The following is a 282,500-nucleotide window of genomic DNA, read 5'->3' on the forward strand; positions in this document are numbered from 1 at the left end:
ATTTCCATTTCGTCCTTTATTCGTTTTTTAATCTATTCGACACACAGGAGCCGGCTGTTTGTGTGGCAAGGTGCCTCAACTTGTATCCCGTTTTTTTGGGGTACGGTGCGTATTTCAATCCCATCCACTCTTTTTTTTTTTTTGCTCTCTTCTGCCGCAATACCGAAGACAGTAATGGCAAACAGTAATGGCAATTCAGCAGAGAAGGAAGAAGAAGGCAACACTGCGAAAAACCCGAGCAAACAAAAGACGGGAGAAGCCGCCGGAAAAAAGGAAGGTTTCAACAGTTGTGGCGTTGGAGAAATGCAATAGTGATGGATCCTCCGTCCCGGGATGCTGGCAGCACGGCATGGGGAGCGTCTGGAGTGGATGAAGGCTCCCCTGCGCACCCCTCTCATTTAATTACATTACAGAGCTGCCGGATTAGAAGCGAGGCCTGTGTTCCGCACCGTCCCCGCCTCCCCCCGCCCCGAGCCATCCCCCAAATCTCTCGCCTTTTGTTTTCTGGAACCAACTCTCTTCCCTCAGCTCTCCTCCGCTTGTTGTTTTTATTTGTTCTTCCATACTCGCAGAATGTATCTCTAAATTAAATGTTGTCTTTGTTTAGGATTTTCCCGCTCTCTCCCCCCCGTCTCATCCCGTTCTGCAGAGTCAGCGTCCCATCCGCTGCCTTCTCCCCCCCCCTCCCTTCCTCTAATCCCGCCGTCCTGTTTCTGCCCCGAATTTCATCTGCGATGCAGACACATCTTTATCTCTGTCTCAAACACATGTTTACTCTTGATTATAAAGAGACAACTGTGAATCCTTTAAGTGACAAAGTTGTGAGCGAGGCATGTTGTCGCTTGAAAATATTTGTGGATGTGTTGAAGTGGCTGATTGCAGCGCCGGGGCGAGGGTGTGCGGCGGCGGCGTGTTAGTTTGAGATGTGTGTGCGTGTGTGTTAGTTTGAGATGTGTGTGCGTGTGTGTTAGTTTGAGGTGTTTGTGCGCCTAGCGTTCCCTGCAGACCGCCATGGCACACTGCCTGGGCAGGCCTACACACACACACACACACACACACACACACACACACACACACACACACACACACACACACACACACACACACACACACACACACACACAGAGACAGAGAATCGTTGCATGCGCGCCCAAACTCCCCCCTTGATTAATGGAAATCTCATTTTTGTTTCCAGCAGCAAGGCTAATTAAGCATGTAGTTAAAGCAGTGCTCATTAGCCAGCGAGCAGAGTGCTGCAGCCTAGGCCCCTTAATGAGAGACTGCAGTCGGCTGGCTGCAGCGCGAGCCATAGAGAATACTCCCGTTAGTGCTGACAACTGTATCCTAACACTGACAGAGTGTAATGTATACACAACACGATACTAATTAATATTCACCCAATACATACACCCGGGCAGGTGCGCCTGGATGTAGCGGTTGGCTTAACCGATCCTTTTCGCAGGTACGTGTAAACAAACACACAGACGTGGGAACGCACCCGTCGCCACACACCGCCCAAGGCCCCACACTGAATCAACAACCACACGTATGATAAAAACTAAAAACACATACACACACAAACATACAGCAAAAGTACAGCCTTGGGGCCGGGCGACAGGTACAGAGCTATTCCCCTCAGCGGTGGGGCCGGGCGACAGGTACAGAGCTATTCCCCTCAGCGGTGGGGCCGGGCGACAGGTACAGAGCTATTCCCCTCAGCGGTGTGGCCCGCTGTCCCTCCCCTCACAAGCCAGGCCCAGGAGGCCCAGGCGGGCATCACACCCGGGCGGACCTCTGCCCTCGGGCTGGGACACCGGAGCCAATTACAGCCGTGGAAATCTCCAGCAGAGAGGAAGAGAAGGAGGACAGAGAGCCGGCAGTAATTTGAGCTTGTGATAGTGGTGAAGGAGGAGGAGGAGGAGGAGAAGGAAGGCAGATATCTTCCACCTCTTCTAATGATATCTCTCCATCTCCCTGGCACAGAGATGCACATAGATAAGGAGATATGGGTGGAAGAAAGCTTCTAACTTGTAGAAAATATCTTTCAGTGCTCGTTGACGTTTCTGATAGCTTGAATGGATGGTAGGTTAACATTTAATTGCTGTTATTTGAGTGTGCTTGGTTAGAAAGTCAGCCATCAGTGAGTGATATGCGCTGTGAGAATGAGAGTGAGTGGAGAGGGCCCTTCTTTCGATGAGCCCATTTCGATTTGAATCACTCCTGTCTCACTTCTGAACAATCAAGACCTCTCTTCCCTATTCAGTGATTCAGACAAATCCTCCTGCCCGTCAAGCACAGTCATGCACTCAGCGTTATTCTATCAATGGCGGGGAAATAGAGTGCAGGCAGAGTGTGTTATCTTGGGGTTGTTTCTCTTCAAAATCCCACCGTCTCTCTGCTCACACCCCTCAAACCCTGCCCACAGCGCCGTCGAGTGGGTGGGTGTGGAGAAGCGTGTTTGTGTTGCGTGCGAGCATTACGGCGGTCCTACGTACATTTTTACGAGGGAAGGTGGTGAGCAGCTTGAACTCTTCGAAGGGGTACCCCTTGGACGCCACAAAGTCGAAGAGGACTTGCAGCTTACAGCTGCCGAGGAAACGCCGCTCCAGGAACTCGCCGCTTGGCGTGCGGATACGCAGCTTGCTTATTGGCTCTCCCTTCTCCTGGGTGGGCTCCGGCGGTAGGGCCTGCTCCAGGGACAGACGGATCGCCTGGGAGCGGGAGCAGAGAGGACAGAAGAAGAGATGAAGGGCGGGAGGAAAGTGTGAACAGCCACAGCACCTTATGAAACACCTAGTGGATAGGGATGAGTTTGAACGTTTTTGAAGTGGTAATGTTTTGCAAACGTCTGAACTCGGAATCGCCAGAGAGGAGCAGCAGAGGACAAGGTTCGACGAAGGGCAGTAGAGGTGGACATAAACAACACATTACAAAACACCTTTTAGAAAATTAAGCGCTTGAATATTTTTAAGTTGCTATGTTTTCGAGCACTGCGAGCACACGCAATATCTCGTTAATCTGGCGAATGCATACGATTCTTAAGTCATCCTTGGACTTACAGCATTCACGTTTTTAAAATATGTAAAGCTGTGCTGGGTGACTGATCTTATTCCGTTGAAATATTTGCACACCATCTTTTGCCCAATATCGACATTAAATAAACAAACAAGACACCTAAACTGTACGTCCTGGCACTTGTACATTGCACTTATTCAAGGTACTTAATTGTGTAGCATCTACAGTAGCTGCTATCGCTGCTTTACACAGGGAATGGGTTAGCCTAGCGATTGTAATACTTGCACTTGGTTCTATGAACGTCTTTACTGTACCGACAGCGATATATTGTTTCACTTCTTATGACAAATGTACTTATTGTAACAAATGCCCTTATTGTAAGTCGCTTTGGATAAAAGCGTCTGCTAAATGCCCTAAATGTAAATGTAAATGTAAACTCCACCATCCACTGTGCTCTCCACAAGCAAAGCTTAATCAACTCTCCAGCGTCTCCCAGAGCCTGCCCCAACATCTCCCTCTGGCCTTCTCTCCGTCCTCGTTGTCCCTGCCACCCCCCGCCTCCCCACCAGCGCTCCCTCCCCAGGCTTGTTGTTCGTGTTGGGCCAGCCGGGGAGCATATGCTGTGACAACAGGCCCCGGCTTTATTTACACAGCATAATGCAATTATATTTCATAAGAGTGTACAACAGTAGCTCATTAGCAGCTTCTGGTGGGCTGGTGGGCAGGGCAGGGCGCGTGCCGCCCAGCTACGACACGTCCCCCAGGTACCCTGGCTGATGCTGACTGAGATAAAGGAGACCCCTGGGACAGACACACACACACACACACACACACACACACACACAAACACTCACTCACACACAGGAGGGTGCACTCGGAAGGTTAACACAAAACCACATTGAGACAACGACAACCACGTACACACGTGTGCACAGATGACAGTGCAAGCGTCCCTACTTAAAACAGCACAAGCCTGGGGGAAGAGGGGGGGGGGGGGGGGGGGGGGGTGGTTAGCGCACACACACACACACACACACACACAAACACACGAGAGAGACAGACCACGGCCTGCTGGGCCCAAAGAAGCGTGCATGACTCCATCCCTCCTGGCGTTCATTCACCTTGCTAGCGCCGCCAGGCTAACCACAGACAGAGCAAACAGACTGGGGGAGGGTGCGGAAGAAGCACAACCAGCCGGCCACGCCCCCACACACACACACACACAAAAAAGTGACACCAAACCACATGGGTACATGGCTGTAAAAACACAAAAACATTTGCATGGCTGGGGGTGCACGGGCATATGCACGTAGGAGGTATGGACACACACACACACACACACACACACACACTGACACACCCTTCAATTCATCTACTCTTACTTTCATCTTCCTTTGCGTTGCACAAAGGTACACAAGCACCGAACTCTAATTCCCAGTCGCACTTTGGTCTCTCCTGCGACTGCTTATGTTTTTGACTGTTGACAACAGTCAGAGACGTTAATTACCCTATAGTGTGAGCTTAAATATTGCTGTTTTTTACGAAAAACTTGAAACAATATAACGATATACACAAGTTTTTATTTCTGCACATGAGAAGTTTAATCCTGCCTCAGCAGCTCTCATTTATCATGATTGTAATTGAAGGTGTTGAAAACAGTGTCTATTTTTATTTACTACTTCATATATAGCTTTTCTGGTTTGTTGAAAAAACAACAACATCTAGTTTGTTCTTATGACCACTGTCAGTTAGCTAACTGACAGTGGTCATAAGAACAAACTAGATGTTGTTTTTTATCCACTTATTTATCACTATGGGGAGTTGCACTCATCAAATCTTTTACAACACCCTACTGCGTTCATCCTCCACGGTGGAACAGCACAGGCTTATTCTACCTTCAGGTCACGAGCCACGGTTATGACGACCCACAGAGGTCACTATTGTCCGGTCTCCCAGAGACAACTGTCGCTAAACCCCACGTGGATGTCTGCAGTGCAGCATAATGCTACCACTTCCGACCAGGGAAGCCATAGAAACCATCGAGTTTGCAGCAGGAGCAGGGACATAAATAAGAATGACATAGCGGTGGTAACCACTATAACCATAGTGATGGTTATAGTGTCCTTTGTTGTTTATAAACACACACACACACACACACACACACACACACACACACACACACACACACACACACACACACACACACACACACACACACACACACACACACACACACAGACACACACACACACGCATGCATACACATGAGTTTGCCTAGCGGACAACAGTGATATAATTAAGAAGGCCGTCTTTTGTTGTAGTCTTTTTAAATTTGGAGACAAATCACCTGAGCGAGCTGGGTCACCTGATACCTTTCAGTGGCCCGAGGCTAACTGCCGCTGAGCAAACAGCAATCAGCCAGGGCTGCACTGTTCCACTAAAGGACCATTATTACACTGGTGCCATCTTCACAGACAATATAGTTTTTCTTTTTTCCGCAAGCACAGTGTGTGTGTGTGTGTGTGTGTGTGTGTGTGTGTGTGTGTGTGTGTGTGTGTCCTGTTCACATGCAATTATTGTTGTGAGTGAATGTGTGTTTACTCAAGACTGTCTATGCATGTGTGTGGCCATGTATGTGTAAGCCAATGTGTGTGTATGTTTGTGCGTCAGAAATTGTACATTGTCGTTTGTCCACCTGCGCTTCAATAAGAACCCTGTACAAATACGCAGCGTTTAAATGGAACAATAACTTAATTTAACCTGCGTGTGTGTGTGTGTGCACCTATACCACACATGCAACACAAATGCGGTTTAACGACTGAAAGGTTTTTAGTGATACTGCAATATATTTGTCTCATTCTGCTGTCCTGGCGGCAGTGACAGAGGATAATACACTGGATAAACAACTGCCGGCTCTGCCAACGCTACCCTGTGAGTGGCACATCATGTACGAAATGCAAACAGTTCACAATACAACACTGAGGAACACGGCGGCGAACGCACGGACACCCATATCAAACCTCCATTTGATACTCGCTATGCTACAGTACTAAACAGAGGAGCAGAGGATCACTGGCACAATTATAAACATCCCACATTAGAAAATTGACTATTTGATTTGGGGTTATGTAGGAAACAGAACGGCGACCACATCAAATAGGATCTGCCATCGACAATACATAATACCAGAAAAAAAGGGAGACTGTATTGGATCACCAAGGATAAATCCCGAAACAATTGAGGTAATATTGCTCCACCCCTCCGGTGCCTTATAAATGATTATAATGAATGCATGGCTCGCTGAAAGAAAAACCAAAGGAAAGTGTCTTTGGTACTGATGGACTATCCCCTGCTCACCTCCTTCTCATCTTCCTGCTCCTTCCTCATTTGTTCTTGGCGCACCTGTTCCGCCTCCTCCTTCTCTTGTGCTTCTCTCTGCAATGCAAACACATTATTATTAACATATTCCTCACGCTTCGCGTCCACGGCACGTCGCAGTCTGAGGTAGCCAGAGGGCCGTAGCGTGCGGTTGTAAACCCATCATCCTGACTGACAGGATTGACAGTTGAAATTAAAAATTGCAACAACAGCCGTGGGTTGGGCCGTCGTTTCATTGCCATAACCAGATTGTTGACTGGCATGTTGGCCTTCACCCCGGTCCAAGACAACAAAATGGCCGTCCCCAGCCCCAGGCCCGTCGGTGTACCTTCTTACGGTCGGCCTCGAGGGACAGGCGGTACGCCTCGTCCTGCTCTCGCTTCACCATCTCCCTCGCCTCGCGCTCGTCCTGGGAGAGAGAGAGAGAGAGAGAGAGAAAACGAAAGGAAACAAAAGACAGTTTAGCTGAAGTACAACAGGGCACTCAAGGCATGTGTTGACCCACGGACAAGACAAACATCTTTGTGCAACGGGAGCCATGGAAGACCTTGTGCATGGTGGGACTCAAACACCAGGTATAACAGAGCAGCGAGCGGGGAGCGGTTCATTCTGGCATGCTCGTCCTTTGCCAGGGGGCCTCTTTCAGGTCCCCCCCCCCCACCCCCCATCCCCATCCCCATCCCAACCACAAACCCCCCCCCCCCCCCCATCTGTTTTTCCTCTTTTCCCTTTCATTCACTTTCTTTTGCTGTTTGTACAGAGGAAAGGGTACTCCCTCTACCTGCTGTGGGGACAAGGTGTTTTGTGAAGAGCAGAGCCTAAATAATTGGGCCCATTGTGCTGATAGCGCGCAGCCATTTGTCCCCTCCGCTCTATGGGGGCCCACACTGGGGGCCGGCCAGGATGTGACAAGGTACGGCGTCTATTGTGGGCGATGAGAGGGATAATGCGCCGCGAGGTTGGGGTTAGCCCTAGAAAAAGAGATGTGCTATATTGTTGCATTGAGTTTGAATTTGCAAAGGATACACTGGTGCTTTGAGTACACATAATACGTTCGACCGGTTAAAAGAAACTGTAGTTGAATGGCAGCGGGACGGCCTCAAAGAAATCAGTAAAAGACCATCAGTGTATGAATTCAAAGTCACGCAAACAATACAAAAATACAAAAAAAAACACAAGTACACACACAGGCTAAATAGAAACACTTCATCTTTTTGTGCGGCACAACTGCGCCCTACAATATTGAAATTGTTTATCAAAAGGAAACGCCCTGCTTCTCTGTATACAACTAAAGCCATTCACAGATAGCCATGTGTATTGCATTGTTTTCGCGTCTTCCAAGGTCCTTAAATGAGAATGAAGCAACCTGACATTGGCCCCTTTATATGGACATGCAGGAAATTACATCATTAGTAACCTGGAAAAAAGACAACAAAACACATCAGCCCTAACAAAACAAACAGAAGCTAACCGCGGCTGAGCGGCAAGCCGGTGAGTTTAGCTTGTAGTCTCTTCTAGAACCTAGCCGGCCAGCTGCTTCCACTTCCACAGACACAACAGTCACTCTCAGACTGGAATGTCTAAGCAGGCTAGACGTTTGCGGTCGTGTCTGACTGCCGAAGTTGAAGAGCAAAGAGAGAGAGAGAGAGAGATAGAGAGAGAACGAGGGTGAGACAGAGGAGGAGGGGAGAAGGAAAGTCATGAGAGAGAGAGAAAAAACTAAACGGGGGGGGGGTAAGTGGTGAAGAGAGACAAGACTCAGCGAGGATTGAGATCTTTGCCGCAACCCTAACATTTGGGATGTGCGTTAAGGTTGACTTCACCCCAGAGATGGAAGGGATCTTGTCAGCTGGAGGATATAGTGGAATTCCTGTGGCCGTTCGAACCGGTGAAGAATAATCCTGGATGTGCATCACACCCTCATCACCACTTGAACTCTCCTCGGCTGCATTATCACGAGCCATTTCCCCCACGAAGCCTGATGCCTGTGCAATTATCACACTTCACTCATAATTAGGGTGATGTGCCTTCCTGTCCTTCCCCAGCAGCTCTGGCACAGCCTCGTTCACACTGGCATAATGAAATCTGGTTACATCATTATGTGGCGCACTTCTACCGTTCTAAAGCATTTGAGTGAGAAAAAACTATTTGATTGCGATTACAAAAAAAACATAGTACACGGCATATGGTCTTTTAAAAAAGTATACAACTCCCAACATAAAGGCAAGCAACGTCAAAATGAACAGATTAACGAAAGCAAAGCTCATGCATTACAATGAGGTTTACACATTATGGGAAACGGAAGGAAATAAGAGTTGGAGTTGAATAAGAATAAGAATAATAATTCCTGTTTTAGCATACAAGTGACCGTCCCAATAGAGTCACACCTTTAAGAACCCGTGCAACCCATTAATGACTCACTCTGTATTAAAGCATTCAAGAGCTCACAAATGAACGCTAATGAGGGAGGGCCTTTTTACTTTACCCACACAAGCTAGAACTACTCAAGGCATGTGGCACAGTTGCCTGTAGACAAACGGAATGAGCACTATGTACCAAACAACAAGAACACACTAGCAGACAACATCCAACACCCAATCGCAACCTTGTGAATCACGACAGGTACATCATCGGAATAGCTCTGGTGGTTTCTGTGGAGCAGGCTTGATCTGTGTCAAGAGGACATTCTCTTGTCATTTGAAGTGACTGCAAATCTCCATCCCTTAAGAGCCACCGCCTAAACACAGAGACGAGAGGTCGTGCCGCGGGGCTGGCGATGACGACACAGTCTACGATCCCCTAGGTTCCCATGGCCGGGGTAAGACATTGTTGAGATAGCAGAGTTGACTCACTGCACTGGTGACTGGCTGATTTGAGACGGCTAAATACCTATGATGGTGTGATCCTGGACTAAATTAGTTACAGTAGTCAAACATAGGCAAGGCAGATGTCTGAGTGACTTAATAGTCTGGGGGAACCTGAGGTCACAGGGTGAAGTCTCGCGTCATCGACTGTGCAGACCAAAGCCATATGATGTGTCCCATTGGAAGACAATGATGGAGTTTGGTCAAAATTAAAACACAATAAATTCTATTAATCATAGTATACTATTGATGCTAAAATATATACAATGAAAATAATGCTAATAATATACTACGAATACTTGAACTTTATTTTGATCTAATGCTAATAAAATAGTACTAATACCAATTGTAATATTTATTTTGAGATATAATGGTAATAATATACTGCAAATACTAATGCTAATAGTAGAGAGAAAATGTAAACTGTACCCCCTCTCTACAGTAGAAACTAGTTGTTCTTTCACTTTCCCAACATGCCAACAATGCTCCAGGTGATTGCTCACAATGGAACTGTTTGATGCAAACGATGATCTTCCTTTAAAAAAAAGAGATCCACATCACTAAAACATCCAACGGCCTGCAAGGCAAAAAGGCGCATAGAGCTGTATTCTAACCCCTGATTGAAGTCATTGACCAAACCAACAACCAAAAAAGGGCGAGCTCACTCTTTGACGGACACAAAGGGAAGACTGGGTTTGTGTGTGTGTGTGTGTGTGTGTGTGTGTGTGTGTGTGTGTGTGTGTGTGTGTGTGTGTGTGTGTGTGTGTGTGTGTGTGTGTGTGTAGGGGGGGGGGGGGGGGGGGGGGGGGGGGTTGGAGTCTTTGACAGTGAGGGAAACCTCTCTCGTTGTACTGTCCCAGAGAGCGGGCCGTCTCTCCCGACATGAAAGGGGGGAGAGCCAGGGCGGCTGGGCTTTCTTCTGCGGAGCGGAGCCCTTCAATGGTGTTTGTCCTGGGTCTATTGGATTAAACGCAGGCCGCCGAGGACGGAGGAGCGCACCGACGGGCAGACACACGAGGTTGACTCAGGGGACAACTCTGTATCCTGTGCCTATTCAGACACCGAAAGGCCACAGTCGACTCACACTAAAAGGAGAGAGGGTGGGTGGGTCGGGGGGGAAGGGTGCTGTACCCCCCCTCTGGACTCTGAGTTCAATGGCACGTATGCTGTTTGCATTCCTCTGACGACTCTTTGTGATGTGTCCCAGCATGTTGTCGTTTAGCTGTGCTCACGTCGCCAGACACCAGACCCACTGAAGTGGCCTTCCCTCACAAGTTTTACAGAGTTAGACACTGTTGGTCGTTAGTGCGGGGCACTCTGTGTACACCTGTACTACTGATCGGTACCAGTTGATAGGGTGTGGGTAGTGGGTTTGATCCCAAATCTGAGGGACACATTCAAGTCATTTTGGTTATGGAGCCCAACCCACAGTTTAACTCTCAATGACAAGCCATGACTTCCAGCCCTGAATGTTTACCACGAGGAACCTCTATTCGGTCCGAGAGGAAAAAGGAAAACGGTGGATTGCCCCTTACCTCGTCCTTGATGTCCTCTTGTTGCTGTGCTGTGAAGATCTCCTGGGCCCCCATTAGCCTCATCATCAGCTCATCCACTGTCGTGTTCCCTGAACATCAACGACCAACAAGGAGTAAAGACAGAGAGAGAGAGAGAGAGAGAGAGAGCGGACCGTTGGACCCCGCAGAAATATTTGTAGACACAAAAAGAATGATCCCCAAGTAGGACATTGAAATTAACATTGAAATGAAAAGGAAATATTTAAATGAATTTGAATGGGTCGAAAAACATTCGAGTCTTAGATTATAATAACCTTGAATGACGTTTAACACTTCGTTGGACGTGCGTTTGCCCATAACTATGAGGAGCAGGGGGAACTGGTCTGTCTTGTAGGTCCGTATGGTCTGTGCCACCACACTGCCAAAATGCCTTGTGCACATGGTGAGTAGTCTGGAACACAAAAATTAGGGCGAAAATTAGTTTATTTTTTCCCACACAGGCCTCGTCTCTGCTGTGGCTAACAGACATGCGGCTACAAATTATGCAAATAAGATAACAAAGGCAAATGGATAGACCCGAGGAGTTACATTTGAGTCCATTACAGACACATTTGTGTGTATTAGACCCGCCTGCTTTGAGGCACACACACACACACACAGACACAGACACAGTCACAGACACACACACACACACACACACACACAGGTGTATTTGCCGACATTCCATATGCAAAGCACAAAGGAGAAATACACCAAACTCACGGCATTAAGGACTTTAAAACCAATTCTGCCTTTTCCTCATTCCATCAGAGTGACACGCTGTCTAAATAGGAACCCGCATATAAATTAGTATTCCTCACCAGGCTCCCTGAATTGATAGGGCAAGAGAGGATTTCTTATTCCATTACAAAGACAGAACTTTTTAAATTAACATTTCAGGGAAGGAAAAGGGTAGCAGGCAGCCGGGGCCCCGCACCGCGCTCGCTGTAAATGTCATAATATTAATGAATTGCTATAGAGTGAATGCAAATATAGATTAGCTTTTTCCTCCTCCTCCCGCTGCCGCTGCCTTTTAATAAGATCTACTTTAATAACTGGGCTGGTAAAATGCAGGAGTAATGGAACGAGGCAGAGTGGCAGAGGGTCAGGGGGAGATGAGGCGGCGTGGTCGGAACAGACTGCCTTCAAATTAAAAACATGAATTAAAGTTGAGACTAGAGAGACTCGGGCCAAGTTCCGGGTGCTGGAACCTGTGTGAGCACGAGAACGCTCTGGGATGAATCAGGAGAATCATAATCATCCAGTGTGAATGTCAGGAATGTTACATTTTCAAATGTAAAAATAGTTGGGATTAAACTGTATCGACGTTTCTCAACGCTTTTGTTGTTCTGCCTTGTTTTCGAACGATCCACTCAAAGGGTCGACCTACTCTATTTGAAAAAAGCTAAGACATCAACTCAGAAATGTTCATGAGAAGAATAAGAAAATTAAGGCCTTCAAATATGTTTTGTATAGATGAACGCTAGACCCCTAATAAACATCTCTGCTATATAGATAAATAAATCTGACCTAGAGCACATTTGACATACTCTTAAACCCTGAACTTCCTGTGACCTGGCGTATCCCTTCTCAAGCAGGGGCTGTTGAGGTACCCCGACTCCTGCAGTGCGTTTTGATCTTGACACTGGTTCTTGTAAAGCCCTCAGCCAAGGCCGACCACAACAATAGCTCAGAGGGAAACTCTAAACTGTAATGAAAGTCTGGGGTGACAATGGACCCCACCTTGAAGGGAAACCCAATCTCACTACCCTTATCAAACACACTCCGTCGTCTTCTCAGGGGTCAGTTCAAGGCTTTCGTAGGCTGTGCTTCTGCATTTAAGGACTCGACATTATCACCATTCAGTCATCGTGGAGATAAGAAAAAATTGTGGGGATAATAATGACTTTTTAAAGGGGGAACGTCAATTGTCTGTTGTAAATGGTGGAATGACTCCTTGGATGCAGAATCGTAGTTTGCTCTCAGCGCCTGCCTCAGAGTTACAGGAGAAGGAAAGGAACATGAACACATGGATACAGACCCATGTATGGAACAAGTACTGACACAACAGTGAGTGAAGGAGGAAGTGGGGCTAACCCCAGGGAGCTGAGGTGAACAGTTCAGGGCTTCCTAAACCTGCCGCTGAAGCATCTCGCTAAAGAATGCAGCCGGAGCTACACTCGGTGCACCCAGAGGCCCCGACACAATCCTCACCAGACATGTCAAATTTAGAAAAAGAAAAAACACCCTCATTACCAAAGTCGCGAAACCACATAAAAACTTCAAAACAAAAACCTCAACATTCATGACCTTTTTCGCTCTTGGTTGGGCGACTAATGGGATGGACATGTTCAAATTCGTCACCGCACTCCACCATAACGTGTCTGGAAGCACACTCAGGTAGCTAAAATGGATAATGTCCCACCCCCCCAGCACGCCAAGTTAACTTTCTCCCCCGTCAGCGCGGTGGCTGAGCACCAGAGATGACAGGCGGTCGGCACGACGACGGGGGCTGGGATTGGCAGCTGCAGAGCCAGCAGGGTACAGTAGCGCTGCGGGAAATCTTTCCGCCCCGCCACATGTATGGGAACCGGATGCAGCGTGTCTTGTGTTCAGTGTGTTACTTGGGCGTTATTGCTTTAAAAAACGAGCGAGAACATGTTGTGATTGGACAAGGGCCCATGTCCTCTCACCAATGGTAATCACGTTTGCATCTGGGTCGAGGAAAAGCCAACAGTCAAGTGTGCGGGACACATTTAGTGGTTTGCATTTTTTTCCTTTGTGTTCGTCCTGCTGTGCGTGTGAAGTTACTAGGATTAAGGGTGTAGCAATAAACTAGTCGTACGTTTCATAGAAAAAATATTTTGACTGCATTTTTATGCATATGCGTGTTCGTGCATATGTTATTATGTAGAATTGTTTTGTATGTCGAAATTATGTCTTTTGTTATAATCATGGATTTAGTTTCTATATAGCTGCAAGTCTAGGAGTTATACATAAACAAAATGGGTGCACAATTAAATGATTAGTAACAACGTGGTTATAATTTGTAAATAATTACCTCATTAGTACCACCAACATACACACAATATACATTTACATTTACAATATACACACGTATATATGTATAAGTTATAATTAATTTTAATGAACTGGTAACTAGGCACCATGCTGGTCCAATGAATTCAATGGACACATCGCCATACAAGAACTGACTCATATTTCCTGACAAAGCATGCGGAAGGAAAAAATAAATCAAATATTTTGACTGCATTTTTATGCATATGCGTGTTCGTGCATATGTTAATATGTAGAATTGTTTTGTATGTCGAAATTATGTCTTTTGTTATAATCATGGATTTAGTTTCTATATAGATGCAAGTCTAGGAGTTATACATAAACAAAATGGGTGCACAATTAAATGATTAGTAACAACGTGGTTATAATTTGTAAATAATTACCTCATTAGTACCACCAACATACACACAATATACATTTACATTTACAATATACACACGTATATATGTATAAGTTATAATTAATTTTAATGAACTGGTAACTAGGCACCATGCTGGTCCAATGAATTCAATGGACACATCGCCATACAAGAACTGACTCATATTTCCTGACAAAGCATGACGGAAGGAAAAAATAAATCAGTTTAGTCTCCTCTATTAAACGTTTCAATATTTGGAATGTGCAGAGAAACTGTCGTGTCTGTGATAGATCACATGCCATTCCCATGGGGGACAATTACACATTAGCATGCAATCAGCAGTACTGCCGTTATGCATAATTAATCATTAAACATTGAGAACTGTGAGAATAAAGAGAGGCAACTCTACATTCCAATAGCAGCAGGTTCATATATAGCGCGCGCACACACACACACACACACACACACACACACACACACACGTTCAGATACCTTCGTAACAGCCCCTGTGACTAATGCCAATCACTCGTCACTCTGGATCAACCGTAGAGCGTGAGAATTCACTAGCAACAGTGCATGTGTATGCAAGCGTGCACGTGGGGCACCTGTGCATGTGTGCATGCATGCGTTAGCGGGGAAGCTGTGACTGGCTGTGTGCGATGAAAAGCCCCAGATGTTGCCCGGCAGTTTTTTCTACAAGCAATAAAAAAGACTCCGCTGGGGCAAAAAGCAAAAGGAGAAAGAAAAAGAGAGAAGGAAAAAGGAGAGAAAGAGTGTGGAATGAAGCAAGCAGTGAATATCTCTAAAGGGAATAATGATGGGGTGAGGTCAGAGGGCGAGGGGCTTTTCTTAAACGCTTCCTACCAGGGGGCATTCATAACGCCGGGGACCGGGGAGAGGGAGAGAGAGAGACCGAGCAAGAAAGAGAGAGAGAGAGAGAGAGAGTGAGAATGGAGAAGGAGGGAGGTAAAGAGGAAAAGAAAGAAAGTGGTTCAAATGAAAGGGCGAGGTGCATTGAGGAGAAGCGGTGAAGGATTGTCAACGCTGGGCTGATAACCGACTTGAGGTGAACAGGGGTCATGTCCTTGCCCTGGCTCTCCTCAACACCTCAAATGTGAATGTCATAGCTACATACAATTTAAGATAAGGTCTTCGGCTTGAGAGCCAAAAGGCCCCATGGGCTATATGGGCAACATATCTGATTTTATATGGAGAGGGTGTAGAGCTTGCACATGCATAAAATCTGATTTTTTGCCACTTCTAGCTCTAGGTCTTCAACATCTGGTGTTTGGCCTTGTGTCCGCAATGTGAGCATTGGAAGAAAGTCTCAGTCTAGTTAAATAACAAAACACCGCCATCAGGCCCTCGTATGGCTTAATGTTACCACAATGAATAGGCTCGGCCGTCCCACTGACCACAGAGATAGAGATGTCTTAACTCAGGGCTCATCCCCCATGGCCCCTGCGTTCAAACAGATTAGTCAAGTCCAGCCAATCAGAGCACAACATCCAACATCTTTTGTTCAAATGCGCAACGGTCCCCTTCAAAAGGTTCTCAAGTTAAAGAGACCGCACAAAGATACAGATATATAGGTCCAGCCATGGGCTTCAGCTATTGGCAGTAGGCAGAAGTCAGAAAACCAAACACATGATATTCTTTGCAGATGAAACCTCCATTCAAATTAATTGGCCTATACTTATTTTTAATTTTCTTCTGCGGTACTGCGACTATATTGATTTTCGGTTGGCATGGAAACATCTTGTCAACATTTATATATTGTCCATAATGTTGGATATGTAGCGCATTTACTCAGAACTGTTATTGAAAAATAATGCACACCCGTGGAAAGTTATGACCAGTCAGGATCAAGGATTATACAACGCCGTGGAATAAACTCATATACACCCACTGCTGTTCATTGTTATGCTGATGTAGCACGCCATAAGGTACCTGGCCTTGTTAGCTTCTTTAGTGACGTCCCACGCCCATGTGATGAAGTTCTGGCTCAAGTAGGCGACGATGGAGTCGGCGCACATCATCTGGGAGCAGAAGACGTTGCTAAGGACACTCTCGTCGTTGTGGAGGTAGATGGCCAGCAGCTTTCTCTGTGGTCAGGGAGAGAGAGAGAGCGAAAGAGCGACCAAAAGAGAGGGAGAGAGAAAAGGGAGGAAATGCACAGTTAATAGGAGTTTTATACTATCCTATATATTCGTTTTTCAAATCGGTGAACGGAAAAAAGACCATTGATGTCCTTAAATTAGATTTCAGCATTTCTTTCCTGGAGTACTAGCTATATACCACACAAGACCTGCAAACACTATCGCAAATAACCTTTTTTTAATCTGGATCAATAGCAATCACCCAATTTAATATGTAAAGAAAGCGGATTGAAAACGGGGAAACACAAGCCCTTGTCTTACATATGCTGTGAATTGAATGAAATGAACCAATAGGAAACTTGTGGAAGGGGAAAAAAGAAACACAGTATTGACTACTTCCAATTCAGCCCTAAACATGGCTGACAGGGGGCGGTGGGGGCGTTGTACTGCCTTATGTTGTAGTCATCACACCGCTCGTAAGATCTTCCTCTCTACAGGACCATAAGATGACCTGTGGGAGAACATTAGGAGCAGAGGCCGCACGGCTTCCATGCCCCGACGCAGAGACGTGCGCGGACGACGACAGGGGAGGAATAAAAAATAAAAAATAAAACAGAGAGGCAAATACCACTCAAAATCACATGGACAGTGGTGTAAATAAAACTTCTCGAAGGAGGTGAAAGAGGCGCTACGGACAAAAACAAAACAGACAAATCACTATTTATTTTACACCAAATGCCAGCGGGCTGTACAGGTTAACCGCGACAGGGCCAGACAATATTGATGAAGCTCTAAGTCCTAGGCTATTGACACCTTCATATAAGCCCGGCAGATTCTCCCCACTGACAAACTAATTAAAAAACAAACACACCCACAAACACAAAAGGTTCCCGGGGACGATGTAGAAAATAATGCACTCTAAATTACATGTCAATTCTCCTGCTATGATATATATATATCTATATATATATAGATATAGATATATATAAATAAGAAAAAAACACAAATAAACAAACAACCAGATAGAACAATCACGCACCATATCGTATTGTTTTTTTGTCCCCCCAACCTGACCATAATTTGGTTGGTAGACTCAGTAGAGGTAGGTGGTGAGGGCGGGGGTGTTGGTGGTGGTGGGGCATGGGGAGGGCGGTAAGCAAGGTTACATACACCCGAAAGCGAAAAATCCACACAGCCTGTTAAAAGTGAGAGAAAAGTTGACCAGAAAAAAAAAAAAAGGAAAAGATAAAGAAAAGAGTTGTGCTATATTGTGGCCCGTGTGGAATGGGAGTGGGAGAGGACTGCTGTGTTTGCTCAGCGATTAGAGCTTTAGAATAATCTCCTGGGCTCCTGGAGAGAAAGGGCTTGGGACTCATTCACAAGACCAATTCGCCGGCCTGAAAAGATTAAACACTCATGCTGAGAGAAATGCAGTCTTGAGAGAGAAGCGACAGAGAGCAAGAGAGAGGGAGGGAGGGAGGGAGGAGGCTCGGAGTGAACACAATCCAACACACACACACACACAAACGCAACACACATGTGTAGACATACAAGCGTCCCACTGTGCGACATGCACAAGTTAAGAGACTAGCGCTTGCGCACATGCTCAATTAGAGCAAATGTAAAGACCAATCAAAATGGGCATTTTTCCCCAACTGGAGGTTCAAATAACATCGTCCTTCATCTTAGTTAAACTGTCCATGCCCCTGTGTAACCTCTCCTCTTTCAAGTTGAATCTTTTGTATTGCCTTTCTTAACAGGGAGGAGAAAATCCCCCGCTCAACTAAATTACTAGGTCCAACCTGAGCTAGATAGTGACCCCATAGCCTTCCACACACCTGTTCACCTAAACCTGAGCTCGGTGTGTGTGTGTGTGTGTGTGTGTGTGTGTGTGTGTGTGTGTGTGTGTGTGTGTGTGTGTGTGTGTGTGTGTGTGTGTGTGTGTGTGTGTGTGTGTGTGTGTGTGTGTGTGTGTGTGTGTGTGTGTCCGCATTGATTCAGCCTAGGGCCTCCTGCAGAATAAACATTATTTCACCATAAGTTCCCCAGGGAGCGTCAATCAATAGCGAATCCAGAAAAGAACAACTAGTGAAATCTACAATGGCAATGGCAATTAACTTTAGCATCTACATGAGCAAATGTGTTTTAGAGCACATTTAAAAAAGAAATGCACAATGTAACTTTAATTAATGGATCAATCAATTCTGTCAATTCTGATTACTGAATATGTGAGTTGAATCAGATCTTTGTTCCTGGCAACGATTGATTATCGTATCTCTGTGGGGAGATGTATAATTACCCACATCTTAAAAAGTCAGAGAGTCCTTTGACATTTGTCAGGCAATATTGTGTATTTGTCCTATAATAGTGCGTTGTCTTTGTGTAGCATTGTGCGAGGAGTTCATGACAAAATCTAAACGTCACAACTTTCGGACCAACACTGAACAATAACGTGAGGACGATGACCAATCAGCTAGAAGTGTTTATTCTACTCCACTAGAACAGCAGTTCTCAAACACCTCTTGAATGTTTCTGATTGACCTTTAACTCTTTCACACACACACAAAAAAAGCCCTATAGTACATGGACATGCATGCCCGTGCATGCACATCTACACACACGCACACGCCTACACCTAATTTGGCCTGACTTAGCCAGTTTGCTTTGTTAAGGCAACATGACACCTGTGAAACAAGCGTTTGTTTGGTTCCAACATAGGAGTCTCTGTACTCTGTGGCTCACAGGGCCAGGCAGGTGTATGTTCCAGTCATCCTTGTCTGCATGATATGGACTCATAAAGGCTATAAACCTGCCATGTGTGAAACAAGTGTTCTCAGCGTCCCAGAAACTTCCATTGGAGGTTACACACAAAGGGGATATACAATATATATACACAAGGCCAAAGGAGAGAGCCCATAATACTACAAGACTAATGTTATCACTATTCAATATTGTGGCAATATGGTATGTACAGGAAACCAGTAGGTGAGGCAGAATACCAAATTAATTAAATATAATATAAAAAAAAGGACATTTCCTCTCCATTGTATAATTATTTGATTGAATGATTAAATAGCTTTAGGAGCAATGAACATACCTTTAAACCCATTTTTGTTATATACTATTATAATAAATCAATAAATCAAATTAATGCTTCACTCATCCTCAGTTTACAACTAAATATCAAATATTCAACGAAATATAATTAACGTTTAAACTTTCGACTACTAAGGACAATATTGTGACGTGACATTTCCTTACACAAATTAAACACTGAGCCAACGCATTCAGAACAGTTGCACAAAAGGTGAATCTAAATAATCCTAGTGCATAATATTCGGTTCATTCTTAACATGTGTCTTCGTCAACAAGCTTTATAAATCAAAGTGCTGGGATCATTCTATTATCCACGACATAGCTCCAACGCCATCAGCCGTATTCAATCCACAGATTGGGACCGCTACAGATTATACGACTGCTGAATAACCTCTCCCAACGCGGCTGTGGTTTTCATTAGGGCCCTGAGGCCGATGCTGGGCAGATGTCCTCTGTGTTGTTGGTAGGCAGGTTTTAATTATAACTATGTTGAACAGGGCTTGGGGGGAGATGGGCAAAAAAGATACAGGCAGAGAGAGGGGTGAGGGCTGGAAGAGAGAGCTGGATTGAGCGGGGCAAGAAAGTCATCGTTCCGTTGGATGGTAAGCTCACATTGGAAAAGCAAACACTTCAAAATGAAGAGCTCAGATGACTGATCCAGTAACACACACACTCTCCCCAACACATACACACACACTCTTGGAAAACACATTAAGGTCCACCGTAAGCCCCATGGGGGGCCACTGACGCCCCCCTACTGAAAACACTCTTTATGACAAGATGAGATGGGGCTCAGTGACCCCCCAACCAGACGCTTCCAGCCCTGGGACGCGCCTCCGTTATTTACACATTATACACTTTATCCTGACACTTTCTGAACCTGCATAAGCCTCGAGAGAAGGGCCTTCAGAGAAAAAGTTTGTCAAATTTAAAAATGGGTTACAATATCCTTCATATGCTTGGGACATGGCCAGTTATCTGTGAAATCCTTTGCAACTTTGCATCCATTGCAACTGGATTCATCTTCTTACATCAATACAATATGCTTTAAATAGTAGCATCTATCTAAATATTCTTTGTGTTAATTATGTCAGAATTACCACAATTCACTTTACATGAGCAAAGTGAGTCTGTGGACTGAAACAATAAACAGAGACGATGCTCCATGTGGAACTGTCCCGTTCAGGGACAAGAATAACATTATCTGCTTTAGAGAAATAACAACGACAGACAAAGCAAAAATCACTGTTTGTTATGACCCAAAACGTGAGTAGCTGTAACACGCCAACGTCCTCATTCTATGCAGTCATCCCTGAATTGGCTCATCTACCAGAGGAGGCTGTTCCTCTGGCGGACACCCCTGACTCCTGCTCAACAAGGCGGCCTTCTGGCCGGCCCAAAAGTGTGCCATCGTAATCCCAGCCAGGCTGAGCGGTAAACGGCCAACATCTCGACCCAGATCTCTACCCTTTCCTCGAGCCCACCACTTCAACGGCGCTGCTCTTTTCCCTCCAGACCCCACGGAGCCGCTGCCCCGGCCCTTGAAGAGGCTACTTGGCAGCGGTAAATCCTTGAACTCGCCTCTCTGACAAGCCTATGAATTTTGATGCGTCTTTGTGTGTGGCGGACTGGGGGAGGGAGGGGGAAGGTGGGGGAAGGAGAAGAGGGGGCACTTGGGGTTAGTGCGATTAACCGCTGCGTTGATGGGGATTTAGGGGATGGCCACTAGTGATGGGTGGCCTATCTGACCGTACGCTCTGACTGGCCCACTGATCCCCAAGAGAGTTCTGCTCGGCAGCCCAGAGCATTTTCATTAAGGATGGATTGAGGCACAACACTCCAAACACACACACACACACACAAACACATGCGTGCGCGCACACACACACACACACACTTTCAGAAACACTTAATCAAACGTAGTGTTTTGCTTAGTGATTAGCCTCTCCGGGCCTTTGAAAGAGTGAGACTGATTCCCCCTGCATATAAACCCAAGTGTGTCCGCCTACTGCAGTCAAACCTGCCTCAGTCCAATATCCACTTAATGAGGCGGGATCAACCGGGTCCCATGCCTCTTTCAAACGGGGACAGCGCAATAGAGACACAGGGAGATGGAGAGGTGGGGATTGGGACAGACGAAAAGAGACAGCAGCAGACAATTTTAGTTTGAAATGGACAGCAAGATGGGGGGACAGAGCTAGACAGATGAGAAGGAACATGTGATGAATACCAAGGAAATGCGCGCGCTCACACAAACACAGCCCAATATGCATTGAAACAGTCAATGACAGAATGTGTTGATGTCACGATGGCTAGCCTCAACACAGCAGGAGACAGACACAACCGACAGATCAAACTGTTTCCTTTAGCCCACCCCCGAACCACCACCACCATTCAAAAACGATCACAAGCTTTATTTAAACCCATTACCGCTGAAGCACAGTTGGCAGACTAAATCCAGCTCCCACTTGAAAAAAAAACTAAACCAAGTTAAACACAATGAAAATGAATACTATTTTTGACAGCCTGTGTTGTTTCGGGGAGCGGATGTGTCACTGGAGAGCATGTGTGAGCACCAGGGACGAGGGCCATATTGCTCTGGCTTAGGGAGAGGAGATCGGCTGGGTAGCAGGCAGGAAGCCAACCTTCCCTTCCTCTCTCTTTCTCCCTCCCTCTCTCTCTTTATATTTTATCTAATCCATTCATCCCTCAGCGCCTCGCTCTCCTCTAAACCCGTGGGGTGGTTTTTTCCACCTCCTTACTCTTTCTCTCCACGCTGTTTGCGTTCCAGGTGTGCTCCTTCCTTCCCGTTCTCCCTCTCCTTCCCCCCTCTCCTCCCCCACCTCCCTCGCTCTTCTCCCTTTCCTCCCTCCCTCGCTCTCCTCTCTCCTCCCACACTCTCTCACACTCGTCGCTCTCTCTTTCCGTTTGCCCCTCTCCTTCCCCTGTCGTCTCTCCGGCTGGAGATCTGAACCCCCATAACATCTTGCTGCGTCCTCGCTGTCTAATGAGTCAATAATCCACACAAGCTGTCAGTTGATACAAGGCTCCTTAGGAGGACAAAGGCAGGGAGGCAAGGGGGGGAAAGAGAAGGCTAAAAATAAAGCCTCAGCTGTCAGGATGAGGATTTGATGAGCGTTTTCCATTTCTTTTTTATACATAGTGATGATAGCAGAGGACGACGCTAACTATTCCTCTACACACGGGACACTGAGCAGAGCAGGCCTCTTACTTCTCTGGCTTTGCCGTAGAAGGCCTCTTGAGACGCTGCTTCCAAAGAGCCGATGAAGAACATTGGATGTACTTCTCCATATCTGCAAGACACACCCACACAGGAAGTGAAAAACATATGGTTAGACATCCATTTTCGTAGATACAAAAGCTGTACTGTACTGAGAGAATTTGACGTTTTTTTTACCCACCTGGTAGAAAATTCGGCAGTAAAGTGCAATAAGGCATCCCCTTCATTCTCACTATTCTCTGGCACTGCAAAGAGATACATGGAATCAATTAGTTTTGTTTAAATTAGTCAACTTAGCCTAACAAAATTAGCGAACTAACAGTGATTAATTGACATGTTTAAAGTACATGAGAACATTGCAGGGGCTGTTAACAGTAGTTTTCTTCATGACAAAATGGTATTTGGTGGATATTTTAGGTCCGTGTACCATAGAGCTTTAGAGCCTTGGGCTAAGCAGTCCTTAAATTACAATAACTACCATAAATTGTAAGATTACAAATGTAAATGTCATGAATGAATATGAATATAAGTGATAGAAATTCTTGTTATGAACATACTCAAAGGTGATTTCCGACTGGTTGAAGAGCCCATTCCAAACATCTCTGAATCGTCCACACCAAACTCTGACGCGTCCTCAAAGTCATCGCCCTCGCTGTCGCTGATCATATGGACATCTGCACACTACAAACACGCACACACACACACACACACACACAGAGGAAACACATCAACATCGATACATGTATGCCTAATAGGGAAACCTTAATATTACAATCGGTTGACTGAAGTCCACTGTGAGTGAGTGAGTAAGTGAGTGAGTGAATGTGATGAGATGGAAACGCTTACCTCTTCTGTAGGATCCTGGGCGTTGGCTGGCGAAGATCTCCGACACACACTGAGATGATGGCAGGGATAAGTTATCCCAGAATTTGCTAGTGTCATCTGCAAACAAATAAAACAACTGGATCAGGCTACATTCGTTTATAGATAGCATATCAGATGCAAGCGCCTACATAGAAGCTCTAGAATGCAGTAAAACATTTTAAAAAGTTATTATCATTGAATATGATGTTTTAGTAGGAGGATGTAATCTGTGAGATTCTGTAACGCATCTGCTACAAATAGATCATAGAAGGGTGTGTTCAATCGACTAATAAGGGAGAGCAACCGAGATGCTCAATATAATTAAACGTCAGCTTATTTTTAAAAAGAGACCATGTTGTCATTTCAATAAACTGGCACAGAGTGATTATTATGTTCTGTGATGTCTTTAGGGCTTTTGTATGCAACGGCAGCACGAAGAGAAGAGCTGATACTGTCAGATGTAATTATAGAACGGCGTCGGGAGGCTGGCTCCAATCAAGGCCAAACCCAGGGCGGCTCACCTGCAGACACAGGTAAGAGGAGAGGTGGAGGTGGCGGCGGTGGCGGCGGTTTTTAGCGGGAGGGCACACTTGGCTAATGAGCTCCGAGAGCCAGAGAATGTCCAGTAGGGACTCATTACTGCTACACCTGATGTCTATGCCCTGGAGGGGGGTAGCACAGGTAGCAGCTACAGCTTGGTATAAAGAGGAGACAGAGTGGTCGTCTCCGGTTGTTTTGGATTGATTCCAACCAACATTGTGCTATAGCCATTTTTGTGTGTCAATTATAAAAGGTTATTTGAATAAAATGACTCTTAATGACGTCTGTAGTTAATTGATCAATCATCGCAATATTGTCTTCTCATACCAAATGTAGCCAATTGTAGGGCTTCATTACCTCGATAAATAACAACATAAACAAGGACATGGATTAAACTAAAAGACAAACAATGTCTTGTCTGGGACCCAACCATCCTACCATGTCAAAGTAGACCCCCCGTGGCTGAGTTTGTGTTCGCCGATTAAATGTAGAGATCCCAGCCGCCATCGACATGATTGGTCCAAACAAACACTAGGCGACAGCGAGTGAAAACCCCCATTCAGCCAGTTTTGAGCTCGTCTGCCATCGAACTTTAGATATGAATGTTGGTTTCAGTTTTGTGAGACTGGGTGAAGACAAACGTCAACAAGGGGAAAACGCACAGCTTCTTATCGCCTGCTTGAACGGCCGCTAAACCACAGCGACATCTAATGACCTGCGGACCGTCAGGAGACAAACACAAAGCTACAGATGCCAATGCTGCTTTCTGGGAGAGTGAACTTCCACACAGCGTGACCGGTCCAGGGGCTGGCAGGTCAGGCCAGATAAGAAGCCAGGGAGGCTGCATAACCCCCCACCCCACCCCACCCCATCAACCACCATCACCCACTCCTTCAGAGATGCTGTGATCTGCGCCATTGTCAGGTGCTGGGCTGCCCACAAAACACAAAGGGCAGCTGGACACTGTTGAATTAGGAGACGATTACATGCAACGCCAATTGAGTCTGAATGGGGCTAGAGAGACTGCTGGAGTTCCTATCTCTATAAAGGGAGGCACGGGAGGTGGGTGGGTGGGTTGGGGAGGGACTTCATGCTGGCTTCCACTTGTATAGCAGCGGAGAATAGCTTAACCAACAGAGCAGAAAAACAGACTGAGTTCTGTGTGTCGCATATGAAGCAATTACCGATAAGAAGCCAAACATATAACAAAGTCAAACAGTGTTGTCGTCGTTCCCTCCGTGTTTGTGGGATAGCTGATCCCATCCATGAAACCAAAGCAGAAAAAAACCCAGGCTGGTGTAGGTTATACAATAACAGTGGATGATGTCGTGGTGTAATTACGCAGAAAAAATAGTTCTTGCCATGGTCATCAGAGAGAGCTGTACTGGGTGTCACTGGGATGAATGCCCTTCATAAATGCACTTGTCATTTTTAAATTAAATGCAGTGTTTACATAGAGACCTTTCCAGGAGAAGATAATAAACCCTATCTCTCTGCCCCCCCGAGGGGAGACAATCATTTTATGATTTGCTGAAGTCTGGGGAATGAAAGCAAGCTTTCAGAACAAAGAAATAGGCTATAATATTGACCAGGGTGTTCTCAAGTCCCTTCAGGACAATATCCGAGATGCAGTGAGATATGAGTTATACAGTATCTCCCTCGATAGATCGAGAATGAATAACACACTGCTGGTATCTGAAAATGGAATATAAAAAAGGGAAAAGAAAATGACAACAGTAATAAAAATCACACAATGTCCACTGGGAAATGCTGTCTCCTTTGCAATAATACATTAAATCATAGTTAGGTTTAAAATCTAATTAGAACACAATAAAAGCTTAAAAAAGTGGGGAGGTACAGTGAAGGTTCCTGGTCCACTAGTAATGACAGATCTGTTTATTTTGGCAACGGTAGGTTTAAACATGCAACAGGCAGAAGAGCAGAGTGTCAATGGAACACCTAGGGAGAACACTTAGCTGAATTGGCTCCTCTGCATTCATGCAACGTCATTCTGACCATGTTCATTCAGCATCGGGACACCAGCCATTGAATTGTTGCCCTCTTCATATTTCCCCCCTCGAAGAACGCACAACTTGAAACTAGAACAAAAGCGCGGCTCCCCTGACAGTGGAAATAAACTGAGTCCATTTACGACGCTCCTCTGTTGAATGACAGAAAGAAACAACAGTGGCCTACAGAAGAACCGTGTTCATTTGAGAGATGATGCTCGCAGCGCCTGAGGGTTGACTTAGGCATTGAGAACAGCACTGCTCCGGCCATTGAGCAACACAAAGCCATACAGAGTCCGGGGCTCAAAGAGATGTTAAGGAATGGCCCGCCGCGCTATTCTCCCCCTCGTTCTCCGATCGAGTGGCAATCAAACGTGAGAATCTTGACAACGGCTGCTGACGGGACCGACCACCACCCCCCCCCCCCAATCGCACCAATATTCACAATGACAGGCTTTACTCTGAGGGCCAAATGAGTGTATAAATAAAGTTGATCACTTCCCCTGTCAATGGATGCCTGGAGGGCTTTGGCTGACATGGATGCAAAGAGGGGAGGAGAAAAGACCAGAGAGAGAGCGAGAGAGCGAGAGAGAGAGAGAGATAGAGAGGGAGATGCCTCTCTATCTTCCTCCTTGCTTTGACCCACGGGCTTCTCCCAGTGTTGAGGTGCACCAGTACAGCCTGGTAGCTCAGCGGCGAGACGCCAAAACAAGGCCGGGACGCCGCAGGGCACGGGGTGAGGTTAACCTCCAGAGTGACCCCCTCACACATTTCCACACAAAGGGCCTGCCTCCTCTTTTTTTTGGATTCTTTTAATTAACACTTGCATTGAGGCCGTGCGCATTCAGGGGCTGATGCAGGGAACGGAATTCTCTCTCTTCCTAACCCCTGCGCCTCTCCAAAAAAACCCATGCTAAGCCTTTCTTCCCCTTTTTTCCCCTGCTTCTCTGTCCTCCCTTTCTCTCCCTTCATTCTCCCCGTGTTTCAGTTCATCCTTTTCTAGTGCAGGCAGTGTTTGGATTAGGTGTCTGGCTGTGAGTGTGAGATAATTACTACTGACAGCTGCACTGACGGCTACCCCAGCCACACTACCACCTTACTCCACTCTTTGATGGAGGGAGGGACAGGCAGAAAGACAGAGAGACAGACAGACGAGCAAGAGAGAGAGAGCAGGGAGAAAGTGCAAGCGAGAGATAGAGAGCGCAAGAGAGAGAGAGAGCACAAGAGAGAGTCAGTGGGGAAAAGAGACAGACCAAGAAAAGGGCTGAGAGGGATGGTACAACAACAAGAGGGAAAAAAGACTTTGGGAAAATATGAACGGAAGGTAAAGAGAGAAGGGAAGAAAAGAACAGAGGGCGCCCCTCCCTAAACACCTGTTGGTTTTCTCCTCCGGGCTCCTCTGAGCATTGGCTGAACACTTGTTGTCACTTCATATTAGGAGCTGTGGTCCCGCGCAAGGCTGCCCGGATTCATCCAGGCAGAGCACACACACAAGCATACCCCCGCTCACACATACACAACAAACACCGGCTAAAAAGCCAAGGTAGGCATAGGTGACAGTTAGATCATTGGGACTGCAAACAGCGGGTGGCTTCGGCCCCTTTTGCTTGCGTTTAGGGGGTTGTTGTGGCGCTGTGCTGGCGGGCAGCGGGGGGTGCTGGAGGTGGCTGGGCTAATGGGGAGGAACACTGCCACTAGTGTGAAGACACAATAACACACACACCCACACCCTTACTCAAGGCACTTCAAAAGGAAACTGAAGGAGGAATGAAGAAGCCCGGAAACAATGGAAGATGTTAAAAATAAGCAATAGAAAAATAGAATACAAACAGAGGGCCAGAGGGGCCCACTGCGCCCTGTGTCACCTGAAGACAGCCAATCATGGGATTGAGGGCTGGGGGGGGGGGGGGGATACATTCTTTATGAGTTTACCGCTGAGCCCTGTTGCTACAGCAACCACCAGGCCCCCTTAATAAGCCACAGGTTTCAAAGGCCCTCGTCAGGTATAGGAGGATTCCATACACGCAGCCTTGGAAGGGGAGGGAGCTGGGGGCCCACAACGCAGGAGCCCATAGCGTTAATGCATTAGCAAACACCATGAAACACTGCATAAATGTCAGCAATTACTGGAGGGGAGGAAAGAGATAGGGCCGAAGGGCTGGAGGGAGGGGATGAGGAGATGGGAGGATGTAATAAGAACGCTCCAAGGCTTGCCAATCAATCCCACAGGATGGAGGAAAGGCTGTCAGTCATTGCACCTGAAATGTGAGCGAGTCTTCCTGGAGAAAGCTTCAAGCGGGTTCTTTTTTGTATCGCAGGAATGGCAGAAAGATAGCCAAGTAGAGTATGGAAGTGCAATGACCGGAAGCATTATCCGAGGTCTTGCAGAACTGTGGTACTGTCACACTGCCGTCACAACATCAGGACATTGTCGATTTAGGAGTTAATATAAATACGCCTAAATATTTCAAATCAGCCAATTTGATTTAATATTATTTAATCTTTTATATCGCCAAACGTTGTATCATTTAAATGCATCATGGTTGTATTTATCTTTGTTGAAAAAATGAAAACAGTTATCAATTACAGCCAAATTAAGACCAGCATAAAGCTAATTATCAATTATCTGTGAATATCACAATTATTACCATAAAATAACATCACTCTTATGGGTGGAGCCTTTTCACTTTATAAAGCACACACACACCATCCATTGGTCTTTCCCATCAGCTGCATTTAGCTTGATGTTTTGGATAGTTAAGAAAGCTTTGAAAAACAACATTCATCAAAAGTGGATATAGTATCAGCCTTAATCGATCTCCATATGTTGTCAAGTTATGTTTAGTTTCAAACCAGATGGGTGGTGCTGTCAGAAAGTTAGCAAAGCATAATTCCCCCCAAACAACTGATTCCGGAACGCTTAATCAATCATCTTGCTGGAATATGCAAATCCACTTGGGCCCTTGTCTCTCTGCTGACAAATGCTTTCTCCTAAACCTCGTCATAATTCTGCCATAGTTATGACTGATAAATGAGCAGCCGTTCCCTGTTCCCCCAACGCACACTGCGCTCCTTCTTCCCACTCACGTTTACATTTCAACTCCTTTGTCTCCCGATAGCCCAGTGCGGTGAGTAAACTCTGCTGTTTGGCGCTACGCAAGCGTCCTATTTCAGCTCTCTTTATTTGGCCCTTCAATGCTACGGAGCACAATAAACAATGAAACACATTGAGGGGGACAGTATCAGGGCAGGTGACGCTAAACAAAAAAAAAAAAAAAGGTAGCTTATTTTTTTCGAAAAAGTGAGAACTTCCTCTCGAACCAATTGCTCTCCGTAATCACCAACAAAGAGAGACTCTTGGCGTGCTGGTTTCTCTCAAAAGTTGAGGGTTTAATTCCCAAGAACTCGCTCCCTTGCTCAGGCGACACATAATACAACAACGGAGCACTCAGTGAACAAGAGAACTGTTTTTGGTTTCCCAGCAGATCAGTCACTGGAAGGCACAGATAACCTCAACAAGTCAATCAATTAACTAAACTATAATTAGACAGGCATGCACCCCTCGGTGTGAAAAATGGATTCTGCGCCACCTTGGTACGGGATTATGGTGCGGTAATTGATGTGCCAAACCGTCGCCTGAGGAGAAGATGTGGGCCAAGCTGGCGTCCTGCTGGGCTGTGAACTCCCAGCTCCCGGATAAACTCACCTTAAACACAAACTACTGAAGCTGAGTGCCATCAGTAGCTCATTTGAATACAAACCCAATGCAAACCACACACACACACCTAATAATAAAAGGCAGAGCGAGGCCAGGTCGTGAATCGATTCTGAGCGAGCAAGCGGCCCAGTGTGTGAGGCTCATCTCGGGAATGGAAGAGTGGCTGCCGCGTTTATTGGTTCAAACCCCAGGAGATTAGACTAGGCTAATGAGCTAGGCACTGAGCACAGCCTCCCGGCCCAACTGGACGCCTGCTAGGCTTCGCGGGCCCTGGGCTTTTCTGCCTGTTAATACCCTCACACTCGTTTCAATAAAGGGGGCCGAGGGCTAGGGCTGGAGCCGAGGCCATTATTACCCTTCTTCTCTCTCCCTGAGCTTTTTAATATTTCCTCATCCCAGAAACACAGAAGCTGCGTATGCCGCTCAGCCAGACGCCAGAGTGGTCCTGTGATGCCACGTCCTCTGTGACCATGGGATGATCCGCATGCAGGGCCTAGGCATGGCATAACCACAGTCACTAAGAGAGCGTAAAAAGTGGCCAGTCATTACAAGACACATTCATAAACAACTGGATAAAACTAAAATAGTCATATGTTGTTGATTTTCCGATTACTTTTAGATAAATTAAAATATGAAATGTTATTTACCACATGACGTCTTTATCATGGTAAAAATAGAAACATAAAAAATAGAAATATTTCCTACGTTTCTGCTATGAGGGCAGAACATGACACTACTGTATGGGGCTACGCATTATTTGTAATTTACTTGCTGCTAATGAACTTGATGGGGTCTGTTTATGAATCGGTACATGTAATAATCAAATAGAGCCGCAGAATAGAGGCCACTATTCTCTAGTCAATTCTATTACAAATCCGCCACCGCAGCATCCTGCATGTGGGTAGCGCTCTCCTCTGGACGAGTAAACAGGACTTTCAGATACCTACAAGAGGATGCAGCTGCTGTTGGATGAAGGAAGTGATCTTGCAGCAGCACTACAGTGTAAATCAAGGACTGCACTCCATCGTGACACCCCGGCGCCCGCAAAGTGCTTTTCCATCGCCACAAGGCCTGCATTTATGTTGCCATTGCAGGCTGGTATACTGATCTCTTCGGTGGAAGTTTGAAAAGACAATACGAACAATAACCCATCCGCATCATGGCTGTTTGATTTATTTCAGGCCTCACAATAGCCTGATATTTGCTGCAAAGCAACAGAAAACAGCAAACATTAATTTTTCTAAAGAATAAAAGCATCCAAAAGCTTTTTTCCTTTTCCCCTTTCAGCGACATTAATGTCCACGGAAATCTTGACTTGAAACAGTAACCGTAGCAGGTGCAGCCAATGTCAATTCACAGAGCATTCAACTGAGAATAGGCAACCGATACAAGAGTGTATTCATGAAAACAGTGCCGATCATGACAGCCATGTTAAGTGACTCGCGACAGGAAAATAAGTACATGGACTAAAAAGGAAACGTGATACTTGACAACAGAGGTTAAATTGGTCTGACAAAATAATATCACCACCGATAAAACAAGAGTAGACACAAGTGCTTCAAGGCAAACCACAATCACGTTGAGATATGAGATGGGAAGGGTGGTGGTGGTGGTGGTGGTGTTGTGGGGGTTAAAGCTAAAGTGTAGAATGTGTGCGCAACAGCTTCGCAAAGTAGCATAATAAACCGGCCCTTACAATTAGCATGGGAACACATATGCTGTCAAAGAAGGCCGGGGACAAAAGGGGTCAGGGGGTTCCCCAGGGGTCTGTGTGCGAGCCACCTCTGATCAGTTTGACCATGTGAGACGGTGAATGGGCCGGACGGGCGACCCCGGGACGGCAGAGGTCGGCGAGACTCAATGATGTGAGCTTTAATGTCCACAGATAGAGGAGATGGTGACGGGAACCCCCCTTTGACGTCTTAATTAGCTTCGACGTCTCACTCTCCCGCCTCGGACAGATGCCGACAGCATGGCCGAGGTTGTGGGACAGTAGCGTTGACAGTCTGTGGCCTGTCGGCCTATTGTACCCGTGGCGTGATTCCACCGACAGAGCTTGGCAGGGGGGAAAGAAGCCGCTAAGCTTTAAGTGTGATCTATGCCTTGTCCCTCGACAGTTGCGGCACTAGTATCTTAGCTTTGTTTGAGCACAAAGCATGTCTGGCGTACATATGCATACAGATGGGACAATGTCGGGACACTGTCCTACAGTGGGAATTTGTAGTTTGTGTCCTTACAAACATTTGAGATGCTAGCTAGCTTGGTCCTGGTGTGTGTGTGTGTGTGTGTGTGAGTGTGAGTGTGAGTGTGTCTTACAGAGTCATCGGATGCTGACGCAGGCCATCCTTCCCACTGTTGGTGCCGCACAGGGATGTTGGTTAGGTCTGAAACGTTCCTTTTCACCTGCACACATAAACAGAAGGTAGAGAAAATCACCCTTCAACTCATTTGCATTGAGATTCAGGGCAGAAAGTGTGTGGGGAACCAAAGACCTCTTGAGATTCGTTACCGTGTTGTGTTTACATTGTTGACAGCACAACTACACTGGGTATGGAGGATTCCCAAGCACTCGTTCCAATATTTTCCTATTCTCAGGTTCGGCATTCATGTTCACCTGAATGTGCTCTTCCAGGCGAAAAAAAACCAGGCAACTATCTGCTTGTTCATAAACTATGAATATGTCTTGCATTCGTAGAACCCTGGCCAATAGATACATACACAATGTATAAAAAAAATTGCTTATATAGGAGGCATTTGTATAAAAAGGCAAAAAAAAAATTAATGGATAGATTTATTGCATAAAATCTGGTTATTTATTAAATGTACGAAAATATTTTAGTTTCTATGAATCTAATGTTGGCAAGATTGCAGGTTTCAAATGAAGAGACAGAAAGGATAAACGTATCTGGCAAAAACACAAGCCATCCGTGAATAAGCTTTGAGGCTCCGAGACATTGCACTTGCAATGTGTTGCAAGTGCAAACGCTGGATGTAAATATTATGATGCGGCTGTCACAGATCTCAAAGCGGCGCTATAGAATGAAGTTGGATTCAGAGTCGCTTCTGCGGTGCCATGGTTTTACACCAACACCAGGGGTCATTTTAGGCCAAATGTCTTTGCTATTAGTAGCAATAAACATAACTACTAATTGCCATTAATTGAACCGAAGCGGCTAAAGCATTTTACATAAATAAGTGTGTCTGACGATGATATTAGAAACGACATTGGAATTGAAAGTGTGCAGGGATGCCCGCTTGGCAGTTGTCTATCCAGCACATGGAAAAGGGGGGGGGGAGAGAGAGACGGAGCGAACGGTTAGAAAAGCATGCAAAAGGACGAAGATAAAGAGGAGAAAAGAAAAGCCGGTGTTATCGGCATTCCTCGAATGCCTTGCCTAATGCCCAGCGACAACAAGCCCTCGCTCTGAAATGAACAGTATTTCTCTGCGCTCATTCAGCGGCCGCGGCCGCCCGTATCTGCACCACTTAATATCCTTCTGTGGTCTTAAACGCTGAGCCGGGGCCCAGCGGCCGCCGCCCCGCTGGGCAGCCAGTGTCGCGTCCCACGGGTTGTTGCTTTAAAGCCCCAACGCCAGCCTGATGTGCGCCAGGCGGGAGGTGATCAAAGCCCCCCGGGGCCGGCGCCTCTGTGCACTGGCAGCCATGGATTCGGGGCGCATCACTGGGCCGAATCCACGGCCACTGGGCCCGCAGCGGTGCACACTGATGCTGAGCAAGCCGCCCATTGTGTCGCAAAGCCCGCTCAGCACACAAGGTCAAATCCAGCCTTTGGTGACGGCAGCGGGGAGGGATGTATCCTTGGGCATACGCGGCGCACGGACGTGGAAACTTCAAGAACGCTACAAACACAATGTCGGAGCCAGTGCCGTGCGGAGCAGGAAGAGCAGCAGTTACAAAACATCAGAACGCGATGGCCTCGGGCACTTTGATCGGGCGCTTGCACCTTTTGTCCTTTATGTTACTGCAGTCTGCCGTGTTTTTCTTTGTGCGTCTGTACGTGTGTGGGTTGAGGGATCGATCACGTGACAGCAACTGTCATATTATGAAACACGTTTAATAAAACACCACCAGAGTATTTGTTCAACAACAAGACACCAAACCTGAATTCCCGCCACGACTTACAAAAGTTAGGACTTGGATTCATGCTTTAGGTGTCAGCAGCAGTGAACAGCTACAACCACTGTAAGACAACAGTAAGCATCGAGCAGTTGAACCTGCCCACGGTCTCCCCACAGTATATTCAGCGTAGCTATGTTAATGGAGGTCTGCTACAGGCCAAGCTGGCTGCCTGGGGTCAGGCCAGGTGGCCAGTGTTATTACAGAGTGTAATATCTATGTTTGACCAGCCAGGCTACAGGGATTTCACTGAACGGCCCGCCGGTGGATCGGATGGAGGGCGGAAAGAAGAGGAAGAGGGGCATAAACACTAGTAATGAAGAGGCCGCAGTCAGAGGTTAAAGCAGCATCAGAGAAACAACAAACTAACGGCCACCCTGAAGAGGGTGAGGGGGGGGGCCGAAGAGCGAGGAAATACTGGGGAGAGATGGTGGAGGGCCCACCTGGCAGTGGAGAACATGACCTCACCACGGAGCAATAACAACGCTGCACAGCAGGCGGACTCATCAACACAACCAATTAACAGATAAGTGCAAAGTCGATTATTTCTTGGAGTGTCTTAAACTGGCTTTAAAAAAGCGAGATGGACTAGAGAAACAAGCTTGATTTTGGTTAAACTATTTTAAAGTAGACTTTCATTGAATTCTACAACACACCTAGAGCAAAGCCCCATGAAAACTCAAGCAATGTTGAGATGTTGGCTCCATCCACTTCCCTGTGTGCGACTGAGCTGTGCAATGCTGCCCCCTGTCTGCCTTGAAACCAATTTCACTAATTACTATAATGGGCGATTGGAGTCTGACCAAGCCGTTATCATTTAATTTAGACTTTGTCAGTTCAGATGAAATAAAGGGATATGGTTGGAATACGATAAAAGAGGCAAGGCACAACCCCAACACAGTAGAGTTCTGGGTGCATATCCTTAATTTCAGTGTGAACCAGATGGTCCACCACTATAGTGCAAGGCATCAAGTGAGCGCCAAACAGAGGACTGATAGCTATAAAAAATAAATTAACTTTAAATCTTGGTATTCAAATACACTGAGGGAGGGGGGTTATGTCCCGTCCTCCTGTTGCTAAGGCGCAGATGAAGAGAGAATAAGTTGGTTTCTCCGGCACAGAAGAGCTAGGCTGGCAGCGATCAGTCGCCACAGAGCAATACTCTTCGCAGCAACATTAATGATCCAATCACTGTAAATGCCAAGTGCCTGTAATCCCTCGCTGGAAGGGAATCAAAGCGAAGAAAAGGTTGCCGTTAAACAGTCTCAAGCTCTCTCTCTCATTTTCTGTCTTCCCTGTGCACCAGATGCCATTCATTCATCCCTCTCTTCATCCACCCTTCTTTCTTTCATCCCGCTCTGTTGTCCCTGTGCTTGTGCGATGGGTGCCTCTGTGTCACCCAGCTGCGTGGCGAAGGGACGGGAGCCGCTTCCCGGGCCTCCGGGGCAGCAGAGTGAGCGAAATCCCCAGGACAACTGGTCTGGTCACGGACGGCCCGGACCCAGCGGCCACCCCTATTCTACCCTCCTCTTCCCTGGCAAACATTTGCTCTGCAGCTTAGCCCGCGCGCTAGCCAGCAACGTACCCCCGCGCTCTTGTCTGGGAATGCCAATCACAGTCTACACTACACAGCCCTGGGCTCTGGAGAAACACAGAGAGGGAGAGAGGGAGAGAAAGAGGGAGAAGAAAACAGGGATGAGGAGTTGGGTGCTGGGCGTTGGGGGAGGGGGTGTGGGTGACAGTTCCCTGGGAGCCACAAGGCAAAGCCAGAGCCTTTGGCAAAGACAAACAATAAGACAGGACTCTATCCCTATTGATATGCACATGCAGGGACCATCGACTGGTCCTCAGCTAAGACAAAGGGGAGCCGGGCGAGAGAAAGGTGCTCTGTAGCCAGGACCATATGTGTCCGTGAGGAGACACAGTATGGACAGAGAAAGGGAGTCGTGCTGGCTGAAAATGATGTAACTTCTTTGTTACACTTCAATGAGAGAAAAACAGCCTTCCGATTGTGTGCGTCGTTGTGAACACGTATTCCAGTCAAACACACAAGTCTTCTACGTCAAGTATGACCTGAAGCAACTTTGCAAAATAATGAAGATTTCTCTTAAATATAACCTTTTTCACTTGCCCTGCACCTGTAGCTCTCCGCCCCTAGTTTTTGAACCTATTCACCGGCCTCTGGATGGTGTGTACACTGGCTTTAATGACATATTATGTCCCCACACATTCCAATATTCAGAGGAGGGAGAAAACAGCCAGTCCTCTAAAGAGTAAATAGAAAGAGAGTATGGTCAACAGAGGGAGAACAGAGTCCAGGTCTTTGCAGGTTAAAGTTCTGGGCCTCCTCCTCACGGCAGGGGGGCTCGCTATGCCTAAAGACAAGCATGCGTAAGGAAAAGGACCACGACAACGGGGCCCGTTTGAGCCCGCATTGTCCCCTTCCCCAGCGCTTACGGCCCCCGACGGGCCCCCCACCAAGCCGGCGGCCCTCTGCTCCTTTCTGTGGCCCCGGTTCCCCCCTCCCACGCCACAGGGACCACTCCCCAGTGTTTGTAATCCCGGCAGAAACACTTAAGGTTCACAGTGGGCGCTCATCAGAACCATCTGCCTAAGAAGAGAGAGGCAGAGCGGGAGGCCGGGGAGACAGAGTGATGGGAGGGACAGCGCGGTGGAAGGATTGAAGCGGGGACTCGCACAGAGGAGAGAGAGGGCAGGGGAGGTGGGCTTTAACACACTGGCTGCACTAATCTGTTCAATTAGCATCGTTACAAGCGCTGCTAGGAGCAGGGTTATTACCGCTGCGCTGGTCACTAGAGCCAGGCACAGGCCCGGGCGGTCGTACGCAGGGATGGGGGGGGGGGGATCAAAGCCTCAAGGCCTAGAACAGGAGGAAACTCACTCAACAAACAGAACCCTACTGCTGGTGAATCAGCCGACAGGTTCTGAGCCTTGACAAGTTGACATGCGCCGATCGTCAATGACAGGAAGATAAGGTATGGGGAAGTAGTCAAGCCAAGCCAAAGAATACTTTGTAATAGCTATATTATTGAGGACCAGGTTAACCGGGTCAGTTTTGTTGAACGCATACAGTTTGTGTCTCGCCTAACCTGAAGCGGCAGGATACCATCTATGAATACCAAAACGACGTATGCTCTCACAAGAAGGGTAGAGCAAGAAGAAAGACCTAATGATGCAATCGGGCCAGGGGAAACCGTATAATAATGACATTCTCACAGTATAAAATAAAGCTGCATTTCATAACTGTTCAATAAAGAAGGAGGCACGCTGGTCTGAGCTCTTAGGAAGCACACAAACACGAGTGTACTCAGACACTCCTGGCTAAGCAGTGAGGAGCGGGAGTGAGTTTGCCCTTCAGCCCCGGTAAGAAGGCTTCAGCTGTGACAGTAATATTAGAGAGACAGTAAGAGAGACGGTGGACTCCACATTGGGCACTGCATGAATAACCATGAATATTTCATTCGCCTTCAAATCCACGGTTTAGTTTTAGATGGAGGGATTGAACGGACCCTTGTGTCCTCACCCCCCCCACATATGCCCAGATCAAACAGGATTCAGTCATTTAGTCCAGGGTCCTAGACCACGGGGGAGTCAAGGGGCGGCAGGCGGGGGGGGAAGCAAAGCGGGGAGAATAAGACTGGAGTGTACCAGACCACAGCTGTGAGAGTAATTATGTGTTCGGAAATTTGATCATTTGTGCTGAATAATGAATGGGAGGCTTGAGATAGTCTAGCAATGTCTCGCAAATAGAAGGAAAGCTGCATTATGGTCGGCCGCACTGCTGTCGAGGCTTTTCTCTGCCAAAAAATGAAACATGGATGAAAAATGGATTATCCAATTAAAATGCAATTAAAAAATGATAGAAGTAAATATTATTAAAAAACTGAATGATTTTTAACCTTGCGAATTAGAGGGGGTGGGGCAAAAACTGTTTTGTCTATTTGCATAAACAAAAGGGAAACAATGAGATGGATATGAGTAAGACATTGTGATTAGCACAGGAAATGATATTTCACTGGGAAAGTCTTTATTCCTTATTTGCTTGTACCAGCATCTGAAGTACCTCACTATATTTGGAAAGCAGATCAAAGCAGAAGGTAGCTAAAACAGTGAAACAGAAATATCCCAGATCTGTCTCATTCAATTATTGCAGTCAAACCTTGAGTTGTATTGATAGTGGTTCTAGTGACAGACTAGAACCAAAGTCCAAAAGTCTAATTTTTACACTGATTTGTGCAATTTCGGTAGCTAGTGATTTGAATCTATTTTTGGGGGGTTTTACAAAGTTGAAGTCATTTCATGCAAAGCGTGATTGTGCATTCAGTGTGTGTGTGTGTGTGCATTGGCAATGCTGACCTCCTGTATAGTTCTGGTGCCGGGGAAGTTGAGGCTGTACTCCTTCTGGGTCTCCCGATGACTGATGACCAGCAGATAGTTCTGGTTTAATGAGTCTGGGAGAGCACTGCAGAGTGGGACAAAGACACAACAAGGGAGAGAAAAATAAATGAGGGGAGAATAGCAGCAGGGGGTACCAGGTTTGATATCACATGGTGTGTGCGTGCGAGGGCGTGCACGCTGTTGTGTGTGTGCCCGTGCGTGCACGCAGAGAGTGGGGGAGGAAGAAGAAGGCATTCAGAGGAGAAAAAGAAGAGACAAAAGAAGAAGAAAAAAACATGATCGCTCACAGCACTGTTGTCAAGAGAGGAAGCAAGCTAGGACAAGTCAGTCAGCGGTAGCCTGCTGAGCGGGTGGACGTGGACGGGGAGGGGGGCCGGATGTCTAGCTAGCCTAGCTGCAGAGCGGTTCCTCCAGGGGATGGACAGCTACTACGCTGGCTGTGCCCTGACAGGCCCGCATAGTGCTACTGTACCCTCAGCACAGCAGGCAGCCTCAGCCTGGGCCACCTGCACGTTGGCAGCAGGGAAGGCAAACAAATTGACAGCAAACAAATGGGTTGGTAATGGCGATAGTGTGGTAACGGGGCACTTAACGTATGCCAAGTTATACTGGGTTACTACGGCGAGTCCGAGTGCTTCCTGTAGGATTGTTGCAATCACCATTACATTTAAAGGGGATGGGTAGAAATGGTGTGCTTTCACAACAATACTATTGATCTGTAATTTAGCATTTTTTTTTACCAAAAAACATTGCAATATATTTATTTTTTTATGCGTCTCATTAATGAGCAGACAGAGGTTAGGCATTGAAGAGCACGAACAATACTGTGTGAACCGAGAATCTCAGTAAGACTAAAAACCCTAACCAATACTTTATTAGTCCTGGTAACACTGCTCACCCTTTAAAACAATGCATCCATACCAAGGACACACAACATGAACATAATGTGCAGCATTTTTTTTACAATTTGGACTATGGGACTTTTAACAAAACCAGGTCCAGTAAACCACAAGGTTCGTGAGGATAGTTATTGAGTTACAGGGGCCTGGAACTGTGTTGAAAACGACAGGGACACGTCAGGTTTGCTCCAGGGTTTGGCCCCTTGGAAGACGTGTGGTTTAGCACCCTAGCTTTCTCATTAGCGGGAAGAAATAGAATTGACAGAGAAGATGGCTATTGACACTTTGTGCGCTTCCCATATTTATACGTAAGAGAGAGAGACAGAGACAGAGAGAGCGAGATGTGAGGGATCAACTTTTGGAAGCTTCATTTACAATAAGCTGTGAGGTTAAGTAGCATTTTGAGCAAACGCTGGGACTGTGAGTGTGAATATCAATGCGAGGCTTAGGGGCCAAGGCGGCCACTTAATCAGGGCTCAACACCGAGGGAAAAGAGGAAGAGGAGAGAGCGCGGGATGGACAAGGGAATTAATATGTAGCGCACACATTAATTATGCAATCACTGCCTTAATCTGCGCAGATCTGGACGAGCTTATGTTAACAGAAGCTCAAATTTACTGTAATGACAGCATATTTACATTGACTAAAACTACGAAATCAATATGTAAATGTAATGTTTGTTGTAGCTAACCGAGGGAAGATTGGAAATGTGTGGAGTGGGAAGTGGCTGCATATGTAATAGGGCTGAGCATAAGGGAGAGATGGTCTGTGTGTGTGTGTGTGTGTGTGTGTGTGTGTGTGTGTGTGTGTGTGTGTGTGTAAGACGAAGTAGGGACTCATAAATAAGGATTCGGTTAATATCACGATGATTTGTTTGGACACAGTCCCGCGCTGCTGCTGGCAGACAAATAAACAAATAAACATGTAAACAGCCAAGCGCAGAGTGAAGTAAGCAGAAAGAAATAGGGACTACAGAGATATAACCGAGACTGGGACGAATAGAGGGAAAAAATAAAATGTTACTCTGTATAATTTGAAATATTCAACCTAAGATATACCTTCCGAACCAGACTTGCTGATCTTTCATTGGGCCATCTACAACCATACAACAAACGCACCACAACTGGTAAAAAAAAAAACAGACAAACCTAGTAGCCTGCAAGTCTTCACAAACAGGAATAAAAATCTATCTATATATATATATCCCTTAGCACTCTAGCACTTTTCTCCCCCAATAGCTATTTCTAAGCGGCCGTCTTTATCTTGTGATGGTAGCAGGACCCCTCCACTGTTGTGTTGACGTGTGTGTGTCTGTGTGTTTGTGTGTGCAGCCCTCTATCCCTTCTCCCTCTCTCTGGACATGCAGAGGCATCTGGGTTGGCCTGCCACCTCTCTGGGGATCCTTGACACAACATAAGGTGGATGGGAGGAAAATGTCACTTAACTTTGAGGACGAGAGAAATCGGAGGTGTTTTTTTTCCTTTCTCGCAACGGGACCAAAGTGAAGCTAAACAGATTGGTTTGGTTCTGAGGTAAAGCCCACCGTCTCCGCTGTGGGTCCCTACGGCACAGAGCAGACTCTAGACCTTATTAAACGAGCACTGTCGCGTGCACACACACACACACACTTTATCAACAACTCTATCCACACACAGGAAAAAATAAAATAACATCCTCCCAATGTTTTAATGGCGACTCGATCCACTCGCCCCTGGTCGAAGCTCCCCGGGAGGGAGGGAGGACACAGGCAGCCGGGCAGACGCACGCTCCCCTTACCTTCTCCATATCTTACATCCACAACAAAACAGGCGGACGCGAAACCGCTCGGGCTCCGCTCCTTTCTTCGCCATGGTCGCGCACTCGGGCCGGTCACCATGCTAGCTGTCGGAGGCTCTCCATCGCTGTGGCGCTAGCCTGCGAGGACTAGCTGCCGGCTAGCTGAAGCACCCGTATCAGTTACAATATAGCTGGCTAGCCCGGCTGGGAGGCAAAGGAGAGGGGAGGGGGGGGGGTGAAGGAGCTGGGCTAGCAGGGCCCAGGAAACAAACAGAACCATGGCTAATGAATCCATTCTTTGGGTCATTTTCGAATTTCCACGAAAACTCAAATAACCTTTGAAAAGCAAACACGCCAAAGGATGGCATCCAGGGGGGAGGGGGGAGATAAATGAAGATGCAAAAAGGACAGCCATTAAAATATTCATCAGGGCATCATCATTTATGCAGGGGATTAGCTCCTCCTCAGTCACCTCTTGTGCTCACAGGCATTCAGTCAACAGGGCAGTGGAGAAGGACCCTTAGGAAGAGGAGGCTTTTAACAATGCAGCCGAGCCGCACTCCTGCCCTACAGACATGAGCTTTAGGAAATAATGATCCCATTTGTGGCTTCTTTCAGCATCAGTGGTGGGAAATTAACTTCATTTTGAAAATGAACATGATAGTTATGAATTACTTGTATTTATTTTTCTGAAATGTGCATTTGGATTTTATTTTTAAGGTATGTTTTTGATTTGTGTATATTGCAGCATTACTACTTATTCATATCATGACCAGACTACAGGTTCGCTGTGTTCGGTAAGTATAATGCATATTAAGCCGCAAACCATCTCCCTAATTGCAATAGGCAGGGCCACGCACACACCTGTGTGTTTTGGAGCATGCAAAAGAACTGGGAAGTTTATTTTTACTGCAGACTAACAGCTTGCCTGCTCCCACTACAGGGGTCCGCTCCAGACTGCACTGTGATCTGCCACCTATCATCTCACAGCAGCTAGAATGACAAAAGGGTCACTGAACTCCTGCAGGCACACACACACACACACACACACACACACACAAAGGCCTCCACCAAAATGGTTGACACAGAATAATGAGATTTTAACACCAAAAAATGATATCTATGACACTTGGGCACTGCTAAAAAGACACAGCGGTGACGCTAGGGGGATGAGGACAGGGGCGAGGGAAGAGAGAGCAAGACAAGCCATTAACTGCCAGGAAAATATACCCAACACATCGGGTGACTTGCAGGGAAAGCTGGAAATGGTGTTGAAACGATAACTCTTTGCTGCTCTTCCCGGACGGTAACTTGTGTAATTGCTGACGAATTAAACTGTTCTGCTCAGATTGCTGATGGTTTAACTGGCAATAGAAGAATTGCTTGATCCAAGTGGATGCGGCCCCAAACATGTTCACCATATTAATGGGTGGGAATGTTATTGCCCGGATTCTGATAGGATGCTTAGGTGAATGGATTTTGACATCAGAAAATGCTTCGAACAACATGGTAAAATGGTACATTTCCATTTGTTCATGGCTCAATAAAGGCAACACGGAAATGCAAGGACAGATAAGATAGCTATCCACCTGTGTTATAGTACCCCGACTTGTGTTTTTAGACCAGTTTTGTTTTTTATTGCACTTTATTTATGTTACACTGGTGAATCCCTGTGTCCTTTGTCTTTGAATGATGCTATATAAATCAACCTTACTTACTCTCTTACAAACTATTTGTGAAGAACCCATCATGCGTTACTTTCCCATAAAGAAAAAAAGCGAAGTTATCAATCGATCAATCAAACTAAGTAAAAATAAGTCCTGTAAGAAAACCTTACTATATAAAAGAGCCACTAAGGCGCTTCAGTAATAAAAAGTGGTAGAGGTAGGTTTAATCTTCATGTCTCTCGGGGTCCCTCCTGGATGGTTAGTTTCTCCCTCAGTAGAAGAGACCATCAGAACCCCAACCCTGGACGAAGCATCTACAGACCAGAGTATCGTAATTTCCATCCTCAGTATGTCCTGTACATATTGCTGAATTGCTGACATTAAAAATGACTTTGACAAATGGATACACCCTTTAAAATGGCTGCCAAACATGACCGATTGCAAACACATGCAGCCACCAAAGAGATAGATAAAAAAGATAATAAAGCTTTGCCGTAAGATACTCCTGCGCTCAAACACATTCATTAAAAAAAAAAAAAAGAGGCACTGGGTTTGTCGTCTCCAAGATGAAAGCCAAACAGAATAAGAAGCTAATGGTGGTCCCCGTTAGGGGTAGGGGTAGGGTTACCTTTACCTAGACCACTGATGAGAGAAAGAGCACACGTCGCCCCACCACCTGTCACCGGATTACAACACCACTGCATCCTCGCATCCAGTGGTCGTGACATTTCCAATGGAAAGGTTGCTAATATCGGCACCGGTTCAGCGAGGCCAGGCCGCTGACCTGCCGTGCGAGGCAGACTGGATTAATGGGGCTTCTCTCAACACGCCGCTGTGGTCACTAGATACGGCGATCAGCGGCTTATGGTATATTGGAAAATTAATGAAAAGAATGCGTGGAGGTGGTGGGTCGGTACACAAGCTGCAATAAACTCAAATCAAAGGAAGATTTTGCTGAGGGACAATATCAGGTGGAAGATATATACGGAGGCAGTAGAAAATTACTATTTACATAACAGGCAGTTTGTGGCAGTAGCCTTTTCCTTCAAAATGTCACAATGGAACCGAGAGAAAGGCATGCGCCTTTCTCTCGGTGCCATCTCGTGTGTCAAAGGTTAATATAATCGTAATATTCAAATGGAGATAGAATTCAGAGAATGTCACTTTTATAGATTGCCTTGGTTCACCGTAAAGGTGCTTGGTGGAACTAGAGCCCGCCATGCACTGTGGAATGTATGGAGATAGGGCGCCACCTGGTGTTCACAGTCATGTTTCACCAGCATTACCTCTTGCTTGGAGGTTGTATTCCATGGTAGTCATTTTTTTCCTCCTCGCTCAAAACGAAAATCTGCAATGAACACTAATGCACCAAAATGTTTTTGGAGAAAAAGAAGAGGGAAAGAATAGATGGGGAGAGAGAGGGCAGGGTTCAGGAGAGCCATTGGCTTAGTACCTGTTCTGGCTGGTGCTGGCAATGGGGGCAATATCTGGTGTCAGGACATAGAGGCTGTTGTTCTTGGGCAGGTGTAAACTTCTCAGGACCGTCTGTACAATGATGCATAGAAGTAGTTATATACACACATAAAATACACACTAACCATTCAAACTAATTACCAACACTATTACGATGCTAAAACATTTTCACGGACTGATCAAAGCCTAGAAATACTGTGGCCTTCGAGCAGTGTATCGACCCATGGCAGGATTAATGAGTGTTAATCCTCCAACGCTCTATATGGGGTGAGAAAAGGTAGCATTCTTAGGATCACTGCAAACCGTAAGAACACAGAACAGTGTTATAAGTATGGTTGCAAAGCAATACACAATATTGCTATTGTATTCCTAATTTTCGGGACCTCTTTTCTCCTAGTTGTTCAACCCCAAACTAATGCCAAAAAATGTGGCCTATATCCGTGAGTGCACCATACCTAAGATAGTAAACATTTTGTATACTTTTTTAATATATATTGTACATGGAAAGTAAATGGGGCCAAAACGCTAAAGTCAACAACTCCAAACATCTTGGAGTTCTCAAATTTGGCACATATATGGAAACCGGAAGTAAGTAGATCTCTCATGTTTTGGTACTGCATTGACTGCAGGGGCCGCTGCACTTCGCATTCAAACCTAAATGCCCAACACATCTGCCAAAAAATTTAGAAACTTGCCATCAGGGGCTTAATGGACATAATAGACATATTTTTGCCTCAATGACCTATATGGTCCCTCTATTGGAAAACCTTTAGAAATTACTGTAATTGAAAATGACACAAAATTTTGTAAACATGCACTTTTGTATTACCCGGTGAAAGTTTTTTTTTTCTTTTTTTAATAATAGCCGAGCAATGGCCAAATTTGATTATGCAAAGGAGTCTACCATTATTTGAGCAATCTCAAGCCCACTTCACAGTAAGCCAGGGAATTCAAACTTGGTCAGCACTTTAAGTTCATCCCCCTAAGGTAAGTTTGGAAAGTTTGGCGTTAATATCTAAAATAAAAACCACAAAGCTGATTCAAAGTGGCCCAGGGATTGTTGCCCTGAAACGTAGCTTGCTTGCTCCTTAGCCTTGCTAGCATTAGCATGATGGCATACTCACGGAAAATGTTCATAAAATGATTCGTTTTCTAATGGCATTCTTTAACGGTGGATGACAGCTGACACCATCAGTGAAGTCATACAGACAAAACAATGATTAAAGCTTTGAAGACACTATCATTTATTTGACCAACCATTTTCCATATTCAATCGAACATCCCATAACTCACGCTGTCTGGTACGTCTCCACTCTTCCATCCCTTCAGCTGCATTTTGGACACTGGAACCCCCAGCTCTGTCACAAGGATGTGTTTGATTTCCCCTGGAGAGAGCGGAGGGCGTTTACTTTCACTTCTCCACAAGATGGCGTTGTGCGATCAGGTTATGCAGGTTAACGACGCTGCTAAATGGATCAACATCGCGATGCATAACTCTCGCTCCTATGTGTGTTTTTGTGTTTGGGGTGAGGGGGGGGGGGGGGCCATACATACCAACTGTGCTGGCCTCCTCCACTACGACCTCGGTGGTCCGCTGCCGGTACTCCACCCGGAAGTTGAGCATCCGGGGCTGGCGCTCGACGATGTGTCGGGAGGACTGGAGGATGGGGCAGAAGGCGGAGCCGGAGGCGGAAGAGGACGGATGAGAGGAGGACGAGGACGTCGAGGGGGGGTTGGGGGTCGGGCCTACCGCCGCCGCCGCCTCGGCTGCTTCTGATTGGTTGAGGGGTCCGTATAGGTTGGCTTGACTCGCCTCGCTGGCAAAGCTACTGCTGGGGGACAAAAGGTTCGGAGAGATGGAGGTTCAGGATCACCCACTGCCTACAGGGTCACTGGGATGTTCTGCACACGACACCAACCCAAAACTGATTCCATGATTGTTGTTAGGGGATTAAACGTACATGATGTCACATTTATATTATTGTCCAAAATGATATATTATAACAATGATATGGGTTCTATAAACCTTCACCAGGATGTCTATCAAGGGAGTGATCCCTCCAATGTGCCTCGCCATGGGTCGTTCGGGGAGTTTGAGAGCTTAGAAGCCCTAAAGCCCTTTGAGACTAACTGTAATGATTGAATTCAAATCTTGGTGGGAAATGTGCCGTTGAAATGTTATGAGTGATCAGGATTGTGCACGATCCTGATCACTTTGTTGGAACGATTGTTAGAAGAAGGCAGCTCAAAGTGTCCTTTGTGACGACAACGTGCGTTGGGCCTGGCTGGCACAAGAGATTCTGCATGCTCTTTCACCACAGTTGGCTCTGGAAATACTAACGGCCGTTAAGTCGACCGTTGGTGCCGTCTAGCCTTGCTGATCTCTGGCCTACATCTAGATGGCACTGCTGTCCTCAGAAGCTCGAGAGCCAGTCCACGCACAACTCTGGCCACCACCGAATGTAACTGTCATCACCACAGGACAGTGTGTTTTACAGTGTGTTTCTAATAACTGTCAATAATATATATATCTTTTATGTAGAATGTGGCCTGGAATAATGACCAAAAGGGGAGGAATGAAACACTGCATTTTAAACGGAAACACGGCCTCAGGCTCCAGCTGGCTCGGGTTCAGGTCACGTCATCAGAGGTTGTTTACTGGGCAATGCCAATCCCTCCAAATCCTTGCCAGCCACTTAGTAAAGTAGTTGGCTGCTGTTCCCCCAGCCAGCCAGGCTCTTTGCATAACAATGTATGCCTTAAGAAACATCAACCAACTTCTCATGGGCCAAGGGCCTAAAACCTGCACAGGCTTACATGTGTGCGCGCTCCAAAACATGCACGCAAGTGAGGCAGTATAACAGAACCTGAGAGCAGCTCCGCTCAGAGAATCTGACCATTGACTGGGAGAAAAAAGCCCAATAGTGCTTACAGAAGCCCCTTTCTCTTTGGAAACGGTTTACAACTCTACTGTTGGCCAAAGGGGGTAGCAATGCAGTTTCAAAGTTTCTTGGCCTTTTTTGTGGCGAATCACTTTTTTATTTTTATTTATCCAGCAGCAGCTTTGGAGAATAAGCATAGGACAAACAAACTAGAAAAAGCTAATACGATTTACATTTCGATGTTTGAGTGAAACAAAGAATATGCATTTTTTACTCTGCAGAAAATAAGTAGGGTTATTCTTTGTTGATGTATGTTGGGTCTCACAGGAAATAGCATTGCTACCGGTTATCTTGAGAGTTATCTTTCAATCTGAAAGTGCAGGTCAACACATTGAAGACCACACTCGCAGTCTTAACCAACGATTTTGACCTTTTTAGTTTCTTGCCTTGATGCTGAGGTAATTGTGCGTTTGAGGGCTAAATTCAACTAATTAATGACCAGTTTATTATTGAAAAAACTATATCATGGGTGCCCCTTATACACCCAACTCAATTGTAACATTGTAAAAATTGATTCGGTAGAACAGTAGAAGCAGCTGTATTATAAAACCAGGAAGATGGGAGGGCTTTCTATACCATTGTTTGAGACCAATTATTTTGGAATGCACCAGAGCCCAACTGGAATCAGTGATTACACTAAAACCTGTGATCATGCTGATGATGTGCATGTGCTGATGTTCAAATGTGCAAAATACATAACATCAGCACTGTGCATGTGCACATCAAAATAGCTAACCTCCCTCACACCTCATCGAATTCTTAGGAGAAAACCTTCCTTTGACTAATAATGAATCAAGCACCTTTTATCTTAGTACGCAAACAACGATACTGGAACACATGTTTAACCTGAATGGCATACAATTCCTGAGATTCCAACCGTTATAAAACTGAAAGCAAAAGTGCGGCCACAAAAGTGATTCCCCTTAAGAAACGGTTTACGTCTTTACAGAAGGTTTTTTAACTCTCAATCAAATTTAAACAGCTTTGTCTTTAAACGTTTCAATATATACTGGCAATGTTAATCGCAATGGTGCAAAATCGTGGTTGGCGATTTTGCTGACAAAATTAACCAATTATTTGTTAATTTTAAACCAATTATTCAAAAGCCAAAAAGATATTTCCCTATTAACTGACCATAAATAGCTGTTTAATACAACTAGGATGCATGCTGATAATAATGAGTAGTGATTATGCTAGTACTTAAACACAATCTGTCAGAGGAAATAAACAAGCCTGTTGGTTGCACCTTTTAGCGAGCAACCACCCACAAGTTTCTAAGAATTAGAAAAAAACAGGTTTGAAACAACAGTGCTAGTGCCACGTGGGCGAAACCTTACATGCAATGACTGTGTCGCGTTTGAACTTTTGCCAGCATCTTTGGACGTCTAAATAAGTACACAAAGATTCATGCTGAGTTTGTCCCTACTGCTGTGTTGTATTTTCTGTGTATTTGGTTAAGTGAAAAGTCACTTATTGTGAATGTGTGTTACCTTTGTAAGATCCCGTTCTCCTGTGGTATCACTCCATTGATTGCTGCCTAAGAAAAGAGTAAAAAAGGAACATAGGTGAATGACAATGAGAGAATACAAATAGGGCAATAAAACAAAGGCCATACAAGTAGGGGGAAAAAACGGCCTGAATATTCACATCGGTGTGCATGCACAATGTCAACTAATTATACTAATAAACTCAGCCGGGACATGGGTGAGTTAGACTACATGTCCCCAGTATAAATGGCAGATGCCAGGTGTGCCGAGGAGGAATGAATCAGAACGTACCACTAAGTCCCAGTTGTTGAGCTCGAGTAGAGCGATTGCCTCCGCAATGTCGATTCCAGTGCAAGCCTGTGTGGAAAGATGAATGCAATGAAAACGAAGCAGGGCAAGGTGCATATCATAGGCTCAGCTCAGACGATCTCAGATATTTTGGTATCATCAAAACAACACTGACATCAATTTCTAGAAAACTGTTAACATAACACATATCCATATATATTGTTGCAGCTGTTACATGTTGCATTGTTGTTTAATATAAAAGATTTAGACCCCATTTAGATCCTAGACTGGACTTAATTGCAGCATCTATGGTAATGAAGCAAAATAATGTCTAATTTAAGCCAACCAGACACATACAAATGGATACAATATATGCAATACCAGATGTCTGCGGTATACAACAGACATACCGGTCAATGGTATAGAATCCCAGAGATATCAGTCAATGGTATAGAATATCAGAGATACTGGTCAATGTATACCAGACATTTGAGAAAAACATATTTTAGAAAGTATGAGGTTTAGGTCTAAAAAGCGTTTACTAAATGACATCTGGAATAATTTCCAAATCATTAATTTTAACATGTTTTTCTACATCAAAACAAGTCAACATATAGTATGAAGTTCTTCCTTGGGCCAAACATTTCCAGAGATATTAGACATAATCAATTAAGGGATTAAAACATTGGATAATTACAGCCATTGTTAATGATGTTAACACGCTTGTATCCCGTAGGTATAATGTATTGGTGATGCTATTTTCAATAGCATATGCATTTTGGCACTACGCAAGATATAAAAATTATTTAGTCAGTTCGAGATGGTTATGATCGGTTATGGTGTTATACATGATTATAAAAGGGAGGACTGGTAAAGGTTGGTTCACATAATAATAAAAAGGGATCTGATTCTGTAGCCTACATTCCTTAAACAACGCAGTAATGTAAACAACGTATTTTTGAAAACTATATTTTTGTGCATTCTGCCAATCGCTGTCTGGAATTGTCCCAGGCCTGTACCTTAAACCCTATTTTTATAACAGTTAGTTCATAGCACTCATAACATTGTATATTAACATACGATCTAAATAATTTTAACATGAAGCAATTTCGACAAGGATGACAATGCCCTGCTTTTGACGTGATACGATGATGGCAATCCAGAACAAAACACTTTAGCTCAGCAAGAGCCAATGTGTTTGTGGATGGCGGTGTGGATATTTCCTTAGAAATGCCTCTACCAACAGCCCCATTACAACGAGTTGGTTTCCAATCTATAGCATGCATCTTGTGTATTTCTGGCTAGCTTCATGGGCAACAAGCTGGCTATCTGCTCTGTTAGCTAAAAAGGATGTTACACAAACTTTCATCCATGGCAACAGAAAACATGGAAAGTGCCTAAGCAGGGCTAGCTGGGGGCTATGCCATCCACAGTATCACAGAGTCACAAAGACGGCTGTCGATGTCCTCTGGCTACGACCAGACACAGTTCAGGCTAACCTATGTGGCTGTACACTTGTCAACGGGCTAAGTGCAGGTTTATGTTTGGGTTAGCAGACTGTCAACTCGCTAGCTCCCCTGTTAGCCACAGTGAGCGCTAGGCAGTGTTTACGCCGTGAATCAGCTGATGGTTGTTGTTGTCACTCGGGCATTAGCACAATCGCAGATAACAGATTTGTGAGTTGCATTCGTTTGAGGGCGAGGTAAATGAAGGGACATGTAGAAACACACCTGAAAATCCGCCAAAATCATTTCTCTATCCATGTTGCTATCGCCGCTATCGGAGGCCATGGCAATGACTGGCTAAAAGCAATTCTTCTCCTTGCGATCCCCGCTTTCTTGCTTCTCGAAAGGTGACGAACTATTCACAAAATCCTTCTCCCAAGCGTGACAACGTTTGGGAACTTCACAAATGTCAAGTACGTCACTTCATCAAGCTCCAAAAGCATCAATAAATCACATATGAGTAAACTACAAAGATCACGTATCTCCTATCATTATTCTCAACTATCCCATTGCTTTACGGCAAACGTAAAATGGGACTATTGCGGGAAAATGACATAACATAAACTCGGATTTTCGTGCATTAACCATTCGCATCATTGTAATTATTATTTGTAACGGTAATATGTTAATGCAAGAACAAATAATATTTGTTAATGAGCCCTCTATATATCAAGCAATTACTGAGTTGATATAGTTATAGGCTACACCTTGTCGCACTGTTCAATGTGTGCATCAATGTGTGAATGTATTTTTCTACCAGCTGACCAGCTACAAAGATAACCAAACTCGGAAGTATAATGTGAATGGACTGTGCAACAAAATATAATGTCCTACTCAATGGCAGTTGGACAAAACACTGTGTCCAACTGCACATTGAGTGTGTGTGTGTGTGTGTGCGTGTGTGTGTGTGTGTGGTATGTGTCTTTGTGTATATGCCTATGTATGTTTGTTTGTGTGAGTGTCTGTTTGTGTGCGTGCATGCTTATATGTATGTGCTTATATTTGTGTGTGTGTGTGTGTGTGTGCGTACATGCATGCTTATGTGTGTGAGTGTGTGTGTGTGTGTGTGTTTGTGAGTGTGTGTCCGTGTGTGTGCATGTGTATTTGTTTGTGTGTGGGCATGTGTCTATCTGTGTGTGTGTGTGTGTGTGTGTGTGTGTCTGTGTGTGTGCGTGTGTGTGTGTGTGTGTGTGTGTTTGTGATCCATAAAATGATAGAACACACGTTAATGCCCCATATTTGAATAGCCCAACTAGAAATGTGAATTGATCTATTGATTGATCTGTCAACTCATGCCTGCACCAAGATGAGTGGGCACATGTGAGATACAGGTAGATAGGCACAAGGTACATCACAAGATATTGGTGGGTATTCAGGATATTTATTGGAATGAGGTCCCTGTTGACCTTATTATATTGGCATGTATGAGCAGTTATATTTATCATATTTGTAAAGGCTATATTTCTATTGTAATCGTTTTTGCTTTGCGTTAACAACATGTATGTTATATGTTGGTAAGATATTTTGGAACTAAATGATTTTTGAGGGATTAATCACACAGTGAATTCACACTGCCACCCTCTTTTTGACTTACATAACTTGGCTGAATCTGACAGTAATGTAGGATTTTGAATTGTGATAAGCAGTTGACCACTGCTTAGACTAGCAATGGTGGTTAGCAACGAGCCTAGATAAGAGGGCCCATATACAATTATATTATTCAAATATAATACAACATTTCATAATGAAATAACCTCACATAGTTCCGTCTAACATTGTTCAACAACATAATCAGGCCAAGTCCCTTTGGTGGTAATTCACGGGTCACGTCAATCACAATTGCCTAATCTGACCAAACTGGGTAGAATAAAGAGTCAATCAGATTCAACAATTATGGTGAGATATTTGGGTAATAACGGTACAATAACATACAAACTATGACACAACAAACAATAAACATAACATGCAACGATCCAATGGATGGGAAATCAGCCTGCGTCCCTCCAGAGAGGTCCGCAAGGTGAAGTCTGACGCATTGTCTAATGCGAGGACTTCTTATACCGTGGCACAGGTCACAGAAATGCTGAGATCAGCTGCTCATTGTCTAGCCACTCTACTTGTCCCTAGCGTTATCTAACGTTAACCTTTGTGCCTGGGGCATACCGGGCACGAAGGAGCAGAGATCCCCTTATGCATTCTTCTCCTTGATGAGAATACAGGAAACTCTGTCCTTTAATTGATTTAATTGATTTATTTGATTTGGTCATTGACAATTATAATGTGGGGTCTCATAGTGGTGACTTCTCAGTTGGACCCTTCAACCCTTGACCACCCCAAGGATGTCAGCGAAAAGGCACAATCAACAAATGGCAGGTACAGAAACAGAATGTGAAAATATCATTTTCCCATTACAGACCCCAAGGCAGAGGTTACATGGGCGTCCTCTCGATATATACTTGTCAAACACGAGGGGGCGGTATTGATTACAGGGTGTAACCTAGCTGTTTTTTCGGACGACAGAACAAAATACGTAGTTATTGAGCATTTTGGCTTAAATGACATTGCATCGCTAATAAATATCTGCCCTTAACTTCGAATATCAAACCACATCGGGCCTACTGCGTTGCATACCACCCCCCCCCCCCCCCCCCCCCCGCCCCACGGCTGCGACGTTGCACTGTTGTCCCGCCCTTCTTTTTTTCGAGACTATTTCAAAGTAATACAATGTCAAAACAAAAATGCAATGGCTTTCGATCATCAAACAGATTCTCCAGTGTGGGTACCTGTCAATTTTAGACGTTTTTTCGAGGAAATCTGTTTCACGGCAACCTATTGTTTATAAGAGGCGTTTGAAAGATGGGTCCGGATCAGATCGATGATCTTCTTTCACTGGGTAAGTTATTTATGAGATGTTGCCTACAAATAATTACGTTGAAGGGCGAGGAGTCAGTTAAACTGACTACACTATAGTTTGCAAACACAGCCGAGTTCGCTCATTATAGCATTGGAGATATTTTTATGTCTTGAATTACATGAACTCATTCGAGACAAGATACTAGGTGGGCGGTGTTTCCCCGCAAGTTTTAAAAATGAGCGGCAACTATCTGCATAATCAGTGTCATTTTCTGATTGCCTGCATCACCGTTATGCAGCTTCCTTGTAAATATTTATTTGATCTATTTTCTTTTCAGATCGCCAGGGCAAACTGGCAATCCACATTGTAACAATGGTTTATTTTAAACCTGAGGTTGGGATGTCGACGTGTTACATGGAAGAAAGCACCGGACATGGTTTTACTCCTGGACTGTAAATACGATTAACGTGAGTTTTGCAAAGTACTCTCATAATGGTAATAATGCATTGCACAAATAAGCCTCAATCTGATGCACAATAAAGCAAATAGGGTTATTTTAGCGACCTGGCAGAAACCATGCTTATGCTTTGGTTAAAATAACAAAGTATAAGCAAAATAAAACAGTTTGTGAAAGGTTTTCAAAATACTGTAAAATGGTTGAAAAGTTCACCACAGTTGTAGGAAATATGGGCTACTTATTCTGCACCGGCTGTGCTAGGCCTTTAGATTGTTTAATTTAGTTTACAAAGTTTAATTCAAGAAACATTTTAATTAAAATGTAGGCTCGATTTAGTAAAGTAGGGTAGGGTTAGGGCTATTTCCTCTATTAAAAAATATAGATAAAGTAAATCATCTCACTTTTATAAGTGGTAGAGTCCAAACAATAGCAGTTATCAAATGATATTGGTCCATGAACTGGCTATTATGGCAATGTTTTCTTTTGAAATGTTAACCAAAAGGATTCGTTAATTCATAAATTCTTTATTTAATACATTCGTTATAGGCTATATCATGTTATTTCGAAACATTAATTGCGCAAAGTAGTCCTATGCTGGTAATTTCCTCCATCAAAATACATAAATAATAGTCCTACATTAGCATTCAGATTCAAGCATGAACAAGAAAATGATTGTAACCATATTTCATTATATATCAATAGGATCATATCGAGTTTAACAAGAATATTATTGAATAATAAAGTCCAACCTGCAATAGGCCCACAAAAGCGACGAACAATGTGAGGAAATTATTCTGAGAGGCTACTGAGAAAAAAGAGGAGGTGCTTCATATCATAGAAAATAATCCCATGATACAGAAACCCACGCTTTCATGCACTTCTATCCTTTCTCAAGAATGGCAGTTAGATCACAGACTGAGCAGCTCTGCAGTGCTTCTGCAAATGGATACCTAGCTGGTGTCAAACAGTGTCTCCAAAATGGAGCTGATGTCAATGGATACAATGCACACGGCCGGACTCCATTACAGGTTGGTTAGGGTGCATGTGTTGTTTTTTTTCGAAAGAAATGCTCTCCTCAGATTAAAACTACCTTACATTAGCCTTTTTAAAGATATATAATTTGTGATATGTAGATGTTAAATCAGTAAAATCAGAGCCACACATCCTGCTTTTGCTTAAATAATATTTACTACTTTGTTGTTAACTATGAGGTCGTTTTTCAATGTTCACATAATCATGAGTTGAACAACTATGATGTGGATGTCTGGATATAATACAATAATTTGATATTGCATGAGCGTTTTAGAGCACTGTAAAATACAGTCTTGCCCCACCACATGGTCTTGCAATTTATGAAAAGGAAGAAGGAAATTGAAAGAAAACATTTTGAACGAAAATAAAATAATATACATATGTATATATATATATGTCATTTTTTTGAATTACAAAGTTGCAGGAAACAATAACTTCATCTGATAAGTCATCCACTAATTTGCACAACAAGTTTTAGTTCACTTCAGATGTAGCAAGGCATTCGTATTCCTAAAACATTTTGATAAATAAAAGATTAGAAAGTGAGGAAAGTTCCCTACATATAAAAAAACAACAACATTATGATCAGGAAATAATCCATGATAAAGTAAATTCAGTACTTAGTCAACAGTATTTTTTGGGCGTTTTTTTTTAAAATAGGGGATTGAGTCTTATGTGGATGCACAATGATAACATGTACAACAACAACAGTAGGCTGATATGATTCTCGTGGCCGCTTTTCTTAATTTATTCCCAATAGGTGGTCAAATTAGGCTGTCCTGCTGTCGCTTTATTTCTTCTGGAGTCAGGAGCTGACCCGAACCGACCCGACCCTGTCCACCACCTCACGGTCCTGCACGACGCCGCGCGCGACGGCTATTTGGACATGGTGCAGGTGCTCGTGAGCCACGGCGCCGATGCAAATCTAGTGGACGACCGCGGATATCGACCAGTGCATCTCGCCGTGCAAGAAGGCCACACGGAGGTAGTAAGGCTGCTAGTTGAACTCACTGCAAACCTCGGCCTGGAGGACCACGAAGGCCACAGTGCTTGATTTGGCACAAGAGGGTGCTAAAACGGCTATTGCAATATGGATATGGCCATATACTAATAATCATGCAACTCGATGGGCTTAGTAAAGATTTTAAAACTGAAATTGTGACGGCAACTTTATTGCGGAAAAAAAGAGGCCTTTAATGGGTTTGCCCTCATCCTCAGATTAAACCTTGATGATCATGGTGTGTGCGCTTCGTTATTGCCTCGTTGTCATTTTATTCTGGATTTTGATTTTTGAAAGGCGAGATTACTTGATATTGATCTTTTTCTTTGACTTAACTTGACTAATTACATTTTTGAAGCCAGGATACTAATGCTGTGATGCCATTATTTTTAGAAGTTGAAACCGCACCGTGACCAGATCAAAAATGTTACGGTGGAAAGTATTTTGAAACCGTCTGTTGCAACATTTTGAGTGAAAGTCTACAGCCTATTTGAGCATGGCTCGCATTTGCAATATACGCCAAGGCCCAGAATGTTTGGGGGGATTTATACAGCAAAAGCGTGAAAAACGGTCAATTGTAGATTTGTTGTTTTATTCTTTTATTCTTATGCTTATTATTATATTTAATTCGTTTTTCAGTGCAGGTTATACATTGTCTGTGCAAACATAGAAGAATGCGCTCGCACACATGAGTTGCCACGTGGAGGCAACATTGTCGTGCATGTTGATTGTGTCGTTTACTAGTGGTTAATATCACATGGTATAGGTCAACTAGAAAGTAACAAACGTGACAAGCACTCATGCTTGTCACGGTCCTGCTTCTACAGATCAGGTCCTGCTCCTATAAGTATAGAGTATAGATATGTTGTTAACCCTGGTTCTGCCCAGAGACCTACAAGTATGGCTGAAATTAGTAAATATCAACGTATATTCTAACGTGAATATTATTTATTATCAAAGCGCATAGTTCTTGGCAAGAAACCAGCTTTGTGTTTGGTTGTAAAAAAAAAAAAAAGTCACCTGGTTAGGCACAGGTTAATGTTAAATATTTTTGTTTATTTTATACAATCACTTCTATGCATTATGCCTATAAAATACATGACAATTGCATAGGCTTGTATTGCAATAGGCCTTTATCAATTATATAATATTAAGTGTGTGTGTTGGGTTACGGCTTAATATTTTATTTTACATATTTGTGTTGTATAGTTGCATAAATGGAAGACAAAATTCCTTATATGCAAATTGCAGAATGGATTTCTTTCTGTGTACGTCCGTGCGTGTGTGTGACCACAGACAGAACATCCCCTTGTCCACGGACTCATTCACCCTTGTCTATAACTGACAGTCTCCTGTCCAATGCTATTTTATTTATTTAATGCTTTACAACAACACGATATATCATCCCCCATGTTAAGAAGGTCAGGGCTATACTACAATTACAATTACACTTACTGTCTTCAAAGCATTTACATAGGCCCCCACATGAAATAACAGAAATGACTCATTGAGACCTGACAAATTTGAACATTACGCATTTCTGAAATGCTGCTGCCAGTTGATTGACTCACGTCAACCCTGATCACAACGAATTTTAAAAGTCTTAATTGTCTGTCTGAATTTATTAAATGTGGCCTATTAATGAAGCAAACCATTTATTATTTGTGATGCATTAATGTCTCCTTGCCCATACGTCTGGTATCCTACCCAAGTTACATGCATTTGCTCTCAGGTATAGGTTCATTGCTATGGAGTCACACTGCTTCACAAGCCAATCACACCCTAGGACCATTTATTAATCTATTATGATTTCCTTTTGGGAATTTCTACATTACATTGATTATTTTTAATTACTACATTCAGTATACTGTATGTATAATTATGATAATAACATTCAATAATAATTTAGCAATGCACATTTTGTTTTGGTTATGAGCTCACACTCAATGTTAATTTATACGGATGTAAACGCTATGCTTTGTGTTTGTCCGACGCTCCTCCTTCAAGCCCCGTTTAACCCCCACGTCCATAGTAACGGAGCTGTTTACCATAGCTACTGACAACGTCACTGTTAACAGTAGCAGTCCAACCGCTTTGCTCCTCAATAGCTTTTAATCTTTCATCGTGAATGCACCGGAGTTGAACTTCCACTCAGTTTACTTCGCCCATTGGCAACGTTACGTCTGCTTCTGCTGAACACGGAGACGCAACAGGCCGACCAAGGAATGGACAATCAAAAGCAAGAGGCAGCGGCCGCCTTCAAGGCTTTCATGCTTAAAACTAGCACCAAAAGCCACCTAAATCTGTAAGTACTTTGTTGTGACGATTGTGCCATGTCCTTAGGCTAAAGCCTAATTGAATAATATTTATAGGTTAAAACTTTTTACATCAGCTACAATAGCTAAGCTAAAGTCAATATTAACTACAATGGCCATACATGTGGAGCTGATGTCTCTACGTTTATGTATGTTGTTCACAGCTATGACCACCTCGCACGTTTGCTGACCAAGGTGATGGACGAGCGTCCGCCGAATGCTGTAGACGTGATCGAAGATCTGAGCTTCCGCGTGAAAAGGGAATTACTGCCCGATTTCCAAAGCACCTTGAGGGACTTGCCGCTGTCTACAGCCGCCCAGCTATTGGCCGAACAGCAGCGATTGCTTTTTTCGCGAGTAGACGAACGAGGCGAACAAGACGAAGAACTGGTATTGGCATCCAAATGCATCCTGATTGGATGAATGCTGTTGGTGTGAAAGTGATGTTCAAGGCAAAACTTTAACCGTGAAGAACTGTGCTTTGTTTTTTCTGTCTCCCCTCAGATTGAGAGCCCTCTTCCTAATGTGAATGAGATAAGCTTCTTCCTGGAGCAGGCTGGGGTGGCCCTGGGCTGCAGAGAAGAGATGCAGAGGATCTTTCTTGCCCTGAAGCAGCTTGTTGATTCCCAACCCTTGCAGCGATGCCGGCTATGGGGCAAGGTCATGGGCACGGAGAGCCATTATATAGTCGCTGAGGCAGAATACAGGGAAGGTGATGAAGAGGAGGAACAGAGTCCAGAGGAAGCACCGGAAAACGAAGAGAGGGATGCTGATGTGGACGGCGAGAAGGAGGGGGCAGAAGAGGTGAGCCTGTCATAGTTTAGTTTTCCTATTTTTATTTCAAACATTACATTTTCGGTTCTCCCGTGTTTAGGGCAATGCACTACTACCACAATCGACTTACAAACCCCCTCCGGCAGCTCCAAAAGAGGCCAATGGCACGGGGGTCAACAAGTATGTATACTATGTGTGCACGGAGCCCGGCCTTCCCTGGGTCAAGCTGCCCCCAGTGACCCCGGCGCAGATCAACTCCGCTCGCCATATCCGCAAATTCTTCACCGGCCGGCTGGACGCCCCGATCTGCAGCTACCCGCCCTTCCCCGGCCACGAGGCCAACTATCTCCGAGCTCAGATCGCCCGGATCTCTGCGGGCACCCAGGTCAGCCCCCAGGGCTTCTACCAGTTCAGGGAGGAGGAAGAGGAGGAGGAGCCGGACGCGCCGCGTGACAGCTACGAACAGAACCCCGACTTTGAAGGGGCGCCCATCTCCAAAATGGCGGAGTCCATGTCCAACTGGGTGCACCATGTTCAGCACATCCTAAAGCAGGTACGACTGACAATGTAACTTTGAGCGGCAATGAAAGGCAACGTTGTGTCTGTGCTCGGCCCTTCTCCCCTTTCCGACGTGGCACCCATGAAGGCGTGATGAACACCTGGTCTCCTTCAGGGCCGCTGCACTTGGGTGAACCTGGCCGCCAAGCCGGAGGAGGAGCTTGATGAGGACGGGGAGGCGGAGGAAAAGGAGGAGGAGCCTGATGAGCCCGACCCGGAGGTGGGGCCGCCGCTCCTCACGCCGCTGTCGGAGGATAAAGGTCGGTCCTCCTCTCTATGACCTCCGGCAGCATGCTGTGAATGTGTATTGTGTGGCGGCGGGGCCGTAATGTCCCATGCTGGGTTCCTTCCAGAAATACGGGACACCCCCCCGTGGAGCGCCAAGATGTCTTCTACCCTCAACCCCCAGTACGCGGTGGGCGTGCTGCGCTCCAACCTCTGGCCAGGGGCTCATGCATACGCCTGTGGAAAGTACGGTCCAATCCAACAGGTTAGCTGAACCGTGGCCATGAGATCAACCCACTGAGTTCCCTTTGTTTTCGTCTCCCTTACCTTAGAAGGTTTGAGAACATCTACGCGGGCTGGGGCCTCAAGTGCGCCGGGGGGTTCTACATGCCGTCTCTACCCCCGGCACCGCAGAGCGAGTACCCCAGCGGACCCGAGATCACAGAGGCCCTGGATCCCAGCCTGGAGGAGGAGCAGACCCTCAAGGCCACCCTGGAGCTGCAGCAGGCGGCCCAAGAGGAGCTGGAGAGCCTAGAGGGAGAGGAGGACGAGGACGACTGATCGGGAGGAAGCGAGACGTCGTGATGAAAAAAATTGTTGACAGTTTGTTGCACACAAAAAATAACTTTGCTACAACATTGTCTTTCCAGATAAAAGATAAGTGAGACAAAGAAGGAAGTATCAGTGGTCAATGCGGTGGTGCTTGGTTTAGGAACCCAGAGCAAGTTAAAAGCACGTTTGTATAAAAGACACACATACAGATTAGTTTAATGTAAGTGGCATTCATACACAGCAGGAAATAACTCATTTTATATAGGTTGTTGCGTTTATACCTTGTTGACCCTCAAAGACAGTAGCAAAGCAGTAAAATAGCAGAAATGAAACTAGTATCCTTCCCTTTCCTGATGCACAGGAAATGAGTCACATAAACATGAATGAATAGGCCTCACCTTCACATTTTACATTTATTTAATGTCAAATGAAGGCTTACAAAGTGCGGACAATTCGATCAAGCATCCATACATAAACATACCAACACACACTTATCTGCAAGACTTTCTGCTTGCTCCTGTAATTTTTTAAACCGAAATGGCTTTTGGTTTCAGTGAATCTGTGACGATTACTTCAAGTCTTAATTTCTGCATTTGAAATTCCCCCAATAGATCATACTATCTGAAGTGTTTTAGCAACTGGTCTATTGTAGATGAATGGCTGGCTATTGTTGTAGACATTGATGGATACACCAGGACCATCTCAACGTCTAGAATGCATTTTTGGAAAAGCGGTTGGCATGACGCATAAAGCTTTGAAACATGAATTGATAAAACAAGAACAAGCAGCTTCTGGATCTCAGCTTTATTGTGACTGTTCAGGAGCCATGGAAGATAAAGGCTTCTAGACAATCAGAGCCTTCAGCAATATGTTAACAAATACTGTCAACCACACACACTGGGGTCACTTGAGGACTCACACCACACTAACACTACCATTGCTTCAAGATGCAGATTAAACTGTTGGGCTATAGCTAGGATCCAACCACCACTATCCAACAAACTCTCTGAACAAAAGCAGAAAATCTAAATGTTTATTAATATTTTATAACACAAAGTAGTTGGATTTATTTTATTTGTTGCACTACAACTCCCCACAATGTGATTTGAACAGTGATTGTGTCTCAGCTATTATACTGCAGGTTTCCTGCAATAATTCACTTTTTTTGGTAAGTGGTCTAAATTATAACCACTTGTATTTCTTTGTTAGACACTATTTTCCATACATTAGCAACCAATATTAGTTAAAATATAACCTATAAGGCATTGACACTCCACCTGGGCAAGACTAATAATAATTATATATATATATATATATATATATACACACACACACATTGTATATATGTATATATATATATAGATATATATTTAAGAAAACAATCCTGTGTAGAGCCCTCTTTACCTTTTAATCCTATGAATCGCTCTCAAACAGGAGCACAACTATGTGCTTTCATAGTTAACCGCTGTGCATTTGATTGACGTCTACCAACAGCATGAGGAGAAAATCTCTCCTTTATGAATATATTTAACCCCCAACAACCCACTGCCACATACTCATACATTACATTAGATGGCTCACCTAATCTGGTCTAGCATTGTACCCCGATGGTTGCTGTTATAAAAGAAATCTGATAAAAGTAATGGTGCTTACTTTCTACCAAAACATCGCTTTAACACTTCCTTCAAATGAAAGGTCAAAACACAGTCCGGCGGTGTAACTGGATTGGCTGCCAGGTCCAGTCCCTCAGCCTAGTGCCTTACTCACAGGACAAGGAACATGATGTGATCACTGGGTATGCCGATCAAGGAAACAATACACTTTCAAATCGGGTACAGTACTAAAGCGCATAGGAGGAGCTCTTGTAGCCAATACATACATGTGCAAACACCCCTCACGTTTCACGTGGATAATGTATTTAATGTCTTGTCTACAAAAGCCTGTGCCTTGGCCAACAGTGTGTAGCCAATTCGGGACTAAAGAACATACTTTGACTTTGTTTTGGGATTGCCGTTTTTTGTGTTGTTGAATAATAGGAATTTCCTAACACAGACTGACAGAAATACTACAGAACAGATTTCACAAGTCAATCATCCATCGTTTCTTTTCCCACACATAGACAACTCGAGGCCAGTAAGTAGAAGAAAAGTCCAGGCCCATTATGTAGTCTGCAGAAAAGGCCTGCCCATCCAATCCTACTCCTGTAGATTGAAAGTAGTCTCTGCCGACAGAGTTCAGTCTGGAGCAGGCTTAGGCACAGGGGGCAGAAATCTTTAATGTCCGGCAGATCCTGGAATCTTTTTTAGGGATTAGCCCCACACTGCCCCAAGGTGAACCAGGGGGCAAGAGTCCAAAGACGGCCGTCCTCCCGGCCTTCTTCCAGCAAAGCAAATTGTGGAAGTGAACAGTTACAGAAAAAGTCGAAATAAAAGTGCGTGTGTAGGTGTGTGTGTACACGTGCATCAACAAAAGGCTGATGTTTTAATGTGACGTAGTGTGTCGTAAGAATTACGAATGATTTCTAGTCTCCTCTACCGATAAGCCTCCCCTTAGCCCGTAGACCAGTCGCACCCTCCTCCACCCCAACACCAGCCCGTACTGCTTGTAACCTCCCCTTTCTGCTCCGCATCCACTCGGCTTCCCCACGAGTATCCTGTCCAGCAGGTGGAGAGGGAAACGCCTTTAACCACTCGCATGCACATCCTTTCTGTTCTCCTTCCTCTTTTTGCACTTGCACACAAACAAACAGACACACACACACACACACACACACCGGTTACACTCCTCACACTGTTACTACACTACACTACTTATAATTTATACATTGCCATCATTTTAACCTCCACCCAGGGTAGACTTTCCAGCAGACGCCCCTCTGCGCTGTGCTGTGCTCCCCCGGGCTATCTCAGTGTTGTGTGGTGTGCCTGTATATGTGTGTGTGTGTGTGTGTGTGTCTGTGTGTGTGTGTAATAGACATGTCTGTGGGTATGTGCGTGTCAGTTGGTCTCGTAGGTGGACAGCAGCGCGGCGTCCACGGGCTCCATGCAGGAGGGACAGGTGAAGGAGCGCATTAGCCAGTCGTCTATGCACTCCACGTGGTAGATGTGCATGCAGGGCAGGAACCGGATGGGGTCGCCGTACACAAAGTCCATCATACAGATCACGCACCTGGAGGCAGGGACACACACACGCGCACTCGTCAAGAAGGGAAGATTCTCCTTATTTATTTGGTCTGAAAATTCAGACAGAATTAATGCATGCACTGTTAGCAAAAATTTAATTAAATTTGTCACCCCAAAATAACCCCCATGTTATGGCTTTATTGTCTATATGTGAGCAGGGCTTAGGCTTTATAAATATTGATGAAAGTGAGGTACACAGTGCTGGTGGATTTGCTTTCTTATTCCCAACACCTTAAAAAGTACGTAAGATTATGTCTCACACTAAATCTGCATACATGCAGCATATGGAGAAAAACCATGTTGCCAAGAGGCTGTTCCCAAGCTGGCTGGCGACATAGTTCCATCCCCAGATGGAACTGCTTGTCAAAGGCAGAGGCAGCCATTAGCCAGATATAATGCTGACTTAACTATTAAACTTATAGGCCTCGCCTAGCATCCTTGCACAAAGTTATGAATGGCAAGATTACGTAGGTCATAATAATCTTACTGCAAACCATCGAGCCGGTCTATTGTTCAAACATACCTAGCAGTGTCATACTGTATTTTGTTGATGGGTTAATCATGAATTCAAAATAAAAAAAACAGCACATTAAAGTGTAGCAGCTCAGGTCCCAATGGAAACAGCCATCATAAGATGGCTCCTCGTTGGGACTACTTACTCTCTGATCTTCTTCTCGGAGCCGTCCCTCCCGGGGTCGTACACCCCTTTGGGCAGGTGCTGGATGAGGCCTATACGCTGGGCGATGCGCACCTGCTCCTCTTCCGTCAGCTGTGTGGCCAGCCTGGCCTGGCTGGGGGTGGGGTGGTACACCGGCACATGGAGCTGCTCCTGCAACACAGGGGGGTACAGGGACAGCTGAAACCCTGCCCGTCTTCCAGCGCAGTCCAGACACTCCTCTGTTAAGACTGCAACTTCTTCTTTCTATATTATAGCATCAAAAGCAGCTGCCTTTTTTGTTTTCAGATTTTTTTTTTATGTCCTTGAACGTTTCTTGCACTTTTTGAGGTATATCTTCCTTGTGGAATGCAGCCATTTTACGTTCCAGATGAAAGGGGATGAAGACACATTACAGGTTTTGTCATGTCATGCTTCCTGGAAAGGAAACCACAGTCACCATATTTACATGAAAAACACCCCTTTAAGCAAATCGTTGTTGTGTGGTTGCTTGGCAGTTGCTCTCGCTAGATTTATTCACCCAACTGTAAACTAAATTCAACTTAACCCCAATACCAGTGCGAGTTATCTAGCAGAGGCACTGCTAAGTCAAAATGGCCGATCTCATGTGTAACAGGCAGCCGTCTGTCTAACCCTGAATCAGCCATTTCCAAATGAGTTAGGAAATAACTCCATCTCTAATTCTTTTGCTTTTCAAAATTGGCCTTTTAACAAACAATTAGAATGTTAAAATAATAAAATAAAGTGTGTACAACATTGGCTATAAATACCCTGTACATGTTTGATAAAAAACACTAGGGGTCAGTATTCTCCAATTCACATGTAAGTATTATAAGCAATTAGTATTACAAGCTAACGATCAGGCAGTTTTGTTTTGGTCTTTAGACAAATACTAGCTAAAACTTAAACTAAATTGGTTGTTTCTTTCTATGACAAGTGAACACAAAAACTTTGACACACACCCGCACGTTTGGCATATCGGAAGTTACTAGAAAAACGTGGCGAGGGACAGACCCCTTCTGGCCTCACCAATTCCCATAGAAGACGACTCAAACTGTGAAAACATGATTCATATTGTTCAGTGTTCACAATCAGCAGTTGTGATGTGGTCCATCCAATCATTTGCACTGATTTGTATGTGGTTGGAAATGAGAGTGGAATTAGCAATAAAGTACAATACCGTACAGTTTCCACCCATGTCTGATGCAAGTTCAATTCTTGCATGCCCTCCGGCTGGTTAGAAAATATAATAAGAGGTACAGGAGAAAAATTGTTCCTCTGTTTAGGATGTCTTTATTGGTTTAATGTGACATAAAGTAATAAGTATTAGTTGGCAATTATTGGCCTAACTAACTATAAATTTATCTGCGTCCTTCCCTCCATCTGATGTCTGAAATTAACTTTCCTGCACTTGGCTCATCAAAAACAAAAAAACAAACTTTTACCAGATGACCAAATTTACAAAAATAGTTTTATGATGACAGATTATTTGGCTAATATATGATACAATTATGAAACGAGGCAGGATACATTTGACACTTTTGATTGTTTTACGCCTTCCTGTTGGATGATATTTCTTTCTCAGGGCAATTATCCACAGTGCATAGTGTCTGTATGGCATCATACCCTGGTGCCAGCCCTGCAGGGCTCCATCAGCTCACAAAACCCTCTTTTTCTCACTAAATCCCTCATGTTTATTTATGGTCTACTTCTTTGGCAGCCCGATGCGAGCAATCTGTTGCAACATCTTTATGGCTATTATACTGCGAGACGTGACGGCCGTCGGGCTTCCACTGGGAGAAGAAAGACGTCCTGAGGAGAACCACAGCCTGCTGGGATCAAGGAGGCGCGCGGGCCGAAGGGGCCGGCGTTGGGTGAGGGGGAGGCCGCCGTTGAAACCCAAGCCGGCGCCGCGCGCCTCGCAGTAAACCGATCGCGCTTCGCGACGTGTCGAGTTCACCAGAGGGGGAGACCCTAATTTGATAACAAAGTTGTTAAAGGTTTGTTGCAAAGGGAACGACTTGACGTTGGCCAACAACTCAGCGAGGGCCAACATGGGGGTCATAGTATTTCATGTCGTGGGCTTTTTCTACACAGAGGAATGCTGCCAATCGGAGGAAGTGTAGTGAACTTTGAAACAGAAGATCTCAATGTTTTTATTGGTGCAAGTATGCGATTCTTACGCCCCTTCTCTGAATTCTTTTCTCTTCAACAATTGCTGAGAACTGCATTCCTGCGGTCTTGGACTTGGTTCAGTTTGATCCGTTGGCCAATGAACCGCCTAAACTATTTTCAACTGTGTAGGGGATACATCGTCTTAGCATTTTAGGAGCTTACAATGACTTCAGACCGTGGGATAAACCCTACACTACAGTTCAGTTGTTCTGCACATTATATGGACTTGATTAAGAACATGGCAACCCATTGTTGTTTTCCAGGTTTCAATGTCCAACAGCCTATTAAGCCATGCGTATTGGACCTGGGTACAAGTCTGTGCCTGATCTCGCTATGAGTTCCATCACACCAGAGTCTCACAGCTTCCAAATCTGCCTGGTCAGCCATTCTTCTCGAACAACTGCCCTAAAGCCTCTAGACCCACTGCACACTGGTTTTCCAAACAGACATTACACCATCTAATGGTTATGAAACCATTCGTTAAAATTGAAAGCAGCCAAAGTTTGGTTGGTGTTCAACAGGCCATAATTGTCGGGTTGTGATGAAAAAAGCAAAAGCAGACCATAACGGTCAACAGGTTAGAGGCCTGAGTGCCCAGCAGCTCTAGCAGCTTGACTACTAGTGGCACTACTTGTTCGCCCCCAAGTATCACAATGGTAGCCGGGGCTAGGGGGTTGTCCGCTTGCGGAGCCTTCAAAGCCCTGAGTCAGCATGGATTCAGCAGCCAGGGCTTTTGTCAGTAGGCCAGGCCGCATCGGCCAGTCTCTAGCCTGCCATTCTCCTGACAGCCACAACACCCGTCAAAGAGCAGACCTCCAGCAGACCACGGGCATAAAGGCTAAAAACAGGGGCAGTACTGTGCTGTGTTTGTGGGCTGCGAGGGGTCAACAACTTTGTGGTCAGCAGAGTTGTTAATGTCATGTGCCTCCCCTCTTCCATACAACTGTGCCGGGCAACAGTGTGTGTGCGTTTGCGTGCGAGTGTCTCAGTGGGCGGCTGAGCCAGGAACTCTCAAGCAGGGACCTTCAGGCTGCCAGCTTGGCAGATCCCAGACTGCTAAAGGGAGAGGACGGGTGGAGAAGGGAGATGGAGAACAAGGAACAACTCAGACAAAAGAGCGAGAGGGGGGGAGGTGAAGAACGGAGCGAAGAGGTAGTCCATTCCAATATGCCTGTTCGCCACTAAGCAAGTGAAATGCTAGATGAGTAGGGAATAGGTCCAAAGACAGTAGTGCTTTATAATACCTCAGACGCAGTGCCAGGCAAGTAGGAAACAAGGCAAGAGAGCCACTTGTGAAATAGAGTAAAACTGCCCCCCCCCCCCCACACACACACACACACACACACACACACACACACACACACACACACACACACACACACACACACACACACACACACACACACACACACACACACACACACACACACACACGAGGACCAGTGAGAATACACCCTCTGACTGGGGAACGCTCCTTTATGGATGATGTCCACACAAATGAAACCTACTGGGACTATGGCACTGACCTACAGTGCAATGGCCTCTGAACCATTCCCTTGTAGTTCCAGTTACCACACAAGGAGTAAACATGAGGTAGGCCGTTATTAGGGTGCTCCTTTGTAAAACATCGGCATACTTATTGTAACAAATGCACTTATTGTAAGTCGCTTTGGATAAAAGCGTCTGCTAAATGCTGTAAATGTAAATGTACAAGGTTAACCGCACAACCTTATGGGATGTTTTTTAGCCAACTCTTATCTGAGCAACCCATTAACTTTTATCTGGACAAAACCAGGTAGTCCATTCGGTCTTAAGAACAATTCAGTGCATGTAGTTTAGAAGACAGGCTTTGGGGCACGTTAGTAGAGATCATGTGGTAAGAAAAACAATTCTCCTTGTGTCTGATGCTCACAAAGCAGCAATTGTCTCTAATAGTACCTCTACCCAGCTTTCAGATGTGCTTCTTACCAGAGGTCAGATCCACCTTGTTTACACTGGGATCACTTTACCATCCCATATGGAACGGACGTAGTTTAAGAACAGCAGCGAATGAGCAAGATGGATTTAGATGATGACACTGCAAGTAAAAAGAAGACTTTGTGCTCTTAATAAAGTTATTAACTCTAACAAAATGTATAATGGATGCAACTTCTAAAAACAAACAAGTGTCTAGATTCAACCAACGACCAAACAACCAAAGAGTCGGAACTGCCGTTCCAACTGTTATTTGCCTTCATCATCGTCTTTCCCTTCCTCCTCGTCACCCTCTCTATCAGTGCATTCCTCATCATTCCACATCTGCCCAGGTCTGACGGCTCATTAGACAACCCCCGCACAGTAAACCCTTGACATCACGTCTCCGGTTCTTCTCCCCGTCGCTCTTACTGAGCGTTCCGTCAGCGCTGGCGCCCACTGCTGACAACAGGTCTACCGACAAGTGCTGTGTGCCGGGCCCGGGGGGGATGGACCCCTGACGATGCTGGGGCCGCGCTGGGCAATGTGCGTTTGTTGTCACCACCGCCCCCTGGGTTACTACCAACGCCTCTGAGAGAAGATCGGGTGTTGTGGTAAACCGAAGCAGCCGGGGCCGCTTACCGACTCTTGAGATAGTTTTCTTCCCTGCAGTCTTGATACAACACACACAAAAGAAAAACACAGATACGAGAATGGCTGATTCGCTGCTTATTAGTCGTCATAAGCTTCCATAGCGCGGTTAATCACATTCACCCACCTAATATAGTAGCATTGTTTCCACTTCCCCCCACTCACTCATACCCATACTGGGTCCTGTCATCATTATGTGTTCAGCCAGTGAGGCGAGGCCATAGAGCACAAGCTGGCAGACTATTCTGACCGGACTGATATTGGTATTAAACACCTGTCAATGTTCCCATCACCTGTGGAAAAGGGATAAGGCGGGAATAGAAACAAAGTACAGGAGAGGTGTGTGTGTGTGTGTGTGTGCCTGTATGGAGGGATGGGGGGAGGTGGGGGTTTCACAAAAAGACAGTCGTGCAAACGGCATACCTCTGAAACACAAACACACAATGGTGCCTTATCTCCTGTTGCCGGGTCCTGCAGGGATGAGTCAGCACTCTCAACGCCAGCTGCTTTCTAAATCTGCCAAGACGACCCACAGCGCAGAGGGCTGTAAGCAGTGCTCAAGAACATCTGTGAAGGGCCACGTGGGCACACAATCTGTACCCTGGTAGCAAGCACAGTATCACAAACAACACCAAGGCTCTGTAAATAGGTATAACAGGCCAAAAGATGAACAAGGTCTGTCCAAACCCCAAATTGGAAGAATATCAGTGCCCTATGCCCTTTACAAGTGTTGGTTGGTCAAGAAGTGTCTAGCAGAGAGAATATTCTGACCGACAGGAGGTTGTGTCATTTATGCTAGTAGTCAAGAAGAAAGCCAATGTGGTAGCAGATACCAAATAACCATACCAACGGAAACAACAAACGGAAAGACAAGCTGCAAGCCTGGGTGCACCAGTAGGGACTGAAAACGTCACAGACTCCTGGTAGGAATTTCCTGGACACCATCACAGCACCAGCTGACGTCATCGAGTCAAGTCTGGAACGGGAAGAGTAGGTTGTGACCGGAAGGGCCGCAAACATGCTAAATTACCCTGTTCAGCTTCAAATGGTCCACCAGTCCAAGTGGTGGATATTATCTCATCCACTTAACTTACCATTATCCCTCTGTCCGTCTTTCGGCTAGGCCACAGAGTCTACTGACAGCGGACTCACATGGCGCTTTCCTTGTCAGACCTCAAACAAGCCTTTCAAAGCACAATGTGTTTCGGGGCAGGTCATTGGGAAATTTTGGTCAGGATATGACAAAACAATACATGACAACCTTTGGGCTTTGCATATTGGAATGCACCCAATATGAATCCAGACTTAACCTCTTTAGCATATTCCAAAAACACACCCGAAGGAAGAAGTCAATCCCAGACGAATTCCTAAATGATTAAAAACATAGTCTTCACCCAAAAATTCTGGGATAAGTCTGTGAATGCTTGAGTGGGAGTGCGAGCTTACGTCATGTCTTATGTTGATGAGCACTAATCACTTCCTTCTGTGAATCTAGCTCTTATTCCAAGCAAACTATGTTATTGGTCAGTGTAGAAAGTTGCCAACATTAACAATTCATTAATGTTAGCTTTTATTCGTGCTTTAAAAAAAAAACACAGAAATGTCCCTACGAACTTAGTTAACTGGCCACCTATTACGAGTAGGCTTATACAACAGTAGACATAGTTAAGTCTTTATAGTCACAGCTTCACGTGACGTTTTGTTTGTCCTTCGGTTTCACATTTACTTAGAAAAGTAGGCCATAATAGGTAACAAAGCTATAATTACTGGGTTTAGACAACCATAACAGAGCTTCTGTAGGAACTGTTTTGGGAGAGCACGAAAATGGGTCAGGTTTCTTCTCTGTAACGCAAAGAGCTGTATTATTTCTATGAACTGGAAATAAAACCAGCAGCTGGCCAACGATCCCCGCTTAAGAATGTTAGTAACACAATCCTTTAAATGTTCACTAGTAAGTATTTAACAGACCGCAAGGAAGACATGTATAAAGTTGAGGATATTGTCAACTGGCTGAGTTAGTCTCAGCGACAACTCTCGTATATGGCATTATTGACTGAATACTGAAGGCAGATTTCAAAACATGAACACTTGGTTTAAATTATCCGTCCTCGCCTACTCAACGTTACCTGATAAGGGGGCGGTGGCTCTTGATCTGGGTCAACACCTTCTCCGTAACTGGCTCGGTCCGATTGGGATTCGTGTAGCAGAGAAATATCATCTGAGGTTGGAGATTTCAGGCAGTTTCCCATCTCAGTCCTCTGCAAACTCTCCTCTCACTCGATCTTGTTTTGCTGGAGTGTGATCGACCAGGACGGGTTCAGCTGTTAGGCAAGACCAACTATTGGCTTTTCCATGCACGGACACGAAACGTTCTCTCCCAGGTTACGGGAGAGTTGTTAAGCTCAACAAAAACAAAACATCATTCAGCGACAAGCTAGCTACACAAAGAGCTAGCCTGCTAACACTAGTTAGCATTAGCAGAAGATTATATGCTCGACAGCTAACGCGGCGACTAAATGAAGATGCAGATAAAAGTATAATGCGTACAGTCCGTAAAGCGGGTCTGTATTTATATTTCCCTAGCACTGTTAGAAAGCCAACTATTGTTGTCTGATTAAAGACCCACTGACAGGGACTTTCCACTTACAGACCCCAAACGACAGAAGGTAGTGTGATGTAGCAACAGGAATCCCCGCCCCCTTTAAATGGACCAATAAAAAAGCAGTAGTTCAGGGCCAATCACACAGATGGTTCGCTGAAAACATAAACACAGACAGGGATTCTATCATTTGGGCTTCATGTATTTAAAGCCTGACCGTGCATTGCAAGAAGGGTCTCAAAATTAGTATTTTTCATGATTGTATAATAAGAAGTATATTATTAGATCGTTTTGAATGTTATTAATTCATATCTTTTTGTTGCATTAGTCTAATATCTTTTGGATTGTTTTAATTTAAGCATTTCAGTTGCATGCCGTTGTGTGGGGTACGTAGAGAAAGAACACACAGCGTGAAGTCGCAATGATTTGGTTTCTTATGTCATTTTTCATTTTGAATTAGAAAAAAGAAACATTCATTATGTACAGGAATGTCACTTAGGTTAATTGTTGCCATGCCCCTAAGATACACTGACCTTTTACATCACAGTGTGACTCAAGTTTGAAGAAAATCTGTGACAACACCAGTGAAGAAATAAACCAACCGATCATAAGATTGTAAGATAATTTACTATAATTTCCAAACAGATAAAACAATGCAAAATATAAATTTCCCTCACCGTTAAAAAGCCCAAATAGACTTGGTTAATTTCTTAATCCCAAGCTTCAACAATATACCCACAGAGCTCTAATTTCAAGTTTCCAACATCTGAGACAAATCGGGAGAGCTCATGCCTTGCAAATCAGTTGTTCAGCAAAACAAAAAATACAAAACAACATGACCTAGCAAGTTTTCACTTGTTTTGATACAATAGCACGGCTAGGAAGTACAAGCCCGCGTATATATTTGCAAAAACTCTACAGTGGTGGAGACGGAAGCAGTAGAAGGTGTTTACAAAGCACAGAAAAGTAGTGGTCATCATTCAATGCTCTTTTCACCTACTAAAGACGCAGTAGGCTGACAAGCAGGCAGGCCTGTCGCAGTCTGCCTGAACGGCCCGTTTGTCACTACGCAAGTACCGTTGGCATCGATCCCACACACCAGTAGGAGAAAAGAGGAGAGGGTCTGCCTTTCTAAAAGACACATTCATCAGTCCTCTTAAAATACGACATTTTAGTAAAAGGCATCATATATTAGTTAATAAATAAACAATACAACAAATGTTCAGCGATCACAGTAAGGAAGACATTATGAGACCCAGATGTTGGCGAGGCATGTCTGGTTTACACAGAATCATTTTAGTAGGATGAACCCCTGGTTATGTTCTTATAATAGCTTTGTATGAATGCATTGGGGGATGACATAGGGCGTTGGTATGCTGTACCTTATTACACCGCATTGTGCTATATTGTGGCATGTAATGTCTCCCTTTGCCATATTTTATTACACTATCTCAGGTCAAGTCATTTTACTCAAAGCAGTCTCTAATTCACAAAGGAATGAAGAACGTGGGAATGAGCTTGGCGGTTTGGAGAGGTGGCTGGCTTGCTCTGTTGGAGTATAGTTTGGTGCTCTATCCGGGTCCACACCCTCCGCAGGCGGCTTGTTTAGTAGAGAGTCAAGGGATCGCGGCCACAGGAAGCAGTTTGTGGTCTCATGGCGTGGCGGAGCTCCTGGTGTTAGGGACTGGTCTGCACGTATGTCCCGTTTTCAGACGCCCCCCTCGCCTTGTGCAGAGCGGCCTGGATACGGAAGTGTGTCCGAGACTCCATTGAGTAGTTTTTGTAATTTGCCCTGAAAAGGACAGAAATCCTTTTTAATCTTCACGACATTGGTTACATTTCAAACAGTTGTTCCTTATTGAACGCAATGCACTTGGCTTATGGAGCCCAATTTCACAGTATGTCATCATTGATAGCACCCCATGTCACCCTGGATAGCACCCTATCATTTCAGTCCCATATCAATAATGTCACTCGGTCAGCATACTTCCATCTACGTAACATCTCTCGCCTGCGCCCATCTCTCTCCCCCAACAGTGCTGAAACTCTGGTTCACAGCCTGGTCGCATCGCGTCTGGACTACTGCAACTCTCTCCTCTTTGGTTTACCTGCTATGTCCATACATAAATTACAACTGGTACAAAACTCTGCAGCCCGTATCATTAGTAAAACCCCCTCCATCAGTCACATAACACCTGTCCTGCAGCAACTCCATAGGCTCCCCTTCAAATATCGCATAATTTACAAGATCCTGCTTCTCACTTTCAAGGCCATCAACAATCCTGCCCCTCAGTATCTTACCGAGCTCCTCCATACCAAGACACCCACCCGTTCTCTCAAATCGTCTTCCTCCATCCAGCTCACCCCCCCACCTGCTCGCCTGGTTACCATGGGGTCAAGAGCATTCAGTCGCTCAGCCCCCCACCTCTGGAACTCTCTGCCTCATGACATCCAACTTCAGATCCATTATCACTTTCAAATCTCACCTGAAAACTTATCTATTCAGCCAAGCCTACTCCCTTTAAGTCGGTTGCATTCTTGGGACTAGAATGACCCCACTGTTTTTCTCTGTCCATTCATGCGTTAATGCACCTTGTTGGTAGGTAGGATGGGGAGAAGGTCCCTGATAAAACAATATGATGGATGTACCAAGGGAACGTAAGGCCTCAGCAGGCTCTGCCTCCTACTTACTTTGCTGCTTCCAGGAGTTTGATGCCCTCCTCTCTCCTGCCCTGCTCCAGACATAGCAGGCCATGCTCCAGCAGGGCATTAGGGACCAGGTAGTGGTCATACTTTATCTGGGACTCACTGGGGGCAACAGAACAGACAAACAAAATCACAAGTCAGTTTGGTCAGAGATCTCTGTTGTAATGGCAAATAGTATACACTGTAAAATAAATATATAGACCTAAAACTATAGGGAATAATTCAATCTAGGTGTTTCATCTGTAAGCCTTGTGGTATGTGTGTTCATTTTACAATTTAGCACACAGACTGATTTTATTTATGTAGCAGTTTATGGCTAAGGATCTTGACCAAGGATGCATGTGGGCAGGCGGGAGACACTGGGGGGGTTGAAGCAGAAAACTTTGGCTTGGAGTCTAACACCCAAACCCATTGTCTGAGTATATGGCTGTAGTTGGGACAGTGGCTTACTTGCAGAGGATGAGGGTGAAATAGGCTTCGGCCTCCTCCTGGTGTCCCAGATGTTTGAGACACAGTCCTCTGAGCAGGCTCACCAGACACTGGTCGTCTATGGAGAACTCAGTCCCTAGGGAACACAACGACCAGACTCTGTGAAACCACTGTGGAGTCATACCTTGGTTTGTAGAAGCATATTTACAATACAATTCAATTCAATTGTAACCTGCTACACAAGTACAATAGCAGCCGTAACGCGTGCATATAGTTGAAATTGGTGTCAGGAATAGATTCATGCTATGTTGTTAAGAAATCGCATTAAAAATGAATGTATTGCATGAGGTCTATAAGAATACAATCAGCAAGGGCCATTGATTTGAAAAATCCCAAAAGGTTTTTTATTTACTTGGACTGCTGTCAAGTGTAGCCTGTGCTTCATCCAGTGTTTTTAGCATTGCCTCCGTCAGGTCTCTGTGCTTTCCAATGACAGTATATCCGTTCCAGATGTACATCATTTCCTGTATACCAATGCAGACGTCAACAAAGACACACACACACATTCGAGCCAAAGAGTAACAACAGCAGGCCTTCGACTAAAACAGTTGATTAGCAAGCCCAGCCCACACAATGTAGCTTTTTAGTGCCCTCCCTAAATAGCCTGAAGATGACGGCAGTGGTAATGCAGTACTGACCAGAGGAGGAACAGGAAGAGGAATGGGCCTCTCTGCCAAGTACCGCCGGGCCTTCCTGATGGCAAACTTCTCTGTCGGCAAGGACTTGCCGGCTATTTTCTGCTTCAGCCCCGGCACTTGTCTGGGTAGTACATCATGTCAACAATTTAATAAACACATGGCAGTATTTCTTTATTAAATGCTGTTGCTTTCTACCTTCAAAAAATAAGGCCAAGGTCGTGGATGTTGGAATTAAACTTTGATCACAAGTAGTGTCTCATTTCTCGCCAGTCAATCTCTGATTTCAAGTCTTGGCAGTTTCCATTCAGAGATGTCTAAGATTTGATCGTAATTTACGTGTGAGTGACTCATTCCTGCTTCTCTGTGGCAGCTGTATTGCGGGAATGATGTGTGGGTGAATCATTCCTGCTTTTCTGTGGCAGCAATATAGCAGGGTGGATTCACTTTAACCTCCTTTTTGTAGCTTCTAAAATAATCACTTTCACTTTCTACCTGAAGAGAGTGATCTCAGTCTCCCCAAATGTGAGGCAGTCGTCCTTAGTCAGCATGCTGAGGTAGGCGCCTTTCATGTACGCATAGGTGGCCTGGGAGGACGCAGAACACAGGAGACTGTTACCACTGCAATTTCATCTCTTATTTTTCCTTTGAGATGCAAGCAGACAATGAGGACAAAGGATATAGGAACATAAGGACACAAGGACAAGGGGCAAAAGTAAATGACTTGCTCATTAGTTTACTCTTTTGTTCAGTTTATCCTCCTCCACAACACACATGCAAGCTGCTGAAAGTGTGTTGGTTTTGGATACAACTATACTTTTGTTATCAATCCCGTTATTTCTGATAAGCCTGTTTTTCATTTACCTTCAACTGGAGTTTAAGGCGGCGGCCATATCTAGAAATCAATAACTGCCAAGCCAGGACCAATCTTATATATTAATCCCAAAAATGAATAATTGGATGGGAGGCTAATTTCAAATGGCTTGAGGCTTTAATGTAAATAAACATCACCTTCTTAGGCCTGGGTGGGCCCACAATTTACCACACATCCCCATGCTCTTAGAGCGCAACAAGCTCACCTACCTTGGACCACGAGTTCTCCTTGCTGAGCAGGTCGGCATAGAAGTAGGCCATCTTCCAGTGCCGCTTGTATGTAAAGCACCACATCAGCTCCCAGTAGCACATGTGGTGGAACTGCTTCCACTGCTGCTGGGCCTCACAGCACTCCTCGAACCGTTCAATAGCCTGATGCAAAACAATAGCCGTAGATGTTCTGTTAAATTAGGTCACTGACCAAAGGATTGATTCAAACAGAGCCCGCGACTATTCAGAGCATACAATCAAAATGGGAGTTAACACATACTAGTAGTACGAGTAGCCGAATAAATTTGTTGGAAACACATGACAACACGATGACTAATAATGATGTTAGCATTCATAATCCTAATATAATTATAGTATTGATTCATGAATGATTTAATTGGCGGCCCGCACAAAGGCAGCTTGAAGTGACAGGCACTCACAGCATCCAGGTTTCCTTTGATCACCTCGATTCGACCAGCGAAGAACAAGAAGATGGAACCCTGTGAGAGACAACCACATTACAGCAGGAAGATCCAATCTGGCAACGTTCACATTAGTCCATGTTTGAAGAGACATTCCTCGATGTCTGCATCACCACAGGAAAATGTCATACAAAGACACAGACAGTGGTGTCATTTTACTCAGGGCTTTCCGTTTATCTTTAAATAGGTTTTTGTAATCAGTTAATTAGTTAAATCATTTTACAACAGTAAAACAGGAATTTGTAGCGTCCGATGATACTAGTGAATCTGTCGTGGAGCTAGCCGGAATTAAAAATGGAAATAAATATAATTCCAACACGTCAGGATGCAATCCAGCCCAACGACAGCCACATCGGCCCATTCATGACCCTCATCCACTTCTTTCAGAACAAGCACTTCACTCCAAACCAAGCAGTACTGATGGCCAACCTTGGGGTACTTTTTGAGGTATGGCTCTAGCAGTTTCTCTGCATCTCCCACATCTCCCTCTCCGGTGCCTACAGTGGCAAACAGCGAGAACAAACATCAACATCAACACTATAACACACTCTCTAGGTTTTCTTGTAGTCGGCATCTTTAGTGTCTATTTTGGTGTGTGTGTGTGTGTGTGTGTGTGTGTGTGTGTGTGTGTGTGTGTGTGTGTGTGTGTGTGTATGTGCGTGTGTGTGTGTGTTTGTGTGTGTGCCTATGTATATGTTTGTTTGTGTGCGTGCATACTTATATGTATGTGCTTATATTTGTGTGTGTGGGCGTACATGCATGCTTATGTGTGTGTGTGTGTGTGTGGGGGGGGGTATGTGTCTATCTGTGTGTGTGTGTGTGTGTGTGTGTGTGTGTGTGCGTGCATGCGTATGTGTGTATGTGAGTATGTTTGACGTGTGTGCATATGTGTGCGTGTGTGTGAGCGCATGCGTGTGTGTGTGTGTGCGTACGTGTCTACAGTATGTGAGTATGTGTGTGTCCTCACCCAGTATGAAGCTCATGAAGGTGTGATAGCAGAGCAGCAGCATGTTGCACAAGAACGAACGGAAAGTGTTTTCAACACAACCGTCCTGCAGCTGTAGCAGGCCAAACTCCTGAACAGCACAAAACATGAATGAATAACACAGGGCGGCCCACCACATCCTGCAGCAGTGTGTCGGCCTGTCTATTCATAACCCTCAACTCCAACAAGGCCACTCACTTTGTTCCCCGAGAAGCCCACAAACTCCAACAGCCGCAGGGTCCTGGTAGGCAGCATGGAGATCATCTGCAGGAGAACGTTGGATTTAATCATCTTTATTTAACATGGATTTATTGAATATAGATTTATGAAACGTTTATTTTTTTGACATGTATTTATCTGTTTATTTTACGTATATTTGTTTTTTGTCTATTTATTTTATGTGTACTTATTTATTGTAACATTTATTCATCCAGGTGTACTGATTGAGATGTAATAACAATAAATGTGTGGGCTGTATATCAGCAGTACAATTTTAAGGACCATTTAGGGTTACATTTTTAGTCATCATTTCTGTATTTCTGAAAAATCCCCCTTAGCATGGGAAATTTCTTGGCATTCATTCTCTGATTTCAGGTATTTCCACTTTCAATACTGAGATTTGGTAGATATGATTGTAAATGCGTGGATGAACCATTCTCTGTGGCAGCAGTATTGGGGAGATTATGTGTGAGTGAATCATTCCTGCTTCTCTGTGGCAGTAATATAAGAAGAAGTTTAAAACTATTGGATCTGCCCAGTGCCACTCTGGATCTGCCATAACCAATCGCTAACGTTTGGCCGGGAATCACGTTGCGCGCAGGCTGTAAACAAACCAATCACCGTGCGTGAAGATATCCGTCAGTGAGAGCTGACTTTAACGTCATTGATCTCAGCCACTCCCTCTGTTCGCTGATTAGACGCAGAAAATTTAGACGGAGAAAACCCACTAACATACCGCAAACCCAGACCTAGTACTGAAGGGGAATTCAAATTGAGCGGAAGTACTTAGGCGGGCAGAGCCAGGCCAGTGCTGACCAAAAAATATGCAAATAATTTCTTTATAGGTTTTGAAGACTTTCATCAAGGGCCTAGAGTCAGCCTCTAAAGCCCGTTCATTTTTTTATTACTGACTTTCCTAGTGTATCTCTATTACTCGTCCCTTATCCGTTTGCATTGAAATTTGTGGTCTGTGCAAACTTTACTTGACTTGTTGTGCTGTTTTATGTAAGTGCCAGGGCACTTACCTGGTAAAATAAAGGCGCAATCAAATGTAAACATAATAATATTTAATCCAGGTCTGCTTTAGAAATGATTATGTTATAGTCGTTAAACCGCGCCTCACCAGATTAAAGGCACCGACGCCCAGCTTGACCCCGCCCTCAAAGTGCCCGTGGTTGCCTCCGTGGGCGTAGCCTGAGGACTGCAGGACCGAATGGAGCTCTCTGCCCGGGGGGGGAGAGGGGGGAACAAAACGCACAGTTAATAAATACACTTTATATTTAATAGTGTGTCAAATCATAATAAAGTCCAAAGGGCAAGGTTAACGGTAGTTATCCATAGACAATTACCTTACGTTGCCCATTATTTTGTCTGTTTTTTGTCAGTTGTGATTTATTTCTCACACCCACACCCACCACACACACACACACACACACACACACACGGGCGTACATGTTTATTCATATAACAGGTATTCTTCTCGGTTTTTCAGTTGTTCTTTCTGAATTATAACACAGATTCATCTTTGAGTGTTAGAGGATAAACCTTTATAAGTGGGCATGCGGAGCTTCTGAGACTGCAGGCCATATCTGTCATCAAGGCCTGTACAGATACATGCACATTTTCTGGGGCCCAATAGGGTGGCATGGTGGAGAACACCCGTGAAACGGGCAGGAGAATTCAATATATTTCACATTCTCACTTGTATGTCTGGTAGCTGTTCCTCACTTTGATCCCTCCTTTAATGAAACTGATCATGTTTTCATCCTGAATGAGTAGGAGAGAGAAACAGAACGAGAAACATTGGAAAAGCAGGAAGTAAAGAAAAAAAATCAGAAGTAAAAGAGATAAACAGAATATATATTACTTATATATTAAATAAAATGTTTTCATTTTCCTTCCAGGTAACGCGCTGATTGTGTGTTATAAAGTGCATACACTAACCTGAAGGAAGGTTAGTGCTGCTCTCTGCAGGAGACATTCGGCATAGCACACCTCAGCGTGCAGTTCCTCTGAGGTGAAAATGATTACATCACAGTTATCTTCAGTCAAACAGCCTCAAAGCACTAGCGCAGTAGAGCTCGGATGCTGCAGCATGACAGAGCAACACACACACACACACACACACACACACACACACACACACACACACACACACACACACACACACACACACACAGGATACAGGTTCAAACAGAATGTCATTGATTTGCATGTGACAAACCCTTCATTCATAACCACCATCACCATAACCTCCATCCTTATTAAATACGAGACAATCTATCCAATAATGCTAAAATAGTGTCTGTTCTTTCACCTTCCATTATTTTGCCATCAGGGGGAGATTATATTACTACTTAATATATGACATGATGTGATGAAATGACAACTTTATATATATATATATATATGTGTGTGTACACTTATATACAGTTAATATATATACAGTATATATAATATATATATATATATAATAGGCTATATATATATAGTACAATATAGATGAAATAACATCATATGATTATGTGACTTGTGCAATGCATTAAATCCCATGAGTCATTACATGTGATTCATCATCTTATTTATTACACACAACTAAATTACTAACATGGTACTCAATCATTTATCACATGATACTGACCTTCTGTAAAGTTTTTGCTGGCAAAAGTCGACTTTTTACGGTATCTAGCAAAAACAAAAGAAGAGATGTACAGAACAGTAAATCATACAAAATCAAATGCATGCAAAAACACATTTGCTTCAAGGTCAGGCTGCTCCGTGGATGAACGTTGTTACTGTCAATGCTTCATTGGGCTCAGGGAAACAACATAATCCAGGCACGCAGAAAGCTTCACAGTGTAAAGATGAAACCCGTTATGAACCAAAACATAAGAGAAAAAAATATGAATTCTGCATGGGCTGAGAGAAGCTCTTTCAATGCTTCTGAGCTGAGGTTTGTGACATGATGACGAATGGGTGTGGTTTGGCCGATCAAATCTAATTATGGGGTGTCTGCTCTGTGTTGGCATGTTGGGCGGACATGACATGTGAGACGCCCGTTTTCCCAGCGTGATTCTAGAGTGTGGCGAGTGGTTGTGAAATGTCCCTGGCTGGTAAGGCTGAGGGCCTCTCGGAGCTCTGCTCTCTGGTGCTGGCACACCACTGGATGTTAGCCACAAGGATAGCTTCAAACTTAGCTCAAAGGAGGCGATGACCAAGGGTGTGGCATGCAAGGGCGTAGGAACCGGGGGGGACGGAGGGGACGTGTCCCCTCCAATATCGGAAACAGGCGCGTTTGTCCCACCTAAAAATTATACCGGATCTGTCAGGTTTCCGATATGTGTCCCCACCCAATGTTAAACTCATTCCTACGCCCCTGGTGGCATGATATATCTTCTAGTAACACAAACATACATTGCTTTCTCAATGGAATCCATTCACCCTAAATGCTGCAACAGACTTGAAGAGGATTTATGCAGAATGACAAAATAATATGATTTGAAAAACGAATTGTGGGTAACATTCCACTATAACAGTATTCTATGGGCGGCATCGGCTTAGGAAGTAGAGCATGTTGTCTGGTTCGATCTCAGGCTCCTCCTAGCTAAGTGTCCCTGAGCAAGATATCTAACAATAACTGCCCCCAACGAGCTGGCTACCTTATAAAGTTGACCCCGTCTGTATGTATGAATGTGTGAATGTGTGGAAACACAAGCAGCTTCATTAGCCCCAAGTCTAAAAAGCATTACATAAATGCAGTTTACTTACCATCCCTGACTTCCAATGTACAATGCGTCGCAACACACACACACACATACACACACACACATCATGGAAGACATCCACACACCGGTCTCACCTCTGGCAGACAGCCTGGGCCTCCTTCATGGTGTTGCCGGCTGCCAGGATGTGGGCCGGTTCAAAGGTCATCATGGCCTGCATCTCCAAGATGGTGGCGTAGGTCAGCGCATGATACATGCTGTCTTTGGTCCTGTACAAATGAAGGGGTGAGTAGGGGGTGAGTAAAATACGATGCAATAAGATAATACTTTATTGTCAGAGCAAGTCTGAAATTTGTCTTGAATCCCAGCAGCTCTATTTACAACATCACAGACAAGACAGGACCCACAAGACCCACAAATAAAATTAAAATACATGCATACATCATAACATTACAACAACCGACGACAACATTTAAGGCCCATCAGCGTGCATTCGGTCTGGGATTAAGTGCCTGATTCAGTTGGAGGATTGACTGGTGAACGAAAGAGTGCTTCAGTCTAACCTTTCTGAATGTTGGAACCCTATATCTCCGGTTTGATGGTAGTAGATTGTACTCTGTGTTTAGGACGTGGTTGGGGTTGAAGGAGGGGTAAGGAGGGGTGAGTAGGGATGAGTCGGGGTGAGTAGGGGTGTGGGTGAACCGGAGGCTAAGCTCTACGAAAGAGGACGGAGGAATGTGGGAATGACGGGGAATGGTTCATTCACAATGACGCGATAAGCTGACGGAACAGAGAAAGGTTTGATGGAGGACAACCTATGGCTGCTGCCCAGCCATTCGCCCTGCATGCCGATGTCTGCTGCTACCGTCACACCCTAACTCCCCCTCGGGACAAACCTACATCTCTGGCTATCTGTACATCGAGAGAGGCGATCTATGACATCGTCGGCACACACAAACACGTCAAAACCCTGTGATTTAGCTTTGTCCTAAAAATAATGGAACACAAACGCGCGTACAGACACAAACACACTAAAACACACAAACGCATGCACACAAATATACAGACACATACACAAGCGCACAAGCACACACACACACACACACACACACACACACACACACACACAAACATACAAACGCATGCACACACACAATCCAACCAAACAGGACTGACTCAAATAGATTAAGGAACAATGTGGATATGGGAGAAGTCGACGTGGAATGCTGTACGTCTACACAATCGACATTTCACTGCCATTTACAATCATTCATGTGTCCAGCAAACGTCCAGCCATCCCTGAATGTGGACATTAGCACGGTGAACCAATCGGCTCTGACCACTATTACTCTATTCATCAAGATAATGCAGTACAGCAGTTGCAATCATATTGTAATGCAGTTATGCTAGCGTATATGTCTGCAGATGTGTGTGTGTGTGTGTGTGTGTGTGTGTGTGTGTGTTTGTGTGTGTTTGTGTGCGCGAGCGTGTGTGTGTGCACGTGCGCGCGGGAGAGAGAAAGTAAAGTCGAACATTGGAAAAAATTCTAAATAAAACATTATATTATAAGTTATATTATAAAACAGGTCGACGTTTAGAAAGCCAAACCAAGATAGGGAATCTGTTCCAGTCAATTGAAACATTTTTGGAAAAATATTATTTTATTGAAGGACAATTAGATTGTGCTTCCTGGTGTCCACCAGGAAGTGAGGGCGCTCACCCAAAGACGTCAGCCCAGCCTACCTAAAAACAAAGGTTATGAGTTGAGCCAGAGCACTAGTGTACTGAAAGACATCTCATCACAGCTCCCAGTGGCGGAGGAGGCTCACTGCGTTACATGGATCTGGCATTACCTCACATTGTGTCTTAACGTCTAGGGGAGAGATACTAGTTTAACTGATCGCTGGATCTCTAGTGGGCATGTGGAGAATCGGCTGAGAATCCAAAGTATTTGGCAGTGCCCTGAGACTTTAACCAGAGACTCAGCCTCCCTGCCACAACACAGGACCTCGCCCCGCTCTGACGACGGCTCTCTGTCAGGGAGCGCTGGTTATTTTTACCTCTGTGCTTTAAAAAAAAAAAACAGCGCAAAGGAGGGGGCGCCACTGGAGCGCTTAGTGCCTCGTCATCTCTCGTGTACGTCCTGACAACAGGGAGAAAGTACTTTATGTACTCTCCCTCTACCGCCGTTGGTTTCTGGCCATCTGGTCGATGTGCTTACGCGCACGTGAGGCAACTCTCGGTAAATCATTTAAAGGTATATAAAACAAAACATTTATTTTTGGGCTTATTCTCCTTTTCTGAGCCACAGCACTGAAACGGTGTGTCCCTGCATATAAATAAAATACATATTTGTTATGGGTGTCACCATGGACGACAGAAGCCCCTCCCTCAGCTGTGTGAGTCCGGGTAAAGCAAAACCTCTGTACCATCTGGACCCAGCCGCTCCTGAAGCCTCACTGAAGAGGAATGGATCGGAAAGACTCGAAGTGACGCTTTGCCGGCCAGCATGTTTGAACAGAAGGGCTGGAGAGTGTGTGAGTGTGTGTGTGTGTGTGTGTGTGTGTGTGTGTGTGTGTGTGTGTGTGTGTGTGTGTGTGTGTGTGTGTGTGTGTGTGTGTGTGTGTGTGTGTGTGTGTGTGCATGCTGGCCCAGATTCTGTGGGTGGGAACTGCTCGGATGTGAAAGGGGATCTGCTGTAACTCGAACATAAATTGACATATTATCTAGAAACCTCCCATCGTTTATTATGTTTGAACAGTGAGCCTGGCAAACAAACGCATTAAAGTGTGTGTGTGTGTGTGCCTGTGTGGGTGTGTTTTGTGTGTGCACGTACCCAGGTGTCTTTGTGTCAAGCAAAAAATCACGTCAAATTTTTAGTATGTCTTTAAGGATCAGCTTCTGTATCGGAAACTTTTCTTAGCTTTTCCACCCTAATAGAAAATGCATGACCACATCACGACGTCTACAGTAAGAGCCTAGAAAACAAACACGATGAATCCAGCCCAGAGGGCGGACATTCCCTCTCCAGCGGCTGGTGAAAGGGGCTCATTGAGGTGGTTCCACTGCTGACGGCCCTGAACAGTATTGAATTTAAGGAGGAAAGCTCTCCCGTTTAATCTAAGTGTTTCCGTACATGCAGCAATCTATGTGGTGTGTGTCATTAGTATGGGGAGGCTACTCCGAACACTGGACTGACCACTGTACCGGAGGAAAACAAACCGGGGTCTGACATGGGCAATGAGGAAGTAGAGACTTGACATTAGGAAGAGAAAGTTTCATTGCATGTAGACAAAGCGGATATAGATGATTCAATTGCATTAGTTTAAAGGCACAGTTCCGCTTGATGAATAACCTATACAACCCATTGGGGGGGGGGGGGGGGGACACTGGGGTCAGAGGATGGGAGGATGTTATGGAGTTTTGTACAGACAAATATCAATGAAACTGCAAAGCCATGAGGTGTGCAGTTGGCATGACCCCGCGACGGGTAAAACATCAGAGACACTCCTGACAGCATAATGACCAAGTCATTGCCCACGTACTATTGATGTTGTAAAACTTTACAGCACGTCCAGAACATTGCTGCTGATCCGCTCGGTCACTCAGTCAGAGATCACTTTCACCAGTCTTCATCAAGCTATCATACATGGTAACATACTCCCATCCTCAACACCTGTTCTACACCCCACGGCCCCTCTCTTTCATATCATGTGAAGTGCCTTATAGGACCCAGAAAAGTGCTCTATAAATAAAATGTTTTAATTTTATTTGTATTATCTATCCATAGATAGTAGGTTAAAGAAGGGCGTGTGAATGAAATATAAAATGCAATCCCTTCCCTCCAGCTCATACCGCTTCCCCCTTACGTGGACAGAAGATGCGTTGGCCTAGCAGGAATACATAGATCCCCAAACAAGGGCTTCCAGGTAAACCTACACTCTGTGTACTTTACCAGCTTCCCAACAGAGCGGGAGCGCTGGTATTGTGTACTCTGAGGGGAACCCAGCAGGGAACGAGCTGACCGCGAAAGGGACGAGATGAAGGTCACGATAGTGGACGGGAGAAACCTCTGTGAACAATGGAAGAAACCCGACGACTGCAGCGGAGCACAATAGCGCATGTTGGGTGTGGGAGGGAGTTGTGTGTTATGTGAACGCCACTGTAATGTGAGCAACTAACCAAACCAGCCAATCAGAATCCAGGCCCTTCACAACAAAGCTCTTCCCAGAGGCCTATCCGTAGATACCTTCCCATTGTTTTGAAGGGAACCTAAGGATTTACGATGTACATTTAGGATGAGTTAGAGTTTTAAACTCAAAATATGGAAACAATTATAATAAATGTCCTTTTATGTATTAGTTTAGCATACTCTTCGATAAAAAGTCAACTTACAGTGATTATTCCTCTTTGGTTTTTGCTTGCTCAAGGACTTCAGACGTTTAGGGATCAAACCCAGATCCTTTGGGCTGGGAGTCAAAAAACCTTAACCACTACACTATCCTTTCCCCCAGAAATACATAAATATATGTGTTAAATGAATACGTTCGATGGCTCTTCTTTCAGATGTTACAAAGTCCCCCTCACCCCTCTTATGCACTTATTGTATGATCATCCTGGCACTTAATGTACACACTTACTGTATGTTGTACGTCCCTTCACTAGAAAATATTACTAGCATCTTATCCTAGCTAGCTAGGATAAGATGTGACTAACCGGCGTCGGTGCGTGGTTTGATTTTGTTTTTTTCCGGCTAGCTAGGATATATCCTAGCTAGCTAGGATAAGATGGGTTAATTGAACAATCGTAAGTGCTTGGCACTTGGTTCTATGAATATCCTTACTATACCGACGGCGATAAATTGTTTCTCTTTCTTCTGAAAAAAATGTACTTTTGTACAAATTGTAAGTCACTCTGGATAAAAGCATCTGCTAAATGACCTAAATGTAAATGTGCTGTATCACTCCTCTTGAAGCCTTGCATAACTTTGGATTTGTGTGTGTAGACTTCCAAATGTTGAATGAGGTTGTGTGTCTCTGGCCCCGACTGAACATGAACCAGAGCCTGAGAAAAAGCGCTCCGCCAGTGGGCAGGGCCCGGGTCCTCCTCCTACCTGGTTCTGAGCCGGACCAGGGCCTCCTCAAAGTCGTTGCTGAGGAACAGATCCAGAGCGGCCATGCAGTCCTCCAGAGCCACGGTGAGCTCTGAGGGCTGGCACCTGCGGAGCACAGCACAGGACCAATCAGAGGAGCGCACACCACAGGACCAATCAGAGGAAGAGTACATCACAGGATCAATCAGAGGGAGAGCACAGCACAGGACCAATCAGAGGGAGGTAACACAACAAGACAACATCAGATCAATATCACAGTGCATTACATTCAGTCCTTTGGTTGGTACTTAGATAATCTACGACCAAGATTGGCGAAGAGCTATTGCAGCAGAAGAGATCGATATTGGATTAATGAAGGCGAGTTTGATGAGTCACATTTGAATAATAGGACCTACACTGGGTCCTATTGAATTGCTGGCATGTCACATTTGCCTGTTTATTACAGTGGGGAAATCAAATGAAAAGGGAACTTTGTGATCGATTATTAGGTTACGGAGTCAAGATGAGTCAAATGCTTTCATGTGGATATCCTGTAAACAAAAAAGTTAGTGGCAACTAGCTTAATGAGCCCATCAGTGTCTAAGCCATAGATCGTTCCAGGACGCAACAACAACAACAGGTATAAAGATTGATTGCCGAGCACATGACTGGCGTCTGACTCATCTCCACATGCCCTGCTGCATTGCCCTTGTTTTTGGGAAGGAAGTGGGTTTCATGGTCTTTCTCTTCTTCTCTCTCTCGTCCTCGCATGCATATCTGTTTGCAGAATCCCCTTACGGATACCTTTACTAGCACTTTTCTGAAGGGAACTGAGATAAGGGAGACCTGTTGTAGCCTGTTGTGACTCCAAAAGGTAACCCTTGTCAGTGTCCCTTGCCTCACGATCTAGAGGAGGTTTGTTTCCATGCTGGAACATTCCCTTCTGAACACACCAAAAGAAGAAGGTGGAATAATGCTGAATTTAATTTAAAAATGCACGTGCATGTGCAATTGCCTGATGCTGATAAAACATTGAGCATGATTGAGAGTGAAAGATCAAGCAGACCCTTGAGCGCTGACACCGTGGAACCATGGGTGCTCAGTGTGACATGGGGCTAGTTAAGAGGAGCAGGCCATAGTGGATCGCAGAGGTAAGAATTACTGTCGCACTGTCGCGGAACCCTCTGAGTTAGTCTATCACATGGAGCATGTGATCCTCACATGACAACCGTGTCTATGGTGTTCACGGGCGGCCTTTTGAGACAGCAAATGCTGGGATTCACCACATGTGTTTCAAGTGTGTCCTGTGCAGCCAGTGTGTTGGTAAAGGGTTAAACCATGAAGATCACATGATTTGCCTATTTCTGCCGCCAGCTACAGGATGACAACAACAGCAACAGAATACTTTCGGTCAGCCAACTAACACTGTGAACAACACAACACACCAGGGGCTGTGTTCAGGTAGAATGAGACTAACTTCCTTCATGTGGGCATCTAAGTGAGTGGCCAGTCCTGTCTGCCTCACACAAAAACAAAAACACCAACAATGCATTTTATCTTTCGAGTCAAACATCTCAATGTGGATCAAACAAAGCAACGTCACAATGCTATTCTTAAAGCAATACAAACAACAGTGTGATGTAACTTAGAAGTAAAGCTACTTACAGTGTGCTGCTCACAGTTTTAATTAGAGAAGAAGATGAACAGCATAATGTTTGACCTCTGTGTTGTGGAGACGAGGAGTCTGAATTTGGCATGATTACTTTTCCTTGCCTCCATGTAATTTTATCTGTGCAGCAAAACAGTTATCAATAGAGCTCAAATCATCAAGCCACACAGAAATGTAAAGCTTGTAAAGCGTATAAATCTGCAGAGCTGTGCATTGTATTTCTTTGTGAGATCAAATAAAGCTTTATAGATAACAAAGCAAGGACCTTAGAACGGACTCAGGTGGAACACCACGCATTATGGCTAAAAGCAGAATACAGACTTCCTGTTACTATAATACAGTAACATGAAAGTCAAGAGAAATAACGTGTCTTTGAGGAATGAGGTTAGCCAGGCTTGACCGGGAAAACACAGACCAACCCTTTCTGTCTAGTCTTTGGCATAAAACGTGACGGCCACTATCCAATAAGATATTGACTCTCTAGCAGCAAGAGTCTTCACCCTGAGCTAGTTTACAACCCTAATAAAGGCAGGCACAAAAACCAGAAGAAGGCAAACATGTTATCGAGGGTTTAGAGGGCTCTGTATATGCTTGGCGACAATCTCTTACCAGGATTCATACCAACAAGGTGCCTTTGTTTATTCCCACCCTTGCACTTGTGTAACCATAAGCATACTCATAGCCGGGTTTATGTAGCACTTGGACGGATAGCGCTTACATAAGGAGCCCAGGTACCCAGACATGGGCCCCAGTATTATACACAGGAGGCCTAAATGGCCCAGCAGGTGTAGCTTATGGACAGCTGTTTAATCACACTTCTGCCCTTCACAATCTCTGCCCGTATGCCTGGCGATATGCCTCGAAGCTCTAGACGTTTTCCTTGATAGATGCACACACAGAAGAGTTGGTAAGATCACTTTCAAGGCCAAAAACCGATTTGCCTTCTCCTCACAAAAAGATCAGTGAAAAGAGCTTTAATTTTAACATAATAATTAAAGCGTAGTAATTAAATCCGACTTTTTCACACACAAACCCACAAAACACACACACACACAAACACGCACGCACACACACACACACAAGCACAGCAACTCTGGCTAATGACAAACACTGTAAGATCTGTTTAAAAATGTTTACCTCCTTACTTACACATTCACACGCAAACTCAAGCTATAAGAGTGCACTAACACACACACACACACACACACACACACACACACACCCACACACACTCTTTCTAGCACAATAACTCTGGCTAATGACAGAGGGCTGACCAGAGTCAAACATATGACCAGCCTTTGGCTGTACTTCCCAAACTCAGTCAGGGAAATGTCAAGCCTAAAGGAAGCTTATGTCACCATTCAATGCAGCGTGGAACATGGGAAATAGGGTCCTTCAGCAGGCATAGCTTGCATGAAGTTGGAACTTTGGTGAGATTATTACAATTATTCATGAAATACAAGAGATTTTCCTAACAACAAACAATAAACAGTTAAATAAATAACAGAAAATGAATAACGGCTCATAGCTCAGAAAACCTCACAACACAAAGACAATGATTAAAACAATATGCAAGTTAAGTACAGTTGTAGTTTCAGCAATGGCAGCGTCCATAGCAACCGCCATAGCAACTAGCAACGATTTAATAGAACGATAGAAATCTGGTGAGACCTGAAAGAATATTCACAATAACTAACAAACTTAACATCAAATACATTCATAGAACAAAGATTCAGAAAGTATAATGCACATTCCTCCCTAGAATTATCAACTCGCATCTTAATAGTTTTTTGCAGACAGAAACTTGACTCTGTCAATCTGACTTGTCATTTGACGAGAATGCAGGCAAATAGAGAAGAACAGGCCAAAATAACGTAGGCATTTCACAATTTTTGAGCCGTTATGCTGAAACAAATACGTTTGCCTCTGTGGAGTAACATATCTATTACACATTTGGCGAGAGACTGGACAGGCACTGTAAAGCAACTTTTCAGACTGATGTCTAGCGGTATCCCACTGTCATCTCAAAATCATCCTGGAAAAACATGATTTACAACTGAAGGCACTAATTCTGCTTGCAGCTCTAGATAATTATACAACTACAGGCAATGCCCCAATAGAGTACACTGGCACGTGACGAGGAACAACAAACCCAGTGTTTTACCCTCCAGCATGTAGTCTTTCCCTTAACCGTAACACAATAACCGAGCCCTAAATGAAAGAAGAAATGCCATGACAACCACCACAATGGCCTCTGTGAGTGAGACGCAGGACGTCCCATACCACACATTATCCCGACGACTAATCGAATACAAAGTCAGCATGCCTGACATTCTCAATTGATTTCTCTTGAGGGTTTCAAGATGGACTCTCTCTCGAAAACACACACACACGCATGAACACACACACACACACACACACACGCACATACTAACTTGCGCACATACACGCAGACACACACATAATCATGCCACCACATTATAAATAAGCAAGTCGAGTAATTACACACAGAAACACATTACATAACCATCACGTGACATCACCACAAAATGCAAAGCTGATAGGCTGATCGGCATTAGTGTTATATTATGTAACACATATTTACTTTCAAAGCCGCTGAACTCATTGAGCTGGTATGACAAAAGAGGGGAGTTTCTGTGATATTGGTCCGGCCAGTTGGTCTGCATGCTTTGCTCTGAGTGTGTCGCCTAAGCCTTTAAACAACCTTTCAAAAACCAGACGTAGGCTCCATTACAGCGGCAACGAGCACAGTAAGCTCTGCATACTGTACCGTCAACACAAACACTGGCCTGTTTAGCACACACACACAGGCACACACACTCACACACAATCACACATATACACACTTACTTTTTACTGATTACACATAACAATAGCTTATAGCAGAGGAACTACAAGTGACACTCATACTTACACACATACATATACATAAACACACACACAGACACACACACACACACACACACACAGCAGCAGCAGGACCAAAGTATCTTACCCATTTGAATGACTCTGTTCTTCTCCTGACATTTTCATCTGGCAGACCGTGCGTGTGCGTGTGTGTGTGTGTGTGTCGGTGATATCAAGAGTATAAACAGAGAGAGATGGAGAGAATGAATAGCAGAAGTGACCGTATGCCTCGGGCCCTTCCGGTAGTGCAGTGCAATGAACTACAGCTTTCCCCTCTGTATCTCTCTCTCTATATCTCTCTTTCTATCTCTCTCTCTTTCTTGCTCTCTCTTTCTCTCTCTCTCTTGCTCTCTCTCTCTCAATCTCTCTCCCTCTCTCTTTCTCTTTTTCTGGCTCTCTCTTTCTCTCTCTCTCTCTCTCTCTCTCTCGCTCTCTCTCTTGCAGCAGCACTAGCAGCAGCACAGAGGAAGGCAGACGTGAAAGGAGACGAGTGGAAGGAGGGGGTGAGGCGAGGGAGGATTGATAGAGGGAAGAGTCAGAGGAGGAGGAGAAACAGAAACGGCTCTTAATGAGATCAGGATGACTACCTCACAAAAGAGAGCAAACACATTTTATCTACGCACTGATAAGGACGGCTGGCCATACACTGACACAAACACGCACGCACACAGACACACACATACACACACGCACAACCACACACACACACACACACACAGACTTGTCCCTTAACTCTCTCTAGTCCCTCTCTCTCCCCCACCCTTTTCCCATCGTCGTCCTCATGCTACTCGAGTGCTACACCCTGATTGGTTGATGCAGAAAAAGGGGTGTGGCTTTATCTCTATCAAAACCCTCTATGTACCTTTTACATAAGATGTGAAATCAACAACTGAACCACCGGCAGAGAATGAGAGAGAGAGAGAAAATAGAGAAGTATTTAGGGAAAGAAATAGAACAGTAGAAAATATGGTTTAAGTGCACTTCTTGGCAACCCTGCAAGAAACCTGCAAAGCCTGCAACAAACAGGATGGTGATGTCAAGAAAGAAAGTAGAGAGAGAGAGAGAGGGAGAGAGAGAGAGAGACAGAGAGAGAGAGAGAGAGAGAGGATTAGAGACAGAGAGAGATACAGAGCGTGTGCAAACGAGTGAATGAAGTAAATTAAGTGAATGAGTGGAAGGATGTGCCATAACACAATTAAATGCATATGTGCGCAGGTGGGGCAAACTGCAGTGTAGAGCCTGCCGCCGAACACTGCAGTGGGCAGACCGGCAGCGTGTTCTCTGAGGCCGGAACATGCAGAACCAGAACAGCACCCTGAGGGCTGCAGCAGCCCGCTGTTCTCGGTCCCCACTGACACCTAAGACCTTGTAGCAGCAAACCCTCCCCTCCATCGTGATGCAGCACAAATTAGCCACAGGTACAGCTGATGGTGTGTGTTTGTGTGTGTGTGTGTGTGTGTGTGTGTAGGTGTGTGTGTGTGTGTGTTTGTGTCAAGTCTATGTGTGTGTGTGTGTCTGTGTATGTATGTGCAGAAAAAATTGCAATATATGTGAACTGACCATGTCAATAGGAGAAGCCACCATTAAAACATAGGTAATCAATTGTTGCCTCTGTACCTCTTATACACACAAACACACACACACACACACATACACACACACACACAAACACAAACACACACACACACACGCACACAGAGCTGGGGTTCATCAGTCGCTATACGTTGTCCACAGACTCTGTGGGTTCCTATTACTGCAAACTGGATTTGGGGTGGGAATTTCGCTGAGGCCACCATTCCATGCATTGCAGCCTGAAATGAGTGAGAGCATATCTTGTGTGTGTGTGTGTGTGTGTGTGTGTGTGTGTGTGTGTGTGTGTGTGTGTGTGTGTGTGTGTGTGTGTGTGGTGTGTGTGTGTGGGGTGGGAGCATGTGTGTGTGTGTGTGTAGGACAAGGATGGCCTGATCGGGACACCTAGCTGCTAACCACATGTTAAAGCATGTGGCATGAAGACATATGAGGCTTACACAGGAGGCCGCTGGAGAGGTGATGACATCCTCACTCATCACCTACCTCGACCGACTTATACACACAGACACACACACACACACACACACACACACACACACACACACACACACACCTAGTTGTGAGGAAGGACCATGTGTTGTTAATGGATATTCCACTAACAACCTCTTCAGATCTACTTAATAATTTAAAGGAGCAGGGTGTACAATTGAGTGGCATCTAGCAAGCAGACTTGGCAGAAAAGGAATATAATATTCTGAATAATGCTCCTATATATCTACGAGGGAGTTGGGCCTATTCCATGTTGCACCACCATGTTTCTACAGTAGCCAATAATGGACACACAGCTGTAGAGTGGATCCATTTTTAATACAATCAACTTTAAATCAAAGCGCTAACGAACCCCAGTGTGTGAAAAACAATGAGCGTTCTAGGAATGGGGGGGGGGGGGTTTATGCTATTCTGAAAGAGCCCATGACTACACTAAACTAAAAGGTGTCATTTCCTCTTCCTGTCCTCGTGTGTGTGTGTGGGTGTGTGTTGTACTGCAAGGGGAGACACTTTGAGGATTTCAATGATCTCCACATGAAACTGTAGAGCAGCAATGACCCAGAATTAAAAGACAAATTCTATGTCTCTTAGCAGGATATGCATTCAAATAGTAAATGTTTGGAGAAAATAATAATCGACTCCGTCACCAAGGAAACACATCCCTTGATGAAGGCGTGAGGCAGAGATGGTTAGAGGAACTGGGTTAATGAGTTATAAACCACAAGGTATTTTCTCTCTTACCCATTGGGTAGTTTCATAGAGTCCTGGTTGTCGTCTGCTAACCTTAGGCTGGAAGGGAGGAACAGAATGGAGGTCATTTAAAGAAAGAGGAGAAAAGCCAGGGCTGAAAAGAGGGCTATTGTTCGGGGAACTTGATAACGAGAGCCATAGAAACACAGAGGCAGAAAAGTCCCCGGGCCACCTATTTACCACACAGGATATTATCTGGTGGTTGAAATACTAGTCACAATAAACCTCAACAAAAATGCACTAAAGATGTAAAATCATAAATAAAATAACAAATACAGAGAGTGGATCCAAAAATTAAACTCATACGCAAATGGGAACAGGAAATGTGGTCCATTTGATTATAACCAGTAATTCATGGAAATAATTTAAGCACTTTGCCCATCTAGAGTATAGCGGGCCTACTAACATGCAATAACACTGCATGATAGGTCAGACCTAACCCTACCTTAAATCTGCGATGATAGGATCCATCTCTGGGCTATTAATGACTGACAACCTGGAGGAAAACAGAAAAAAAGACTCAGTTAGACAGGATCTGTCAGCGTGTAGACCGTGCGCGTGCGCGTGTGCGTGTATAAAGTATGTGACAGTACCGGCTTGGGGAGCTTGGTCCGTCTGGGCTGTCTTTCGCCACGACAGCGTCCCTGCGGAAACGTTTGCTTAGAGACAGTAGCGAGCGGCATTGCAAGCACGCGTGAAATTCCATGAAGTGCAAGTATTTGCATAATGAGGGGAAACTGAACAATAACTATGTGTAAGGAAATATGTCATTAACAGGGCTGTTCTCAACACATTTAGAACACAAAACATTGAAGTAGGACTATAACATAATATTACACACATAAAGTTGGATAAATCGTATTTAAAACCGATTCGTCCCATTAGCCTACCTCCTATATATAGCCCTATTCAACTAAATGGATTGTGGCCGCTCCTTCACACTCAATGCTGCTTCAAATTGATTTCCACCGAAATGAAGTAAAAAGTGTGGTATGGATTGTTCAACCCTGTCACTCTCTGGGCTACAGTTTAAAACCCAGTTCTGCCCATCCCACCTTGCCCACAGACGATTCCGATAGGAAAACGGAATGTTCAAATGAAGTAACATTTGATGTGGACTACTCACTTGTTGCTGTCATTTTTCTTTCCGCTTCTTCTCCAGTTGGTGATAAAACTCATTCCACAAGCGGGTAAGTTCCGGGCGACAAACTTACGACTCGTGACTAAAACACGTTCATGGAGCTGAGACGTGGAGGCCCTGTACCCGGTGAGCAGCAGGGACGTAAAGCCAGAAATGGAAAAGTAAAAAGTAAAATAAGACAGCCCCTGGCTCATGGGCTGCGCGGAGCCAAATAAAGATCTTCCTCCTTCCTATCTAGTGAAAAGGTGTTGGACCTGCCATCACCATAATAATGCTGCTATCTAAATGTATCGAAATCTGTCTCCTAGGTCCTAGAGCGCATTAGGTTCATGGACGGCTCCATCAGTTGACTTCGTCTAGGCAGGGCCTACTAATGACATAAAGCAAGTGACCAAAAGAACACACAACCGAAAAGTTACACTTTCGTTATATTTTATTTTGAGTTTAATGCATTACATATTATGACCAAGCCTTTGGATAATGATTAATCTCACATGTTAGAAAATTATTTTTTACATTTAAAAAGCCTCTATTGCAAGCTTAGAAATATAAGTGGTTTTTGGTTTGTAAATATAGCATTCTATACATATGACACAACGGGGTCCGGTTACCTTTAAATACAAGGGAATTGTGTTTAATCACACAAATGTGTGAATGTCATCTCTCACTGACTACCACATGGTGTTATTATTTACAATACTAATGGAATTTGTATGAATAACTGACCTTAACATAGAACTCTATGACCACGCTGATTAGGATGGTTAGGTCCACCGCATCATTTAAGTGCCAATTTTACACATTGCTCAACAAAATCTGAAAGTTAGGATTGGTAGAAGTGTCTGACAAGGGATGTGCATTGTTTGGTCAGAAAATAAGCTGTTTCAGAGGGTAATGTCCACCGGTTTAAATCAGGTTTTCCCTTATAAAAAAAAGGATCACAATTTACTTCAGCAACATCTATGAACTTAAGTAATTTGTTTAGATCTTATTTGACTAAAAAAAACACAAAAAAATCAATCACTAAAAGTTACGACTCACTGATTCATGATGAAGGAGCTTGTAGTTACCGTGCAATAACCAAAGCCCTGCCCACTGCTCTTGCGCAACACAAAACGTTTTGCAAGTTAAATCCCAGAGATAGAGATCGTGGGATAATGGGTTGACAGGCCTTTGTACAATATAGAAAAGAAACAATAATAATCTCTTCATTCACATAAGACTTTGAAATGCACCGCAGTATCACAAAAAAACAAAACATCCACGGAAAAAAAGGTTCTATACAAATGCCAATATAAGCAGCAGCAGCAGCAACAACAACAACGTCAGCCTGGGTTGTCAGCTCCCCGCTGGTCTCCTCTGAAGGGTGCGACACCCTGTGGAGAAACGGGGGTACTGACTCAATAACAAATGGCCCACATGCCAACCGTCCAAGCAAATCGTGTCAATTGACACGGAAATTTAGGGGCTAACAGAATAAACACATTACTATTGAGGGTTGTTGCGTTTTTTGTTGGAACCCTGAATTAATATTTCCTTCATATTCTCCTTCCCGTTGAATTCAGGATCTGAGAGAAGCGTACGGTGCAGACACAAGTTACACCACAAGGGCAGGAGAAAATGGGGAGGTGGTAGCGCTGTTTCAACATTCATATATTTGTTGCAAAGCATTGGTAAGCACATAAATTCATTCGATTTCCTTAATTGGGCTTTATATATTTTTTTCTTTAAAAAAATAAGGATTATGGTTTGAGGAGAAACTCCGCAACAGTCTGAGGGCGTTGTGGTGTTTGTGCGTTACACACTAATACAAAACATTTCATTCGTTCTCGGTTGGTATTCGAAAAAAAAAAGAAAAAAAGCTTGACTTCTAACTAAAATGTATAAGCATGAGAGTGATTTCAAATATATGAAGCAGTTCAAGTTGTTCTGAAATGGGCTATTAGTGATAAACAAGAGCTTAGAAGCAGTCTAATGTTATGTGCCCAGAGTGCAGTGTGAAAAGTAAATTCAAGGCCAATCATGTAGTGTTGTTTACATTTAACCCACATGCCAATATGTGTAACACTATTACGTATAAACAGACATTCAAACACTGGCAGAGCAAGCTTTTAATGCTATTTCGATTTGTAGAAAGGGGCATTCAAGTACAAGAGGCCACGTAGGGAGATGTAGTAATGTAGTATTGGTTTGCTTGTATAAATTACAATGAGCGTTGTTGACCGGCTGGTAATAAAAAAAAATACAAAAATTGGAACAGTCACACTTGGACGAACGTGGTGGTGAAAGGGTTTTCTATTTTTCAACGAGAACCGTCAAAATGCTTCCGAGGTCTGGACACACCGAGGGCATCGCTCGCTGGCTGCAGGTCGACCCGTCCGGCTCCTCATATAATCTGACGCGTCCCGACATCCCGCCCCCCTCCCTCCCGCCCAATCAGCAGCCAGACCTCAGCCATAACAGGACACGACATGACGGCGAACACGCAGAACGATTTCTGACGGAAGACAAACGAAACAAAAAAACAACAACACCGCTCCCAAACCCAAGTTTGGAACGGTGAGCATAATCTCTTCATGGGAGCAGAGTCCCCATCCGTGTCCCCCCCCCCGGTTGCGGTGCCCGCCATGCTACTCAGCCCGCCATGCTGTGCCGTTCCAGGCCAGGGGAGGAGGAGGAAGAGGAGGGTGGGAGGGGGGCTTTAAGGAGGAGGCGAGCCCCCTACTCCTCAGGAGAGTTCAGACTTGCTGAGGGCGATGGCCAGCTCCAGATCCTCTTGCTCCTGCTGGGTGAGGCGGGCGAGCCGTGCCTTCTCCTCCCGCTCGCTCTCTCGCTTCGCCCACTCGATCATGTCGTCCTCCGTCGGGTACTGCTTCGGGTGCACAAGAGCCATGTGCACACACACACACACACACACACACACACACACACACACACAGAGAACAACAGACAAACGCGTATGCCGAGAGAGCACAAGAGGACAGAAGCAGAGACATGTCTATAAGCTATTGCATGACACAACCGAAGCTCCAACCTACTTTATGTTGTAAACACAGGCATAAAAGTAATCCACACTATGATGACATTGATACAACCCTCGTGTGGATAATGTGGAGGCCATCCAATGGCCTCCACATTATTTGTAATTCAATTAACAGCAGTTGTATCAAGCTTCGAGGTTTTGATAATAATGAATCACAGGCTTTGTTATGAAAATCCCAGCAGGCATAATTACTGAGGAAACATGTGCCAGGGGCGGGATGGGGGGAGACTAAGCCATGCTAATTGAAAACTTTTATTTCAAAGTGCTAACTTTTAAAGAATTCCTTTTAAAGAATAATAAAAGAGCATAAATAATTAGAAAGCAAAAGCAAAGCTAAGGAAAGGCAAAGCGCTGGGAGAAATCCATTCCTGTTTAGCGCCTGGTAGACTGGCTACGTCTATGACTCAGGCCACAAAGGCCTGGGGCGGGGCACTTCTATGCACACACACACACACACACACACACACACACACACACACACACACACACAAGCACACTCATGCACTACGTTTTCTGAAACACACATTTAAAGAACGGGGGGGCCAAACGCAACGACCTGTGCACTCTCACCGTTGCAAACAGCAGAAATGTAATGCTCAAGAAGCAGGCAGTTTAGTGTCTTCAACGTGCAACAAGATTTGGCGCATGCATGACCAGGAAATACACAGTGATTGGGTAGAGAAGGAGGATAGAAGGGGTATTGATCCAGACAGAGGTCACGTGATCATTTCCTTGATACTCTCCAAACACCCTTCACAAACAGTAATGCATCCCATCTAATTGTGAAACCACACGTAGACTTTGCTGTATTTCAACTTTGTTTTGTTTAATTCAAAAAAAGGGATGTGTTCTATTAAAAAAGGATGTGAAGAATAGAGTGATCCGTGTGAGGGACAACACTGTGATAGACATGCCACAGATGCACACAGAAGCCAGAGGAGTTGCCCTTGATTTAACTCTTTATTTATGGTAGTTGACAAGGGAGCCAGAGACAGAGACAGAGTACATGGAACATAGGCGTCCAGCCCCTACAGAGCTGACCCTACCATGAGTTGAGACATGAACACATGAATGAAAAGATGCGTGAGTGAACAGCCGATGGGGGGGGGCGGTGAGGAGGAGAAGGGAAAATATGAAAAAAAAAAACTAAACTAAAACAGAGATTCCGAAATATTGGAAGCAGTGGTTCTGGTGAGGAAGTCACTGGGAGACGCAGCCAATCAGAATACAGGGCATAGTTAGTGCGTGCAGAGGTTAAAGGTCACGTCGTTTAGCAAAACATGCAAACCAAACGTCATGAGCTGTCCCTAGCTCGCTCGCTGGTACACAACACTGATTATGCCATTTCTCCCCAAAACTCTTGAGGAAAACACAATATGGCATACATCAACCAATAGCTTATCTCCCCACCCACTGCCAAGAGATTCAAAAAGTAATTTATATAATTATAGTTAGGCTTCCTCAGGAGCGATTAGTGTGACATCAGAGATAATTATATATATAGAGCAGCGATGACCATGTTGTCATGCGATCTTTGATATAATTCAACTTTGTTAAGTTATGTTATATATCAGGGATAGCTCTTACAATCTATGACTGATTAGGAACCCAAGTGCAATTGCAAACACACAAAAATGGGAGCAAAATATGTGCAGGAATAAATGTACGCAAGAAAAATCCCATTATTTATGATAACCTACGACATACACAAGCACACGTCGAAAAAGCAAAGAAACCCAATCAAAACGATTGAGCCAACTTTGCTTGAAAGTTAACTTAGGCTCACCTTAGCAGTTAATAAACTCACATTCGCAACCTATGTACCAATCAGACAAATTAAAATAACTGAGATAAATGACTGGCAGTGGGTGGTCATTGACAGAACCCTCTCGTTTTCCTTCGGTGTGGATCGTGGCATTTGGCGGTTTGAATGAATACAAACACTAACGGTAAACACTCAGACCTCATTCGGTGTCGGGGGGGGCGAAGCTACGGACCATGTGGTTGGGGAGGCAGGGGGGAGGAGGTGGGAGAGGGAGAGGGGGAGGTGCTCACTTTGTCAAAGCTGGCGAAGCGCTCGGGTTCGCGCGCCGCGTGTCGGTGGGGGGAAGACGGGGCGAAGGGGTCCGCTGGGGGGTCCTTAGCAGGGAGGGAGGAGGAGGTGGTGGTGGTGGTGGAGAAGTCCCCGGAGGCCTGGGGGTGGAAGTGCCCTCGGCGGTGGAAGGAGTCCGAGGAATCGGTCCGCGAGATGGACGATCGTTTACCTGGGGAGGAAAGGGGGGGGCGGGACAGGAAATGGGACAGGAAGTGGAGAGGAGAGAGGGCAGAAGATAGTCCTTAGCACAGAACAGAGGGGAACACACGATCCACGAGGCGACAGAGAGACAGACATGTGGAGCTAGACGGGTGTTTGTGGGGCGGGGGTGTTTGGGGGCACGCTCACCTGGAGGTGGAGGGGGAGGTCTGGTGGGCGTGCCCGTTTTGGGGGGCAGTGCAGGGGGCACGTCCGAGTTGGTCGGCGCGGTGTCGTCCTGGAAGATGTTCTTGTTGTTGGTACCGAATGCATCTGCACCGTTGGACTAAGAATACAAAAAGTATTGAACAATTAGTTTGATATATGTAAAGCACGACTATTAAACACACTTCCATGAGATGTTTAAACACAACGGTGTAAACGCAACGATTGAACAAGCAATAGTGAGGACAAATATCTTGGAATTTGGCTGACTGCAGAAAAAAAAGAAGAATATGTAGTTGGGATGGTGAAAATTACCTTTGCCAAGGCGCTAAAATCAGCGAAACCCCCACCAAAGGATTCACTACCAAACACTGCAGCGAAGGGATCTGTAAGACACATTCAGGCAGAAGGGTGGGTCTCAAAATGCTGATCATATTCACCAATGAGTACCACTGAAGACCACTTGGTTTAGAGGTTAACCACTGCAGTGACACATTCCCCCACAGGGTGGCGCCGCAGCGAAACTCCTACCTGGGTCCGAGCCAGAGCCACTCACTGCTGTACCTCCAGGGGCGAAGGGATCGTTGGTGGGCGAGGCGTTCTTCTGCGGGGGAATCCGGTATGATAATTAATATGAACAGGGTAATGTACTCAAAACAATGTGAAATCCTCGTTCCCCAGCTGCATTGTACAGAAACCACAACATCGAGCTCGCTCACCACGGGCAACTCGCCACCAGGCTGTGAGGAGCTGAAGGGATCCGCGTGGGCGTTGCCTTGGGAACCAAACAGATCCACGCTGCCGGTGGCGGCGGCGGCGGCGGCGGCCGTGCCGAACAGATCATTAGCCGTGCTGGCGCTGCTGAGGTTGGTGGCGAACGGGTCGGGGACGGTCGCCGGTGCGCCCGCAGCGTTGTTCAGCGCGGCCCCGAACGGGTCGGGTTCCGCCGGCCCCGCCCCGCTGGCGGCGAAGGGGTCCTCGCCGGGCTGGGCGAGGAAGATGTCGGCGGCGAACGGGTCGCTGCCCTTGAACGGGTCCTCCCCGAACGGATCTGGAGGACGACACAAGAGTTCACCTCCTGGAGCATTACACCCCCCCCCCACACACACACACACACACACACCACCTCACACCCCTCTTACACACTTATTGTATGTTGCACGTCCTGGCACACACTGTATTCACTTACTGGCTGTTTGTACGTCCTTGCACCTAAAAATAGTACTTAGCATTGTGTAGCACTTTATCCTAGCTATCTTTGTTGTATACGGGGAATGGGTTAACCTAACAATGGTTAATGCTTGACTCTTGGTTCTAAGAAGATCCTTACTGTACCGACAGTAATAAAAGCCTCGTCGTGGGTGTTGTACTCACCCAACACGTCTGCCTCTCCAAACAGGTCGTCCTTGAAGGGATCGTCTACAAAGAGAAAGAAAAGCACAAAGGGGCGTCATCCAATAGGAGGTCGCCGGTATTGCATCCTATATTCCCAATATGAGGACGATAAAGGTGACCCTAGAACACTATAATCCCATGAAAAACAATGGATCCATTTCCGGGTTTGGCGTTTGGTACAAGGCTCTCTCGGGGTGCGGACGGGACGGGACTAGGTTTGAATGGGGTTCACTGGTTGTCCCATCTAAGTTAAAATGACGCCAACATTTGAGAGCTGAGACGTGCTACGAGGAGCAGCTTGAGGGGACCCACGGTCTGCGAAGGGGTCCTCCTGGAAGAAGCCCAGCTCAGGGGGACCCTGCAGGCTGGGCTGCTGGCCGGTCTGGGCTGGGAGGTTCTGTGCTGGGGAGGTCGAGCTGCGTTCCGGGGTCTCCACCGCCTCGTCTGCACTCTCTGGTACTGGGGAGGCCAACTGCAGCACAGACCAGTGGTTAGAGCACCGCAATACAGCACAGGAGCTCAACAGAACCCGAAACATAACTGGGATAAGGGCGCTTACAGAAGCAGGGATTGCTCTATTTATACCTAAGTCATAAAAAAAAGCATGCTTTGTTTTTTCCATGTATCCACTAATTCTCATTGGTGCTAAAAGTGTCTCTGCCAACTCCACTGGAAAAGGGTTAACGGTAAATCAGTGGCCCCTCAAAGTGCTTTACAATATTGTCTAACCCATTCAGACGCACATTCACACACCAACGGCGGCATCAGCCATGCAAGGCGACGGCCAGCTCGTCAGGTGCAGTCAGGGCTAGCTGTCTCGCTCAGGGACACCTCGAACCTCAGCTAGGAGGAGCCGGGGATTGAACTAGCAACCTTCCAGTTACCATCCAACCCGCTCTTCCCCCTGAACCCCATGCCGCCCACTGGTATCGCCCAGTGATCAATGTTACGCGTGCACGGACAGTGGACAACTGGACATGGGCTGTTTGATGACACAAGGGGGCTTTACCTTTGGTGTGGCTGCAGGGGACTCCTTTTCGTCCGTCGCTTCTGGGGACGATTCCACCGTGGGCGTACCGTTTCTATTCTCCTGTGGAAATAAACCGGGAAAGATAGGCAACATGGACCAGGACCTCGTGGGATGGAAGAATCGTTCCAGTTTTCAAGTCTTGCTAAACAGGACTAGAGCTACAGGGTTAAACTGATGGTCTACCATCTAAATGTGGGCCAGGGAATTCCTTTGAGGCACACACACACACACACCCACACACACACACACACACACACGGTCAACAGTTCAGCTGTGATTCCTACCATCATAATGATATTTTCCTGGGGCTTCGTGAAAGTGCCCATCCTGCTGTAGAGGTCTCCAGAAGCAAGGCTGCTGAACAGGTCATCCAAGGGATCCTGCTTTGCCTTCCTCTCTTCCGGAGACTGCGGCCTCGCACCCTCGGTCTTCTCCGTCCCTTCGTCAACCTTCTCCTCCTCCTCCTCCTCCTCCTCCGTCTGTTCTTCTTCCCCCTGCTCCTTCATGGGATGGCTTCTGGCGGGGCTGAACTCCTCCTCCTCCTCCTCCTCTTCATCCTCGTCCTCCTTGAGCTCGTGGAAGGGGTGGTCTTCGTCGAAGTAGAGGTCCCCACGGTGCAGCTCCTCCGTGGGGCCCGTCGAGCCGTTGACCAGGACGGGAGAGCTGTCCTCGAGGGCTCGCTTCCAGCTGAGCTGCGCCGTCACCGACCTTTCCTCCACCTTCAGCTCCGTCAGCTTCTGCTGCACCTGGACCGAAAGGGAGGGCGGAGATCAAGAGAAGGAGGCCGGGAGAGAAAGACAAAAAAAAAAACTCTTTGGTTGAGTGGACATGTTCAAGGATGTAACGATGGGAGCACAGATTATTCCCTCTTATTGCTGGGGGGGGGGGGCCTCATAGAGCTGAAATACTATAAACTAGTTAGAAGCTAGTTTAGCATTTAATAAGTCTGCTAAAAATAAAACAGGGCTATTTAATCATTCAGCAGATGCTTTCATTGAATGCGACTTACAGGGAGTTCAGGTATGGGTAATTCATGAGCCGGGGGGTACGCGCACGAAGGCCCCGACTAGCAGACCGGGGCCAATGGGATTGAACCCAGTACCCTTTTGGCGGCAAGTCAAACCCCCCTAGCCCCCTGGCCAGGGGGCTAGGGGGGTTTGACTTGCCGCCAAAAGGGTTGCAGTTTGATCGCAGTTTGATCAACTCAAAGTGAGCAACTCAGTGGTACCGCCCAGACCTGTGTGACCTTCTTGAAGGAGTCCCGGACCGACTCCTGCAGGGGCGTGAGCTGCTCCCGGGCCCCTTGCACCTTCTCCTCAAGCAGCCGGGTCTCCTCCTGCAGCTTGAGGAGCTCTTCGCGCGCCTGCACCAGCTCCTCCTCGTACTGGCATATGGTCAGCTCCTGCTCCTCGTGCTCCGACTGCAGGGAGGTGATCTGAAGGAGGGAGGAGGGCTCAACAGACTAGTCTATATAGCGGCCAGTGGCGGTTCTAGGATTTTTCTGAAACAGGGGGCCATTCAGGGGCCACGTGCTACATTCAGGGGCCGTACCGGCCTTGCGCCGAGTTGTCTTCTCCTAAGTTGCATTGACGCATTACTGCCGCCAAGAGTTTGGGCGTGGCATCTGTGATCGTTGAATTCCCCGGACGTTCCGCTCGTCAATTGATTGACGGAACAGGGGCACGTCAGCGGCCAATCAGATTTCAGCAGGGGCCAGGGCCCCTGTGGCCCCACCCCTAGAACCGCCACTGATAGCAACTGCGGTCTTTTAAGAAAATACATTCTTTAAGGACAACACCGGTCTGAGGATAAAACCATCTTTACCATTTATCCTGGTTTCATTAAAGGGGACATATTATACCACCAGGTGTGAGTGTGATTAGCCTTCCCAGCCGTTTCGAAAATCTGCCCCATAAGACATCACTAGTGGGCGTATCCACCTAGATCTGTGCTGGATAGATGAGTCTACCAGCCTACCCAGTGGACTGAAGTAAACGTTGCTCATCTATCCAGCACAGATCTAGGTGGACACACCCACTAGTGATGTCATATGGGGCAGATTTTCAAAACGGCTTTTAAGGGCTAATCATACTCACACCTGGTGGTATAATATGTCCCCTTTAAAGCACCAGTTAGGCAAACTGGTTTGGGTGACTACGCTCCCTCCAGCTTCCTCTGTGGGCCCTAAGATTTACAGATCCAGTGTGTTTGAATAAGTGTTTGAACGAGGCTGCTACCGGATTGAGCTAAGGCTACTTAAGTGCTCATGCTTTTGTTTACATCCAGGGCGAGTGCGCATGTAATGTGCATGTAATTCATTAATGCATTTACATTGGTCATTTATGTTTTCGGGCAGCCAGGAGCTCTCAAATGAATCAACACCTACCAACCATCGAGGAAACATTATCCAAAACCAACCCAGCCACTACAGTCGGTTAGCCTTAAAAGGTTCCAAGTTTGTACGCCAATCCATATATGTTACCTTTGTGTGTGACAGAAATAAATACATGGTACTGTACCATGTGCGTGAAGGTGCGTGTGTGTGTGCGTGTACCAGCTGGCTCTCTTGGCTGGTCTGCTGGCGGATGTGGGAGAGCTGCCCCTCCAGGGAACTCTTCTCCTGGTCCAGCTCGTCCACCGCCTCCTGGATCCTCTGGCGCTCAGCGTGCAACTGCTGCAGAGTCAGGCTCTCCCTGGACACCTCGTCCTGCAGCTCCTGGGGGGAGAGGGGGGGAGAGGGGGGGGTGAGGAGGGGGACGACCAGGAGGGTGGGAGAGACGGAGGCAACACGAGGTCGGACCAGGGCGATGTGGTCGCTATGGTCTTAAAGTTTGCTGTCGTGTTTGTTTTAAATCAACGTGAACGGACTCGTATGAGCTCAAATCGACCTTCATGAGTTCAAGTCCTGATTACACCCCTGAAAAAGAAACTGGACAAAGGGAAGGTTATAAAGCTATAGAGACATATATCCAGTGGGGCAGCTAAGGCAAATGGATAAAAAGCATAAACTTGAGGCTCAATAAACGGGTTGGAATTCAAAGTGTTCTGTTGCTGCAGACCAGTTGCAACTGTAGTGGGCCAGGGGGAAAGGGATCTACAATGTGACGGCTAGGAGGTATCAACACGTTAAAGTTGACATATGATAGTTAGACATGGAAGTCACCAACAAGAAAGGGAAAATACCCAAAAGAAAAATTCAAATCGATAAATAGACAAACATCAACCCAATCAAGTTTCGCTTGGAAAGGGAAGGGAACGGGGAGATGAACGGCTAATGAATGAGCAGGTCCACACAGCAGGGTGCGTGCGTTGTTCTAACGACCGGGCGGGGACTGATGAATCACCTGAGTCTAACAGCTCAGTGAGCTGCGTCGCCTACTCCCTGGGAAACAACAGTATAAATAGATGAGCACCTCGCCTCCTCCACAGGCCTCTCCACATAACATATTGAACTACATCAACCGGAGTCCCCCGAGACGCCACCACCACCGCTCTGCATCACACTCGCAGATTCAGACCACTGGCCCTTTAAATCGTCTGCGCCCAAAATAGAGTCCAATCCGTCAGAATCAGAGCAGGCTGGAAGCCAGGGAGATATATCTCCATAACAACATCAGCCTCTCTTTATTTTCCTGTCTGCCTGTCGCTCTGTCTGCCTGTCTGTCTCGCCCTTTGTCTCTTGAAGCATTATTAACAGTTCCTCCGAGCCTCTGAAGAGGTCGCCCTGGTACATTATTGACAGTAGAGCCTTGTTCGCGATGCTCAAAAGATTCAGTACCACTACTCTGACTTTGGGAATTGTAGTGCATCATTCCAACCAAATCGGTCAATTCAAGAAATAAAAATAAACTAAATGAGAGCATTTACATTTCCCAACTGTATTGATTAGGGTGGCTGACTCACTGAGGCATTTGGGAATAACTTTATATACACACTACATGTAAGAAAACCAATTTTGCTGCGAGTAACCCACAAAGAATAATAAGCTGCATTTCCCTCCTGATTAATATCCGGACCCCATTTATGATATCACAAATGAGAACTAAATATGACTTTGAAGTACACATTTTAACACAGGCAACACATTTCAAAATAAAAGTCAGGGGACGAAGAAGGAGTCGCACAAAAGGCAAAGTCTGGCCCTACCTGGACTTCACTGGTGCGCTGCAGGATGTTCTCCTCCTTCTCCTTGATCTCCTGCTCCACGCCACTCTTCTCCCTGGAGTTCCAGCACAGGAGACAGGAGTACTGAGCCACCGAGGACAGCGAGGTCAGCAGGCCCAGCCCTTCCAGCCCTCCCAGCCCCAGCCAGCTGCCCACTGAGCCTTTGCCAGCTGGCTGGCCAGCTACCAGCTGCTCCCTCTGGGCAACCATGCTCTGAGGACCCCCAAACACCACCACCACCACACTGAAGCCCGCCTGCAGCAAAAAGACTGGGTAGCGAGTCAGTGTCCAGAGCCAGGGTAGATGTGGAGTGCGTGTGTGCGCGTGCGTGCGTGTGTAGGAAGGCGTTGGCTGTGTGTACCGGCCCCACACTACTAGGAGACTAAGAAGATGTGGGCGGGCACAACATGTGCAGCGCCTTTGTGAGAGAAAGTGTGCGCATCCTGGTGTTAGAGCCGAGAGAGGAGCCAGAGACAGATGGCTTCCTTGAGGGTGAAAGCAGAGCAGAGTGGGGTGGGTGGAGAGAGAGAGAGAGAGAGAGAGAGAGAGAGAGAGAGAGAGAGAGAGAGAGAGAGAGAGAGAGAGAGAGAGAGAGAGAGAGAGAGAGAGAGAGAGAGAGAGAGAGAGAGAGATGTTTGAACATACAGCATCGTTTGCTCAGACCACCTCCCCTCTCCTCTCCTCCCAGCCTGTAGGGTCCCGGGGGGGGGGGGGGGGCTAGACGTGGGTTAGGGTCTATTAACCATCAACCAGTCTCCACTGTCGTTTAACAGTTGCTGTGTTAGCAGAAGCTCGTCATACCAGTCATACCATAACTAAAGATATTATATGCTGTAACATTCTCCAAAGGAGGGATGCAGATAGATCGTAGATATAAAAAAAAACACATGTGACCAGAGCAGACCTCAGTGAGGGGTTTGAATTCAGAAGGCAGAACAAAGAGCTGAACCTCATCGCAACACGCACGTCAAGTCCCATAAAGAAGAAGAGGCGCATTGCAATAAATATTTTAAATCCTTTACACCTTCAGCTCTGCACTGACACGCCCCTCAACCATGCACATATCCTCTCTGGTCCCCCGGACATTACAGCTAACTTAAAAAGTTAAAAAGAGATGAGGTAAGAGTGACGCAGATAGGGATGATCTACTGTGAGGATGACGGGCAGACTGAGGACGTGCGATGAGTCAGTCGGACCAATGCTTTCTCTTCCCTGATGAACGCCCTCCGATTCAGCGGAGCTACCGAGAACTGATTTCACAAAGCACTTCCCCTCATCAGCCAATATGAGATGCTCAACAACACAATTACAGCATGAAACCGTAAATAAAAAAAACAACTCCCAAGTAAGTGGGTTAGGGCTCGAGATTCCATCCCTCTGCTTTGTTTAAGGGCTTCCAATAAAGCAACTGGACCCAAAATTGTCATGGCGTTGATATCTTACCCTACGCAGTCAGCCCCGTCTGCCTTACACCCCTGGGCAGCTCCACCGCTGGGGCCGTGGCGTTTCTTGGTCTTAAAGCAGCCACAGACAGCCATCATGGTAGCAACATCCCTTGCATTGCTGCTGCCCTCTACACGAATCACAGCTGACAAGTCTGAAGGCCTGCCCACACCTCTAGGGTCACACGCAAGCGGAAGCAGTGCTGGTTTTCCCCCGCTCGCTTTCAAACCGGAAGCATACTCCAGGACTCAATCATCCAGATCGCTCAATTGATCAGTGGAAATTAAACACAACAGAACGGTGTCCCAAAAAACATGTCCAAAACGCCAGGCTGAGGCGGAACAAATAGACCTCACAGATGTGTTTCAGCATTGATATTTTGGGTTGCGTTTTGTAAACTGTGACTTTCTCACTTCTCACCCTCAGCTGTGAGAAATAAGGAAGCAAACGCTGAAATAACCCTTCTGTTTCGAGTCTTTGATGACCACAAAAGATTGATGGTAGCGCAAGAACAGTGCAAGTCACGCTACTGGGGACGGGATGCAAATATATGCAAAGACATGAAGAGAGCTCCTACGGCAAAATCAGTGGCGGGAAATTCATAACCGTGTGTTTGGGAGCTGGGAATGCTCAGGCTGATTAGTCCGTTGCCAGGGAAGCAACAGATTGATACAGATCTGCGATATGTCCACCCTGTAGCTAGAATACACAGGGGTGCGGTCTCCACCTTAAGCAGGTTGGTGTGTGGAAGCACAGGTGGTTGGGTGTGCATGTGTGCTGGGTGTCATGCGTATGAAAAGATAGCCTATATTTGTCGGGACGTGGTTAACCCATTCTGCCAGCACGCATCTTCAATCATTTTGCTCAGGGACTTGACGAGTTTGCCGGACGAGCTTACCGTTGTAGATCCACTATCTCGTTACTGAGGGAGTCCAACTCCTTGATGGCAGAGAAGTCCGCTGCAAGATTTGCCATATTCTGCTAACAAAGAAAGAGAAAAATATGTATTTCAAAAGGGAAAATGTTTGAATACAGATCTATCTATATTTATAATATACATCTATCACCACCGAAAAAAACATAGTTCCACTTAAAAATGAAGCTTTTCTTGGAAATTAGATTACATTGTGTTGACGACTCAAGAATACAAGACACATTTGACACATTCATTGTGAAAAACAATGATTTAACGAAACAACTAGAGGGATGTCTATGACAGAACTACAGACTGTACAACAAGTAAACATTGGGAATCATAGGGGGGGGGAAGCTAAATAATGTAACACCGTAGACAGAATCAGTCAAAAACACAACTAGAGATTCCTTCAAAACCTTGCATATACTTTACTTTTTTTACCAAACACAAACTATATACTTGTTACAGTATTGATTAAATCTGATAAATACAAACTCCATATATGCATGAGTCAAGGCCAAGGTCTTAAAAGAAGCAATAGCTCGGAAAGTTACAGTGACTGCACCTCAATACCACAGCCATATTTCTCGCTCAGTCCTACAGGTACAGGAACGCATTGCAACTGCGACAGCATAATTATTTTTGGAACATTTGGATAGGGACGCCAAAAGGCCACAATCAAGTAGATTCAGATGTTTCTGTTCAGTTACCTACATAGTAATTTTTAATATCAATGCAGTATCTGAAGATAATGAAACATAAGTTACACAATGCATTAGCGGTTTAGACTAATCCATGAAAATGTTCCAGTAAGTGTGGAGAAGGGGCTCTCTAAGGTATTGAGGTGCACCCTCTGTTTCAGCTGGCTTTCACTCACTCAGAATCCAGGCTAGAGATCCCTAGAGATGTTAAGTGGCCATGCGTGAAAAGCAGTAGCAAACAGTGGGTGCATTAAGAGACACAAAGATTACACAGCTGCAAGCGGAAGAAAAAAGACAGGCGCAGCACAAGAGCAAAGTAGAGATCAGTCAAATAAGAAGGTAATCAATTAAAAGCAATAAAACTCATGGGAATTATGTCGAGCAGAAATCAAGGCATTCATATTGAACATGTGATGATTGTGGTTTAGCAAATGCCAACACAAAATAACAAGCAAATATTTCAGTTGTCAGCACAGAGAGCCTCAGCAAAAGCTAAAGAAAATTCCAGACTATACTATGTTGACAATGCAGATGTGATGAACAGCTTCTGCTGGAGTTATCCTTAACAAGATCCTAACACATGAGTAGCATTACTACTATAGCAGAGAGTATCCAAGACTCTAAATCAATGACGGGTGCCTTTGCAATGCATTGAAGAACCAGATGAATGAATAGGAGGGAGTCTTCCAGAGCTTCCCCTCACAGTTCAGTGGGAGCAGAGGGGTTCCTCTGGGGGGGCCTACCTGCTTGATGCTGAGTCGGTCTGAGGGAGGGATCATCTCAGCGGACAGTGTCTGGGGGGGCTCCAGGCCTTTGGTCAGCTTCTGGTTGATGAGATGGAGCGCCAGGGCAAACTGTTCCCTGGTTAGCTTCCCTAGGTCTCCAATGTCACACAACTCCCTGATGACAACACGGGCGGGTGCACGCACGCACGCACACACGCACACACACACACACACACACACACACACACACACACACACACACACACACACACACACACACGTTATATAACCAAGTAATGATTTGCCCCTCTGGCCCATTTTCTGCCCGTCTGATGGAACAGTGTGCACAGAACAGCACACGGCTAATACTGATGTTTTAGGGCTGTGCACATAGGTTATGTAACTTTATCGAGTGTTAGCTTTCCCGGGGGTCATTCCCATGAGAATGCTTAGCGGGGGTTATGTCTAAAGTTAGAGATGGTCGTATTCCGCACCAGCTTGGTGTGGCGAAGGTCAGGGTGGACAATTTGGGAAAAAGGGATAGATCTGGCCGACAAACTGCAGATTTGCACACTATACTGAACTGTGTCAGTGAAATGTTACGAGTTTGGCTCCACCTCAATCTACTCATATCTCCACAAGCATGGCAGAAGTAGGGCAATGTATTAGGGCTGTCCCCGGAAAGTCGATGATTCGAATCATCAGTCGGGAAACCCCGCAGACTTCCTTTATTTATTTATTTATTATTTTCGTTAGTGAGTGGTGTGCATTAATAAAACTAAATATAGAAAACATTAAAATGCACAGGGATAATATTTATATGGATAATAATTATAATTATATATTTTAGAAGGACTGATGCGGCACGACGTGTGCTGAAATGGATACAAATTGAAACCAGAACGGTTGGTGCATGGACGGTGGTGGTTTTACTATAGCAAATATTACCATAGCCTATAACCACGTCTCAGAAGACGTCATAAATAGGCCTACATCTAAACAAACAATACAATAAATATGACTTTGACTCCGAAGAGACAGCTGGTGCCGTGCCGAAAGGAGAGAGAGTGAGAGAGAAGGTTAGGAGCGTTACTTTGTGTATTTTCAAAGAGTTTTTATTTGAGCTCAGTAAAAGACCCAACCTATAGTGTAGACGTGTCAGACCATGAATCGACACATTTATTGTGACTTTTTATTATTCTTCTGCAGCGGCAGTTGGTGCTGAAAATAAATTGCAAACTGCTTGTACAGATGCCACTGCAGGCTTAATATTCACCATTCGCATCATAGCTCTAATGATAATAATAAAGAGAGGTTAATTTAGACACTGTCCATGTCACTGTGGCGATTGATTCATTGTAACTTTGTTTGCTAGAAACATCTGGCAGAGGGAAGTGGCTGTCTCCCCTTACATTATTGCTACATTTTCTCTAGAAGCACAGTCAGTGTGGTGACACAGCGCTGTGTATTCTTTCGGGCTCAATAAATGCAATCAGATCGTGAACACGGGGCTCATAAGTGGATTATCCACTAGCCTATACATGAGCCCCGTGTTCATTATCGGACCGCATTATGGCCAGGAGCCTAATTAAAACCAGACAGGAATAAGCTGGCTACAATTCCGACGAGTTTGAGTGACAAAAAACTGTTCAGGTGAGAACGTAATGAGCGCAACGCGCAAGCATATATAAAAGGCCTATAGCCTACCAAATCAGAGTGTTAATAGAAAGAAAACTCATTTTTTAAACCTCCAAAAGACCTGCCCCGCAAGGCCGCCGAATAGTCGAATCTCTGGACTGAAAGGGCAGATCTGATTCGACTCAGAAAATTCAGAGTCGGGGACAGCCCTACAATGTATGGTCTGGTTGAAATGAAGCCTCTGGAACGCCATCTGGAGAGCCCCTGCTTACCAGATGCGTGCTAGCGTCGCCGAGGGCAGGCCCGTCTTCAGGAAGATGTCTCGAACCTCGGGGCCGGACACCAGGCCGTCCATGTCTCCGTCCGTCTTGCTGAACAGCTCGTCGTACTTGGCCTTGTCTGCAGGGGAGACAACCCACTGGTAGGGGCCCGGGGACACAGAGAGACGGCTCAGACAGCCATTCGAACACTTCCATCGATAAACGTGATTAAAAAAAATAAAAAAAACATTTTCTGTTGGATTCTGTTTCCGCAGGGTTTACAACTGTTTTTGTACAACACGGTTAATATGCAGATGTGTGTCGTTGTGTCGTTGTGTCGTTCCACGCCCCCCCCGAATAATTTAATAAACCCTTCACCGTGACCATCTCTGTCTGTTCCCTCTTTCGCAAAACACATGGGAGTGGCTGACTGGACATCATTATTTGAAGCGTGATCCCTAAACCGTCTCAAATCTGCGTCCGTGTGATCTACTTCCTGGTGGGAGGGGGAGAGCAGCACTCACGGGGGCGGCAGCCGGCGTGGGGGCCGGCGTTGGGGCCGGCGTTGGGGCCGGCTTGGGGGCCTGGTGGGCGCTCTTGGCCCCCGAGTGGGCGGAGCGGGCGTCTTTGGTGGAGGGCGGCGACGGCAGCAGGGGCATCCCCGGGGGCACCGTGGGTTTTTTCCTCTTGGAGGGGGGCACCAGCGGCGGCGGGAGAGACATGGGCACCGGCTCGCCCTCCAGGGCTCTGTACACCAGATACATGGCCTGAGGGGTGGGGCACAAAGCAACGGTTAGCATCCCCGTCGGTGGGAGTCCGTCACGGAGGCTTGGGGCTGCTCGGTTATGGAAAAGAATCATAATCACCATCATTTTGGTCAGCATTTAAACCACGGTTATTTTTGAGTTTGAAAGATGATGCATTTATGCAGCATTTCTCCCAAAAAAACAATTGATAACTGAGAACTTTGAAATTTCCCCCTTAAAAACATACACAAAAAGTACAATTAGAAAATGTTCAAAAAGAAAATAATGTATGAATATATATATCCAGCAGTTGGAGAATCATGATTAAAAAATGATTAAAAAAGAAATTGTTCCAACTCGATTGTATTAGTTTGGAGATCGTTTGACCCAAAAATTAATTAATTCAATTTGATTAATTGAACAGCCCTAGGCCTGACCGTGTCGTTTCACATGGGGAATATGTTCCATTGATGCCCCCAAAGGTTTTGTTTATCAGGTCCAGATCTGGCGTTTACAAAAGCACTTAACAGTGGCACCACGTATCCCAATGTAACACTACAGACGGCTCAAAGTTTTTCATCTTTAATTACCATGTCGTGTCACCTAACCTAACGTTGACCATACTTTCCAAACAAGATCACCACAGAGAGGGTGAAACAGGAGCAGGCATTTGGTTTCTGCCAATCTATGTTCCTAAAACTTCCACGACACAGTTTTGTATCTCACTGTAGTTGTACCAACAGTAAATCGTGCAGTTAACGTAATACAATGTTGTGGACATAATCAACGTACTATGCCTTTGTGGATGTATTCTATCGTGGGGAATACATATTCTAAACATATACCACAATTAGCTGAAACTAAACACAGCCAAAGTTATCTTATGACATTGATTAAAAGTAAATAGAGCCATACATAATGAATGTGGGCTATTTCCTACCACAGCAAATTCATCTCTCTCCAGCATTCCGTCCCTGTCAATGTCACTGAGCTCCCAAACCTTGATAAAAACACAAATAAACACAAAAAGAAAAAACAAGAATAGGTTATTGCAGGTTTATTATATTATCTCTCTTAAATGTAATCACATTTGTCTTTAAAAAAAAAATAATAATAAAAAAATAAAAATAAAAATCACACGGCTAGCACTAGTTCATCGTTCAGCAAGAGTTGAGTTTTGTCCGTCACATCAGCCTTTCACGCCGTCACTGTATGTCAAACAGAGGCATGCTGAGCTAAATCTAAAACACTGATCTGTTGCTCTTCCTACCCTGCCCAGGACGTCCACGGGGAGCTTGGAGTTGAGGAGGACCGGCTTGACCTTGTCCCCCGTGAGGTACCCTCCCACAGGGGACAGGCTGTCAAAGATAGTGTCGAACTTCATCTTCTCCTCTGCCTGGAGCATCAGGAACACCAGGAACACCAGAAACACAGAGGATTAGAGCCTTTAGAGTTAAGATTATTGTCGCAATAGAATACCGTAAGTCACCAGACGTAAGCCAAGTTTTCAATGTCTTTTTATTACATGTTTTCAACGTTTTTTGCTCCCTTACCTTGACAACCCAGGGAACATCCATGGCCCCCCCGCCTGGCAACTGCGGACTGCTTGTGTCATGCTGGTATTGAAAGGAATCAGTGGGTTTTAATTCTAAGGAATAACATAAACATTGCAGGATAAATACAGTACAGTCAATAGACACCAGTTGGGGAGGTTTGGATCCGGCTTTCGCTGTTGATCTTAACTCTCCCATGAATTCAACATTTAAAAGATACTTTTACTTCAATGTTTAATTACATTATAGTAAGAACACCTGCAAACCATTTTACGTGTTAAGTGTGTCTAAAATACCTAAATAATAAGAACAGCAATGATGCTTGGCTTTACTTAAATCCACATTTTAACATGGCAGTGACAAGTGAACTGAACTCACAAATTTTGGTGGAGGAACAGCCAGGTGAAGGCTCTTGAGCGCCACCTCCAGGCCATTCTGGGCACAGGCCACCAACCGCAAGGCAATAAAGAATTGCTGAGAAAAGACAAAAACAATGACGTAACTTAGCAAACCCCGACATCCCAACTGCTGTCTCAACAGATGCTCCGATAATAACAGGTACCTGTTTGTTCAGGCACCCTTTACGTTCAGAGTCTGCCAGGTCCCATACCTACAAAGAAGGGGAAAATAATAATAAAAAATATTACAATTGTATTTTCATCGTCATCGTCATCACTATTATTTACAAAACGAAGGAAAGATAGACAACAACACTGTATGAAATTCTGTGAACACGCAATTGGCAGAAACAACACAGGGAGGCTGCATCATGTCAATAAACACTACTGGTGCTTCCTGAGCCATGCTAGCACTTCCTGTGCAGTACTGGTACTTCCTGTGCAGCACCGGAACATCCTGTGTGGTGCGGCGCAGCGCTCACCTTCCCAAGGACCAGGTCAGCCAGGCCAGACCTCTTTAAGAACAGAGCAGCGTCGGCTGCTGCCACGCGCCCGCTGCCAGCCGGGTCAACCTAGAGACAGAACCCAGACACACACACACCACACCACAGACACACACACATCGCCCAGGTGAGACAAGCAAGACGGACCAAGACACACACAAACACATCGCCCAGTTGAGACACGCAAGACAGACCCAGACACACATCACCCAGGTAAGACACACAAGACCAATACACTCAGAAACAGATGTGCTCTCTGGCCAAAACCGCTCAACGACATCGCAGCAGTGGGTCAGCTTTAGGATTAACAGATGCTAAAGGAATTGGATTCATGATTTAAGGTAAGGAGAGTTACAGAATGAGAGAGTTACGTCTTTCAGCTTGAAAATCCAATTTATTTTCAGGTGTGAAAGCTGGCTTGGTTACTGTAGCAAGTTAACAAATTGAATTAACTATTGAACAAATTGGTAAAACGTGCAATTATCTTCCTAAAAACAAAACCTTATATCAGTGGGTGGTTTGTTAATGGGTTCCAAGTAACCATGTTGGCTAATCCCTCTTGTCCTCTCTCACCAAGTTCCCAGAGAGCTCACTGTGATAGGTTGGGCAGAGACAGAGGGAGAGAGTCCATTATTTATTCATAGCCAGGCCTCCCTTATTGGAAACAGAGTCTGGGTGGAGAGCGATTCCTGCCCACTGCATCGAGGAGATGGGCTTAGATAACCACTACAAGATTATCCCTGACGGCGCTTTCCATCAGTATGACACCAATACCACTGCCACGGTGCTGTTACACTTCCCATGAGCTATCGCCATTGGCACATTGCCACTGCAAATCATTTGTAAATATTCTGCATGTATATTGTGCTGTGGAGGGGGCGTGGCCAGGCGTTGGATCAGGGGAGCAGACGTAGCTGTATTAGTTGAGTGTGATGAGAAAACACAACGTATACAGTCTACTGATTGTGTTCTGTGCCGTCGCTCTCTCTCTCACAGTGAGGTCAGTTCCTGGACAGGTCCTGCACTTCGCAGGAGAGTGCGACCGAGTGGGACAGACCTGTGAACCTACGCTTGGTGACGCATGTGCTTTAGCGAAGTTTAAGGAACTCGCTGCCCATTCGCTGAATCAAGAGATGTGGAGTAAAGAAGCGTGTTTCCATCCATCAAACCAGGAAGAAGTGCTGATCGTGCTACATATACGTTTTCACATCCACATTTCAAGAAAACCAGAAAAAAGCAAGAGAAGGAATGAGTGGTATATGCAGAAGGTATCGTGTCTGGAGCTGGTAACCACGGTTATAATGTTAGAGTATTCCATGTTGTGTATACATGGTTTATTAGTGGGCCATCTTTAAACAGGTCATAACTTGTATTTACACACACAAGGACTTGATGTGGGATGACAATATAGAGGTGTTACTTTACTAGAGTGATCAGCGATATATTGTTTCACTTCTTATGACAAATGTACTTATTGTAACAAATGCACTTATTGTAAGTCGCTTTGGATAAAAGCGTCTGCTAAATGCCCTAAATGTAAATGTAAATCTTGAAAGGTTAAGTGGATGCAGAGAGGCAGTAACGTTATATTTTTTTACCATGCATGAATCGAACCAATAAATCCACAGGCCGCTAGCTGTGTAGAAAGACTATTTCTCACCTGCCGGTAGTATTTGTCATAGACAGGATTTCCACTGGACAGCTGTTAGGAAAGAAAAACGGTATCAATTAATTTCAGTTTACTACAGACCAAGCATACATGGGTGATTTAAACAAAATGCTGCTGCTACTACCATTATATTAAGCAGTGGGCATGAGTATAAATATGAAACACTTTTAGGTGTAAATATGGGCCTACTTGAGATTCTTTGCATTTCTCACAGATCTGGCATAAGCAGTAATGATCAGCATGTGTCTGTTCGATCGCTGGCAAAACACATCCTACAGTTTGTGCCAAAGACAGCTTTGAAATGCCTACAGGAGGCAGATCCATTACAGATTATAGAAGACAAAAAGCTGGCTGGATTCTATTTATATCAACACAGTTGATTTACTCTCCCAATCCATCAAATGTACATCCCAAGGTAAACATAAACGGGCTGACTTCTAAACGCCGTCGATTTAGAATGCCTACGTTTTGTTAAGTGGGAGCTAAAGTGACAGCCACCATAGGAGGATATTAAACAGTTGCCACTCCCAGTGATTGAAAGGGTTGAGCTAACCAGGGACGGCTATACAAACCAAGGCAGGGAAAAAGCAACTAAAATCTCCCAGGGTAAGAGTCTAAAGAGAACGCAACAGAACCAACCAAGTTTTAGTTTCTCTGCTTCCATAATGTGTGATCTTACACTCGCCTGTTCAAGTTCCAGTCTACACATTGTCCGGTTTCACGTGGTCAGGTCAGCAGACAACAGCTTTGAAATTTGTCACTTCCTCATAATTTCCTTTCCCATTTATTTTGGGTCATTGCTTCAGTCTTTAAAGGGAAAGTAGGTGAATAGAGGCAACATTTTATTTAATGTTTTCATATGTACTGCGCTCACTCTTGAGTATTTATAGGAACACTGATTAAAGCAAGGCAAGGACACACCTTATGTGTATTTATTCTGTGATGAAAATGATCAGAGGATAGTTCTTCAGGACTCAGTGTCATTATCTGCCCTGCTCCAGGGCAGATAATGCCCTCTCCAATGAACCATAAAAGTTGCTGAACACTAAAAATGTCTACCTATATTTAACTTGTTTTCCGAATAGACAGTTGAAAGCAAAAGTGAAAAGACAGAACTAATACATTTTTATCAGTACAATGTATCGTACAGTCAGCTATGCCAATGGACAGTCTATAACATGACAGTTAAACTCCCACACACACACATGTATTTTCTCTGGCCCATGTCACTTTTTCTACAGTAGACAATGGTGTGCCTGGAGCTGTTGGCTGCCACAACACAGCGGTTATTGTACTGGCAACTCTTTAATTGCGTAGCACAGTAAAACATCGTTTATTATAAGCTGGCTTTCAAACATTGGCAGCCAATAGATACGCATCTCTAAAACAGTGATAACAGTGAATGTTCCAGACTGCTCGGCTGTATACAACAGTTTAATCCAGGTTCTATTCTAGCAATAACTACAAACAGCAATACTGGCTCTATAGTATAATGGCAGCTTGAAAAACCATGACATGACAGAGAGTCTTTGACACAAACTCTTTGAAAAGGTTGCTCTATTATTTTAAATTGTAAAAAGGGAAAACCTCAAAGCTAGTGATGTTCTGGTGTCAGATTGTAAATTCAGGTTAGTAGCTGCAGCAGTATGGCAACATAAAGCTTCTACATCAGCATTTCCCCTGACTAAGTGTTCATGTTATTAATTATATAGAACCTGTTAGAAGAACACACGTCAAATAACTTTAGCAAAACATCTGTGACTCACTAAAAGTATGCTTGTTATGTTTGTACTACACTGACAACGTCCCAAGATACCACAGCGGATATAGACTAATACGTCCAATGCCATGGACACTGACAACAGCACACCCATACATGACCACTCCATGATCGCTCCATTATTAGACTGTTTGTGGTAAATAATCTCCCAGCAAAATAAGAACAAGCAACAGCGATGGCCCTCGTGAAAAAGGCAGCGTTGATCCCGACGCGTTATCTCAAAGAAGCAAGCAATAATAATAATGGCTCTAGCAAAAGCAATGTTGACAGAGAAGAAACAACAAAAGACAGAGGGAGCACAGTAAAACGCTCGCCAGGCTGTAATAAGCAGCATTGTTACGAAACACCACGTATTCCATTCTCAACGGCGTCCTATACACATTGGTTTAAAATGAATTCAAAAAGACAACTGACACAGACCTATACTGCAGAGTAACTAGCAGTCGGCTAGCAAGCTAGCGCGCTAGCTACGCCCTTACGCAGTCCCCGACGAGAGCAGAGAAACTTTCCTCAGTCATATAGCCGGAGACAACTTCCTAAAAGAGGGCGAAACATCGCAATGCACCCGCGATTTAACACGTACGGGGGGACTAGCGTGGTTGAAATAATTCAAACGAATACACACATCAACAAAAACATCTGTAGCCATTACATGTGTTTAAAACAGTGTGTTACCTGAGTAAGAGACAGAGTGGCAGCCATAGTTTCAATTCCCACTGCTTTCATTTCGCAGCGGCGTTACTATAGACCTATAGGGGGCGCTATAAACCAATAGGGACGTTATGCGAGAGAATACCACACACACGCACGCACACACACACACACACACACACACACACGCACGCACACACACACACACACACACACAAGAATCGCGTTATTTCGTCTACCTCGAATGCAGACACATCTTCGTGGAAATGTTCCTACAATGTTGTTTGTTAAAATACTATTTTCTCTATAATAACACAATGCTGAAAGATTGTTACTAATAGTGTATCATCATGTCATAGGCATATGATTTTCTAAACTAAATAACACATCAAAGATATTTTGCAATTTGCAGTGTAGGAATACTTAGTATCCAGGGGTAATGCTTGCACAAATGTAGGCCTACTTATACCGATGATTAGTATAAATGATTAATCTGGGCCTTTGCCTGTAGACAAATATTTAAATAATGAACAATAATAATTCATGGCAATGATAATAATTATATAAAATAGACTTTAAAATCAAAAAGCATTACTTGTTTCTTCTCGTTTTATTAATTGGTCAGAACAGAATTCCTATGTTACACAAGAAAATAACATTCTTCCACTTCCCTTGTCAGAATTAGTAAAAAAAAAAAAGTATCTACAAAAGGACTAGCTCTTAACATGTGTACAGCAGTGCAGAAATGATAGAGCGATCACTAGGCGAGACCATAAGTCCCCACACTTAAACACCAATGGAAAGAAGCAATTTTGTAACGTCGATGCAGTGTTAAAAATATGCTGAATCTACAGTAAATGTCTATTTTACTAAGGACTGAGGAACGGTCTGCATAAAAAACAAAAGAATGCTACTCGTTACTATACAGTAAAAAAAAACATACATATTATTATATGTATAATATATAATATTCCACCTTAAAGACTGCCAATACTCCATCCAATGCTTTGAACAAACACACGCATATGAGGACTTGTCCTCATATATTCATGACAGTGCCCTGAAGTTGACGGTGCCTAAAGTGTCAGAATGGAAGCATGATGCGATAGTGTGGATGGCGTCCGAGTAGAAGTCCCCTGGAGACAAGACAGGCTTGACGTGACAACAAAACATGACACAGGTTAAATAAAGACAGTAAAAACAAACACATTGGAAACACAAAACTTTTTCTCGCCGTAGTTCACAACACAAACGCACAACGCAAACATACGATTTCCTGCAACGAATGACTAAAGACAAAATATATTTGATAGAAATTCAACTTAGTGCAAAACATGAATTACAGATTACATTTACAGTTTACTGGCAAAAACAGCTGTGTCGACTTTTGTCTTTGAAGTTTTCAAGTTGATGATCTCCTTCTAAGCATTATTATGACCATCTTCTCAATCACGTTGTAGAAACATAAAATTAGCTACCCGCCTCAGACCCCAAATTCTACTGCATTCACCCTGTAAACAAAATAAAAGTAGTCCCACCCCGCCAAATCTCCATCCCTGGTTAAGTGGTCATGAGGGTCCAACCAAGTGTATCCAGCCCGGCCCCTGGCCTATATAGCCCTGTTTCCTTCAAGAAAGTTCTGGCAAAATGGTTTATAACTCGTCCTTGAGTTGGGAATCTGTGCCTTCGTCTTCTTCTTCCTCCTCCTCCTCCAGATCCTCCTCCTCTTCTTCTTCGTCCTCCTCATCCTCCTCGTCCTCTTCCTGCTTTACTTCCTCTTCCTTTGGTTCCTCTTTCCTCCCCTGGTCGTCCTCCTCACGCTTCTTTCTTTCCTCATCTTCCTGGCTGTCCTTCATCTTCTTCTCTGGGTCCTTCATGGGCACGAATATGATACAGTTAGCTTGGAGGAATATTAAAGAAGTCCAATAGGTAACAGCATCAGACTATTGTCTGCAAAATGTGTTTGTTACCCACCTTAGTTTGACCCCATGTCTCATTGCCGATTTCCTCGGCCAGATTTGGGTCGTTGGTGATCAGGAAATTGTCAAAGATGGTACCAGACTTGACCTGCATACAGGGGATGGGAAACAACATGTAATACACATATTTTACCAGACTTGCTACTGATAATGAAAACGTTAAAATCTGGCCTAGCACACTTTGGCTTTTTTCTTATTATTTTTGCAAGCTATATTGTTGGCTACGCACGCTAAGACGCGGGGTAAGAAATGTAGGTGACTCCTTTTGGGACTCTTTGCTAAGTGTCCAGTGTTTCATGTTACCTGCCAGAGGTCGAGCCCCATGACCCCGATGCTGTCGTATTTGTAGATCTCAGGATCAGCGGTGTACTCCGGGTTGTCAATCTCGGGGTGGACCCACTTGCCCTTGTAAGCCGGGTTGTCGATCTCCCTGGGCTTCCACTCTCCCTAAAAAAGAGCCCCAGAAAAACGCACAGGTTAACATTAGGCTGTTGTGCCGTACATTCAGTAGCTTCTTCCACCTCCTGCGAAACACCATCCCCATTAGGATTCTAAGATTCTATCAAGAGACAATACTTCCAAATCCTATAACTATCTTCAAATTACATATAATTGGTGCTTTACACATATCATGGTCATTACAATCCATTATCATAATTTTATAGTTATTACCTTGTAGTCCGGGTTGGTGACCATGGGGGGCTCCCACTCTCCGTCCATCTCATCGTCCCAATCCTCAGGCTTCTTGGCGTCGGGGTCTGGGATGTTTTCAGGCTTGTCCCATTCCTGCCAAGGTACAAAGAAAATCAAATACTTTTGAGCATGGAGGCACCAGCAACACAGGCCAGGTGTATTGGTAGAATCTGCTGAATGACCTACACTAAAGGGTTGAGAACAGTACCTCGGGTTTCTTATCTTCAGGGTCGGGAACGGTCTCCTTCTCATCCCAGTCCTCTGGCTTCTTGGCCTCGGGGTCCTTGACTTTCTTGGGGGGAAGGACGTCCCAGTCGTCCTCCAAGCTGCCAGACTCCACCTTCTTGTTGTCTATCTTCACCTCATACGTGTTGTCGGGGTTGACGATCAGGGTGTACAGGTGAGTGAACTCGTCATCCTGCAAGAGATCACGGGAAATCAAGGTTAAGATACTTTCAGCCATCGTAAAATACATGCATTTTTATTTTCTCGACTGCTTGTGAATGGTGATTATATACAACCTTTTATACATCATTCATGAGTCAGTAGCATTGTTGAACGCCATCCTCACCTTGCAGCGAATGTCCTTGTTAATCAGATGGTTCTTGCCTTTGTAGTTGAAGATCACGTGGACTTTTTTGGTGCCAGGGCCACAGATGTCAGGACCTACGATTTAAAAACGTTGAGAAACGATTCCCACAATACCTCAGCAAAATGTGACTGAAATGGTGAACGGATAAAACGTATTGCTAAAATACCAAAATCAGCTCATGATGCAGACAAAAAAGGTATTCCAAAAGGTAGGTATTCCTAAAGCATCTATATAATTAGATAAATAAATAAGATCAAATAAACATAACTACTTCAGAGTCAGATCTAGTGAAAGCCCATCTGGGTCCAGGGATGTTAGAGAGCACTCTCTAGGAGGACAACTATAGTCTCAGGACACCTATAGTTTCTAGAAGGACACCTTTAGTCTCACTGACCAAACATGATGTTGTAGACAGAGTCTCCGTGCAGTTCCTCCTGACTGAGGCCGGATGGGAACAGCTTGATGTAACCTCCTCCACAGTCGATGCTCTGCTCGTGTTTGACGGTGAACTGGATGACGAGGGGTTGGCCTTTGTTGCTGAAGTCATCGAAGCGGGATGACATGGAGTAGAAGCGGGCATCCTGACTGGTTTGAAGTCCTGCAGGGACATATTGAAGTTGGTGGGTTCAATATCAAGTCACCACCGCTGGCCACAGTAGCAATACTATTGCTATTATTGTATATTACATATGTTTATTAATGTGCAATATAGCAAACATAATTCATGAACAATTTAATGCGTCTTGCAAAACTAATGTTTGAATAGAAGGCAATTAAATCGAACAGACTTTAGACATATACTGAATGGATAACATATCCCATATCACACGTGCATGCATGTTTAGTACCCCTGTGAGCACACAACCACAGCCACAACCACAACAGCACAGACAGACCATTGTTTCATGAAGAATATTCAACAATTTAGAGCAATACAGAAACGAGAAATTACCCATGTCATTCTCTGCATCACCATGGAACTTCCCTGCAGACAGGACAAACTTGCCATAATCCGACTTGTGTTTGGATTCCACCCAGCGGCTGGTCCAGGCATCTGCAAACAGTGTTCGTTAACCACAGACATTCATTCGAGGACAAACATGACCGTCTCCTAATTTTCCCATCTTGTAACCACAGGTTCGATTCATCTGTCTGAAGACATTTAAGGTATTTAACGGTAAAGGTGGTGTTGTCTTGACGTTCACAAAACGTATACGGTCTACAGAGAGTTCTGGAGCGCCAAGCCAACTGGATGACAGTGTGGATGACCAAGGGAGGTGTTGCAGTAGGGGGATGGGGAGACAGAAGGGGCCAGACGATGAGAGAACTGAGAAGTGTCTAGGAAATAGGATATAGGTGATGCTGGTGATGGCGACACTTGCATCACTCTCCACACAATGCATCAAACTTGAATAAATAAATTAAGTTGTAATTTTAATAAAAGCATCCTCTGTTGGGCAGTCACAAACCAAAACAGTATGAAACGGTGTTCAGGTGGTGATATTTGAAGGCGGTGTAAATGCTAGTGAGAGGCCATGCATGAAAATAAAGAATACTTAAAAAACACATTAAGAAAAATCATAAGATGGCTGCATGTAGTTTCTTACCTCCATCCTCAAATTGCTCCCGAAAATATACATTAGACTCTGCCAGAACAGAGGCGACCGATACGGCCAATAAAAACACCGACAACGCGGTCATTCTGAAAGCTTAATCCTTCCAATGCAAAATAAATAAATAAGATAATTTAACAGTGCAACACGCTTTTCCCTCAATCCAGTCTCACCTAGAATGACAATTGAGTGCTGCAAAGCCGCTGTCGGTTCGCAAGCGCTCTCCTTTCGGCTCAGCACAAATGTCTGAATTCTATTGGTCAGTGGCTTGATCAGGAAACGCAGCGCTCTTCAGCCAATCGAATTGATTAAAAAATGAATAGTCTATTGTTGTGGCCAATGATTGCAGACCACGCGTTTGCTTCATACGCCCCCTCGAAAGGATGTTGCGCTGCCCATCTATTCAATGTGAGCGTTTATTTGATTGTAGTAAACATCTTACCAAGTATATCAGGCAGACGCCATCCATCCAAATTACATTTTATAAAAATATTAGCATCTTGCAGGGGTTATGCATGGCCATATAGTCATGCGTGCCTGATTTGTGTATATTGAGTGAGATAAGAACGGTGCGGTCAATAAAAACGTGCACCGTATTAAACTGAATGATTTAAGCTGTGATATACAGAGAGTACGAGGATTTAGCTTTCGATGTATACTGACACAGCAGGCAGTACCCAGTAGGTTGTCCACCTCCAACGTAGGTTCCGGTCATTATTGCTAAAAAAAGTCAATACAAAATGCAATTAGTGTATATAAAGTAGTATACTTACTACTTACTTGACTCTCGGACAATTACTTGCGTAAATAAATGCTGATCTGGTTAAATCACTGTTGCTGCTCTAATAGTTTCCTGGAGGGAAGTAGGCTAATTTTATTTATAAACTCAATTCACTCCAAGCCTTTACAAGACCTAAGGAACAGGCAAATATCCCTGTGCAGCCCTGTTGGGCAATCATTCAAATCCATTGAAAGAACACACAACAACAGGATGATTTCCATATAGATCTTTTCTTTTTTCTCAAGAGTAAGAATGTCATGTCCGACAGGCCATGTAACTTTGTATCACACAATACATCCTAGATCCATTCAATATATATTAACCAACAAACCGTCTAATACACAACTGAAATATGCAACACAAAATGCTTGTGATGAAAGGAAACCCATTATGGAAGGTAACAATAAAAGCAAATGTATTGGTAGCTCCAAATAGGGTTGTTAGCATATAGACAATATGTAATATATAATCAATAAAAAACATGCACAAATCCTGAGGGGCAAGGACTACACAGCGTTTGAGTCCAATGTAAACTTAAATACTTAAATACCTCCAAGTGTGGGAAAAGAAATACAGTGTGACGTATCAAAATAACCATAGACATTGTCTTCCCCGATTGGCAGTAACCCTGTCAGTGCCTTTTCTCTTGTTGTTCCTGTCTTGGTGGCCGTGTATAGATTTGCTACAGGCCACCGCCGACACGCAACCACACTGCACACGGGGACCTGTTGTTCAGCAACATTGTCCCTGTCTGCGACACTGTCTTTCCTGAATGATCCTGCTCTCCGGCCCTTCGTTGTGACACCAGGAGGCTTCTGGAGGAGTGAAGGTTTGGGGATTAGTGGTTTGGGGAGTGGGTGGGTGCGGAGGAGGGGCTTACTGCGAGACAGAGATGACAGCTCGACTGTTGCTCTATATGCAGACATGCTGGCTAAACGATCTCTGACATCCTCAAGGCCTGCCTCCCCTTCTCTCTCTCTCTCTCTCTCTCTCTCTCCCTCCATCTCTCTCTCCCTCTATGGGAGGAAGAAGTTGATCCGCTGGGGTATAGATTTGCAGCCCTGTGCTGAGAACAGCCTCTCCTCTTTGGGGACGTAGAGCATGGCCTTGGCCACCTCGTCTAGCGTCGCATCCTCCGGCTCCAGACCTCGTGCGGCGAAAGCGTCTCGCGCACACAGCTTGACGTGGCGATACTCCAGGGGCAGGAAGGGCACGAAGAAGTCTATCAGGTGGCCGGACATGAGCTCACTCTGAGAAAACCCACCTGTCGGAGAGATATTATTATTATTATCACAGGAAAACGGGCACGATGGGTGTAATCCTTTTTTTGTCTCTATATTATTATACTAATAATATATTATATACGAGCAAACTTGGGGGGAAAAGAAACCCAGAAAGGGCAAGGTGCTTCTTTATAAATATTCAATATGCTCAGTACTCATCAACGAGTATATCTATGAGATTTAAAACAAGGTTAATGCACATTCTACTACAGTGAGGGACAGACACAATGTCACAGGCAATGACATTAGCCCGACCTACACGGATGGGATTTGTTTGTAGAGCCTAGCTAGCGTGACCCACCAGGGAAAACCTTATCTCTACCTACCCTGAGAGTCTACTGTCTCAGCCCGCAGCCGGTGCTCCAGGTCTTCCATACCAATGTCCTCTCTGTTCTGGCCTGAGTGCCAGAAGTCCAACGCTACGTCGTTTATCGTGGCCCCGCCGATATTACTGCCGGGAGAGAAGGCATGTCAAGTCAGAATTTGGGTCGTTACATGAATGTGTTTTAGTTGATAACATAATACCAGATATGTAACAGTCAACCAACGGAAGAGATGATCCAATTTACCTTAGTATTTACTAGGGCTTGGCAACTTTACGCGTTAATTACGCAATCATATTTTAATGCGATTAATACAAATTGACACATTAACGCACGTTCTCTCTTTTTTTTTAAACTTTGATTTTGAAAGGTTTTGCCCACAGAATGTCAATATTCATATCAGAAATCATTTTTGTTTTAAGTTCCACTTACTTTACATTCAATTACACTTGCAGTAAGTGACTGCCTGTTCTAGTTTTTGCTTTGTACATTTGGTATGAATGATAATGTGTTATTTCATTTGATAATCTCATTTAACTTCAATTGGAGTGGATTTAAAATAGAATTTTAAAAGTGTGATTAATCGCGAGTTATTTCACCAATACTAAGCGATTAATCACGATTAAAACTTTAAAGCTTTGCCCAGCCCTAGTATTTACTAGGGCTGGGCAAAGTATCCTTACTAATGATCCTATCCTATCCTAATGAGAATGGAAGCAATTGTGGGAAGAGGTCAACGTAGCAAATCATGCAACACTACGCTAGAGCATCGTATTCAAGAAATATATATATAAACATACATATGTATAATATTTTTTTGGGATTCATCAACTGATAGGCTTACCGCTAACATTACTGAATGTCTTACCGCTAAGACATTCAGAGCAGGAAAAAGAACGGTGCAGTATCTTAAGAGTCTCTGGTCTAACCTGAGGAAGAGGAAGACTGCTCTTCGGTAGCTGACCCCGTCCACGTTGTCGTAGTGGTCCAGATAGGGCTTGATGGCGTCGATGAGACCGGGGTGGAGCTTCTCCGCCTCGTCGAAGATGAAGAGAGTCTGAGGGCACCTCAGGACCATGTCCCGGATCGCCTCTCTGAGCTGGCCCTGGGGAGCACGCAGGAGAAGGTGTCAGCCCCCTTGGGTCCAACCACATGTGATGCCATCCACAACTATCTGAACCACGCTAAATGACAAGTTAAATTGACCACATTTGCTTTTAGGTTTTATTTGGGGACTGTTGCAAAAAAGCTTTGTCAATTTGATAAAATTAACAGATTAGGGGTAAGACTCAGGACAAAAGTTCAGATGAAGACAGTTATTTGTTAATACGAAATAATAATAGTAATAATAATAATAATTAAGAATAATTTAATCAAGGCACTTTTTATTACTGGAACAAGTACAAAAGTACAAGCACATACAATACGTCTGCAGATTGATTAAAATGCCCTATGTGCAACTGTATCTATATTAAACTCAGAAGGTTGTGTAATGACGACCAGGGTCATCATCATTTTGAAATCCAAATTGTGAAACTTGATAAGATCCCAGACTCTACCACCCCTATTGGAAGTGTGCCTGGTTCCAAAAATCAGTCCATTTTTTACTAGGTTACAGGTCACGGTGCCAGACTGAACCCGGTATTGACCAGATCAAAGGTGCTACTGTACAGCTGCATCTCAGTGCCAAGTGGACCCCATCTCACTCACCTTGTACGTGTCTACCAGCCTGGCGTGAGGAAAGTGAAAGGGGGTGATGAACAAGCGAACACATTCGCTTTTCACCCCCTCCCGGTATAAGTTATCGGCCACGATCCGGGCCACAAAGTTCTTGCCTGTGCCCGACCAGCCGTGGAAGGAGAGGGTGAGAGGCTTGTTGGACTCTGGGTTGTTAATGAAGCCCTGGATGGCCTTCAGAACCACGGACTGAACCAGGTGCTGCCCGTGGAGCTTCATCTGTAGGTCCCTGGCCAAGCCTGAAATGGCCAAGCATAGAACACACGTTTGTAATACAGATTCAATGAGACGGATAAGAGAACATATTAAAGTATCATATGTGGGAATTTAGAATGGTGATATTTGTAATATATTTGTAATTGTGTAAAATATATAGGCCATATGTTTAGTTATTTTTTTTGTAATTCTTTTAAGTCCAGTCTGTAGTCTATGAATGATATTTTAGAAAAACATTTGACGTGTAAATTCTATTAAAATTGAATCAATTTGTTTGAATCTTATATACCAATGAAGAAAATTCTTGTCATCCTCCGGGGTATGGTTTTGAATGTTAAGATACATATTTTATAACTATGACACAGTATTTGACAACCCAATACCTGTCATATTGTTGGTGATCCTGCAGTCGCCAGTGTCACAGCACTGGCCCAGGCTACAGTACCAATGATGTACCACGTTGACGTATTCTTGGGGAAATCCTGCCCAAAGGTCCCTCGAAGGAACTGCTCAAAACAGAAAATGCAGTGTTCAGCGTTGCTTCAAAGCAACTGAGTGACATGGATTTTTTTAAGAAACACAATCCAGACGGATAATCAATACCCACTGAATAGTCTGAATGAATGCACATCACCTCTTATATGCGGGTGTCTTCCCGGGAAGACCCCCGCAAACGTTAGCTCAATATGCATTTGATTTAGATTGAAATAATCATTCCCGGAAATGACAATATTTGAAACGGATCGTATTCCTTACCTTGCTGGGTAGCATCTTCTTGATTTGGCTGACACTCCCCGTCCCATACATTACAATAAATATAATTGAAATAGTACGTAGAAGCGTTAGAGATGCTGTCAAATTGAAAGAAGTCTGCTTTTGCAGATACAGCCCAAAGAAATGGGACAAACGTAAACAGAATCATTGGTGATGGCGCAAGCTTAGCGTTATGGGAGAAAGTCTGGTTACAGTGTGGCTTCTTTTATCCATTTAAACCCTATTTAACCCGTCTCCAATTTATCTGAGCTGAACCCAGGAGGAGAGGGTGGGCTAACTCAACCCACGTGACCACCGAGTCAATACAACGCGACTCTTTCATCACCGGTCGCGACGTATGACTAGCTGCAATATAGGGCGCCGCCAAGTTCACCCAACGCCAAGGCCAATTTAATGTTCCTTTGCACAATAGTGAGACGGGTCTGGTCTAAAAAACTGATCAGGTGTACAACAGTACTTTTAAGACGTTTAACACTTCCTTTTATGCCATTTCGTTGCTGTGAGACAACCGGCGCTCACTTGGAAGCTGCCGGCGAATGGACAGGTCAGACTTCCAATCATGGAAACTAATCGTGATTAAAGAAAAAGGCTGCCATATCGCACTACAAGGCAATGGGTTGCAAAGCACAGCCCTTGAGTAAACTAAAACGATCCTTTCTGGGCACCTACAATTATTCCATACCCTTAATAAGCAAAAGCACAAGAATACACTTCAAAGTTCTTTATTGACAAAGTCACAATATATATAACAGCTGCTTAAACCACCAATGAAGCGTTCCATCCATGCATTGACCTAGAGAAAGGACATACACGCCATTAGAATCGGGTGATCCAGAACAAAGCAGTATTTTATTTTAAATTAAGCAACAGTCAGGGTTATATGGAACGGTAGGGTTATAATCATATTAATCATTTGGCAGAATGTTGTCATCATTTGTTGCATCTCGATGACCAATATGACATCTTTATTGAATACTCACAGCAAACAACTTCATGTTGAATCTTTGTAGCGTTGCAGTGTTTCCCACAGACCAGGAAGCAGTGTGTGTGGGGGGGGGGAAGGCTAAGACGTGGAGTGCTAACGGGGGTCTAACACTGTAATATATAAACTATAACCGCCTTCTCAATGCCATGGAACGTTCCGTTCACTTGCATGGGCCCTTCACAACTTCCAGCGGTGATTTATATTTGATAATTCACCGTTGCCAAGTATAATGAGTATAATTGACCGCTGTCAAGGAAAACAAAGGATTTTTGCCTCTGATGACGTCTTTGGTATCACTACGCAAGCACCGGTAACTTGTCAACACTATTTCTCTGTTCAACACTATGAATGCTGGTAACAAATTAATTGCAAAAAGACACCATGTGAAGTTATTATTTCATTTTGGCAAGTAGCCGTGTAACAAGCGGGATGATGTATAGAACATCGCCGGTCATTATCAAAAATAAGCCCCTTCAGGGCAAAGCAAGACACCTCTGCTATACATTATCCCTTACATATCAAGCTGCTTCGGGTTTGCCTTTGTAGGCGCGTTGAGAGGAGGAGCGGGCGAATCCGTTGTCAGTGCGTCTATGATACGTGGGTTTATCCAGTGGTAGTTGTAAGTGGTAGTGTACCCGTGCACCATTGGCATGTATGTGCGCGTGTGTGAACGAGAATGACGGAAAGAGTGCTATGCAGAGATGAATGAACAAAACTATATTTAAAAATCGCTAAAGAAAAGCAGAATCAATTTGTGGCGCTCGGTGTTGATTCTGTGGCGGTGCTCCACACATTGGTCCATGTATGGGAAACACTGAGTTGACTTGAGGCACCAGTAGATTCAACCTGAAGGGCAAAAGGAATAATAAATCAGAAAAATGCCTACTAGGGAAAGCGTGCTTGTTTGTAATGTAGCAACAATCAGAGTAATATGGAAACGGTAGGGTTATAATCATATTAATCATTTGGCAGAATAGTTTCATCATTAGTTGCCTATTAATACATGTGCATAGCGTGATCAGTAACTCACCAATAAATCCGATTTGGCCTCCACCTTTTAGGAAAGAAAGCAAACTGTAAAGCACACTCTTTAGAGTCAAGGAAGAGCGTGTCAACTAGCAGGTTACTCAGTAAGTAGACTGTCCACATTTATGTTCAGGTCAGACATTTGTGACATCACAGAACCCACAAAGCCTATCAGTTTAGATGCTGGAAACTCACCTTTGACATGGCCTTCGCTTCCTCAAAATCCTAGACCAAAAACATAAACACGATGAGTGCAAGGCATTGATACGACATGCCATCAGAATGTTAATCAGACCTCATTCAGCTAGAGCTAATAGATTAGACTCCACGGTTATGTCAGCATCCCTTTATCATCACAAAGGCCAGACTCTATAGAACCCATTAGACCATGATAGCCAGTGAGACACACATGGCTCCCATGCAAGCGCTACATGTCTGGGGTGCTGTGGATTAATGCATGTTACCATTTACCTTTTACTATTTCTAGAGGTGCTTTCAAGGGCAGGATACTGGATACAAGTCATCTTCTCCTGAAAAGGTAAAAGTAGACTTTGTTAAGGACTTTAGATAGAGAAGTACATTTTCTTGGTGCATTAGATCTTAATCAGAATTGTTTTATCCTCAATGAGATCAGTGACCTGATTCAATAGCATCATGTTAAGATAGTTACTAGAAAGCCTGAGTTGCTGGGCAACTTGAGGGGAAAATATACACACCATGGAGGCTTTCTGGAACCGGCAGTAGACCAAACCACCTGATGAGAAGAGGGCATTAGAATGTGTAGCTGCAGGCAGTGTAACAAACTGATGTTGGATCACGATACATCAGATAGGGGCGAAAGACAAATGATCCCCGTTTCAACATGGTTATTCAGCTGAACTATAATCTCATCATTGTATCAGCATTCAGAATCTGTCCTTCAGGAAAGAAACCTACCTAGTCGTCCGCTACCCCCTCACGATCAGGAATAAACTGCATCACTCCAGTCTGAAATTAAAGAGGCAACATTAGCCCACTTCCTCTAATTAGATCAACTGAATATAGTTAAAACATATACTCAGATAGGGGCGAAAGACAAATGATCCCCGTTTCAACATGGTTATTCAGCTGAACTATAATCTCATCATTGTACCAGCATTCAGAATCTGTCCAAGAAAGAAACTTACCAGGTAGTCCCATCGCCTTGCGGTTAGCAATGCACATCCGAGTCTGAAAAGGCAGGCAGAGGCAACATTAACAAACTTCTTCCAGCGAGACAAATTAAACATGGCTACAAGATGAACTCAGATAGGGGCGAAAGACAAATGATCCCCGTTTCAACATGGTTATTCAGCTGAACTATAATCTCATCATTGTAGCCGGACAGATTTCAATCTACAAATCACAAACCTCACCTTTCTAGTTAATTGGGAGACGGTACTTCAGGAAGGCATCTACCACTTCGGATCCTAATGAAAAGCAGGACCATTAGTTAGAGCACTTCCCATATCAAGCTGATCAGGCATGTTGCTTGACCGTACACATCAGATAGGGGCGAAAGACAAATGATCCCCGTTTCAACATGGTTATTCAGCTGAACTATAATCTCATCATTTTAGTCAAGTTAACCCATGTTCAACCAGGACTGAAACTTACCATCAACGATCCGGGGATGGATGGTACATGATGGCACCTGTAAATTCATTAAAGTCCATTATTCAGGGCCAAGACTTGTGGAGGACAGCAATATTGGATGGCACTGCATCAGCAACAAAAGTTATCCGTCATTGTTAATCAGAGAGATTCCCAATGTTTAGCAAACATTGACATCACTTGTAGTTTGAGGTTTACATCATTAGAGCATTGAGTTTAGATAAGTTACCATTCTTGGAGTCGATCAAGTCATCTGGATGTCGATCACATCATCTGGATCTAACAGCATCTGTAAACATGAGATTTCTAGATTAGATTTGAGTACCAAATGTTTGACCCAATTTTTTCTACAAGACATTGAATCAGGAAAAAAAAAAAGTTGTCCATCATCGTTATTCAGAAAGATCCCAAATGTTTTTCAACATTGCATGTGATGCAATTAACATGAGAAATGGTTAGGAAGTCAACTGACCTGGAGTGGTAGCTCGCTAGATCTTCAAGTTAGTCAGCACCTGTAAAGAAATGATAGCATGAATTATCTACACTCCGTCCAAAAATCATAACCAAAAAGTTAGCCATGCCTCAGAGAATGCAATTGGTGGTTGCGGGTTCGTCATCCAATTTTGTCAAGAGTAGCAAATGTGGTCATCATTGTAGCATGAGAAGGGCTGTATTTTATGGTGCAAGAGTAATGCCAATAGAATCTTACCTCGCTAAGCAAAACTCGAAGCAAACTTGCTACCATGTGTTCAGTATGGTTCCTGTTGAACAATCAGACGTTAGTACCGAGTCACTGGCACCCAAGATGCACAGAAGCCAGATGAATAGTCTCAGCGTAAGTTTAATCAGAAATCACTTCTGTCCACTACTCTTACATAATCATCCTCGACTTGAAATACTGTTGGATAAGCAGTTGAGAAACTTACCCGATTGAAAACGTGATTTCCATCACAAATACAAGGCAGCCACGTTACCTAAAAGGAAATTCAGAGATTGGATTACTGTGCATGGACTAGAAATAAATAAAAAGCTTTGCTCCAATGCGTTCAGTATGGTTGGCGTTTCATCACAGTAATTCAGATGTCCCTACCAACATGTATATCATCATTAGCTCCACTCCAAAGTATGTTGTTGCAGTAAAGACAAGAACCCTTACCTAGTGACTAAAACCAGATTCATTAAAAGGTCGAGTCCCATCACAAATCCAGCACAGCCTGATTAACCTAAGGAAAGGAATTTTAGAATTTAGTTCACAGTGCACGGGGAAAAAAAAAATATAAAAAAAGCTTTGCTCCCATACATTCAGTATGGTTGGCGTTTCATCACTGTAATTCAGATGTCCCTACAAACATGCATATCATTAGCTTCCCCCGCTCAAGTATTACCCCACCCCAAGTATTTTATAGTAGTTAGAAGCCTTACCTAGTGAATGAAAATCGAGTCATTGCCGACATCATGGCGCCACTGCAGGGACTAAGAAGACACGCAGTAGTTAGTTATGGCCGATGTATTACCATGAGAAAGAACTGCATTGAGAGTTGCTCCCATGTGATCAGACAAGAAGAAGAAAAGTTGGTATTTCCTCAATGAAAACTCAGATGTCCCTACCAACATTTATATCATCATTAGTGTATGGGTAAGTAGCAACCATAGTCATCGGTACTGCAGCCATTTGAAGCTGAGACACGTGGCTGATTGAGGCCTAGGATTTTCATGAACTAGATAAACGTAAACATCAGGCAATAATTCCATGAACAGAATAGCACAGAAGTACTACCGTCATTATCCAACAATACAGGCAGACATTTTTACTTAAATTAAACTAGCAGTAACTAATTATTTTTGAGATGATTTAGAGGCGCAGCTACTCACCGAATGTCACTGAGGAACTCGAGACTCAAGGAAGGGTGGAAGTCCGTTATATAGGGAGCCGCTGAGGATTATGGGTAAAAGTATATGACAGTGTCAGTAACTGGCTCCCCTTCTGGCTGACTGACCGACTAGTCACAGTAGAATAAAGAATTATTATTTTGTGTAGATATTGTGAGCTACTTCTAAATGGAGCACTCTAAGCTGCCCAACCTCAACTCAACAACAAATATTAATACTTTTGACTATTTTTGAATAACCAGGTTTTTCCTATGATAGCCTATGTATAATCTGCTATTGTTGGTCGAATTTGATTATCGTGTATGTTTTCTATTTCTGAATAATGATTACTGCGTTGGTCATCAAACAGTGCTCCTTAATATGTGACAACTTCAATTAGGGAATTACTATGTGAATTCAAAAGCAGCACATTGTATTATGTTTTATCAGCCTGCTCATTTCCATAAGTCTAAAATTAGTTTAACAGACAATCACCTCATTCACACTAGCTCACTCTGTCTAGTACTTTGGACTAGTCAAATACACATGATCACCAAAACTCGAATGATCCACTTAGCTGGAAGTCTTGTTTTGTGACTATAGGTTTAGAAAATGTATAATAGTGAAGCATACATCAAATGATTATTACAAAGTAATTCAGTTCACTCATGAAGATTTAATAGTATGCATCAATAAACATGAAAATCAGATACAATCATTGCTCATAAGAATGAAATAAAAAATACATGGTCTGATGGCTTTCTATGAAGAATCGCTTGGTGATTATGAAATGGAATAACAAGGCCTCAATTCAATTTCAATGTAAAAGACAAACAATAAAAACTGGCTTTTAGTTTTATTAAACTGCAACTTTTAATTTGTTATTCTAAATGAGAAAATCTTAAAATTATGAAACAAATATGCATTTTTATGTGAAAGTTTTTCCACAAGGCTTTTTCCATATTGGCTAATATATCGATGGCGAAAAACACAATCATATTCAACACTTGATTTCAGCGGGTTCGGTGTAATATGCCTTTGTGAATGAGAATATGGATGACACCAGCATAGTTGGAAAGTAATCTATATTTTGACCAGTATGGTTCCCATATTTAAAAACATTGGACATAAGTTTAAATTCAAGCACACAACTTAGACTTGAGTAGCCCTCTATGAAAAAGTATCAGAACTCAACCATCGGTTCGATGTAGCCTCTTTCCCAAACTCTTAAAAACACGTTTCCACCATGTCAGTAGCCAACCATGACTTCCGTCAGGGAGATGCCTAGGAGAGAAGATATGCCGAACGAACAGGAATCTCTTGGCGCATCCTTGCTCCCCACAACCCCGTCACCACGCCTTACAATTATCCGGACACCGAAAAAACAGGTCAACATTCAATTGTTCATAAATGCTTGCACAAAAGAAATAAGTCATTCCAGACGAGTGGATAGCCAATCCCAAGATCCTTTTCCGGAGGAAGGTGGAGTTAAACCTTTAACTTAACAGCCTAGTTCCATGCCGAGAGCCAATGAGTGCTCAGATTCGTTCTCGGCATTGTGAAGCCATACCACTTATCTAATAAAAAAATAACCAATACCACTATCATAGTCTAAATGTGTGTAGATGCTACCACGCTTGTCGGTCTTGCTTCCGCTCACAAGTGCGTCAGCTCAGTTAAAGGAGGCATTGAGATGTCCAATGGCGTAAATGGAATGAATACTTAACATGTGAAGCCTTTAAAAGTTCTTACCCTCAAATATTTAAACTATTGCCAGAATGGAAAAAAAATAAAGATCGCAAACAAATAAAAAAAAGTATATATCTATATATATATATATTTATATATCCACCATATGTATATCTATATATAAACAACAGTTGTCACTAGTTGTGTGTAGGCAAGCCAAGATGTCCTCTCTTCTGTCGTTGCGAGGTCCTTCCCTCGTCCGGTCTGCGGGTGATGGGAGGGGACTGCAGCCGTCGCTCCACCCTCAGCAGTTTCCCTGAGATGTAGTATGCCGTATTGTTTCTGTTGAGGTTCGTTTCACTTTAACACCATCAACAGACGCATCAACCCTCCTCCACCACACCCATCCTCACCACCACAATCACCATCACCATCACTCCTTCTGCTGCTCTTCCTCCTCCTACGCATGATCATCCCTTGCCCCGGATCGGGGACAGGCTTGATTGTAAAGTCCATACGGACAAGAGTTGTTGCAAAGAACGGATGTGCAGAAAGTCCTGTGTCCCTTGCACTGTGCTGCATGGTTTAGTCTTTTTTTTTTTTTTTCATTTTGCTCCCCGACTGACTTCATTCAACATTGGTTCATCATCAAACGCAAAGCTGTGTACATATTCAATCATTCAAGTCATTTCGAAGGCTTGGAAAATAGGTCATGTGCAAATGAGTTCTTATGAAGACTCCCGTGTTGTGTGACGTGTGTGTGTGTGTGTGTGTGTTGTTTGGCCGTTTGTGTGTGTGCATGTGTGTGGATGTGAGGGAGGTCGTCTCAGGGCCGTGGTTGAGCTATCCTCTTTAGTAGCGGCTCGTCGTAGACCCAGCACTCGCCGTCTTCATGGAACAACTGGAGAGAGACGGAACACAGTCAGTACCGTTGGTGTAGACCAGGGGTCTCAAACTCAACTTACCTGGGGGCCGCTGGAGGTAGAGTCTGGGTCAGGCTGGGCCGCATCAAGTATTCCACAAAAAAAAGTAGCACAACTGACCCAATCTAAGTTAATGATCGGGCTATAATTAGAGCACGTTGAATATGTAATCGCTGACAACAGGGGACATTTCATAGTGGTTGGTGGAAACCGGGACATTTTAGCGTCCTTTGGCTTTTGTCGGGACTCAGGACACGCAACTCAAAATTGGGACTGTCCCGGCAAAACCGGGACATCTGGTCACCCTACACAAGTGATAAAAAAGTGTGGCAAGCGACTCAGCAAAAATGTGCGTTTGACAACACACGGGCCGCACTAACACTAAACTTTGATGTCAAGTAGGGGGCCACAATATATCATCCCGCGGGCCTCAATTGGCCCCCGGGCCGCGAGGTGTAGACTGTACATATCACAAGGGTTTATGTCAATTATTTCTCATTACTGGCCCCCTATGGTCGGTAAGCGAACTGCAGCCTGCTGGAGCTTGTGTATTCACAGTAGTGGAATGCAAGCATCATGGGTTGAGAGACAATGACAATCATTAACTAATATTAGGTATAACCATGAACAAAAGTTAGTCATAAAAACAGACAATGGGAGTGGTGTGAGTAGATAAATAGCAAAGAAGATGTACAAAATTAAAGGCTATCAGACATTTTTGCGCTTATCCACGCTTACACGTCACTTCTTCCTTTTTCCCGGCACAACCAGCCCAGGTTCAAACATAATACAAATGAGCTCACAGGCTGTTGAACGCAGCAGAGAGAGTCGGGGAAGATTTCATGTTTTAGGTTCAATTACATCTTGTTCATATGTTTGCTTTGACTTTGGGGAGCAGCTGCCCACTTCCATGTCTTCCAGAATACTTGGACACCAAATAGCAATAATCAATGCCACAAAAAAAAATCATGCATTGATATTCTAAGTCAAATAATTGACCAATACTGGCCGGCCAGAGTAGGAGGAGGAGGAGGAGGAGGAACGTGTCTCACCCGTGTCTCCCACTGCCTCTCGTTCTCCTTGCGCTCGCGGGCCTCGCCCCTCTGCTTCTCCTCCAGGTAGTGCTTGGCCTCCGTCGCCATGTCGATGTCCTTCAGCTTCAGGTTCAAGGTCACGTCTCTCCACATTCTGGTGAAGGGGTGGGGGAGACACAGACCGGGTTTTAGGGTGTTGGTTGCCCATTTGCCCGGAACCCACCCCCAAACGCACTGGACAATGTGCAATTGCGTAATATTTATTTATTTTACATCTACCTGTGGATCTTTTTTATATGCATTTTCAATTATGTGCAATATTATTCACTTTTTATTGACTTATTTGATTGACTTTCACTGTGGGTCTATTTTTTGTTTGACAATTGTAGTGAATCCCCAAGGGGATGAATAAAGTATCTATTTATCCATCCATCCATCCATCCATCCATCCATCCATCCATCTACCATTCATCATACCAATAACCTGGTTATATAAAAAAGGTACAACACAAAACAAATACATCTACAAGGCTGTCTTTAAGGTCACATAATTGGTGATTCCAACCCTGGATCCCAGTGTAAAGTATGCCATCGACGTGTACATTGAGCCGTGCGCATCTGTGGAGAGATGGCAGTGTTTCTTCTCACCTTCGAGATTCGTAGTCCAACTGGTCTTCAAGCTTGCGGACCTTCTTCTTAATGATGTCCATCTTTTTGGTGTCTATGAACAAAGCGTTCTCCTGCAACACAATTTTTTTTTAACATCGTTAGTGTCCATCATAGCGCATGGCTTATCCTTCACATAGCCAGTATGCTGCGCAGAAAAACCTTAAACTGCATTAGTAACTTTTTCACTGCAGTCATCACTTTGTGGTTTAAACATATTGGTAACTGTAACTGCAGCCAGTGAGACACTAGACACTGCAGTGCCTAAGAAAAAAGGATTATGCCCTCGCTAAATGAATTTGGCCTGCGGAGAAGGTGAGGACATCTAATTTTGAACAAAAGTGATGGCTGCAGTGAAAACAGTACATAGTGCATGTATAGAAAGTTCCCACCATAAAGCTAAAGTGGAAGATACTTCACTTCAGAACAGAACTCACCCCAGATGCCCACTTGGCGTACATCACGCCGTTCCACTCTCCTTCGATGGCACAGAAGGACTTCTTATCGTTGGGCGTACTGCCACGGAACAAAGGAACAAACGGTTACCGCCAAAACTCACTTGTTCATAGTCTTAGACTCTGCATAGCCTCCCCCATTATACCCCCCCCCCCACACACACCACTCTTACGCACTTATTGTATGTTGTATGTCCTTGCACTTAATAATAGCACTTAGTATTATGACACAACTATCTTTGTTGTGTCTGGGGAATGGGTCAACCTAGCAATTGTTAGTGCTCTGCACTTGGTGCTATGAACATCCTTACTGTACCACCAACATATTGTTTCTTTGTTCTGACAGATGTAGCTATTGTAGGTCGCTTTGGATAAAAGCGTCTGCCAAATGCGCTGTAAATGTAAATCTAATTGTAAGCCAAGACTGGGATTTTGCATTTTTCCACAAAGCCTTTCAGCAAAACACTTGTAAAGACTCAAGAGGCACAATCACGCAGGAGCTAAAGGCTCAGTTATGGTTCCATGTCGACGCAACGAAATGAGCACCAAGAAGCTTCGTCGTGAAACTGTTTCGGTTCTGCATCCTGTTTTTAGTGAGCGGACCGATCACAGCCCTTACTGCTGCGTCGCCTCGACCAAGGATAAAAATGTTGTGAGGTGCACTTCAGGCCCTTGCGGTGGACGCAAGGAGGGTCCGCAAGGACGTAATGGGTCCTTAAACCCCCTTGCGTTGCATCGACGTGGAACCATAACTACGCCTCAACCCTGCGGGAGCGGTGAGCCCCTGCGTCGGACCCAAACGGCGAGCCGTCCGGTCCACTTACAAGATGTCCGCCGTGATGCGGTGCTTCTTGCCGCCGTAGAAGGGCTTGGTGTGGAACACGATGTTGGCGCTGTAGCCCGACTTGGAGCAGACGATGCTGCACTCGCCGCCCAGCTCCACCCAGGGCACCGTCAGGATGGACCTGCACACACAGGCGGAGGGTTGATTGATGAAGAAAAACGATGTGTCATCAATTGGCAGAAACAAAAACGGTTTAATCCCATCCCCTTTCATTAAATCATACAACTATTAGAAACTACTACCAGTTTCCTTTAGTTAAATTACACTCGCAATTAATGCAATTATTACCTGAAAATAAATATATTATATATTAATAAAGTTCAAACACATAATCATAATAATGATAAATACATTTTGTTGTTTTATTTAAGCGAACTTTAACCAGGCAAGTTTTGACAGAATAATAACTCAAGGTTAAGGATAAAGTCCAAGAGAGATGGACGGACACGGCGATCAGACGATGCCTACCTGCCGTAGCCATTAGGGAAGGTGAGGATGTAGTGTTCGTCATGCTCCAAGCAGGATACACACCCTGGAAGCCCCAACCGAGGAAGAGACACGGCAGTGTTACTTAGGACACAGTGCAGTCATGATAGGGCTCCCAAAGTCCCGGAGCGGGATAATGGAAAGGAGGCGTTCAGACAAACCTTGGCCGATGTTGTGGACGCCTATGGACATCCCGAGGAACTTCGACTTGGTCCAGATGTGTGCGTTAAATTGGATCTTCTTACCGGAACACTCTGCATAGAACGCGGAAACTAAAGAGGAGCAGAGAGGTTTTTGGTTAAAGTGTTTAATCAAATGCATCTCGTTTTTTTTTTCTCTCCAGAGAATAAGCCCTTCTAAACAATTAAAATTTTTTCGAAATCGAAAAAAATACATTTGAATCCATGAAATGATTCAAATGTCTTGGATGGGGTTTAAGAAGGCGGTGCGACATGGATGTAGGCCCTACTCACTGGGCGGGTGATGAGAGACCTGCTCTGCTACGAAGGACACGTTGTTGGGTGAAACCCAAGGGAGGGGACCGTCTGACACCGTCTCCTGGAGAGAGGGAGAACAACGGAACGGAAGAGAGAAGAATAAGAAGCAAGCGGGTGGATCCAGAAAGCAAGGAGACTCCCGTTTGCATCAGCGTCCGTGTGGGACTCTCCGTCGCCCGTCACATGTTCAGAGTTCACGTTCGCCCATTCACGCACATATTCACACACCGACGGCGGAGTCGACCGCGCAAGGCGACAGCCAGCTCGCCGGGAGCAGTTAGGGGAAGGTGTCTCGCTCAGGGACACCTTGGCACTCAGCTAGGAGGACCCGGGGATCGAACTAGCAACCTTCCGGTTACCGGCCGACCTGCTCCACCTCCTGAGCCACACGCCGCCGCTGGGGCAGCCCTCCGACGCGCCTCACCGTGGGGGCAACGGGGGGTGGTGGGGGCTCCTCCACGGTCTCGTTTGGCATGTCCCAGTGGCAGTAGAAGACCTCTCCCAGGATGGGGTTGTAGGGTTTCTTGGCCACCGAGCCCTTCCTCCCCGCATGGAAGGCAGACAGGTACCACTTGACGACCTGCACCATGCGCTCACGGGGCTCCGGCTGCTCAGCGATGCTGCGTGGGGGGGGACGGGGGGAGACGGGGACATGATGTCAGGTGTCTGTTTTGAGGACACTTGTGCCTTCAAATATGACTGGATTTGGGTGGACTGCATCTAGCTCTGTGTGTGTGTAAGTGTGAGGGTTTCAGGTTTTCTGGAGTAGGATCAGGTTAAATGAGTTTAGTCATTACATTATATAGAAGTTGTCTTGAATGTGTGTGTCTCTCAAGTGTGTGTTTCTAATATTGATGGTTCATACTGATGCTAAAAAAAACAACACTAGCTGACATGTCATTCGTGTGGTCCGCAGCATTGGACCAGAAGTCCTATATTAAAAAAAAAAGGACCTACCTCACAAACAAATCTGGATGAGCAAAGAAATCTGCATACATTTCTAGTAAAGACCTCCGCTCTAGAATGAAGGTCGGAAGAACCACCTGTGAAATGCGAAGAGAAGAAACTATGAGTAACTATAGTATATCATGAATACAATACTTACTATATTATGACCTGTAGTGCTATAGTGTTGCTCATATTACAAATATTGCGAATATTTGTTCCAATATTGCGATTGCGATTTAGTACGCAATTTTTCTTTTTAAAGTTCCTTATGTTTTGTATTATTCACAAAATAAGCAATAAATCATTCTATAATCTGACCAACACAACATTGGAAGCAGTCAACATATAAACTGCTCTTTCCGTTAGGCCAGGCCTATGGGTTGAGATGAATGGATGCATGAATTTAAGTTACAACATCTTTATTTAACTATTGAATTGTAAGAGAATGTGTATATTAACCGATGTAAGCCGCTTTGGATAAAAGCGTCTGCTAAATGCCCTAATTGTAATTGTAAAAGAAAAATTAAATAGGAATCTTACAGATCTCCAGTCAGTAACAGTAGCTTATCTTCTACTACATAGCGATGTGGGTTTGAATTCGATGAACCATTCAGGCCTACTACTGGGAGCCCTCGAGACACAGTGGGAGCCTTGTCAGAACTAGGAGACATGCATTAGAACCCCTGGCTCAGTAGGTCCTGACTCCGTACCTTGGTGAGGTCCATGCCAAGCCGGACCTGGGACAGCAGATGCATGATGACGCTCTTGTGTTCCTCCACGGACTCCCCCTCGCCCTCGTCGTCACGGTCGTCGTTGTCAAATTGGTCTGACACAAATACGCAAATGGTAAATGGACTGCATTTATACAGCGCTTTTATCCAAAGCGCTTTACAATAGTGGCTGACATTCACCCATTCATGCACACACACACACACACACACACCGACGGCAGTGTCACCAATGCAAGGCGACAGCCAGCTTGTTGGGAGCAGATAGACAAGACAAAATAAAATGCTTTTGGATGGACTTAAAAAAATGGTGGTGAGGTGTGATCACCGTGTGTTTCCATTATGCTTCCTGTGTGTGTGAGAGCTTTAGGCTTCCTGTGTATGTGTGGGAGCGAGTGAGTGAGTGAGTGGGTGAGTGAGTGAGTGAGTGCAGGGGGATCACCTGCGTCGGTGGTTCCGTTGGACATGGACGAGTTGAGGGACTCGTTGGTGTGCGGTCGTTTCATGGCCCCGTCTTCGCCCAGTGCAGAGGCAGCGGCCTGCCCAGAGAGACTGCTGCCCAGGGAGAAAAGGGATGCAAAGTTCTGTTTAATAGCAACCTCCTAATATAGCCCAGCTCTTAACAAATAAACCTTGGCATTTTCGTAACTCTGTAGCGACCGACTCTCTATACAGTCAGTAACTTTTTGGGGAAGTTGCGGTTGTGTCAGGAGTGGGGAACTCCCAGGTTATCACAATAAAAGCGTCGCCCTGGTTTACTTTCGTGGCAGCATCTGGACCTGCTAATCACATCCCAGAGGGAATGTGCGAGGGCTATGCAAAACCACAGGCGTCATTTGACTCAACTGTATACTGAGTATGTGTTGAATGCTGCCCCGTCACTAGAACGTAGGAGGGGGGGGGGGGGTTCCGGGACACTCACGCTAGGCAGTGTTTGGGAGAGGTGTTGAACTCGTCGGCGTCGTAGAACTCGTCCTCGCTGGAGGAGTAGGAGAAGTCTGGCACTGGGTGGGAGGGGAGAGGCATGTTGGACGGGGAGCCCAGGCCGCTGCTGGGGCCCGACGGACCGCTCCCTGGAGGACAGACAGACGGAGGGCCGGGTTCAGAAGCAGTGATGGCACGCATTGGAGACATATTACACTTTAAATCAAACATTTGTACAGGACGAGGAATCTGGATTTGAATGACACATGATGTGTATAAATATACATGACATGGATGTGAGTTTACATGACACGGATTTAAATTGCATGACATGCATCTGAATATAAATGACATGGATCTGAATGTCCACGACATCGGTCTGAATGTCCATGACATGCGTCTGAATGTCCATGACATGGATCTGAATGTCCATGACATGGATCTGAATGTCCATGACATGGATCTGAATGTCCATGACATGCATCTGAATGTCCATGACATGGATCTGAATGTCCATGACATGGGCCTGAATGTCCATGACATGGGTCTGAATGTCCATGACATGGGTCTGAATGTCCATGACATGGATCTGAATGTCCATGACATGGATCTGAATGTCCATGACACACGCCTCAATAACATGACATGGATCTGAATTTACTACAAGTCTCTTGGATAACAAAAACGTCTCCCAAATGACCAAAATAGTAAATGGTACGACAAGACAATATAGTAAAATCCACCAGGACTGGATGTTATCATGAGTGGTGCGTTAAAGAGTGAGTGTGAGATACAGTGGGATTCCTCTGCAGTACAGTACACTAACTCGGGCAGCCAGGGAGACGTGTGCACTCCCTTGGTGCACAGCACAGCACTTTCAATAACGCTGCCTCAGCAGATACAGGCAGGAAGCCCAGCCTCCTGCACGCATTGCTACTTTCACTCCTTAATGGACAACACACTCTTGGGAGCAGTCTCTCTCTCTCTCTCCCTCTATGACAGAGTGTGTGTCCTTGCTGTATCGTGGGAAATTATTAATGCATAAAATGTTTGCATATTCATGAATACACTCATCACAGAACCTGTACATGTACTGTGCATTACCATCGTTGCGTTTTTGGCCACGCGCGAGGCACTTTTCGCAGAGATATCGAAAAGAACGTTCGCAAAGTAAGACATGAGTCACCATGACAACCATGTAACCACCGTAGCACAGGCAAACATTCGAAACGCAGCTGGCCAGTCGTTCTCAGGCCACGGCCGACTGCGTGAGGGATAGGAGCGCAGTACTCGCCTGTGCTGTTGGGCGTTGGCGTTTGTAAGCTTCCCATCACCGTGACAACGGGACCCACTTGTAGCGTGGAGGGCCGCTGGTCAGACTTGCACACCTGGGAACCATCTGGAGTTGGGAGTAAACACAAGATCGCTGTAAACTACTCAAAACAAATCAAAACCAAACCTTACATTAGTGACATGCTCGGCTAAACAATAGTGAAGACATTGTATCGTAAGAAAAAGCATTCATTTCTCAGAAAGACACATGGACCTTTGCTATCCTGCAGTACTACTGACATCGCAAAAAAAAACAAACACAATCAGAATAGCTCGCAGCAGGTAGTAACCGCATGTGATAAATTGCCCACCAGGGGGCGCTGTTGCTACCTACAAACAAAGCGATCTGGCTCATCGTCACACATGCCAAACCCCTTATCGTGTGGCGCAAAAAGGGAAACATTCCCTCAAGTCCAGCAGTGCGGTGTACCTGAGGGCAGGGCTGTCTGGATTGGCATGTTGTCGCTGCCTTCGGACGCGTCTAGCGGAGGCTGGTAGATCCCGTCGACTGGGTTTATGGTGCTCTGGAGGACACAAACAAGAGGCCACGGCATGGCCGTTAACTCGAGCGATATGGCCTACACTTCCCTGCAGTAGTCACACATACAATGATCTCTCACACACACACACACACACACACACACACACACACACACACACACAGCTATATAATAAGACAGCCCAAACCCAAAGCCAGGGTTGAATCCCCATGTTGGAGGGGGGTGTGTGGTTATGGTTAATACAAAACCGTTCACTGCAACAGCATGCAGTGTAATACAATAGGGCTAAGACATGATAATGTCGGAGCACAACTGGTCAATGGGAGCCTAGGAGCATTGCCAAGTTTGTTACTATGTTGGTCTTTGATTCATCGACTAGGAAAATATTCATAAGTTACGTGTTTACAGGGAGACATAGTCGCGTTAGAAACCGCCACAGCGATTCTCCTGTGAGCAAGGCAAAGCAAAGTTTTCAATAGCCTAGGTCCAGGTTTATAAATGTTATAAATGTTAGACAATATAAATGTCTCTGGAGTCCTCCCAATATGGCAGTGTGTCAAACGAAAAAGTCCCCTGATGCATTCGGATGTACAAACCCTATATAGACAGTCAACCCTCATGATTCCGTGGGAACATTGGGATCACTAGATACCATTAAGCATTGGGCCATGAAACAAGGAGCAGCTTCACGAACCAAGTCATTTGGACTCTGAACAGCGTTGCAGTGCAGCAGGTGTTAAAGAACTCCACTGGGCTGACGACTGAGTTTGTGAAATTCTAACTCAGGAACCTTGCCGTTCCCTTTCAGGAAAAATATAATATAATCCTCGGAGTTATGTACACTGCTGTGGCCTGACTTCCTCAACACTTCTTCTGCGCAAGCACACACACACAGAAGCGTCTTCGTGATCTCACACACCCACACAAGATTAAGAGTGGATTGAACATAAGCTTTAGGAAAGGAGTTGTGTTCTGCCCTAAATGCCACGGCCACACCGCCCTTACTTTGTATCTCGCAAGCCTCACACCAAATACAAAAGCCAAGGAGTTTAATTCACATCTTATTACAGCCAATCAGAGGAATATCTCAATGTCCCAGGGCTCAGGGGAATGGGAGTGGTTCTTTGAGAGCAGCAGATTGAATCAAGAGCAGAGGATGCGAGACCGCCGTCATGTTGAGTTGCAGCAGCGGCCTGCCTGAGGCAATGGTTTAAACCAGCACTCAACATATTAATATCCCTGCATGGAAGATTAATGCTGCAGTTATCTCAAGCAACACAGTGGGTCCCTGCACAATTAGTATACATTAAAACAATTTGACAGCTGCATCTTGTGGAAAGGTAACCTGAATATACCATAATGAGCACCACATTATTTCCCTGTGCAGTCAATGTCCCTGGATAAGAGCAGGTTTTTCTTATTTCCAGTATTTCCTTTCAACTGTTCAATAGCTCTGAGTCCATCCATCGTGTCTGCACTCATCGTATGGTTCTGATCGGACACAGGCCACTGTTCCTCATAGATCTACATCCACAAGCTTGTGTGTAAGTGACTCTTAAGCTATGGGGATATGTTAAGCACATAACCTGTGCCATATAGAAAGAACCGAAGCAAACTGAAAGGGAGCATTTAGCCCAAGCCGTCTGACTTATACGCCATAAAGCCGAGGCTTGTGAGATTAAGTCTGTCGCAAGTGCACATCGTGGTCCTCTAAATGGACCCGGTGCAGTGGGGGGGGAGAGAGAGAGAGACGGAGACAGAGACAGAGAGAGAGAGGGAGAGATTCCCACGGCCTGACATCTGGTAGTCCTTCCCAGGTCGATAAGCTGGCATGTTGCACATGGATAAAGTGATGGGGAATCAGCAGACTCCAATTAGCAGACATGGGATACGTGGGGAGAGACACACACAGTTCACCACGAGTGACATGTAATATGTACGCACAGACACACACATAGGTGACAAACATGCATTCCTGGGTGGTACATATCAGACACAGACAATATTGAGTCTGACGTGATGTGGTCCACAAGGGTTTCCCCAAAGCCATTGTTAGAGGAATTAGGAGGAAGAAAACAGGAAATGTTTAGGAGGGAAATCATGTCGGAAATAGACAAGGGGAGATTTGAGATAAAGCCTATTGCTGGAATCACATTGCATGCAGTTAAGTAAAGACGTTGGATTAATCCGTTTGGCTATAATGTAGAGTCAGTCGGGCGGAAAGGAAGAATAGATTTTCTGGCTAATGTCAATTTCTGTTGTGGACGGATGACGTGAAACTTACTATAAGTCCGTTTGCGTGTTGCTGTTCGTTACTTTGGTCCTTAAAATTTTGAGAAGACAATGTTAGACTACTACTTGCGGAATGTCGATAAATGTCCTTTTAGTTCATTATTTATTACTAATAAATGTGTCGTTAACTTAATGGGCATTCTTAAAAAAATAAATCAAAGAACAGAAGCAAACAGGAACTAAATGATTCTGAATGTTTGCATCCGTTCCCGCATCGCATGAAGCAGAAATGCCTTCTGTTAATGAAATGCCTCCTTTCATCACATGGTAACAAATCACAATAAACGACGGAAACCACACTGGTAGCCATACACTGATAAGACACCTAGTTTAAAAAAACGAAATAGACATGCTACATGAAGCAGACACAACCTTATCACTTCCTGGTCCTAGTGGCTGACACTCATGTGATGAAATGCATTCAGGGGGCCACATCCTTATCCACCACCATTAAGGGCTCCCAGAGTGTGGGATTACTGTCAACACCACGCCGTGCACAGAGACGCCATCCAACACAAGACAGGGTGCAGGTGGAGGTGTCCGACTACAGAGGTGCGTACAGAGAAGCCATGCACGGAGACACTTACCTTGGCGATTTGTAGCAACACAATGCAATGCTTGATAGACTCCACCATACTCTGTGGATTAGACGTTGGAGCATATCAGGGAATACAACGATTTGAGAGAAAATAAAAGGCACACGTATATAGACTCAAAGAGTAATTCAGCTCAATTCAGACTTACACAAGTAGTCTCCTTCAAACTTTCAATTTTCTGAAAGGCAAAAAAGACAAACAATCAAACCGTATGAAATGCAAAAACCCTCAAGGATTAAATCCTGATCCGAAAAGGCACATTAGCTAAATAAAACAAAACCTAGAAAACGGACTACGTAAAATAAAAGCCATGCTACAGTATCACGGCCTCTTCAGGGTCAGGACATGAATAAACATGTCACCTGACACCCAGTCACCTGCCCTGAGTCACATGACCGGTCATAGGTTAGGCTTTAACACACACACACACACACACCACGGTGCTGAAGCAGTCATAAATCAACAACCAAGTATCTCGCTCAAAGGAGTCACATTACATTCACCGAACAGAAATAAGAAAAGGACGCATGGACGAGAAGATATACGCTCACATCGGAAAAGAGACTGTTTCTATGTAATAATACGTAATCATGAAAGTAATAATATTACAACAATAATAAATATTTGCCCTGACAAACACAGAGTACAGAAGAGTTGTAAAGACTGCAAGGAGCAAACCGCGTGGACTTACGAACCGCAGCCACCAATACATTACTTTGTCTTGGAACCAAAGACGTTGTCAAGGTGACGATACAACTACTGTTATTCAACGTTCTTTTTAAAACAAGAACAAATCCAACCGGTACAGGTACGGTCACAGCAGCACGCTGAGCCAACGTCCATGGAAATGGTTTGTCCCAGAGTGAGAGTCTGATTCGAGAGGAGCGTGGCTTATGGCCGATATGCTGATGTGATGTAAAACGGCAGTTACGGATCACTCTGTCCCCTCAACCGTTATGGCTTAGAGAGTGCTGATAGGGAAGAGTGATTTAAACCTCAGGACACCTGTGAGGTGACTGAGCCTTTCATTCTTTTCAGACTTTCCTTCGGTCACGTGGGCCGTCGCTAAGGCAGGCACCATGGTATTTAATAGAGAGTACGGCCTTTATTTATTTTCAGTAGCATAACAAGTCAAATGTTAACATGTATTTTGTCACAAAATCCATTTGGCTCCTTAAAGAGACAAAAGATATTACTCAATCCATAAGACCCCCTGAAATACATTCAAGATTGATTCACAAGAGAATGAATACAAAAATATTGAATTCTGTTTAAACGCGTGTTGCTTCTATAACCTCTGGTTGCCCCTAACAACAATGGATGTCAAGCAAAGGTACCATTACCAAGAACCAGTCAAGTTTAATGCAATTTCCCAGACAGGTCGGGTGAACAGACATGGCCTGACCAAGGGACAGAACAGGGCTGTGTACTCACTCTGCGTGATTCATCTTCTTTACACTCCTTGATCTTCTCATCAAAGAGCTGAGAGTGAAAGAGAGAGAGAGAGAGATTCAATTAAAAGTACTGCAGATAAAAAGGTTATAATAGTACTATAGTGACATCATGGATTGTAATCATTTTACATGAGCTTCACGAAAAGTTATCACAGTAAACATAAATAGCACATTGCTACTAGTATGCGTGGACCTTTGCTATTCAACATCTCCATCTACAGGCTTTTCCTGCCGTTTGTGATTTAACAGTCCATTAGAGGTTTGATATCTTTAATTCACGGCTGTGGGTTTCAACAGGAGAAAGAGCAGTGTGCGTATGTAGAGTGGGGTTGGGATGAAAGGTGAAGGGCGGTGGGTGTCTGGTTTCAAGTCAAACCACACTGTTCGCTAGTAAAGAGCGTGAACCCTGCCCACAGAGACACCACAAGAACAGCTCAACAAGGGCCATGGCTGGGTTCTGAGATCGCTTCCTGGCTAGCGATGGCAGTGCACTGGGCTGTATTGCATGCTGTGATCGATAAGTACCTCAAAAGTGCACTACTTTAATCAGACTATTGTGGAGTGAATCCAAAATCCCCTATAAAGTCACCACACTTTGTGTATCGACTTTATGTATACTACTATTTTTAGATCAAATATCAAATTTCTTTCTTAAAACAGTAGTTTTAAAAGGTGCAACCATCTTGTAATGTGTCACATATTTTCTTTCAGTTGAGACTGAAGTATGTGTAGCTTCTAAAAACAGTGTCACAGGAAATAGCAGATCAGCCAAGCAGGTTAATCATTAGGTGGCAGACCCGCCAATATAATACCAAGCTAGTCAATAGTTGACTACATTTAAAATGTAATCTGCGAGCTGGTTTGAAGCAACTTCGAACAATATCTTCTTCAAAATATATTGCTACATAACAAACATTATACAAATGTACATGATCCCCCAGCAATGTATGTATGTGGATCTATACATGCTTATACCTTTAATTGGTCGATGAGTATCTGCAGGTACGCGTCGGCCTCGGCAAGCTTTTTGTCAAAGTCTTGGACACTCGGAATCAAGCCCGTCTCTGCCTCCTGAAGAAGGAATTACAACGAAGGGACGTCATTAAAACACAGGGATCAAGGTCAAGGATAACCACGCCAAACGTCACAGACTTCATCGAGAACGCCAGCTAGGAAAACCAACTGATGCAATGACGACATAGCAGAGGCAAGCCGTTTCTCTACCCATCACATTACCAGGCTGGGGCTCCGACTGTTGCACAAAATGCATCACACCATCATCAACAGTTCAGGAGAATCTTCCAGCAGTGCTCTGTGGTTATATGAATAGCATTGTTTGAAGGCTAACCCACACAATAGCCCAGGTCCAATAGCCAGCACGTCTACCTGCCTGCACACCCGTCCGTATTTCCATCAGTATTGGATTTTTCTTTTCAGTTCAACTTATTCCAAGCTTTCATGGAAATAAAGAATATATCATATGAGAGGTCATCAATTCTGCCAACGTATTGCTACTTCTGAAGATGAGGCAATAGCTAAACAAACACACACACACACACACACACACACACACACACACACCTTTGTTAATTTGAAGCTTACTTTTGACAGGTTCATAATATATCAACAAAATGTGCAATACAGACAGACAGACCCTGCTATATCATCCACCATGGAAAATTTTTGTGCAATCATAGGACAATAGTCAAGACCATTGTAAATGCATTGGTACCAGGCCCGCAGATTTTCATTGCATAATCCCCATCGAGAGGTAATTACTAGTGTATTGGCACCACGGACGTGACCAGACAACAGTCTCCTCTTTGTCCCTCCTCTCCGTCTGAACAATCCAGAGGGTGTGTAGACCACCCACACAGATGCACATGTGTGCATACAGATCATCAAAATAAACAGATGCACATGTGTGAATCTGTGCACACACACACACACACACACACACAAGTTGTAATGTCCTCGACAATCTATGCATTAACAAACTAAGCAAGCTACATACTCGTACAATAACACAAAAAGTGCAGCTTGCACATGAAGGTAACTGTGAGCTCAGAACTTAGCACCACACAAAGCAGCGAACAGGCACAAAGTGGTCACACTCCTGGAAGTGATTTCCCCACAGCCAACAAGTAGGGGAGTGAACACAAACACGCCGCTGAAAACCTTCTGTGCTGCTTGGGCAGGGCGGTGTCGCGCGACGGCTCTGTTGCATTGTGGGCCGTTTCTCCACACTGCAAACGACTTCAAGGGGACATGGAGAAAGGCCATGAACCGTGGAAAATAACCGTCAGCCGCCGGAACACACCGCTTGACTCGAACTTGAGCTTTAACAGCCTACTGACTTCGCAATGAACAAAGTCCGAAGTGGCTCTCAAACCAAAACACTCCGATTGCCAAACTTCCTCAAACATGACCGAAAGGCGGGGAAGGGTTTCCTCCTGTATTGGTCGGTACGCCAAAACACAATGCACTAAACAATCATTGGAAATCAATGCAACTAACAACGAACCGGTGTTTATTTCTCCCTACGTGGGAAAAGACACATGAATTGGTATCAGCCAGACTTGAAACCACCTGTTCGTTTTGGTCTGCGTTGGTTTGCTGCATCTGACAGCACAGAGGCAAGGTACTTTTTTTTTTTGTTTTCTGTGTTGCCTAGTCATTATTTGATAGGCTAGCGAAGCCTTGAGTGTTAGGTTTGTCATGGCCATAGCAGAAAATCTCACCGTCCTCAAAAGTACCCATTATGTAATATAATCAGGTTTGAGGAAACAATCCCTTAATATTATGTTGCAAACATTATCTGTTATGTCAACACACACACACACAACAGAAGGTGTGTGTGTGTGTGTCCACGTTGTCCAAGTCTGATTTTAACCACAGTTTCACAGCACTGTTCCTGAAATACGTTAAATTCGACAGATCAGGATTGCTGTGAGCCCAGCCAATCCGCCCCCCCCCCCCCACCTCAACAGAAAAAAAACGGCCGTATACATCACATAGTTTCGATTCTCAGAACAGCAAACCAACTCTCACACATCAGCGCTAATACGCCCACTTCAGACCAACTCAACCACAGCCCCATCCCCCCCACCCACCTCCCTTCAACACCACTCCACCCCCTCTTACCTTCCGGCTTTGTTTGTCCACATGTTGACCCACTTTAGGTTACGCCGCTGCCCCAGCCGCAAACTGCAGCCGTTCGCTCCCCTGAGCTGTGGTGCAATGGCCTGAGAGTGTGAGTGCAAGTGTGTGTGACTTACTGGGTGTCTTGCTCCAATAGACATGCCTCATCCAGCCCTTTGTGCCTGGGTGTCCCCGTGGGCCGAGGGCCCGGCCTCCAGACGGGACTCTTTGCTCTTTTGTCTCTGCCTACTTTGTGGCCGGTCCTCCCCTCCTCCCTCTCTCTCTCTCTCTCAACAACACTTTTTTTCTCTCTCTCTCTCTCTCTCTCTCTCTCTCTCTCTCTCTCTCTCTCTCTCTCTCTCTCTCTCTCTCTCTCTCTCTCTCTCTCTCTCTCTCTCTCTCTCTCTCTCTCTCTCTCTCTCTCTCTCTCTCTCTCTCTCTCTCTCTCTCAAAAACAACAACCGCTCGTGTCTTTTCTCCGCGGTCGTGATAGAAACGCAGGCTCCAGTGAAGCCAGCTGGCCGGCTAGCTAGTCTGTCTTAAGAGCCACAGCGGTGGTATCAGCTGAGCACCGCTATGAGGGTAGACAGTCAAGTTAATCCAAGACCCTCCCCCTCAGAGGAAACACACACACATACACACACACACACACACACACACACACACACACACACACACACACACACCCTCTCTCAAGCAGACATAAAATGGAGAGAAAAAAACAAAGTGGTAGCTAGTGCTGAGCAGGACCAGCTTAAACGACTGCTGTGATTGGCTGAGCCAAAGCAGGCAGATGTGGCTCACGAAGTAGGACAGGCTGTGATTGGGTACAGTTGGGTCAGATGGACGGTGACAGAATCATGAGTGTACGTGTTGGTGTGCGTCTGTGTGTATAATTACAAGCAAGAAGGCACATGCAGTCTGTCCGCGGGATTTTCTTTTTACAAAGTAGGACAGCTGCGTAAAAAAAAAACCAGAGGCCTCACCAAGGAGCAGAACATTAAGATCCAAAATACTAATCCGTATGATGGTAATGACACAGACCTCAATGAATGAGCAATGAACCACAAAGCCTCACTAGTGATAATGACAATCCTCAAAATAATAAAATAACTAAAAGCGTAGTGAAGCCAAGCTTTTAGTAATGATTCATTTCCAGTGAGGAAGTAGTTAAGATGGGATGAAATAAATGAAGCTGAAGGAGTCTCCTTGGAAAAGCTGTTACAAGCGTTTAGAGCCACAGCATTGCCGAGGGTGACCAGCGCAATATACACACTCGCAGCTCCTGTTCGCGGTGGTCAAGTTTCTTCAAACCTCTACATGGTAAACGGACTGCAATTACACAGCGCTTTTCCAACCAGTCGCCACTCAAAAAGCGCTTTACAATATTGCCTACCATTCACCCATTCACACACCGACGGCGGTGTCAACCATGCAAGACGACAGCCAGCTCGTCGGGAGCAGTTAGGGTTAGGTGTCTTGCTCAGGGACACTCAGCGTGGCGGAGCCGGCATTTGAACTAGCAACCTTCCGGTTACAAGTGAACTCGCTCTCCTGAGCCACATGCCGACCCGAGGAACAACTCCCTTCGACCAGGAACAACTCCATGCCAGCAGGACTACAAACTCGCTCAGGAACAACGAGCCATACAAAAGGACCTGGGCGATGGCAAACACGTGATAGGCCGCAGCTAAGGGTGCGGGCCGGGGCACACGATAGAGTCAGGTGCTCCAGTTGCCAATAGTTATGGATGATGCGACGAGGCATCTTAAAGCACAACGTCCACTTTAAGAAAACCTGCTGGGCTTATTGTTTGTACGCCTTTGGCTTCTATCAAGATCCCCGTGTTTGCATAGTCTGTACACAACAAGCAGTAGTTTGCATAATACGTAGCCGCCACAACCGAGGGAAGGTCCCTGATGATCTGAGAGAACTGGAGGGGGAAGGCCCTACACGTTGAATGATGGAGTGAGGAAATCTCTGAGTCATCGGTTCCTCTAGCCTTTGAATCAAAATAAAGACATCTGCTACAGGGCGAAACGCGCGCACACACACACACACACACACACACACGCGCTACTGACCCGGAGCTGTAGGGTGTGTCGCAGGATGGTTCCCTCTAGGGCGTGGATCCATTTCTCCCGCTCATCTGCGTCTCGGGCTAAAGGGGACAGACAGAGCAGAACACGCCCAGTCAGAGAGGAGCCCCACACACACACACACACTGAAACAGTGGTAAACATTAACCAATGAAATCGGTCAAGTCTACTTCGAGTGGTGATGCGCGTGCAGAATGGAAGCAGATATGCTTTACCGACTTTAACCACATCAGGAGCGTTTTCAGTCATAAAGGATTAGTGGTCAAACTTTGGCATTGCATTAGACATTCATCGGCATTGGCGAGTTTGAAAGAGAAACAAAACATCTTAACACAGTGAGGAGTGAGGCCACACTGCGGGGTATCTGGCGTGTGTCTTATGCAGCAGCATGCCAAAGCGAAATAGAACGATTGTCTGATACCACCACAGGGGATCCTCCCCCAGAGAAAGACATCAGCTCTGCATTCTGGTACAATATCAAGGTTCTGTCTGTCTGTCTGTCTGAATCCATTACTTGTTCTTCACACGTCACTGCTGAAGTGTGTAGCTAGCTCAAGCAGCTACCTCTAGCAGCATTTAGACCTGATCGACACATGATCACCATCTCAGCTTGTTGTGCTATGATGAGATTCGTAACTCCATCAAGCCGTTACCCTACAGACAAGACCTTCCTTTCTCATATTGCTGCGTTATGATTGGACAGCAACTGCATATATAGAACTATTAAGAGAAAATCCCACGTTAAACAGCAACAGTGATAAAAGCCGCAGATGAAAATAAATATGGATAAATATGGATATTCTCCTATTTCAGGAGCGCTGCAGGAGAATGTTGTCTCTGGGGGATCAACAGGGAGAGGAACGGGAAAACCGGGACCCTCCCGGGAAAATCAGGAGGGTTGGTGAGTATGGCGTGCAGACAGGGCGGAGCTAGGCTTCACTCTCACAGCAAAGACAGAGCGAACACATGCAACCCGTGACATTAAACAGTGTCTAGCCCACGTCCCCAGGACCATCACCAGAGCTACCCCTCTTAAGGTCAGAGGCACGCCAGACACAAAGATGGACATACACACCTTCCTCGTTAGGAAAGGGAAATATATACACACGTGGACAAAATTGTTGGTACCCCTCTGTTAATGAAAGAAAAACCCACAATGGTCACTGAAATAACTTGAAACTGACAAAAGTAATAATAAATAAAAATTTACTGAAAATTAACCAATGAAAATCAGACATTGCTTTTGAATTGTGGTTCAAAAGAATCATTTTAAAAAACAAACTAATGAAACAGGCCTGGACAAAAATGATGGTACCCCTAGAAAAGCTAATTTGCCTAATTTGACCATAGGGAAATGTTAAACTAAGGTGTGTCCTCTAATTAGCATCACAGGTGTCTTCAAACTTGTAATCAGTCAGTCTGCCTATTTAAAGGGTGAAAAGTAGTCACTGTGCTGTTTGGTGACATGGTGTGTACCACACTGAACATGGACCACAGGAAGCGAAGGAGAGAGTTGTCTCAGGAGATTAGAAAGAAAATTATAGACAAGCATGTAAAAGGTAAAGGCTATAAGCCCATCTCCAAGCAGCTTGATGTTCCTGTGACTACAGTTGCACATATTATTCAAAAGTTTAAGGTCCATGGGACTGTAGCCAACCTCCCTGGACGTGGCCGCAGGAGGAAAATTGATGACAAAATGAAGAGACGGATAATAAGAATGGTAACCAAAGAGCCCAGAACAACCTCCAAAGAAATTAAAGGTGAACTCCAAGGTCAAGGTACATCAGTGTCAGATCGCACCATCCGTTGTTGTTTGAGCCAAAGTGGACTTCATGGGAGACGACGAAGGCGGACACCACTGTTGAAAGCAAATCATAAAAAAGCGAGACTGGAATTTGCCAAAATGCATATTGACAAGCCACAAAGCTTCTGGGAGAATGTCCTATGGACAGATGAGACAAAACTGGAGCTTTTTGGCAAGGCACTTCAGCTCTATGTTCACAGACGCAAAAATGAAGCATACCAAGAAAAGAACACTGTCCCTACTGTGAAACATGGAGGAGGCTCAGTTATGTTCTGGGGCTGCTTTGCTGCATCTGGCACAGGGTGTCTTGAATCTGTGCAGGGTACAATAAAATCTCAAGACTATCAAGGCATTCTGGAGAGAAATGTGCTGCCTAGTGTCAGAAAGCTTGGTCTCAGTCGCAGGTCATGGGTCCTCCAACAAGATAATGACCCAAAACACACAGCTAAAAACACCCAAGAATTGCTAAGAGCAAGACATTGGACTATTCTGAAGTGGCCTTCTATGAGCCCTGATCTAAATCCTATTGAACATCTGTGGAAGGAGCTGAAACATGCCATCTGGAGAAGGCACCCTTCAAACCTGAGACAACTGGAGCAGTTTGCTAATGAAGAGTGGGCCAAAATACCTGTTGACAGGTGCAAAAGTCTCATTGACAGTTACAAAAATCGTTTGATTGCAGTGATTGCCTCAAAAGGTTGTGCAACAAAATATTAAGTTATGGGTACCATCATTTTTGTCCAGGCCTGTTTAATTAGTTTGTTTTTTAAAATGATTCTGTTGAACCACAATTCAAAAGCAATGTCTGATTTTCATTGGTTAATTTTCAGTAAATTTTTATTTATTATTACTTTTGTCAGTTTCAAGTTATTTCAGTGACCATTGTGGGTTTTTCTTTCGTTAACAGAGGGGTACCAACAATTATGTCCACGTGTGTATAGACATTTTATAAAAATCATATGGTCATATGCTGCAAAAAGGCATATTTTGAGTAAAATACACTGACATACAGGACAATTTCTAGAAGCTCTTTTTGGATTAGTCAAAACTGTCATTACAAAATAAGATGATGGCCAACATAATAAAAAAAAAGGAAAAAAAAAGCAGGGCTCCTGAAAGCATGATTTAAAATGTATTCAGACCTCTGCCTCTGAATGACAATGCAGACCGAGAAGCTTTTAAAAGACATTAGATGCAACTGAGGCATCAGGTCAATCCACTCAGCCGGCTCCTCGCAAGCGTTTCACTTTCCATAAACTCCCCAGAGAAAACAATAACCTGGAGCTAACGTTGTTAGCATCTGTTCAGGACGCCGCCAGAGGAAGCAGTGATGGGGCCATCATGCCTTCTAGACAAAAAAACGAGAAGCAAAATCACCTGCCTCATGAGTTCCACTCTTAGTTCTTTGGTTCCAGATGGAGCCCAGCCACCAGCCGTTGCTCTTGCCTTTTATGTTAGAAGACATTTAGAGAGCTTGTTTGTAAGCAGGGCAGTCCAACCGCCAGTCACATGAGGTGTCACATGTTTCAGATCAGTCCTTCAGTTGACAAGGTCGTACTCGTATCAATACACACCTCCTAAATATAAAGGTACATTTTTTTTGTCTGATTCAATTTCTTTGAATGTCAAATGCAGGCGGTGGCAAGTGAATGTATGACAACCGTTTTGTTTTTTTATGATTGAACAATGACAGGTCTTATGAAATCCATCAATACAAGTGCTATTATAAAGCAAGCCATTATTGACTTGAGGAATTTGGCTCTCAAAGTTACTTTTCTGCACCAAAGTCATTGTAAAGCCCTGTGGGGTGCAGGCTGTGCTATTTACACCCATCAGTAAAACTAAAGCTGGTCAATCATCATGTTTACTATATAAAGAAGTATAGTCCCTTTGCCAATTCTCCATGCCCCTCCCCTTCTTAACACACCTGAAGGCTTATAAGTAACCTTTGAGCCGTTGGCTCAAAGGTTTAACTAATTGCAATAACTTAGTCCTCCAACTAAACTACGGGTACGGATAAAATCTACTGGAAGGGCAGGATGCTTAAAAGAGTAATACTGCACACGCTTCACTCTGCGGGTCCAATCGGACAAACGGAGAGGGCACATCCCCAATGTCAATGGACCAACTTTTCCGCCATTTTGCAGTTGTGTTTTGCCGATGTGTTGATGACTGCGAGTTTTTCACAACCCGTGTTGAACTTGAATAGGACTCAATTGAGTACACTGGCCTACCCTTTTCATCTCCCCCAACTCCTAACCGTTTTTCATTTTAAGAATAAGGGGATGAATTGAGGGTCATTCTGATAAGAGATTAATAAAAGGAGAGGGCCACAAATGGGCAAGGGCCGACTGGGTAAAGTGTGCAGGTTAATAGGACTTGGAAGTGCATCGGTCTGAGGATTATGGTGCCTCCCCTCTGTGTGGGGCTTGAACAAAGCCCAGCACAGTGGCCTGCTTATGAAGCCTGGAGGATGAGAACTACCAGAAGGATGCTAACGCAGTTTTGCAGGGGTGTGTGAATTTTTTTTTTACGATTGAATCTAGCTGCAGGGGATCTTGAGTGTCTTCGGAAACATACAGTGAGCTCACAGACAGGATGACTGCTGTAAGACAGCAAGAATACTGCCTTTTTTCCCATAATGACACCAATGAGATTAGGGTGAGGAAAGTGATGTGTATTATGAAGCCATTCATTTTGCAGTGACCGTCATGGAGCTTCGCTGCTACACCTTGTCCGCGCGGGCTGGTGAAGATAAGAGTGTGAATAGAAAAATAGAAACCGTAGTGAATAAACTGAATCCTGAGGGTAGAAATAATTGTGGCCATATAACAGAAAATTCCAATAAAAACGGATGAATGGATGGATGGGGTGTGTGTGTGAATCCCAATAATATAAAATGTTATACAAATGACATCACCTTGTTTACGATGTCACTAATCATATGAATTATCTTTGCACCTAGAGATAGCGCCCTCTCCCTCCAATTGAAAGATGTTAAGTTAGTTAGTAGTGGCTACATTATAGCCACTATAGCCACCAAGTATGATGTCAATCTCCTGGCTCCTTTTTTGTGTCAATTATTTTGGCTAAATCAACTTGGCCTCTCCCACCATGGCTGGCTTCAGCCAGGGACTATCCTTTACGCTCCGCGATGTTCAGTCCCCTTAACTCTGTTTCCTTTGGCATTACTGCCCAGGATGTGAGTTTCCCTGTAAGAATCATGTACACGCCCATTGACCCATTGAAGCTGCTTGGTAAATGGCTTCATCCGTCTTCCTATGGCCATGCTCTATTAAATCAAATACTTTGCTGTCACGAACGGTCCGAAAATGAATACTTTTTCATGGGTGTGTGCTTGTCTTTCAACAAGAGATGGGTGGGGTGTACAGGAGATGGTAGATCTCTTCTCCGGGAGGATGCAGAGGGTTAGAGAGGGCTGAGTGCAGGAGGAGAGGGGAAGACTATAGAGGAAGAGGAGGGTTTAAAAGCCTCTCAGGCAGCTCTGAAGAGGGGAGACTAATGAATAATGGATGCTCCTCTAAATAGAGACAGGGCGGTAAGGAGCTGGTCTCTGTGCAGCTCAGGGTCCAGCCAGCAACACAATGCAGATTGTTCCAACATCAGACTACTATCGCGGCTCACTGACGCCAGAATCCGCCTCAAAGTGTAATTCTCTCCCCAGCACTTCTCATCCCCCATATCTAAACGTTAATCGTTTAGAGGTGGAAGCTTACACTCGCAGCTTTCCATTTACCATTCATTTTTTCAAAGATATAATTTCAGGATATGTGACCTGCATGCTATGAATCATAACCAGGAGCAGCCAGCTTCCATTCATTTCATTTTAAGGGGAATAGACGACTCAGCTTAAATCAAAGCGTTAATATGTCAGGTTTAACGCAGCCCTCTAAGTGACTCATGGAGTGCATAGTATACCCCAGCCATGTACTGTACATGCAGATGTATAATACTGGCATTAAAACCTGTGCACATGAGGTTACAAAAAGACACACGCGCACTCACACACACAAACACACACCTCGGTGATCCCTGCAGCCTAAGTGCATGACATCCCTAGGCCCAGGATCACTTTACAGCTACAGCGTTACTGCATCCCTCCTGCATCTGCTGCAGCGCGGTATATCTGGGCTTACGTCGGATGTATCCAGTGTCACAGAGACAAACACAAAGGTTATTTCCGCCAAATCGTCATGTTGGAACACGAGAATGAATGGGGCAAAGGTACTGTGCGTTACGAGGTTTGGAATTTATACATCCAAGGATATAGGTCCATGAAATTATATTTTATGATATATTATTATAATCATAATATAATCAATATATTGATTAATATAAATCAACTCATATTGTGAACATGATGATATGAGAACAAGATGGTGATGCTTTTCTTGACAACCAACTCAAAAGGAGTTATCTTTGTTTTATCAACTAAATGTTAAATGTTAAGAACACCATTGTTTTCTCATATTTGAGAAAACAATGGTGGGCACAGGGTCTCTTATTCTCCCCAGCAATGACAGACTTGCTTTCCCAAGAAATGTCTTCTTTCAATTAGGAAAAGGCAGTCTTAATAACACAACAAACCACAACAAATGTGGTCCATTAAGAAGCATGCAAGCATTCCATAATTAATAGAGGCGATAGAAATAGAAATGGACAGTAGTCTTACACACTCATATTTTGACCCAGTATTGGCTGAAATGGCTATGCATTACTAATGTGACAAACTGGCACCACAGGTAACGCTCAACAAATGAATCTTCAGGACTGACTTCATGCAGATCTATGACATCATCTGATGATCATAAATACAGGACAACAACGAGACAGTTATGCTTCAACGCAGAAGTAAAACCAAACATTGGTATGGGAATGGAACCAACTGTTATCTAAAACCAAAACAAACCTCCTTCCTCATAATCAGCTGATCAACACGTAATTTACATTATTGATAATAATCTTCCTACATAAATACACCTTAAGCTCATAAATAAACAGACGTCCATCACATGGAGCAAAGACTAAACAAATATAAGAAAACCAACAGCTCAACAGCCCTATTTGCCTCATAGCATCCCATAGGGCTACAGGCTAATACTCCAGTCAAACTGCCCCAGAACACACACGCATCGTACACGGAGAGCCTTAGTGAACATTCCAGTGGGGTTGGCCAATGGCGCTCGCCCTTTCTTGCCCTGTCCTCCTTCATCGTCAGGGCTACCGCCCAGGAGTAGCATGCACCCTGAGCATGCGACGCCTCCTTACCCTTTCGTTTGTAGAACCACAGCATACAGCTTCGGAACACAGACATGGGGGAGGGCATGGAGGTAGTAGTGAGAGGGGCGGGGGGCCCACACAGACTGGATCTTGTGACCAGAGATGGTGGTGGTGGTGGTGGTGGTGGTGCTGGTGCTGGTTCTGAGGGAGGCTGGAAGTGATAGAGGGATGGTGGAGAGGGCCGGGGCCGTTGGGAGGGAGGGAGGGAGGGAGGGAGGGAGGGAGGGAGGAGGTGAGTAGGTGGTGGAGGCGATGGAGTAAATGGAAACTGATGCAGGGATGCGAAAGAGCGGTTGGAGGAGTTAGTTTAAGACCTGGTGTGCAGCGGGAGAAGGGAGTCCATGGCGGGCTGGCCTGGCCAACTCCCTGTCAAAGGAACCAAGGGAGGGTGGGGGAGACAAGGAGGGGAGGCGGTTTGGGAGGTGGTCAGGGGACGGAGGGACGGTCAGATGGACAGACGGTCGGTGGACGGCAGACGGCTACTATACGAGCGGCGGCTCAGCAAAGATCAGACAGCATCGGCTGCAGTGACCACCACAGGAGATAACAAGGCATCCAGCTCAGCAGTATTCCATTCACATTTCCAGAGAAAAAAACCCGACACGAGAAACGCAAGCGGACCTCTTCTGCCTCCTCCTCCGCGAGCCCGGACAAGAAGCCTTGACGGACGGTATTCCAGAAAAATCTCCCCACTCCTCCCGGCAGGAAAACAAATGTCACGGCTCCGTTGTAACACGCGGAGCGCTACCGCATGCCGCTAAAGTTCCCGTAAACAGAGGAGACGCCGGTGACGGAGAAGCTAAAATCACCTCAGATGACGACCATGCCCACATTGACACTGTGCGTGTGTGTGTGGCTGAGAGTGTGCGGCTGCGTGTGTGCGGCTTCGCGTGTGCCCGCTCTGATGTGTCTCCAGACACAACAGCAGTACTCCTCAGCATGGAGGGGGGTGAGGGTGAGGGGAAGAGAGAGAGAGGGAGAGAGGAGAGAAAGAGCGAGCGAGCGAGAGAACGCATTCGATCAGTAGTGATGGATGTACTGTACAGCATTGGCAGTGAGAGGAAGGGTCACTTGCCATGCAAGCAGAGGAAGGAACGGGAACCATTTTGCACCGCTGAACGGAAGAGAAGAGCCAAAACTCACCTTGGAAATGGAAAGTCTTCTGGTCGACGGTGATGGTGAATGTGCTGTCGTCCTCGTCATCAATGCCGATTACAGCTCCCTGGGATAATCAGCGCAGGAAAGAGGCAGAGCGAGGGGAGGGTTAGAGATAAAGGCAGAGTGAGCGGGGGGGGGGGAAGGAGCACAGTCAGACAGAGGGACACGTCACATGCTTGAATCCGTCTCCCCTCTCCATCCTGTCCTGTCCTCACTCTACCATCATCTCTGTCTGCAAATCCCTTTTGTGTCTTTTAGCAAACTCAATATTGCTCTCCCTATCTCCCCCCCGCCTCTCTCTCTCTCTCTCTCTCTCAACAGCAGGAAAATAACCACAGCACACTTGCTGGTAGGCTGATTAACTGGTTTGGCATTGCTACCTAGCAACAGAGACGGGGCGTGCCTGCTTTGGACCTGCCAAGTCAACCTGTATTAGACCAAAGGTGTCCCTCGCTCTGGAGTGTAGCAATACGGACATTAGAAATAAGTGTGTTATCTTGTAGCAGTGATGTGATAGCCATGAAGATTTAGCCCAAATATAGCAGTGTGTTTATGTTACATTTTCCAACAGTGAATGAAGCTTCAGGAATCAATAAGGTGGCCTCATTGTATGATTTTTTGCTAGCATTGCATTGCCTTTTCTAATTATAAATAAATCATTAAGAGCATGAAGTAAAACAAAACAACTCTCTACATTTTTATCAAAACTCCCATCACTCATACAAAAAAGAACCTATTCAGTTTAATGGTAGAGACAGAAAGGTTTGCAGGAACAGGTTATGCTCTGTCATGAGACTGATATTTCGCAACATTCTCGTGTGGACAGCAAGGTGTTGAAGACAACCATAATAACTTACCAAACCAAGCTGCTCTAGTCTAACTGACATTTTAAAACACAAACAGCAGAACATTGATAATGTCCGGTAGAAACCAACTGGTTATTTTCAAATGGAGTCTTAAGAAAGGAAGACAACTAATAAAAAAGACATTGCAAAGAAGTGAGCAATGACCAAGCAAAAGTCAAGGGAGGGCTTCCAGCCATAAACCATACACCGACGATTCAATGGGAAATCATAGCACACAATGACAATGTGACTTTATGCGATAACATACAATTATCAGACTTACTATTACCACACTCAAAACAAAACCTCCAAGATATTGGAAAAGCACGACATCTTTGAAAGTTGTATTTAGGTAAGGTGTAGTAAAATGTAATCTAGCATTACATTTTCCGTTAATTTCAATGTGGTTTGGTACACAACTCTGTTTGTTTAGCAAACACACTGGGGAGCAGTCTAATGTGCTGGCTGCCTTTGATTAAAAGAAAACCGAAAAACTGATACGTTTTCTTTTTAACCATGATACATTTAATAGGTCTAACCATTTCAGAAAAGGTTGACGAGGTTATATTTTATTGTACAGGGACCACACAAAAACAAGACATAACTTTAAGAACAACTGATTCTGAATCAATTGCTGCCATCTAGTGGGCAAACCTGTATATGGTATTATTAATGAGTTACAGGAAAACGGTATGATTTTTTCATGAAATTTAACATAACTTATTCACTCTCCAAATCTAATTAAAAAAAAATTCTAATATAACAAAAAAAGATGCAGGCATTGGAATTTTGATATTTCATCACATTTCATGTTTGTATGTTAATATCCAACATTTCACCGCCTGGAACGATGTTAAATATATCCATATTGGGTTAGGCCAAAATAACTTTGTCACCCAAGAGCAGTTATCAGGTCATCAGCTCAGTCGAGGTTGTCACATTTACTCAACCACTCAGCCAATCTCTCAGAAGCATTCCATGTGGTGTATCCTGTGTTTCTTACCCTGAGACGAACACAGCCTCTTCTGGAGCCTCGCATCATCTTGTCCTTAGACTGCAAACAGGGAACAATCAGAGGATCAAAGACAAACAATGTCAGTATCAATCCATAACAATGTGATGAAATGTGTTTGGTTTCATTTGCTTAGTCGTATTCAATGCCGAGTAGAGTTTTGTTCATTAAGTCGTTTCTCTATTGTTTAAAATTAAATCAAATTAATATTATGGTTAGGGTCAGTATGTATGCGTATGTATGCACCCGTCCAAAACATGCCTGATGAAACATCGTCTTTAAAAAAAGGCACTAACAACTTTGAAGTTGAACTAGAACGTATAAGCGACGAAGCAATGATACCTGTTTGTCCTGCATTGATTTGGAGATGGTGTGCACCCCTTTATTCTTTCCCAAATAAACACTCACACATATGACAATGCGGATAGTTGATCTAAGGCTAGACACAACGTAAGAATGTAAAATAGAATGTAAAGGGAATCGGTTAAGCTCCCATGATGGGAATACAGCTAATGTCAAAGATAATCACACTCATGCTCCCAGTTGCTCTGACAATATTCATTCACAGCTACCTCGTCCCCTGTCCGAATTGTGATATTAAGCATTAGTCTGATTCATACATAGATGAATATGTATGTATAGTATACACTGTAAGTCAACCCTCCCTTTTTCAAATAGCAAACAAGTCAGCGCTGACAGTCTCTGTCAACGCTGTCACGTTAGCACCATCTAGCTTGCTTCTCTAAGCAGATTCGGAAGAATGGGTTACTTGCTTGCTTGCAGGATGGGCCAATGCGGACATGTATTGCTAACAAATTGCTTAAAACAACCACGCACGATAAGACAATGTGACGGTATTTACAAACCCCAGATTCCATTCAAGGAGTAGGAATGTCAAGCGGTATCCTGGCTGAGGTCTTTGCTACTAGCTTTGCTAGCTGTACTCAGGAATCATGAAAGGAGGAAGCACTGAAAATACTATAATCTGATTGGCCAGCTGATCCTCAGGCGCCGATACAATTGGTCAAACGTGAAATCCGTCACAATCTATCCCCGCCTCTTTCTGCCAGCTGAGACTTCCAACTCCTGACCAACACTAGGCCCTTTATTAGACTTAGGTTTGATCATCAGTTTAGACTTAAACAGGTTATACTATTCTATGCGGCGATTTGAAAACAAGAAGAGGTACATACCGTGTAGTATGACAGCAAGCCGGCATTGTAATCCAACACAAACCAACGATACTGCCAACCTTTCATGACGTTAGTCCACTTACTCAGCGGCCCTTCCATGATGGACGCCATCTTTACACTGAACTGCGCTCGGGGAGGAGTCGGATATGGTGTGGGGCGCGCGATCATCCAACCCAACCAAAACAGCAATCCAGTGGTGGCCATCGCTGGAGTCAGGACATTGCCCTGATGTCTTATTAATTCACATACATATTTGAAGAGAAAAGATGGTTCACATAATGGCAACCGTGGGATAAACTTCGTTTTTACCTCGAAAATATTTCACAACAGAGGTGTGGCTATAAATGTAACTGTTGATAGACAGTAAAATAATACTCCAAAAACCACAGGGTATTTGGCAATAACTTTATTATTTACAATAGGTTTAACACTGATGAGAACTTCACAGTAATACACATGAGCATTAAATAAAAAACAATATATATTTTGTACAATAGAACGAGTTAATATGTTAACATCTCTGCTGTATTTTCATCCCTGTTTAGATTCACATCTGCAGTGTGTGTGTGTGTGTGTGTGTGTGTGTGTGTGTGTGTGTGTTCTCATTGCACTCAACAACTGAAGAAGTGGCCTTTGGTATTATGTGTACACACGTTATCTTCTGATAAAAAATAAGTACTAACTGAAAGGAAAGAAAATCAATTAACAATATAAATACAGGCAGCATAAATAAACACAATCAGAAGTTTGTCGTGAGCAGGCTGGGGACATAGCCTGATCATTTATAGCCAAGACACAAAATATACCATGGGTTCTGACCTTAGATTGGAGCAAGGTATTAGCATCGAGCCACGGTGCGACTTGGTTCATAGGCTGATAGCACACATACAAATAAATCTCAACTGGGCTCCTCAAAGGTTATGTGTTGAAGAAATCTGCTCCTGTAGACAAAGGTTCCACGACAAAAAAAAACGACCCATTAAACTAGGAGGAAAATGCAGTATACTGGAAAGAATTGCATCATAGGAGGCCGAATTACTATCGGTCAAGAACAGCAGACATTACTGTTGAAGCAAATATTTTTAATCAGATTCCGGGACCATGGAACAGCCGGGATCCTCTGTACATTATCTGATGGCCATAAATAAGTTAGCAAATAAACAAAATTGCACATTTCCTTTTCAAGTGGGAGCTGGACCATTAAACCAATCAAAGGCAACTATTTTGTGGTGCTTATCCAATTACTTAAATTTTTCTTTTTTTAAAGGCCGTCATGATGTTACCCATAACTGTAACTGAAAAAGTGCACCAAACGAGGACTTTTATTTTCATACAAAGGCACAATGAATCATGAGGTTCTCATTGGATGTCCCTCGCAGTACCACTCCATACTTTCTATTCACTTGAACCTCACATTAAAAAAAACAAAAACAGATTTTCCATTTGGCAGGAATTCAGGCATTTTATTCATCAGAGGCACATTGTAAGCCGAATGAAATGTGCAGGATTCAAACATACATCTCCTGATCATTGAGTGAAATCAACATTGATAATTCAAATGTCATAGGGCTACATTGTTCAGACACCGAGCGATGCGCCATTGGCTTTATCCAGTGTACATTTCAATTTGAGCCAAATTTACAGAAGACGTTAAATAGAGAAATGGCTATAATGAGAGAGGACCAGGCGGTATGCATGTCTCACGAGCATGGTGCAAATTTGTAGTTCGTAAAATGCTGTAAACGGGACATCCATCATAGATGCAACGATAAACCGAGGCCATGGATCAATAAATACTTAACACACAATATGGCACAGCGCCTTTGTCAACTGAAGAGAATAAAGACATTTGACCAGGTTCAGGACCGAACCACAGAGTAATACATTCATACTGCAGATATATTAGATGGGGGGCTTGAATGGGCCTCAGTCTTGCAGTACATCTTTTCAGTTGAAAAAGAAAAAAACACTGCTCTGAACAACCATGTGACCACACATAGAAATGTATTTTCTGGATATGAAATAAATCAAATATTTACATAACATTTTTGTTGTCAAAATAGGTCTGTGCTTTAAAAAAAAAAAGAAAAAAAAAGAAGAATAATTTAAAATTCAAGTTCGGACATAAAGACATTCTAAAACGCTTTATTCTTTTAAACCCAATAATGTACATATCACTCATGTGCTGAAGACGTAACTGCAGTTTGTTTGCGTAGAGAGCGGTCCGGTGTGGCTCCTATGAGCAGGCGGCCATGTTGTCTTTCTGCAGTGTTAATAAAACGAGGCACTGAGGCCACGACAAGGCTGTAAGGGAATCCAGCTCTGTCCGTATATCCAAGGACACTTGTAGGTATATATACTGTCCCAAGTCGCCTCTGAGTGTGCTACCCTGTGCTCTCTCCTCGCTGTACTGTTCAACCTTTATTGTGGTGTGCAAGACAAACTGGACATAAATATAGTTTTTGAAATGCTTAAGGAATAAAAGGGATCCATTCCCCCCCTGTGTAGTGTGTGCTGTGGTGAGAAGTGAAGTTAGTCAAGTCGCATCCAAAACAAATTGCTGTGGTTAAAACTAAAGACAACCATATTTCACAAACTAAATCTCTTAAAAAGGGATATAAGTAATATAATGAATGTGTTATTCATCATGCTTATTGTTCTATTTGAGCCTAGATAATTAAACAGAACATTTAACTCAAACTCTTCAATTGACCCGTGTGTCCCAATCGATTCTCCTATAATCTTCCCCAGTTTGGAAACGCATCTAGAAATGGCACATTGGAAAGATCGATCCAACTATTGGATGATTTCTAGACTGCGATTGCAGATTAAAATCCACCAGATTCAGGTAACAATGGCATGAAAGCACTGTTGGCCAAAACACTGATTGATTAAACACTAGAGGTAAACCCAAATACTCACTGAAAGGATGGTCCCCATAGATACAAAATATATTGTCATTCGTCTTTGCTAGGGAAAACTGGCACCTTGGTTTCTAATCAGACTGGGTCGAAAACACCATCTACACCTTCCTCAGTGTATGACTGACTAACCGACACAAATCAAGCTTATTCTTTCGCTACTCGTGGGTAATGGATACCCACAGATGATCCCCCACTCCCACATTCAGACAGCAAGAAGGCTAACGATCCACATTTAGTTTGGTACAAACATCTTGCATGTGTACAGTTCAGAGCAACATTAGCGTCCACACCGGCATCTTATGAAACAGTTCTCTGTAAACAATAAAAAGAGCGATTTGTAGTGATTTCTCTGAGATACTTTTGAGGGACTCCTCTCACTGTGTCCCCCCCGGAAGAGCGCCCCCTACAGCCAGGAGCGTTGAAAGGAGCAGGGGGTATAAGCAGTCTGTCGAGCTGTCCAGGGAGGTGTTGCTGTTGTTGGCGGTGGGGGGTTGGCTACCTCTGCACCAGATCACTAATCTCCTTAATGCAGCTGTGCAGGTTGTCCAACGCCGGGCTGCAGCCCAGGCTGCTCAGCCCCGCTCCCCCCGCCGAGGAGGCCCTCACCTCCTGCAGGCTGAGCTCCAGCTTCCCCACCGCCTCCCGGAAGGCAAACTTGTTCCTCATCTGGGGGATGCGGTCCACGTACCCCGAGCAGTAGCCCAGCAGCTGGTGGCCAGAGTCCAGCACCTGGCTGCTGGAGGGGCTCTCCGGGCCGCCGTGCAGGGCGTGGCTCAGGCCCTCGGCGCACTCCAGCAGGGCCTTGCGGCTCACCCGCTCCTGGGGAGGCCGCTCGGCCTGCTGCCGGGTCCGTCGCAGGGCCGCCTTAGAGCCCGCGGAGGAGAGGGCTGAGGGGGCCGAGCCGTTGGCCAGCTTGGCGGGGGGGCTGTTGTTATTGGTGGTGGCGGCGGACGACGACGACGGAGAGAGGGAGGGAGACGACGCCGGGGGCACTTGAGGCGGCGGCACCGACGGACGCCCGGCCCCCGTCCCCCCCGACGCCCTCCCGGGTCGGTGGGGGCCCTTCGGCGTGTCGCCGTTCAGCTCGGCGGCGGCGGGGGCCCCCGCTATCTGCTCCTCGCCGTCGCCGCTGTAGGAGTGGGAGACGCCCCGCAGGGTGGGCGGTGGCGGGGGCGCGCACTTGGGCTTGACCAGCCGCGGGCGGTCCCGCTCCCCCTGGTGGTCGGTGAGCAGCTTGAAGCGGTTCCCCTGGGAGTCCACCCCCACCAGGTGCACGTCGGCGGGGCCGTGCTTCGGCGTGGGGGAGATCAGCACCGGCACCTTGTGGTTGTGGGCGGGCGGGGCGCCGGCCGCCGTCGAGGACACCCCCGGGCCGGAGGTCTTCGACGGGGACGGCCGCGCCTGCTGCCGCTCCTGCCCCCCGCCCTCCTCCCGGACCCGGGAGAGAGGGTCCGACTCCCCCGACTCCCCCCCTACCCCGGGCCCCCTCAGCACCCCCGAGGTGCCCCGGGGCAGCAGCTTGGCCTTGGGCCGCTCCCTGATCTGCGCCGTGCCCTCGTCCATCCTCCTCGGCAGGCTCTCCGAGGGCCTCGGGCCCCCGTTCTCCGGCTGCGAGGTGGTGGAGGCGGTCCTCTCCAGGGGGGGCTTGGCCGTGCGGTTCCTGGGTAAAGTCAGCGCCATGCGCTCCAGGTCGGGCAGCCCGGCGGACATGGAGGAGGTCGAGTTGGACCGGGGGAAGGCCTTGGGGCCTCCTACCACCTCCTCCGAGCAGGCCGACTTGCCCGTCCGCAGCCCCAGCGTCCTCTTGATGAGCCGCGGCGTGAAGAAGCCCGCCAGGCTGCCCCAGCTGCTGCCCCCGCCGCTGGCGACCTGGGACCCCCCGCCGGAGGGCTTCTGCCCGAAGGTGGCCCCGCAGCAGCGGGACTGGGTCTGGGCGGGCTCGCCGTGGGAGTGGGACGGGGAGGCCGAGAACCCCCCCAGAATGTCCGGCTGGGGCGGCCCGCTGAAGGAGGCGGTGGGCTCGTACTTCTTGTGGGGCTGGGTCTCCATCTCGCGGAAGGAGCTGCTCCTCTTTGGGGGCGTGGGGACGTTCTGCTGCAGCTGGGAGGCGGAGGAGGAGGTGGTGGACGAGGACGACGTGGACTTCTTCCTCATGAAGGAGCTGAAGAAGCCCGCCTTGCGGTCCCGGGTGAAGGTGCCCGCGTCCTGGGCGTCCTCAAGCAGGCTGCCCGGAGACTTGTCCCGGGGCTGCTGTTTGCGGGGCAGAGCCGGGGAGCATCCCGACCGGACGTCCACACCGAGCACGGTGGACACCACACCTAGGAGCAGAAGACCACAGGGTGGGGTCAGTCGACAGAACCGCCGGGCTGTCTCCAGGCCGAGTGAGGCGTTCACTGTCCGCCGTGGATTTATTGCGCGCTAAATAAAGCTCTAAACAAGGTGTGTTTCTCTTGTTTGATAGACGCAGAGGCCACGCCCACTAGGGCTACGCGTGGTCCTCACTCTCTCAACAGCAGGCTGTTGTCTATCCTCAGGGAGGCAGGGACGGAAGAATAACACATTTCAAGCAAATAGAGGGGAATATTTGACACTGCGCCAGTGGCGCACTCATGCCGAGCTCGATGATTTACAACTGTGGCTTGTGTAAGACAGGAAGACGATTGGCCCAGGAGAGAAACATTTAGGGGGAAAAAGCCCTGAGATTGAGTAAACCTGTCAAACGCCTGATCTCCATTATGAGCAGAACGGATGTTGCGTAACTTTATTTATTAGCGCTAGGGACCGTTTATGTCAAAACTTTCACAGACCGAGAAAGAGTGAAAGGTCATCTCATGAGGTGAATAAATTATTTGTACTTCCGTTGAATTAGCCTTGGCAATATGTGTAGTTCATATATTCGTTTAACAAATCAAAGTTATTTTATACATTATCATATTATTCACGTTTCTATAGTCCTTTGTTATATTTGTCTACACATATTTAAAATACTTGTCAAAGGGGTTATGATTTGTTTAAACTAATGGACAGAAAAAAAGGTTGGAAAAAGGATGAGAAAGGTTTTTCTATTTTCATTCGTTATGTGCTTTTGACTTTAGGTAAATGCAATGTATACATAGCTTTTGATGAATTCTAAACATGAATAAAACCAGACTGATAAAAGTTGTGGGCAGGTTTAATGTACCAGAAAGTGTATATATATTATTATTTTAGTAGGAAATCAAATTTAAACACTTTTATTTTTTTAACAGAACATTAAAAAACAAAAAAAACATAATGTAATCAAACGTAGCATGAGACAAATGCACATTCATACGATTTTAATCCATTGCATGTTAATGATGATCCAAATAACACCACATACATAAACACTAATTGTTAGCAGGAGGGCTCTTTATAGCTCTTTTGTGCTTTTCATGGCATCCATACGACTTTTGCTTCGAATGCTGTGATCCAATTGGACTAGCGGGGCTGTTCCCACAGAAATTCAGCCAAGGGTTTACGCTTCACGCGTCAGTCGTCGCAGAAGACTGCTCCCCTTCTCTTCAGGCGGCGCGCTTGCCGCCGTTGCAGGTGGTCGTCTGCCCTTGGGGCCCCGGGGCCCCGGGTACCTGCAGAGTAAGGACTGGGGGCGCCCAGCGACGGCCGGGCGCTGGTGTGGGCTGTACCTGAGAGGCTGTGCGAGCCTTGGTCCGTCCGGCCGTCTAGCCCCCCCTCTATGTTCTCCTTGTTCTCTGTGTGCTTGCGGAGGGTGCGGACCTTGGAGGGCAGCAGTGGCGTGTCGTGGCCGAAGCTGTGCGGCGGACCCCCGTGGCCGGAGGAGGCGGTCTTGCACAACTCCTCTGCGACCTCTGAAAAAGGGAATGAATGAATGAAGATCGATGATGAATGGTTTGCATTTATAATTGGGATCTTTCCAGACCTGTGGCCCATTCAAAGGGCTTCACAATTGTTTACAGGTATAACATCCAGCCGTTCACAAACGCCATGCAAGGCACTACAGCCCCTCGGGAGCAGTCAGGTGGAGGCGCCTTGCTCAGAGACAACTCGAGCCGGGGACCGAACCAGCATCCTTGCGGTTGCCAGACAACCCACTCTTCCACCCGAGCCACTGCCACCCAGTGGGTTCACATAAAAATTGAGGCCAATAATATTTAAAAATGATATATAGATATATACAAAAACTACTGTTTGCTGGTGACCTCATGCATTTATTTTTTCAGGGTAAGGGATAATTGAGTGTTTTGACGTGATGACACACCGGAAATCCCTGGCAGGAAAACACATCTTTTCTAGGAACCCAGATGCAGATGCATGCATTACAGTATGTGTGAGTCAGACACATATCCGTCCCTTACTCCAACCACCATCCCCCGGCTTCATTATGTCATTTTATTAGTGGTGAAAGTCATCTACAACTCACTACATTATTTCCTGCCACTGTAATGACTAAAGCCCTCTGGGAAATATGTGTATTTTCCCCCTAACGCATCTTAAATCAGGAGTACCATGCACAGCAGTAGTGGGATATGCAACGCTGCAGACACCAGACGATGTACCGCCATCCTAGTATTGGCTTGGCTACTACCTTAGTCACGACCACCGTCTCAGTCCATATAACAATGCACAGCTATGACTACTACTACTAATGAGAACCACGCTGTCTGCATTATGGAGACTATGGGTCTCACAGGACTAATGTAGCATCACAGCTAAATCAGGACTTCATTCATCATCAGTCCCTGCATGCCCTCTTCCCCAGAAGAGCTTTTAAGGTAAGAGGGGCAGAGACTACAGCTAGGGCAGTCTTGACTCAATCTCTGCCCTGTCTGGACAGTGATTCGATATCCAAGCATAGTGGTGGGTAAATATAGAAATAATCAATATCATCTCCAGAAGACTTGAGTCCTGGTTGATGTCACGCGTCTTGCCGAACCATGGGATCTAGAGAGGTTCAGGTAGGGGTACAACATAAGGACAGCCCTGCAGCTGGATGAGCTGTGTGTATGAGTTTACCTTCAGAGATGCTGGAATCATGGAACATGGTCTCAAAGGCCTGATGGATCTCAGCAAACGAGGGCCGGTCCAACGGGCTCCACTGCCAGCCTGGTGTGGACAAAGGCCAAACAAAAATCCCCGGTAAAACACCAACAACAACATCTAGGAGCAGTCAAATGATCAACATATGGGAATTCTAAAAACCTAAGACTAAATGATTCAATTCATAGGAAAATGCATAGGAAAATGTTTCTGCCTAATTAAAATAATTCACATTGGATAAAAGCATCTGCTAAATGGCCTAAATGTAAATGTTTTTTTATGTCTTTATAGAAATAACATGGATGTGTTTACTGTTTTACCATGACTACAACTATTATTCTCCATCTCCATCTCTTTAATAGTTGAATAGTAATATGATGCACAGTGTGAAGCATCTGATTGCATCGCCGTTACAAGACGGAGCGGTATCCGTCTAACTTTCACGGGGTTGAACGGTGTGCAGGTCGAACGGCATGCCGCTACTCACAGGCCCTCATGAGCTCGTAGACTTTAGGGGGGCAGCCCTCAGGCTGCTCCATGCGATAGCCTTTCTCCAGCAGGTCGTACACCTGGGACAGGTCGATCCCGGGGTACGGAGACATGCCGTAGGTGGCAATCTCCCAGAGCAACACCCCGAACGCTGCAGTCGACGCAAACGGAAAAAGAAATCCATTAGAAAGGAGAAGCCCTGGACACAGCGGAAAAGGAGAAGCACTCTGGGGTGAGGTGCTGCGCGAGGCCTCCGGCTGACTCACCCCACACGTCAGACTTGATGGAGAAGGTGTTGTAGGCCAGGCTCTCGGGCGCCGTCCACTTGATGGGGAACTTGGCGCCGGCGTGGGCTGTGTAGGTGTCCCCGGTCATCAGCCGGCTCAGGCCGAAGTCCGCCACCTTCACCACGTGGTTCTCCCCCACCAGGCAGTTCCTGGCGGCCAGGTCCCTGGGGGGGGGGGGGAAAGATAGACAGGAAGTTTAGACAGGGAGGTTAGACAGGAAGGTATGGGAGAGAGAGAGAGAGAGTGGAGGACGTGCAGCAAAGGTCTAATTGGCGAACCACCGAGGCGCCCCGCAGTATGATTTATGATGATGAGATTTATTTCCCACTGGGGCAACCCAACGCTGTGGATAAAAGCATCCACCTGGCATACATTATAATTTTTTTGTGAGGACACACACACACACACACACACACACACACACACATGCACGCACGCACGGACGCACGCACACACACACACACACACACAAGGCCTCACCTGTGTATGAAGTTCTTCTTCTCCAGGTACTCCATGGCGGAGGAGATCTGCGTGGCCATGTAGAGCAGCACCACGGCGTTGGTCTCCTCGCGGTCGCACTCCCTCAGGTAGTCCAGCAGGTTGCCGTTGGGCATGTACTCCGTCACGATGTAGAAGGGAGGCTCCAGGGTACACACGCCTGGCGGAGAGGGCAGGGAGGAGACGGCTCAGAAACAGGTTTATTCTGGGGTTCAAGGGGACGGTGTTGTGGGGGACGCAGACTCAACGTCTCAGCTTCAGGCGTCATGGGGGCACATTTCCTTGTACACTTCACACTTGTTTTGCCTGTGTGTACTGTGTGTATTATGGCACCCATTGCACTCCTTATCATCCCTGGATGGACGGATCCCCCACTCTGCGTTCCTTCTCAAGATTTCTTCCTTGCTAATTAAGGGAGTTTTTTTCTTTCCCTCTGGGTGGCTAGGCTCAGGGGGTGTCATAAATACACAGCCTTTTAAGCCCTTTGAGACTGTACCTGTGATTAAGGGCTATACAAATACAATTGAATGGAACCTGTAGTCCTAAGATCAAATCCATTGCCACTGACCTAGTAGTTGGACTAGGTTGGGGTGTTTGACCTCTTTCATCACCGCCGCCTCCTTCAGAAACTCTTCAACCTCCATGGTGTCCTCCTGTCATTGGAACAAACATATTTAGATATGATGACTGGATTAAATTATGAGACCATGGACTATGAATAGAATAGTGAATGGCGACAAAACACTAGACTTTAAAACATCCAAAATACACCACATGCAGTACCACAAAACTAACAGCAGGCGGTGCTCCAATACCAGCGTGCTTGGACTATACGTTCTGTTAGAAGATTCGGGCTGTGGTGGATGAACACTTTAAATCCAAGAGCAAAACAGATCAGCCCACTCCAGAAAGAAACAGAACTTTTCCAAACAACAACAAAACTAAATGAAAACAAAGTGTCTTCCGTTCATTCTCGAAACGAACAAACCTTGAGCGTTTTGACGGCGACGGTGAGGTTGTACTTCTTCCAGACGCCCACGTAGACCTCGCCGTACTGCCCGCCGCCCAGCTTGTGCTTCATGGTGATGTCCGTGCGCTCCATCTCCCACTTGTCGTGGATGGGCGACACGCCGTACACGGTGGGCTTGTTGCACTTGGGCGCCGGGTAGTGCAGCGTGGTGACCAGGCCGTCCGCCACCGTGGAGTGGTGGTGGACCAGCTCCGCCAGCGTGGCGAAGCGGCTCTCGGCCGTCACGTACACCTGGGGGGCGAGAGGGAGCGGGAGGGGGCGAGAGGGGGCGAAAGGGGGAGGGAGAGAGAGCACGTGAGGGAGCGGGAGAGAGCGAGAGAGAGCGAGAGTGTGTGAGGGAGCGGGAGGGGGCGAGAGAGAGAGCGAGAGAGAGTGTGAGGGAGCGAGAGGGGGCGAGAGAGAGCGGGAGGGGGCGAGAGGGAGAGCGAGAGAGAGTGTGAGGGAGCGAGTGGGGGCGAGAGGGAGAGCGAGAGAGAGTGTGAGGGAGCGAGAGGGGGCGAGAGAGAGCGAGAGTGTGTGAGGGAGCGGGAGGGGGCGAGAGAGAGCGGGAGGGGGCGAGAGGGAGAGCGAGAGAGAGTGTGAGGGAGCGAGAGGGGGCGAGAGAGAGCGGGAGGGGGCGAGAGGGAGAGCGAGAGAGAGTGTGAGGGAGCGAGAGGGGGCGAGAGAGCGTGGGGGAGAGGGAGAGGGAGAGAGCAAGATGGGGATCGAGAGAAAAGTTTGAGAGTTCATTTCAATCATTTTTCGAAGAATCCTCAGACTATTGGTTCTAGGAAGACTAGTGATCGACATGGGGACACAGACACGAGATACTGAAGTGCGGAAAAATCATCTTGTTCCAGTAACATGAATTAAGAGAGAAATCCAAAACAAGTGCAGTCGGAATTTCCACCCGAAAACATTTCCACCAACAGTCGCACAATTTCTAAAGAAGCGCCATTGAGAAGTCTTAATTGAGGAAACCGAACCAAGAACGCACGCCAAACCACGACCCTGCTCTTCCTCCTCCCCCAACACCACCACCACCACCCCCAGTCTCCTCTACCTTTCCGTCAGAGGACATGTTGCTGTGGTAGTGGCACACGCGGCCCTGCTCTTCCTCCTCCTCCCCCACCTACCACCAACCACCCTCCACGCCCGAACACCCCCCGCCCCCAGTCTCCGGTACCTTTCCGTCGGAGGACGTGTTGATGCGGTAGTGGTACACGCGGCCCTCGTAGCGCAGCGAGATGGACAGCTGCCCGGGGCTGCTCTCGCTCTCCCGCACCAGGAAGCTGCCGTTGATGAGCGAGCTGAGCAGGTACTCGGCGGCGGAGCGCGACACGGGCCCGTGGTACCAGCTGTGCTTCTCCAGGCTGTTGACGGGCGTGATGTAGTTGGACGGCACCCAGCCCTGGCCGTTCTTGGAGCGCACCTCGCTCCACTCGCCGTTCTGGTTGTAGCCCAGAACCCGCAGCTTCTCGCCTGGAAGGGGGCGGTTAGGAGAAGAGATAAGATGGTGTAGCTGTGTATGGTTTGCTATAAAAGGGAACAGGGGGAACGGGTGACCCAATTTGAACACAGCCCAGGAGTTTTATGTAACAGGCGCCATTGTGGATGGAGCTAGGATAGTTTAGTTCAATACCGTCATAAAACCAACAATGATGTTTTGTTTTGACTAGATCCAACGCAAAGGACCAGCCTCGTATTCTAGTGTCTGAGAAGCTTAAACAAAATGGTTACAGGTTTGATAGTCAGGGAAAAGTATGAAATATATATTGTTGAAACCAATATGTCAGATAACATTAGCTAATGAGTTATACTCATAGCCAAGAAAGCTTTTTAGCTTTACTTTAGTTGCCGTTACATAGATTGCAATACAGACAGTTTGTATTGAGAAGAGGGGTGGTATCATCCAAAAGACACTGGGTCATAACATAAGGCATACCAACGCATGTAAGGGCAGAGGACAGTAAGACACACGTATGAGGTTTCTGATCCTGTGTGAAAGGAACACATCCCAAAGCCGTGCGTGTTGAGACTTGGCCCGGGCCACTCCTGCCCGTCCCAGCCCCCCTGACATCAGCAAAACACCTTACCAAACACTGAACCAAGCTAATCCCCATAACAAACTAAACACCTCGCCAAACACTGAACCAAACTTAACCCCATAACAAACTAAACACCATACCAAACACTGATCCAAACTAAACCCAATAACTTAACTAAACACCATACCAAACACTACCAAATACTGTACCAAACCGAACACCATACCGATCACTGTAACAAACTACACTTTGTCCCAAAATGAATATCATACCAAACTGAACACCATACCAAACAAATGACATACCGAACTAAACCCACTACCAAACTAGACACACGTGGCACTACACATCATGGTATCCTCAACAGAAGGTGAACACTATTATGAATTCAACGCATGCCCCATCGGCTAAGGGCTTCAGTTTTTAGGAGTTAAATTGAAATTGAAAAGAGAGGGGGGGGCTGAAAGACTAGGGCGAGGGGGGGAAAGAAAGTGAATTGGGGACAGGTAGAGCCTCTGTCCCAGCAAGGGCCATGTGACGGTGAGTAGGCCTGACAGCGACTAGACCTGAGTGCTTTTCCTGAGGGGGCAATGGAAACCCTGTCCCATGCCATCACATGCTCCTCTACGGCTGCCCACCTGTCAAGCTCGCCTCGCCATTCGTCCGAGTGCTTCCACCAGTTATGCAACACTCAAATACGTTTATAAAACCCCCAACAGTCATTTTTGTCATCTTTCCAGGCGACGTCATAATCTTTGCGAAAGCCACTCATGATGACTTAAATCGACGATGGTGAAGCATCCCCCCGTAGGAATTCATCGTCCACAATAATCAGCCATCTTGTGCAATGTAAACGCCAAGAACGGAGCATGCAGTACGACATCACAGCCCAGCTGAAACTGAACCGGGAAAAGGACTTTTCTCAGAGCATCCTCCTGACTAGACTACGTGCGTGTGTGAAGTCAAAGTTTGCAGGGTGGGGAAGGGGTCTACCCTCGGCACAGAGCAAGTGGGGGGGGAGGCATGCTTGCTATGAGCAGGGCAGTGTCTGGACTAGCGTGGCTGGGCTTGGCTTGGCATGGCGAGCAGCCTGCGATTGGTCACAGCCTCGGGGGCCTCTCTTGTGGTGCGCCCCCGCCTATGCTCGACCACTTCCACCTGTTATTATTACAGTTGAACGGACTTCATGTTAACACTGCCTTAGAGCCGGGGCACGCCATGGACGTGTCTGGCCCCGGGTTCAAGAGCGAGAGCGAGAGAGAGAAAATAAACACAGGAAGAAACGGTGGGGATGGGGAGGCTTCACGTCGGTGCATGCATGTGTGGCGTGCTCACTCGTGCGTCTGCGTAATCTCACATTGGCTCAATGACTCAAGGCAGCGAGCATCGCCTCAATCCAAGGCCGCTGGAATGAGGCATTAGAACGACGGGACAATTAACACACTGGCCCATGTTTAACACTTAAGACGGGCCGGGGATCAAGCCTGCGTGTCTCTGCGGGTATCGGCGGGGGGATATTTTAAGCTCATTACTCAAGGGGAGGCAAGGGGGGTGGGTTCAGTCGGTCCGCTGGTAAAATGTAGAGGAAGGAAGAAAAATAACACACAAAACAAACAAAACAAGGTTAAAGGGTGAGGGGATCGCGGTCATCCTGGACTCCTACAGTAGCACCCCGATTGAATTATATTAATAACACATGCTAACTGAAAGATGCTAAGAATTCAGTGTTCAGGAAGAGCCACAGCAAACAGCCACAGCAAATCCGGAAATGTATTAGCAATAGTGACCACTTGAAAACCCTGCTGCGAGTTCAGGTGACGGGTGGCTGCTGTCTGATGAGACGGTTAAAGCCGATACCGGTGGCTTGGTGAGCTGGTCGCTCAGGCTTTGCCTGTTCACACAATGGAGCTACAGTATCTGTCCAGAGGTTGGTCATCCCTCCTGGGGGGGAGCAGCTGACAGGAGGAGGTGAACCTCTGCTGACTCACCACATTCAGGCCACACGCACTTCCAGCTATGTTGCAATGTAAACAAACCATCGGAGCGGCGACATTCATTCATGCACGCCCCGCGGTCCGTCACTACTCTCTCTCACTTTACACCTTGAAACTTGAAAGGGGTGACGTGCCTTCATGACAACAATCGATGCCAGAGGAGTTGCTCATCCGGGCGTGGTTCTGAACGCTTTAGGGAAGTGGAACGGTTGTTACGTCAACCTGGATGATCAGGCATCAACACAGAGCATTGTAGCCTAGACAACGGAGATTAACCGCATATTGCGTGACACATTGAAAAAAACTATTTACAGCAATGACTTTCCGTGGACCACAAATTTACTTTGTGAAAAAAGAAAGAGAATAAACCCTTTGTCATTTACGGGGCGGCATGTGGCTCAGGAGGTAGAGAGAGTTTTCGAAGGTTGCGAGTTCGATCCCGGGCTCCTGCTAGAGTGTCGAGGTGTCCCTGAGCAAGACACCTCACCCTAACTGCTCCGATGTGTGAACGTGTGAATGAATGGGTGAATGTTAGGAAATATTGTATAGCGCTGTGGCCACTCGTTAGAAAAGCGCTGTATACATGCTGGCGATTTGCCAGTTACCGTAACGTAATGTAATGTAACGGCTCTAGGTGCCGGCGGTTACCTTTGGTGATGCTGAGCGTGTTGTCGCCGCTGGCCACAAAGTCATAGAGCGCCACGAAGAGGTTGGGGTCGCTCTCCGCCGCCCCCAGCAGGTTCTCCTTGGAGCTCCAGCGTACCGCCTCCGTCAGCGCGGCCGCGTCCAGGCCGAAGGGCCGGTGCAGAGCTTCTGGAGGAAGACGAGGGGCAGGGGGGGGGGGGGGGGGGGGGGGGGGGGCAGAGGAGAAAACAGAGTGAGACAGATGGAAGAAAAGAGACACTGACAACCCCACAAGAAGCACACACAAGAAGCTTAAAGGCAATTTAGAAAAATATAATAATCGTAATGCCCAACTGATTCATCGCCTCGCTACTCTGGATGGCCCAGGTATCTGCTGGAAACAAACCGATGAACAGCACGGTGTGTGATCAAAGCATTGCTCTGGTCAAGGATCAACCTGACACAGGTAGGTGTGGTAGCAGGCTGATGGAGAGAGAACAGTAGCAGACCCTGGCCTGGACCTCCTATGCTGTTGTTCTCTCTCCAAGCCTCACAGCCTCGGTTCAGTGAAGGGATCAAAATGAAAACCTGCCACCAGCAGGTACAAAGACAACAATTTAAGAATCAATTTTGGACTCCTCTGGTTCAGACACAAAATCAAGCAATTGTCCAGTACAACGCCAACAACAACAAAAAGAGACTGCCGGTGAAGTTTGTATCCTCTACCTGTCTCCTGGGGCCCATTGGCCTGGCCCAAATCTAGGGGGGCCGATCCATTTAGACTGGTCCACTGGTCCTCAAAGCTGCTGCTCGCCCCTAGGCAACTCAATAACATAATCTATCTTACTCTATAAACAACCACTAAAGTCCTGCTATACAAGACACACACACTGAACTAACACGGCGTGTGGAGCACAAGCAGGTAGCCACTGTGGGGGGAGGGATTTGGATTGTGTGGGGGTGTGTCCATGAGGACAGGCGGGACCAGCGGTAGCTACGAAACGCAGGTAAATAATCGCTCATGTCCCAGGAATGCCTAGATGGTCCTCGGAAAAAGCTCTACTAAGTTAAGCACATGAAAAGACACGTACAGTCAGAGACACGCAATTTAACACTCCTTAGACAGTGCGGCACCTATGCACAGGCTCACACCCACTCAGCCCAATGTTGGATCCAAAGCACACATTTATAGCCACCTGTGCGGTCTCACCTGTGCCGTGAGTGACTATGAATGTGAGTTTCAGATTTTATCGGAAACACACGCAGCCATTGTACACACAGTCACACAGACAAAGTCACAAAATTCGCCAGCTGCTGCCAAACTCCACTACCCGTCGGGACAGCTGCTGGGAGATTGAAGCTGGGCTTGGGAGTGCAAGAGGGACAGAGATTCATAGGGTGGAGGGACGGAGCCCTTATCGGTTAAGAAACAAAACAAGAGCTATGCTAGCTAAGGAATTGTTGAGTGTTAGTAGTATCAGTAAGTGGAAACTTAAAAGGATGTTATGACGTTTCCGTATTGTGGTATCAGAGTAGCATTATCACCATTCACGGGGAAATACAGAAGTTGGAGAGACTTTTAACCAGCTTGATAGTTTGATCGAACCCTTTGAATCCTTTCCCTTGTGCTGTGGTTCAATACCGCTTTCAACCACAACTGAGGAACTACAGCATGAATAGACTGAACATGTGTCAGCTGGTGATCCGTTCTTTAGAGACAGCCGGATATTTGGAAGTTACTTTTGAGTTTTAATCATCCAAACGTTAGCACACCCACCCTCTGGTAGCAACATTCTTACATGGTGTTGTTCAAGCCAGCATCTGAAGTATAACAATGAATGAACGAGTACAATGTTGAGAATACACCGTGTGATCTGCTTTAGTCCAAAGTCCAATGCAAATCCCTTCTAAGATGACTACTACACAAAGTACTACACACCTTTGTTGTGGACCAGCATGCATTGCAGTGCAGCGGTGGCAGTGACCTGACTCAGCCACAGCTCCCAGTACATCTTGTGGTGGAGTTCCGATCAGCAACGTGCCACAACAAGGTATCCCAATGAAGGAAACATAAAGATACAAGCCAGAGCCGTCGGATAAAAAGGAAAGACGCAGACAAGCTAGAGTCAATGACGCTCCTGGAGGCTTAAAAAGTTTCCTGCGCTGAAAAAAACGGCATGACGACGGCGGAGGTAGTGGACACCCACCGCACAGCGCTCTCTTTTACCCGCGATCGGGACCACCTTCGAGGTCGAGAGACGCCGGCGGTGGCTAGCGGGCTCCGCTCTCACTGGGATGTCTGTGAACCTCTCCGAGGTCTAGTCTCTGGAGGGCTGCCTACTGGCTTTGATGTGGCCTAACGGAGTTCAGCTCTCCCGGGTCCATCCGGGCAGCACTGGGAGCAATGACTGCTGCTCTCTGTGGTTTGATGCACTGTGAGGGATTGAAACGCGTGGTGGTGGTGGTGGTGGTGGTGGTGGGGGCGACTGTAATGTTGTAGGGGGGAGGGAAGGGTGTATGTATGCAGAGAAGTTTGGGGGTATGACCGTCTGTAAGGTATGGGTGTGTGTGTGCATGTGCATGTGTATATATGTGTGTGTGCGGGAGTGTGCGTGTTCGTGTGGGAGTGTGTGTGTGTGTGTGTGTGTGTGTTTTTGTGGGAGTGTGTGTGGGAGTGTTCTTGGGGCATTTGTCATCGCTGATCTTGTGGGCCACAGCAGCTGGCCAGTGCTATTGATCCACACTATGCCTCTAGAAAAGGGAGTGAGTGTAGGGTGAGTGTGTAAGTGTGTGTTTTTATGTGTGCATAAGGGCTGTCAAGTTGTGGTTGGTTGGTTGGTCGACATGCAATTGTTGGAAAATTGCTGGTGGTGCTAGGCTATATCATGTCCGAAATAATTTAATTTTGAATAATAATGATATTCAAGGCTCTGAAGCTTCTGTTATAATTATCGGTTGAAAAGGACGACAAAACATCGTGTTGGTGTGAGACCCTCTTCATATTGAAGGTCTGCTGTAACAGAGTCGGACTCCGAACAAGAGTGGATCTGAAACCCGAGTAATTCCTCCAAACAGCACTTAGGTGATATTGAGGCTAACATCTTGAGTAGAATGCCCTGTGGTCGATTGAGTTAATCTGGAGATAACGTGAAGATTAGTTATCTCCAGATTAATTTCAGTCGACCAAGATATTCTTTGGATGACTACAGCCCGAGTGTGTGTGTTTCAAGAATCGGTACATGCAACTGTTGTACATGGGTTAAGGCCAACTGTTCGCCCCGCTTGCATATCACAACACTCTCTCTGAGAATGTCACTCTAATGAAGTAGTGATATTCTGCCATGCCCCTCTTAACCACCTGCTATTTCCCAACAGGAACGAGGCACACTCTCTCCAGGAAACGCACAACACTCAAATCATGACGAAAGCGACACCGTTCCAACCGCAACAACAAGGAAATAGCTTCACGAGATCGTTTGAAGCATTCATTTGATTTCAAATAGATAACAAATGCACCTTAAAACTGGATATGCCGTGGTCGAACAAACATTTTAAAAGACTTAAGACTTGGAAAAGGTGTATTGTCATGGTGAGTTGACCGAAACAGCGTTTGGTATGTGTGGAGTTCGGCGCGTGCCTGTACGCTGGTGCGTACTGTGGACTAGAACACACGTGCGCGGGGCAGAGACTGTGTCCTTGTGTGAGCGCGGTGGGCTGTGCATGCTTGTGGATCCCATTGGCAGGCCAAGCATCCAGCACGCCCCCACCCCCCATCCCCACTACCCCCCTGTTCTCCAAGACAGCTGGGATGAAGGTGACCCCCCCCCCCCCGAAACCCTCTCCACCCCGACCAACTCTCTACATGCATGTGCTAACAGACATGCTTGCTGAAACATACAAACATTGTGAATGTGCCTCAGTGGTGATATTATATCCTCCCCGACTCACCAAGACCCTGCTTCTACGGCAGCCACGTGTGTGCGTCTCCTCCCATCTAGTGAAACCCCAACCATACATTTCATTGAATGAACAGTAAGACGCGTGCCAATTAAAGACATAATTGTTTCTAATTTTACACGCACTAGCTAGACATGAAACAAGCGGCCGAGAGGTATTCATATAGCAGATGAACAAAAAAAATCCTCTGCATGGAGTCCAACTGGCCAGAAGTTGCAGATAAACGGCCTTCTGGCTGGAGGAAGCCCCGAACAATGAGCCGAGACAATGTCACGGATGAGGGACACATACACAACAAGACGCCATGCAGGCGTACAGGGCCGGGTCGGACCCCCAGGGAGAGGCAGAGGGCGGAAGCTAAGTGCGTGGTATGGGGTGGGAAATCAGGGAAAGCCACTGACAAGACAACAGGACAACAGGACTGTGGATGCATCTCTTTGTCAAGTGAATTAATCGTTTGATGACAACGACAATAATAACATAATGCGTTTAAACTTTGGAATCTGATCAAATACCAGGTTCACCAAACCTAAATAGCCCTGTAACATCTGAACAAGTCCCCAGTGGAAATTTGATTCAATAATGAGACAAATGTAATAAACAGATCAAAGTAAATGAAACCTGAGGAATTTGACTGTTTGCATCATTATGTACCGTTTCACTTCATGTTATTTGCATATCAATCTAACATACTTGGCCCCATTAGCCACATTGGTTACCGTTGCATTCACTAAGGAGGGCTCCTCATTTACCAATGAACGTGTATAAAGACATCAGATGAGTTCAACATTCCCATTACTACTTCAGAATAAGAACGAGTGCACGCATGTTCAAGTACTGACAGGACACTTCTTGGCCTTGACCTTTGGCTTTGAGTGAACCATTAACACCTGTACCGACGCAGCTAGATTCCGGGAACGCCTTTGGATGTTCCCCTGGAAGGGCACTAATTAGGAAGTGAGAAATCACCGACCCGAGCCGAAGGGCCAGTAGTCACTCAGGCAGGAACGGGGAACAATAGAGCCCTAACCCACAGGCTTAGGCCCTCTTGGGGAGGCCCTCGGAGGGCCCGTTATAGGGAGAATAATGGGGTCTAAGTGCTTCCCTCAGGGCGTACGGGCAGCATGGCTAAGTGCTGCATTATGCGACAGGGCACTGGATGAGCGTCAAATGACCACTTACAGGACGTCTTCCTTTTGCTGAGGTTTAAAAAAAAAATATATATATATATATATATATATATATATATATATATATATATAACACAACTCACACCTTCAAGACTGTAGCATCCTTTCAGAGATGGATGCACACAATTTAACCTACAGCCGTGTTGTGGAAGGAGATAACAAATGGAGTTTAAGAAGATAAATTCATCAGAGATTGAGTGAGTGAGTGAGTGAGTGAGTGAGTGAGTGAGTGAGTGAGTGAGTGAGTGAGTGAGTGAGTGAGTGAGTGAGTGAGTGAGTGAGTGAGTGAGTGAGTGAGTGAGTGAGTGAGTGAGTGAGTGAGTGAGTGAGTGAGTGAGTGAGTGAGTGAGTGAGTGAGTGAGTGAGTGAGTCCGGGCGGCTGACGGCATCTCCTCTCGGGCCTTGCTCAATACCCAAAGCAGATGAAAGACCACTGTTCCTGTCCAGCACATATAATTCATGCTACATACACGGTACAGAATGGAAACCCGACGCCTACCATGACTCCAGCTGAAATGGGGGCAGTCAGGGTGCTCATGACTCCAGCTGAAGTGGGGGTGGTCCGGGGACTCATTTTGTTACAGACTTTGGATCTGTTCACTCTTGTTGAATAATCCACAGAGTGCTTTGATGATGTAAACTTGTCTGGCAGAGGTGCGGTAACTGACGTGAGCCAATAAAAGCCCCGGGTAAAATAGGCGTGCTGACCACCTCAGCCAGCCACATGGTCTGGTGGGTTCCATGTCTTCCTCCCATCCTCCTCCTCTGTCTCTTTTTGATTAGGACTTAGTGAGCAACCAGAGATAATCGAGATGTCTGGCCAGCTAATCTGTGTGTGTCCCAGTTAAGCTTGGCTGTGTGTGGTGGGATCTCCCTACGCTCGAGTCAAGCTAAATGGACAGTAAGTACACCCAAACCTGGGATTTTACTCTCTAGTAGAACTGGAACTGGAAAGTGTTCACCTGATGGTGACCAGATCAGTCTGATGGGACATGGCATCCAGTTCAATATTCATACAAATACTGCAACTCCTCTACAATGAGGCCAAGTACTCGCTTAAATAGGAATATTTGAGCGAGATATATAGTCTTCTTCGTTACCGCCAAACACATATTGGGCAACCAAACCAAACCATCCCGACAGATGGCAGATACAAGCAAGACAAGCATGGAGTTCAGTAGCTTACAACAAAAAAAAAAATCACTATATTTTTATGTATACTAATTGACACAAAATACAAAGGTTCAGTTCAGAAAACCGAATCGACAGTCAAGCCCCTAATCCTGTGGTATTAAGCTACATGACGCGGATCTCTGGGGAGGTTCAAGCACATTGGAGAACCTGAGCAAGACACTTTGACTGTGCACTGCTTGAAGAGACCCAAGCAACACCACACTACAGGCAACGCAACTAAGGGCTTTGACTTCCCTGATAAGGCAGGCATGTGGCCGCATGCATTTGTCAATCTGCTGCCAAGGCAAACAGGGCAGGAACAATGCTGACATTATGAAGTATCAATGAGCTAGCTGAACAAGCCAGCTCGTTTAATCAACTGCTATTGTCTCCACAAGAGTAACAAGCAACACATAGAGCTAGTGTCCTTGGATCACGAGGGGGTTGTGAGAGACAGTAGTGATAGCGGGCGCCAGATGAGGGTTTCCTGATTGACTGTTTGGCTGGGGGGGCGGTTGGTTCGAAACAGAGATGATAGCTGGGAAATGGACATCAACAAAAAGATTTACTGTATATTACAACCTGAGTATGTATTGTAGCATGCGAGCGTGTTTGTTTATGTGGGTGGGTGTATTGTGTTGGTGTACGTTAATGTTTTCCAAAAAACACACACACACAGACACACACACACACACACACGCTTTGGGGCCAGGTCTCCTGCCTGCAACAAAGGAGATAAGCAGCAGCGATAATGTCCACGGGCAAGCAACACTCCTGGAAGCAGATCAACACTAAACAGGCCTGGCATTCAAGCCCTGTCCCTGCAGCTAGAGATTCTCCCAGTACAACGCGTGCAATGAAACAGCACCCAGACGTTACAACAAGAAGAGTTCAAACAATGATTCATCCAACGGGTCCAGACAAGCACTTAGCACTGAACTGCTAATGGTAATAATCAACATAAAAAAGCTTTTATTATCTTTAATTACCTTTCAAAATAAAAGTACACAAAGCACTAACAGGAAAAACAACACACTACCGTCATGATCGTACACATTGACAGACATACAAAAAGCACCACAATATTGGAGGGTCATTCAGGTCATCTCGAGCACATGCATGCATACCCCAACGCCCACACTTTCCAGTAGCAAAAGGGATAGATGCAGCCTAAAGCCCGGCTTTGACCATCTGCTGTGGAACACAGGAACGCCAATCATTCACTGCCAATGTCGTACTTAATCCCTGGCTTCTAATGATGGGAGCCTGCGTGGAGGCTGAGGAACAGGAGCAGTGTGCAGCCTCGGTAGCTGCAGGAGAGGGCTGTGCAAGAGCAGCAGTACATGCCCAGTGCGGAGGCTGTGTCTGGGGGTTGTGGTGTAGAGGCAGACAGTCACCAAGTTGGGTTTCTCTTTACGCTCCGTTTGCTCGCCTCCTCCACGGGGATATTAGAGTGCAAGGTCAGCTAAAGAAGATCCCGAGGAGATTCAATATCTTGCTCAAGGACACTTCAGTGGAAATAAAAGGTCTAGCCATGGCTGCGGTTTAAATATGGGCCTTCTAATTGAAGGAATCTTCCTACCCCGTTATACATGCCCTGTTGCCCTTCAGTTAGGACGGGCTTTGTATCAGCAATTACCACAAATGGTTGTGGGATTTGCACTGATTATACCCTTACGATTCCAGTCTCTTTGGAGTGAAAATAATTAAAAACCCCTGCTAATAAGAGCGGAGTAGGATAACGGGAAAGAGCGGCCGGAGAAGACGTAATCTCAGGACTCGGCGTCAGCTTTGATGCTGGCTTTTCCTCAACTGCAACTGACTGTAGTGGACGTGTCAGAGCTTCGTGGACTGGACGGCCTGAGTGACGAGACATTTAGGCAGAGGCTGAACACCCAGAAGACATATATTACTGAACAAGCCACCACGACAGAGAAGAGAACCAACAGATAGATGCATTGTACCACACAAAACCATGTTATGCAAACATCCAACCAGAAAATAGGTCAACCCTTGTGGAATTGTATCCCAAACTGACTAGCAAGTGTATCATTGCCCTGGGATAACGATAAAGCTTAAGACAGAGGAGGTGTGGCCCCAGCTCCCCCTAGTGGCAAGAGCCAATGGGAGTGGCCCTTACTAATAACGCTATTATTATCATTACCTCCAGTCATTACACTGTGAAAGTCTTACAGTCAACACATGTTTAGAAATGCTGATCTCCTTCCACCAGCAGCAGCAGCAGCAGCAGCCTTTATCCTGGATGTCAAGGATTAGCGATACAGCCTATTGCAAGTGGATTTATTTCTAATCCAATTGTACCGCTTAATGCAAATCAACTCAGGCCTATGGATCTTGGATCTGGGCAGGGTTTACCAGTGCGCCCCACATTGCCGCTAACTGCCAAATGAAGAGGCATCAAATCCTCTCATCTGCCCCAATTTTAATGATCCAGAAAGGGTAAAAATAGATAAGCCGATGCAGTGTTTACAGGAAATTGAACATTGAAGCCAATTCAGTCAATACAGGACAATAGTGACTGACTTTTAATGTTGGATGAGGCTGTGTAAATATATGTATATATATGAATTATTCAATTCATCATAATAGCACAAGTGGTGTAAAACTAAAAGGCAGGCCAATATAACTAGGTATAAAATAACAATAACCAACCGGCCTGGATGACTTGTGGCATTAATTCTTCAGCGTCAACCAGGACAGTTTCAATCGATGTATGCAAAAATAAAGAAGAGCTTCGGTTAACAAGACATCCAAGCTCCTGACAAGGCCAAAAATAAAATAAAGTCTCTGGCACCCGTCAATCGACGGATAGCTCTGCTTCAGGAACACAGCACCATAACCAATACTCCAGTACACAGCCGGAATCCCTTTGAGTCAGCATCGTGGGGGAGCCGACGCGCCCCTCACCTATGCTCTACCCTTCAGCGGCTCCTAGATGGGCTGTCTGTCTGCAAAGTAGAAACTTGGCTCCACTGGGCGACAGACATGTTGAATTAGTTATGAGCCCGGGAGGATAATGAGCAGGGTGACCCCAGACGGGGACCGGGGATGAGTCTGCTTGCCTGGGGAGGGAAGACGAGGAGTGGGGTTTGCGGGCGGTCGGTGGGGTGGGAGGGAGCAGTGGTGGTGAGACTACCATAGGAATGCACAGATACGGGGCTGATATAACACTGCTAAGAAGACACAGAGGAAGACGGGAGGAAGGAGAGAGGCCGTGGGGGCCAGCAGGAAGACCCACAGTCGTGTTGTCTTTGTCCCACATAGTGACTCACTGGAGTCTGGCATCAACTCTGGAAGGCCCGGCGCATGGAAGCGCCTGCAATGTTTCTCGGTTTCACACTAACAGAGGTCTTTGTTTATTGTCTGTGTGATATTCGCTGGCCACGCTTTAGAAATCTACTCTATTACAAAACAGTATAAAGCCGGATCAGGCCGGGCATTTAAACATGTCAATCCCTTCTGCAGTTTTAAACAGGACAAATCTCCTAGTAAGCTTGAGAAAGAAAGAGGGCATATTGGCATCGCTGGAATCACTCTCTGATCCCCCAGTGACTTTGAACCTCCTTTGAACCAAAACTGGGGATACCATTTTGTAACTACGTAGTGTAAGAAATCCCATCAAGTCAACTCATTTAGTATTCTAAACCCATCTGATTCGACAATATTAACACAATGAAAGCAATCACCAATGCACCAGTGGTACAAAAACAACAAGGTATCCTCATCATCACTTGATCATTTACCACTAGAGTTGGAGCACTGAAGAGAAATCTGTGCTGAAATTCGACGTAATACATTTCTCTGACACCAAATAGAGTGAAAGCATAAACAAAAATATACAAGATAGTGTTATAGAAATAGATTATTGGTGGATCAAAACACAAATTTTACAATCTTAAATCAGACGACTAACAACTTTCCTAGGCATCACAAATTGTTTTAAGCACAAATATAGTGCACCAAAGTCCAAACAGTTATACACTCTGATTGTGTCAGGTTTCCCCCAACTTGACTTAGATCTTAATCATTGGCCTTGGATTTGACTCTTTAAACACTTGAGGCCATAATAAGTGGTTTAAATACTAGCCTTTGCTCTAGCCTCCCTTGGATGAAAGGGACATTTGAATGGTCAACGAAAGAGGTAGTGCACCGTCCCAAGTCCTCTCACTTAAGAGCCATTGTTACATTACAGAGCGACTAAAAGAGTAGCATTCACTCCACAGAATAGCGATGGAACCACACACTGGCCTCTATAACCAGCCCAGGCTTTTCGAGAGACTTGTAGCAAAAGGCACACTGCTTACAATAATTGGTGGTGCGCTGTGCGGGTTTCATTGTCCCCCAAACTAGGGAAGATCTGCAGTTGAGATGTGACAGCCAGGGCAACGCAATCATGTTCCATTCCCTAATGCTCAAACCTTCCCCTCCTGCCTTTCTGGGTAACACTGTGGTGAAGTAAGGCCTGGGTCATGGGTGGAAAAAACAAGACAAGATATGCAAGTAGCTTGTTATGGCTCTGCATTTTACGACAAGGACCAAATAGGAAAGGTTTTGCTCCAGAAAAGATTTGAGAGGGACTTGCTGGAATGGTATTCAAGCAACCTAATTCTTTCTCATGCTCTCGCTGGGCTATCTGCAGTAGAAACACTGAGATGGGCGGAACAAAAGCAGCCCACCAGCTGAAAAAGTCAAACTCTTGCCAAGACGTCGTGGATGTCACGGACATGCTCTGAGAAAGCTAGAGCGAGACACCCCATGGACGGGGTGATATCAGAGTGGGTTTTGAGATGGTCTAGGTTAGGGTAGAAAGGCTAGGAAGCAAGAGGCAAATCCATTCAGTGTTTTCCACAGTTCAAAGGCCACAGGACTAGAGCCAGCACTGTAAGTGAAACATGAGGGGATGGGTGCTGGATAGTGTAACTGGTACCTGCTTCAACTTGCAATCCACTGTACAAAAAACATTTTATAGCATTCTTCATCCCGTTAAGTTTTAAATGTCAAATGTCTGCTCTGGTGTGCATGATTCAGTTATAATAAACGTACACTTGATATTTCCTTTTCTGCAGTGTATGGCTGGTAGTGCAATCAGATGTAAAATAAACCACTTCAATTATTCACAATGATTTCGTGAAATCAGAGGTTGCAGTCTTCCAGGCATTAATCCCATTAGTAGTTGAGTGTGTTGTAAAGGTAGACATTATCAGACAGCGGCATAAGTGAGCATGTGAGAATCACTCGGGAAGTAACGTGAGCTTGTGATAGCTGTTACATTGAGTTAATGGAGCAGAGTTGCTGCTCATTCCCTAGTGGCAAGAATCATTGTTTACCAAGAGAAGTATTACAATGATTGGCTTTAGACGTGCGTTTAACTGGCTAACTCGGTATTTCCCCTTAGGCAAGGCACAGCTGGCCAATCCTGAATGAACTCTATATCAGCGACAGTCTCCCATCTGTCTGCGAGGCATCTTCTAATCACATGCAACGTTACACAAAAGCATACATACACATAGATTGTACATTGTATGGCATCAAGCTTTAACTGAAAACGAAGAGAATTTGATGGCAGGATTGCTCGTCATGGCCTTTACCGCTAACGCGTCGGAAAGGCACCAACTCAGCGAGCCCACACTAGAACTATCACTAGTAAACACATTTATGGGTAACAGTGATTTCTTCTGACCGACCACCACACCCACATCCTGCTGAACAATGTAGTTTTGTCGCTACCTGAATGTTTCGTGAAGATATTAGTCCCAGGGTCCGGCACGTTAACCGCAGCTGTCCTGCCCGGCGGTGTCCCGGTGGTGCCGCCGACTTCTCGGGGTCTCCTCCCGGCGCTGCTCCCCCTGTTCCCCTTGACTTGGTGCGGCTGTGGCGCGGCGTGCGGCTGTGGTGGCTGGAGTGCGGTTGACGTGCTCTCCCCAACGCGGCCTACCTGTTGTCCCATCCCGACACTTTCGTGTAACAACTACAGGGACGAAGCAAACCCCCTGTCTACCTCAAGTTCACATCCCCCAAGTGGAGCGGCCTGTTCGGAATAGTCTTCCTCAGCCCCTCTCCGCCGAGTCGTTGCTAGCTGCTAGCTGCTGTCTTAGCTCGCTCACTTGCCCCGTTAGCAAACGTTAGCAGTTATCAGTGAAACCCACCCACCCTGCCTCAAACAATACGACCAAAAACCGAAGCGTATGGCAATAATCTAATCCTAACGGTGATCTAACGGGTCGCAAGGCAGATGGCAACGGCGACCCAAACGGTGTATTCTGTAAAATAGAGACGGTTTCAGAATGGTTTTGCCGTTCTCCGGCCACTGCGCGCCCCCTCTGACGCCGCCATCTTTACCGCAGAAGAGAACAAGATGTGTTTCAACAAGGGGGGTTTCGATCGGATCCCCGGTCACCGTGATCTTCTACCTCACAACTGTCCGGAGTTGTTTACAGACCTCCAAGCCACTAGGTGGACAGGCAACAGGGGCTAAATTATATCCATAGGTTCCATGCTAATGTATGCTTTTTAATAACGTTTCAGGATGTCACTGTCCATAATTTTATAATAAAGAAATCTGCTCTTAGTTTCAGGTAAAATGTGAAAAAGTGCAAAAATATATTCTTTATTCCATATTAATATGCATGTATTGGCAATTATACACTACAAAATATATAATACATTTTCCTTAATGAATACAAATGCATATTAGTTACTTTGTTAATAATAATACATAATTAACCTAAAATAAAGGGTAGAATGAAGCCAGAAACATCAAGTTTATACAATCAAGTTTATTCTCCAACAGAGCCTTTGCAGAACTAGAGAAAACAACCTGTGCAATCACTTCATCAGCTAGCCCTTTTTTTCCAGAGGAAGTCCAGAAAAAAAGTCCCGATAACCACAATGTGTCGTTTCAGCAATGACAATTATATTGTTTAAATTAAATAGTTTGACTTCGGTAGATTACATAGCGCAAATTGAGAATGGCCCAGGATTAACCAAGATCATGGATGAGCCAATGATGTACAGCGGACCAAAAGAAGCTGCGCTGAGAGAACGCGAAATGATGCCACCTCGTGGTTACAACGTTCACTGTATTATTTAGCTGGTTTTCGCTTTTAATTGTGCTGTTCATTTCACAGAATACCTCGTTTCACAGACCTCATCTCGACTTGGCACCGTTAATTATGCAATGTATAAATCCCAATATTTATATAATATTTAAAAAAGAAAATTAATACATTCAATTATTTATAGTCAGACCTACATTTATGCAGAATAAGAGTGCCCCATAGCATTTGTTTGACAGTATATAAATATTGTATCATTTTTACAAAAACCTATTTTACTACCAAAGGACCCATTGTAAATCGTATTACTTGCATCAGTTCTCACTAATAAGTAACATGGTATCTTTAATACGTAATGGCAGTTTCCAACAATACAAATGCACCAGTATTACCTATACAGATGCCTGTTACCTATATAGAACGATTCTCAAGTTAAATATACATTTTCTTTGACATCAAACTTTGTTCCGAGAGAGATTAGACATACGTGGTTATTACATTCGGTTGTCGCTCACTGATTGCTTTTTTAAAGGGATTTCCATCATAGGGAATAACTCAGAGCATAATGTGACAGAGGATATGACTTGAATTAGTCAAATTGTCCAAAAATGACTGGAGAAGTATGGTGATGTACCAAGTTATCTTCCAGAAAATCTCACTTGCCAGTAAACCCCTCTTCCATCGCTTTTTAAGCAAACCCTTCAAAACGTTTTACGTTTATCAAAAAAGTGAGTTTAGATGGTTGTCAAGGAAGATCTATGCTTCAGATATTACTCAGAACGGTTGATAATTTGGTTTGATCTGTATAATTACTACTGACTAATTACTAATAACAATTTGCCAGAGAAGAGTATTCAGGTTTGCATTCAGCTGCCATAACATGATTATCACACATTTTGCACAAACATTGCTTGCACACACTAAGAGAAAAAGGGGAAACATACATATGGAAAATAAATATGTAAAATAGGTATGTGCATTTAAAACAAACATTTTGTTTAACATACAATTATTTTAACCAGGCTGTCTCGGGCGACCAAAAAAATGACAAAGAAGGCAGTTTAGTGAATTCAAAGTAAAACAGAGGAATCGATTTTTGCAGACGGTAAATTGATTTTCCTCAAGGGCTTATCAATATAATTAAATGGTCATGTTCCTAGAACATTACACTGAAGCAATACAACTAAACAAAAGGCCACACAAAACAACTAAACCCTTAAAGAGGCATGGCCGTAACCTAAAGGTTGGTCTCTTCTACCTTTCCTCCCGCTGTTCAAAGGGGATTGATTGGTCATTGTTTGGATCAATGCACATATCGCTGGTCACATCCCCTGAGACTCTACCATGCTGTCTTTTTGGCGGTGGCAGCTCCAGGAGCGAGGCTTCAGCAACTCCAGAAAAGATGGCTGGAAGTAAACAGAATAACCTCAGCAGCTCATGTGGAAATATAGATAACCTATGTAAGACCTAGATGGAAGAGAGAATACCGAGACATGGAGGAAGAAAATGTTTGCTAATGCATGTTACATATATTTTTATTATTTGGGTTAACACTACGTAAATGTGCAGAGTAATCAATTACAAATCTGGTCCCATTACTGAAAAGATTGATAATAAATTTGCTAAATCATCAATTTACTTTGACTATCTCTTTGATCATCTAAAGCCTAATCATGTCACGGACGAAACATTGCAAGATGACCCTCCGGGTTCTTTGTTCAGACAATTTGCACACAATGAAGGGCTTGATGCGATATTGTAAAGTATAATTCAATTTATAAAAAGATCAAATTTCAAATGTACCTCTGTGATGGGACAGTAGCGCTGGGCGTACCACTCCTGGCAGTACAGACAGATGATGACCCCCTGACCCAGGAAGAGGGACGTCCACATGATGATGTTCCAGATAGGACCTCTCCTCCGGTCGTGGAGGATGAAGTTGAACATCACTGTGACCGAGGGAGCAGGGTCAGAGTCACGGGGCAGGAGAAAGCAAAACAACATACCCAACAACACAACAACAATAGAAACCAGTGGTGAAAAACAAACAGAATAAACTACAGGTAAAAGGTTAACGCTTCATAGTAACTACATTCTAGAACCAATTTCAGGAGTGAAACTTTTCACTTTCTGCTAAAAACCGGGAGAGAGTTGCACCTCTTTCTTCCAACTTCTACCACTTACTTCCGAAGCACATGAACAGGCAGAAGAGGACGGGGTAGAAGAAGCCAAAGCAAATGGCTAGAATGTACTCATGAACCACCGCAGACACGGTGAACACAAAAAACATGGCAGCTGCACGGAACCGCATCCCAGACATCTGGAATGACAGGGAACGAAAGAGGAAGCAAACAAGAATAAAAACGTGCAGCTCAATGTTACATTGTTAGCAGGTCTCTGAGTAATAAGCAGAATATATCAAATATGTTTTAAATAAAGACAGGTGTTACAACTGCATGATAATGTCAAAAACTATCACTTTGTATGTGGTATCCAAGCACCAGCAAACGTCTTCTTCATCTAGACTTCGTTTACTCACCACTAGGAAGTCCCGGTACACATAGTAGTACAGCCAATCATGGACAACCACATTCCAAGTACGATAGTAATTGGCAAAAGATGTTGAATTCCACCAATCCTGTAACATTAAAACCAAGATCCATTCAAAATACCTTCACAAATCACCACGTTCAGGTTTGAGAGAATACACAGTGATACCATTTCAACGTACCTTGTAAAACATCCTATCAGCAAAGCGAAGCATCTCGGCAAACGCATTGAGCCAACAGTGAAGTAAGGCAAAGAAGGCCAAGAAGAGAACCAACGCACCTAGATGAGGAGCCATAAGAAGGTCAGCGCTTGCATAAAGATATAAAGGTGATATAACAACACCAACAACCTTCCTTCCAATTTGGAATCAGGACGGTCAATGCGGAATTGGTCTTGGCCACGTAGGGGCATCCCACCTGGCAGGATGGAGTTGAAGACTCCCAAGACCAGAGACCTCAGGTCAAAGAGCTGCAGACTGATACTTCGAAACTGTGGGATGCACAGCCGTACAAAGACGTAGTAGGCGTAGAACAGACATCCCAGCACCTGGGAGACACATTTAAGAGGCGGCCTGTTTCATTTTCAGACACCTATTTATTTGTAGAATTCACTCTTAGAATGACAGTGTTACACTAAAGTAATACTGGATCTTTAAAACAAAAAAAAGCAAAAGCAAACTGCAAACAAAACGCATCAGATGTTGGTACCTGCAGTAACTTTGTGGCCACGTAACCCCACCTGATCAATGGATTCCTGGATACAAGAACAAATATAAGATGTTGCACATCTTCTTGGCATTTATTAGGAAGGAAGACAATGGAATCAACCACCCCAGTGAAAATGAAGAAAATCTGTTTTACCTGGGGTAGTGATCTCTGTAAATAAGAGTAGGTGCAAAGAGGAAATAGAGATACTGGTTGATATGTGGCATCAATGGAACTGAGTCTGTACATGACACAAAGAGTACTTGTCAGTCAGTCTGCAAAGAGTGTAAATTACAAGTCATAGAAATATCTTCAAAGAAGCGGACAACATACCGTTCTTCTCCTTAGCAGCTGAGAGCACTCGTGGAACGTTCTCCCGCACAAAGGAGTGGGTTTTCATCATGAGACGCACCTGGAACCAACACACAAACACATGCACAGGACACAAGACGGCGGTTCAGAAGCATGAGGCCATGGAGAGTCAAGGGAGCGCAGATCAAACATTAGCTCTAAATCATGGTCGGTAAGAGCCACCGCCAGTCCGGTCCGTCACCTGCTCCAGGATAACGATGAAGGAGGACGCAGGCGGCAGGCTGTTGCTGACGGCCACGTAGGTAGGCAGGAACCCCAGGCCCACGGCTTGGTAGAGGAGAAAGCCTGAGCCATACAGCAGGCTCCACAGCCTGGGATGGCTACTGGAGCCACACTGACTCTGGGCCCATGTCTGGAACAGCATAAAGGGAACCAGTGACGCAGACACGCACATGTAGGTCCACGTGCACACCACCAGGGGAAACTGCCCAAAGACGTAGACCAGGAGGTCAAAGTCAAGCACCAGTCTGGAGTTGAGGACAAATAGGAGAAGAAGGAAACCTTTTTTTTAATATTTGTCAGGCCATTTAATTATAAGGTGAGTGTAACACATTTCGGTCAACTTGATCACAGTTCTGGGAATAGGAATGCAGGAAAAACTGCTTAAAGGAAACAAAACCTATTTTAATTAGAGATGACACAGTGAATCTATCAAACTGTATGATGAATCATTGAATACCACAAATACTGACCACTTAACCGAGGTCCCATTAACAGATTTATAATCATCCCGAACCATGGTACAATAAGTAGGCGTGTACGCTACCTGCCTTCGTCGATAAAATCCACAACCAGGGTGCTCAGGATGAAGAGGATGAGGAGGGCGATGAACATGTGGTAGATGGTCCGGATGTGGTTCACCTCAAACAGCTCACTGTTGGAAGCAGCCCTCAAAGTGGTTAATCTCTCGGACAGGAGGATGAACAGCAGTGATGGTCACTGAGATCAAGGGGCTACATCTCTCGGACCCGAGACAAACTCTACTTACTCCAGCAGGGATCTGCGGTTCACAAATTGCTTGCCCTCACCGTGGGGCGGCCGGATACTCCTAGGAAACAAAGCCAAGACAAGTAAATTGAGGGGCATCACATCTGATGAATTAAAGAGCAGAACTTCTGGCAGTTGAGGGCGAAGACAGTACCTGAGTTTGCTCCTCTCTTTGTCTGACATCGAGGGAGAGAAGTTTGCCGGTAAGGGGGTTGGCTCCAGAGAGACGGACTCCTCGATCAGACTGTCCACAAGCTCACTGACATGGCTGTCAAACTGACGGATCAGGTCACATCTCAGGTGCTGAGCAATAGGCAGAGATACAGAAGCAAGTCACCGAATCAGAGAGTGGTGATGTCAAGCACTGAATGGAAAGGAGAAGCTGCATGTATATAGTGTTCTTCTGGTTCCACGTGGCGATAACATGCAAACATGATGCAAATACTATTGTGTGAAAATAAGATGCATGATTTCATTAGCTTAGCAAATTCATTTCATTCATAAAACCAAATATAGATCATCATTTTCCCTTTTTCCTGGCAAGGTAGTCGGCATTGGGGGGAGAATGCAAAATGAATTTCCATTCCGTGGTCTCATGATCAACCAAGACCAGACACAATTAATTCGCTTTCATGCATTTGTCTTCTGCTGATAACTAAAGCCTTGTTTTAAGTGACTCATCATTTGTGCCCCATCCAATTGGCCTAATGACCGACAAGACAAACAAGTCAAGTTGGGGTGAATGCTGCATAACCCATGATGAAAACATGTTAATAAGAGCACTGTGATACAACCATGTCATACAAGGGTGTAATCTTTCTCAACCTTTCGTAGAAAGTTCAATAAACAGTTTCATCTATAGTGTCATTTTTATAAGATAGAACGAAAATAATGGTAATAAAGAGGAATAATAACTTAGATATTAAGGCATTTTCCATATAACAAACCTCTGCTTTCATCTTCAGTTGCAGTTTCTTGCTGATCACATATTCTAATTCCATTTTTCCTGCAATTATAAAAAATAGAAAATGCATTACATCATTTTGTAGAACGAATACATAGCTTTTGCAGCAATGCCAATAAAAAGTCCTTTGAGTGGACTTTGCCTCCATTCAAATGAAGCCTTTTGGTCATTGACACACACCAAACTCAACAGAGCCAGTTTCCTGATTAAGATTACTAAGGCTTACTGATGGGTGAAGGTAAATAAACAATGAGTAAACATACAATAGCTGCCTGTAACACAAACAGATGTCATGAGAACAGGTACATTTCAGGACCCAGAACTATGCTCTTTACTCTTCCTTGTAGTATAAAAAAAAAAATCAGGAAATGACCAGTTTATATACTAGTCAACTTATTATTTTGTAATTCCTATTTTTTTTTTTAATGGGGTTTTCGACTGTGGATGGTTACGCCTCTGCTATGAAAGATAATGACAAGTTATATTACTCATATACAGCAGCAGCATGTGTTTCAGTGATATTTCAGTAAGAGGACCACAAACAGTAGCTACAATACAATTTGTAATGAACTTTGCCGTTAATGTGTCCTAAGGAGTGTTTTTGGCTGGGAGTTTCTATTTGAGCAACACACTGTTGAGCTGCCAGTTCTACACAGGCATGTGATGCAATTGGTGAATCAGGATGAGACACAGACACATGGCCAGTAACAAAGCAGTTCAACAATGTAGGGTGATACACCTTGTTAGGAAGCATCCTTACTTCCCTATTCCTAGCAGTGGATGTGTATTACACTCACAATTAGGCCTACACCAATGTCCAATCACCTATCTTTATTACATTTGTTTTACATTTTCAAAAAGATACCTTCATTGAGTGGCCTATATTCAACATTCGCAGTGCCTCCTTTAACAAAAAATAGCATAATTGAATTGGGATTGAATCCCATCTAGCCACCTCGGCAAACGAGGAATATCCAGTCACTTATTCTCACCGTTGCTGTTTATGTGGTCTCCAAAGCCCTGCCGTTCCTCAGCCTGACTGCCTTCCATCACAATAGGGCTTTTCAGGTCAGGAAACGCAGGCATTTCGGGGATGATTCGCATACGTGGCCGAAAACCATTACAATCTCCACTTTCCATCCTGTAAAACACGATAGCAAAAAGTGTGCGGTTGTGTTCAAATGTTGCACACTGCTTCTTTTGTTTCTTGCATGCATTTTTACAAGATGTGCACGGAATCAACAAGCCACTTATAAACTTCAGGAATGCCACGGATTTGGTTGTCAAATTCTCCCCAAACAGACAAATAAAGCGCAGGTGACAAGCGATGCAAACGTGCGCACATGACCGACGTAAGGAAGATAAACAGACCGCTGACTTCGAGACAGGTGATCCCAATTCAAGGACACAGCTAGCCATTCACCCCCCGCTCGGATGAGAGACTCAACAAAACAAAATCATCGTATTCTTATCTAATCGGTTGTAGGTAAAACTGGGTCACGTCATTCACTGTTATAGCGTTTGTCAGAGCAGATCAAATCTATGGGTCAAATCAGATCACTTGTTGATGTGACTGTCGTTAGCTAGCAAACATGCACCGGGACTCGGGTAGTTACGAGTGTTGTTGCCTCACAAACCTATCTCCGCTGCTCCGACGACGGCGATATCCGAAGGAATAAATGCCTGTTGGAATTTCCCCACCTGTTTTTGTCACCCACGGACAGCCAGACCGCCGAACATCCAAGTAAATATTGAGGCGATGTTAAACGAGTACTTGGTTCTAATTGGTCAAAAGTCTCTCCTCCTTTTCTACGTCAGCGTTCCTCCTTTGCGCGGCCTTGTGTGTGAGCAATTCAAATAGGACACCGAAATGGTATGAGGATTGAACATGTCATGGCTAAACACTAAATATTGTTGTTCTCTATGTAAAAAACGCAGTAGCAGGTACAGTGTTTGACCTTACAACAATAAAACATTAACAATTAAGAAATGCAATATGTAAAGACTGTATCTTATAATCCTCCTGAATCCTACAAATAAATTAACTAGTAACCATAGCTATTTACATGAATTTACACACACACACACACACACACACACACACACACACACACACACACACACACACACAAACAAATGTAATTATTTTTCATTTGCATGTTGTCCAAAGAAGTAGGTTGTCGAGACAGAAACACAGGCCATATAAAAACAATGTAGCAAACCTCTCCATGTGCAGCAGAAGTCATTAGTAATATTGAGTGCACTACTGGTGGTACGGCCACATATTACTGCTCTCATTAATTATCAACTGTCAAATATAATAGTTTGTAAACAGTTGCAAATGTCTTACCATAATATTCTGCCTCAAGAACTTTGTTTATAAATATATATATAAACAAAGTTAACAAACTAGTTCCGGGAGATTTGGGAGCACCCATAACCTTTTTGAAGGAGTGCGATGAACACAAAGCACATCTCACACAGCTGGCCCACACAGCTCTTCAATTAGTAAATCGCCTGGACCTGATTGCTACACTGAGTTTTACAAAGCCTTTTGAGGGTATTCAAGGATGCCCTTCTGAAGGGCCGTCTACCACCTACCTTGTCGGAGGCCTCAATGACTTCATCGCCCCAGGAGGACAAAGATCCACTCCTCTGTAGAAGCTGCAGGCCAAACTTCGGTCTAACAAACTGACTGCTGACTATTAATGACCTTTTAGTAAAAAGTGTTTTTCCCTTGTTTGCAGTTTTTCCTTGTTCAGGATTACCATGTCAGATGGTGACATGTAAAGAACTAGTACACTCCTCCCTAAATGTGCAAGTCCCAGTCTGCTGCAGTTCTCTGTGTTTTCTACATAAATGTAGAAAACAATTTATAACTTATTTATAGTAATATTTATTATTACTATAACATTGTTATTGTTGTTTTACTATTTAATAAAAAAATTCTACCTTTTCCTAAGCTTATCCTAATTGTTTGTCATGGTTATTTGTTTCCTTCTCATTTGGTATACGTGTGTGAGTGAGAATAATGGGCAGACGTGGCCGGGAGAATGGCCGACCTCTGACCTCTGAGGGGCAGCGTGACTGACTGCGATCTAGCTTGGATAAAAGTAGACAGTAATGAGTACACAGTGTCAACCTCATGGCCAATGGTTTATGTCTGTAAAAAACAATCAAGAGATATTGAAAAATAACAAAAACCTTTGTTATATTATGGCAAGTGCAAAGTAAATAACACTACAAATGTTTCATCCCAAAAAGCAGTGTTACCCAACATACAGTACATATAATTTAAGTTATAGGGTACGGTCAATCTTTGTAACAATGAAACAATGAACAATCCATTAAATTATCACACTCAATTAAGATTTACACACTGAAACAATTCTACAAAGATGTAATACAGGATGAATTGAAATAATACTATTCATGTTAATGCAACAAAAAAAACAAACAATAGTTATTTACATAATACATACACACACACACACACACACACACACACACACACACACACACACACACACACACACACACACACACAAACACTATAGGAAGCAGAGGGGTCCCAGGACAGCGGTTATCTCAGGAAGCTGGGAGGAAAGCCCTTGGACGTCCACACCAACACTTTGGACAGGAAGTAGCTTCATATCACCTCTGTGGTGGTCTGCACTTCCCATAACCCTCAACAGCAACTTGACCTAGAGCCAATAAGGGGAAAGAGACACACAGACGATGTTTCTACTATGGAAGGGAAGAAAAACCCCATTGGTAAATTCTTTATTATATTATTATGTTTGTATCTATTTAAAAAAAAAAGAAGTTACAAGACAAGTAAGTCAACACGAGAAGCCCCCTTTATTTAAAGTTTCCATATGCCTGAAAATGATCAACTTTGCAGAAACTAAAAGATTCCTGACGCTTTATGATGGCTAGATGGACCAGAATGTTATTGAGTCTCACCTCACAGTCATCCCTGGATATTGTAATGAGGTTCGAACCAATTTCGGTCCCAGAGTCTCCCAGCAAGTGGACAAGGATATTGGCTGAATCAGGTATGTACGCTTTACTGGAGCAATTGGTGGGGCAACGGATGGTCACACTCTGGAAGGACGTGAGACTGTGTAACTGTAGAAACCTCAGCTGGACTACACCCAGGCCTGCATACTCAACCTACAAGGAATGATCGTTTTTGTTCAGTGGAATTGCTTGAACATTAGCACTTCCCATAATGCTGTTGCATGATACTCAATTCATAAGTGTTTACTCATTTTACAGTCTCACCGTTTTGAAACTTTGCTGATCAGTCATCCAGTGCATGGTTGTTGTCCTTTTTAAAATGTCTGGTTCCCAGCTCCCTGTAATCTAAAGAAGAACAGAGGTTTTGTGCTGCTCTGTATTAAAGGTCATCACATCGACGTCCAGGTTTGTTATTGTTTGAAAATGCTGAGTCGTCGTCTTGCTTTTGTCATTAGAATCCATCCATTTGATACATTCAGTTATCATGACATTTTTCCAAAGCACAGTGAAGCAACACAGAGCTACTTTCACATCCTGCTTCTGTTGCAAAGTCTAGAACAGAAAACGTCATACATATCTATTTATTGGAGGCTTGGTATTCCAAATTCAAATTTTAAGTTTGTTGTCATTTGCACAGCAGCTGCCAAATTGGCAAAGAAACACTTAACCTTCACGTTTCCACAACAGTGCAAAACAAGGAACATGAATGCTAATAATCCATGTAAACCCTCAATCTAAATTATCAATGTAAACCATCAATATAATAATCCATGTAAACTCTAAATCAAAACCATCCATGTAAACTTTAAATAATAATAATCCATGTAAACCCTAAATAATGGTAATCCATGTTATCCATAAAAAATAATAACCCATGAATTGTAGATATTAAAAACTTTTGGTGCTTTGGGTAAATTATTTGTCAAATGTTTTGCATCATGTTGATCACAGAGTAAATTCAAATCAATGTGCTCATAAACAGGACAATGATGCGTCAGTCCTTTTCGAAGCCAAAGCCGTTTATTTTTTGTTACCTGTGGCGGTTGAGGGTTAATACAGGTTGATCCCCCTGCTGTGAAGTTACAGAACACCAGCACAGCGTCAAAAGGACAGCCCTGGTTAGGATCCATGTAGAAGTAACCTAAAGCATATCAATGTTTATGGTAAATAATAGCATGTGGAATGGAACAATGGCCTTTCAGAATACTGAACAAGACACTGTTGACGCTTTTTACTTACTGTCAATGGTGCCCACTCTTTTTCTTATCATAGACAGATGTGGACATTTCCGTAATCAGGAAACTAAAAACTTGTTTAGGGACATACCATCATTGAGATCAGGGTAGATTAGCCCTAGCTCATAACAGGTGGTGCCAGGGTTGCTCTTTGTCCCTTGAGGCCAGCTGAAGAATTCCTCGTAATCCTCAGGAGATCTCCTGGATAATGACCTAGACTGCTGAGAAAAGGAATCCAATGAATCATTTATTCAATACACGGGAGAACAGCTTAGCCAGCAAGCCAGACAGTCAGTCAGCCAGTCAGACAACAAACTAATAAACCCGAAAACAAAAATATATATTAACTTAAAGTTGCACCAACTTTTTGTATTCCTCTTCTTCGTGGTGTGAGTTTGGGTTTTATCTTTGGTTTCGGATTCCGGGTCAACACAGGTGTTAAGGTATCTCTTGTTCTGGGTCTTAACTCAGGCCTTGTGCTTTGTCTTGGCGGTGGTTGAGGTCTCTTCCTGGGCCTTTGCTTGCCGGGTACTCCTGGTTTACCCTGTGAAGAAAAAGCCATTAACACGGTTAAAGCTTTATGTCTCAAAAGAAACCCTGCATATAGTCTTGAGTAATTGCATACACATTATATACACATTGTTGTATTGTGTTTGGTAGATGTGTTAAAGTCATGTTTTACCGGTAGTCCACGTTGGCCCCTCACACCTTTCAGTCCTCTGTTTCCTTTTACACCGTTCACTCCCTGTGATGACCCAAAAACAGTGACACAGGGAATGTGGAGGATCCAACTATCATAATGTTGAAAAAGATTTCACAAAGATGACATTCTTGTAGCTGTTGGGAGTCAGTGTCAGTATTATCTAATCTGAGTGGATGAATTGTATTGGTATGTAAACAGATGTTGGACTTGACCTGGAAATAACCCTAACGTTGTGACTTTTGTGACTTTGTTGTTGAAAATTTGGCTTTGTATCCCTGAAAGACATGAATACAATATTTTGTGTAAAATCACACTTCATATTGATAACACAATCAGTTTTCACCCTTGTTGGGCAGACATATGCTCCACTGGCTCCCGAGCTGTCTGACCTCTGACCCCTGGGCTAGGTCAACCATGTGAACGCTGTATTATGGAAAAGGATTTAACTATCCATTACGATAAAATGTGGTAACCTGTGTGTCAGATTGAGATATCATATACAAAGAGCTTGCTGGTGTGAGAAATCATCGATCAAGGCTCCAGTATCGTCTGTCTCTTGTATGATCCCATGAAGCAATTGAGAATGAGTTCATTGAGGTCACAGAAAATATCATTGGGATGGATGCCTAGTTGGATGCCATTTGTGGATGTTCCAACCATCGGATTAGATTAGTCATCCGAGAGTGCTTATAGGGGGAGCTTTGAAAGTAGACCTTGTACTGTGTGTGTGTGTGTGTGTGTGTGTGTGTGTGTGTGTGTGTGTGTGTGTGTGTGTGTGTGTGTGTGTGTGTGTGTGTGTGTGTGTGGGGAGGGGGGTGCATTTTTGCATGCATGAGTGTGTGCATGCAGATACTCACCTTCTTTCCAAGGAGACCCTTTAATACCAATAGAAAGGGAATTGATCGGATTATTATGGTCATAAGCAGATATTTAATGTTACATTTTTCCTAGGGATGAAGGTCAAAGTCACATACAGGTGTTCCTTGGAATCCTTCTTTCCCAGGTGGACCATGCAGGCCGGTATATCCCTGGAAAACGTTAAATATAGCAACATAAAAAGGCAACCATGCAATCCTACTCAATGATATCTAATGGATAGGATAGCTTTTGACATGCGGCCTTTCAGCTTGTAAGATATAAATGAAGCAAACCTCCATTCCTTTCAGACCTCTTCGACCCTTATGTCCCTGTAATCCGTGGTCCCCCTAGCAATAATTATCATAGAGACAAGACAAAAAGACCATGCATGTCAATGTTGGTACAATATGATTGGTTATTTTGCCCCAGCTTTAGTTTAGTATATTCATTTGAACCTACTTTTGGCCCCTGTGGTCCGATTGGTCCTTTTAAACCTCCATCACCTGGGAGACCCTATAGGTAAAAAAAAGTTTAAATCAGAGATTTAAAAAATAATAATACCCAAAAAGATGTAATTATATTTGGTCAACTCCATGATCGCAGTTGTCATTGATTCTGCATTCAAAATTGTCTAATTATCAAATTACTTTGGACCTTTTTGCCGGTGTTTCTGATCTCCCCCTTTTGTCCCCTGAGTCCAGGAATACCCTGAATACAATTTCAAGAAATGTTTTGCATGGAAAATATCTTCATGCAGTCAAAGAAATTGGTTCAATGTATACAATGTATACAAAATAGTAAAGTATATTGTTGATGTACCTGTGGGCCCATTGGTCCAGGAAGCCCGCGGCCCCCCTTTGCTCCAGAATAACCCTTCAGGGCCCAATAGTAGAGAAATCATTAAGAAATATGTCTTAATACTATGACATTAGTCAAACAGATTATACAAGAGAAATGTCAAGTATCATGGGAATACTGCATTATTGGTTAGTGTCATACCTTAAACCCTGGTGAACCACTGTTCCCTATGATGCCAGCTTGCCCAGGTGAGCCCTGTTAAATTAAACCAAAATAAGGATTTCATATGTGATATGCTATGGCTGACCAACACAATCTAAAGCCTTACTGGCACCCTGTATTTTAATCTGCAACAATTAAACAATAGCCCACCATTTTGCCAGTCAACCCAGGTGATCCAGGAGCTCCAATGAACCCGGTTCTACCCTTTGGTGTAAAAGGATGGATACAAGAATGTTGAAACCAAAAAATGATTCCACTATCAGTAAACTATAAACTATTACATGATATATCCTACCGTATATCCTTCATTCCCCTCCACTCCTAGTAAGCCATCCAAACCACTAAGGCCCTGGAGACACGCAATGAAAAGATCTTTATTAAAATCATTCATTTTGTTTTATAATAATAATAAATTGTATGGCCTGAAAGTGCTACAATGCACATGCAAAAGGATAAAAAAAAAGACATAAAAGACTTTAAAACTAGATTAAAAAGAAAAAGAAAAAACAGAGGAAAAAAAACATTTAAAATAACAGTTTAGCCAAAAGCTTTTCTAAAAAGATGGGTTTTCGGGCCTTTTTTTAAAATAGTCCACAGCCTGTGGGGGCCTAAGGTGGTCAGGGAGAGCATTCCACTGGCTGGGTTTTGTACCTTGAATAACGATTAGGCGCTTGCTTTGTGTTTATTGTTATACTTGCTTTCAATATGTGTGGTGCTAAAAGGCTACCTGGTTTGCGTATTAGTGTTGCCAATAGGGATACTTGGTTTGAGCATTAGTGTTTCTAACAGGCATACTTGCTTTATGCATTAGTAATGCTTATATAGGGATACTTTGTTTGTGTATTAGTGTTGCTAATAGGGATACTTGGTTTGTGTATTAGTATTACTAAGAGGGATACGTGGATTTGAATATTAGTGTTACTAATAGGTATACTTGGTTTGTGCATTATGCTAATATGCTAATATAGGGATACTTGCAGGCTTTCCATGTCTTCCTTCGGGGCCAGAACTCCCTTTGGGACCATGAGCTCCCTGAAACACATTGGTATTATATCCCATTCAATATGTTCAGTGATCGTGTTTGATAGAAATTAGATAGAACATCAATTAAAAAAACTCACAGACTTCCCTGGACCACCTTTGCTTCCTCGGTGCCCATTTCGGCTTCTTTTCCCCTTTTTCAGGAAAAAGAACAAATAAACGGTGTGTCTTTGGGTAAGACAGAAAGCAGTATCTCCAGTTGTGCCACTCTACTATTGGTCCTTGGGTAGGTTGGGTGATTGTTGGGTGATTGTGTGTTTGATGTGTTCCTTCCCTCGTACCTTTGTTCCCTGTAATCCTTTACTTCCTTGATGACCTGGCGGACCGCTAGGGCCAGGATGACCTTTGCCCCCTGGAGAGCCAGTGAACCCCAACTTCCCTAGTGAACCCTGAGGATAAAACACATCAGAACCATCTTAGTATGTAGATACCTGAGAGGCGATAGAGAAACACTAGAGTCGGCTAGGACACTTATGTCACAGTTATAATCGCTGATGACTTACAGGTACCCCACGTGTTCCCTCCTCTCCCTTTGCCCCCGTTTGACCTCTACTGCCCTGAAAAACAAGGAGGCCGGAAGGGTAGAATGTGTAAAACTGCATGGCTAAAAATATCATGGACGTGGCCAGCAGAAACAGGTCAATGAAACTGTGAACACACACCATCGCTCCCTTGAAGCCTGGATGGCCAAGCCAGCCCTGTTCGCCATTTTCTCCCTGACGTGTGAAAACACACACAACATTCAAAGCATTGCATTTTTAAATGTTGGTTGTTTTGCATTATAAGAATGAGGGTTAGGGTCAGGGTTCATTTGGCATTAGACCTTCGGCCCAGCGAGTCCTGACTTCCCATCTGTTCCTCTATCACCAGGCAAACCCTTCAGAAATAAACAAGACAATGTTCATGTATTTCTCATGGTAACCCTAAAGTCATCAAAGCGTAGGGCATTATGTAATAACTTGATTATTACTGGTGCTGATGGCCCAATGGGTCCCTGGAAACCAAGACTACCAGGCGGGCCCTGTAAGGACAAATTGTGCAGAATTTTAACTCCACATGATTTGAGCAACAGTTCCATAGATACCACCAGTCTGCCGCTGGTGAATTTCACGGTGAAGGGGGTCCTAAATGCTCAAGCTCACAGTGTATCCATGGAGGCCCCGCTCTCCTTTGGCTCCTCCCACTCCGGTGTCTCCCCCTGGTCCGTAGCGCCCAGGGGGACCCGGGGGTCCCCTCACACCGAGCGAACCCTGCAGTCATAAACACAATCATGTCCATACGCCTCAGCACCGCTAGCCAATGACTCCATCAACCCGCCTAGTTTCTGTCTGACGGCTCTATCAACGTGGCTGACCTTCAGTCCCAGAACGCCCTGGTTGCCTCTGCCGCCCGTTACTCCACTGTTGCCCTTGAGGAAGAGGGGAGTGTGAGGATAGTGAGAGAGATGAAGGTCCCAGGATTGAGTCCACTAATATTTTGTGTTTCTGTATGCCTACCTCTTTTCCTGGCGGCCCTTTTGGCCCCAGAAGCCCATGGTTCCCTTCATCTCCCTGAAGTCCCCTCGTCCCCTTTTCTCCTGCAGGGCCAACCGTCCCTTTCTCGCCCTTCCATGTGTGGGAAAAGATGGAGATTATGGAGATAAACTAAGCAAGATGGCTGATCTTATGATGATGCGTGGTCAAAGGACCACAAAATGACACTAAAAGGTTAAATGATTTACTTACAGCACTCCCTTTCTGCCCTGACGTACCCTCGACTCCCCTCGTTCCAATTGGACCCTAAAGCACAGTAGGACTGAATAGTTCTTATAAATGATCATGATTCACCGCAAGTCATTGTACAGAAAACATTTGGCTTGTTGAGAAGACGAAAAAACATATAGTGGCACATTGAAAACGATAATCAATACAGTCTGATGAATCTACCTCCTCACCATCGACACCAGCAACCCCTTTCTGACCCACGGACCCTAAAGATCCCTGCAGAAACACAAAGAGAGCCCATAACCCAAAGAAGGTTACCGCTTACAGTGAAGGTGGATGCTGCGCAAATGAAAACTCTGGGTAAGTTCAGTTGGGTTGAAGACTCCTACCTTATCGCCTTTTAAACCTGAGGGGCCCGTTGGGCCTTGGGGCCCATCTTTTCCCTTGGCAAAAATAAAAACAAATACATTTAATGACACAACTGACATTTCTTTATAATAAACCTGCATAAGTAAAATTTCACATGAGAACATGAATAATAAATGTCAATGTTTCGGAAGGCAGAACTAAGCCTGGGATAACTTACAATTAAACAGATAACGGAATGTAAAGGAAAGCTTACTGGGTAACCTGTGACCCCACGGGGCCCGACTGGCCCTAAAGAGCCCTCATCACCTGGGGGTCCGCGGAGACCAATGTCCCCCCAAGGACCAATGTTGCCTTGGATACCCTGTCATGAGGCAGGAGGATAGAATATATGGTTGCATGTACAATAGATGATGGAGGGTCGAATGGATCAATGATCGATTTTATTTAAGATTTTATAGAAAGAAGGGAGGGAAGTGTGTTCAATATCTTACAGGAGCTCCTGTGTATCCTCTTGGACCAGGTATGCCAATCTCACCCTGCAGGCTCACAATAAGCACAATCACTCAAAAGACAAAAAAATAGCCATTGTCATTGGTCAGAAAACGTCAGATCCTCATTGGCTGGAAAACGTGAAAGGAACACGTGATTGGCACCAACGCTGTGACACCAATTACTTAACCTAATTCACTTACTGTTGGGCCTGGTTTTCCAATGGGCCCATCTTCTCCTCTGCCTCCCTGTAAAACAGGAACAGAATATAAAGCATAGGAAAAATAACTATAAATAATTAATATATATATATATACAGTATATATACATATTTAGCATATATGGCATAATATGATTTTATGATAATACCTTTACTCCTGGAGTCCCTGGAAGAGCTTTCAGGCCTTCCTTGCCTTTAACCCCCTAAGAAAACAGATAGCTCATGTATGTAGTAGTCACAACCATAATATAAAATGTTAACTCAAAGAATATAGCAAGGTTTAGGATTTAGAAACAGTGGATATTACACAGCACCCATTCATAACAACATTTCGATTTAGATCACGTTTAAGGTCTCGAGAAACCAGACCGACCTGGTGTCACTTACTCTAATTCCTGGCTTTCCTGGCTTTGCCAGCATTCCTCTGGCCCCTACATCTCCCTGTTAACAGATGCAAACATATTTCTATATCACAACCTGTTTCAAAAAACTATTGATATGGTCAGCATCGCCAATGGATGTGGAGTTGAATGAGTGCTCAATATGATCTGTTTTGACATTTCTCCACAATGAAACTCACACTCTTTCCAACTGGGCCTTGGACACCTGGACCTCCTGTTTTCCCAGGTATTCCCTACGGCAAAAATCGAACTGTGAATATGGCACAAAGGCAAAACTTGCTCCTGTCACGTGTATGTGCTCCTATAATGTGTATTTACCCTGTGTCCAGGAGGTCCACTATCTCCGTTGATACCGTTCATTCCAATCGCTCCCTAAGTAAAGAGACACCATGTCAGGTCAAGTGAAAACGATCACATCCAGGATTTGCATTGACTCACAAACACTTCATTTGAACAAAAGCTGTTATGTTATATATATATATATATATAAATATATAAATATATATATATATATATATATATATGTATATATATATATATAAATATTACATTTCTGTGTGATCTGTGTGATCAACAAGTTATATATTACACTACTGTGTGATCTGTGTGATCAACAGGTGAGATATATTACACTACTGTGTGATCTTGTGATCAACAACTGAGATATATTACACTAATGTGTGATCTGACACCTAGCTGACTGACAAGCTCCACCTAGGGGACTTATACTGGGCCCCTACAGACTAAAGACGGGGGGAGATGTTGATAGCCGGTTTATTGTAGATCTAGGTTGATAATGATACATGGCACTGGTGCTCCATGTTGCGGTGATGGCTTGCTTCACCTTGCACATTGATTTCTACAACAGCTGTGCAGCCTCACCAAGCCGCAGAGTCCAATCATATGAGGCCCTGCTTGAACCAGCCAACATCCACACAGACACTCCCACAGTGATACGTTAGCAAGGGTGCAGATAATTTTCATACCGGTGTTCCATGGACACCATCTTGTCCCTTCAATCCCAGATGACCTTGCAGGCCCTGTGAGAAAGAATTACATTTATCTGACACGAACTAGTCCATTTGCTGTCAAGTCATCCCCACTTATTCATGTTATCTCACGATGTATCTCTCTCTGAGAACCAAGTCTTTATTTATGGTTTGATCAAGGGAAGGATGCACGCCTCAGGTATGACCCTCACCTTGTGGCCCTTAGCTCCTGTCACACCTGGGATCCCATGCCTTCCCTTTAGGAAGAGACAACACTGGTTCGTGTGGAGCTATTCTGATTACGGGTCATTTAGTCATGAAGACGTAAAGCCACAACATACTAGTGCTACCATAATGGTAATGTAAGTATGCTTCACGGATATTTAGTTTTAATAGCATGCATTTAATACAGATGACGTATTTAACAATTACTTAGGGTGATAAGTAAACAACCAAGACCTTTGTAAGGTATATATTACAGAACTTAAAAGCATCTTCCGCTAATGCATTTTGAAGAACAGGAAAAGTGTTGGTACATAAGAACCTTAATACCAAGTTCCCCTTCAGAACCGAGCTCTCCAGACTTCCCCATCTCACCCTGACAAAGGAACAATGACATCATGGATGATCTGAATATCATAGATATCTGTTATGATGATGTTTCACTCCTATTTCATAATGTTAAATCCTGATTATAGAAAAAAGATAGTGGACATATATGTTTCTAAATTTTTAAACATATGACCAATATATGACCATATGACCAAGTATTTGTCAATGACATATTTGCCCTGCTGTCACTTTAATCACTACATATTGTGAGGGTTATATACATATTCATACCAGACATACATGCACGGTTAAAGGTCAAAGTGCACAAGATCCCAGTCTACTTACGAATGGACCAAGCAGCCCAGAGAAGCCCACTCGTCCCTCTCGACCCTTTATCAGAGAGGGACGATGTTAAACACATTAACATTTGTCTCGTTCAACTAGCCTACACATCTTATCTTCTCGATGGATCAGATCAAAACGTATGGCAACTATTAGTAGGTCAAGAACTGCATTGAAATATGTTTGCGCAAATAATGTGTATAATAATGTTCACTAAATGATCAGCGGCAACAAAATTCAATTCACATCAAATATATTATATGCAATATTCATATATTCATATCGCATCTTAACACATCCCAATGTTCAGTGACCTTTACAAAATACGACACATCTTCACTGGCACAACATTAGCAAGAAGACCACTCGAAAAAACTGTTGAATATATTCAGGAAACTACAGTACATCCTTTATCTTTCCTTTGATTTCATGCAACTGTATTTCCCTTTTCTTACCTTTTTGCCTCTAGGGCCTGGATTCCCTTGAACTCCTGTTGGACCGCGATTTCCCTGTCGAAAGACGGGCCAAATAAACCCAACCGACCAAACGTACACACCCCAACCTTTCACTTAAACGATCAACACTCTTTATTTATTTTAAAAGCTCCAACTCCAACCTTAAGTCCATCGTTTCCTTGTTTTCCCTGTTCGCCAATGATCCCGTCCACCCCCTTCAAACACATCACGCGACACAGCAGACACAAGCACTTCGGTCACTACTTGAACAACCTCGTTTCCAGATCAAACGTTTGATGTTTATTTCACATACGCTTAGTCCGGGTAGACCCGTTGGTCCTGGGGGTCCGGCCATGCCGTCCAACCCGGGGGGTCCACTACGGCCCTTAAACCTGCGTTTACCTGGGGGTCCTGGGGGGCCCTGCAAGTCAACACACACAGAGTCTGGTTGGGTGGGTGGGTGGTACCACATGGATACATACAGAACGGTAGGTGGAGGATTACGGAAAGACACACAAGGGATTATTTGATAAAGGTACAGTCCAGAGACACAGATCATGCAGGAAGAAAGGTGGACAGAACAGGTAGACAGAAGGAAAGGTGGGAAGGATGGACTGAGAGACAGACAGGTAGACAGGTGGACAGGTAGGAAGGATGGACTGAGAGACAGACAGGTAGACAGAAGGAGAGGTATACAGGAAGGATGGACTGAGAGACAGACAGGTAGACAGGGGGACAGGTAGGAAGGATGGACTGAGACACAGACAGGTAGAGAGGAGGACAGGTAGGAAGGATGGACTGAGAGACAGACAGGTAGACAGGGGGACAGGTAGGAAGGATGGACTGACAGACAGATAGGTAGACAGGGGGACAGGTAGGAAGGATGGACTGAGAGACAGACAGGTAGACAGGGGGACAGGTAGGAAGGATGGACTGACAGACAGACAGGTTGACAGGGGGACAGGTAGGAAGGATGGACTGAGAGACAGACAGGTAGACAGGGGGACAGGTAGGAAGGATGGACTGAGAGACAGACAGTTAGACAGGAGGATAGGTAGGAAGGATGGACTGAGAGACAGACAGGTAAACAGGAGGACAGGTAGGAAGGATGGACTGAGAGACAGACAGGTAGACAGGGGGACAGGTAGGAAGGATGGACTGGGAGACAGACAGGTAGACAGGAGGATAGGTAGGAAAGATGGACTGAGAGACAGACAGGTAGACATGGGGACAGGTAGGAAGGATGGATTGAGAGACAGACAGGTAGGCAGGAGGACTGGTTGGAAGGATGGAGAGAGACAGACAGCAATAGAGAGCAGAAGAACAGGGGGTAAAGATGAAACTCACAATGTCTCCCTGGAAACCTGTTTCACCCTTTTCGGCCCGATTGGCTTTGGCACCCTGGTGAAAGAAGCCCCGACAAACAGACACACACACACGCGCGCACGCACACACACACACACACACACACACACACACACACACACACACACACACACACACACACACACACACACACACACACACACACACACACACACACACACACACACACGCGCGCGCACACACACAGATCTATATTTAGTTCCTACAGCTGGGAATGTTCTGATTTATCTTATGTAATCACATGAGTAAGTTAATAGCTTGAAGTAATCTTACAGGATCACCTGAGGGTCCATGGATTCCTGCCTTCCCATTGGCTCCCTGAAATCAAATTAAAATAAATACTTCACACGCCCATTTGTAGCATGGTACAGTATTTTGCTGACCATTCCATGAGCCAATATTGCACTGGAAGCCCAACATTGCTGCCTCTAAGTTATGATTAGGCAAGAAAATAACCATTAATTAACATTAGTTAATGCAGTAATAAGCATCATTATACAGCATTAGCATTAAAATAACTGTTAATTAATCGTTAGGTAATGCATATTTCTGCATTAACTGAATGTACCCTTATGTATATTATTGTGTGTTTTTTATATATTGTAAGTATTACCGGCCAGTAATTGACGCAAGCACATGCACCACATGAATAGATTGAACCAACATGTCTTTGAGCGTCAGTGTGACTTACATTGGCTCCTGATATGCCCGGTTCCCCTATTGAACCCTCATTGCCCAGACCCCCCTGATGGAAGGATAAGATTAAAGGATAAGATATACTTTATTCATTATTTATAGACACAGCCGGGTAATTAAAATGCCACTGCAGAAGGTACAGCCCATAGGAACTAACAGAGGAACATGTAATTACATTCTCATTATTGGTAATGATGAAATATACTGAGGTCTTGTGTAAAGATGCTGTGCTGGCAGTGTGTTTGTAAAATGTATGATGTGAGTTCTACTCACAGGATCTCCCTTTGGACCCAATGGACCGTCTGGCCCTGGGTTTCCCTGTTTGAATCCACATTCATGATATTAACATTCATAATTACTTTATATGAGTGACATCAATACAAAACAAGCTAACAAAAACATGACCTCACAAACTAGGACAATATTTAGACGTTGGTTTCAACATTATAAGACTTTGAGGATTAGCTTTCATATTATTATTGGATGTTTCATCTGGTTTTACCTGCGGGCCGCGGACACCAGGGAACCCGACCGTCCCGTCAGAACCGGCTTTTCCCTGACGAAACGAGCATAGTGTCGATGGAAACAGAGACACACCAAGGATGGACCACTGTAACATGACCTCTGAGCGTGTGTTACCTGAGGTCCAGCATATCCCCTGAGGCCCAGTGCTCCCGGCTGACCCTGTGTTTAGAAGCATTCAATCAGTTCCATACAGTACATTCAACTATTATTTTGAGTGCAAACTTTATTAATAAAGGTAATTTTTGTTGGCTTACCGGGGCACCATTGACTCCTGGGACACCTTTCGCTCCCTTGGGCCCGAGTTTTCCCTTTTGAAGAAGTGACATTAATACATGCTAGACATTTCTCAATCAATAATCAATAACATTTACAATATGGGCCATCTTAGTGATCGCTGATCGCTCACCGGTGGGCCAGGAGATCCAGCAAACCCAATTGCTCCGATATCTCCCTGAAACACATCGGAGGGTTCACAGTGGGCCAAAAGCTACTGTATGAACATCAGCACCCAACACAAAGAGGTGACTGGAGGGGACAAAAGCTACTGTATGAACATTAGCTCAAATCTGTAGAGGTGAGTGTAGGAGACATCAGCTACTGTATGAACATTAGCACCCAACACGCAGAGGTGAATGTAGGAGACAACAGGTAATGTACGAACAGGTGAGAATGTTAGCGTCACCTACCGGAGGTCCTGTTGGTCCTGGGAACCCAGTTGGGCCTCTACCCCCAGGTATCCCCTAAAACAAAGTATATTCATGTGACACTAGAAAGGCCATGCCATATTGAATAATATAATGTCATATATAATCTCAGAATTGTTTCTATCTGAACAAGCAACAGCTAGCAGAAGCAGTCAGCAACTTCGGAAATAATCAGCATGTCTATTCAACTAGACTTTACAACTGGCCTCATCTGGCCAATGTTACTCACAATGTATCCTGTAATCCCAATGAGGCCGCTGCTTCCTTTACTTCCCTGGTCAAAAGGAGGGCAGTACAGTCAGGAAAACGGTCCGTTTGTTGATTTCGTACATGTCTGTCAGTCTGGTGCTCACCTTTTCTCCTTTAGGTCCCCTGTTTCCCTGTGGGCCTGGCTCTCCTTGATAACCCTGTGGCAAAATGAATGAACAAACCATTTAATTCCATGGTAGACACAAACAGAGGCCAAACACCAGAGACACAACATTGTAAAATAGCGCACAAGCACACTGTAAACAGTACTACTAACTTATTAAGATTGCGAACACTACAATTAAAATCAGTCGCAGAGTTGATAGAACTTAAAACTATTTTGTTCCCTTAACAAGTAATCTACTTATAATTTTGAGTGGCTCATCAGGTCTTCGTAAACACCTCTAGTAAGTATACTCCAGTAAAGTCACAATGTTGCGGCTTTGAACGACGTTAACGGAAAAATCCATCCAACGTGGCGGCCCTCCATAAGCGGCAGAAGTTCCCACCAGTGTGAACTTCTGTCGCTTGTGGAGGGCCCATATACTCCTTATTACAGTCACTTATACCAGCACCAGGTATTGCACTATCATGCATCCATTGTTCATCTAGATAACATGAGAAGACCTGGCCGTTCTTACCCTCTCAGCCAGCTCCCCGTTGGCCCCCTTCTCTCCACTGTATCCTTGGGGGCCCTGGACAGAGCAACAGAGGACGGGGTCAGAGATGAATGAGGTCTCTCTATAATGGCAAAGCGGTCACTCTCCATTTTAACCTTTGCAGCGCCTTCTTTTTTATTTTTTAAAGGAGACATATTATACCTCCAGGTGTGAGTGTGATTAGCCTTACAAGCCGTTTCGAAAATCTGCCCCATATGACATCCCAAGTGGGCGTGTCCACCTAGATCTGTGCTGGATAGATCAGTCTACCAGCCTACCCAGTGCCCTGAAGTAAACGTTGCTCATCTATCCAGCACAGATCTAGGTGGACACGCCCACTAGTGATGTCATATGGGGCAGATTTTCGAAACGGCTTGTAAGGCTAAACACACTCACACCTGGTGGTATAATATGTCTCCTTTAAAACTGGAAGTGGTTCACCGGGTAGAAGGTACACTCTCTACCCGGTGAACCCCCGGGGCGACACCCCCAGCTCCTTCTTGTTGAAGACTCACAATAACAAAGAAAGACAGAAACTGCCAAACCGGAGCGTCTCTAAAATGCACCGGTCGTGATGCAGGTCTCTGCTTTATGGTCACTTTTTGGTTCTAACCACGGTGTTCTACTATACTCTGCATTACCACAGAGGAGGTTCGTATTGATAGCCGGACCTAAAGTAAGTCAGATATTGATTGATCTGTCTCACCTGTTCTCCTGGAAGGCCGGGAGGGCCTGCCTCTGCATTTTGTCCGGGGATCCCCTCTGCGCCAGCTCTTCCCTGGGGTCCTGGCAACCCCTGTGGCCCTGGACCCCCCTGGACCAGGTACATAATCAAACCAGCAGTCATACGAACAACCTCATTCTTAACGCATACTTCAAAGCTTCTTATAGGACAACGTCAGCCAATACACTGCCCCAGATTATGCCTGCTATTGGCTCAAACCGGAAGCTCACCTCAGTTATCATTTCTAATGTTTTAATAACTCCAGTGTAGCTGTCTGAAAGTAGCCTGGTGACGATGATCCATCACATACAGATGAACGAGAGATACCTACGATTTTCCCTGGGTCTCCTTTCCTTCCTTGTTTCCCAGTGATGCCAGGCGGCCCCTGAAATATTCATCCAGCTCTTGTCAGTCAAATTGAATCCTCCTATTGGATGCATTCTATACTAATATGAATAAATAGGTCAAACATTGTGTTGGTTGTGAGTTTATTTTCACCCACAATTGGTCCTTCGTCACCAGCAGGTCCTGGGGGCCCGAGACGCCCCTTCACTTTCTGGTGAAACAAGGCAGGGATTGCACATATCTAAGGGCCTGATAGTATATGAATGAGGATTAATTAATGAGTAAATGCTAACTCAAAAATGTTTTGACATTTAGAAATGGCAAGGCCTACCGGCCACGATGAAACCAGCTTCTTGTAGATCTTCTTTTTCTGTAAGTATGATGACAGGGCAATCTTACACTATTGTCACACGTGACTTCATGAACCCAATGTGCTTTATACCAAACCAAAGTTCAAAGTGTCCCTGTCTCCTTCAATTACAGCATGGATTTAACACTGCCAGGGTTAGGGGTTCAAGTCCCACTGAGGCTCTCATCCAACGGATTTCTGAATGCATGCACTCACGGTATTGTAAGGCGGTCTGGGTAAAAGCATGTAGAAAATGGCATGTGGAAATGTATTAAAAATATAATATATTAATATATTATGATATACTATTTGAAAAGTTTCAGAACAAAATGTAATTTTGCATCTCAGTCTGCTTCTGGTTTGAAGCATACCATAGCTACTGTTGCAATGGACAATCATCATCCAATTCAATCATTCAATCACTGAGGCACATGATTAGGAAGCAGTGCTGTGTGGCTGGGCTAATTGGTCTGTCCAATGCATCTGAAACGGTTGAGCGTGTTGAGGAAAAATGAATGCCATTCACAAATACTATCAAGGAGCCTAAGAAGACAGTGTCAGGGCTGATGTTAAGTAAGATAGAAGTTGTCTCTCATAAAAAAATATCCTGGCAGTTGGTTCGATAAAGGTCTTTCTTTTCAACTTCATTAATTAATCATTTGACCGTTGACGTTCTGATCTTGCAAGAAATGCTACAGCCTCAGTCTGAATTCCCTTTTGGAAGAGCCTCTCTTATCTACAAGGGACTGAGCTGCTTCGATTGCCTACCTTGAAGGCCTGCCACTCTTCTTCAGACGTTTTGAACACAACAATGGCGGGCATCCCAGGAGGACCGATGGGGCCTCTGTAGCCAGTCCTCCCTGTCCTGCCAATCCCTCCTTCATAGCCCTGAGAGGACGGCAGAAGGACATGAAACACAATGAGTATGAAACAGTGACTCAGGCATCTTGGAGAATAATAGGATTGGATCGAATCAGATAGTATAGGATGGGATAGGCTATGTATAGGTTTTCTGTTATACTTATACTTTGTTATACTATAATTAAAAAGATTGTTACTGATTCTTACTTTGTCTCCTTTAGGTCCAGCAAGTCCAGGTAACCCAGGCAGGCCCTGATGTCCCTAATTAAATCACAAATGCCCCTTAGTTCAAATGTGTTAAAATATTTATAGGCCTATATATTAATAAATACTAATATTTCTTTATATATATGTCAAACTATCAAAACTATTTCAAAAAAAAAATATTTTTTGCTTATATGGATTATAGTTTACTGGGACTTTCAATAATGTGAGGATGAAATGAATGTTTTATGATAAATCCCTATTCTAATGTAGACTATAGTGGGTATATGGATACACTTCAGTGTAGTATCGCTCTTCAGACAGAGGAGGGAGCAAGTACCTTTCATTAGAACAAAACAGGCATGTCTTCCTCTACCACATACACACATGCAAATGGGGCACAAACTCATCTCTCTAATCTCTCTCTCTCTCTCTCTCTCTCTCTCTCAATCTCCCTGCACACACGCACGCACAAACGCACACACGCACGCATGCACAAACACACACACACACACACGCACACATACAACACATACACACACATACAACACACACACACACACACACACACACACGCACACTTACACTTACACAGACACACATATACACACACACACACACACACATACACTAGACAACTAGTTTTATGTGTGATGAAATAGGTACAGACACACACTGTCTCTCAGTAATCAAATCAGCCCTGGATAAATTGAATTTCATCTCAAGGTCAGAAAATGAATGACAAAAATTTCCCTTCATTCGTTCCATCCTTGGAACAAGAACAAAGCCATCTTTTTCTCGACTGCTAAAGATTGACTCGTTTTTAGGACACATTATTTATCTGTATGATCTAAAATAGTTGGATAAATAATGTGTATCTTACCCTCTGACCTCTGATCCCAGGACTGTATGTTGTGTAGTGATAAGTGTGGTTTGCGGCCTTGTCCTGCTGCTGCAGATGTCTGGAGTCTAGCTGGACCGTAGACATCCTGGTGCCTTTAGCTTCTACAAGATGCCTGGCGTTGCCATCGAGGGCGGGATCATGGTCTTTATCTATGTCGTCAAAATCCTCTTCTGGTACCATCCCTCTTTCCAAGCCTATCTCTTCCTCTAAATCTAATTTTGTTGCTTCACCTTTCTCGTCGTGGATATCTGCCTCCGTCTCTCCCTCGGTTCCACGTACAGCACTGGACCAGTTGGGCGGTGTGGCCTTGTCGGGTCCCACCTCGAGCACCTTGTCATCGCCTGTCTCTGCTGCGCTCATCCCCGTCTGTGCATCCAGACCAATATCTCCATCCATGTCCTCACCACTCAGTGCCTCACCATGAGAAGATGTGACGGCAATCTCGGTTGGATAAGACGTGTACTCTAGGTTTACCCGCGGCACAAGTTCATCCACCTCAGATCTCTCTGGCATCGGATCCACCCCATCAATCCCACCATCCAGTGATCCAGCTTGTACATCCAAGGCCCTACCTCTGACCCTCTCATCCCCCGAGATGGGCTCTCCCTCTCCAGAGGACGTCGTAGGTGAAGGTGCTTTGAGTGTTTCCACCTGCGTTACCTCTGGCTGCTTGGGCTCTCCAGCGCTACCCTCGTTCCCTGTTCCCACCGTTAAGGGGATGTACAACTCTGATTCGCTGGTTGGGCTGTAGAGCTGAGTGTCTTGAGTTGCTATCTGAAAGCCCTCTGGCCCACTAGAGGAAGTCGTATCCTGACTGGATGACTCCCCGTCTCCTCCTGTACCAGAGGTTTGAAGGCCTGAAGCCGTGGGGGTCTCCACCTCGATGACGGGGCTAAAGATGGCCGTCTCGAGGTCCTCAGGAGCAGACACCGAAGAGGTTTCAGCGAACGTTGATCCCTCTTCGTCTGTGGAAGAAGGGTCATTCTCTTGGCTCTGGGGTCGAGGGGTGGTCGATGCTTGTGGTGATGCCGTTGTGTTTGTATCTCGAACCTCAGCCCCCCCAGAGTCCTGGTCCTTCGCTTGGGATTTTTCCGTAATCAAACGAGAGGACCGCTGCCTTGCGTCTCCAGCCTGCTCATCGGTTGCAGGGAGGAGAGAATCTGCCTTATAGGAGGCACCGCTACCATGTTCTTTCTGCTTCAGGGCTTTGCCTCCTTTCGGTGAAAACCTTTTCCTTCCCAAGCCTTTATCCCTACTTGGAGGTGTATCTCTATTACTGATAGAGGAGTTTACAGGATGTGCTTCAAAATGGGCTCCAGCAGCAGCATCTGTAAGAGTCACCCTGACCTCTGAACCCTGAACACTGCGTGAGTTGACTTGCTGTGTTTGAATGGGAAATCTGTCGGGTTTCTGTTCGGCTGTTGCCTGACCTCTAAGTCTTGCACGCACGCTTTTTGGATTTCCGGGCTTTTGTAAGGCTCGGATGATGGGCTGAGTGTTGGGCTCGGACACAGCCCCAGTCTCCTTAAGGAAGGGGAACAAAGGCAGTGTCTGTCAAGGTCTGTTGTCCAAAATAGTATTATAATAACCCAATAATACAATGACTCTAATAACTAATACTTTTGTTCCTGGTAATAATCCACCAAGTAACCATGGTAGCACAAATCCTTTGTTAAAAGACAATATACCTTCTCTAATATGACAACTAAACATGTTCAAATGTGTGAGGAATAGACAGGGTATTGTGTCCCCAACAAATCCAGGTTCATGAGTCAACCGTGGGGCTCTCTAAGGCTGGTATACAGCCTGAGAGAGTAAAGTAAAACATACATTCCCAGACCCACTATTCTGATCCATTAAATGCATTATTGGAAATGCCAGCAGGCACCACCTGCATAATAACGGCAACATAAACAAATGGCTTCTTCAGCTTCCCTCTTTTCATACACTCTACTAGTGAAATACATATGAGTAAAATAATGTATGGCACTTGGTTCTATGAAGTGTACCGACAGCGATATATTGTTTCTCTTCTTGTGACAAATGTATGATTGAAAGTCGCTTTGGATAAATGTGTCTGCTAAATGCCCTCAAATATAAATGTACCTCTCCATGTAGCGTAGACACACAGGTGAGGTTGGTGTCATGACAGGGAGGTCTGGCTGTGCTGGACTTTCCCAAAACAAAAAACACCTGCAGGACAGCGGCCTGCAAACAGAACATACGACAAGTAACAGCTCTTGAGGGCTTCAGTTCCACAAAGGTTACATATTACTGAGTCATATGACGTTTAAATAGTTGCTTGAATCAGGTGTACGTTTTCACATTTGGTGCAGGCAAAGGACACGTTTAACCATTTAAAATAATGAACAACCTTTATGAAGTAGAATTCTTTTTTGCAATCTGTGAAAGGCATGATCATTTTTAGACATGGCGACATCATTATACACTATAATACAAGCGCGTTCACAATAAAGGAGAGCGGACAGAAAGAAAATCCTGGGGCCAGACAGGGGTCATTTATTATCTAATTGCCTGCAAGTCTACCCAATATGCTTCGACCACAATGGAACCACATACAAAGCTACACATTGGGGGTATATGTATAATTCAGAGATTTGTGCAAGGCAAATTAGGAGTGTGATGTGATTAAACTGAATTATATATGAGTCACTGAAGCCTTTATTAAGGAACTGATGAGCAATTAAAATATGACTTTTATAGCAGCTGGGATATTGTATCACTAATAAAATGTTATTTCCAAATATAGCATCACGTTTTACTGTGCCCTGTACAAAACAAGTTATTCATGGTAAGACTTTAGAAAGAGTTATTTAAAGTAATTAGCAAACAACGAAACAGACAGATGGAACTAATGAGGGTCGTCCTAACAGAAGTGGCTATGGTTACCTATAAGCATACAAAAACTGTATTTGAAAATAACAAGGGGAAATAATAGCACCGAATATGAACATGGGTCAAGTTTGACACATTCAACTTATAATTCTCACAGCCCTTTAGTACTACACAGCGTAAAATTACATTTACTCCAGGGCCTGTCACTGTGTGCCTGTCTGAATGTTGCCCACCCTTTGCTACTGCAAAGAGTTTCAGTCAACACAGCATTCCTTCTTCTACTGTGTCTATTTTCCTGGGCCATTTCTGTTGATAATATGGAGAAAGAGACCTTCTTCCGCCCAGTAAATTTATGGGACTTGCCTTGTCAACGTGAAAATCTTTAGCTTTCCCCCATCCTCTCACATGCACATGTAAACGCCTCCATGCCGGATCCAGAGAGAGAGAGCAACAGGTGTTATGGTGAAACCCTCCATAACAAGGGAACTCCATGTAAACACCTTACTTAATATGCCTTAGTGTGCTCATGCTGTAGCGACACATAACCCACATTCACAAACGTAGACTCCCCACATCCAATATAACATTATATGAATAAAAAGATGAGCATGGAACAAAACTCAGGCTGACTTGAACCTCACACCCACCTCACAGAACACGACGTATCCCTCACCATGTCATACAATGAAGAACTCCCGTTCTATGAATAATGTTAAGCATGAATCGTTGTCAACCCGTCAAAACTGTACGTCACAAAGCACAAACACGGACAATCAACACAATACCCAATACAGTCACTACTCCGGCCTACACAGCGTCCGTGAGTCATTCTTTCCAACATTCCCTTTCCCAGGGAACATCATCCCCATCAAGAAAGTTGACAAAAGCACTTACAAAGCGGAGCAGGAGCACCGTCACAGCAAAGGCCTGCATGGCCGAGGATCCAACTCTACTGACGAGAGCAGAGGACCAACGGGCACTGTGGGTCCCACTGCGTGCCTGCTCCCCTTGTCCGGGCTTCCCACCGAACAGAACACACCCCCTTTACTCGTTGACTGGACCCGGATGGGGGGGGGGGGGGGGAGGGGGGCTGGCCTGGCCTGCCAGTCCCTCATCCACCACCACAGCACTGCAGCGACGAGGATGCAAACAGCAGCCCAAAAAGCGTCGTGTCTTTGTGACAGTCTGGTGAGATCGCCGCTGCATGGGAGTCAACACATGCAGACACACACACACACACACACAGGCGTACACACACACACACACCGCTGCTAACGCACACACCCAGGCACTCATGCACGCATATTCACAGACACACCCTCTTTCAATCCGTGAATCTACACCCACACACACACTCACTCACACCCACACACACACTCCCCCTCGAAAACACCCTAGCACAACTCATCCAGGGTGCTGCGTCCAGTGTCCACAGAGCGGCAGACTGTGAGGTCAGCGCTCGGTCTCTCCTGCCCGTGTTAAAGTGGCTAATATCCAATGTTCAATAGATGACCTGTGAGCCTAGCAGATCAGGGGATGGTGTTATTCCATTGTGTGTGTGTGTGTGTGTGTGTGTGTGTGTCTGTGTCTCTCATCGTCTCCCCAGAGCAACGGCAGGTGTGGAGGGGAAGTGACGCCATATAAAGCGCCAGCCCAGTCCGCCATAAGGCCCTGTCACCGAGCCGGCCGGCCGGTTTGAAGAATGACATCGACGAGGGCGAGAACACCGCCTCTCTCTCTCCTGACCCCTCGGACTTCCTGCTCTACGTCATGACCTTGAGGTGATGGATGGGGCACCGCAGGAAGTACTCGTAGCTCTATCGTAAGCCAAGAGAAAGGTCCGCTCAGATATCTTCTACTTAGACATATCAAGGAGGCAAAGCTTATATGCATACATTATACAAAGTAGTGTATTTTAGGAATCCCCACTGGGGAATCCAAGGTAGAATAGACATTTCATTTGTAAGTATATATCATTGATCTACCATCTATTTGTTGCAATACAACTTTTGCAAACAAACTCCTGTCTGATTTACTGTGATGACTTTCCTGCACAAAAAAACATACCACAGTTGAACTTGAGCTAGCTTGCTCTCTCTCTCTCCCTCTCTCTCTCCCTCTCTCTCTCTCTCTCTCTCTCTCTCTCTCTGATGTGTCAGGTCTCTCACCCCTCCAGGGTCTGAGGGCCACTAGGGCCCAGGTGAGGAATGTGACATGGGGCTCAGAAGAGAGAGCGGCTGCTTCCCAAAAGAGGGTTGTTGCGCTGGGGTCAGGGTTTACCGTAAAGGGTGTGTGTGACGAGGTTGGTATAAGCACGGCTCCTTTTGTCTGTCACCTCAGGCAGGCAGACCCGCGACCTGGGCCCTGTTATTAAGGGGGTGCACCGACTTTCTGTCTGTCTGTCTGCGAGTTTGTGTGTGCGTATGTTTGTTTTTACACATTCCACTATCAAAGAGAACCAATAATTTCCACTCCTAAAAAGGCGAAAACACACATACATTTACGCAAACACTTCCATCAAATTTCCAGACGAAAACGTGAAAAGATACACACACACACACACACTAACAAACGAACACACCACACACACAAATACCCAGACACACACACACACACACACACACAGACACCCTTTAATGAGTTTACATCAAACTGTAGATTTCAAACCCAAGGCACTGCTTGGACACACGGCACTACAGGCTTCATGCAGTCTCACAACCTGGCGACAACTTCACCACAAAGACGACAGATTCAGCGGGTCAAAGCCCTCCATGTACAGCCGCTGAAGGTCAAGTTTAACACAACGGCAATGAGGTAAGGGAAGCCTTACTCAACTCACGCATAGCCGGGATGGTCAGACTTCAAACGTGATGAATAGAGGCAGTAATTCTCAGGAAATGTGATCACATGAGAACTATGAGGGTAAGAGTGGACTTTAAGGTTGATGATCCATAGGAAACACACACACACACACACACACACAATTACTGTTGGGTAATTTGGTGGTTCAACAAAACAAACATAAAAATGCGTGTGTCGAAAATGCATGTACGCACACACACACACAAAAGTAGGCACATACACACTTTGCATTGCAACAAAGCTAGCTTATACTTACATACACAACATAAAAACAAGACAGATGGCTACACACACAGTAACAAGAGGCACAGTGAATTGTCCATGACTTTGGAATATGTAGGTTGTAAATTGTGTTTTGCTATTGTAGGCATTCATTCATTAAAGACAAATCAACGCTTTAATGGTCCTTTAAACAGATATTCAAACACTTCTTTATCAGAGTTTCAAAGACAGGCATCAGTATTGAAGTACAATATAGACGGCGCAATAAATTGACATGAATTTATTTTATACAATTGATCCTACATATTTATACCCAATCGCTTCTCTAGCCAAGGAAATCAAGTTACTTGGCTTGGATTTCCTAGACATATACTTCACTCTGAATGTACAGACTGAGCTTCGGAAGATCGGCCTTTGAGAAGATTGTTCCTTGGGTTGTACTGTACATGGAATGGGCAACAGGAAGAACCACTCTACACGCGTCACCAGTGTATGTTCAAAAGTGGGCCTTGAAATTCAATCTTCAGTGTAAAATGTTAAAAGGGCGATACCATATCCACAGGCCACCTCGTGTGTGTGCGTGGAATGCCTGTACTGTTCCTGTGTCTCCGCAGCCAATTCACATTTCAGCAACAAGTTCAACTTAGTATAGTACGACACAACGCATGATATAAACGTGAATGGATTTTAAAAAGGGACACTAATGTTAATATGCTGGGAAGTTTCAACAAGTTGGAATTTCAAAACCAATATAGTTAGTGTAGGGCCATTCGATGATTACTATATCACATACTATGTCATGTATGCAGCCTAATGAAAACGAAAAACAGGCATCTCTGAATCAGGCACATCTTACATTATATTCCACAGTAAACATCACCATTCGATAATCACAATCTTCACAACCATCATCTTTGCTAACACTTCAAAGTTGCATGGGAATTTAAATGCCAACAACGTTGCTCTTTTCACATGAACAGTTGAGGATGCAGAATAATTCACACCTCCTATGTGGTCAAAATAGAATCATTGAATTGAAGATGAAGTGTTATTAAGTCTTGGAATTGCAATATTATTCTCTTGCCTGCAAAGCACCCTTCTGGAAGTTACAAGATTTTTTTGAATGACAGCTATGACTTGCATGTGTTCTGAACTGTAAAATGGCAAACGATGTCATCCTTCAGATGTGTGAAATGAACAATTGTGGCATGAAACTGCGGTGAGTCCTGTTAGTAACTTTGGTGAAATAGTTTGCACTACATGTAAAAAAGGGCAATTGAATTCCCTCAACACATGATCATAGCCTGTAAAACGGATGGCAGAAACCCCCCTGGAGTCTCCAGGTCCAAGAAGAGAGAATGGCTTTAGTATCAGGACCTTCTGGTTTCTCCCAGTCACTCGCAACACTGGCAGAGGGCAGAGGCCTGACAGATCCAGCAACAGGGGCATGAGGACTCGGCAGTCTGCCTGATCAACAGGTGGAGGCAGTGCCAGCCATGGTCTTGCTCGTTATAATCCCAGAACTGAACGGACTATGGCCAAGCATGATCTTTGTGTAGTGGGTGTCATTTTATAGTCCATTGGTGAAGTGACGAGAGATGAGATGTTTGGAGATACAAAAATAATAACTACAATGCTACAGTGTCACCGTGCTCCTCTGCCTCGCCCACGCTACGCCGCATGACGCCGCGTGATGCGGTCACTTCGTCCGTCAAACCCAGGCCGAGCGGAGAACCAATGTCCATCACTTCAGGGTTTAGCAGAGCTCCGTGGGGCTCATGTTGTAAAGGTGGTTTGAAGCGTTTCTTCTCACCATGTGGAAGTCCATGTATTATCGTCCCGTTCTTGTTGACAGTAACTGTACTTCCATGGTCGTTGACACTAATAAAACCAACCCCTTTCATCGGCCAGCTGGAGTTAACATCGACAACAACGTTCTGGTTCACCTGGAGTTAAAATACGTTCCTCACATTAATTTCACATGCTACTTGATGTTCACCAACACACAATGCGTCGTAGACTGTCCCTCAATTCCAACAAGCCATTAAACCACCCGTGAGTTCTAATCTCAATGCACATGTCCCAACAACCGTCGACACCACCAAGTGTGTGTGGGAACGCGAGGTGCCAAACCGCTGACTTACAGCACAGTATGTGTGTGAACCTTTTCTTTGTTTTGGAAATCTTGCTGCTAGGAAGCACACACAGGATACACATACACAGGGCCACAGAATTTCAAACATTAATAAATTAAGTAATTGATGAGTCGATGCCTCATCAAATAAACAAATAAAAGGTATTTGTAGATAAACTATATAAATATCTGCAAGCAAATTGAAATAATAAATAAATGAAAATAGTACATGATAATTCATAGATAAGACATAATAAATATGTAAAGAAAACTACTTATGTCCCTCTTGATTTATTTTGGTATTCGTTTCTTCCTTTATACATACCATATGTTCCCCCACAGTCCCATGATTTCATTACCAGGACCTTTAGTTCTATCACCACAGCACGGTCAAACCTAACTCAGAGTCCTTCTCCATATTTATCCGTTGAGGCATTGTTCTTATTCATATTTTTTATTTCAACTTTGGCACATTCATACATACATCCACAAACTGACACACACACACACACACACACACACCAGTACTGTCCTTGTGTACACCGCTAGCAATGACATCATCCAGCCAGCGAGAGGCGCCGAGGGGCTGAGGAAGACGCTCAGCGGCAGGTGACCCGGACCTCAGCGCCGCACCCCTCTCCTCTCCATCCCCCTTCCCGTCTCTCTCCTCCCGGTCCTTAGCAACGGTCGTCCTCGTCCGTGTCGCTCACCGGCTGGCCGGCGCCGGCGCCGCTAGCCGTCGCGCGGTGCTTCATGAAGTGGCCGTTGGGCACCTGCCAGGAGTGTCTGAGCTGGGGGGCCGAGCTGATGGCGTTGGCGCGGCCCAGGCTGGTCGCTATGGCCGCCTCGAACGTCAGAGTCTCCTCCCCGCCGCCCGCCTCCCCCCCGCCGTGGCCCTGGTGGAAGGGGAGGTAGGGCTCCGAGATGTAGCGGTGTGGCGAGGAGTGGAGCCCTGCCGGGGGGCTGCCGCCGGGACCCTCGGGGCCGGAGGGAGACGGCCCCGCTCCTGGCGCCGCCACCGCTGCAGCTGGGCGAGCGCCCCCCTCCCGCTCCGCCCTCCGGGGGGCCTCGACGAAGCCCCCCGGTTGGTGGTCCTTGGGGGGCTGCATGGTGGTGGCGGTGGTGATGGTGGTGGTGGTGGCGGCGGCGGTGGAGGACGGGTCGGCCCCCCGGGACACCAGGGGGGAGTAGGAGATGAAGGGCCGCGGGCGGGACGGGGTCTGGGGGAGCTGCCGTCGGCCGCGCGGCGTCCCGCCGTCGGTGGCCGAGTGGGCCGGGCTGCCGGGGGGGACGGCCTGCGGAGCACACGGAGGAGGTGGGGCCGGTGGGTGGACGCCTCCACCCAGAGCGGAGCACGCGAGGGCACACATTGTGAGCATGGGGGGGCTCTGGGGGAGTTACAACTCAGGATCCATGCCCTACCGGTTAGCTAACAGTTAGCAGTTAGCTAAACAGGACCCAAGTTGGGCTACAGAGAACCACCAGTAAGGTAAACAGTTGGGCTACAGAGAACCACCAGTAAGGTAAACAGTTGGGCTACAGAGAACCACCAGTAAGGTAAACAGTTGGGCTACAGAGAACCACCAGTAAGGTAAACAGTTGGGCTACAGAGAACCACCAGTAAGGTAAACAGTTGGGCTACAGAGAACCACCAGTAAGGTAAACAGTTGGGCTACAGAGAACCACCAGTAAGGTAAACAGTTGGGCTACAGAGAACCACCAGTAAGGTAAACAGTTGGGCTACAGAGAACCACCAGTAAGGTAAACAGTTGGGCTACAGACAACCACCAGTAAGGTAAACAGTTGGGCTACAGAGAACCACCAGTAAGGTAAACAGTTGGGCTACAGAGAACCACCAGTAAGGTAAACAGTTGGGCTACAGAGAACCACCAGTAAGGTAAACAGTTGGGCTACAGAGAACCACCAGTAAGGTAAACAGTTGGGCTACAGAGAACCACCAGTAAGGTAAACAGTTGGGCTACAGAGAACCACCAGTAAGGTAAACAGTTGGGCTACAGAGAACCACCAGTAAAGTAAACAGTTGGGCTACAGGGGACCACCAGTAAGGTAAACAGTTGGGCTACAGGGGACCACCGTTGAGCTAAACAGATCAACAAAGTGAGAATTGAGGGATGTAATGGTGCAGTAACTTCCACTTTTTTATTGAATTGCTATACTTATCTCATTGATATAGCAACTTTCAAACACTGAGTCCATTCAGAGGACTTTAAATAAGCGGGAAATAACCTAATCTCAAATTCTAATAAATTAAGGGACAATCCATAAGTTATTTATAATAGATATAGAAACAAGTGAAACTGCCCAAACATTTTATAAATAATGACACAGCTGAAAGCGGTTAAAGAGCTTGGAGTGGTATACTTGAGGCCCAACCGACCTGTCTCTGCAGGTCCCTTGCCCGGCCCTCACTGGGCGAGCGGGAATGCCTCCTCTCGCTGGATTGGTCCTGGCTGCGTTCCTCCGAGTTGCACCGCGACACGTCAGGCGACAGCAGGTGGCGCCGTTCCTTTGAGCGGCCCCTCTCGTGGGCCCCGGCCTCTTTGTGGGTCACTCTGGGCTCTGCGAAATCCCAGGGAGACCAAAGTCTCCTACTGATTATAATGTCTAGCCCAGCAAACCTCTGGGTCGCATACCAAAAGCCTGGTTCGCTGAGGAGGGACCAGGTCTGTCACTAGCGAGACCAAGCACCGTAAGTAACCACAGTGGCTGAGATAGGGATGCTATAGTGCAGCCTTACTGGCGTTGAGTTGAGTCGCTTCAGTTATTGAGATGAGGGGTGAGTGAGGTAACACACTTGACTTTACCACAGTATTGACCAAGGAAATGTGTGGGTGATTGCCTCCGCCCTATGGATCTCACTTCCTGCGGAGATCGGCCGTGTCGAGTCCATCGCCCGCATCCAAAACCAGGCTGAAGTCCCATCTCCTCAACCAAGTCACTTATCTTAATTCATTTTCTGTTTTCCGTTGGTGTTTTTGTTCCTCCTCATCACTGTTAAACACCTTGGGTTTATCAAATGGCCCTATATAAAATCACACTTTTTATATGATTATTAATTTTTAATAATCATAATTATTATTTAGATTATTCTATTGTCAGGACTATATCCTCCGTAGACGGGGAGAATGTGTCGTGTCTGACCTCGGTAGCTCCTCTGGCGAGGCCTGTAGGCACAGTCGGGGCTGATCTTCTCCAGGGAGTGCTCCTCCTGCCACAGGCCGTTCACACACTGGTCCCCGATGGTGGAGAAGGAGCGCTTCATCAGCTTACTGTCTGCTGCTGCTCCCGACTGACACACACGCACACGCGCACACACACACACACACACACACACACACACACACACACACACACACACGCACACAGAGCAGTGTCACAGGAGGCATAGCGGCTTGGAGTAACCAACTCCAAAACAATTAAATAAAATACACCGTATATCTCTTGGTACCAACTCTCCTAAGGAATGTTTAAGCTAACTGATTTCTGATTCAAGTGATTAAACATTCAAACAAGAGGATGAGTGTTAAGGTCGAGCCCTGGAGCTCAAACCACAGACCCCCCCCATCTTGCTGGTGGCTACCTGGGGGTCAACCACAGCCAGCCTGGGCATGGAAGAGGCCCGGATTGAGGCCGTCCTCCCCGGGGATCTGACCACAGCAGCGGGGTCCTGTTTGGCAGTCTGTTTCATCACCCTGTTGTACTCCACCACCTCGGGTACCTGAACCACACAACAAAGACAAGGGGGATCACAGAGAGAGCCCAGTGTGAACACCATGAGATCTCTGTAGTCGTGCGGTCCAACCTAGAAGGTTCCCCTGACCGCAAGGTGTTCCCGCAAATCGCTTTGAATAAGGGGGAAATGGCAGACGGTCGGACCTTGATGTCTTTCATGGTTGGAAGGCAACCTTGACAGTAATTGTGACGTTTGTGTCTGTTTACACCGCATCTCGGTTCTTCTCTGTCATCTTTTTTTGGGGGGCAATTTGTGGAACTTCTCTTCTGAATCCGCAGACAGTGCGGCGGTTCAAGGTGCATTTTATAAAGACGTTGTTGATGCTGGGGAATAGCAAATGGGTTCATTCCTATGATCTTAAAACCAAAATAATACATCAACACAAATAAGACCAACAATAAGAGCTCTCTAAATGCCAACCCCATCTCTACGTTGTGTTGCAGAGGTTGGTCGCTTTGAAGCTGAATCAAAAGGGGTTGTCTGTCTCCGAGCACAGTACCAGTGTGTGCATGTGGTGGTGGGGACGCTGCAGGATGGGGTGGTGGTAGCGTCTGTAGGGTGGCTGCTGGTAGTCCTCCTCCTCATCCTTATCAAGGGTGTGAGACAAAGGACGCTGCAGGAACATGTCCTGAGGGGAGATGGGGCTGAGGGCCACAAAACCTCCCCTGGTACTGTGAGAAGAGAGAGAGAGAGAGAGAGAGAGAGAGAGAGAGAGAGAGAGAGAGAGAGAGAGAGAGAGAGAGAGAGAGAGAGAGAGAGAGAGAGAGAGAGAGAGAGAGAGAGAGAGAGAGAGAGAGAGAGAGAGAGAATTAGAAAGAAAGTAAAAGGATACACAGATTACCAACCACATGAGCGCTCACACACACACACACACACCATGACTCATGATTAACAGCAACAGCCAAATGGATTGAAAGGTTTCGCTTCATAAGCGGTCCACCCACAATCCCTTCCTAAAAACTCTGTAAGCGATAGGGGTTAAAGGGTGGCTGCGTTACAGGGCTGATCCGGCGCCGTGCGTTAGAAAGGGCAGCGTCTTGGCACTGCACAGGATGTCCTGCGGCAGAGAGGACGCGTCCATACGCTGGAACATCGGAGCGTGTTTCTGTCGAGGGAGAGGAAGTCAAATTGAATACAAATAAAAATTCCCACCAGCAGAGAAATGCGGCAAAGATTATGTAAAAACAAGTATTTTAGGCAGGAGAATCTGTGTATATTTCTGTTTACTTTATGGCTAACACAATGCTTGGCTTTACCTTAAGCGTCGTGTCAAAATGAGGGTTATTCTAGAGGGGATTCGATCAAACAAGGTTGAAAAGGCCCACACACCTGATCCTCCAGCTGCTGGCGGAGCTTCTTGGCTTTGCTCTGCTTGTAGTAATCCATGATCATCATGGCGGCGTAGATCTTCCCGATGGTCATATCGCTGGCTGGGGACCAAACACGCCACACAACAGTACTCAACGTTAACAAGAATCCAATGAACCGAGTAACATAGGGCGACAGTGTCTCTAGCACTCTTGCATTAACATTAACCAGTTCCCCCCAATGGACATGGTCATTGAAAAACAATTCCAATGAAACAGATGTGAGACACTCCTCAGCAGGTCAACAGGATTATGACTCCCACCATCTACTGTTCCTATGGGTACTGCATGGTAGGGTGTGTGTAATGTTGGTCGTCACCTTTGTGGATGGGCACCAGCAGGTCTAGATTCTTCTGGGAAACATGAGGCCAGATCACAGCGATCTCCTTCTGCAGGTCGATGTCCATCTGACCCCGGTCCTCACCCCCTGCCAGTACAGTGCACGCACACACACGCACACGCATGCACACACAGAAACCCAAACACACATACTCGCACCCGCATGCACACATGGACACAGACACACACGCACGCACACACACAGACAGAAACACACATACGCGCACACGCAGGCACAAACACAGACAGAAACACAAAAACACACACACCAAAAAGACACAAACATTGATGTAGCAGATCCTGCATAATACATTGGTTTCCTGTTTACTCTGCACAGTATTCACATATCTCTGTGTTTTGGATGAGGGATGTTCTTTCCGCTGACCTCTGGCTATCTTGACCTCCAGGGCGGTGCGGATGAGAGCCATGAGGGTGGAGGTGAAGTGGACCTTCATCCCCTCGTCCACGGGCATGTTCATGAGAACCAGCCTCTGGTTAAGGGCAGGAGGGGCGCAGTCAGGGGGCAGTACAGAGTGTGTGTGTATGTGTGTGTGTGTTTATGTGATGCATGTTGTTTTATGTGACGTATAGCATACAGTACATTCAGGGGTTCGACTGGCTTTGTAAAGTCAAAACAACAACAATAACAACAGTGACACACAAGCCACAGAGATCGCTTGCATTAGCGTGCGAGACATTCTCATGGTAGACATGCATGCAGAGGTGCATGCATATGGAACACACTGAACACACAGAACACAGGAGAGTGAATGGAAGAGAGGAACCACAGTGGACAGCTAACGTCTGGTCTCTTTGCATGGCTTCTAGAAGTCCAACCACTAACCCACTTAGACCTATGTCCATACTGCGTTGGAAACGTTTGAATTATAATGAAGCTTACTCCCCCGAATACGACAACTATTCCTTTGTTTTAGATGTCCATAAAGCTGCAAAGCGTTTAAAGCCAAACAGCCAAGTAACGCTTACAGCATTCCTCTCCTGCTCACGGAGACAAAATAACAACACTTGAACATGATACTGTCACAACAAGCATTATCTCATCGTAGAGTCCACAGAGAAAACAAGCCGCCATATCCGATGTATGAAACACAACACGACAGTGCTTGTCCTTTTCCTAACGGAGAACACAGTGCCTGCGTCCGTCTCCATCGTTTAGTCTACCTTATAGGCCAACTTGGAGGGGCATTTCTTGCCCAGGCCTAGAGGTGGCGACATGTTGGTCAACATCTGATACATGTCAGTGTAATGGATACGACCACTGGGGGGTGCCAGGGAGTCATGGGGGATGAGCCACAAGAGGTGAAGGGAGGAGGAGGAGGAGGAGGAGGAGGAGGAGGAGGAGGAGGAGGAGGGGGGAGGAAGAGAGAGGGAGGAGGATGAAGAGGAGAAATTAAAGGGTGAAGGAGCCACGGGTTGCATTCCCGAGGAAAAGGAGAGGAAGAGGAAGGGTAGAGGAAGAGGGGGCACATGAAGGGAGAGGATAAAAGAGAAAAGGATTACTTCATGTCATCAGAGAGAGGAAGGAGAGAGTCGGGGGAGGGACGAATTAAAGCACAGACTGTGTCCTTTCTATGCGGCCAACGTGGCATAGAAATCTTGGAAAGGAAAGAACCGAAGACAGGGTGAACACAGGAATGACAGTCTCTTCGGATCTGGTACACATACTTACCTGGGTAGGATATGCCGTATGTGTCAGTGTGTGTGTCCGTGTGTGTGTGTGTGTGTGTGTGTGTTGGTCTGTGTGTGTATGTGTTTGTATGTGTGTGTGTTGGTGTGCATGTGTATGCGTGTGTGTGTGTGTGTGTGTTTATGTGTGTGTGTTTTTGTGTATGTGTGTTTTAGTGTGTTTGTGTGTCTGTGTGTGTTTATATGCATATGCACATCAACACAGGACCAGTCTGAAGCCCGATCCCTCAGGTAGAAAGGCACAGGGCTTCCCAAACGTTTGCACCAAAGCACTTTTGAAATTCAAAGCACTCCAAAGCGTTTCATCGCTTTGATCCGATGGGAACTCTAGAGGCCCGCTCGCAAATCTCTGGTCCGAGTGCCATTGGGATGTCCTGTGCCTCAGTACTCTAGGAGTGGATCATTGCCATTCTTTCACCCAGGAGGAGACACCGGCCCTAGGGGTTCAGGCAGTTAGTTAACGGGAGGAGGAAGGCGCAAGGAGGAGGAGGAAGAGGAGCGGGTAAAGAATGAAGGATCCCAACGGAGGAGAGAGAGGCAGAGAGGGTCTGTTCACTCGTGGAAGAAGAGAGGAGGCGTTGTTTGGGGGGGATGCTACTGGGTCGGCTCAGGAGGAGTTTGGGGGTGGGGGGTGGGGAGAGGTTGAGGGTGAGGAGAGGTTGGGGGGGGGGTAGGACCAAACCTTGCATGCCACCCTGTGGGGACAGTTCTTTCCAAAGCCCAGGGGAGGTGAGATAGTGCGCACAACTTTGTACATCTCCTTATAATGGATCCTACCGCTGGAAAGAACATATGGGGTTTTAGTTGTCATACCATCACAGAAGCCCCAGGACACACAATGAGGAGCACAGCTGTAGGGCTTACAGTACAGTGTAAAGACTGGGATGGGACATCTCGATCTCTATAGTTTGAATGGCCTTTAAAGTTTCACTTTCCATTGCTTCCCATGTTGGAGGGTCAGATAAAATCCAGTTGAGCACCATCGCTCTCCAACCCTGCTTAACATTCCCCCTCAACATATCATTGCATGTTACCGTTTTATGTGCACATTTCTAATAAAGTATAGGTCTTTAGGCAGTCTCTATGATCCTAGTCATAGAGACTCTGTCACCCTCATACAAAATGCAGCCTTGTGCGTTTTGTGCTTGTAGAGTCATAGATTTGAGGTTTGATTATTATTTACTATTTAAATACAGCGTATTCCAAGGCTTTATTACTCCGTTGTGATTGGTCTCTTGCGTCTGTATAACAAACCGCTGCACTGTATACCACATCACTGCTATGTCTAACAGGCCGTTGCTATGTATAACAGAACGTTGCTATGAATAACAGAGAGTTGCTATGTATAACAGAACGTTGCTATGTATAACAGACCGTTGCTATGTATAACAGACCATTGGTATGTATAAAAGAACGTTGCTATGTTTAACAGACCGTTGCTATGTATAACAGACCATTTGCTATGGGCGCTATTTCAAAGCTTTTTAGAGCGGTAGTAAAAAATGCATTTTTTAATCAATAAAACAATTTTTGGTTTGTATGTTTTGTGACGAATGATTGATCACCTGTGTTATTAGCGGGATAATGTACCTCGAGCCCGTCATTAACGCAAAAATAAACCCCTTGAGGGGGATTAGAGATGTTAATATTAGTTATTATCAGGGGTCATCCTTTACTTTTGCGATCATGACAGGCTCGCTGTTTCTTATCCCTTACATTAAATAGTGATCATGATCATCATTATCATCTTCGTCCATCCTCCATCACCTTCGTCTTCATCATCGTCACCACCATCATCCTCACTTGCATTTATAAAGCAGTACTTATCTGAGAACCCAAGTTGCATTTTTCGCATCCGCATGACTAAAGTGTGGAATGTTTCCAAGATGGCGGCTCACCACGCAGCCCGGTCGTACTCCCCCCAGATGCGCACAAACTCGTCCAGGTGGTGAGGGCCCAGGATGGAGGAGTCTCTGGTCAGGTACTCAAAGTTATCCATGATCACCGCCACAAACAGGTTCAGCATCTGGACAGAGGGCCCACGTCAGAGAGGCAGGGGAGAAGAGCTGTCTATGGCTGTGTCTGGGTTATTCTGACGGATTTGCAGAGACTGTGCGACGCTACCGAAAATACATCAACATAATATCAGTGATTGCTCAGATTATTGATTTCACATTTGATTTGATTCATTACACGGCTTGAATAGTGAAGAATGATTTGAACATTAGCAGAAATGTGAATAGAAACAGGGTGAAGGTAAGTATAACTAATAAAGTTAATCTACATCTACAAAGAAATGTACAAAAGTGTCAAATACTGGACATGCAGTATAAATGGAAAACAGAAAACAAAATGTCAAATAACCTGATTCTAGGTGGTAATAGAAGGCTGTGTGTCTCACCAGGAAGGAGCTGAAGAAGATGAAGGAGACGAAATAGAAGTATGCAAAGTCGGTTCCACAGCCCCCCTCCTGGTCGGAGGTCAGCAACGCAGGAGTATGAGAGGCGGGCATCTCACAGCGCTGCCCCCCAAGACAGGACAGCATGATCTCCTGCCACGACTCCCCTGTAGCACTCCTACACACACACACACACACACACACACACACACACACACACACACACACACACACACACACACACACACACACACACACACACACAAAGACACACAAAGACAAGCATGCACACAAACAGAAACACACACACTCACACACAAACATACCCATGCATACACACACCCACACACATTCACACGCAAGCATGCATGCACACAAACACACACATACACATACACACACGCACTCAAACGCACACGCACATAGTCTACTTGAGCTCTCATGAGAGCACTTGGCAGTTGGGTGCACTTGAAAAACATTATTAAGTGCACAGGAAACTGACTATTAACTATTTGCTAATTAAAAGGTCCCACTTATATATCTCATTAACCTTTAAAAGATTTATGTTTTGCATCTGAACATGGTAATATGACAAGATCAAGCCACAGTACCTGAAGAGCAGCATCAGAGCACCAAAAAAGGTCCTAAAGTTGTTGTGTTGGTTGATGTGCGTTTCCTCATCCAGCTTTATGTTCCCAAACACCTGGTGCATGCAGATGAATACACTTTAATTAAAATTCACTGTTGATGCAGTCACTGATCAAATAAGCTAAAAGCCTTCAGGTGCCAGCCTTTGTGTTCCTGAATAGTAAACTAATAGGTCGCCTGCCATTCAAATCCCCACTATTAGAGCTTCGAATCCCACTTGTAATCAGAATGCCCTCTTTGCACTGTATTTCATTATTTTTACATGGGCGTGGTCCCCTATCAAGTGTCCAATGCATGTGAAAGGGCTGGATCTGGAATGATGATAAGAGGCTGATAGAAGCGTCATGATCTCATATTTAGCGATCCTATTTTCAGTTTGATTTAACAACGCGATTATATCCTCTCTTGTCGTCACATCTCCGTCGGACGCGCCGACTGCTGAAACGCACACACGCTCATCCAGCCCACGCTAGTCCTCCGTTGGCTCTCTGACCTGCATGCCGATGATGGCGTAGATGAAGAAGAGCATGGCGATGAGCAGGCAGACGTAGGGCAGGGCCTTGAAGGACTGGACGAAGGTCCACAGCAGGATGCGGATGGTGTAGCCCTGTCGCAGCAGCTTGATCAGCCGCGCCGCGCGGAACAGCTTCAGGAAGCTCATGTTGAACGTGTCGTCCGACTGCAAGGGAGACGGGGACAGGGGCAGTGGGCCGGACGGACAGACGGACGGACGGACGGACGCCGGTGTCGACCGGGGGAGAGATGTGATGTGAATGCAGGGACGGTATCGTTTGAGAAATGGACAGATTGTAATGATTTTCCTGACGTAGTTACGCGGAAAAGGAGAGGGAGACATGAGTCGTTTATAAAAGAGAAGAGGCTATCATAGAAGCGGTTTTCTGACCCTCCAGGCCGGCCACGCAGGGCAGCACCCTGAAGCATACCAAAGGCGGGTGCCTTTGCTCAGTAACGGGCAGAGTAAGTGCTTAACTGGCATGTAACAACCACGTGAACATGGGGAGAACATAGAAACATAGAAAGGTCCCCCCTCCACTATTTATAATAGCCTTAAAACAATAGAAAATGCAGACTATGGTTTACATAATTTATGTATTATGTTGATCAAACTGTCCAAAAATATCATATTGTTCAGACATTGTAGCTTAATTTCCCTCCATCTATTACCTGCATGACCACGATCTCCGTAATGCTTCCCAAGACGGTGATGAAGTCGAATATGTTCCACGTGTCTCTGAAGTAGTTCTGCAGGAGACAAAGAGGAGAGGAGAGGAGAGAGAAGGGTTATCTCAGATACACACAGCACTTGACCTCTACAGGAGCCCACTGGAGGAGTCTGAGGTGAGGGGTTCGCTCATTATCTCACCAGGAAGCCAAAGGCCATGATCTTGAGGATGCACTCGACGGAGAAGAGGACGGTGAAGGCCGTGTTGAGGTGCTTCAGGACCGCATCATAGGCCGGTGGGGCTGAATAGTACTGTGACACACAGCATACAAACAGGATATAATAGGATACAATACAATACGACCCAATGTGAGTGCCATTCAAAACATTACAATGCAATACATTTCCATTAAGGAGTTGTTTTTGTGTCTTTTAGTATCATTGCTGTCATTTCAGTTCAGGGTGTTAAATCTTTCCAATGAGATAAGTGTTGATATAAAAATGTTGATGAATGGTCCTCATTTCACAAGATGACACTAACGTAAGGGAGGGAATCATAAGAAGAAATCACGATATAAAAAAATTACATTTAATCGTTGTTTATATGAAGAATGGAGCCACGTCGGAGTTCATGCCGCGAGGAGACAACAGACTGCTACGTTGAGAACGAGAGGGGAAGCGAACAGAAATGCAGTGTGGTGCAGGAGAAGACCTTTAAGGAGAGACGACTCAACAAGACGGATGAGTCTCCGCCATGATGGAACATTTCCTCCACACCTAGAAATAGTCCTTTAGTCTTAGCCCGTCTCATCCATGCTACTATAAGCGGACTCATTCTTCTGGGTGGGTGGGGTGGGGTGGGCCTGGAAACGGGGGAGCAGCTACAGCATCGGCCACACTTAATGGGCCCATGCTAAAGTGGGGGCCGCTGGCTATTATCGATCAATATTTAATATGCGCTGAGTCACAGCGCGGCGCCAGCTCCACAGCCTGTCGAGGGGCCGGGGGATGAAACCAGTAGTAAAGAACAAGCAGAAATGGGTCATTATTAATAAAGTAATATTATGTTCATGTTATTATAATCATTCATATAGGATACTAATAATAATATATCTCTCTGTGGTGCTTTGATGGTCCCCATTAAGAGCCTGTGGGCTCTCAGTCAATACTGTTGGAAGAAGCGCCACCAAATGATCCACGGAGATGAATCAGGAACATCAACACAGCCCAGGGGAGTGAGGACCGAGGGTCTCACAAGCAAGCGAGCGTTAACACACATTCATCTTCGTGTCTTAAAGAGCACCTATTATGCTTTTTCGACTTTTATGACCTATCAACGTTGTTATAATGATTTACAGTCATGTTTAACCATACTAAAGTGTCAAATAATGGCGTACATGCATTTAGACGTGTTCCCTGCTGACCGTCTGGGGCGGCTGTGCAGAGCGCTAAACACTAGGGACGCCGGTCGCCATTCACTTGTTCGAATTTCCGGGATTTATCTACGTTGAACAATCCGGATTTTCCATGTATGGTAATGCTGCAACATGCTCTTCCGGAAGGTAACCAATCACAAAGGAGTGGGGTTGGCAGGAGGGGGGCGAGGGGGCGGAGAAGGACGAAGCCGAGTGTTGACAGAGAATGCTGAAAGCGCCCAGATGATAGGAAGAGTTTCCCGAAAATCGACATCGTTTTTTGTGCTGTGATTCGTGTCAGGTTGCTCTATAGGAGTCATTAATAAGAAATTAAGACCAGAAAAGTAGTATAATAGGAGATCTTTAACAATAATAATGTTTTCTCTGGTCATTCCCATCGTCTTCAAGTGTGATGGGGACCGGGGCTCAGAATAATTTCCTGTTCAGCGTAAGTCACTTAATGGAAAGAAGTCATCGATTAACCTGCATCGTTCTTAACGAGGCCCCTGTTATGGTTCTGACATCCCCTCAACATTCAACAGTACTCCGTTTATAGTGTTGAGAATACATCGTGTTTAATGGCGTTGGTCTTCACTCGTTCCCCTCACCTTCATCATCAGCACGATGGTGTTGAGTGCGATCATGGCCAGCACGGTGTACTCGAACGAGGGCGACACCACGAAGTGCCACAGACGGTACTGGAAGGTGTGGCGGTTCTGGGGCATGTATCTGGTCAGCGGCTTGGCACTGATGGCAAAGTCTATGCAGGCCCGCTGCAAGTGGGAGAGAGACATAGACAGAGAGGTGAAAGGGAGTGAGTGAGTGAGTGAGTTTGTGACTGACTGACAGAGAGAGAGATTGCAAGAACAGATTTGTTTTTTTGAGAGTGAGCGTTTCATTTTCTTTACTTTCTGTTTTCCTCTATAAGGGAAGAAAATAAATATTGTTCTTTTTTATCGACCAAAGAGCTTATTATTTATTTTCAGTTGTTTGGCCATGTTTTTCACTACTTGAAAGCTAATATGGTACGACAGACGGCAGACATACACATAGGAACTCGATATGAAAGGGCCACAGCAGGGAAAAGCAAAATAAACTAAAAGTCGAAAGAGTTAAACTAAGCTTTAGATCGTAATGCCCGGTTTTATAATATGAATAAATAATGAGAAAATACTCTCTCAAAATGATCAAATATGAGTGGGAAATATCAGTGAAAAAGGATAAATAGTTTTAGTCTGATACTATACTTTCCTTTTCCATTTATCTCAATAATATGATGTGTGTATATGTGTGTGTGCATTTCTATGTTTGTGCATGTGCGTGTGTGTGTTCATGTGAATATGTGTGTGTGTGTGTGTCTCCTCACCTCGTTCTTCTCCAGGCTACACTCCTCCATCATCTTGTCCCCCTGTTCCTGGAAGGTGATGATGATGAGCGCCACAAAGATGTTGACGAAGAAGAAGGGGAACACCACAAAGTAGATGACGTAGAAGATGGACATCTCCATCCGGTTGCCCCGGCTGGGTCCTCTGTCCTCCTCCGTCACGTCCACAGAGTGCTGCAGAACCCTGCACACACACACACGCACACACACACACACACACACGCACGCGCACAAACACACGCACACACACACACACACACACACACACACACACACACACACACACACACACACACACACACACACACACACACACACACACACACACACACACACACACACACACGCAAACACACACACACGCACGCACGCACGCACGCACACACGCACGCACGCACGCACACACGCCATTATTGTAAGCACATTTTTTATCGTGCAAGTTCACTTGTTATTCCCTTTATATTTCTGTAAATAAAGTTTGATTTGATGTTCTACTTGAACTAAGGGTGTTATCTCAGTTTTCAATCTATGGCTTCAGGGGCAGGATCCTGCCCCTGAAGGAAACTTTATTTACTTTATTTACAGATAGAACTAGACAAAAGATAAAGTAAATTGTACATTTTCTACCGTTCAATTATCTGTGAGTGAAGGTAGGGAAGGCCGCAGCCGATATAATTTGTACAACTTCCACCATAATTTTGCAGTTTTCTAAATACAACATTGAGTTGCTGTGTCATACAAGCCTGAACGTTATCAAGTCAACGAGTTCTTCTGCTGGTACACCCGTGAGACAGCAGAGACACTTACCCCTAAAGGTATGTGCCCATGACCCTGCCTCACAATAACCTTCCATCAACATGGGATAGTGACTGCCAGTCATAAAACGCTCCCCATGCATGACTAAAGGCTTTGTTTCCTGTGTCTTATGGTTACACATCACGCCACTCTCACGCTTTTCATGAACCTACACTACAAAGGCTTAATCAAGGAATACTTCATGAAACCACAACCTTTACATTCAAAAGACCACCCCTTAAAAAAAGGGTTATAGCAAACAAGAATATCAATTTGTTTCCTTTAACATTTGCTTGACCGTGATTGGTCAAACCTGTTATGGGAAAAACACGCTGGATCATCCGATTGGCCGGGCACTCACTGTGGCCATCCCTCCCCGGTGGACACGGTGAACAGAGTGAGCAGGGCCCAGACCACGCTGTCGTAGTGGAACTCGTGTCTCTTCCAGTCCCGCCTCTTCACTTCCTTCTTGTCCTTCCCGTAGTCGATGTAGTAGCCCCTGGACAGACAAGACGGCACAATGTGGTAGAGATTACATTAAGGGTTGTGTGTGTGTGTGCACGTGCGTGCGTGCGTGCAAATAGACTAAATGGTCAGTTAACTGCACTATATATCACTTTTCTAACGAGTGGCCACTCACGCGGCCACTCGAGTGGCCACTCACGCACTTTAAAATTATTCATACACACATTCATACACAGACGGCGCTGTCAACCATGCAAGGCGACAGCCAGCTCGTCAGGGTGAGGTGCCTTGCTCAGGCACAGTTCAACACTTGGCTAGGAGGAGCCGGGAATCGAACCAGCGATCCATCCGGTTGCCAGAGAACCCGCTCTTCCTCCTGAGACAACGTGCACTCTTGTGTGTTAGTGTGCTTGCATACGCGTGTGCGTGCATGAATACGTGCTCGTGTATGAGAGTATATGTGTGCTTGTAAATCCATTCAAATTCCAATCCATGTCTACATGGAGATCGACAGAAGGGGGTTGACCCCAGGCCGGGTCCTACTGGCAGTCTTTCTCCGTGTCCTTGGAGCCGTCGGTGCAGTAGAAGAACTTCCCCTTGAAGAGCTGCACGGCGATGACGGCGAAGATGAACATGAAGAGTTTGTAGACGATCAGGATGTTGAAGACGTTCTTAAGAGACGTGACCACGCAGTCGAACACGGCCTGGAGAGCAGGGGTACAACGGGGGGGGGGGGTGTCACTTGGTGTGTCGAGGTGTAGAAGATGCATGGATGTTACACGATCCAATCCAATATGTCTATCCTGTCCTCCCACTCCTCTTCTCTTCTTTCCTCACCCTTCCTCTCCTCCCCCTTCCTTCCGCCCCTTTCCTCTCTTCCCTTCTTCCTCTCCTGTCCCCTCCTTCTCCTTCCTAACCTCTCTCATCCTTTCCTCTCTACTCACCCCCATTCCTTCCTCCCCTTTCTTCTCCCTTCCCACCACCCTAACTCCTCCCCTCCTCCTCCTCTCTTTTCTCCTCCCTCCTCCTCCCTCCTCCTCCCCGCCAAACCCCTTCGCCCCTTCTCCCCTACTCCTCGTCCTCCCAGCTCGTCCTCCTTCTACTCCAACACCCCCTCACTATTTATCCTCGGGTGATGTCTGTTTATCCCCATGACTGTCTGTCAGACTCACTGCTTGTCTCAGGCGTTTCACCGAGGTCCTTGGTGAAAAGAGTGTGTGCTTGTCACAATCTTTTTAATGCTCAAGGCTAGCTTGAGGCACAAGAATGAGTGGGATATGTGCATGGACACATATACACACGCTCGCACAAATAAACACACACACACACACACACGCGCGCGCACACACATCCACACCCACACCCACCCACACTTTGAAGACATAACAGCTCAATAAAATACATTGTTTTAAATCCGTGTGGTTCTCATGCACCCTGACAGGAATACCGATGACTGAGAGAACGATGGAGACAGAGGAGGGCTGCTGCTGACCTTGAGTTTAGGGAGTCTCTTGATGGTCTTCAGTGGTCTGAGGACACGCAGGACTCTCAGAGACTTGATGGTCTTAATGTCCCGGCCCTTATTGTTCCTGCCCAGGAGAACGGTGAGAAGGTTAAGCCTCAGGATGTCGAATGGCTGACAGACACCTTGATTAGTGTCGGATTATTGCTGTGTCCTTCCAACGTCTGAAAGCATTTTCAACGTGAAGGACTATTAACGTGGGTGTCTTTCTGTTGCATTGTCACCTTACCCCAACACATTGCTGGAGGTCAGCCCCACCAGGACGCCAGCCACACACACACACACACACAGAGACAGAGAGACAGAGAGACAGAGAGAGAGAGAGAGACACAAAGAAAGAAACACACACACGGCAGTTATAATACTGTACATGCAAACAAATGTCTTTCAGCCATTGGCAAAGTAATTGCAATCTAGACTCAGATTGAGTGAGTGAAACATGAACGCATTATGATGTAAACATACATAATTCTGTAATATTGCAATATTCAAGTGGTAATCTCGACGATTTTCATGCAAATAAATGTTTGTTCAAGGCACCATGAGCGATGTCGTGGTTTCGGCAAACGTCCTGTGTGTTGTTGCAGATATCAGTCACACCTCCCCACCTCGCTACGTTTCCCCCCCGGCCGAAGGCCACACCGGATATAAATGCGGGTTTTACGTGACTCCTATCTCTATCTATCTTGTACCAATGAAGATAATGAATGCAAAGATGTCGCCAAAGAGAACGAAAACGGAAATCGTTGCCACAGAGATTGCCGCTTTAACAATATGCACAATTTTTCCCATAAATATGAAGACATTGCAGGCTGGGGACTGACGTGAGGGCGAAAGACACCAGCGCTCCGATCACAACGATGAAGTCCAGGATGTTCCAGAGGTCTCTGAAGTATGAGCCGTCATGGAGGATCAGACCCATGTTAATCATCTGGGGAGCGAAGGAGAGAAGACAGCCATAATGTGAAGGGAGATGTACATCTGAAGTCAGAACTTGCTGTCTCTATAAGGGGTTCTGTCTGTTAAGAGATATATTGTTTCTCTTTCTTTTGACAAATGTACTTATAGTGAGTCACTTTGGATTAAAGCGTCTGCTAAATCCATCAATGCAAATGCAATTGTAAAGGATTAGCTTTTATGTGAACACCTTTATCCAAATAATCGTACATGCAGTCTATAAATTGTTAAAAAAAACATTTTTTTTTATACTTTAAAACCATTGATGTTGTATAATATTCTTCCTTACTTAGCCTAAGGGTATCATCTTAATTATAATATTTTGTGTCGCTCCCCCTTAGTATTGAAGTAAATTTTAAACTCCACCAAGCATACAACCCATTCGCAGTTCTCCATGTGTTTACCAACCTTGATAATCATTTCAAAGGTGAAGACTCCAGTAAACACATAATCAAAATATCGCAGCGCCTGTAAAATGACATGACAAAAGGCATGAAAATGGCACGGTTTTAGTCCCCAAAGCTGGCTCTTACAAACACACACAGCCAATTCACACACGCACACATTTAGTGAAACTGTTTCCTTTCAACAAGACTTTTGAGGAGACACAGAATAAGAGCAACATTTGTTGAAGCCGGTTAAGGTAATTTGTGGACAAAGTGCTTTTTATGTTTCTCATGTTCCTGTTGCCAGGTCATTTGAACAACAACTGTTTGAGAAATGAAAGCATACACAAACATTACAGGCAGGTGTTCACAATGATCCGCTGGCCCGTAAAAGAAACCCACCTTGTTCCAGCCTGAGGCGGTGTCCACAGGGTCCTCTGCTGCCAGCGCTATGCTGCTGGCTGCTATGACCAGCAGGATGCAGGTCTCAAAGTACCTGAGGTTCACCACATAGTGGCAGGCCCGCCGCACCCTGGGGGGGGAGAGAGGGAGAGAGAGACAGAGCGAGAGAGGGCGAGAGGGAGAGGGAGGGAGACAGAGAGAGAGAGGGAGAGAGGGAGAGAGAGACAGAGAGAGGGAGAGGGAGGGAGACAGAGACAGAGAGAGAGAGAGAGGGAGAGAGGGAGGGAGACAGAGAGAGAGAGGGAGAGAGGGAGGGAGACAGAGAGAGACAGAGAGAGAGAGGGAGAGAGAGACAGAGAGAGGGTGAGGGAGGGAGACAAAGACAGAGAGAGAGAGAGAGGGAGAGAGACAGAGAGAGAGAGAGGGAGAGAGGGAGAGAGAGAGTGAGAGTGACAGAGAGACAGAGAGACAGAGACAGAGAGAGAGACAGAGACAGAGAGACAGAGAGACAGAGAAACAGAGAGAGAGAGAGAGAAAAATAGAGATTTTTATCTAATAAAAAAATAGGTTTCTGCTTATTTTTGATTTTGGGAGGATACTTTGGGCCCTCAGGGGGAGATGGTGTTGTGTAATGTAGTCATGTGAAGACCACTGATACTGTAACTGTGATTCTTGCCTGTTTAAATACAATTGACATGACGCCATTTTAAGAAGACTAAACCCTAAACCCTCTCAAGAGAAAACGTAAAAACGTAATAAATCGACGCGGGCGTAACATCACTCATAGAGCCATCAGTTCAGAGCAGCAGCCAACACAGCCTCCCCTCCCAGAGTCCCCCTTCACGGCGAGACCCCGGTGACTCACGGGTTGTTGGGTGTGAAGATGAACATGCTGTTAGGGGGGACGGTGCTGACGGGCTTGCTGTCCTCCGTCTCCCCCTTCTCTGACGGACAGCCCTCCGAATCCTTACTGTTCACTGCGGTGGTGGTGGGGGGGTGAACCAGAGGTGAGACCAGAGGAGAGGACGAGGACGATGGAGGGTAGTAAGTGGAACAGTGATAAGAATCAGGCAAGACCCAGGGGAACACTGGGGTAAAAGGTGAATTGATTGGATCTTTAACTTAAAAATAAGTTGAAGATCCAATCAATTCATCAATTACTACATTACTACATCAATGAACCAATATCCAAAACAGCGAACCAATTAACTGCCGACCAATCAGCAATCAACCAAAAGGCAATGACTAAACCAAACCACTCAAACAACAAAGTAAACAATAAATCACCCATCGCCAACCAATTCCTCCAATTGTGCAACGTCATTAATAAACACAGTCATGAATACACAAGTCGATCAACCAATCACATACTACAATCAGCTCTTCCCTTTCACCTGTGATAGTGGAGAGCTCCATGGCAGAGTGTACGTTGGGCATGTCTATGGTGACACTGGAGCCCAGCTGAGACCTGTCCTGGTCCAGACACAGGGCGGCGCTGTGGTCGGGACCTCCGCTGTCGTCTCCCGGGGCACCAGGGGGAGAGGGTGGCCGGAGACCGGGGGGCTCCCACTGCTCTGCTGGGGCCCCCTGGTTCTGGCCCTCTGACAGACCTGGGTCAGAACTGTGTTCTCCCTGTGGTCTGCAGGAACAGACACACATACACAGACATTATGTGGAGGAGGATTATGCAGCGTGTTCACATTTGAGCTTCAGATTTGAAGGCCCTTGCATTGAGACTGTTTGTATAGTCTTACTGTACTGGGTGTAACCGCAACACATGGGATGGGACTTTGTATGTTCTCTTTGTGATTTGCATTCCTGCAGCGCTTTTAAATCCATCAACACTCGATCGATCAATACTTTACTCTATTTGTTTGGATGTTTGTACGGGACAATCAAGTGTGAAAGGCAGTTGCAGGTCCAAAAGATATCACAAGCAGCTTACAGGACACCAACAAGGTGCCTTGACATCTTACTGATCTCAGATCTCAGAAAATGTTTGAAATGGACAAGGTTAGAAGACCCACGGGAGACAGCGAGTCTCACCTCCCCTCTCCAAGCTTCTCCCCCCCGGCGTCCTCCTCCTCCTCCTCCTCCTCCTCCTCCCCGCTCCTCCTCCTCCGCTCCCGGCTGACTGACCTGCTGGCCGAGCGCTGGCCCCCTTGACCTCTGCCCCCGGCCGGCCCCCTCCTGCCCCTGGCCAGCGCTCCGTGGCCCCCCGCCATCTCCGGGGTCAGGGCGTCCCCGGCGGCGGGCGGGCGGAACTTCTTCACGGCGCGGTGCCGCCGCTCCCCGTTCCGCATGGGGCTCCGGCACCCGTTGACGGGGCCGAAGTGGCCCCTCTCCGCCGGCTCCGACTCGGGCGGCTCCGGCACCGCCAGGGTCAAGGGGGGCTCCGGACGGGGCGCTGCGTCGTCGTCGTGGTGGTCCGACGCCGCGTCCACAGCCCCCGCCGGGAGGGCGTCCGGTGGGGAGAGAGCAAGGGCCGCGCCCGACGGACCCGTGGGAGCCGTCGCCGGCGGGGGGTCCGGCGAGGCCAGGGGGTCCGCCGCGGCCAGGCGCTTGAGGCTGCCCAGCGGGGTGCTCTGGTTGTGTTTGCCGTGCAGGGACAGCGGGCGCGGGAGGACCCCCGGTGGCGGCGTGGCGGCGGCGGCTCCGTCCTTGTTCTCCTCGCCGCCGGTGCTGTTGTGCAGCACCTCGCGGCTGGACATCTGCCGGTGCCTCCTCAGCTGGCTGGTCCGCTGCTCCCACACGGACATGGTCATGCGTCGCCGCCTCTCCCTCCTGGACATGAAAGAGTTACAGGGGTTGAGAGGGGGCGGCGGGAAGGCCTCCCGGAAGCTGCCCTGGCTCTCCTCCAGGGAGTAGGAGTGGGCCGGCCGGCTGCGGTGGATGGCCCTCTTCCTGTACAGGTAGGGCCGCCTCCTCCGACTGCCACTGTGGAGAGAGACAGAGGGGGGGGGGCCGTGTCAGTGGGGCGCCCGAGACTCAGTGTGCACCGTAGACCTCATCGTTTGCATTTCTGCATCAACCACTAATGCATTGGTTTGATTCAGCGTGCATTGTTTACATTACTGCATCAGACACTAATGCATTACTTGGGGCGGAAACATTCAACTAATACATGAGTCTGAATTGTCTGTATTGGACTATTACCCTACTGTTTCATATACTAATGCATTAGATACCAATGCATTAGTTTGAGTGCAAGCATTCAAATTTGCCATTCTGCTCAGGGCAACTTAGTTTAACAAAAACACATTTGTTTAAACAGCAAAGATTCACTAGACCAAGGTAGATTAACACAATTTAATTCTCTTTTTGTAAACAAGCAAACAAAACCGTTGTCTCAAGCATGTCCTTGTTGTAACTTTGATCGGTGGTTTTGAAACACTTCATACACAACATCAAAGCAACTCCATTTTGATGAGAAACTATTGGCTGAATCAATGAAGATGTTATGTATCAGGTCAACCAAACCAGAAAAAGTTACTGCGCTACAATCAAAAAAGAAGTTGAAAATGCAGAAGGATGCCAGTGGTGTATGTATATATGCGAGATTCAAAAATAAGAGTTCAGTGCTGGGGGAGCACAGAGAGGGGGGATGAAAGCAGCAGATTACCCATGGAGATGAGAGCAGAACACTAACGCAGGTAAGGAAATTAGACAGGCGCATGAGAGAGGGGGAGAGAGCTGAACAGACACTGTTACTTACTGTGGCGTGGACTCTTGTGTGGTCCGTGTTATCAATGAGCGATTGGTTGAAAACAAGACATTAGTGCTTTTGTGAGCAGACATAAAACAGGCCGAGAGACACACAGCGAAACAGCACCCAACCTCGACCCACTTGCACTACAATGGGTTGATTATAGTTGGTTGATTGCACTACAAACCAGCCATTTAGCAAATATATGTCAGGGTTATTGATTGAGTACTTTGACATGGGACTTGGACCGTTATCATTGGCAAATTAGTTTAGCTAGACATATGGCAAAAGAAAAAGATAAATAGATTTGACTTGAAATCGTACGCATCACAAACTGTGCATGCTGTGGTGAGGCTCACGTTGGGAGGGGGGGGGGGGGGAGGGGTTTCACCGTGTGTCTCCGTTGGAGCCAAGCAAACATCGACAAACAAGATGGTAGCAGAGTTAGAGCAATTCAACCGTTCATCAAACATCAAACTCAAGCGGCACATGGATAAGAGGGAGAGGACCCCGCCCACCCCCCTCCCCCAAGGTGGACCGGAGGGGGGTACGGACAGGAGAGGGCTACAGTATGGTGGACAGGTATATAAAACAATGAGAAGGTGGGCTCCGTCACCAGACAATACAGGGAGAGAGAGAGAGGGAGAGAGAGAGAGAAAGAGAGAGGAGGGCTTTAGCATGATCAGACATCCCTTCCAAAGAAGCATGAGCACACTGACGGATCTCTGAGCAGCGACGCCCCATGTCCCAGTAACCAGTCGTCTGGTTCCTCATGCCAGTCTCAAGAGTGGAGGAAGGTCAACATGCTGAGGCTCGCGGCGTTCAGAGATCGGAATGCTCGTCAGCGATTCCAATGCATTAACCGAAACGGCATCCACGGGAGGAAGAGAGAAAGCACTACGCTAAAGAGACCGGAGATCCCAACCAATACAGAACCATTCGCTTTGCATTGCGTTTGAAAGGCATTCTCATGTGCAGGTCTTTATGCATGGTGATGATGTAAGAAACGCTTTGATTGGTCCACCTTAAACCATGCAGTCCAAAAGTCATGCGGGCATGCCCGGGGTTCAGTCATCACAAGTCATTTTCCCACATGCTCCATCCTCCACCCTAGGTTTTGGTCAGCAACACACACCCCCATGCAGGTGCCTCCTGAGGCCGGTGGAGGCCGCCTTACACCGTCCCTCTCCCCCTCTCTCTCTCCTTCTCTCCCTCTCTCTCCCTCTCTCTCTCTCCTTCTCTCCCCCTCTCTCCCGCTCTGTCTCTCTCCTTCTCTCCCTCTCTCTCTCCCTCTCTCTCTCTCTCTGTCTGTCTGTCTCTCTCCTTCTCTCCCTCCCTCCCTCTCCCTCTCCCTCTCTCCTCCTCCACTCAAAGACCACTCAGAGTCAGGAAAACAGTGATAAATTCACTGGATGGCCTCCCTGAATACAAATGGTGTATTCCAGACATGCCTGCGGTGCTCCAGCGTCCTATTGGTTCTGACAGCAGGCCGGCCATTAGGAATGTCTTTGCTCTCAATCGCTCTACCACCTGCTGCTGCTGCTGCTGCCACTCATCTGGGGGAAAACTCTGCTTATGCTATTATTCCTGTCAGGCTTTTTGTTTGAGAAGCGAGACTAGTGAACGGATGAGGTGGAATGGCTACAAGGGAATCATTAAATAGACTGATAAATGTAATGTTACATAATAAAGGAATAATAAGATTGATGAATAAATGAACAACTTAGTCACGATCGGCCTAAACTAGATGTAATTGTGTTCCTAGAGACATGTAGACATTGGCTCATCCTTATTGGAACAACTGTGTATGAAAATCAATAGCTTAGTTCCTACCATTGCTTTGATTCATCACTAAATGGATTATAAGAGTATGACCTGTAGGGATCCAGGAGGCAACAAAGGTCAAGTTATCTTGTCTCCATGGTTACAATACAAGCAACTCAACCGCCCCCCCCCCCCCCCCAACTCCACACACACACACACACACACACACACACACACACACACACACACACACACACACACACACACACACACACACACACACACACACACACACACACACACACACACCACTTCTACTGGGAAGCCTGCCAGTAACCATAGCGACGCAGAGTTCAATTCAGAGGAAATTACAGAGCTGGAAGCAGAAACAACTGTCCTGATAGTAGGCCTTCCAGTACGCAGTCGTCAACAGCCCTCGTGGTACCCACCGCCCCCATCCTACAACACCGTCCTCCCGAGCCCCCCCCCACCCCCACCCCTATCCCACCCCACCCTCGTCCAAGCTGCTTGCAATGATCCACCCAAATGCCATTTCCTGGCCTCAGGACGGAGATGACAACCCTAGTGCTCCGACCCACCGCTCCCACAACGCGCCACGGACAGCTCCGCCCGATAACGCTGTGGCGGAGCACCGTGACGCTGCCAGACTTTTAACAGAGGCTACCTCGACCCGTCCCTGGGTTCACCCAGGGAAATGTTACGGTAACGAGGCATTCCCCTGGGGTGAGGCGGGGAGGGGGGAGGGAGGGAGAGAGAGAAGGTGGAGAGAGAGAGATAGAAGGTGGAGAGAGAGAGAGAAGTCAGAGAGAGAGAGAGAGAGAAGTCGGAGAGAGAGAGAGAGAAGGTGGAGAGAGAGAGAGAGAAGGTGGAGAGAGAGAGAGAAGGTGGAGCGAGAGCGAGAGAGAGAGAGAAGGTGGAGCGAGAGCGAGAGAGAGAGCGAGAATGAGAGAGAGAGAGAGAGGCAGGGAGCCAGAGGGGATCAGGCAAGGGGAGCAGCTTGCGACACACTTACTCTGAAGACATGAGGGAGGACATGGCTCCCACCTCCCTGGCCTTCTGGAGCGCATGCTGGCGGCCTCAGCCTCCTCTTCGTCCTGAGTGAGAGAGTGAGAGAGAGTGAGAGTGAGAGTGAGAGTGAGAGAGAGGATAAGGATAGTCAGAGAAAGGGAGGATAGAGTTTGGGAAAGGAGTAGTGAGGAAGGTAATAAAGCTCAGAAGAGAGGGATAAGAGTAGAGATATAGTAAGACCATGGTTTTCATAAACCATACCATTGTTTGCCATTTGTTTGGTTTCTATTGTTGTTTTTTATTTTTACCTTGGTGAGTTCTTGTGCATTAGCTAGGTTATCCACAGCGATGGCCAAGAAGACATTGAGGAGCGTGTCTGGTCATTACGTTCTTAAGGAAATGAATAAACTCCCTATGAAGCAAATATGCTCTTCTGTGACCTAGGTGTCATCTCAATTCTCAGACCATAGTGATGCTCTGCAGGGAAGCTGACATGGCTATTGCTCTATCGAATACGTTTTCTTTTTATCCTAATATTATTTAAAATGAAACTATTGTGCCAAAACATTTGTATAAAATTTGTACAATTTGCATTACATTGTTATCAGAAAAATAAGGTGTGTAAAACAAATGACTATATTATACACTTTGGGTATAAATGATCGATGCTTCATGTCTAACAAAGTGCAGAAGGATACAGTTTCCGAAAAGGGTGAGGACTATAAAGTAGATGGAAGACCACATGCCGGACCCCACTCCTCCCTGGGAGCGGATCCCGTTGTACATCACCTCGTTCCAGTCCTCTCCGGTTAGGATCTGGGAACACACAGTGAAACGATGATGACACACACACACACACACAAGCCCAAACAGAAGCCCCCCCCCCCCCCGACACACACACACGCAAACTCCACTGTGATCTATATTAGCTGTGCGGAAATGAGGTCTGAGTCAAACCACACTTTTCTTCTTCCAGCTTTACTTGACATCAAGTGTTTACTTATTAATAGTGTGCTAATAAGCTAGCATACCTATTTACTCGATGAGGAAAGAATTATCACCTCAAACAATACACATAACAGTGTGGCTCTATCTTGTTGAATTAGTGAATTGTTATTGTAATTATGTTGGGCTGAAATAAAACTGGAAGTACAGTTTGGATGGGTCTTTACAGACCTGGAAGACGGTCATGATGGCTGCAGGGAAGGTGTCAAAGTTTGTTGGAGTGTAGTCTTCAAAGATGAACCTGGGGCAATCACATCACACACACTCACACATATAAAGACCTCCGCTTGGCCTTTTGAATTGCTTCCACTAGCTGTGTGGAGCATTGCTTAGTATTTTGAAGCTGTTGATCTCATCCGTGACCTTACATAATAATAGTCTTGAACAACAAGTACAAAATGCTAAACAAAAGTTTGCGTGGCTGGGAACAGTTTAATAATGGAGAGAATTGTATATTAATAATCAATACTGTATGCCATTTACAAAATATATATATATATATATAACAACATGATTGTGTTTTACTGCCTATGTGTGAGAGAGGAAAATCGAAACACACTATATCCTATTCTTTCTCCATGAATTAATGCTAGATCTACTGCATGATTTCCACATTGCTTCAGCTGGTCATCAATGTGTTACCTGCCACCAAAGAGCTGCATGCCAAGCAGTGCAAACACCACGATGAAGAGGAAGAGGAGGAAGATGAGGGAGATGATGGACTTCATGGAGTTCATCAGAGACACCACCAGGTTCCTCAGAGACGCCCAGTACCTTGAGAGCAACAACGTACCATTTAAATAAATGACATGCTCACAATGTTACTTGATTAAGGGCAAGAGATGCTTCAATTCATGTAATGAACACAGCGGATGTGTGCTGAATGAAGATTGCTTTTTTTCTTGCTTGTCCACCACAGATAGAAGCTACAGAGTTGTATCTCATACAAGGTTAACCATTTATCAATCAAAAAATATAGAGACACGCTTTGATAGTGAGCCGTTGCTGTCAACATGGATAAGAAGTAAACTTCTCCAGATATTACAGTATCTCCACAGTTCCAAAGTATATTTTAATGCTATGTTGAATAAGGCAGTAGTTCTCAAACTAAGTACCCCCTTCACCGACACAAACCATTTTTGGGAGAAACATGGGCCTTTGCTTAATGCAACTGTTGACATATTTCTCGCCACAGGTGCTGAATCCTAGCCTGGCTAACGCAAGACCTCATCTCAATCTAGCAGCGTGAAATGAAAATGTGCGCAAGGCAGCGTGGGTTTACCCAGGCTAGGTTAATCCCATTAAAATAAATTCTTCCTGAAGCTCACGACAATTTGGTGTTTCTGGATGCGCTTTCTTTTTCACTGAATACATTTGTCCTTGTTTACATTTCTACTACTTTTCCATTATCACGATTTTTTTGTTGTGTAGCTTTCAGAATAAAAAGTAGCTATATTAGTATTATCACATTTATTTTCTGAGTACACCCTGCACTATCCAAAGTACCCCTAGGGGAAGGCGTACCCCCACTTGAGAACCACTTGAATAAGGGATCAAAAAAGGATCTGTTTTGACTGGGTATACTGACTTGGTGATCTTGAAGATCCTCAGCAGACGCAGGGCGCGGAGCACACTGATGCCGAACGAGGTGCCAGGCCTGAAGAAACCCCAGAGCACCTCGAAGATGCTCCCCACGATCACCTACAAGCACCACCAACACACTGGTGAACATACGCTGTATGTATAGATTCACCTGCACCACCAACACACTGGTGAACACACGCTGTATGTATAGATTCACCTGAACCACCAACACACTGGTGAACACACGCATATATATAGATTCACCTGCACCACCAACACACTGGTGAACACACGCTGTATGTATAGATTCACCTGCACCACCAACACACTGGTGAACATACGCTGTATGTATAGATTCACCTGCACTACCAACACACTGGTGCACACACGCTGTATGTATAGATTCACCTGCACCACCAACACACTGGTGAACATACGCTGTATGTATAGATTCACCTGCACTACCAACACACTGGTGAACACACGCTGTATGTATAGATTCACCGGCACCACCAACACACTGGTGAACACACGCTGTATGTATAGATTCACCTGAACCACCAACACACTGGTGAACACACGCTGTATGTATAGATTCACCTGAACCACCAACACACTGGTGAACACACGCATATATATAGATTCACCTGCACCACCAACACACTGGTGAACACAGGCTGTATGTATAGATTCACCTGCACCACCAACACACTGGTGAACACACGCATATACATAGATTCACCTGCACCACCAACACACTGGTGAACATACGCATATATATTTATTCACCTGCACCGCCAACACAGTGGTGAACAAACGCTGTACACATAGATTCACCTGGAAGCAGCACCAACACACTAGTGAACATATGGTGTACATATAGAATCAATTGCACCATCAACGCACTGGTGAACATATGGTGTACAGACAGATTCACCACCAACACACTGGTGAACATACGCTGTATGTATAGATTCACCTGCACCACCAACACACTGGTGAACATGTGGTGTACAGACAGATTCACCACCAACACACTGGTGAACATATGCTGTACGCATAGATTTACCTCCAAGCAACATCAACTTACTGGTGAACATACACTCTACATATATATTCACCTGCACCGCCAACACAGTGCTGAACAAACGCTGTACACATAGATTCACCTGGAAGCAGCACCAACACACTAGTGAACATATGGTGTACATATAGAATCAATTGCACCATCAACGCACTGGTGAACATATGGTGTACATATAGAATCAATTGCACCATCAACACACTGGTGAACAGACGCTGTACATATAGATACACAGTACATGGAGGGAGAAGGCTTTCCTTCCTCATCAGCTAATTTCCTTTCTAAACACACGTCTCTTATTGTGCAACTTGTGTAAAATCAATACCCAATGTTTCCCTGACTCTTTAGTACTGACAGAGGAGGTGTGTGGAGTGTGTGTGGACGACGGCTGGTTTAAGCAGCCTCACTTGGCCTGAGTCAGACTGATAAGAAGCTGGGGCCGGTTGGGGCTGGGTGAGGCTGCACGACTGTCGTGCATTGAGTAATCAATACCAGCCCTCACCACTCACACTCCACAGCGCGACAGGCCGTCGGCCTCGCCCTGTTCCTCTGCTGTCACCACGGTGTGATACAGAGGGAGTGAGACATAGAGACTGAGCGAAGGAGGGAACTGACGCTGCAGTCGAAGCGGTTGAAGGAGGAGTGGAAGTAGAGCCGTGGGCCCAGGCTGTACATCTTCAGGAACATCTCGGTCAGGAACAACGCCAGGAACAGGAACTCTGCATAGTCTGGAGGAACGGGGAGAACACGACACAGGCTGAAGGAGCGTGTTCCGGCGTTCTGGCTGCTGTCGCGCTCTTTGAGATCACCCAGACCCCCGAAGCTATGCTTTGACTTACGCACAGCTTAAGGCATTTTACACTTCTTCCAAAATGAAAAGTACTTAAAGTAAGAATCAGAGATGCCTTCTTAAAGTGGACACATTATACCACCTGGTGTGAGTGTGATTAGCCAGCACACATCTCGGTGGACACGCCCACTTGTCATGTCAGCAGCCGATTTTCAAACCCGCTTGTAATGGCTAATCACAATCACACCTGATGGTATAATATGTCACCTGGAAGCCCGAAACAGGCCACATTTTGGTTAGGGATCGAAAAGGGTGAGGGAGAGTAAAGATGACAAGGGCTGTGTTAGAGATCTTCAACAGAATGAACCATGTCAGCCTGCTTCCTGCGTTCTGATGTGCATTCTAAACAAGAGCTTACACAGGAAGACGGAGAGCCAGGGCGGCTGGTTGTGGTGGACGATGGCCACACACATGGTGTTGAGGGCCACCAGGCCCAGCACTGTCCAGTAGAAGGTGTGGGTCTTCACCATGCGCCGGATGGAGATACGCATGAGACGCTCCTTCCGACGGAAGTACGCCGTGGGGCCGCGCTTGGCACTCCTGATGCTGGCTCTGGGCATGGGGATACCTGGGAGAGAGAGAGAGAGAGAGAGAGAGAGAGAGAGAGAGAGAGAGAGAGAGAGAGAGAGAGGGGATGAGGAGAGAGAGAGAGAGGGGGAGAGTGAGGTTGAGGAGAGAGAGAGATAGGAGAGTGATAGAGAGGGGGGATGAGGAGAGAGAGAGAGGGAGGATGGGAGAGAGAGAGAGTGAGGTTGAGGAGAGAGATAGGAGAGTGATAGAGAGGGGGCATGAGAAGAGAGAGAAAGGGAGGGAGGATGGGAGAGAGAGAGAGATAGGAGAGTGATAGAGAGGGGGATGAGGAGAGAGAGAGAGGATGGGAGAGAGAGAGAGAGAGAAGATGAATTGCAGTAAAGAAACCATCATCTTCTTAAAAGGACAAAAAAAGATCATTTCAAAACAGCAAAACAGTGCTTTAGTCCTAAGGGTGCTCTTTGAATTGAATTGTGTCTCCAATCTCGTTCTCCAGTACCTCTATGCTTGCTTTGCTCATATGTGCCCTTCACCCCAGCACTGGAGGGCTGCTGGAAGGCCCGCTCACCTACAGACGAGATGTCCCCGTACGAATCCTCATCCGAGGGGCCACCGCGCGGCACGTCCAGCCCCCTCCTCTTGATGGTCGTGGCTCTCTTCAAGACTGCAAGCCAGAGACGGTTAGGCACAGGGGTTCCTCTCCACAACGTAGCCAAGCACGGTACACAGTGCGAGGGCACGACCACAGACGATGCGCATTCTGGAGCAACCCCGCATGACAACAGCAGCAAAGCAGCGTCTTCAGAATCGTCACTTTTTAGTTTAATCACGTGGAACCGGCAGACGACCCAACGACGCAGTGACGCGTGTCGGAAGCTCGGAGCGTGCGTTCTCGTTCTAGCTAGTGAGTTTCTATCGGAGTCATGGAAAATACTGGAAAGATCGCAAACAAAGTCAATGATAAACGGAAACGACTGTGGAAGCTATCTTAATGCCTGCAAAGTCGTAGCCGCTAGCAATAAATTTGCGCTTGTTAGCGTTACAGATGAAATTACGTCAAAATGAACGCCATCATGATAATTTCAACTTGATTGCAAATCATCTGCTGTGATTCTAGTACGGGCTAATCAGTGATGTTATACCCATGCTCAGATCAAGGAAGCTTGTTGCAGGCCATGCATTCCTATTGGAGTAGAAGTGCGTTCATTCACATACCGTGCAGTGCAAAACATGCCTTACCACTAATATGGCGGATTAGCATGGTGACAGTGTCTGGGTTTGGTGTCCGTGTTCAATCGCCCTATTCCTGTCCTTCATCCACTAACAGACTGAGGCTGGTGGTCTACATTTGCTTGAGAATGTTCTCCCTTGTTTTTAATAAGGCGCTCAACAAACAACTGCACATGTACACGTACACACCTGAAATAATGATGCAATTTCACGAATGGAAGTGTGCGTTACGGCAGGAACACCATTTACACACACTATTATCAAACACACACGCAGGCACAAACACACACTAACACAACACATGCGCACTGCTTTTGGGTCCAATTGTTGCTAAGGCAACTTCTATGTGCCGACTTTCTTTTAATCAAAGCTATTAGGGCCGCTGCTTTGTCTCCATTAAGGAGCTCCTGCTGCTGTGTCTTTCCAAACTCCTGGGTACTGTTACTCAGCACTAGCCACAGTCTCATCAAGCTTGCATACCCCTAGTCTACAGCGCCAGGGTGTTCACTTTAATTTAGGACGATTTTTCCACTTATAGGAATGCCTGTTTTTTTATTTAAATATATGTCGGCGTGTATGTCTTTGCATTTGCATGCTGTGTGTGCGTGTGTGTGCGTGTATGCGTGCCGATATGTGTGTGTGTTTGTGTGTATGTGTGTGTTTGTGTACGTGTGTGTGTATGTGTGTATGCACACTCATACGCGCATGTGTGTGTGTGTGTGTGTGCACGTGTGCTTGCTCATGTGTGTATGTGTGTGCTTGCTCGTGTGTGTGTGTGTGTGTGTGTGTGTGTGCGTGTGTGTGTGAGACACAAGAGCCAGAGCGGTCAGGCAGAGGGGGTTCTCACCATAGGTACCCCCTGTCCTACACTCTGGGAGTCTTGTCAGAGCTGTCAATCAATCAACATTTAGTAAAAAGAACACCTATTGGTTTGGAGTGAAGGAAAGGTCACCACGACTCAGTGGTCAGCCTATAGCTGGCCACTGAGTGGGACCAGGTACTTTAAACACTCATCAACCATCTGCCTTTGTATTCCATGCGACTTTATACTGGAACATAATGTGTTTTGAGTCATTATAGCGCCCCACAATGCAGGTTTAACTATATCTGCAAAACGTCTATGTGTGTCATTTTCTGTGGTCAGAAAAAGCTGTGATTGAACACAATGGTCCTTTCGGTTTAAAACCAAGAAAAGATTTGGGTGTTTGTAAATGAGTTTATCTCGCCTTAACTTACACATTGTAGGATTTGGTCAGAAAACCTTTTTCATCACTTCAATAACTCTCGTATTGAAGGATATGTTTTTTTAAGAACATAAACAACATGATAACAAAGTCAATCCATAAAATACCATCATGAAAAATCTGAAAAGTTTGGATGTGAAAGATGTTGGCTGAGAGGAAAACTTAAGGTTTCTTTCTTACCATCCAGAGCAGAAGTTCCTGAATTCTTATTCTCCTCAGCGAGCATCACCTCCTCTGGAATAGTAATCAGTCGGAGAGGGGGATTCAGACAAACTCCCTGGATAGATGAACTGTTAACAGGTTCTTGAAAACTAACATTTTAATACTTAGAAGACATCAATTTTTCTGAAAATTAACATTTGGGAGAAAATGCAAATGACGATGATTCCCATGAGCTCTTGCAATTAGCATTCAGACCCTCAGTAATCGAGTCAATCATAGCAAGAGCTCAGATTCAATATTTGATATGTGCTCTCCAGTCATTTAGCAAACACTTTAATCCAAAGTGTGATTCCCTCGAGATCCATGTCACTAATGAGCAGGTAGCAGATCAGGCTTGACTCAAGGATTCACACGGATTCAGCCTGTGTGGACGTTGGGGTTCTGAACCCGGAAACCTCGGAGTGGGCGGTACCTGCTCTGTCTATCCAGGCGCGGTAGCCGTTGAGCTCCCTCTCGATCTGCTGCTGGCGCCGTAGCTTCATGAAGGCCCTCCGGTTCTCCACTCTCTCCCTCTCCTTGGCAAACTCCCTGGAGAAACCAACCAGTGGTCTGTTAAGCCCCTCCCTCTGTACCCCCGTCCCGGTCTCATCGCTAGGCATTCACAACGATGACCTCATTGAGATGAATGAGACGATTTTTTGGCGGCAGACGGCGGAGGAGGGCTATTTCTGTCAAGAACTGACCTCGCCTCTTCATTTAGAGGCAGCAGAGGTAGAGTACAGGAAAAATACAAAAGGCTTAGAGAGAGGGGGAGGAGGAGAGAGGACATGTTATGGCAGGAGAGGAAAGGGGAGGATGGAATAGGAGGGGAGACAGGAAAGGAAAGGAGAAGAGAGGAGAGGTGAGGAAGGAGAGGAGAGGAGAGGAGAAGAGGGGAGAGGAGAGGAAAGTGAAGGTACGATAATTTACGACAGGAGAGAAGAAGTGAGAAGAGAAGGGAAAGGAATAAAACAGCGAGGCTAGGAGAGGAGAGGTTATGTTGATAGAACAGGAGCGAAGAAGAGGAGGAGAAAAGACGAAGAAATAAATCAGGGCAAATGGATAGAGGGGACAGCGAGACCAGAGCACCAAAGGAGGGAGGGGAGGGCTAGGAAACGACAGAGTTGAGAGGCGCCTTCATTCTTCTCCCTGTGGAGATAATGGCAGTTGATTGCCGATTAACCTTTTGTGCAAAACTCATTAACTTATATAGACTGACACCATGTAAAAAAACAATGGCATGCGGCTTGACAGGGGCAAGCCTGGCAAACAGACAGCCTCAGATAACCTGTTATGGAACAGAGCACACAAAATCAGCCCATAAACCAAGCACAAATCTCATAACGCGCCAGACTGAATGTGACGACTAGAATTTAATCGAATTGAAGCCATTTCGCAGTAAATCTGCAGTTATTCCAGTTTGTTGACAGCGGATACATCGTGTGGGTGGATTGTCTTTTCTATGAGGATGTTTCGGAGAATCAGGTCATTATAAAATGACTCCCAGGTCAAGAGGTGGGAGGATGGCAGCTGGTACACGACACGCTATAACGTGTACATTAACATGTTATACCGTCACCCCAGACAGTACAAACAGGTGTGACGCGCGAGTGTGAACCCACCCAGAGAGGACTCCCAGCACCAGGTTCAGCACGAAGAAGGACCCGATGATGATGAGGGGGATGAAGTAGAGGCAGTTCCACGTGGGCCCCAAGGCATCGTTGGTCTGGAGCCACCGTAACAGAATTAGATTTCCAGGAAGTCGGGAAGCAAAGGAAAAAAACAGCTCAAACAGCAGCGCGTTGCAGGTCAACGCGACTCCAGTCCCAGTTCACCTAGACTCTGCATAGCCTCCCTGCTTACCGATGGTCCCTTTTACTGTAAACAGTTTTGACGCTAAGACTGGGCTCAACTGGAGCCCAGCCCTTATGAATGTTTTAATTTCTAAATAAACTGTCATCCCGTCACTGCAAAAATTGGCTTCTTGTTGTTGCTGTCATGCAATGTACACATTTATTACTGCGTATGTTTATAAATTCATGCATTATGAATAAATACAGCGGTTATTATTACACATTCAAATGACAGACTGAGGCATCAATGTCCTTCTGTGATGGTGAGGTCCGCTATGTAGTTATTATAGCCTGGTTGGTATTGTGTGTGGGTGCTGTTTGAGGGCTGGGTTACGTCTCTCGGGATCGGGGGGTGTTAATAAGATGGCTGGCGGTCGTTGAGGTGATGCCCTGACTGTGTGTGCCTCCAAGCAATAGCGTGAGACGTGAATGTGGTCTGAACTGTAATAACTCTGCTCCCCAACCCTGTGTCGCCATCCCCACAGACGAGTGAGGGTGTGTGTGTGTGTGTGTGTGTGTTTATGGTAGCCTTGCTCTAGTTGTGACTCTGTTAATGATGACTTAAAATATGTGTGAGGTGTGACACGTGATGAGTCATTGTGCGTGTCTCATGTGTGTGTGTGTGTGTGTGTCTGCATGTGTGCATGTGTGTTTACATGTGCGTGTGTAAATGCATGTGCGTGTGTGTCTGCATTCGTGTGTGTGTGTCTGCATGTGCGTGTGTTCACATGTGCATGTGTGTCTGCATGTGCCTGTGTGTGTATGTCTGCATGTGTGTGTGCGTGTGTGTGTGTGTGTCTGCAGGTCCATGTGTCTCCATCTACGTACATTATAGAGCACAGTGGTCCAGCCCTCCATGGTGATACACTGGAAAACAGTGAGCAGGGCAAACAGGATGTTGTCGAACTGGGTGATCCCGTCGTTGGGTCCGATCCAGCCCTCGGTGCAAGTGTACTTGTCTGGACACTGGCGCACTCCGCAGGGGAACTCGGACAGGGAGGAATCCACCGTCTGGTTCTCTGAACACATAGGAAGGACCCGTGATCGAAAAACATTAACCAACCAGAAGAAGTTATTGTCGTGACAACAGGAGAGGCCTGGCCAAACGGGCCCTAGGGCAGCACGTGGTCTCCGGACCATTTGATTGGCCATGAAATTCTGCGACAAAAGGGTTTGAGCTTTGGTATTTGTTGTGAAATATTGGGTGTCTGCAGAATATTTGAAACAACATTTCTGATAAATGGGGACATTTTGTGACGTATGCGGGAATCGTAGAGTGACTACTAACATCAGACTGAGATCAAGATATTTTCACTCTGTTGTTCGCTTTCAAACAGAATCTCCTGTATGATTCCTGGTCTTGCCATGACGACTAGTAAAACTATTTTGGCATCGTCATTGAAGATGCGTTTGTGTTTGTCGGTCCTCACAGTGACATATTCAGAGACGTCATAAAAAAAAGAAAAAAAATGAAAAAGTCCTCCATTTAAATGGCACAGCGCTAGAGAAATTGCATTCGAAGGCAGAGCAAAACTACGACACAAAAGTAAAAAAGGAAACAGAGGGAGATAACACAGTGTGTCTATAAACCAAGCCGTGACCGGGGATTGACAGCCTTAGATGGCTGATAACAACCAGGAGTGCTCTATGCACCATTGTGGCCAGCGCTATTGTCATCCTGTATTACTCTGAACAAAACGGGAGGGCAGGTTTGTTCAAATCTCCAGGTGCGATCCTGCGTGTCACTCATGTTTTGTGGCGAGGGCAGCTGGCTGGGAACACAAAGGCACTGCGTTCTCCGTCGGTCTTGCTTACTGGATGTCTGCGTGCGTTCACAAAGGCTTTGTTTGTGTATGGCTGTACATACATATCTGTGTGTGTGTGTGTGGGTGTGTGTGTTGGGGTGTGTTGGTGTGTGTTTGTATATGTTTACATGTGTATATTTGAACGACAGACAGACAGACCGACAGACAGAAAGAAGGTAGGTAGATAGACAGACAGACAGACAGACAGACAGACAGACGGATAAAAGGACAAATATATAGAGAGATAGAGAAAAAATGAACTTAATCCATCTCTGGTGGATTAAGTACATTTTTGTACTTAATTAAGTACATGAATACTGTGTATGTATACCTGCATATATGCATATGTGCGTATATGTGAATGACTATTTGTGTATAAGTCCATGTTAAATCAATGTGTACGCGCATCCATTCCTGTATGCATGTCACTTTGCATTGTATCTCTCTATGATGGTGTTATCATGACGACAGTGTGTGTTTACCCAGAATCCCCAGCTGGGGCCTGCAGGTCTGGTGCAGCTTGCCGCTGTAAAACTCCAGGCCGATGATGGCGAACATGAGGATGGCGAAGAAGAGCAGCATGCCGATCTGGAGCAGAGGAACCATGGCCTTCATGATGGACTTCAGGACGATCTGGAGACCTGGAGGAGGAGGAGGAGGAGCCGGCAGGGGACACATGAACACGTCGCCACTCGGTGTCGAATAAGTGTGTGACTTTACTCGAAACACACAACTATCCGTGCAAAGACGACGAAGGACATCGTCTCGTTTATATAGTTTGAAAGGTTGTTTTGCAACCGTCTCGACAGACTGCTGGTCTGTGTTTAAGTCAGAGGGATGTGTTGTGCGGGCGTTCTGTAATCTGATGCGTGACTTCAGTGGGGACGACTGTGGAGATGCTGTAGTGCTGCTACTCACTAGGGATGCCTGATACCAGCTTGAGTGGTCTCAGCACGCGCACTGCCCTCAGGGTCCTCAGGTCCACGGGTATGTTCATATGGGCCCCTGCTGTGGCCAGGATCCTATACACACACACACACACACATGCAAGACCACACACACACACACACACACACACACACACACACACACACACACACACACACACACACACACACACACACACACACACACGCGCGCGCATGCAAGACCACACACATTCACACACATAGATACACACACACACACACACAGGAAAAGTGTAACGTTATCATTGAGTGAATAATGCAACTATGTTTATAAATAACGGTGTCTTTCCTTCCATTTGATTCCAAATTATACTGTTGATTACCCAAACACACACACACACACACACACACACACACGCACACACACGCACACACGCGCACTCACACACACACACAGTGAGAGCTGATAGCAGCAGGGACTAAACAGGATTGTTTGTGGGGCTTTTGGCTGTTTTCGATGTGTGTGGGAGGATGGCTGTGACAACTGTTATTTAGGATGGGAACAAAGAAAGCTGCTCCCTCAAGACGAGAAAGAGACACCCAGAGGCTGGGGAGACAAGGAACAACATGAACACGCGCACACACACACACACACACACACACACACACACACACACACACACACACACTCACACACACACACACACACACACGCACACATGCACACACACGCACACACACACACACACACACTCACATGTGACAAACAGACGTTACACACATCCAGGCAACACAAATCCTCAGGAGCTGAAGTAGGTTGTTTTCTCCGACTCCCCTATGCGTGTTCATGTGTGTGTGGGTGTTTGCATGTGTGTGCACGTGTGTGTGTGTGTGTGTGTGTGTGTGTGTGTGTGTGTGTGTACACCTGACCTTCTGCGGTGCAGTTCATGGGGAAACAAGAGAAAGGCTTGGCTGACCCCTCTCCCCTCATTAGTATCTCTGGTTCTACAGATATCCTTTTCATCTCAGCCTCTCTCTCTCTCCTATTTCATCAATCTCCTATATCCAACCTTCATTTATATTACTGTTGAAACATGTCTTTTTTTTCTAATGTTGGCCAAATTTCTCCCACATATCTATTTTAGCTCTTTTCCCCCATATGTCCCACTAAGTCTGTGGATGCATCCTCCCTCACTCTGCCATTCGCCTCCTCTACTCTCTATCTCCATGTCCGTCTCTCACTTCCAACACTGTCCCCCCCCCCCTCTCTCTCTCTCTCTCTCTCTCTCTCCCCCTCTCTCTCTCTCTCTCTCTCTCTCCCCCTCTCTCGCTCTCTCTCTCTCCCCCCCTCTCTCTCTCTCTCTCTCTCTCTCTCCCTCTCTCTCTCTCTCTCTCTCCCCCCCCCCTCTCTCTCTCTCTCTCTCTCTCTTTCAATCTATTTCTGTTCCTTTGTTTCCAACTTTTATTCCATTGTAAATATTCAGACTTGTACACTCTAGTTCTGTCTTGGCCAGACGTCACAGTTGAAGCGAATACTACCTGTCCTTTATGAAGGCATTGGCAGAGGTGAAGGGGATGGTCAGAAATTTTTTGAATGCACCAAAAATTGCAGCAAAACGAAGGACAAGCAAAAAAGAAGTTAGTTATTAAAATCAGCAAAACAACTAAAGATAAAGATATAACTCCAATGTGTCAAAGGTTTCTCTACAAATTATGAAACCATCAACACATTAACATGGCTGTGTTGGCAGGTAGTTAAGATACCAACAGTGTTGTGAGCTACAAGTCTTCCTCCATCATGTAACGTGCCAAAACCTTTCAGAGTAAACGCAGAGTCGGAGTCTGAGAATGTGTCACATTCTCATGGTTTCATGGTGAGAATTAGTCACGTCTACACCATGCTGGTGAGACTGGGGTGTCAGCTGCTTTTATTGGGAGAGATAGGGAGAGATAGCAATAGAGAGAGAGACAGAGAGGGAGAGGGAGAGGTAGAGAGATAGATAGCGATAGTTTAAAATAGTTCAGCGTCATCAGGCGTATAAATAGATCGCTCCCATCTGAAACACACTCACACACCGTCTCCTTGTCCACCCCTCTTTCTCACACTTTCCCCCAGCCAACTCTTCATTTTTTTAACCTTACTCTCGCTATCTTTTCCTCTTCTTCTCATCTCCTCCTCATCCTTCTGTCACACCCAATCTCACACAATCTCATCCCTCTCTCTATATCTCTCGCTCTCTCTTGCATACATCCTTCTCTACCTGCCTCTTCTAATGATTACCCCCCCTCCCCCTTCTTTCTCTCTCTCTCTCTACCTCTCTCTCTCCCTCTCTCTACCGCTCTCTCTCTCGCTCTCTCTCACTTGCACACATACATCCATCTCAACCTGCGTCTCCCAATGATTAAACCCAACCCTCCCCCTCCACTCTCTCTCTCTTTTCTCTCTCTCCTTTGCTGTTGCCATCCAGTTGTTATGGAGACAAGGTGTGACAGCCATACAACCCCCCCTCCCCCCTTCCTGTTTTATTTAATCCACTGTTTGCCAGCAGATCAAAATTCCAACCTCTATCTCTCCCAGAGATAATTGGAAAAAAACACAAAACACAAAAAGTAAGTTATCTTTTGTGGCCAGGTGGCTAACATTCCCCAGACACAAACATGGATCCCCGTGGGAAACAAAAGGCTTGTTTTTATCCCCCCTCCTTGGGGGGATAAAACCCCTTCCGTCAGTGTCTCTGGTCGGCGATGTCTGACGGGAGGTTGTAGCTGCGGCGACGTTTCCCCACACAGTAACGACAGCTCTCCGCTGTGTGAGTGATCGGTGCTGACAACCGCTAAGGACAATGGCACTAATGCCGTGACTTCTGGACCGCGTCAGCCCCCGAGCGAGGCGCTGACAACCATCCTGAGCGGAAGCTTGATGGGAGTCCGTCGGAAGTCGGATTGAAACAAACACAAATAGTAGTGTACCAAAGACATTTGGGTTACTGCAATCGGTGTTGGGAAATGTCCTGGCTGTTTCACTCTATATCGGGACGCTAGCTGTGTACTGTGGTGATTATGCGTGGTTTCACTCTTTTTGCATTCAATTCAAAACAAAACAGTCTGTCCGTTTATTTATATTTTGTTAAATGCCACAGAGAGGGAAATTCTTCAAAATAACTGCAATTCAGTGGATGTTCAGTGTGTGTGTGTGTGTGTGTGTGTGTGTGTGTGTGTGTGTGTGTGTGTTTATTTGACAGTGCGTGTGTAAAATGACTTAAGATTGTGTTAAGGCACTCCTACACTGTGTGTTCTGCTGGCTTTAGCTGATGTTAAACCTCTCCTCCCACTGCACCTTTTCTCCTTCCATTACACGTGTGTGTGTGTGTGTGTGTGTGCGTGCGTGTGTGTGTGCGTGTGTGTGTATGTCTGTGTGTGTGTGTGCGTGCGTGCGTGCCTGCGTTCGTGTCCGATATGAAGCAGTCAAGCTCTTATGCAAGAGGAAAAGCAAATATAATCTTTCTTTGTGTTTGTGAAAGCAGTCCAAGTGTTGGCTAAAATGTTGGTTTATTTGTTGGCTAAACGTTTGGTTCTGTGGCTAGGCTCCATAGTTAATTTGGATAAATTATGGATCAGCCATATGGTAAAAGAGAGGGGCAGAGAGAGGGACAGAGGGGCACACACATGTCCACCTAAACACACACACACACACACACACACACACACACACACACACGGGCACACACACACACTCAGAGGACGATATTTATAATAATATTGATCAATATATATATAATATAATATTGATTGAAGTACTGACCTCCTGTGCTACATTTCAGAGTCATGAATGTTGTCTGGGGGTTAAATATAACCCATCCCAATACTCCTCTATATAATTATTCAGCACGTTTACTCTGATTATCCAATGGACTGTTTCATCAGGCATGATTTATTCATGGTTTGGTCCTTGAGCTCTCTCCACCACTGTTAATGAATTTTATGCATTTCTACCTTTCCAGTCTGAAGTAAACATTACATATTTGATAGTCCATAGTCAATAACAGAAAAAACATCAACATCAACAAATGTATTAACTGTAACAGTATGAATCTGCTCTACATTTTAACGCAAGATTTTTAAGAAGAGAGAAATGGATTATTAAATACAGAAATGGAGAAGACAAGAAAACAAAGTACACAAGAGGATGAAAACACGCATAACGCACAACCAATACAAAAAGGGAGGGTTAAGTGTATTCCTGGTAGTGGATAGTGTTCGGTTCACAGCCAAAAGGTCTTATGTTCAATCACCTGGGTCCTCATTCTGTTCATAAGGACCCATACACTAGGTGACTAACCACCCCTATTCACTGACGCAAGTCCCATTGGAATAAAAGCACCTTAATGAATTACCTAATAGGTGCCACAGCGAGACAGGGCTTGTGTAAAAGATGCCATCAACAACATTCAACTGGATTAAGTAACATCAGTCAAGAAGCTACCGTTGCTGATGCCTCTTATATAATTTGCCATTTTCTTTTTTTACAATTGAATACAGAACTGATCCCTGCTTGGCGGTTAACATTCAGCAAGGATATTCTATTTTTCCCTGCAATGATGTAATGTGCAGCCTTGCTTTCTCAACGGCCTCCCACTGGGATGGGAGGGGTCCCTGAAGGGTAGGGTATCTGAGGAGGAAATGTATGGAACTCACTCTCCCCAACGTACACACACACTAGTGTAGAGTTTGATCTGGAATAATTTGGGTTACTGGATCAATTTGAACACAAGTGGTGTAAAACTAATTAATTGCATCAAATGCCATATATTAAAAACGCCATCTGAACACAAACAATTAAAATGTTATTTTAAGTGCCAACGCATTTCTTTCAAGTGCCAATGCTAATTTGCAAGTGCAAATTATCTAAATGCAAATGAAAGGCAGGGTCTTTTTTTCTTTTTAAAGGCTATTAAAAAAATAACATGAACACAAACTGACAATTTGGGTTTCATCTTTCTTCAGTGAGGGTGCAATACATGATCTACATCTAATTACATTTCCCACTGCGAGTGGGAAAATCACAGCTTCCTTTCAGCTCGCCAAACAATAGAATTCAAAATGACTCCAGATTTTCTCTCGCTTCAAGACGTCTTTCATCTCCAGCCCTTTAGATCAAGTACTTTGGTAGTCTCAACAGTTCATTCTGCCTTTAATTCAAAGTCCCCTTCAAGGGCCAGAGAGAGAGTGAGAGAGAGAGAGAGAGAGTGAGAGAGAGAGAGAGAGAGAGTGAGAGAGAGAGAGAGCGAGAGAGAGAGAGAGAGAGAGAGAGAGAGAGAGAGAGAGAGAGGGCAACAGTGGAAGACTGGCTTGGATAGATGAGGCAGGCTTGACTATGGAGTTAATCAGTACCAGGATCATTATTTCATATCTGTAAATTCCTACGGAATTTCCAATGAACCAGTGTGCTTACTACTAACAACCTAGTACTGAGCGTGGGCACGTGATTTGAATGTCACCCTTTAAACAGTTCCTAGCTCTTTCCCTGCTGAAACCACTATGATTCATTGTCAACACTTTTTTCGATTTACAATACAAAGGCTTGTTCAAAGTGAGAATTGCCCTTTCATTTCTGACAGCATATCCTTCCCCGGCACTAGTTTACTTAAACAGGAGCTCACTCAGGCATGCACGCACACACACACACACACACACACACAAACACACAGACACAGACACAGACACAGACACAAACACACACACACACAGACACACACAGACACACACAGACACACACTCACAATAGAAAGAACACAAAATGTCCTGTTCTTCACCGATCCTGTATGGATGTGGAGGACGGAACCCTCGCGGTCCTGGCTAACTGTGGAGACATTGACCCGGGAAGCAGCGGGACTGGAGCCAGTGACAGCCTGACCCGGGGCGGGGTCCTCAGTCGCCACGGTAACTGCTCTGGGGGACGCTCATGCCCCCGCTGCGTCCAGGCTCATCAATCAATCAGACAACAGATGGAAAATAAAATGGGAGAGGGCATCTCTGTGTGTATGCGTGTGTGTGTGTGTCTGTGTGTGTGTGTGTTAGTGTCTTTGGTTTGAGAGTGAGGTTTCAACACTATAGCTAAGTGCTAATAGCTAAGCGCTAATAGCTAAGTCGATAGCTAAGGCGATCTCTGTGCTGCTACGTTTCTGTGTCTTTGCGTCTGATTGTGCGAGGGAGACGTTTCCAACAGGTGTAGAACTGCCAAGTGAACAGAAGGGGTTTTTGGCTTACACACACACGCACATACACACACAGACACACACACACACACACACACACACACACACACACACACACACACCACTAATACACATACACACACATGCACAGACACACATACACGCACAGACAGTCAACAAAATGACACGCACACATGCATGCATACACACTCACACACACACACACACACAGAACCACACCCACACCCACACACAGTTTTCAATTCAGGCATGGTGTGTTCTCAGAAAGTGTGACGAACACTACACAGCTGTACGCATCTGTCTCTGAGACCGTGTTTATACTGTGAGCAGCAGTCCTCAACCACAGAATTCAGTAAGCAAGAGGAGAGGGGGGGAGAGGAGGAGAGGAGAGGGGAGGAGGAGAGGAGGAAGTGTAAGAGGAAGAGGAGACAGAAATTATAGAGGGGATGAGAGAGGAGAGGAGAAGAAAGACCACAGGAGATCAGGAGGAGTATAGAGGTGATGAGGAGGCGAGGAGAATCACATGCTAGAACTGGAGAGGAGTCGTCGAGGACCACGTTAGAATACAACAATTGACAGGAGAGGGACCACGAATAAAAGATTACAGAACTAGGTATACTAGAAATATAAAAAAGGTAAAAGTATAAACATGAACAGAGAAAGATAAATCAAATCGACCAGGGAGCGGAGAATGGGATGCTGTGATGCTCTATTCATCCCCGACATGCTTGACTGGTGCGGGAGCTGTGCGCGTGAGGAGCTCCGTCATTATTGGGCCTGCAGGCAACATGTAGACTAGAGATAGAGAATAACTCTGCCAGCGCTGACATACTGAGGTGGACAGACAGCTTGTGAGTGATGATCCGGACGTCTACCCGAGCCGACAGTAGATCTGGGAGGCCTTGACATGATGTGTGTGTGTGTGTGTGTGTGTTTCACCTAGAGTTGTTTGCATATTTTTTGGCCTGTTAATATATATGTGTATATATAAATATATATATATATTAAAAAAAAAAAAAAAAAAAATATATATATATATATATATATATATATATATATATTGTCATGCACATCATGCAAATAAATCTTTTTCTCAGGGATGAATGAAGTGTGATCTTGGTAAGCAAAAAGAACAACCAAAACATTACACACCAAGAGACAACAGAGCTCCTAAGCCCTCGACACCATGTCCCTTCCTATTTCCTCTCCTTGACTCTCTTAATCTCCCCCCACCCCCTCCTCACTGTGTCTGGCTCAGTGCAATGACACCGGCTCTGGGTGGGCGTCACCCAGTGTCTTGCCAGTCTAATACTGGTCTGCCAGCTAATAGTGCTGCAAACGTGCCAATTAGTAGCCTTACGCTTGGAGAGACCCTAGTGATATCTACCCTTGCATGGTTTCCTCTCCCGGCTCCTCTCTCCCCTCTCTCCCTTTACTCCCCTCTCTCCCTTGGCGCTTTGCTTTGCTGCCTTCTATGGATAAGCAGTGAGCCGGCTCCTCTGGCCAAACTCCATCTGTGTTCAAGGATCAGGCTACCATGCAATCTTAAGTATTTCTGTTGCATTCATTTCAATTCTCTCCCAGGAGAACATGCGGTGATGTTTAATTATTTAAAGTTTTGACCACACAAAGCGTGTAAACAGACTAAACAGAGAATATAAACTGGTAAATCTTTTACTTGATTGATCAACGTCTTTGAATCATCATGCTGCTTAAACAACATGCAGTATGAACTCACTTATCAAACTTTTTAAGAAAGACTACATAAAAGCATCCCTGGTGAAGCTGATTGCATGGTATCCTGAAAAGACCCTTGTTCTGTGTTTCACCACACCTTGTCTATTTAAACAGCCAGGTGAGATCAGCAGTGCACTGACACATCCCCCCACACAAACACTTTTGTTTGCATTTAAATCCCTATGGTGCAGGCACATTATGACAGCCTTTAAGGAGAAACAGCAGCAGCAGCAGCAGCAGCAGCAGCAGCAGCAGCAGCAAGGAACCAGTGCCAAACCATTCATTTACACTGGCCTCCCACTCACACTCTTTAAATCTCTCCCTCTATCCCTCTCTCTCTCCCCATGACCCTCTCCCTATCCCCCGCCTCTGTCTCCCTCTCCCTCTCTATGTCACCCCCTCTCTCTCTCCCTCTTTTTTTATGTCTCTGTCTCTCTCTCTCTCTCTCTCTCTCTCTCTGCGCAGTGCATCTTGAAACACCATATGCTGAGGTAATCATATGGTGTGTCTCATGTGGGTAAACCTGTTTTAACGCTATGAGGTCACATGCTGACATGATATCGCAGGAGTCAGGGGGTTTAATTGATACTCCTAATAGAACTGTAATTAAGAACTTGGCCATGTCTTTCCATTGGGATGTAGGTTTAAATCGGCCAGGGCTGAATGTTAAATGTTTTGAATTGGAAATGTTTTACAGTTTATTATGAAGTTTTAATTAAATGTGTAAATAATATTATCTATTTATATATATATATATATATATATAGGGTCATAAAGTATATAGGGAATTTCTCATCGCCATTCAACCTCAGCAATCCATCATGCATCCATTCACCTAGCCATTCATCATTTATTCATCACCCATCATCAAGTCATTCCTCAATAACTAATAACTAATACATTTCCACACATGAACACCTTCCTCGCCTCATTCCATTACCAACCACACGCAGAGCGATCACCTGAGCACAGCTTGTTGGCGTGTCCAACCGCAGCAGCTATAGTCATAGTTATAGTAGAACAAACAATGTGCTTGTGCACGGCTGTGTCTGTGTGCATGTGGGGCCGGTCTGGGCCTCTTCCTGCCTGCAGAGGGATGGCTTCATTACAGTCCTGACGGAGAGCCCCAGCAGCTCTTCTAAGATTACACCATCTCCAAGAGCTCATCATCTTCCCTCTACTGCACCAATAACATTGAGCCGCTTCGCAAGAGCGTGGGAGACTTTCTATGTGCCTGTGTGTGTGTGTGTGTGTGTGTGTGTGTGTGTGTGTGTGTGTGTGTGTGCACCTATGTACTGTATGTATGTGTGTGTGTCTGTATGTGTGCCTGTGTATTGGTTTATGTGCCTGCGAGTCTTGCGTGTGTGTTTGTGTGTGTGCCTCTGTGTGTGTGTGTGTGTGTGTGTGTGTGTTTTTGTGGTAAGATACTTCACTCCATGTCCCAAGTGGTGATAGCCTATTTATTTATCATCGATAGATGCTCTCAGTATAAGGATGGGTACAGTGTGTCTATCTCATACACACATCACATACACGGCACACTTCATTTATCTTATGCATGACCCCCCTCTGTCCTCTCTCTCTCTCTCTCTCTCTCTCTCTCTCTCTCTCTCTCTCTCTCGCTCTATCGCTCACAATCTCTTTCTCCCTCTGGCTAGGGTAGATGAGAACACAGTAGATTAAAATGCAATTAACAATCAGTGTATTCTACTGTGTTTCCAACAATTGTCTCAATCGCCCAACAGCCTTCACCAGCTCTAACGGTGATGTTGATGAGTAAGTGAGTAATACGACACACAAACACACAAACACACGCACGCACGCACGCACGCACGCACGCACGCACGCACGCACGCACACACACACACACACACACACACACACACACACACACACACACACACACACACACACACACACACACACACACACATATTAACACGTGCACCTCCTTAAAGTCTTCCATTGACTGCTCTTTCTAGCTGCTGTATCTCATTGCCAACTCTTCATGTGTCACGGGGCCCCTCCCCCTGCCTGCTCCTTTCTGCCAGGAGGCCCCTCCCCCTGCCTGCTCCTTCCTGCCAGGAAGCCCCTCCCCCTGCCTGCTCCTTCCTGTCAGGAGGCCCCACCCCTTACCTGCTCCTCCCTGCCAGGAGGCCCCTCCCCCTGCCTGCTCCTTCGTTCCAGGAGGCACCTCCCCCTGCCTGCTCCTTCCTGTCAGGAGGCCCCACCCCTTACCTGCTCCTCCCTGCCAGGAGGCCCCTCCCCCTGCCTGCTCCTTCGTTCCAGGAGGCACCTCCCCCTGCCTGCTCCTTCCTGCCAGGAGGCCCCTCCCCCTGCCTGCTCCTTCCTGCCAGTAGGACCCTCCCCCTGCCTGCTCCTTTCTGCCAGGAGGCCCCTCCCCCTGCCTGCTCCTTCCTGCCAGGAGGCCCCTCCCCCTGCCTGCTTCTTCCTGCCAGGAGGCCCCTCCCCCTGCCTGCTCCTTCCTGCCAGGAGGCCCCTCCCCCTGCCTGCTCCTTCCTGCCAGTAGGACCCTCCCCCTGCCTGCTCCTTCCTAGCAGGAGGCCCCTCCCCCTGCCTGCTCCTTCCTGCCAGGAGGCCCCTCCCCCTGCCTGCTCCTTCCTGCCAGGAGGCCCCTCCCCCTGCCTGCTCCTTCCTGCCAGGAGGCCCCTCTCCCTGTCTGCTCCTTCCTGCTGGGCGGAGGGCTTCTGTCACTCAGTGGCCAGGCGGAGCGCTGAGCTCATCAATAATATAGCAGACAGAATCATGTAGCCTTCAGTGAGAACCCTGTCCGTAATCATGGGTTGGTTTGCTCTTCAGATCCATTCATAATTAATCTGTGTGTGTGCGTGCGTGCGTGCGTGCGTGCGTGCGTGCGTGCGTGCGTGCGTGCGTGCGTGCGTGCGTGCGTGCGTGTGTGCGTGCGTGTCTGCGTGTGTGTGTGTGTGTGCGTGTGTGTGTGTGTGTGTGTGTGTGTGTGTGTGTGTGTCTGTGTCTGTGTGTGTGTGTGTCTGTGTCTGTGTCTGTGTGTGTGTGTGTGTGTGTGTGTGTGTGTGTGTGTGTGTTCATGGATCATCTCTTTCATCAGGCCCCTCCTTTAAAGTCATTAACACACCCCCTCTTCCGCTCTGGGAGTGAGCTACCGAGCCCCTGTGAGAGAACCACCACCATGAAGCACTCAGTAAACCAGCTTTGATCATCCCCAGGGCATTTCCACACCAGCTAATGTACGTGTAAATACACACTCACACATAGTGCAGGGCAAGTGAGACTCGTAGGCTGAAGAAAATAATAAAAGAAACAGAAACAGCCAAATCCATACACTATAAAGTCAAATTAACCCATTGCATTCAATTGAACACCAGGATTATAGAGAGGTCTACTAAATGAATGTGAATGTGAGAACCTACAGGATTCCTGATGCTTTGGCCCGGCATTCTAAGGCAATTAAGTCCATCCATTAGAGCTGGGTCATCTGAATAAATCTACTGCATCAAATCAGTGCTCACCATCACTACTGCTAAGCAAATCAGCCACTCAAAGCACTTTATAACCATGGCCTCACATTCAATTAGAGACAGGTTGGGGGAGAGGCAAGGTGTCTTGCTCAAAGACACTAAGCCGGCAGTAGACAAGGGTCCAGGGGGGTTTCTAGAGGGAGGTGCCACAGGAACAAACCAGCAAACCCTCTGATCAAGACAGACAGACAGACTAGATAGACCATACATCGATAACTAGATGGATATATGGATGGATGAACAGATAGCTAGATAGATAGATAGATAGATAGATAGATAGATAGATAGATAGATAGATAGATAGATAGATAGATAGATAGATAGATAGATAGATACATCAATATCTAGATAGATTGATGGATGGACGGACAGACGGACAGAGGGACGGATGTACAGACGGACAGATAGATCGACAGAATCATCGACAGACAGACAGACAGACTGACAGACAGACAGACAGACAGACAGACAGACAGACAGACAGACAGACGGATAGATGTGTGGGATTATTAGAATGAGAGCCACTTGTGACATCTCAACTGGTATCGATTCAGATTGTTATTCTGGATCCACAGTTTGCCAAAGAAACCGTGCCGTCAGATCACCAAAATAACATCCAAAGCAGCACTCTCCAGGCCAACACTCGACCAACAAAACACCCTTCCCTCCCTCCTCTATTATACCTACCTCACAGGCTGAAGAACAAATCCCTCAGCTATGAAATTAGATTGCAGACCAGGACATTCTCTGTCCCGGTGACAGCAAAACAAAAAGGCATCTTGTGCATCATAATTGATCTGTCTAAAAACCAGGGCAAGGATAGAGGCAATGAACCAAGTCAACATTCAGAGCAGGTGAGGAAGAATGAAAAGAAACCTCATCACTTCAAGATTATGACCAGACTCCCCAGGAAGAGGCTAGGTCAAGCAACGTTGCGCTCACTTCACACGCTTGAGCTGCAAATACGGATGATAGAAAACACCTACGCACATAGTGACGAAAAACAACGTGTTGCAATGAATACAATCACAACACACACACTCTCACTCACACAAGCACACTCACAAACACACACACACACACACACATACACACACACACACACACTCACACAGTCTTGGGTAACAGTGATCTGTGGTGTTCACAGGGTCCCCAGTCCGATCATTTGGAGGTTGAAAAGGGGCTCTCTTACCCACTGAGGACCACGATGAAGTCCATGACGTTCCACCCATTCCTCAGGTAGGAGCCCTTATGGAACACAAAGCCCAGGGCGATGATCTTAATCCCGGCCTCGAGGCAGAACATGCCGATGAAATATGGCTCCGTCTTTTCCTGTTCAAACCAGAGAATGGGGATTATTGTTAAATTCATATTTACACCAAACATTTGCTTTTCTAATAAAAGCAATGTGTGTGTGTTTGTTTGAGTGTGTGTGTGTGTGTGTGTGTTTGTGTGTGCGTTAAGTGCCACGTGTTGCCAGTGAGACTGTTTGTTGGTGGGTCTATGACTGCGAGTGTGTGTGCACGTGCCTGCGCGCATGCGTGCTTGTGTGTGTGCGTGCCTAGGTGCGTGTGTGCAGGCATGCACGCATGTGTGTGTGTGTGTGTGTGCCTGCATATCTTACCAGTCTCTTGGACATTGGGG

At 45.5% G+C, this 282,500-nt stretch overlaps 11 protein-coding genes and 2 long non-coding RNA genes across 27 annotated transcripts in view; 1 reads left to right on the forward strand and 12 right to left on the reverse strand.

The window, feature by feature from the left end:
- Positions 1-50,902, reverse strand: part of faf1 (Fas (TNFRSF6) associated factor 1) — a 58,984-nt gene extending 8,082 nt beyond the window's left edge. The window contains exons 1-18 of one of the 2 annotated variants that reach the window (XM_079739211.1): positions 50,632-50,902; positions 48,905-48,970; positions 48,617-48,663; positions 45,739-46,013; positions 45,478-45,569; positions 44,165-44,256; positions 38,328-38,433; positions 32,130-32,216; positions 23,529-23,624; positions 23,240-23,363; positions 22,864-22,927; positions 22,674-22,755; positions 16,197-16,351; positions 11,086-11,222; positions 10,793-10,881; positions 6,722-6,802; positions 6,373-6,450; positions 2,496-2,711 (exon numbers count right to left, since the gene is read on the reverse strand). In XM_079739211.1, the coding sequence (XP_079595337.1) occupies positions 2,496-2,711; positions 6,373-6,450; positions 6,722-6,802; positions 10,793-10,881; positions 11,086-11,222; positions 16,197-16,351; positions 22,674-22,755; positions 22,864-22,927; positions 23,240-23,363; positions 23,529-23,624; positions 32,130-32,216; positions 38,328-38,433; positions 44,165-44,256; positions 45,478-45,569; positions 45,739-46,013; positions 48,617-48,663; positions 48,905-48,970; positions 50,632-50,691 (1,947 nt within the window). In that variant the 5' untranslated portion in view covers positions 50,692-50,902. Of the gene's footprint in view, positions 1-2,495; positions 2,712-6,372; positions 6,451-6,721; positions 6,803-10,792; positions 10,882-11,085; positions 11,223-16,196; positions 16,352-22,673; positions 22,756-22,863; positions 22,928-23,239; positions 23,364-23,528; positions 23,625-32,129; positions 32,217-38,327; positions 38,434-44,164; positions 44,257-45,477; positions 45,570-45,738; positions 46,017-48,616; positions 48,664-48,904; positions 48,971-50,631 lie in introns of both variants that reach the window. The other variant, XM_079739210.1, reaches the window with a different exon arrangement.
- A 7,043-nt stretch (positions 50,903-57,945) lies between these two features.
- On the forward strand, positions 57,946-60,593 carry rsph4a (radial spoke head component 4A). Its single transcript, XM_079739795.1, has 7 exons — positions 57,946-58,054; positions 58,229-58,454; positions 58,569-58,868; positions 58,939-59,391; positions 59,512-59,656; positions 59,750-59,867; positions 59,954-60,593. Exons 1-7 carry the CDS (start codon positions 57,975-57,977, stop codon positions 60,180-60,182), a joined length of 1,551 nt encoding a protein of 516 aa, XP_079595921.1. The 5' UTR covers positions 57,946-57,974; the 3' UTR covers positions 60,183-60,593.
- A 152-nt stretch (positions 60,594-60,745) lies between these two features.
- Positions 60,746-71,455, reverse strand: rnf11b (ring finger protein 11b). The gene is made up of 3 exons (XM_079739796.1): positions 70,937-71,455; positions 64,015-64,184; positions 60,746-63,341 (listed from the first exon to the last, which is right to left on the reverse strand). Exons 1-3 carry the CDS (start codon positions 71,057-71,059, stop codon positions 63,170-63,172), a joined length of 465 nt encoding a protein of 154 aa, XP_079595922.1. The 5' UTR covers positions 71,060-71,455; the 3' UTR covers positions 60,746-63,169.
- A 562-nt stretch (positions 71,456-72,017) lies between these two features.
- ttc39a (tetratricopeptide repeat domain 39A) lies at positions 72,018-95,634 on the reverse strand. The gene is made up of 21 exons (XM_079739794.1): positions 95,375-95,634; positions 94,842-94,892; positions 94,694-94,744; positions 94,240-94,287; positions 86,844-86,948; positions 81,868-81,999; positions 80,650-80,693; positions 79,953-80,020; positions 79,711-79,775; positions 79,132-79,231; positions 77,988-78,053; positions 77,772-77,880; positions 77,234-77,301; positions 76,763-76,822; positions 76,323-76,484; positions 75,735-75,826; positions 75,243-75,363; positions 74,957-75,068; positions 74,566-74,680; positions 74,101-74,217; positions 72,018-73,201 (listed from the first exon to the last, which is right to left on the reverse strand). The coding sequence occupies exons 1-21, from the start codon at positions 95,581-95,583 to the stop codon at positions 73,087-73,089; spliced, it is 2,010 nt and encodes a 669-aa protein (XP_079595920.1). The 5' UTR covers positions 95,584-95,634; the 3' UTR covers positions 72,018-73,086.
- A 203-nt stretch (positions 95,635-95,837) lies between these two features.
- On the reverse strand, positions 95,838-120,537 carry eps15 (epidermal growth factor receptor pathway substrate 15; the record flags this gene model as incomplete). Of its 5 annotated transcripts, none has more annotated exons than XM_079739869.1 (25): positions 95,838-98,258; positions 100,488-100,696; positions 100,876-101,011; positions 101,206-101,276; positions 101,422-101,494; positions 101,610-101,941; positions 102,265-102,309; positions 102,598-102,757; positions 103,295-103,375; positions 103,600-104,061; positions 104,553-104,750; positions 105,870-106,031; positions 107,462-107,534; positions 109,821-109,900; positions 111,283-111,439; positions 113,175-113,320; positions 113,687-113,929; positions 114,849-114,908; positions 115,179-115,304; positions 115,462-115,524; positions 115,840-115,935; positions 116,024-116,071; positions 116,342-116,431; positions 118,023-118,064; positions 120,487-120,537. In XM_079739869.1, the coding sequence occupies 25 exons, from the start codon at positions 120,535-120,537 to the stop codon at positions 98,118-98,120; spliced, it is 3,345 nt and encodes a 1,114-aa protein (XP_079595995.1). In that variant the 3' UTR covers positions 95,838-98,117. The 5 variants fall into 5 exon arrangements, with proteins under 5 accessions (XP_079595995.1, XP_079595993.1, XP_079595992.1 ...); XM_079739867.1 differs by having other exon boundaries at positions 95,838-98,261; XM_079739866.1 differs by having other exon boundaries at positions 109,821-109,903.
- A 535-nt stretch (positions 120,538-121,072) lies between these two features.
- Positions 121,073-125,537, reverse strand: calr (calreticulin). Its single transcript, XM_079740275.1, has 9 exons — positions 125,334-125,537; positions 124,679-124,780; positions 124,121-124,324; positions 123,706-123,800; positions 123,343-123,552; positions 123,114-123,227; positions 122,745-122,888; positions 122,437-122,529; positions 121,073-122,333 (listed from the first exon to the last, which is right to left on the reverse strand). Exons 1-9 carry the CDS (start codon positions 125,425-125,427, stop codon positions 122,115-122,117), a joined length of 1,275 nt encoding a protein of 424 aa, XP_079596401.1. The 5' UTR covers positions 125,428-125,537; the 3' UTR covers positions 121,073-122,114.
- Positions 125,538-126,331: 794 nt separating this feature from the next.
- tor3a (torsin family 3, member A) lies at positions 126,332-130,676 on the reverse strand. Its single transcript, XM_079740624.1, has 6 exons — positions 130,436-130,676; positions 130,063-130,185; positions 129,437-129,702; positions 128,656-128,831; positions 127,730-127,854; positions 126,332-127,384 (listed from the first exon to the last, which is right to left on the reverse strand). Exons 1-6 carry the CDS (start codon positions 130,599-130,601, stop codon positions 127,137-127,139), a joined length of 1,104 nt encoding a protein of 367 aa, XP_079596750.1. The 5' UTR covers positions 130,602-130,676; the 3' UTR covers positions 126,332-127,136.
- Positions 130,677-131,201: 525 nt separating this feature from the next.
- LOC307078592 lies at positions 131,202-135,983 on the reverse strand. 2 transcript variants are annotated; one of them, XR_013811994.1, is made up of 17 exons: positions 135,969-135,983; positions 135,519-135,569; positions 135,253-135,319; positions 135,023-135,070; positions 134,806-134,857; positions 134,569-134,608; positions 134,326-134,385; positions 134,100-134,136; positions 133,859-133,912; positions 133,631-133,673; positions 133,401-133,451; positions 133,181-133,218; positions 132,936-132,994; positions 132,660-132,689; positions 132,469-132,492; positions 131,434-132,284; positions 131,202-131,246 (listed from the first exon to the last, which is right to left on the reverse strand). It is a non-coding gene; the product is annotated as an uncharacterized lncRNA (long non-coding RNA). The 2 variants fall into 2 exon arrangements; XR_013811995.1 differs by lacking the exon at positions 131,202-131,246 and having other exon boundaries at positions 131,259-132,284.
- Positions 135,984-136,621: 638 nt separating this feature from the next.
- Positions 136,622-168,012, reverse strand: osbpl9 (oxysterol binding protein-like 9). Of its 6 annotated transcripts, none has more exons than XM_079739804.1 (24): positions 167,887-168,012; positions 166,685-166,735; positions 164,822-164,900; positions 156,559-156,635; positions 152,309-152,404; positions 151,314-151,361; positions 150,028-150,057; positions 149,871-149,921; positions 149,276-149,314; positions 146,922-147,015; positions 146,454-146,558; positions 145,158-145,308; positions 144,678-144,787; positions 144,218-144,333; positions 143,517-143,602; positions 142,984-143,179; positions 142,536-142,620; positions 142,224-142,334; positions 142,045-142,108; positions 141,557-141,697; positions 140,715-140,793; positions 140,260-140,351; positions 139,630-139,765; positions 136,622-138,555 (listed from the first exon to the last, which is right to left on the reverse strand). In XM_079739804.1, exons 1-24 carry the CDS (start codon positions 167,995-167,997, stop codon positions 138,481-138,483), a joined length of 2,223 nt encoding a protein of 740 aa, XP_079595930.1. In that variant the 5' UTR covers positions 167,998-168,012; the 3' UTR covers positions 136,622-138,480. The 6 variants fall into 6 exon arrangements, with proteins under 6 accessions (XP_079595930.1, XP_079595929.1, XP_079595931.1 ...); XM_079739803.1 differs by having other exon boundaries at positions 144,678-144,790; XM_079739805.1 differs by lacking the exon at positions 149,276-149,314 and having other exon boundaries at positions 144,678-144,790.
- Positions 168,013-168,504: 492 nt separating this feature from the next.
- abl2 (c-abl oncogene 2, non-receptor tyrosine kinase) lies at positions 168,505-195,275 on the reverse strand. 4 transcript variants are annotated; one of them, XM_079739799.1, is made up of 11 exons: positions 194,865-195,275; positions 182,821-182,982; positions 179,317-179,612; positions 178,110-178,382; positions 177,690-177,774; positions 177,104-177,281; positions 176,603-176,787; positions 176,335-176,487; positions 175,824-175,913; positions 174,476-174,658; positions 168,505-173,128 (listed from the first exon to the last, which is right to left on the reverse strand). In XM_079739799.1, the coding sequence occupies exons 1-11, from the start codon at positions 195,082-195,084 to the stop codon at positions 171,306-171,308; spliced, it is 3,648 nt and encodes a 1,215-aa protein (XP_079595925.1). In that variant the 5' UTR covers positions 195,085-195,275; the 3' UTR covers positions 168,505-171,305. The 4 variants fall into 4 exon arrangements, with proteins under 4 accessions (XP_079595925.1, XP_079595924.1, XP_079595927.1 ...); XM_079739798.1 differs by having other exon boundaries at positions 182,821-182,985; XM_079739801.1 differs by lacking the exon at positions 194,865-195,275 and adding an exon at positions 183,523-183,675.
- A 618-nt stretch (positions 195,276-195,893) lies between these two features.
- Positions 195,894-203,540, reverse strand: soat1 (sterol O-acyltransferase 1). Its single transcript, XM_079739809.1, has 16 exons — positions 203,407-203,540; positions 202,762-202,910; positions 201,753-201,811; positions 200,960-201,108; positions 200,807-200,866; positions 200,585-200,692; positions 200,000-200,285; positions 199,780-199,858; positions 199,603-199,687; positions 199,450-199,495; positions 199,159-199,288; positions 198,924-199,021; positions 198,732-198,830; positions 198,377-198,512; positions 197,996-198,141; positions 195,894-197,598 (listed from the first exon to the last, which is right to left on the reverse strand). The coding sequence occupies exons 2-16, from the start codon at positions 202,907-202,909 to the stop codon at positions 197,515-197,517; spliced, it is 1,713 nt and encodes a 570-aa protein (XP_079595935.1). The 5' UTR covers position 202,910; positions 203,407-203,540; the 3' UTR covers positions 195,894-197,514.
- A 1,374-nt stretch (positions 203,541-204,914) lies between these two features.
- On the reverse strand, positions 204,915-207,006 carry LOC307078162. The gene is made up of 4 exons (XR_013811975.1): positions 206,827-207,006; positions 206,057-206,137; positions 205,736-205,945; positions 204,915-205,473 (listed from the first exon to the last, which is right to left on the reverse strand). It is a non-coding gene; the product is annotated as an uncharacterized lncRNA (long non-coding RNA).
- A 25,520-nt stretch (positions 207,007-232,526) lies between these two features.
- Positions 232,527-282,500, reverse strand: part of cacna1ea (calcium channel, voltage-dependent, R type, alpha 1E subunit a) — a gene marked incomplete at both ends in the record, with an annotated part of 81,696 nt that continues 31,722 nt past the window's right edge. The window contains 47 exon segments of the mRNA XM_079740055.1: positions 232,527-232,812; positions 233,008-233,144; positions 234,248-234,429; positions 235,012-235,159; positions 235,451-235,588; positions 236,103-236,274; positions 236,602-236,708; positions 236,933-237,033; positions 237,290-237,397; positions 237,695-237,800; positions 238,492-238,588; positions 240,915-241,042; positions 241,418-241,592; positions 242,026-242,117; positions 242,556-242,741; positions 243,248-243,325; positions 243,447-243,557; positions 245,269-245,433; positions 246,027-246,228; positions 247,201-247,338; positions 247,848-248,008; positions 248,797-248,893; positions 249,633-249,757; positions 250,192-250,251; positions 250,572-250,701; positions 251,437-251,548; positions 251,966-252,210; positions 252,711-253,508; positions 257,075-257,132; positions 257,135-257,156; positions 257,379-257,446; positions 257,769-257,886; positions 258,247-258,316; positions 258,718-258,849; positions 259,664-259,776; positions 261,359-261,471; positions 261,952-262,161; positions 262,693-262,788; positions 264,202-264,243; positions 264,779-264,832; positions 265,233-265,348; positions 266,422-266,525; positions 267,481-267,671; positions 268,940-269,098; positions 269,376-269,479; positions 282,049-282,188; positions 282,481-282,500. The exon segment at positions 282,481-282,500 is cut by the window's right edge and continues 86 nt beyond it. Of these exon segments, the coding sequence (XP_079596181.1) occupies positions 232,527-232,812; positions 233,008-233,144; positions 234,248-234,429; positions 235,012-235,159; positions 235,451-235,588; positions 236,103-236,274; positions 236,602-236,708; positions 236,933-237,033; positions 237,290-237,397; positions 237,695-237,800; positions 238,492-238,588; positions 240,915-241,042; positions 241,418-241,592; positions 242,026-242,117; positions 242,556-242,741; positions 243,248-243,325; positions 243,447-243,557; positions 245,269-245,433; positions 246,027-246,228; positions 247,201-247,338; positions 247,848-248,008; positions 248,797-248,893; positions 249,633-249,757; positions 250,192-250,251; positions 250,572-250,701; positions 251,437-251,548; positions 251,966-252,210; positions 252,711-253,508; positions 257,075-257,132; positions 257,135-257,156; positions 257,379-257,446; positions 257,769-257,886; positions 258,247-258,316; positions 258,718-258,849; positions 259,664-259,776; positions 261,359-261,471; positions 261,952-262,161; positions 262,693-262,788; positions 264,202-264,243; positions 264,779-264,832; positions 265,233-265,348; positions 266,422-266,525; positions 267,481-267,671; positions 268,940-269,098; positions 269,376-269,479; positions 282,049-282,188; positions 282,481-282,500 (6,515 nt within the window).

Source organism: Pollachius pollachius (assembly GCF_949987615.1).
Source record: "Pollachius pollachius genome assembly, chromosome: 7".
Taxonomy (NCBI): domain Eukaryota; kingdom Metazoa; phylum Chordata; class Actinopteri; order Gadiformes; family Gadidae; genus Pollachius; species Pollachius pollachius.

Excerpts from the sequence above, each read along its gene's own strand:
- rsph4a (XM_079739795.1), top strand. The coding sequence starts at position 57,975 with ATGGACAATCAAAAGCAAGAGGCAGCGGCCGCCTTCAAGGCTTTCATG. Across the intron at positions 58,455-58,568 it reads GCGAACAAGACGAAGAACTG|ATTGAGAGCCCTCTTCCTAA; the intron begins GTATTGGCATCC and ends GTCTCCCCTCAG. Across the intron at positions 59,392-59,511 it reads TTCAGCACATCCTAAAGCAG|GGCCGCTGCACTTGGGTGAA; the intron begins GTACGACTGACA and ends GGTCTCCTTCAG.
- rnf11b (XM_079739796.1), bottom strand. The coding sequence starts at position 71,059 with ATGGGAAACTGCCTGAAATCTCCAACCTCAGATGATATTTCTCTGCTA. Across the intron at positions 64,185-70,936 it reads AGCCACCGCCCCCTTATCAG|GAGCAGCTCCATGTGCCGGT; the intron begins GTAACGTTGAGT and ends CCTGTGTTGCAG. Across the intron at positions 63,342-64,014 it reads TCCGAGAAGAAGATCAGAGA|GTGCGTGATCTGTATGATGG; the intron begins GTAAGTAGTCCC and ends CCCTGCCTCCAG.
- ttc39a (XM_079739794.1), bottom strand. The coding sequence starts at position 95,583 with ATGAGCCAGGGGCTGTCTTATTTTACTTTTTACTTTTCCATTTCTGGC. Across the intron at positions 86,949-94,239 it reads TCTATGAAACTACCCAATGG|GTGCCAGCCCTCAGAGCTCA; the intron begins GTAAGAGAGAAA and ends TGTGCTCCGCAG. Across the intron at positions 82,000-86,843 it reads CTGGTCCGGCTCAGAACCAG|GACCAAAGACAGCATGTATC; the intron begins GTAGGAGGAGGA and ends TCATTTGTACAG.
- calr (XM_079740275.1), bottom strand. The coding sequence starts at position 125,427 with ATGACCGCGTTGTCGGTGTTTTTATTGGCCGTATCGGTCGCCTCTGTT. Across the intron at positions 124,325-124,678 it reads TGATGCAGAGAATGACATGG|GACTTCAAACCAGTCAGGAT; the intron begins GTAATTTCTCGT and ends ATGTCCCTGCAG. Across the intron at positions 122,530-122,744 it reads TGGGGCTCGACCTCTGGCAG|GTCAAGTCTGGTACCATCTT; the intron begins GTAACATGAAAC and ends CCCTGTATGCAG.
- tor3a (XM_079740624.1), bottom strand. The coding sequence starts at position 130,601 with ATGATTCTGTTTACGTTTGTCCCATTTCTTTGGGCTGTATCTGCAAAA. Across the intron at positions 128,832-129,436 it reads GGCTGGTAGACACGTACAAG|GGCCAGCTCAGAGAGGCGAT; the intron begins GTGAGTGAGATG and ends CGTGCTCCCCAG. Across the intron at positions 127,385-127,729 it reads TGAGACAGTAGACTCTCAGG|GTGGGTTTTCTCAGAGTGAG; the intron begins GTAGGTAGAGAT and ends TCTCTCCGACAG.
- osbpl9 (XM_079739803.1), bottom strand. The coding sequence starts at position 167,997 with ATGGCGTCCATCATGGAAGGGCCGCTGAGTAAGTGGACTAACGTCATG. Across the intron at positions 147,016-149,275 it reads AACACGCAAACGGACTTATA|AGCACCATAAACCCAGTCGA; the intron begins GTAAGTTTCACG and ends TGTGTCCTCCAG. Across the intron at positions 142,621-142,983 it reads CACCCCCCGTTGCCCCCACG|GAGACGGTGTCAGACGGTCC; the intron begins GTGAGGCGCGTC and ends CCCTCTCTCCAG.
- abl2 (XM_079739798.1), bottom strand. The coding sequence starts at position 195,084 with ATGGGACAACAGGTAGGCCGCGTTGGGGAGAGCACGTCAACCGCACTC. Across the intron at positions 179,613-182,820 it reads CACGCTCAGCATCACCAAAG|GCGAGAAGCTGCGGGTTCTG; the intron begins GTAACCGCCGGC and ends GCCCCCTTCCAG. Across the intron at positions 177,775-178,109 it reads TCGCCGTCAAAACGCTCAAG|GAGGACACCATGGAGGTTGA; the intron begins GTTTGTTCGTTT and ends TTCCAATGACAG.
- soat1 (XM_079739809.1), bottom strand. The coding sequence starts at position 202,909 with ATGGAAAGTGGAGATTGTAATGGTTTTCGGCCACGTATGCGAATCATC. Across the intron at positions 201,812-202,761 it reads AGACCACATAAACAGCAACG|GAAAAATGGAATTAGAATAT; the intron begins GTGAGAATAAGT and ends TTATAATTGCAG. Across the intron at positions 200,867-200,959 it reads AAAGAGAGGAGCAAACTCAG|GAGTATCCGGCCGCCCCACG; the intron begins GTACTGTCTTCG and ends TTTGTTTCCTAG.